The sequence below is a fragment of the Panthera tigris genome, chromosome A1 (assembly GCF_018350195.1).
Source record: "Panthera tigris isolate Pti1 chromosome A1, P.tigris_Pti1_mat1.1, whole genome shotgun sequence".
Lineage (NCBI taxonomy): Eukaryota > Metazoa > Chordata > Mammalia > Carnivora > Felidae > Panthera > Panthera tigris.
In genome coordinates, this window is record NC_056660.1 from 89006229 (window position 1) to 89294586 (window position 288358).

Sequence of the window (288358 nt, forward strand, 5' to 3'; positions counted from 1 at the left end):
TCAAGGACAAAACCATCGACATAAGGGACCTAAGCTAGAAAGTAGAATTGAAAAAAGTGGGCTCGTCCGGGATTTGAACCCGGGACCTCTCGCACCCAAAGCGAGAATCATACCCCTAGACCAACGAGCCACTTCGTGCTTAGCTGTTTTTTTGCTCAACTCATAATCAGATTCTCCAAGAAGTAATTTTTATCACCGACGGAGACTTTTATTTTTGACATATTGAAATTGCTCTCTGGATCTGAGTCTCCCACACCCAACGCATCCCTACTCCACAGTCTGGGCATCTGCCATTAATCTCATCCGTAGGTAGCTCGCCCAGCGTAAATGGTCCGTGTCCCTTGGTCCCTCTGTATGTAATCTGGAATCCTAAGGAGTGCCTCACTAGCAGCAGGTAGGAGCAGCAGGCAGGGGCAACTTTCCGCTTTGGGGACTGGGAGCCCCTGCCCAAGGGAGCCCAAGCAAGGCTCAAGTCTGGAGGCCCAGGGTCTGGGCTCAGAGGCCGGGAGAAGCCCAGGGCTCCTGGAGAGACCGCGCGCGGGATTTGGAGGGGACGCGGGACTGACTGGGTCCTGAGCCGCCACAAGCGAAATGAAGTCGAGGTAGTAGTCCCTTCAGGTGGGGCGCCTGGTAAAAGGGAGAGAGCTTTTCTTTTATTGTTTTATGAAAACATGAAAAGCAACACACCCTTATTTGCAAAAGCTTCACAAAATGTAGGGAAGTGTAAGGCGGAAACAAGATGACCGGAAACCCCGCTCCCTTGGGGTGGCTGGCTGAAGTGGTGGTTGCGCAGCCCTGGAGGCTTGCACTAGAGCGCGCGCGCACACTGGGCCCGCAGGCTGAATGCCCCGGCTCTCCGTCCCCGAAGCTTTGTCCCGAGATTGCACTGAAGCAGCCATCGGCTCCCGCCAAACCAGGGTCCTGGGCTGTGCGGGCGCTGTCCTCCCTCGTCTCAGGCTTGCTTTCCCTAAAAAGACTTTAACTGCGCTGGATTATTCAGTAGTAAAAAAACAAAAACCAGTGATTCTGATTTCCTGCTGTAAAATTCACGAAAATCCACTCAGAGCTGGTCCAGAGGTTTATTTTTGTGCAGCCAGCAAAGAAATTTCCTACACAACGGCAGTTATAAAAAATGAGTGGGAGACGAATGGTGGTTAACCTCCTCCAAGGAAAAAAGTGCTAATTTATCTACTGCCACTCCACGATCTTGCTCATCCCTCTGCATTGACCGCTCCATTCGCTGCTCCTCTCGGACTTTTCCTTGGAAAACACAATGCTAACCCGCCTCTTTGCCACAAGGCGTTGGCGTTGTCCTCGTCTCTTTTCGAGACGCATAAAGCGTTAGATGGGCTCTCTTCTGCCCTAAGCCACCGTGTGTCCTCGGCCTGCGTTACTACCACCTCCGTGTCGTAAGCATTTGCTTCTCTTCTCTATGGAATTATATATAGAAAAGTACAAACTTCCACAATTAGTAACACCTGCCCTAAAGACTATAATTGTCCCATTTACTTCCGGTCTTTTTTTAACCATTTAGTTTTTCTTTTAAACAAAACAATAAAAACACAACTGCTGACCTTCTGACTTTGATTTATTTATTTATTTATGCTGTTAAAGGAAGTCAAGTGTACAAAATGAAACTAAATCCCCAGTGAACAACTGGGGCGCTGCCAGATAGGCAGAGCCAGGCTCACGGAGGGTCTAGGGCACCATCCCGCCACGGCTTTCGCCCGCACTACTAGGCAGCCGTGGCTCAGGCAGAGGCGTGACCATGCCCCGCCGCGCTATCCTAGCCCGCAAGAGTCCTCTCTCCAAGTCAAACGGGACCTTCAGAAAAGTCCCCACGTGGGGACGCGGCTGACTCCTGGCAGCACTCTATCGCGATTCGGGTTTCGAAAACAACCCCGGCCTGGGGCAACAGAGTGGAGAAAACCGCTTGCGGAAACCTGGGTAGACGCCGGAGAAGAGGCAAAGGGAGTAAGCCGGTAGGGAGCGTGGTGGATGGGGGCCACAGGCCTTTGCACCGGCCGGCTCCCATCCAAAGAGCCAAGAGTGCTTCAAGACCCGAACAGACACGCCCAGGATAGGCCAGGAGCGTACCAGCACCTTCCGGCACCTGCGCGTCCCGGGGTCCTGGAATTCGTTGACCCTATGTTCCTGCCCTACTGGACAACCACCTCACTATGGAAGCTAGATTGTGGAGAGCGATGGCGAGCCAAGGGTAAGGCTTAAACCTAGTCCCCCTCCAGACTAAAATAGATTCCCAGGGTGCGTTGTGAAGAGGTGGGCACAGACAGGTGGTCCCCACTTAACGAAGAAGACAGAGACCAGGGCGACTCCCTGGCCTGAGTAGGTGAGAGGAGGGGAACGGAAAGACCTTCCACGAACTTGCAGAGAGCCTGCAAAGCATACCAGCGAAGGACCGCTGTGGAGAAGACGCGCGGAGCCAGCGGAGCCTGTGATCGAAAGGTCACGGACGCAGTGGGTTTGGTTCTTCAAAAAGTAAAGCCACTTTTAGTCGGTGGGCATCTAAGTGTCAAGGAACAGGCAGCTCCGCCTAAGGCCTGGTCTCTAAGAAAAGCGGAAATTCGTGTTGGCTCAAGCATCTTCCGCTTTTCCACCTTTGAGGAAAGGGTGGGGAAAAAAACACGCACCAGCAGGCCCCAGCGAGATTTGAACTCGCGACCCCTGGTTTACAAGACCAGTGCTCTAACCCCTGAGCTATGGAGCCAACCGTAAACTCCGCTTCTGCGCAAGAATACTTGATGCTGTCATCGTCTGCCGCGCAGCCGCAATGAACCACAGGAAGGAGCTAAGTAGTAACAAGCCGGCCGGTGTCTCTCCACCAACTAGGGCCCAGTTGGGCCCTCGCTGCCTCTCCGGGTACTTCAGTGTCAGCGCGGCAGGCCAAACCGCAAATCCTGGGAGACAGGGCGGATCGTGTGAGAGATAGGGTGAGAGTATTACCCGACGTGGGCGGGGGCGGGGCCTCCAGTGGGCGGAGCTGTAGGAAGACCCGAGGTCTTTCTCGGGCTTGGGAGTCGGGGGCAAAGACGAGTTGGATAGATAGGTCCAAGGCTTATTCTGTATGAGAATGAGTCCAAGGTCAGGGCTGCGAGGGAGGAGCTAGGGTAAGGGTGTCAGTAGGCCTGTTCCGAAGGAATCCAGGTCCGGGCTGGTAAGGTGGGCTGTCAGTGGGCAGTGAGTGAGAGGCTGAGAGAGGGTGTTGGGAAAAATCAGAAGGTCAGAGCGTGAGGAGGTGCTGGTGGGAAAAGGACTGGATCAGGCGTGGGGTTCCCTAGCCCCTGAGGCACCTTTAGGCAAGTTAGGAAAAGGCAACCTTTTGTAGCAACCTGGATGGAACTGGAGAGTGTTATGCTAAGTGAAATAAGTCATACAGAGAAAGACAGATAACCATATGTTTTCACTCTTATGTGGATCCTGAGAAACTTAATAGAAAACCATGGAGGAGGGGAAGAAAAAAAAAAAAAAAGAGGTTAGAGAGGGAGGGAGCCAAAACATAAGAGACTGTTAAAAACTGAAAACAAACTGAGGGTTGATGAAGGTGGGTGATGGGTATTGAGGAGGGCACCTGTTGGGATGAGCACTGGGTGTTCTATAGAAACCAATTTGACAATAAATTTCATATTAAAAAAAATAAAATAAAAAATAAAAAAATAAAAACTTTCAAATAGTTAAAAATAATAAAGGAAAAGGCAACCTTTGGGGCCCACCTCAACTCTGGAGGTGCTGGTTCTGTAAGAGTCCCTAAAAGCCCAGGGGATAGAGAGCAGGGTGAGAGCCCAGGTGAGAGACAGGAGCCCTAGCCCTGCAACGGTCAGGAAGTTGCGGCTGTACAAGATATGGAAGCAGCCCAAGTGTCCATCATTGATGAATGGGTAAAGAAGAAGTAGTATATATATACAATGGAATGTTATTCAGCCATAGAAAGGAATGAAACTTTGCCATTTGCAAGCACATGGATGGAGCTAGAGAGTATAATGTTAAGTGAAATAAGTCAGAGAAAGGCAAATACCATATGATTTCACTCGTGTGTGGAATTTAAGAAACAAATCAAGTGAGCAAAAGGAAAAAAATAAGATCAAGAAACAGACTCTTAACTATAGAGAATGAACTCATGGTGATCAGAGGAGAGGGGAGGGGAGGATGGATTAAATAGGTGATGGGGATTAAATAATACACCTGTCATGATGAGTACAGGGTGATGTATGGTGTTGAATTAACTATATTGTACACCTGAAACTAATATAACACTTTATGTTAACCAACTCAAAGTAAAATTTTAAATTAAAAAAAAAGAAAGTGACTGCTGTAAGTGATGGACCTTTCCCTGGTGGCCCAATCTGCTTTATGGTCCCTGCAAGGCCAGGTGACTTAGATCCATGGGCACCCTCAAGTCTGTATGCTGAGGAACCATTTAAGGGTCTGTTGTCAGGGAACTAGCTCATGCAATTCACAAGCATCTGGGACTAATGGGTGGGGTCAGAAGGACCCAAGTTAAGCCAGTCATTGCTTTCAGAGACCTGAACACCTAACAGATCTTAGGATCCCAAAGGATGGGAGAGAAAATTGCATACAATCACACATACCCTCACATCAGCATTGTGACATCCAAAGTCACTGCATTGCCTTGTTGACCAAAAGAGAACATCTCAATGTGTGATTGTTACTGTAACTGTTGTTATATTTCTTCAGATATATAGATGTCTATGTAGTTATTAACTCTGCAAACACATACTTCGATAGACACACAATCACATTCACAAACACAAAAGCTGAAAATATACACACAGACAGCCACTCGTACAGTCCCCAGACCTGGCCCTACAGGCACCTCCACCAGCCACCCACCTTCTGTGACCTGTAATATGTGTTGCAATACTTCAGCACAGTTGTTATGTGACCTTAAAGGTAACTGTGATACTCAGTCCAAAAGCCATATAAACCCAGATAATATCAGGGCTTGACGATAACATTAGGCGATTTAATTAGCAAGTGAGTGTTAAAGGGGGGGGGGGTCCTTGTGGAAATGACTAGTATTCAAATACATGGATTGGCTGCAGTGTTCTAGAACTTCTCCATATATGAACACAACATAGGATTCACCCTCTGGAATGATACAATTATACTGTAGGCTGGACACTTATATGATCCTGACCCAGGCCCATAGGACATTGGATTCAGATTTCCTGGTGCTATGTCCACTGTGTCTGCCTCTAGAACAGTGTCATGCCTCCCCTGTAAGACCCCTGTATTCAAAGTGTGCTTGGAGCATCTCAGGGACAGAGCACAGAAACCCCATGACACTTGCAGACCAGGTTATTCAATTGTCACTGTCCCTACATGCCAACATATCTGTCTAAACAGATTCATCTAGCCAGTTAGCTAGGTAGTGGGGGAGGAAAACCATGACCCTCACCTAAATGTGGAGTGGCTAATATTTAACAACAAATGAAAAATAGGGTATTACCAAATTGACCTAGGTCTGTTTGCAATACCTAAACCTACACATGAGCTGATAAAACTGCTCTCCAAAATCCACACAAACCCCTGCCCCCTCAATCTGAGATATAAACATACATGCACACATTCCTCACACATTTAAACACACCTGATCACCCAGTCTAGCAGAAACCTTCGCTACTACTTGTGCTCTTGCACTCAGACTGGAGGAGTCAAGAATGAGCTAAGCCACCCTAGAAATGAGCTCAGAGTTTGTATTTCCATCTCCTCATCCCCCTTCCCTGGGTAGCACTAAACAGGAAACTGCCCAAAACCCCCTCCCAGAAGCCCACCCAAACAGAAGCTCGGGAACAATTAGCCAAGGGAATAACACCCCACCAGGGCACAGGCTGAGCAGACCTTGGCACCAGGGTCCTCTGCTGTTGGCACACATTTGACAAGTTCCAGGAAGGGTATATCAGGGGCATGTTTGTGCTCTGTGCATTCCCATGCTGATATTAGTTGCATCTGTAAAATTATAAGTGTTGTTTTGTGTTTCAAAATCCCATAGACTTTGGTCTCCTTACTCAAGGGAGACTATACTTTGGCGTTTGAAAGGGGTTTAGGCATGTGTGAGAACACATGGCTGTCACTGTGGCAGAGGATGTACATATCACTCTGTATCATCATTAAGGGGTATTGGAAGGTAGCCATGATAAATGCCATTGTCCTGGGCTTTCCTCTCATGTACATGTCAAGAATCTCCTTTCAGTTCTGTCCCAAGCTGTTCTCTGACCTGGGAGTACAATGCTCCTCCATGAGTGGTGGATCCAGGCGTCTGAAGGCAGAGCTAGAAGCTGACAAGAAGGCAAAGCAGAAGTGGTCATGAACTTGGCTGGCTGGGCCTGAACCTGCCCCCTTGCACCTGAGGACAGCACTGTACTTGCTATTGCTCCAGACCCAGAGGCCCTGCTAAGTCCAGGTAGAAAGTCCCAGTGATGGGAAACACCTCTGTCAATAGCTGGGCTCCTGTCCTCACCCACCTCCAAGTCCTCACAGCTCAGGCTAGCTGAATCCACATGTCGACAACAGGCAGAGGACAGGCGCCAAGGGTCCAAGGCATCTTCTCTTCTACTCAGTTGACCACGGAACCCTTTTCCATAATCACCCGTTTTCTGTCTCCAATGTTGTGGTCTGCAGGAGCCCCTCCAAGGCAGCCCAGAGCCAATCTGGAAGGCAGGCCCACAGTAACCAGGAGGCTCCGACAGAGGGCAGCATTGCTTCCCATGGGCAGCCGGGATGAGTAGGTATTCACCCTCGACTGATTCACCCTCTCTGGGAGGCCAAAGACTTTCAAGGCCAGATTCGCAAGTAGGTGCCGGTGGAGCAGACAGAGAAAAGGGGGAACACTCGCTCGTGGAAGTTGACGCGGAAGGTGTAGAGGTGGCGCATGTCCTCCACGGCGTAGAAGGACACGGCCCCCACCTCTAGATCCAGGGCCACCCGCACACGGGACAGGTGGCCACAGCTGAGGGGCGTCCGTTCAGGGCTAGTCACTGCCCAGTACTTCCCGCTGTTGAGCTGCAGTGCCCAGACGCCCTCCTCAGGGGTGAAGGGCGTGAGGCCCTTGCGGCGCACGCTCTCTCGCGCCACGCCGAAGGCCCAGCCGTCCTTGGAGCCCACTTCCACCTCCCAGTGGTGCCGCCCGGAGGAGAAACCACAGGACGCCAAGACTCGCGTGTTGGTGTCAAAGCGGCGTGGGTGGCAGGGCAAGTCCTGCGCCCGCTGTCCAAGGCGCACGCTCTTAAGATCCAGAGAGAGGATGAGGCGGGGGTTGGCAGTGTCGGGGTCCAAGGTCAGCTCCACTGAAGGCAGAGACAGGGAGAGATGTCCCATGCAAGCCCTCTCCCCAGCTCCCGTCTTACTTCTCCTCCACCATCCCCCCAAAACATGTACAAGTGGAAGCCAAACAAAAGGAATGTGTGAACCTACTTTGGATCACAATTAGAACAGATCGACAAATACAATTTAAAAGACAACTGGAGAATTTCAAACACTAGGTATTGGAAAGAAGCATTACTTTTTCTAATTGTGATTATGGCTTTGTGGGTTTTTTTTAAGTCTATCTTTAGAGATAACATACTGATATTTATGGAAATAACTTATCCATGATTTGCTTCCAAATAATCCAGTGGGAAGAAGCGGGTAGGGGCGTTTATGAAAAATATCAGCTGAAGGTCTATGATGAGAACATAATATTCATTATGATCTTCTCTCTACTTTTGTATATATTTAAATTTTTTCATAATAAAAACTTAAAATATGCACACTTGTCATAAGTACTATGTTCTAGGACTATTCTAGGCCCTGGGAATCCCACGGTTCAGTATCCCTGCCCTCCTGTAGCTTCCTTTCTGGGGGAAGGAAAGAAGAGACAATAAATGGTGAACATGGACAATAAGAGGAGTCAGAAGAGAAGGCTGTAATTTCAATTAGAGTGGCCAGGGAAGGTGAAAAGGCCTAGGTATGCATTTGAGCAAAGACATAAAGGAGGTGAGGAAGCCAGGCATGTAGCTGTCTAGAGGAAGTATATTCAAGGCTGAGGCCAGCCAGTGCAGTGCAAATGCTCTGAGGTGGGGGTGTGCTTAGTGCATTTCAGAAGCAGCAAAGAGCACTTGTTGTGGCTGCACAGAGTAAGCTAGAGGGAGAGTGTGCAGTGAGTTCAGAGCCTATGAAGCCTTGAAGGCCATAGAGAGGACATTATTGAATGAGAGGGGCTGTCCTAGGGTTCTGTGCAGAGGAGGGTCATGATCTGACTTGGTTTAGATCCTTCCATGGTAAATTCTGACATAGCTTGATCAATCATTAGCATCATGAATATGTGCCCCCCTCTGCCCTCCTGCAGAGTTGGATCCCACTCACCCCAGAGCTCTGCAGTAGTAAGAACCTCCTCCCTTCCTGTCTTCAATCTCTTCCTGCTTTGCCTGACCCCTGCACACAAGCCCTGTCCCCAGGAGAGGTCTCTGTTTGTCTGGAAGGGGGAATGGGGAGAGAGGCTCATCCAGGTGACTGGTCCGCAATTTATAGGCCTACAGGTCCCACTGAGGCCTGAGGGAGCCAGAACTGGGAGGCAAGGATGAGGGGAGGGCAGAGGCAGGCAGGTAGAAGGAACCAGCCATTCACAAAGCCCAGAGAAACAATCATGGGGAGGCAGTGGATTCTCTACATGGCCAAATAATGGGAAATCACTATCACAAGAACCATCTTACCTTTCTCCTCTTTCTCTAGCTCTCCCCGAAGATCCTCTGAGGAGGAGAAACAAAGCAGGATATTCGTAAATGACTCAGAAGATTGTCTATCTGGCAATGATGGTGAATATCACCTCCTCTGACATTTACAGCCAGATACCCCGAAGGCTGAGAGTTGATGTGTAGACACTGGGTCAAGTGTGAGGGGTCAAGAAGGGGCAGTATCCTAGCTCTACCTCTTCCACTTCCCTCTCTTTTGCCTGAGCTAGTCTGAGCTGAGCTCTCCCTCCTCATCCTTCTTCTTGCCCCAGTAGCCCTCTACCCTGCCTGTCCCTGGGGGAATCTTTGTGCTCTGGGAGCAGGGGCTGCTGAATGGATTTGCCACCACCATCTCCCTGCACCAATCTGTCCTTGACACACCCTAGCTCCTATTTTCTAACAAACCTTCTGGAAAGACACATTCCTGGGCCCCCAAACTACCAGAAACACACCATGGCCACCAGCACTGCATGGCCCAACCCCAAGAACAGGCCCTACCTTTGAACTTCTTGAGCAGCCCCTTTAAGACAAAGGTCTTGAGGGAAACATTCCAGACTTTATTCTTCATCTCAGAAGAGACTGTGGTTGGCTTGGGACCAGGCACATTGCTGCATCTGCAGGACAAAGAGCCTGAGGAAGGCCCACAAACACTGTCCCACTCCCACCAGGCTGTGACAATTAGGATGGTAAGGTCCTCTTGGTGGGGAGAGGTAGAAAAAGAGAGGCTGATCTTGCAGCAGAATATCCACAGCCAGGCAGGTGGACATTTGCCTTAGAAGGTACATAGGTAAGGCAATGTGGGAATTGGGAGTGTGAGGTCAGGGATGAGGGGATGAAGAGAGAGAGCTCAGTGGAAAAGAAGAAGAGCCAGCTTGGAAAGACCTAAGGAAATCTTAGGTCCACTCACCTGCTTAGTGTGTTTTTGAATTCCTGGAAAGAAAGATAAAAGAAAGCCAAATCAGCACCAGGTAACCTCCAGTTACTTTTGAGAAAATAAAACTGACCCCTTGTGCTGCTTCCAGAGGAATATGCAACTTTTTATATTTTTATTTTTTTAGTAGGCTCCACAAGCAGTTTATAGCCCAAGGTGGGGCTTGAACTCACAACCTTGAGATCAAGACCTGATCTGAGATCAAGAGTCAGAGCCTTGGCCAACCAAGGCACCCAGGGATCTAGGTACCCCCAGAGGAATAAGCAATAAGGTGTACTACCACTCCCTACCACCTTTATGGGCCCAGGTGTCAATGGCTTCCTGCTGTGGCTGGTTTCTGGGTGTTTTATCAACTCTCTGCCCACAGCTTTGCAAATGCTCTCTTCATTACAGAATCATCACTGGAGCTTTGTGCTGGGATCCAGTGTTGCCTACCCGCTCTACACCACCCCAGATAAGTCACAGCTCTTATGCAATGACTGGTTACTCATACCAGCACCTTTCAAATGCCTATTCTTGACCAATTTGTGGATTGTGACTATTTATTTATTTTGAGAGAGCCCATGAGCAAGTGGGGGAAGGGCAGAGAGTGAGGGAGAGAGAATCCCAAGCAGGCTCCTTGCTGTCACTGCAGATCCATACGGGACTTGATCCCACCAACCATGAGATCATGACCTGAGCTGAAATCAAGAGTCTGAAGCTTAACCAAGTGAGCCACCCAACCCCCCCCCTTTTTAAAGTTTATTAATAATATTAGTAATATTAATAAATATTGAGAGAATGAGCAGGGGAAGGAGGGAGAGAGTGTGACTATTTATTTTAAAAGGAAATAGAATAGAAAATGTCAAAGTACATCCGGAGTAGTAAAGTATTATTTTATGAGACTTTTGGCATAAGGTTTACATCCTGGAATATGACATAAGCCTTGCATATAGCTCTTTGGAACTCCTTTCTGTCTGCTAGATTGGATGTTGCTCAATTCATGTCGTTGAGTAAAGCCAGTAAGATCTTTATTGTGACTCGAGGTCAAGAAATTTTTATCACAACTTTTTAGACCTTTAACCCCAGAAGAATCAGGGCAGTTTTCTCCAGTCCCCTTCTGCTTGAGTATGTGATTCTACTCAACTCACAGGATCTAACTCTGTTCTCACTGTTTATGAAGCCTTAGGATAAATGATCCATACCTCTGGCCAAGCCAGACTCACCTGAAGAAAGTCAAGGTCAGGCTTTCGAGATGTCTCCTGGATCTGGCTGCTGAGCTTGGAGAGCTGGGTGATTTCACCCTCAAGCTGAGCTATGTTCTCATTTTGCTTCTGTGTCACCTCCCGTGACAGCTCCTCCAGGCGGCCCAGGAGCCGGCCCTCCTGCTCCACCAGGAAGGCCCGCAGAGCCTGGAACTCTGCACCCACCTTCTCTCGCTCAGCTGCCATCTGCTTCTGTCTCAGGAGAGAAGTTGGAGAGGCAATGGGGCACAGGCATCAAGATGTGGCATTTGGACAGGAGACTCTGAGCCATCCCACAGGACAAAGTTCCGTCCCCCTCACTGGTCAGGGGTCAGAGACTCAACTACACATACCCACCAAGCACAGCCTCTAATTTAAATATCCCACCTCTGAGTGCAGAGCAGCTTCAACACATGCTCTCATGTCCCCTGTCACAGATGTGCTCTCCCATCAATCTAGGGCAACTTATACTTGCCTCAGAACCACCCTGGGCTGCAGTTTCCTCATTTGAAAAGTAGGAGGGATAAATTAGTGCCTCCTAGAGCCACTGCAAGAATTAAACTGAGGTCACTCCCTCCCACCCCCGAACACATTTATTTTGAGTTAAAAACCATCCTAAAATTTGTATGGAACCACAAAAGACCCCACATAGCCAAAGTAATACTGAAGAAGAAGACTAAAGTGGGAGGTATCACAATCCCAGACTTTAGCCTCTACTACAAAGCTGTAATCATCAAGACAGCATGGTATTGGCACAAAAACAGACACATAGACCAATGGAATAGAATAGAGCCTCCAGAATTGGACCCACAAAAGTATGGTCAACTAATCTTTGACAAAGAAGGAAAGAATATCCAATGGAAAAAAGACAGTCTCTTTAACAAATGGTGCTGGGAGAACTGGACAGCAACATGCAGAAGAATGAAACTAGACCACTTTCCTACACTATTCACAAAAATAAACTCAAAATGGAAAAAGGACCTGAATGTGAGACAGGAAACCATCAAAACCCTAGAGGGGAAAGCAGGAAAAAACCTCTCTGACCTCAGCCGCAGCAATTTCTTACTTGACACATCCCAAAAGGCAAGGGAATTAAAAGCAAAAATGAACTATTGGGACCTCATGAAGATAAAAAGTTTCTGCACTGTAAAGAAAACAATCAACAAAACTAAAAGACAGCCAACGGAATGGGAAAAGATATTTGCAAATGACATATTGTACAAAGGGCTAGTATCCAAAATCTATAAAGAGCTCATCAAACTCCACACCCAAAAAACAAATAATCCAGTGAAGAAATGGGCAGAAAACATGAATAGACACTTCTCTAAAGAAGACATCCAGATGGCCAACAGACGCATGAAAAGATGCTCAACGTCGCTCCTCATCAGGGAAATACAAATCAAAACCACACTGAGATACCACCTCACGCCAGTCAGAGTGGCTAAAATGAACAAATCAGGAGACTATAGATGCTGGAGAGGATGTGGAGAAACGGGAACCGTCTTGCCCTGTTGGTGGGAATGCAAACTGGTGCAGCCACTCTGGAAAACAGTGTGGAGGTTCCTCAAAAAATTAAAAACAGATCTACCCTATGACCCAGCAATAGCACTGCTAGGAATTTACCCACGGGATACAGGAGTGCTGATGCATAGGGGCACTTGTACCCCAATGTTTATAGCAGCACTTTCAACAATAGCCAAATTATGGAAAGAGCCTAAATGTCCATCAACTGATGAATGGATAAAGAAGATGTGGTTTATATATACAATGGAATACTACTTGGCAATGAGAAAGAATGAAATGTGGCCTTTGGTAGCAACGTGAATGGAAGTGGAGAGTGTTATGCTAAGTGAAATAAGTCATACAGAGAAAGACAGATACTATATGTTTTCACTTATATGTGGATCCTGAGAAACTTAACAGAAGACCATGGGGGAGCAGAAGGGGGAAAACAAAGTTAGAGAGGAAGGGAGGCAAACCATAAGAGACTCTTAAAAACTGAGAATAAACTGAGGATTGATGGGGGGGTAGCAGGGAGGGGAAAGTGGGTGATGGGCATTGAGGAGGGCACCTGTTGGCATGAGCATTGGGTGTTGTATGGAAACCAATTTGACAGTAAATTTCATATTTAGAAAAAAAAAAAAAGACAAAAGGCCCAAAATGGAGTCACTCACGCTAAGTCCCCCATCAGGAAACAGAGACTTAATTACAGTTTCAGTTCTCCCAGAAATAGAATCTTAAACCAGTCAATCAGGAGTCACCTGATCAGCATTAGTTGGGTAACTACCTGACAAACAGGGAAAGTAACCTTGCAATAATCCATCTGCTTTTTGGCCCAGTATAACTTCCTTGTTCCTGCCCCCTACTGCCTATAAAATCTCTTGGCTTGCATAGCTTTTCAGAGCTCTTTTTCTATCTGCTAGATGGGATACTGCCCAGTTCATGAATCACTGAATAAAACCAATAAGAACTGCAAATTTTACTCAGATTTTGTCCTTTAACATTTGTCACCCCTCCAACTTTCACTCTTCACTTCTTTTTAAAGATTGCACATACAATGCCAGGATGGTGGGGTCCTCTGTTGTCACCCAAAGAGGGCCCACCTGGAAAGTGCCCTGCTCACCAGGAGCTCCTTGCTCTCCTTCTCTTCCGTGGAACGAAACACCTCATAGTCTTCCAGATCCTTCCTCAAGACCTTCAGCCTAGACTCCAGGAGCTCCTGCAGGAGAGTGAGAAGGGAGACATTATGGGAAGAGGACTCTGGAAACCCTACATGTGCCTTCCCGGAGCCATCCAGGAGAAAGACAAGGCCCTATTAATTGAAGAGGAGGAGGCAAGGTTGAAGACCTGTCTGGACATCGGGATAGCTGACAGCCTGCGCAGACGCACATAGGGGTACGGGGCAATTGAAAGGTGACTCCAAAGACCTCAAGGTCTCACTTCCCCAACCATCTGTGCACAATCCTGGCTGAAATGCAGGCCCTTTGGCAGCCCAACCTGCCTAGTTTTGTCCTCTGATCTCTTAATCACCATCAGAAAGACGTCTGGGAGGGAGTGCTGGAGCGGATTAAGGAGTAAAGAAAAACTGGGGGCTGTGTGCCTGAAGCCTCCGTGCACACCCCAGTAAGGAAGTGGGAAAGAGAAGTGCCTCAAACCCATATCTTTGACACAACCAAAGACAGCTTTTGGTGCTCTATTCAACCCAGAAGTCACCCACTGCTTTACCCCAACCTTTTTGGAAGGTCGTCCCACTCCAGGACGCGGGGACATTGCACAGAGCCACGCCCAGGGAAAGGGCGGGGGCTGAGAATGGGGGCAGAGGAAGTGGGGGTGTGACGGAGACACCGCTAGAAGCCAGGGACAGACAGAAAGAAAATCGCGAAATCTGGGGGCATCAATTAGGCGATCCAGTAGGGAGACCAGAGGGAAGCTCGAGGTGGGTGGGAGGATGGTACTGGTTGTGTGTGGGTGACCCAGCGAGTGCTGCAATCAGTCCCAGAGCCAGTGGAACAGGAAGAAAGAGGCAGGGTCTCACCTGGGTATCCTGCCTGCCTGCCTGCCTGCCAGAGGTCTGCACTGTCTGCGCGGGAAGACAGGACCCGAACTGGGGTCCTGAGGCTCTGCATGGGTGGGGTCCGCCCTCACCTTAGCTTCCTGCACAGCCTCGTCTAGCGGCAACACTGCGTGCGCGCGGTGTTCGCGGGCGCGGTCGCACACCACGCAAATGGCGCGTCCGTCGTCCTGGCAGTAGAGCTTGAGCGGTTCACCATGCTGTACGCACCCGGCCACCGCCGCCTCCGGGGGCCGGTGTTCTCCTGGCGCGGCCGCAGGCAGGCTGAAGCGCCGCAGCAGCGTGGCCACTGAGGCCAGCTGCCTGTTGGGCCGCAGCTGGCCGGGACGCACGGGCTCTCTACACTGTGGGCAGGGCAGCGGACAAGGCAGCGCGCGCGGCACTGTGGTCGTTCCTGTGCCGGGGCGCTCCCAACAGCGCGCGATACAGGAGCGGCAGAAGCTGTGACCGCACTCGACGGATACGGGCTCGCGGAAGAGCTCCAGGCAGATAGAGCATGTGGCCTCGCCCTGCAGCTCTGCCGCCAGTGCCAGCGCCTCGGCCCCGGAGCCGGGGCCAGTCCGCGGCCCCACCGCCGCCATGCGCTTCCTTAGCGCACTTAAGTCCAGCAGTGCTGGAGAAGCCGAGGGACCCGACAGTTCGCGGCTCGGAGTGGGGAGACCCAGTAGGGGCCTCCGAGCACCCACTAGGAGAGGAAGGGCGGGGCTGACGCCGGGCAGGCGGAGACGTAAGCTGAGGGCTGGCCGGGCCGGGAAGCGGAGAGAAGAATGAGAGTTGTGGGCGGGCCAGACCGCACTGCTCGACTGGATCCAAGCGCCGGCCAGCTCCCTGCACCTCTGCTCTGGGCCACTCAATCACTGGCTTTGGTCTGCGGCCTCCTCGGTCCCCTGGCGCCCTCTCTCTGTCGCCCCCCCTAGCCCAGCCCGTCAGCAGTCCTCTCTAAGCCACCCACAGCCTGGCCCAGGCAGCCGTGGGAAACAGGCCCGGACAGGTGGGAGCCCACACCCAGCCGGGCACAACTCGTCGTGGCCGCCTGAGGCCAACCCAGCAGGGCCAGGCCTTGGGCCTAGCGCCCGGGCCACAGTGTCAGGTTCCCAGAGTGCAGGTTTGTCCTGGTCCTGTGCTGACCTAAATTTAGTGTCTGGAACCTGGCTCTTGCCCCCACCCCCAAGCCTGGCATAGTATCTATTTCCCACTGTTGTTCTCCCCCTTGTTTATTCTTTATTTAATTTTTGGCTTTGAATAAATAATACATTTACAATGAATTTTCCCACTTTAATCTCCCTCCCAAATAACTCAACCCTCTACTGTCCCTCCAGAACTACCTGATGTATTTGTTTCCACCCCCTTTCCTCATTCCCTCTGGAGGCCACTCAGGGCAGGCTTTAGCGACCACCCTCCTCAGAAACCGCTCTTGTCAAGGTCACCAGTAACCTCAGCGATCCTAACCTAAAGGCATAGGCTCCTTCTCCGGCCTCACCTCATCTGCCCTCTTCTCTGATGCTTCCTCCTTGCTGACACTCTTTCCTGGCACCTTCCAGGTTACTGTACTCCCTGGCTCTCCACCCACATCCCTGGCCTCCTACCTTTTTCTTGGTCTCTCTTGTGGTTTCCTCCTCCTCTCCCCGCACTTGCTCAGCCCTTGGACCTCCGTCTATCCTCACTTGTGATCTCTTCCACTTTCTTGGTTTGAAATACCCTCTCCTTGTGGATGCCACAGTACACATCCCTACCCAGGTTCCCTTAGGATGCCTGGCTCCCACATCCAACCCCGGGCAGCATGTCCTAAGGAATATCACTTCGCATTCACTGTATCCACAACTGTATTTCTAATCTGCTTCTCCACCTGTTCCTTCCACAGTCTTCCCCACCCCACCCCATTTAACAGCAACTCCATCCCTTCAGATGCTGAGGCCAAACTGGGGAGTCCTCTATGACTCCCAAGAGGAATACATTGCCCACACTCCACCCTCAGTTCCTCAGTGTGTCCTCCCTCTCTCACGTCCTCCACTGCACCATTTCCAATGATCTGATGATCACAATTCTCTCCCCTTCTGTCACATTGTTCTACCTTGTCTTCTCCACCCAGCTGTGAGAACAGTCCTGTTAAAATGTTAAGTCAGATTAATGTTAAGTTCTCCTCTGCTCAAACCCTCCATTGGCTCCCACTTCTCAAAGTCAAAGTCTTTACAGTCCTCCAAAGGCCCTATCCATTCTTTGACCCCATACCCTGCACCCAGCCTCTCTATCCGCATCTCTTGTCACTCTCCTCTGTTGACTCCTCTCTTTCCATATGGACCTCCTTGCTATTCCTGCACCATGCCAGCAAGATCCTATCTCAGGGCCTTTGAACTGGCTTTTACCATTACTTGGACTTCTCTTTTCCCATACTTGCATGGCTTACTTCTCACCTCTTTCAAGCCTTGTTTCAAATAACCTCTCAGCGAAGCCTGCCCCCACCACACTGTTTAAAATCGCACCTTGCCGCACTTTAATCTTCAACGCGGGCTCTATTTTCTAACACTCTACTCCCTCCTCTGGAATTTGAGCTATTGAAGGGGATGACTGTGTCAGTTTTGTTCGCGGCTGGACCCCCAGATTTCTAGAGCAGTTCTTGGCACATAGTAAGCGATCGATAAAGTTTTCTTGGAATGAACTGATTTAACATTGTTCAAAATTCAGATATACACAGCAGTTCACAGCGAAAAGTGTGTCCACTGTCTACGCTCGAGTCTCCTCCCCATCCCAAGCGATCAACTTTGCAATTCTGAATTACTACACTCCCTTTCTTTTTGTTTAACAAACGTAGCAGTCTGCACACAGTCTTCCTTACTTCACTTTTTCGGATCACAGTTCATTTGGGGCATTGTGCCCAATGACTTCCCCCCTGCCTTCAGGTGTTTATTCTGGCTCTGTTCTTCCAGCGAACGTCCCCTCAGTGGGGACAGTGGAGGACTCGGAAACACAGCTCCAAGCGTTACGGTACCCGCTTTGCAGCATCTGGGTTATCTCGCTCCGCCATTTGCGCAGCCGCTCTCTGTGCTAATATACAGTCAAGAGAGCATGTAGAGAGCCATTAGGCCAGGTGGGGATGTAGCTCAGTGGTAGAGCGCATGCTTTGCATGTATGAGGCCCCGGGTTCGATCCCCGGCATCTCCAGCGCGGGTTTGCGTGAAACCCTCTTTTTCATTAAGTTTTGAAACTAGGCGTGTTTGCAAAGCCTGGGGGACAAACTTCCTATCTTGGAGTTTGCACAGGTTGGAGGGGGCGACCGTGGGACCCACCTACTCGAATTCCCAGATACCACCTCTGAACTCCAGATTAAAGTATCAGAGTGAGCATGCCAGCGCCATAGAAAGAATGCGTTTGCCGTCCTTCGCCCCGTGCGCTTTCCGGGAATGGAAAAAGTTTAGGTCGCGGGCAGACCAGAGTAAACAGAAACCAGACCTAGGTGGGAGGGGCAGTCAGGCATGATCTAGAGGCTTTACGTTCCCCGGGCTAAGGAACCATTTGATTAGATTACAACTAAACCGACCTTTAAATTTGGAGCCACAAACAGCCTGAATATTACCTTGAAGTAAGAATTGTTGAGACGTTTTTCCTAGCCGCCCGGCTAGCTCAGTCGGTAGAGCATGAGACTCTTAATCTCAGGGTCGTGGGTTCGAGCCCCACGTTGGGCGCGCAGTTTGCCTTCTTTTCTTGTATTTCAATTAATGACAACTGGTTCTCTACCTCTGTGTTCTGGGACAACAAAAACCTCATTCTGGAAATTTCCTGTGTGCAGCAGTCAATTGGCCTTTTTTTGTAGCTATACCTTTGTTCATGGATTAATTTATGCTTTACCGCTAGCAAAGTGAATTTTATATAAGTATATGTAAATTATTAGTTTTTAAAATAGTTAAAATATGCAAAATAAAATTTACCATTTCAATAGTTTTTACATGTACAGTTCTGTAGCTTTTCACACATTCACACTGTTGTGCAATCACCATCTATCCATCTCCAATCGCTTCTCGGCCTTTTGGCGAAGATCAAGTGTAGTATCCATCTCCAAACTTTCTCGTCTTCCCCAACTGCAACTCTATCCAGGAAATACTATCTCCATTCTCTCCTTCCTCCAGCCCCTGGCAACCACCATTCCACTATCTCTATGACTACTCTAGGGGCCTTATACATATATTTGTTCTTTTGTGACTGGCTTATTTCACTTAGCACAGTGTCTTCAGGGTTCATCTGTGTGTATCAAAATTTTTTTCTTTTTAAAGCTAATATTCCATCATATGTTACATTATTTTTAACTGTTCATCTGTCTACAAACACTTGGTTAGTTTCCTTCCATTTTTTGGCTCTTGTGAATAATGAAGCTATTAGCAACGGTGTGCAAATACCTGTTTGAGTTCCTGCTTTCACTTCTGTTGGGGATATACCTAGAAGTGAAATTGCTTACCATATGGTGTTTATTTTTTTCTTTTTAATTTTAACTCCAGTATTATAACATATGGTATTTCTATTTTTAATAGTTTTGAAGAATCACTATACCATTTTCCACAGAATTCCACAAAATAAGTTTTTAAATATCTTTTGAGTAGGTTACAAACTGTACTGTTCAAAAATTGAACCATATATAAAAATATTCAGTGAAAACTGTCATCTTCTCTCCTTAGGTAACAACTTTTATTTCTTTGTATATATTCTTCCACAGTTACATATTTTTGATGCAAATATATTTCTATTTTCCTCTATTTTATACAAAAAGATAATTACAACTCTTACATTTGGGGATCTTTCCATCTCAAGACATCGGAAACTTTCTAAATCTTTTTTTTTTTCAGCTGCATCATATTCCCCTGTAGATGAATCACAGTTTATTTAACAAATCACCTACTGATGGACATTTATGTTGTTTCCAACCTCTTATTATTATAATCAATTCTGCAGTTAATAAGGATATTGTTGTTATTTTGCACTTTTGCACTCATATCTGTGGGGCAAATTCCTAGAAGTGAGATTGCTAGGTCAAAGCTTAAATGTGATTGTAATTTTATAGATGTAGACAAATCACTGAACTGTGGATCTTACAGGCTGATATTCCTTCCTACCAGCCATGAATCAGATTGCCTGTTTCTCCACTACTTTGGTGGCAATGGACTGCTTTAACAAATCTAACATGACTCCACCCCCCTTAAAATTGCCAGGGTCCCTCACTGCCTGTCCTAGATAAGATGATACCCATTGCAGGGCCTACAGGGCATGGCCTGACAGGAAGAGGGACCCTCCTTTTGCTTCTCAGAGGAGCATACTCAAGCAAAAGATTCTGAAGATCACAGTGTCAATCTATTTATGGCTTCTAATCCAATTCTATAGGACAACATTATTTTTTTTCTTTTTTAGGCCTGGTTCTGTGAAGACTATTATGTTTCCTTCATTTGCAGAGCCACGACATCTTTGGAAAGGCAAACTCGTTTATTTCTTACTCTGCAAATTTTCTCCCTTGGACAGGAAGAAACCAACCAAACATAAGAAATTAAATTTGTATGTGATTTTCTATTTGGTCTTGATATCACATGGGGCATGTATAAATTATTAGATCATGGGGGTGCCTGGGTGGCTCAATGGGTTAAGCTTCCAACTTCAGCTGAGGTCATGAGCTCACAGTTTATGGGTTCAGGCCCTGCCTTGGGTTCTGTGCTGACAGCTCAGAGCCTGGAGCCTGCTTCAGATTCTGCGTCTCCCACTCTCTTCGCCCTTCCTCTGCTCATGCTTTCTCTCTCTCTCTCTCTCTCTCTCCCAAAAATAAATTTAAAAATATTATTTATTAGATCATGCATGAACTTGTGGTCTACAATAATAATTATACATAATTTATATATAAAGTATTAATTCACCATAGACTTGAATATTTTTATCTAAAACCTCATTTGAAACAAAATTATCTCCAGGTTTAAAGTATTTATGGCTATTTTCTAACTAGTCTAAAAATACTCCAGTGTCAGCTGTTTCTTTAACAGTCAGTGGTTTCCTTTTACTAGCTTGACAAAGTCATTCTCCTAGGGTCTGTGTAGGATCAGGAGAAATGGCTCAACGACCAACAAATACCCCCCTGTTATTTCAATGCTGTTTATATTATATCACATTTGTTATGGGTACAAAATCCCCTAAATAAAAGGCAGGTTTCAGTCACATACTGGTGTCCTGGGGAATGTGAATTTGGGGTAAGTAGGAAGACAAAATGTCAATCAGAGCAACCTAATTCTGGAGGACTGCATGCCAGAGGAAGAGTGACCAAATAGATGACCCAGAATGACCTCTCCTCCATTCTGTGTCAGGACCAACTGGATTAAAATCACTGGGTATTTTTGGCAACTGCTGTCATTTGAGATGTTTAATGTCTAAGGACTAGGGAGGCTTTAGAATATGGAAAAGAATACATACTTGTTCTGTGATTAATATTCAATGTATTACAGTTGTCAATGTTAAAGCCTAGATTTTCTCAAGGTTTTAAATTCAACTTATAAGTATTGCTGTTTTTCTTATAAAGCTAGCAAATTTTGGAACAGGAAAATCACTAGGTCCTTGCACTCATTACTTCACTTGTGCCTTCATGAATTATGGTTATCGAAAGGCATCATCCCAAACATCTCAGCCATTGGTGATAGTTTCTCTTAGACGTTTCAGGTGACAGTTGTAGATGTACCTATCTGAACCCTCATTGAGTGTGGAGGAGAGGGAGGCACTGATTAGGTCACAGGTGCAGTGTAGAGCCAGTACCTGAACCTTGGTTGCTGCTGCCGTCTCCTTGCTTCAACCACCAACTCACAGCATTTAGAAACCCCGGGTGTGTTGTCTATTTGCAAGCTTCTGAACGAAGCTATGTGTTTATTCATCTGTCCTTAAAAACTCCACATTGAGGTCCTACTGTATTTCTCATTAGCCTGGGAGTCCTCTAAGACTACAGATCTAGTGTCTTCCATACCTTTTTCTATCCACTTGTAAATAAATACAGCAGCTGATGTGGATGGAGTCATCAGAATGCAGAGCCAAGGAGTTATAGCTGTGGCTCCTTATCCTCCAAGTCCCTGGTCTTCCTTCACTCATTGAACCCACCAAGCACACTCCTACTTCAGAGACTTTTAATCCTCTGCCCATCTCCCAGAGGCTTCTTCCCAAGATCTTTGAATGGCTGGCTCCTTTTTATCTTCCTGACTCAGTTTATTGTCACCTTTTTTTTTCTTTTTCTTTTTAAATTTAAATCCAAGTTAGTTAACATATAGTGTAATAATGATTTCAGGAATAGAATTTGGTGATTTATCACATATGACACCCAGTGCTCATTCCAGCAAGTGTCTTCCTTAATGCCCCTCAACTGTTTAGCCCATCCCCCCATCCAGCATCCCACCAGCAACCCTCAGTAGCCCATCTCTGTTTGCTTCTCACTCTATCAGATATCCTTCATTTTCTCACAGTCCTTATCATCCTCTGAGATAGAGACAGTGGGGTGGGAAGTGATGGAGGCAGAGATAAAACTGGAATTGTGGAATAGAGGAAAATGTTGAAGCTGGGTGATAGGTACTTGGGTTTCATAATATCATTAACTCTACTTTGAATTTCCTAATAAGTTTTTTTAACAAATAAGTCAAAAGGAAACATAATTACTTATGAGTGAGAGATTAAAATTTTAGGTAGATAATTTTGTAGAATAATGATATTGGGGCTTATTTGAAAAAACGTAAAGATCTAGCAAAGCGACAATTACATAGAACCCTGAGTGTTAACTCATGTCCTTTAAACTATTTCCCTGGGGTACTCAGAAGCAGGGGAGCCAGAGACCTTGAGCTCCATGCACTGTCCTGGCACCTAGATTTGGCCTTTTTCTTTCACTCTTCGCTGAAAAAAAAAAAAAAAAAAAAAAAGAGGGGGGGAAGCTCCCTAAACATTCTCCTCCATCCTAAGGCAGGAAAAAAATTACAGATGAATCCAAAGCATGAGTAGTTTCCAGGAAACAAGGATGCTCTCAAATGGTCAGGGCAATGCTGAACAGATAAAGGGGCCAATGTGAAGGGGCTCCCACTGACAAGCAGCTACAATTTAAGTATCAAGAAAAGAATAATAATTAGCATTAATTGAAACAAGATGAGCCTAGGAAAGCTTTTAAAACCATAATGACAAGTTAGCACTAAGTGTAATCCAAAGAAATATGACTCAAAGCAGACGGCTTCCTGCACAGCTTGTTGCCCAGCCCACCTGGGTTTTTGGTGTTAATTGTGTTGCTTTGAATTTGTTTACTATCTCCACAAGGAACAGGAATGAAAGCTCATAGATAAGCTGAGGCACAAACCAAAATTCACCTGGTGAAGAGTGACTGAGTGATGGTGCTGGCCTCTCAGAGTTCTGGGGCCACCAAGAAGGTCAGTTTGGGGGGGGGGGGAGGCGTGCAGGAGACACTCTAACAGTGCAGAGCCTGGAGTGAGGAGCATGTACTGACTGACTTGCCTCAAATCAGTAAAACATGAAAAAAGAAAGAAAGAAAGAGGGAGAGAGAGACAGAGAGGAAGGAAGAAAAAAGGAAAGAAAGGGAGAAAGAGAGAAAGGAGGGAAGGAGGGAAGGAAGGAAGGAAGGAAGGAAGGAAGGAAGGAAACAAGGAAACAAGGAAACAAGCAAGCAGCAGGGGAAGGAGAAGCTTTCTCCCAGGTGTGATCCGGAATCCTTCACTCTTCACTCCTCTGGGTCTCTAAGTTCCATGGCTGGGCTCTAGCCTTTCTGGTTGGGTGAATGCATCTGTAAGTTCTGGGAAGTTATACAAATAAGTGTGAAAGAGCAATGATAAAGAAATGGGCAAGATAATTGATTTTTTTCTTATGCTATTTTTGGTTATGCTTTGTCTGCATTGTGTGAAGCTTTAAAGACAATTTGATTTACAACTTCGATGTTTTATTTGGCTTTCCAGTTTGACAGAAGTGTCGAGAAAGAAGTTGCTCGTCAAATGTTTAAATGTGCCCCATCGGTTATGAAAGCGTGAACCCTATTTTCCAGGGCGTGAAAACAGACTGCGCTGCAGAGGTCCACAAAGTGTGCGTCTCTACGGACATCTGTCAAGCCTGGAACATTGGACTGGGGGCCCAGAGCACCTCTGGACTGCTTCTCTAAATCCTTTTCCCCTTGACCTCTAGAGCCTGTTTCCCAACACACGAGGCGTCTCACAGGATGGAGGCCGACGAGCTGCAAGTGAGGATCAGTGAAGAGGGCGGCTAATCAAGGCACCTCTGGAGAGAGGGATGGTCCTTTTGACTGCTCTCCATCACTGAGGACACACTGTACAGTGGGAGGAATGCAGGGTAGATACCATGTGGGTCTGCATCAGGGGGCGCGCGGGGAGCGAGAGGAAGGCGACACTTGGAGGAGCGGAGACGGTCCCACTCAGGACAGGTGGATGGGGAGGCCCCAAGCTGGAAGTGAAGCCAGTCGGTGTAGAATTGTTCGTGGTAGTGTCCATAGTGTGGATGGTGAGGCCATTGCCTTTGGTTCCACCTGGCCAATCACCAACGGTCCGCAGGTAGGACCAACGTTGGGTTCCTCTGCTGTGCTTACTTGAATTTCTCTACGTGCCTTGTTTTACTCTTCTCCATCCTTTAGCTCCGACTTCTATTCCTCTACCTCACGATTCTTCACCTTACGTGATGTGTCTGTCCTCAGAGGCGTCACCTACAAACTGGGAACAACAATATTAAGTACCCTGCAGGATTGTTAGGTTCCTTTGAGGCAGACACCTAAAACAGGTCCAGACAAGAGCAACACAACGCATTGTAGGTGGTGTGGTCATTACTGCTGCAACGATCTTCCCTGTGAATACTTTCCCCTGGCCTGACTTCCACCATGCATTTCCAGCTCATTCCTTCTTGCACTTTTCAATATTTCATTTGTGGTTGCGTGACATTCCTTCCCTTTTCAGTCTTTTAACCGGACAGGATTTTAAGTTCTTTGAAGGAAATGTCTAAAGACATAGACCACCTTCTTTGTACCACAGATTTAGAGACCTGGACTGTGTTGGTTGAAGTGAACTGGTCATGAATTGGAAAAGACAAGAGTACACGAAAAACGATGTATCCATACATATTTGCACATATATTCCAAGGGCAAATGACCGAAGTAAACAAATTCGCTTAAATCAAAAGCTTACACCTGAGATGTTTCCGCCCGGTTTCGAACCGGGGACCTTTCGCGTGTTAGGCGAACGTGATAACCACTACACTACGGAAACACACGCTAAAGCCTCTGTTCCTTAATCCTTCTAAGACGTATAGTCCTGCGTACTGCCCCGGTCTCTGCACGGGACCTGAGAGACAGAGCTCTTGGAACCCTTTTTTCCTAGTTTACCAAAGGCTCTCACTTCCCACCGTGGCCCTGGGTAATAGTACTGTCTCACTACCGAGCGCGCGCAACCCCTTAGTAGGTCCTGAAACCAGTCACATTCTGCAATTAAAACACCCCCCAGAACAGTAGTCAATGAAAGCAGTGGGCCTCTCTAGAAGTAGGGTAAATGTGGCTTCGGATGTTTGATACGAGATAATTGGCTCCATTTTGTCTCTTCTAGGGAGACAGCGGGAGGGTTTAAATTCTCACCCAATTTGTGCTGGATTGAGACTAAAGATTTAAAGGATTAAAGAAATGCTAAATGCATTCAAAGAATACGAGACTTGAATATATTTCGTTAAAATGTAAATATAAATAAGCCAAAAATAAAACTGGTTTTACCTTATGCTTTCAAAATAATTGTTTCCTCTAAGTTATGTAAAATTATCTATTAAAAATAAAGAGGAAATTGAAATTAATAAATATCAAATTTTAACTCAATGTTATTTAAATAAAGCTGAATATTTAAATTTTGTAATGTAATGAAATCTTTTAAGTATTTCATAAAAATAAAACTAATCAATTCTATCATGGAACATCCAGAATTGGGATGAGGCTTAATGCAGGTATATGTAGATCTATATACATACAAATGTAAGAGCAGTATAGATTATTTAATATTGCAAAACTTTTTTTTTTTTTTTGGTCGCCTAAGCTGATTCCAGAAGACCTGCAGAGCCAGGAATTGGATTGGAGGCTGATTCCTACTGAGTCGAGATCCTTGAGTTGTCTGAAACTGGTAAGCCCTTCTTCACCAGAGCACAAGGTGGAGGCCTTCTTGTCCAAGTCTGGCTCTAGGATCAAGGTCACCAGGGGCTTGCTGGTGGCCCAATCCATAGATGTTTTACCACCTTCCCATATTAAAACATGTATGGAATTTGACTCTACCAATCTGTCCCTCCTTTCTTGCACATCTTAACTCCCTTGGCCTCTGTGGAAGCTTTGCTGCTAGCTTTACTCCTATTCTGACTCCTTGTCCATCTATCTACAGATGGCCATCTCCCTGGAGAGTCACATTGGCATTGACAGTTTGACCCAGCCTCTACCCCTATGTCAGTGGCTCCAGCAATGACCACTCTCCCCAAGCTTCAAATCCACAAGTCTTGGACATAACCTTTTAGACATCTCCCAATCTCTTCAAGACAGAACTCATTACTTCTCTCTCACCTCTCACCCCACTCCTGTCAGAAGGTGGAAAGTCAGTATAAGCATCCTCTAAACTGAGAAGATGGAAAAAAGGAAGCAAGCTACTCCATTATGGCTTTCACAGAGTTTTATTCAGAGTAACTTAACTGAAAGGGAGAGTGGGTGAGCACAGACCACCCAGGCCATACCAGGCCATTCTCCATCCACATTCTCCACAGCTATACTCCTCCCAGTCCAGACCTTAATCCCTAGATTTTATGTTATGGGGGCATTCCAGTCAGGCATACATTAACCTCCAGGGCACTGGAACACGTAGTGGGAGGGAAGTCATTGCCTGGCTTGAAGAGGATGGAGGGCCAAAAGTGGGTCAGTGTTGTCAGTACTCTTACACTCAGTCTCTGATCTCTGTTACTAAACCATCTAAAGCAGAAACCTGGGATCTCCCTCTCCTGTCCACGTATAAACCATATGCCCCTAGCTCCTTTACCCTTCTCCCTTCTGGCTGCTGTCTTGCCACTGCCAGGTCAGCCACTTCCTTTCTAGACCATGGCTATGTCCATCCAGTTCCTTCTGTCTAATGCAGTCTTGTTCCCATCACACATCTTACTTATCATTCCTAAAGGAATCCTTCTGGAATGTAAATCAGAGTGAATCCTACTGCCCCCATGGCCTCCATAGCCAAGGAGGAAAAAGACCAAAGATCCTAGTAGGGTTCCTTCTGTTTGCTGAATGTCTGAACTGATGAACACTTGACTCTTTTGTTCTAAAAGCAGCCTGGATCGCCTACCAGAGGGGATTCCAAACCGGGCCTGGCTGGAGGGGCAGCGGTGGAAAGGGTGGAGAGAAGAGAGAAGCAGGAATTGTAGCAAAAAGCTTGGAAGGGTGTGGCCCCAGCTTGTTGGGAGATGGACCAAGAAGCCTGCCACTTGGGCTTCCCTTAAATGAAAAGCCAGGATCTTTTTTAGGAATGTTTTCCTTTTCCAGTAAAGATTGTTAAAAAACAAAACAAAAACGTGAAACCACAATTTGCAAATGAATCCATATTTGTGCAAGAGAAAATGTCAAAGTTGAAACCCTTGGGACACAAGTTTATTTAGACCCATTAATTCCAAGATAAGACCACAGTAAAAGTAACTCTCCAGGAAGGCATGAGTGAGCTACGACTTACCATCAAATCTACCTATTTTACAAACTTTGATCAATTCCTGTCCAGACTGCCCTTATAGGGTGTCATGTGAAACCCTCCCTAATTCCCATACACTTTGAGACCGAAGGAGATTCAATTCTTTGCTTAGCAAGTTTAGTAAACCAGTTTTACATGATCAAGACTTCTCCTATGGTCTGGCGTGTGAGGGAGACTTCTACATTCGGAAAACAGAAAATAGGCTGAATTTGCAGGACTAAAAAAAAAAAAAAAAAAACCATTTAACGTAACGGAATGAATTTCAGTTGAAGTTAAGGAAGAACTTCATGATAAGACAAGTAAACTGAGGATGTTCATGTTAGAGTGTTCCAAAATAAAGGATATTTTTACATTCCTCTCTGTGTGGGGCAACATTTCACAAAAGATGGACCCTTAAAAAGAGAATTTGGGGGTCTCAGATTACGAAGAGTACCTCTTTCCTGACGAAAACAAAAAAACCGGCGGCGGCAAGAGCTCGAGAATGCCAGCTTTTAAGTCACTTAGTAAGGTGGTCGCCACTCTGGAGGCTCTTGGGTCTCCTCGCAGAGAGGAGCCACGCCGTAACCCTCCCTCTCTGCGCAGCTCGCCCTGGACCAGACGCCTAATATGGTTGACCATGGACGAATTTCAGCAAGCAAAACGGTGTCCTGAGGCATTTGTCCGCTAGCAACCAGCACTCATTCACTCCCTTTTGGCCGGCAAGGGCCTATGGCTGGGGCATTCTTTTATTCGGCTACTGGTAACCATCCGTCCAGTTTCCGTCTGCTTGGCCAAGGATGCAGAGGAGCACCCGCTGTCGAACTGGAGGGAAACTCGATGCCTGCCTTGCGTCTTCTTCCCTTCAAAAGGAACTTGCGCCCAACGTGGGGCTCGAACCCACGACCCTGAGATTAAGAGTCTCATGCTCTACCGACTGAGCTAGCCGGGCACACATACAAGCTCTACATTGTACCTCGGAAGACTGAAATCTACATGCAGGGATGAGGACACACTTTAAAAAGTAATTGCATAAGTATTATGGAGCACCTACTGTGTGCCTGATTGTCCTAGTGACTAGAGCCAGAGGATCGGAAGCCTAGCATCCCTGAACCTGGGAGAAGTGGCTGCGCGGGTTCCCGAGAGGGAAGAGCAAGAGAGTTGAGGTGCCAGATCTGAATTTACATTAGAGAATTTATGGAGGGCGTGCTGTGAGCTCTGTCCTGCTGGGGTCCGGCTTCACTGAGCGTCTACCAGAAACAGAAATAGACATACACGTGTCCTTCCCTCTGTGTGAGGGCAGTTCTTTCTCCTACGGAGGCAGAAGCAGCGTGGACGAGGAGGTAACTCTTTAAATGAAAGGGAGGCTAAAAAAAACAAAAAACAAAAAACACCAAAACCGAAATCTTGTTTCCGCCCGGTTTCGAACCGGGGACCTTTCGCGTGTGAGGCGAACGTGATAACCACTACACTACGGAAACCCACGGCACTCACACTTGACTAATACTACCTAGAAGCTACACTGGGGCGATGAAGGGGCTGAGTGAACCCAGACTTCCAAGTAAGTGACAGGCATTTTCTGAGCTGCCGGCTGAACTGTGTTCAGGTCTCGTATCCACACTTCTTTTGGCGTGGCTTCCTACAGTTGTTCACCAACGAGAATTCGTGATTTTAGCGTTTCAGGCCACCCCTCCGAGGAAGCAGGCGTTCACTCCGAGTTTCCCTACTAGGTGGGAAGCGCCTCGAGAACAGGGTGAGTTCTGCGTGCGCAGCCTTGGCATTCCGCAGCGTTTCGCACTCACTGAGACTTCTGTACATGAATTGCGTTCCCGTAACTCCCCCTCCAGTTTTTTTTTTCTTTTTAAAAATTCAAGTATTATTTCAATCGCCCGAATAATCTATTTGGCAGAGATGCTCTACGTACGAAAGCAGCATCTTTGGTAGCATAGTTCTACAGCCTGGATGAGATTCTCAAAAATAAATAAATAAATAAATAAATAAATAAATAAATAAGTAAGTAAGTAAGTAAGTATGTATGTATATATAATAATAATAATAATTTAATACCACAAACCCAATTGGAGCCCATTCTCTTAGACTGAGACTCCACCAAGACAGACCTCGAGGTAGTTTGGACGTGGAGCATGCATGGTGCCCACTCAGAAAGTGCTGAATGACTTAACTCACTATATGTTAAGCAACATAGCTTTGAAATTGTATTAACTCTAATTTCACAAAACCCTCTGATGGCAACGATTGTACTTATTTTATACGAGTAAACACAGGACTACAAAGATATCAAATACATTTTTAATCCCCCCCCCCTTTTCTACACTTTTCAGCACCTTGCTTTTCTCACTTCAGAGTAAATCGTGAAGGATTCCCTTTTTACAGATAAAGAGTGTTCCACTGTGTGAATGTTTATGTGACGGTTTCACTACTCCTTTATTAATGGGCAGTTAGAAAAGTTCATCTAAACGCTACGACAGTGACCAGACGGCAGTTTCTAATGCGCGTGGAAATGCCAACTACAGTGGGGAGGTTGAAGAAGATGTCCGGTCGCCTTCTGGATCCCTGAAGAACTCTGAGTTCCCAACCAACAAAGTCCTCGGCCTAGAAGGGCCGGAAGTACTTGAGGGCGCTCACCGGGACCCGCCCCTCCGCTTCCGGCATCAGCTGTGGGGAGTCCCTGGCGTTGTCCTCCTTGTCCGGTTAGTAGGATGGCGCTGGGCCGACGCAGTCATAGCACCGAGAGCGGACGGCCGTTAAGAGCCTCAACCTCTCCCCGAAGTTTATCCCCAGTGGCGGGGGATGGAGGAGGCCGGTCATTCCGAGTTGTCCGCGTTCCCTGTTCCTTCGTATTACAGAGACGTGGGCCTCCATCGTTGTAGCCCTCCCGTCCTGTTCCCGTGTGCCTGCTAGAGCGTCTCCTCGCCGTTTCCTGTCGCCCAGGGGCCCGAGAGGAAAGAAGGGGGCGTAGCGCTACTGCGGGGGGAACTCGCGAGCTTAGGTGACTCGCAGACACCGGAAGTGTTGAGAGGGAGGCCGGAAGTGAGGGGGCGGAGCCAGGAAGTGAGGAGGGGCGGGGGTTTATGAGGAGGCCAAGGGAGCGTTGGGACAGATTTGCACTCAGGGCCACCTGAGGGACTTGGCTGTAGCGCTCAGCTCTGTCCCCTCCCCTCGCAGAGACACGGTTGTCGTCTAGGAGTAGGGAACTTTGTGGAGGGGGGGTTGTCGGGAGGACCTTTCTGTGTCTGCGATTGAGGCAAGGTGTGGAGAGGCGGGGTGGGGGTGGGGCCGGGTCGTCAGGGCGTCTGAGAGGGAAGACCCCCGCCCCCGCCCCCCCACCGCCCATCTACACTGGCTGACTGGACACTAAGATGGCTGCCGTTGCCATGACACCCAACCCTGTGCAGACCCTTCAGGAGGAGGCGGTGTGCGCCATCTGCCTCGATTACTTCACGGACCCCGTGTCCATCGGCTGCGGGCACAACTTCTGCCGAGTGTGTGTAACCCAGTTGTGGGGAGGGGAAGATGAGGAGGACAGGGACGAGTTAGACCGGGAAGAGGAAGAGGAGGACGGAGAGGAGGAGGAGGTGGAGGCTGTGGGGGCCGGTGGAGGGTGGGACACCCCCATGAGGGATGAAGACTATGAGGGCGACATGGAGGAGGAGGTCGAGGAGGAAGAGGAGGGTGTGTTCTGGACCAGTGGCATGGGCGGGTCCAACTGGGACAACATGGACTATGTGTGGGAGGAGGAGGACGAGGAGGAAGATTTGGACTACTACTTGGGGGACATGGAGGAGGACCTGAGAGGGGAGGATGAGGAGGACGAGGAGGAAGTGCTGGAGGAGGACGAGGAAGAGGAGTTAGACCCCGTCACCCCACTGCCCCCGCCTCCAGCCCCTCGGAGGTGCTTCACCTGCCCCCAGTGCCGAAAGAGCTTTCCCAGGCGGAGCTTCCGCCCCAACCTGCAGCTGGCCAACATGGTCCAGGTGATTCGACAGATGCACCCAACTCCTGGTCGAGGGAGCCGTGGGAACGAGCAGGGCATTTGTCCCAAACACCAGGAAGCCCTGAAGCTCTTCTGCGAGGTGGATGAAGAGGCAATATGTGTGGTGTGTCGAGAATCCAGGAGCCACAAACAGCACAGCGTGGTGCCATTGGAGGAGGTGGTGCAGGAGTACAAGGTGAGAGAAGTAGAAGATGGGAGTTTTGTGGGGGTGGAAAGAAGCTGGGAAAAGGAAATTATGTCCCCTCCCACTCCCCAGAACTTCATGCACTGATTCTCCTTTTCTAAGCACTTAGTGGCATCAAGGTGGGTTGGAGTGAGAAGGATCCTGTACACTGGGCTGCATGTCTTGGGGAAAGCCACTGCTGTTTGACACTTCCATTGTCCCTAAGTGTAGGAGTACAGGTGACAGGTCCCTCAGGCTTTACCACCAGTCTCATTTTCCTCTGGGTAAGTTTTCAGTCTATCCTTGACTTGGACCCTGGAGATGGAAAGGACTTGAGGCCTCAACAAGAAAGGGCCCTAAGGAGCAGGAGTGTAGAAATGACTACTAGTGTCAGACCCAGATGCTTTGCACTTGCCTTTTAATGGGTTTCCTACCTACCCCATGATATGGCTTGGTTCTGTCCTTGAGGACTTTTGTTAAATCTGCATCAGTCGGATGTACTGACTAGAAGTTCTTACCTTACCTGAGAATGCAGATAAAAGGGAGAAGCTTTTAAGTCAGAAGAACAGGCTTTGCACTCACTCACCCAGCCATCTCTAAAAGCCTTGGAGCATTAATTTTTCCAGGGTTAAAAGTTAATATTTACTGAACACTTAACTTACTATGTACACCAGGCACTGTACTAAGCACTTTTCATGGACTATCTCATTTAAAACTTCAAACAACCCTGTGAGTTTGATATGGTTTCTGTCCCTGTTTTACAGATTAGGAAATAGACTTAAGTAATATACACAGGGCCACATAGCTACTAGTAAGTGATGGACTTGGTTATGACCTGCCCCTGTGCCCCTGCATACTGTTAACAGTGTCACCACCATTTAGATGTCTGTCATTAGTTTGACTTTACTGACATGTGACTTCTTGGAGTCTGATTCTAGTTTGGTTAATACTTTGCACCCTACTTCTGGCCTTTACTCTTTTGGGATACAGGTAAAGGAGATTGGTCTGTGAGACAGCCAGCACAAATAGCACTACTTAGTGAAGGCTGGGAAGGGTTTGAAACAGTGGGACCAGAAGGAAGAAGAGGGTAGCTCCTGTGTGGTCTGTGCATTACCCCAGTTTTAGAGTAACGAGTCTAGAGCTTCTCAGCTATGAGTGGTACAGCTAAGACAGACTTAGATCATCTCATGACAAGAAACTGTCTTCCACACAGCGATATTCCCAATTACTAGGGGAGTTTTCAAAAGTACAGTGGGCCCTACCACTAGAGATTCTGAGTCAGAGACAGGGAGAGTGTCTTTAAGAAAGCCCAGCCTAGCATTGGAATCACTGCATTGGTAATATCACCTGTTTAGGCTCTGTGTGGACATTCCACTTGTTCTCCACCCTCCTTCTACAGGGCTCTTCTGAAGGGCTTCTGAAACTGGATTTTTATTTGTGAATTTGTGTTAGCCATGTCTGTTGTATGCCAGCCTAGTAGGGCTCTGCAATTTGAGGAGGCCACATAGATGCAAATAATCTGCCATTAACTGATCAGCAAATGTAAATACATGGATTTTATTATTTGGAACTAATTTGAGTGATTCCTTTTTTAATTTACAGGCTATTTTATAGGTACGTAGTTTATTCTTTTCAAATCTGTACACTAACTAGCACTAGTTTGGAACAGTTGTTTTATAGAAATATTTTTTATTGAGTGGGTAATAATATGGATGATGTATAAATAAATCTCCTAAAAAAGTGAAAGTTCTTGAAAATTTCTCTTAAAATAGTACTCTGTTTGGACTTGTGCTCATGAATTTGTCAATGATTTATGAAAATTATTAAATGGGAAATTTAAGCATCATAAATTCTGAACAGGATTGGAGAAAAATAGAAGGTAATATCAAAAGACAAAATTTTTTGTAGTTTATGCTACTTTCATGTCAGGGGTTGATTGTAATATTATTAATGTAATTTTTTCTAGAACCACTCATCCTGTGCAACAACCACTGCCTTTTGTACTCTTCTCTGGGTCAGTAACCTCTTTAGTTCAAGGGTCATTATCAGGTTGTCATTGGCAGTTTAGACATAGGTAGAGAATACTAGATAACATTTATTGATCTTTACTATGTGCTACTGTGTGAAGCATACTGTCCATAACATGCATTCTGTTATTCCCAATTCCCATGTAAGATGAGGAAATTGGAAGTGTTGCTTGCCTCAGGTCACCTGGCTACATTTAGGTTTAGATTGGAGTCTGAGCTTGAGCTCTTCTGCTCTGTATTACCTCTCAAGGAAAAAGGCAGAAGTAGTAGGAGACATAAAAAAAAAAGGAAAGAAAACAGGTTGGACCTATTTCTGGTCTCTAACAGCCCTTTAAAGAAAAAGATTCTGGGGGCACCTGGGCGGTTCAGTCGGTTAAGCCTCTGAGTCTTGATTTCAGCTCAGGTCATGATCTCACTGTTTCTGAGATAGAGCCCCACGTCTGGGGGCAGGGAGCCTGCTTGGGATTCTCTTTCTCCCTCTCTCTCTATCCCTCCCCTTGCTCTCACAAAATAAATAAATGAACATTAAAAAAAAAAAAAAAGAAAAAGATACCGTTATAAGAGATTGGAACATAGACCTCAAATGCATATTTGCCGTGAAGGTTAAAATTTTAGGAAAAGAGAGGTTTTGTTTTCCATTTATATTTATTTAATAATAATTAAAAAAATTTTTTTTAATGTTTATTTTTGAGAGAGAGAGAGTGTGAGCTAGGGGAGGAGGAGAGAGAGGGAGACACAGAATCTGAAGCGGGCTCCAGGCTCTGAGCTGTCAGCACAGCATCGAACTGATGAGCGGTGAGATCATGACCTGAGCTGAAGTAGACATTCAACCAACGGAGCCACCCAGGTGCCCCAGTAATAATTTTTTTTAAGTTTATTTATTTTGAGAGAGAGCTCGTGTGAGGGTGGGACAGAGGGAGGGGGAGAGAGAAAATCCCAAGCAGGCCCAGTGCTCTACTCAAGGCTTGAACCCACAAACTGAAATCATGACCTGAACCAAAACCGAGTCTGTCTCTTAACTGACGAAGCCACCCAGGCACCCCTTGTTTTCCATTTAGTAACTGAGTGAGAGAGAAAGCAGATGGACAAAGAGGCATAGAAATTAAAATAAGTAAAGTGGGGCCCCTGCCCCACAAGGAGCCATTGTGTCCTGGCAGAGACATATTTAAAAACCATTACAGTGTCTAGGAAGTATTGTAAAGGTTGTATTCATGTTCCTTGGGATGACAGAGGAAGTTGGGGGCAGGGAGGACCATGGTCAGGTAGCTGGTATTTAAAATTTCTTTTTTTTTTAACGTTTATTTATTTTTGAGACAGAGAGCATGAACAGGGGTGGGTCAGAGAGAGGGAGACACAGAATCTGAAACAGGCTCCAGGCTCTGAGCTGTCAGCACAGAGCCCAACGCGGGGCTCGAACTCATGGACCACGAGATCATGACCTGAGCCGAAGTCGGCCGCTTAACCGACTGAGCCACCAGGCACCCCAGGTAGCTGGTATTTTAAAGGAAGAATGCCTTGGGCGAGGTGGAGAAAGGAAATCCCAGAAAGAGGGAAGAGCATGTATGAAGATAATGGAATTACATTCGGGAAAAGACAGTTTTATGTGGCTAAAACTAAGAGTCTATGTCAGAAGGGGTAAGTGTAGTAGAGGAGTCTAGAAATGTAGAGGCAATGAAGGAACCTCATATTTTGCAGGTGATTGAGAACCACTGAAAGATTTTTAGCACAGGCACAAAATCATCAGAGAAATATTTAGAGATGAAAGTTATGAGGAAGATTGCTTATGAGGGCTGGAACATTTCATATGGAAGGACCTTGTGTGGTGAGGGGCTCAAGCCAGGTTCACCCCAACTCTGGGTATGGAGCTCTATGGTCACCAGGATCCTACCTATAGAGAACACACTCAGCGGTGTGTTCTTCTATACATGAGTGCAGGCAGAGGGTTGGAGGCCTTTGTCATCATCTGAAGAGAAGAGAGGGGAGGAAGAGAGTATGATGCTGATCTGATACCTGTAATGGGGGTCAGGCTTTGAGCCCCAGTCCAATGCAGGGAGGATGGGGGAAGTGGGCACTGAAAGCAGGTGCCTCTCCTATCCCAGGCTTCTAACCTTCCTTTTCTCATTCCCTCAGGCCAAACTGCAGGGGCATGTGGAACCACTGAGGAAGCATCTAGAGGCTGTGCAGAAGATGAAGGCCAAGGAGGAGAGGCGTGTGACAGAACTGAAGGTGGGTGAATGTCCTTGATAGGGCTTACTGGCTCTGAGATCAGGGCAGGGAACATGGGTTGTCTACTCTCAGAAGTGGTGACAAGATTCCCTGAAGAGGGACCTGGGAGAGAGGTAGAGACATTCCCAGGGTTTTGAAGAGAGAGGGGCCTTAAAGGGTCAGGGGGCACATTTATTCTAGGTTCCAGAATGGAGTGGAAACAGATCTAGTATAGAGAGGTTGGGTCCGTGGCCCAAGCCTGAAGAACAGGCTTACCACCCCAGACACCTCACTTCAAGGCCTGTGCCCACCAGGCTGGATAGCACAGAGGGCAGAAGTGGGCAAGGCAAAATCTACATAACAGCCATCAGAGAAGCCCCAGGTCCCAGGACAGATGGTAGGTGGTAGGTAGAGCAACCCTGAGCATGAATGGGAAGGGGAGGGCATGGTGTTTAATGGAGGATAGAATGTTACAGAGACCTGGTCTTCTCTAGTCCAGTGTTTCTCAGCTGTTTTTCTTGATTGATCACCCCTCCCCAAGGAGTATTTTTAGATATTTTTTCCCTAATACCACCCTCCCCACCCCCAACTCTGTACGTGTGTTTGTAAGGTCAGCAGAAACTGGAATGGCCTGGCACTGAGCTTTGGAGACCAAGACAGGACAGCCTTCTTGTCTGACCTCTTTCCTCATCTTTTCCCTGGCCAGTGGGTGGGTCTTGCCACTTCCCAAGTCTTGTACTTATTTTTTTGCCACCTACACATTAGGGACTCTGCTGCTGGCAATTGCCGCACACTGAGTGTGTCTGGGAGCCAGGGGGTCCTCTTAGCCAAATGCTCAGATTGAGACTTCTGGGGTTCTGGGATGCAGAGAGAAGATGTCAGGGTCTGCGTATCACTGGGACAGAGAGTGAAGCTGACTTTCCTTCACCGACTTAGCCAGTCAGAACTTCCTTCCTCACTCTGGCCTGTCCCTCTTTGTCCCAAGAATGTCTCTAGTTGATGATACCTGCATGGAAAGCATGCCCACTATCTGGGATTGCCCAGTCCAGGCAAATGGGGTGAGATTAGGCAGAAGTTTTCTCTGATTATATATAGACTACAATCTACACAATGATATCCATGATTTTGCTTTTTGGCTTTTAAAGTGTAAAATAACATTTGGCCGTTTACAGAAAAAGTTTGCTAGACTCCTGATCTAGAAGGATTCGGTGACTTTTCCAAAGTCATTAGTAGTATAGTCAAGACCCTAACTTGATATCTTGATTCCTGAATTTTTAATTTATTCATTGCAAAAAACTTTTACTAAGTACTGGTGCTGTTCTGAGGTCTGAGGATCCTGTGACAAACAACTTATGGAGTGGTGGAAAAGGATGTTAAAAGATACTTCAATGTAAACAACATTTCAAATTAATATTAATGCTGTGAGGATATATAATGAATGATATTTATGGGAGATACGATGGTATTTATGGGGGTAGTCCTGATTTAGATCTAGCGGGGAGAGAAGGCTTCTCTCAGGGAATATTTTTAAATTTAGATCTGAAGAATGAATCAAGTTAGATAGCCAGGGTGGAGATAAGTTGCAGGCAGAAGTTAGTGAGTTTCAGACCAGTGTGCTTTGGAGTGTGGGAGTGGTGCCTGGTAAGGCTGGGAGGTGGTGGAAGGGACAGGGGCCCCTTTCCATTTGGGATGCAGAGCTCCATTACCTTGGATTGAGGGGCAGCAGTTGCAAAATTGGAAGTTTATGTTTCTGTGTGTTGAGGTGGTATCCACCATCCCCTTTGCATCATCCCAGAGCCAGATGAAGTCAGAGCTGGCAGCTGTGGCCTCGGAGTTCGGGCGGCTGACACGGTTTCTGGCTGAAGAGCAGGCAGGGTTGGAGCGGCGCCTCCGAGAGATGCACGAAGCCCAGCTAGGGCGTGCAGGAGCAGCGGCCAGCCGCCTGGCGGAGCAGGCTGCCCAGCTGAGCCGCCTGCTGGCGGAGGCCCAGGAGCGGAGCCAGCAGGGGGGCCTGCGGCTGCTCCAGGTGAGCAGTGCCCCCTTCCCTGTCTCCCCCTGCCTTCCCCCCAGCACCCTGTATTTGCTCTGTTAGGCAGTGCTTACCAAACATCTGTTCAGAGCTGCCTCTCTTCTCATTGGGAGGACCCATGATAATTTAACCTAAGACCAAAAGGTTTTTTGAGGCTGGGGACAGGGTTAATGCCAAATGTGGTGTGTGTGTGATTATACCCAGTGAAAAGAAAGAAATTCAATTGTATAAAGAGGGTTTTAAAGTAGAGTCAAGGAAAGAATTTTTGACAGAGACATCCTGAGAAAGATGCCTAAGTCATGTTGTAAAAATTATTTTACTGGGGTTGAAAATTCTATTATTGGTCTCACAGCAGGATGAGAGAAGTGTGCTAGGGCATAGGGATGATTGAGATGGATACACACTTACTGAGGGTCTTGAGGGTTGCTTTTTCTTACTCCCTGTTCAAGTTCAGTCCTTTCTCTGGCTGGAATCAGATTGAGAGAAAGGAGCTGTCTGTGTGCAGCTGACTCTCTCTTTGTCTCTTTTTCCCTCTCCCTCTTTTTGTTTCTGTTATTCCCAGGACATCAAGGAGACTTTCAATAGGTGTGTTGCCACCCTTTATCCTTTGTGACCCAGTGGCATCTGGTTCCCCATCCCTACCTCTCTTGGATATCCCGCTCCTTTCCTTCCTTCCCCAGGACCCGAGTTTCTGCCTCCTGGACCCTCCTCTCCTTCCCCTCAGCTTCTGCTCTTCCCTCTGGGAATATCATGGTCCCACCCCCTGCCCGGTCCCCTTCCTCTAGGTGTGAAGAGGTACAGCTGCAACCCCCAGAGGTCTGGTCCCCTGACCCGTGTCAGCCCCATAGCCATGACTTCTTGACAGATGCCATCGTGAGGAAAATGAGCCGGATGTTCTGTCAGGCTGCCCGAGGTAGGGAGGTCACCTGTACGACCTTCCTTTTCCTTTCCCTTCACAGACCTGAGATTGGGTTCTGAGGAGGAGGTTGGGCCTGGTGGGGGGAAGAATGGGGCTAAGGTGGAGCAGGATACAGGTAGGCCGCTTGGGGCTTCAAGCTAAGAGTAGTTTTTGACCTAGACCAGGTAGGTGTTGATGGTGGGAGTGGAGGGTGGATAGCAAGAGCCAGGGCCAGAGGGAAGACCTGTCCAGGGTCCTGGAAACAAGAGTCGGGGAAGAGGTGGAGCTCATAGGAACTAAAGTCTGGTCTCTAGGATGGGGAGGGGTGAGGACAGCTGGAAGGTAGGCGGGGAGGGCAGCAGGAAAGGCTGAATCTTGGAGTTGGCTACTGATGGGGAACAGTTGTTCCAGCCTTGGCGTATTTGTCCTCCCCCTCCCCAAGTGGACCTGACGCTGGACCCTGACACGGCTCACCCGGCCCTGATGCTCTCCCCTGACCGCCGGGGGGTCCGCCTGGCAGAGCGGCGGCAGGAGGTTGCTGACCATTCCAAGCGCTTCTCAGCCGACTGCTGCGTATTGGGGGCCCAAGGCTTCCGCTCTGGGCGGCACTACTGGGAGGTAGAGGTGGGAGGGCGGCGGGGTTGGGCGGTGGGCGCTGCCCGTGAATCGACCCATCATAAGGAGAAGGTGGGCTCTGGGGGATCCTCTTTGGGCAGTGGGGATGCCAGCTCCTCACGCCATCACCATCGCCGCCGCCGGCTCCACCTACCCCAACAGCCCCTGCTCCAGCGCGAAGTGTGGTGTGTGGGCACCAATGGCAAACGCTACCAGGCACAGAGCTCAACGGAGCAGACACTGCTGAGCCCAAGTGAGAAACCACGGCGCTTTGGCGTGTACCTGGACTATGAGGCTGGGCGCCTAGGCTTCTACAATGCGGAGACTCTAGCCCACGTGCATACCTTCTCAGCTGCTTTCCTGGGCGAGCGTGTCTTCCCTTTCTTTCGAGTGCTCTCCAAGGGTACTCGTATCAAGCTATGCCCTTGATTAGCCTGCCACCCGCAGGGGCCCCTCTGGTCAGCACTTGAGGGGCGGGTGGTGGTGGAGGGTGTCCCATAAGTTTGGGGGCTCAAAGGCTCCTTCCACTGTTTGTTGCTTCCCACTCCCCTTTGACCCCAGGCCCGCTTCTCCCTCTAGGAGCCTAAAGAACCTTCCTGGCCCGCAGCTCTGCCTTCTCTCACCTGCAATGTCTGTCCAACAGGTCTGCATGGGTCCCTGATGAGAACAGCTGCCTGGTTTTCCTTCCCTCTAACCACCCAGGGTTTTGAGTAGGAGTTGAGGGGAGATTTAACTCTATTACTTAACTTCCCTTTCCTTGCCCCTACTCTTCACCTTTCTTGTCAGTTCCCAGGCTGGGATATTTGGGCAAGACTCCTGTCTGTCCCGTATTCCATTTTCTGATGCAAATTTTAGCTAAGGGATTTGGAAGCTTTTTGGGGAGGCGGGTTAGGCAAAAGGGTAGAGCTGGGTAATAAATGTCTATTCTCTGGGGGAGGTAGGAGGGATTCTAGACTCCTTCCATCCCCAATTTCTACCTCCATAGACTGGCCAGAATTTAGCTTAAGATCTGGAATGGTCAACACAATTGAAACTACATACCATTGTATTACCCAATAAATTATTTTCTCCCCCACCCTTTTTCCAGCACTCACATTAGGAGTAAAGCTCACCCCGCCCAGCCCCTCCAGGTCTTTTCACTGCCAGGCTCCTTTCCTCTTTGTCCAATGAAGTTCCTTGTGTCAGTATCCAGCCTCATATATTAGTTCTCTCCATCTGGTGAGCCCTGACCAGGAGCCTGGGGACAGGGGTTTGGATCCCCAGGAGAGCCTTGGGTATAATCTATTTTTCTAGTAACCCCTTGCCTTCTGTCACCTGTCAGCTTTTGTCCTTTGCTTTGATGGCAGAGGTCAACTTCTGTTCCTGGGGGAAAGGGAAGACGGGATGTGTTGTGGAAATAAAGTTTATTTGCTTCTTTTGTGGAGTCCTTTCCTTTAGGTGAGCAAAAATAGAATGTAGGGCCAGGGTTTCTTCCACAGTAAGCCAGTCTCTCCAATAAACGTAATGACACAGAACTGAGGACTTATTGTACCTTCCCCATAACCTGCGTTTTACACCACTCATGTTATTTGCATAGATTGGGATATTCACTCTCACCCCATTTGAATATCCTACATAGTTTTATTGGTACCCTCTTCAGCATGCACTTTGAAAATTGTTTGCCACTTGTCTATCACTGCTTTGAGGTTTTAGGATTCTGGTTTTCCCAAGAATCTTTACATTTCTAAAGTCTTTCCATGTGATTGCATCTAGCTGAAATCCCATAAAATTGAAGCTAAAGCCACAGTAGCCTTATCACCATTAGGAGTTGATGGCAAAGGAAACTGTACAAGCTACTTCAACATGCTACATATTTACTTAGCCACTACCTGAGAAAAAGCCAGCTGTGATTGTATTTATGAATACCTGCAGACTTCATAATTTTTAATCTCCAACAATGAAGGGAGTAAAAAGGACCTGATCTTAAGCAGAACCTCTTTTGGGGAGAGTTGCCTTATCATAGACGAAGGGTTCAAAAAAATCTCCATTTTAACAAAAAGACAACTTGACAGACTACACTAACTTGAGTTTCAAAATATTTCATATTACCTTGAGGAATGACAAAATGCCTACTCAATTATTTATGTTACAAATTGAACTGAGATTTTACTATTCCCAAGGAACATTTTCTCTAGGCTTAAGCGAGGCCCCAAGGATCTATACCTGAGACACAGTACATTGTGATGCAACCCAGCATTAGAAAGCAGTTTTGCTTATCAGAGAAAGACACTATAAGTCAGCAAACCAATGTTTTATTTCCAAAGTTCTGCTCTCTATTTCTAGCGGGTGCCAATGGTCACCTGCCACACTCGCACCAGGTTGTCCGTGTAGCCAGCAAACAGAGTCTGCAAGGGAGAAATGACAGTGACAGGTCATGTCAGAGCCATGGAACTCTGCATTCCCTTCTTTTAAGACCCCCAATCTTCTAACCACCAGGTTGTAGGTGGTATGTATTCCTGGAGGAAGCAACAGCTGGTAGTAAGGACTCATACTCTTGTAAAATGATTAAGTTATCCAAAGTGTTAACTGAAGGTAGGTAATCATTGCTTGTTAGATCAATTTTCCTTCCAGTGCAGGAACATGTACTCTGTTCACTGGTAGAGCTAATTTGGTTCTCTCAAATCAACCTGGCTAGTTTTGTGGTTTCATTTTATGTCAAAGACATTCCAAGAGCAAAGAGGGGGAGAGAAAAGGTAAAAGCTGAGTCACTTAAGCAGAGACCCACTTACCTGGCCATCAGCAGACCAGGCCAGAGAAGTACACTGGGGTGGCTCTGCCTTGCTGCTGGTACTGATAACTTCCTGCTTCAGTTCATCTACAATGATCTTGCCTTCCAAGTCCTGGGAAAGGGGCAAAATCAAGGTAAGGAGGGTTTCTACTACAAGCATCCAAGGAATAGAGGCCAAGGATGTTGTGAAACAGCCTAAAATGCATAGGACTGTCTCCCCTCCCCCCACCACCAAAAGGTTGATTATGCTGAGACTGAATAAATTGCTGTAATTTGTGACATCCTTTAGTAGGTAAGTATCGTGCACCACTGCAAATCCCAATCCTAGCAAGTTGTAACTTGCTCTTCCTGGGTCTCCACTGATAGCCTGATGATCAGCAGTTGTTCAGGAAGCTCGAATCCCAGCAGTGACATATCAGGAAATCACAACATTGCCATGGCTCACAAGAGTAAAGCCAGGAGCTCGGCCCTCAACTGTAGCCCACACTCACCCAGATCTTGATGCTGGGGCCTGTGGCAGCACAGAGCCAGTATCGGTTAGGACTGAAGCACAGGGCATTGATGATGTCCCCACCATCTAGTGTATAAAGGTGCTTGCCTTCGTTAAGGTCCCACAGCATAGCCTGGCCATCCTGAGAAGAGGAAAGGGGAGTCAGGGTAATATGAAACCTATTCCAGGTGTTAATCTCAACTGTCAAGATTCTGTCTTAATTCTTATTCTCCCTCCCACAACTTCCCCAAAGCTAATGATTCAAATACCAGGATATCTCTGAATGCCCCTCCGTTAATGCATGACACCCCATCAACCCTACCAAGGCCCTGACAATTTCTAAAATCACTACAATCAGTTCTGAAAACAGAATTCTAATAATATCAACAGCTTTAAGAAACCAGCTTTACTGAAAACAATCTTTTAAACAGTATGGTGTATATAATTTTTAGAAAACAATTTTCACAAACATTTACTCTTGGATTGCTACCTTATTATCAAGTATTTTTTTAAAAAAAAACACTGTCCCCCATTGAGTAGAATACTCCCAGCTCCTGAACATACCTTCCCTCCAGAAGCACAGAGGGATCCATCTGGAGAGACTGTCACAGTGTTCAGGTAGCCTGTGTGGCCGATGTGATTGGTCTTCAGCTTGCAGTTTGCCAGGTTCCATACCTAGATATGGGAGGGTTGGGGGTAATAGGTGAAAAACCTGGCTCCGAATCCACTGGGGTCAGGAAGGCTCAAGACAAAAAAGGCATGGCACCTTTAAAAGCATTTCTGGATATGGTGGCCATTTTTCATTCTACCAGTAACAAAAAAGGTTAAAGAATTTGTCTTGGTCACCTAAGGACAATCAAGATTATATAAAGAATGCTTCGTTGCTCTACAAGGGATATTGGGTTCAATTAACTATTCCACACCAAGTATCAAAAACTAATAGTTAGAAAACAGCAATAGGAAACGTCAACTGAGGAATAAAGCTTTCAAAGTTAGAACTTATGACCATCTATGAGGCAATGGGAACATTCTGGCTGGTAAAAGCCCTACATCCTGACTTCAAGCTCACCTTGACCAGCTTGTCCCAGCCACAGGAGACAATGATGGGATTGCTGCTATTGGGTGAAAAGCGGACACAAGACACCCACTCCGAATGGCTCTCATCCTAGAGGACAGAAAAGAAATAAGGAGAAACTATCCTGTCCCATGAAACTACACCCCTCACCCCTTCCCTCAGTTACATGGGAGGTACACTGATGGCTTTGCACTCACATCCCTGGAACCCAAACCTTTAATATCAACAGAACCCCTTTGGAGCCCAAGCCAGGCTTGAAATCACCACATAATGCCAAGGTTAAGAAGGATGGGAGAGAATCTTCATGTGCTTTCTGCATGTGCCTTCACTGTTACCTGGACAGTATATTTGCATACACCCAGAGTATTCCACAGCTTGATGGTTTTATCTCGGGAGCCAGAGACAATTTGGCGGTTGTCGGAGGAGAAAGCCACACTCAGCACATCCTTGGTATGTCCTACAAATCTGCGTGTGGTGGTACCCCTAAGGAGGAGGACTTGGTCAGTCTCTAGACTCTGCAAACATTCTTCCACATCAGACTGTTTCCCTGGCCTTCCCTGGTCTTACTGGAGCTGCCATTACTCACATGACCCTGGACATGGGTCTGATCACAACATGGGTTGAGCATATGCCAGAGAATCCCTTCAGAATTGCAGGACATGTCCTCACTCCCACATGGGGATTGGCTGACAATGTCATCTGTCATCACTAGGATCCTCCATTATGCCTGACCATCCAAAGACTGAGCTCCCAAGATAAAACATGTTCAAACCCTTGCCTACTCTCAACCACAGTATGTGGCAAAACTGCTCAACCAGCCCACTCTGAAGCAACTCTGCAAAAGTAATTAAAAGCAGCAAGGATGGAAGCCAAGCAACCCAACTATCTTCTCTAAGTATGCCCTGCCTTACAGTTCCCACAATGAACCTCACTGTCCTTTGGAAACCACCTCCCAACAGCATCTACCTCATTTCTGCCCAGCTTTCCCCCAGTGCCCCAGAGTTAAATGAGCAGCTACTTGCGTTGTGAGATCCCAAAGACGAAGGGTTCCATCCCAGGAGCCTGAGAGGGCAAACTGGCCGTCTGAGGAGATGACCACGTCACTAACGAAGTGGGAATGACCCCGAAGAGCACGCTGTGGGATGCCATAATTGGTCTCATCCCTGGTCAGCTTCCACATGATGATAGTCTTATCTAAGGGGAGGTACCACAAAATCCAGTGAGGAATCCCACAGCCCACTCACTGACCTACTGGATAATCCAGGATCCCTCAAGGTCATTGGTGGATTTACAAGAAATTAAGGACACTCAAGGGGGGGGGGGGACCCCAAGCCGAGAGCGCTGTCATTAGTCAAAGCTAAGTGATTCATTATTCCAAAAAAAAGTCAAGTAGAACTAAGCAACGCCACTAGAATTAAACTTAGGTGTGGAGGCCTTTAGCAGATTATGGATGCCTTTTTGTGACATTCATAACAGTCCAATGTCTGAATTTTATTCTGAGGTCTAATATATAAACACTGCTGCTTGGGTGTGGGAAGACTGAATGTGGGCTTCCTACAACTACCACTGAGGGTGCCAGAAGTACTGGATTTAGTTGATTTACACACTACAAGGCTGGAAGCTTTCACTGAAACGTGTTGGGACTCGACACGCTTTCCGATTAAGCGTCAGACATGATCCTAACCTCAGACTGTTTTTAATAGCGTGGGGGCAAACAATAGCGTGTTCATTCAAACAAGAGAATGACAAGAAAAAAAAGGCAGAAAAGACAAGACACGGGCTTGCAAGGAGATTGGCGTCACGACTCCCCTTGGGAGTCCATCCAGGAAAAACTAGGCACAGGGCCGGGCGGCAGCTCAGAAACAGCCTCTGGGTCTCAGCATGGGCACTCAGATGGCATGTTGGGGTCATCACCGCCCCGCCCGACCCGTATAGGCTCTTGCACACTTAGCCACATCTGCGAGGAGGCGGGCAAGAAATAAAACCCCAATCCTGCAATCCTAGCAGCCACGAGCTGATCTATGTCTCGGCCTTTGCAAAGTGGAAAATGCCTCACGGGCTCATCCAGGCTGAGACTTAGGCCCGGGTCCGCATGCCCCACCTCGCAGGCGGACGGAGTTTTCCGGACCGCCAACTCGCGATCCACTGGAAACAACAGGCGACACGCGCAACCCACTTATCTTTCAACCCCTTGCCCCGCACCTCAGCCCGTACCTCGAGAAGCGGACAGTATCATGTCCGGGAACTGGGGGGTGGTGGCGATCTGAGTCACCCAGCCGTTGTGGCCCTTGAGGGTGCCACGAAGTGTCATCTGCTCAGTCATGGCGGCGGGGAGTGCGGGTGTCGCCGGGGCGACAAGGATGGAGTTGGATAGCTCAGAGACTAGCACCACAGCCACTCGCACCGCGGCTCTGCAGAGGAAAAGAGAGAGAAGGCACCCCACCGGAACCGGAAATACCCGTCCGCTCCAACAAAATGGCGGCCCCCATGATTCATTTCTGCTTAAGATGGCGGCGCCAGGTGGGGCATAGGGGCAGGTGAAATGATAAAACTTCATGGTCCCCTTCCGCCACGCATTATAGTTTAGCTGTGCCATACAAAAAACATTCTGAAACCAACTCTGTCAAGTGTTTTAAAGAATCCATCAAACGTTCACTGGGGCGTGATGTTTAAGAAGCGGAAGAGGGGAAGTGCACGGCACATTCCCGTCAGGATCGCCCAGCACCTTTGGTATTCCCATGTGGCACAGCCCGAGCTCCGCCCTTTCCGCAGGGTGGCTCGGAGGGCAACGCTGAGGGAGCTTAATTTCTGGGTGAGAACTGCGAGAAATGGTAAGCGATATGAAAAATATGGTATTAAATTTTTTTAAATACACTGTGCTCAGGTGAATTATTAAACCCTAACAGACTTCTGTCTCAGAGAGCAGCTCTTTCATCAAGAGGTTTTTGCTCTTAGGGAATTGGCTGAGGCACTCCCTGTTCGGAAGGGCTTACTCCAGGCAGGAGTTAAGACGAAAATGGGTTACGGTGCGGAAAAGCGGGGAGGAACGAAAAATCGGTCCGTGGGCCGCTAATCGTTCACCGAGCTCTCGTCTAGGCAGGAGTGCAGAGAGCCGTCATAGAAACTGAACGTCCGCGAGAGGAAAGGCCTCCGGGTTCTGAATTCTGGGGACTCGGGTCCAAAGCCGCTCTGGGCCTAACCACCTCACAGAAAGGCCGGCTGGGGGGTCCAGGCGTGCCCCCAAGGAGGTGTCCTCAGACTGGGAAGCAGTGGAACATGGTTGCCTGGCTGGCTACCGCCCTCCCATTTAACCTCATGGTATGTGAGTATGTAGTGCCTCCCGCTACGGCACATTCTTGAAATTAAGATATGATGCTGGCTGGCAGCGCCTCTCTCAAGTATTTTTAATTTTATTTTTTTAAAGTTTATTTATTTTAAGAGAGAGAGGGAGGTGCACATGAACGGGGGTGGGGGCAGAGAGAGAAGGGGAGAGAATATTCAGGCAGGCTCCATGCTCTCGGCAGAACGCTGGACACTGGGATCGAACTCACTAATCCTGAGATCATGACCTGAATCAAAATCCAGATTCAGATGCTTAACTGACTGAGCCACCCAGGTGCCCCTCAAATATTTTTTAAATGGGGGAGGGGGGGTTTGCACAGATCAGGATGATAGCAGTGACTATCATTTATGCAAAATAAGGGGGGATTATACATAATTATTTTGTTTGTAATGTGTATTATTTTTAGTTTCACATCTGTAAAATGAAGTTGGAAACAATAGTATCAACCTAAAACGGTGTTGAGGTGAGTAAGTGAGTTAGGTAAAGCACCCAGGGACGCCTTGGTGGCTCAGTCAGTTAATCCACCGATTCTGGATTTTGGCCCAGGTCATGATCTCACAGTTAGTGAGTTTGAACCCCGTGTCCAGCTTTGCGCAGAGAGCACGGAGCCAGCTTGGGATTCTGTCCTCTCTCTGCCCCTCCCCTGCTTGTGCTCTATCTATCAATCAATCAATCAATCAATCAGTCAATAAATGTAAAGCCGCCCAGAATGGTGCCTGGCAGAGTAAATGCAGGCAAACTTAGCATTTCTTTGGTACCAGTTCCTGTTTTAGGTCTTGGGGGAATACACCTGTGAGCTAAGACGGTGGGGACCTGGACCTGGTTTTTTTGTTTTGTTTTGTTTTGTTTTGTTTTGGTTTACATTTGATGGGGTGAGTGGAACGGAGATTGAGAGAGAGATTGGAGCAGAGAGGAAGGAGAAGTAGGATACAGCCCTGTGGCTATATGGAAAGTTAATGTTCCAATAATGGAAAGTATGTGGGAGGAGATGTAGTGGAGAGACAGTCAGTGCAAAAGTCTTGAACTGGATTGTTGCAGGTGTTGAAACTCAAACCCTGAGATGGAGGTAAGGGGCAATTGACAAGAGGGCCAGCAGGCTTGGGGAAGAATCATGGCTCTTCAGGACGCTGTCCTGACTGTGCTTCAAGGGTCCCAGTCATGTATGTCACCCACCACCATAGCACCCCCAATTAGCTGTCTTCTTGCTTTTCCAACAATATAGTCCAACTCGACTTCGACCCATGTATTTTGTTTCTCCTCTGGTCGTGGGAGACTCTTACCTTCACCCACACCAATATCCAGCTTGCTGTTCATAACTGGGGTCATGCCAAGTGCCCTGGGCACTTGGCACAAATGGAGAGGTGAGAGATTCCACGCATCATCTAGTAGAGATGCTCAGCGCAAGCACTCCCCTGGCTGTTGACCTGTATATGCAGAGGATTTCCTCAGTTCAAGAACACGAGTTCTTCGTCTCCTATCTCCACTCCCTAAAGAGATCATTGCTCAGTCACTTTATGTTTACCCGCCTGGAGAAATACCATTTGGCTCTCAGTTTTCTTGAATTTTGCCAGGGAGCCGCTGTGGAATCAGCATCCCTGAGGCAGGGCCAAGGGTGCAGGTTTAAAACAAGCCTCCCAGGTCTTACTCAAGGACGACGCTCAAGGACGACGTTTCTAGGCATCTCTCAGTTCCTTTCCAGAAGAGGGCGGTTCCCAGGCTAGCCCCGCCCTCCCCCAGTCCCATCTTTGGCTGGCCCCTTCACGGAGTCCTCCCTGCCGCCTACCGAGCTCGAAATTTCTGGAAGTGCCCTTGACTTCCCATAATTCCGTGGGCCTCTTCGTGCACCAGCTCCTTGCTCTGTAAGAGGATTGTGTTAGCGCCCCATCCTATGCGGCCAAGGGGGGAGGGTAATTCGCGTTTTCTTCTGGAGCCTATTAGTACCGGTCTGGCAATGCCAGAGGAGAAGGAGAAATGGAATGTAGTGGACTTCCCCGGACGACCAGATTACAGGTTTTGGGCTTTCCCCCTCGGAGTTTTCCTCCAGTTACTGCCTGGCCTCCCGGCAAGCCACAAAGTCATTGAAGAGCATTCCTGAACCGAGGGAGGCATGGCCCCGATTCTGGGTGTAGCGAGGGGCAGGAAGGAGGGTGCAGCGGCAGCCTTTCCTTCTCAGCCCCAGCTGGAGTTGAGCCCCATACACACCTGCTTCCCTCTGGGTCCCCATGGTTCCCAGTTAGGCATATGGGCTCACCTGGACTCCTCACACCTCAAGCCCTGCCCCTTCCAGTGGGATGACTCCCCTTGGCTACAGGATGCACAGTTCCCACAACGGGTCTATTGTGGCCGGCCTTTTCATTCCAGATGTCTTTGATCTGGCCTCTAGGAGGTGGAAGCCTGCTGGAGGGCCCCGCCTGGCCTTTGGGAGAATTTCTCTGCAGAGCCTTCTTTCTGCTCCTCAGGCTGCCCCTCCTGGAGGGTTCCCCACCCACTTCTAGTCCCAGTCCCTGGGCTGCTCCCTTGTCTCCCACATCCTCACTGGCACCACTTCCATTCCCACACAAGGTAAGCATCCTAAGGGAGAAATTGGAGATGCTCTTTTAAGGAAGTCTGTCTTTTCTGCTGGGAATTCCTAAGACTCATACAGCTGGGAGAAGCCCCTCTGGTTTCCCTGCTAGAGGTCCATAGCCTCTCTTTTAGGAACAGACCTCTATTCCCTCCTGTCAGCATTCAGGAGGTGAGACAGGTCTTCCCTTGAATGTGGTGGTGATGACTATTGTGGGTGATAGGTGAAGGGCTGAGGGAAAAGGATGTGGCCAAGACCAGAGGGCCCACTGCCAGCTAAAGCGGGTGACTTCCCTTCATTCTACTGTTTCTTGGCAGTTTCAGTGTGGTTGGCTCTGGCCCATACTTACTTTTTTTTTTTTTTTTTAATTTTTAATGTTTATTTATTTTGGGGAGACAGAGAGATAGAGTGCGGGAGGGACAGAGAGAGAGGGAGACACAGAATCCAAAGCAGGCTCCAGGCCCCAAGCTGTCAGCACAGAGCCTGATGCGGGGCTTGAACCCACAAACCGTGGGATCATGACCTGGGCTGAAGTCGGACACTCAACTGACTAAGCCACCCAGGTACCCCTGGCCCATACTCCTTTTGTGGGTACACTGGCTCTCCCCTGCTCCTCCCAACTATCAGTTCTCTCCTCCACAGAACACACACCTTGTTCTGCCGGGAAGGCCCACCATATTCCACCTCCACTGTTCTTTTCTTTGTTTTTTTAATGTTTATTCATTTTTGAGGGAGAGAGAGACAAACTGTGGGCAGGGGAGGGGCAGAGAGAAAGAGAAACACAGAATCTGAAGCAGGCTCCAGGCTCCAAGCTGTCAGCACAGAGCCCAACAGGGGGCTCGAACTCACCAACCACAAATCATTAACTGAGTTGAAGTTGGATGCTTAACCGACGGAGCCACCCAGGCACCCCTCACCCCCACTTTTCTTAATCTAAGCTTCCTTCAGGTCTCAACTCAGGTTGCCACCCCAGAGAAACCCTCTGTGACCCTCAAGTCTAAGTTAGGCTTCTGGTTTCATACCCTCATAGTGATGGTGTGCTGGGCCTGCATAGCCCTTAGCTCAGTTTCCCCTTATTTGAATCCCTCAGGGATTTTCTCAGTGCCCTGAGGTCAGGGACTGGTCTGTTTGGGCTCAAATGCTGCATTTGCTGGTAGAGGGTTTGGTTGTAGAAGATTCCAATCTTGGTAACTAGCCTCACAGGCTAAGTAGTTAAGGGCAAGTAGTTAAAAGGTATTCCAGGCAGAGGATCACCATTGGGAGGGGTTAGAGTAGTTTGCATGCAGAAGTTTTAGAGGGATAGTTTCAAATGGGAAGGTAGGAGAGAGTGAAACCCAAGGTGGCCAGAGAGCCTCTATCAGGAAGGAGTTGACTACTAAGGAATCTGGATTTGTCTTGAGGCCTAGGTCTTTCTCTTTAGGATTATCTCATCCCTCTCCTGCCTAGACTTAATTTTGTTGTAAAGTGTTTGGTCTCAGAATGGAGGGTAGGTTGAAGGTTGAAGGAAGACTAGAAACGACAAGAGTTCAGAAGTCAGACAAGGGGGTTTGTAGGAGGGTCATGAGAGTCCTATGAAAGGAGAGACTGAGTGAGGACTTACCAATGGCCTTATGATGAGGGATTCAACATGTCTAATCCATCTGTCTCCTCCCTACCCCACCTTCTTCACTCCAGTATCTAGAATTGGGCTCTGATTATAGAAACTAATTCATGATTGAGGCCTAAAGAATTAAGCTGAAAAAGATTAGAAAGAAACATGGGAAGTTCTGTTCTTACTGTAGGTTCTATTGCTTTCTTCCTGGTGAGAGGCAGGGATATGTTATTAAGTCAAAGCCAGGAACAGATCTTGCAAAAAATCACATATCATTTACTTATGTCTCTGGATAAATATTCATTGCCCATCTTAGGCAGAAGTCTGAAGTCTAATAGTGAAAGCTGCTAAGGCATTCTGTTGGGTTTTCCCTGGGAGATGGACTGTGGGTTCTCCAGGCCCTAGGTACTTCAGCAGATGTACAGCGAGAGGCTGTGGAAGTGGGTGTGGTCCAGGCAGGTGACTACAGGCCAGGTAGAATTATAAGACATGCTAGGAGAAGGCAAACCTCTGGCTTGTTAAAGGATTTAAAACAACATTAGGTGGTAGGAAGAAACAAAAGATGACCCAAGGTGCCTTTTTTCAGCTTTCTCCTGGAAGAAGACAATTTCATATGAACTAGGGTTGGGAAGGTATGTTAAAATGGAACCTTAAGACTGGCTAGCTTACCACACTGTAAGAGGGCTGAAGAGAAAACAGTTCTTTCTACTCACACTTGGATTAAATAGCCAGAGCTTGCTGAGAAATTCCATCCTTTGCTGGACAGGGTAGACAGAGGATTCTATCTGATTAGGAAATGGCAGACAAAAAGGGGCAGGACCCCTAGGGGTCTTCTTCCAGGTGACCTGGGTCCTTCATCTTTGTGGGGCCCTGCTTCATACCAGGTGGAATAGTCAATGAGAAGTCTCTGACCAACTCTGCTGAGTCCTTTAGGATGGGGTAAAAGACTGGGAAGGCCTAAGCATGATCCTCAGTAGCTATGGAAGAATAAGCCTCAGTAGCTATGGAAGAATAAGACCTATTCTTTAAGGCTATTTCTAGCTCAAATCTCTGAGGTATCCATTTTCCTGCTTCTTTGGAAGGGATAGAAGTGGGGAGAAGAGTAGTAACTTAGCGGCCCATTTCCTTCCTTCTTTGCTGGTCTCCTGTCACAGCTCCTACACTTCTCACATTGTAAGATGAGCTATTTCCCTATGCCTGGGGTTCTCATATTATACCTCTGAGGACTCTGGTTTGTGGGCAAAGACTATATAATTAAAAGTTAAATTTGTCACCACTTTTAGCTCTCCTCCTTTTCAGCCCTGTTATTCCTAAAACCTCTCACTTCCTCTTTTCTTATTTAGCACTGCCAGCACAAACTGCTTTCCCTTCTAGGACTCCATGATCTCCTTACCACTCTCTGTCAGGATTTAGGTGTGAGAGGAAAAAGGGAAGAACCCACTTACCTACTTTAATGCTAGGTTTTGCCCCACATCCCACTTTCAAAAAGTCAGGCACCAAGTAAAACCTTATTTATACTTCTTTCCCCTCCTATTTTGAGGCCCCAGCTTTGGCTTTTTTGGGAAAGAGGGTAATGCAGTTTCTTTTTTAGCTGCCTTCCCATTAGAGTTCCTTATCACATTTCTCACATGTGATCCACATGAATCACAAGTGGAACTGTTCAAGGCTGTTTTAGTCAGATTTTTTAAAAAAAATGTAAGAAGGCCTTTATTTATTTATTTTAATGTTATTTATTTTTGAGAGAGAAAGACAGAGCGTGAGCAGGGGAGGGGTAGAGAGAGAGAGGGAGACACAGAATCTGAAGCAGGCTCCAGGCTCTGAGCTGTCGGCACAGAGCCTGATGTGGGGCTCGAACTCACAAACTGAAAGATCATGACCAGAGCCAAAGTCGGATGCTCAACTGACTGAGCCACTTTCTTTTATGTATTTGCTTCTGTGCCAAAAAATATCACCTTTGAGCCTGCCTCTTCTGATGGGGAAAAGAAAGTTGTGTCATTTCTTTTTCATCTTTCCTTTGGACTTGCCTCTATTCCTGAGTCCTAGGAAGGACCAGAATTCAACGTGCCTTCTTTCTATGGAACTATACAATTCAATATAACTTGATAGCCACTAGTGGCTATTTCAAATTAATTAAAATTAAATACAATTAAAATTCAGTTCCTGAGTTGCACTAGACACATTTCAAGAGCTTAAGTCATATGTAGCTACTATATCAAATAGCATAGATTTAGAATACTTCCATTGTTGCAAAGTCCTTTCAGACCTGGTATAACAGCCTAATGTCTTGTGTCCCCCTTTTTGTAATCTTTTATCAGTCAATAAATATTTGTAATAACTTTCATTGTTCCAGGATTAACTTTCAGAGGGGGTCAGGAGTTGGGGGTGGGACATAGCATAGAATCTGTAGGTCCTATAAAGATTTCTGGAGGCATGGCATAGGGGCCAGAGGTTGGTGGCTAGTAGAGGAGACTCAGGTTTTAAGGAAGTGCTTTAGGGGTTGACGTTATACTTATTAAAGCAGGGCCACTCCACTCCACCAGGAGCAGGCAGGCTCTGGTTTTGTAAATTCTGCATAATACTTAAAAATCAAAACAAAAAATGACTGTCCTGTAGCCCTGCTGAAACTGATATTTGCTGAAGTGATTGTCTTTTATTACTCATCATTTCTAGATCTTGATTTCAAACATTGCTTTATCTGTCATAGGCCTTGCTCTCCCAAATGGCAGTGACATATGCAGCTCTGGCTTAAAAAAAAAGTTTGCTGGGGTGCCTGAGTGGCTCAGTCGGTTGAGCATCCGACTTCGTCTCAGGTCATGATGATCTTGCACTCTGTGAGTTCGGGCCCTGTGTTAGGCTCTGTGCTGACAGCTCAGAGCCTGGAGCCTGCTTCGAATTCTGGGTCTCCCTCTCTCTCTGCCTCTCCCCCACTCATGCTCTGTCTCTCTCTCTCTCTCTCTGTCAAAAATAAACAAACATTAAAAAAAAATTTTTTTTTTTTAAAGTTTGCTGACTTTGCCACCTGCCTGCCAAGAGCTGGGAGAAGTAGGGGTCATATCAATTAATACACTGATGCTAAGACCGTTTAATAAGGTTCTAGGTAGGTGGGGCTATTTTTCCATTGAACACTTTTTTTAAAAAGATAATATTAATTTAAAGTTAATTTTACAGAGCACAAGCAAGCAGGGGAAGGGCATAGACAGCAGGGGACAGAGGATCCAAAACAGGCTCTGTGCTGACAGCAGACAGCCTGATATGGGGCTTAAACTCACAAACCATGAGATCATGACCTGAGCCGTTGTCAGATGCTGACTGAGTCATCCTGGTGCCCCATTGAACACTTTTAAACACCTATGTCAATCACTGGCTATAGGGCATAAGTAAAGCTGGTAATGGCACATCTGTGGATTTGACCACTTTCCCTGAGTCTAGACCAATGATTCTTAACCATGGATGATTTTGCTCCTGTCACCCCTCTCCATAAGACATTTGGAAATGTTGGGAGACATTTGTGGTTGCCACGGCTGATGGAGGGGTGCTACTTACATCTGGTGGGTAGAGTCCAGGGAATGCTCCTAGGCATCCTATAATGCACAGGACAGCCCCAACCTGCAAAGAATTCTCTTATTCAAAATGTCATTAGTGCTGAGGTTGAGAAACGCTGGTCTAGACTACAGTGTGGATCCGTTCTTCATGCCAAGACTAATCATGAGGTCCAGGCTCAGCAAGAATCTATTAAATTGGGAAAGAAAAAAATTAGGAGTCAGTGAACTGTGGCCTCCACAAAACTGAAGAGCAGGTATAACTAGAGTGTGTTTAACTGCATTAGGAGGCAAAGAGCTAAGGTCATAGTGCAGTTTAAAGTGAGGGTTTCAGATAAGTAGCAAGTCTGTAAAGATGAGGTCCCAGGTACAACCATAGGAGTAGTGAGGACCAAGTTTAAACAGTCTGACTTGTGATACAACAGTCAATAGCTGAACCTAGTAGGGAAAACATTCAATAAATAGATGAATATCTGGTGAATATGGATATACCAGTTTTTCCTTAACGTTTTTGGAACCCATAGCTCTACTTTTCATATACGTAAAAATTTCACATTTTCCCTCTAGTGTTATTTAAAATTTCACAAGTATCATGACTAAAAATCAAAGCAAGGGTAATTTTGGAAGGCAAAAATTTATTCAGATGATGTGATAACTATGTCACTGTTAAAAGCCTTATCTTTCTTGGGTGGTATAGAAGATATAACAAAACACAAGGTGCTTTAACAATACTCTTGTACTGTCCTCTCCCCACAGTTAGATATACTCCACCCCCTCCCCCCCCCAAAAAAAGCTTTTAAGATGTAAAGAGAAAATGGAATAACAAATGGAACAAAGTCTTCACATATGCTTAGACATTTTATATCCCAATTTCTCTAGAGTATTTATCTGGAAGTTTCTAGTCAAAACAAACAGACTTAAAGTTCCACATACTCCTCTTAAAGGAATTGAACCAACCAACAGTTGAAAACATTCTTTATAAAAGCGACCCCAGGTAGGTTTTAAGAACAAGGTCAAGAACAATCACCCAAAATAGTTATGGGTATTTCATATTTTTGTCTTGAAATAACATTCAGAAATCTAGTCCTTGAAAGATTGGCCAAGCAAGTTAGACATTTTTAGCATGAGTTTGCTATGTGTAGCTGGATTTTTGGCAAGTTTTGCTTAAAGTATTTCATAATGAGAGTGATGTTGGTGTTTGCCTTTTGACATTTCAGGGTCAATGTATTTTAAGCTTCAATGCATTACATTCTGTCAAAAGTTCTAATTTTTGAAATTTTAAAGAACAAATTCTCTTTAGATGGTGTTCCAAAATCAGAGAGTTATTTTGTCATTGGTGTTTCAAAGTCAGTTCTGTCCATAAATTCAGCTGAGTACAGTTCTTTGACAACCAAGGAACCTTAGTACATAAGAGAAAACACTCTCAATGGCATTCTGAACAGATCTTCAAAAATCAAGGCAAACTGGGATCAAATCTACTGTTTTTCACAAGGGTTATGCTGACAGCAAGGTGAAGATTTCCAGTAGATTATGGGTCAATCAGTGGAAGTGGATGCTTGGTGGGGATTGCTACAGTACATCTTACACACAGTTTTCTTCAGTTCTTGCCAAAAACCCAGATTTAGAACACTCCATTGCTGTAGCACCACCGAGTATACTCGTATAATTTTCTTCCAATTCAGTTCATTTGATACAGCTTCAAAAATACTGTTTTTAGTGGTCAAGTATTACGTTTATGAAACCACCACATCCACAGTTTTTAAAGCTTTATTTTTAAACATAAGCAAAGCACACTTTTTTTTTTTTCAGTAGATTCATCTCAACAGCAAAGAAAGATGAGCTGAAGTTTTTAAAACCTGAAGTTTGATATGTTCAGTCATTATTTCAGAGTTAAGACTGTAGAAGTAGATGAAGAAAGTCTGGAATTCCTCAATTTCCTCTCAAAGTTGTGGCAGCACTTGGAATGCAAGGCTTCACAAATTTCTTCATTTTTTTCTCCTTTGCAATTAAAAGGGCTATTTAATATTATGCTTTCATAGCTTTTGGAAGATTGCTGTTAATATTCCAATACTGTCCAATCTTAAAGCTTCAGAGAATTGTGCTTTGCAGAATACTCCACTGTTTTTAATGGCATAAATTTAACAGTGTTTGGCATTGTGTCACTGCCCAACATTTTCAGGTAACTGGTAACTCAACTGAAGAAGATGACCCTATCTTCTGCATCATAACGTGAATATATACTTGATAAAAGCCTCAAATAACTTTTTGGCTGCCATATTTAGCTACCTCAAAGGAGAAAACAGAAAAAGGAGTACTGATGATGGAAGCATCTGGTCCCTCTTGCAGAACGATGAATGATTTTATTGGCGGCAGCTGGGTGGCAGGGCAATACAGGCATCCAGTTGTGCCTGAACCCCAACAAGTGAAATCTTTGTTCATTTCCTTTTTATACACCCATCTGCCGCCTAAACCTGACACCATTTAATGGTGCCCTTGGTCAAATCTAAATGCTTTTACTTTCATAATCCTCTGATTCTATCTTGAAGAGTCAAGATGAACTCTAACTCATGGGATGGACAAAATGGAAGATGTAAATAAGTAAGCTTTTCAGAGCTAAAAAGCCTCTTTTTATACAAAATTAAACTTTAAAAGTACATTGACCTCGAAACAATATAATTGTCTTGGATATGCAAGAAAAATAGCAGTATAAATACTTAGCATCATACCCACAATGAACATCTGTGGCTACCCAACCTGTTCATATGCCTCATTAATTATAGGCCTTACTCTGAATGTTTCTTGTTCTATCTTTGTATTCCCACCAGCCAAGGAGTTCTTTTATAAATTATAACATTCCCCATATGTGCAATGCTAATATAACTTGTGGAGGGAGAGAGAAAGCCTTTCTCTCCTATTCCTGAAAAATCACTGACCTATTCCTTGAGTCTATGAGTAACAACTCCCTACTCAGTCCCTAAAACTAAAAAGCTTGATCACCTTCAAAGTAGATTAAAAAAATGTGTTCAAGTGGTAGCTGACAAGAATTCACTGTAACCAGAACTGTGTGATGGATAATGCATAATATGAAATAAACCTTTATACAAAAATAGTTTCTTATAATGTTACCTATCATGAGAGTTTTCAGTAAAATTGTAAATTATGCTGCTGGTATATGTTGACCAATGAAAGGCAGTAACGAAACTACATTACCAATTACTAAGTTTATACATACATAAAATAAAAGTTTTAACATCTTCATTGTAATTCCTATGTTTGGCAATACCATCTACTTAAATTCTGGTATGTGTTTGAAAATAAAAGTTTTATTTTCTTTTAAATATTCTATATTTTGAAAGGAATTATCCCCAATTTGTTTAACTTGGTTTTGCTGTTTATGTTTACTGGTATGTTTTATAAATAATTCAAGTTTCAAGTGAGTGTTATCTGGCTTCCCTAGTTGAAAAGACCATCTCTTTTAACTTTCAGTGAAAATTGTGGTTTCAAAATCCTTACAGAAAATTCTAGCAGAGGAATGAAAGGTTACCTTCTTTCCTCAGGTTCACTGTACTAAAAACCAGAAGTATAGGACAGAGTTTCTTCTGGAGGCAAACTTTATTACCCTGGGGGAAAGCATGGTGCTAGGGTTGTCCTTAAAGTCAGGTTTGTATGATGAAATTAGCAGTGATTTGTAGTTAAGATTGTAGTGTCTCACTGTGCACTTACCAGTAACTAAATTGAAGGGTGATGATAATAGCTAATGTATGATGCCTTAGGACAGCGTTTGTGTTTTGACTGCAACCCAGAGTAAGCAATACGTTTTACTGTGAGACCAAGTATACACAGGTGTACACATAATTTAAGGCTTTCATAAGACAATGTTTACCTTACTATGTTCCATGAACCCTGATATTTTCTGTTTAATTTTAAAATAATGCTGGGCATGACACATTTATTTTAAGACCCACTAATTGGTCAAAATCCACAACTGGAAAACCACTGCTGTAGGAGAACATGAGGAAATAGATTTTATAAACTGTAAAGCACACTGAGATGTGAGCAGCTGCTAATGAATATCCAAGATAAAACTTTTGGGGCCTGAGATGTCCTCTCCTTCCTTGGGTACTGCTAGAAGTCACATTCACCTAGGCTTTTGGTAAGGAAGACATTATTTATGTGGTCATTGAGATAACTCTCTACTACTCAGGTCAGGAAAGCAATGTATTAACTAAATCAGAACCCAAAGCAAAGACAAATTACAGGAAAATCAAATAAAAGCAAACATCTGTTTAGTGCTTCATGGTTTATAAAAAACTTTCACGTACATGGTCTCTTTTAATTTTAACAAGCCTAGGGGAAAAGTAAAGGTAAGAGGTGGAGACCTGCCCAAGTTTAGACAGTAAGTGGCAGAGCCAGGTCATCTCATCCTAAATCCCTCACTCCTTTCATGATAAAATACCAGGAAAGGAGAGTGGTAAGGACATGAGACTTCTTTTGATCCATCATAAAGATGTTTATGTCCTCTGCCTCTCTCTACAGGGAAAACAGACCCCACTGAAGGTGAGGAAGCAACCTCAGATTTTGGGAAGGGGGTATGGCCAGTTGCACTTAGTCTATGACTCCTACCTGGCATTTCAGCATACCAAAACCAGCAATGTTTGTGTGTGTGTGTTTCCCCAGTCATCTGTTTTGACACTGCTTGTGCTCTGAGGTTTCAAATGTCTATTATGGTTCAAGTACTTAATGGCTTTCCATTCCTATGTGTTAAGGGTCTTGGAGTCTTGGTCAGGTACACCCTCAGTACTCAACAGAGTGAAATTTGGTACTAGGGACATGCCACTGATACTCAGATTGAAAGGGAATAACAACAGTGGTCAGCTTTGGTGCCTCTGCTCAGCTTCCTTTGGGGAAGCCAATCAGCCTCAGCCAGTGTGTCTCTTGTCCACATATGCCCATCTCTCTCCACTACTGTGCCCTTATCTCTCACAAAAAAGATTCAACTAGCAAGTATCTGCCTCCCAGCTGCCCTTGTTTTTCTCTCCACTCCCCTCACCCCCCCATTCTCCTTCCCCCCTTGTGCCTCTCACCTTGTACTCCTGCACCACCTCCTCCATTGGCACCACGCTGTGTTGTTTGTGGGTCCTGGATTCTCGGCACACCACACAGATAGCCTCTTTGTCCACTTCACAAAAAAGTTTCAGGGCTTCCTGGTGTTTGGAGCAGATGCCCTGATCATTCCCCCGACTTCCTCGATAAGGAGTGGGGCTCATCTGGCGAATTATCTGGACCATGTTGGCTAGCTGCAAGTTGGGACGAAAGCTGCGACGCTTAAAGCTCTTTCGGCACTGGGGACAGATGAACTGACGTGGAGGGGGCGGAGGAGGTGGGGGAGGTGGAGGTGGAGGAGGAGGAGGCAAGTGGGTGTCAGGATACAGCTCTTCGTCGTCCTCGTATTCTTCCAATATCTCCTCTTCTGGGTAGACGTCAATTCTCAGGTCATGTCTCAAGCTTCCCAGGTAATAGTCCTGATCTTCCTCCTCTTCTTCCTCCTGGTCCCACACATAGTCCATGTCCCAATTCCTGACGCCACCGTCACCAACCCAGAGTTCATCATCTTCTTGGTCCTGGAACACCTCGTCAGCACTGCCCTGGTACAAAACCTCTCGAATAGAGTTGTCCCATACACCGGTGGCCCCCTCCACATCGTCGTCCTCGTCTTCTTCCCATCCATCTTCTTCCCCGTCCCTGTCTTCCTCATCTTCCTTGCCCCACAGTTGGGTCACACATCCTCGGCAGAAGTTGTGCCCACAGCCTATGGAAACGGGATCCTTGAAGTAATCCAGGCAGATGGCACACACCGCTTCCTCCTGAAGGGTCTGCATGGGGTTAGGAGTAGTGGCACAGCCAGCCATTTTAATGCGCAGCCTGGAGGTGTGGATGCGTCAACTCCGAGCTGAGGAGCGGGGAACGTGTCTGCAGGCTACGTGTCCAAGCTACGCTTGTGACCCAAGGTTTTCCTCTACACTGCTCTTCCTCCTCAGGCCGGCAAAGGAGCCTTACTCCCCTCCCTCAGGCTCTTCCCAGCTCAAGGCGCGAAAGCCCTCTGGCGCCGACTCAGCCGCCCTCCAAGAGGAGCGGGAGCGGAACCAGGCTGCAGCTTCCACTTTCCTTCCAGCCTCAGCTTGCAAATCCGGGTCCCGACACGTTTCTTGCCTCCCTCCAGGTTTGCCCGACCCAGCAGCGTCCTCCTCTGGTGGCGGCACTCCCCACCCAGCCCGAGGCGACAGAAAATGACGTAGGCGCTCTAACCCACACTCGGAAAGGGTAGACTGAGCCAATGGAGGACTACGTTCTCTATGATGCCCCAGGGGACGCGACAGTTGGGAGCCCTGACGGCCATCCAGCCGGTCCTGATAGGAAAGACTGGTGAGAATGGGCAGAAGTGGAAAGAGAATCAACAGACCATTACACCGCTCCACACCAGCCAGACACAGAGTGTCCAGCAGTCCCTCAGCCGAGGCAGTTCCCCGGACACGGACCCAAAAGGGTGGGGAGAGCGGCATCCAAACTCGCGCTCTCGTGCACTTTCGGCCCTTCTAGCCTGAAGCCTTTGTGGTAGTGAGAACGCCCTCTCCACGGAGGCCACGCTCGAGGGTGTGGCCTGCAAGAACGCAGTGGGGTGGTGCTTGCGGTAGCGTGGAGTGGCTGTGAAATCAAACGATCTCGCGTGGGGACTCGTATACCTCCAACTTTTCTCCTCAAACCAATTAATCCCTTACTACCTGCAGAGCCTCGGCTTTCTAGCCCTCATCTCGCCCGTTACGACTTCTATGTCCATCTCCACTGTCCTGCAACTTCTCAGATAACCTCAGACTCAGTATGCCCTACGCTGACTTATTCTATAGATCTTTTTGTCTTCATCAATAATGCTTCCATTCACCATCCCCTCACTTATCCATGCATGCATGCATGCATGAATACATCCACCCATCCACCTGCCCATTCATTTAATTAATGTCCATCATTAATTCATTTAATTCATCCATCTATCACATACATGCATAACCCATCCATTTATCCATCCATTTTATTATAGGAACAAAAACATGAGTAAGGCATGATCAATCCCTTCAAGGTGTTCAGTTACAGGCATGTGGTTATCCTTAACCCAAGGTTTTTACAAGGTTTGTTTTTCTTTCTTTCCTTGACCCTCATTAAGAAGTGCATTGCACATGTTAATCCAATACAGACTTGCACATATGTAACAGAAATAAGATTTCTGAAAATTGTTCTTTCCCTTATGGCAGTCAAGGTACCCTGATATGTTCTATTCTATTTTGCTTCGGTAAAATGCTGTTCAAGATCCACTGGTATGATTGCACCCCTCAGTAATTGCTCACTATTTGGTTTGAGGAACACCACCTGCCCTAATGGAATCTTCAAGGCACCCTGGAACCCCTGCTGTCCCTCTCTGAGCCCAAACTTGAACTGTAAATTCTACAGAGCAGGGATGGTAAATGTGCTGTTAACATTGTACATGCAGCTCATCTATCATAATGCTGAACATACAGCCTATCTGCTGAATAAATAGTAAACAAACACAACAAAATGCAACCATCAAGTCCTGCTGATTTTTATCTCCCCAAACCTAGGCCGATTTCTCTATCTCTTCCTGTCATCCTAGATCTGACCCTATCAGCTTCCAACTGGATACATTTCCTAAAGGGTCGTTTGCCCTCATTTCAGTCCATCCTGAAGCCACCAGAACCATCCACCTGAAATGGAAGTCTGACACACTCATGCTAGGCTGTTGGCCTCTATGTCTTTGGGCATGTTCTTCCACCTGGAAGGCTTTTGTTTCACTGGTTCACCCAGATATAGCTCCTTAATTATCCTTCAGGTCTCTGCCTAGGCATAACCTCTTGAAGGAGACGCTTCCCTGAGGCTCGTCCCAGACTGTGTTAGCACTCCAACTCTGTCACTTAACTCTGTGTGTGCCTTTGGACTAGTTTCTTAACAACTGTGCTGCTATATCCCCATCTGCAAAATAAAGATGACAGTAGCACACATATATTAGAGTTGTTGTGAAGTTGGAATAATTGACATCTGTAAAGTAATTGGAACAGTGCCTACTGGGGCTATCTTTGTATCCCCATCACCTACTATTATATGCCCTTCCTGTAGTAGATGAGCCATAGAAGAAAGTCCTCCTCTTTGAAGGGTCAGGAGATTGGGACCCTGTGGTGAAAAATGTCCTACTGCCTGTCGCTTAGTGGTTTGGAAAACCTTATGTTTGGAAAGGGAGGGAGTTGAAACCCAGGCCTGGCCTGCCTACAGTGGGGCATCTATTGGTAGTGTTTATTTGTTAGGAAACTAACAAGTAAATTCCCATTATACAATCTGGGAGCCTTCCTAGAGGTCATGACCGAGCTGAGGAGCCACGAGGGGAAATCTGAACAAGAAGAACTGAAACTGCTTTTCAAGGCTGAAATACTTACCCATCTCTGAATGCGGGTTGTACCCTACACATGGAATGGTAGGGGAACCAGCTGGGGAGTAGAACAAAAGAAGAGGGGGCTGCTCAGAGTTGCATGCTCTTTGGACCCAACCAGCCATGTGCCCCTAGCAGAATTTTTAGGTTGGAGAAGCCCACACAAGAGTTCAACTGCAGATAATTAAATTTCAGTTCATGGTGACAAGGCAAGCCCTTGTCACAGACACTGGGGACCATTTGTCAGAGGTACTAGAGGGGCAGTCTAGCATTGGTTACGTTGCCCAGGGGTTGACAAATCTGGCCCTCAGTTTCTTTTTGTAAACCCCAAGAGGTAAGAATGGTTTTTAAATTTTATGTTTTTTAAATTTTTTTAAATTTAAATTTTAAATTTAAATTTAAATTTTTTTTTAAGTTTATTTATTTTGAGAGAAAGAGTGCAAGCATGCATGCATGAGTTGGTGGGGGTGGGGCACAGCAGAGAGAGAGAGGGAGAGAGAGAATCCCAAGCAGGCTCCACACTGTCAGCACAGAGCCCAAAGTGGGACTCGGTCCCACGAACTGTGAGATCATGACCTGAGCTAAAATCCATTGTCTGGGGCTCAACTGACTGAGTCACCCAGGGCACCCCAAGAATGGTTTTTAAATTTTAAAGGAGTTCAATAAAGATGAATATGTGGATGGAGACTATATGTGGCCAGAGAAATCTAAAATATTTACTCTCTGATACTTTACAGAAAATGTTTGCTGACACCTGGGCTAGGAGGCATGGAATAGAGGATCTCTAGAGTGTCTTTTGATGTGATTCTGGCTTGTTTCTCCCCTCTGGGTTCAAGAGCCAGACTCTTTCCCTAGCACTCCCTTCTTGAGTCAGATTACAGAGGTCCTGGCTGGACAGGTGAGTGTGACCAGTAGGTCTGCCTTGAGTCTGGTTGTGGGTTTGTGGGTGGTGTCACTGTTATAGACTCCAGAAATACTGGTAGTTCTTTCACTCCCCTCCACTTGAAATGTGACATCCATACAGAAATGCACAAATCATAAATTTATAGCTCCAAAAAAATTTCAAAGTTATACATTGAGAACAAGAAATGGGCATCCCCAGAAATCCCATGTCCACTTCCACTCATTCCCCATAGCAGGCAAGCACTATCCTGACTTCTGTAGCCATGGATTAGTTTTGTCTTTTTGTGAACTTCACCAAAATGGAACATACAATGTGTGCTTTTATGCTTGGCTTCTTTCATTTTACTTAATGTCCAGGGGATTCATCCATGCTGTTGTATGTAGTAGTAAATTCTTCATTCCAATTTGGTATAACTGCTCCATTGTGTAAGTAGAGCAAATTTGTTTACCTGTTCTTCTGTTGAGGGGCATTTGGGTTGTTTCCAGTCTGGGGCTATTATGAACAGTGCTTTGAACACTTGAATCTGTCATTTAGTGAACATATGTATGGATTTTCTTCTTCTGGATGTAAGATTTAGGAGTCAAGTTACTAGGTCAGAGGGATACATAGGTTTAGTTTTGAGTACATCCTACTTAACTGTTATTATTTAAACCTTGGAATTAAGAGCCCCCTGCACTTTGGTTATTTCACTGGGATGGGTGGGGCTGGACCAGAGTGGGACACTGAGGCTGAGTAAGAGGTAGTAACTAGGCCTCTGGAGTGCTACCCCAGGCCTCTCCTTGCTGGCACCTCCCCAGAGCAGACCAGGTCAGCTAGCATGAGGTACCAGTCCTCAGGCAGCACACAAAGTTAGGGATCTCAGGAGCAGCCTGTTGTCATCATCAGGGATTTTAGGGGACACCTCAAGCTCAACCTGTCCCCCAACTCATTTCTTTCAAAGGGCATTCTCTTCACCTCACCACCTCCTTTCCAGCTAGCCTTTAGAGTTGAAGATGATGAGTGCCAGGCACCCCATTTCCTGATGGGGACAGATGCTGGATGGAAGACATATGATCCAGGACAGTTCCCCTGTGTCTTCTCCTCTGGTGTCCTGGTGGGGAAGATCAGGGAGCCTGTGTGGGTAAGAATCCACCCTCCCAACCCCCCAAGCCCCATCTGATTCATGGTCAGATCTAACTTGGAGCCTGCAATATTCTCCCTGCTCCCAACATTCTCAGACACTCCCTAGCTCCCTCCCACTGGCTGTTTCTTCCCAGGCAAATGTCTCAGGAGGTGGTTGCAAGGACAGATTTTGCCTTCTGAGCTTAGTACTCTGTGAAGGGAAAATGAGTTTTGGCACAGCCTTCATCTTCCTTAACTCAGGCTCAGCTTCTCCTCCATTTTCACTGCAATGCTTTGGCTCTCTGGATCTCTCCCTGTCCTGGATTTGCTCTAGCATGTGGCTCCGTCAATGTGGCCAGGAAGCAGGCCTAGAGAAACCTGAGGGTCAGCCTTTTGGCATAGGGCAGACTGGCAGACTGACTCCCTTTTCCCTAGCTGTTTGTCTTGAGGTGAAGCTGTGTGATTCCATTCTGGAACTTACTATTCAGTTACATGGCAGTCTAGGGGCAAGGCTAAAGAGACACAAATGAAACAGCCTGTGTCTTCAATCCTCTTCTGTTTACATTGGTCTGTGAGCTTCTTCAGGAAGTTAGGGGATTAAAAAAAAAAAAAAAAAAAGACTCGTCCAGGACTGGGCCTTCCTCCTGGTCTTTGTTGCTGGCCAAGCCTTGACTGCCTGGACACAACCGAGAGACATGTGCTGTGGGCATCATGGAACCTCAGAGCAGGGATGGCTAGGAGGGCTTCTGGGAGCATGACCTGAGCACAAGTCTCAGAGAATTCCTGGAGGCTGTGGGGAGAGTAGGTGTGGCATTCTAGGATTGGAACAGTGCAGTTACTTACAGGACTGAGGCTGCAATGGGGATAGCCTGTAAGGAAGCCTTGTATTTGGTGGACATAGAAGCTAATATTCATCGAATACTCATAATTTATTATTTATTAATCAATGCATTCATTCATTCGACACATCATCACAAAGCACAATTCCAGGCCACACTGAATTCTGCCCTAAATATGGTGGTCTGGAAAAAGTCGTGGTTTGGGACTAGAGTCCAGAGGGTTAGCAGGTAAGATCTGTGTCAGTGGAGGGGTATCTCAGTGCAGCCTGAAGACTAGAGAAGTCTGATGTAGCATTCCTCCCGTGGGGAAGATGTCTTGGCCTCTGTGAGTGAGGGGATGGCCTGTGGATGGAAATCCCATGGTTCTGACCCAAGGCCAGGCCAGTCTGGGCTGAGAGAGAGAAGCAGTTCTCAGGAGCAGCTAGTGGAAGTATTGCCCTGCTGGGTGAGAAGGTTGCTTTTCCTGTGGGTCTGTGATTTTTTGCAAAGCTGTCTTCCTGTCCTTGCCAGATTTGTAGGCCCCTTTACTGCTTCCAAGTGTGCTTAGAACCCTCCTCACTTGCCCTCCTGCCTCTGTCTACTCCTAAGACTGTGGTAGTAATCAGGGGGCACCCAGGGGAACACTTGGGGCTCAGATGAACTCCCTCTGTGTTTGCCTTCTGTCCTCTCACGAGCTTCTCTCCAGGCAGGAGTGGCTGAGGAAAGAACCAGGGAGGTAGGCAGGCAGGGCATCTGGGCTGGTCCTGCTGGGTCCAGAGCCCCTGTCTTTTGGTTGAGATCACTGACCAGCCATTGCTAAGCAGAGAAACAAAAATGGGAGAGGGAGCAAGGCCTGGGTTAAGTGAGACCACCTTATTTTCTGGGGCTGTTCATCCCTCTGTGGAATTAGACTCGGGACTCCCAGGTTCACCTCCTACCTGGCCATGAGGTGCTGGTGCATGTTCCTTTGTCTCAGGTTTTGCAGGTGCACTGGACTTAAACCAATATATGCTTGGGGTGTGGGTGGAAGAGAAAGAGAGATGTGCACTGGAGAGAGCTGACATCCTGGACAGGAAGGACTCTAACATGAGAAGCAGAGAGAGGTGGCATGATCATGGGGTTTGTGGGGGAGAGTGTGTCAAGTTATCAGGGGCTTGTAGGGTGCTATATGGGGTTCCTTTAGGTCTAAAATTTATTTTATGGTTCCATGGGCAAAACACTGAACTAGTCTGTAAAGGAAATATGATTGAAACAAAATAAAGCTGAAGGATGCTCAGTTGCCAAGATCTCATAATCTAGTTATAGAGCAGATACTTCCTGAAGGTCAGAATGGTGGTGCCCTTGGCAACAAGAAGATCAGATTCTTTCAGGGGTGTGAACTAGAAGTTATTGGGTTAGTAGGACTCAGGAAAGGGGAGAACAGCCCCCCCCCCTCCATGTTAGGGGGCAGTGTAGTGGCCACCCCTCTCCTCAAGATATTTTTGTCTACCAGGCCCTGTCCCCAGAGTCCCAGGTTCCCATGCAGATGTCAGGTTCCCAACTACCGGGAAGGTCAGGTAGGTGGAGGTTGAGGAAAACCATTAGGAAAAGGAAGTGAGGTGAAAAAAAAGGAATGGCTATCTAGGGCAGATACAGACAGCACAGCCCAAGCCCTCAGGCAATTTCTAAACCAAGTAGCCAATGAGGCCACTCTGATAAGTGGTGACCCTACCCTTTGGGTTGTGGCAGGTGGCTGGGGCTCTGCTGCCATCCTGTAGGCACCGTTCTGAAACTGTATCAGTCCATGGCCTTTCTGCCCTCTCTCCTCATCAGAGAGATGGTCCTACAATCCTGCAGCCCAAGAAGTACTCAGAGTTCTGCACATAGAGATGCGCAGAACTGAACAGGAAATTCTAGCCCATTCTGCCCAAGGCTCACACTTATAGAAGCCAGTGTCCGTGGGATGAGTACCTCATCTAAGGCTCCCTGAATTTACAAATCCTCTGTATCAAAGAAGCCACACAAACTGCTGGTCTAAGGCCTTTGCTTTACTAGGCAGGACCAATGCTGGAGGATGGGGTGGGTAAAGTTAGCTGTGGGTGAAGGAGCCTGATGTCTTTGGGGGTAGGGGGACAGAAATGTGACATAGCTATACTAATTCAAAGTGAGACTGACTGACCAGAGCCTCCTCCCATCTGCTTCTCCACAAATACACTGGGCCCTCATCCTCCTCAGGGATGGAGTTTTGATCTTTGCTCTGGAGATCCTAAGCACATCTTCAAAGGTCAGCACAGGCACTTGTGCCTTCCATTGGTGTGGGCCCGACCCACCTTGTGCCTCAACATTTTCACTGTACAGACAAGGGTAAAAATAAAATATTTATTATCAAAAAATCTTATTAATACAGGTCCACAGCCCTTACCTGAAACCCTGGGGGCCAGATGTATTTAAGAATTTAGAATTCTTTGGGCTTTAGAAAATGCCAAACTATAGATGCTGAATGTTACATAACATCTCCAGAGTTTGTCTGGGGCACCACTCCATAATCAAATATATCAATATATCTGTGGAAAATTGTGAAAAGGCACACTGGCCTACAAATAGCCTCACTTCACTTCAGGTTGGGTTTTGATGCCAAAATAAGGAAGGAACTTCTGGTTTTGGGTTAGGGTTTTCACAATTGCAGATAAGGGATTGCAGATTTGTGCTTATGTACCCATTTACAGAATGGCACAGATGTCATTGAGGTTTTTGGTGCAGTAGTAAAGTGCCCAGACTGTAGCCACAGACTTCCTGGTTTCATGTCCTGACTCTGGCACAAACCAGCCATAGGACCTTGGGCTTCAATGTCTTCACCTGTAGCACAGGATTATTAATTCTCCCACACAGGCGTGTTATGAGGATCACACAGTTTAGTACATGTAAAAGTGCTCAGAACCAGCACAGCATGGATCCTGATGGCAGCACTAAGACAGGCAGACAGACATTAGAGACATTTTCAGTGCAATCACATAGTTGCAAGCTCACTGCTGAGGTTCTTCAGGCCACCAGGGCAGGCTGAATCTGTCTAGTATCACAAATCTTTCACATCCTTCAGCTTGGGGCCTCCCAGGGCTGCAGACATGAAGGTTTCAGAAATCCCCACAAGAGGCTTAGTCATGCCTTGGGGCTCTACAGAGAGGCAGAGGGTGCCCTGTGAAGGGCCCAAGCTTGTGTCCTTTATGCCAGTGGAGTGGTCCCTCTGCTGTGGCTAGGGAGTCCTCTCCCTTTGCACATCTGCTGGCCGGCTGTGTGACTTGAACTGCTCTCTGAATAAACAAAAATGTGTGCTCCCCAGGAGATTCTTATTTACAAAGGAGACGTAGGGTTTCTGCTATACTGAAATTCAGAGAAGGAGAGGCTGGACCTTCCCAGACACATCCTTAACAAGAATTCTTAACAAGCATTTCCACAGGACATAGTGAAACTTCTCTTCCCCTTATTGTAAAAGTAACATGTACTTATTGTAAAAATTCAAACCATTCAAGAGGACAGGATGGAAAATACTGACTGTATTGTTTTCCATCCTTCAGCTGCCCTGGGCTAACAGGTCCCTGGGCACCTGTCCCTTGAACTTCTCATACACACAAAGTCACCCCCTGCCACACGCCCCCCCCCCCCCCCCCATACACCGTCACTCCCTACACACCCTCACACACATCATGGACCCCCTTGTCCTCACACACCCACCCTCACCCTGCAGGAACCACATATCCTCACACCCCCCAACACTCCCATCTTCTTTATAAAAGAAAATATACATACACACAAGAACACATTTATAAAAGGAGGTAGGCATTTGGCCATGCTGCCCCCATAACTCCTTGACTGTTCTTCTGGTTCTTCCTTAACTCCCCATAGCTGTGGTTTTCATGTTGGGGAAGTGGAGGTGAGAATACCATCACCGAACTCACAGAGTACCTGAGAGGCTCAGGTGGGATTTACACTTTACATGAAATTATCGTGCAAATTGTCAAGTGTGAACCGATCTGAGGAATTATTACTGCCCTCCTTCCCACGCCCCCAAACTGGAGACAATTAGACTTTTAAAAGGACTTCAGGAAGATGGCAAATGTATCTTAGTGGCCCAGACTGCTTGTGATGAGGCTGATGGAGCTGAGGAGGGCTCAGTTTTGAGGTGGGGTGGGCCCTTCACAGTTGGATCACCACTGCCAGCCAGCTAGCACACTGGATGCCCCCAAACCCTCTATAAAACACCTCCTTGATCTGTGACAGTGAACTTGTGTCAGCAGAGCAGCTGAGCAGCCTCCACGCTCATTGGGTTTTGGGAATTATGAGGCTCCTCTCCACCTGCAGGGAGAAAGTAGGGAGGTGATCCAGACTGCTCCCCAGCCCTCTCCCAAACTCAGCAGTGGCTCAATGGAGTGCTCCTTGCCCCCTCCACCTGGCTCCCAGATGGTGGGAGGGAGCAGAGGGTGAGGGATGAGGCCATGCTGGAGACCGGAAAGCTTCCGCCCACCACCCTGCCTCCATTTTTGGTTTTCAGGCATCTTAGCCATGCTTGGGAGCACCTGGGGCTTCCTCTCCCCAACCCACCCATCCCACAATCACCTGGGGCTTGTTTGCAAGATTCCTTATTCCTGGCTATGGGAAAAAGAACACAAAAGGAGAGACTAGGTGGGTGGTAGGCAGAGGTGGGGGTCCCAGGTACCCACCTTCCACTCTCTCTCCCCCTCTCGGGTCTTTTGAAGGTCAATCCTAGTGGTCTTCCCTGGCTGTGTGATCCACAGTGTCTTTAGGGCAATGTATGGCTATTGGGTGGGGGTACTTGGGCTTTTCCACAGATGGGGACAGGTGTTCAATAGTAGTTGCTTCTCCCCAAGAGAGAACAGTTCTGGTGGAAGGGATGGGAGCAGAGCATTCCTCCCTATAGGGTTGAGCTGGCTGTGAGGACCCTCCACCACTTTTTTTTTTCTTCCCTACTTACCTTGAGAGTACTGCTTGATGAAAATCAAAACTCCAGCCACCAGCAAGAAAGTGATGGTGAAGATGATGGAGATAACCTTGGCACTGGTTATCCACTGATGAGAGGGTGCTTCTAAGGACGGCAGAGAAAAGGGGGCACCAGCCCCATGCCATGGGACTGTCTCTGGGTTCCCTGGGACCCTCCCCTGCTCCTCCTCATCCCCTCTGCCAAGCCCATCTCCTCACCCCAGGCCACAGTGAGTGTATGGTTCAAGCTGGAGTGCTGCACATGGCAAATGTACCCATTCTCCATCCTGGCTGGCACCCGCACGGCCGCCCATGTCTGGTAGGTACCGTCTCCACCGGGGCGTGTCTCCACATACTCAGTCTCTTGAACCAGCTCCTCCTCCCCCAGCCACCAGCTCAGTGAGATGTCCCGTGGGTAGAAGCCCCGGGCCCAGCATCTCAGTGTGATGTCCCCATCCTCAGCTGTGTGTCTTGTCACCTGCACTTTGGGCGGCTCTGCAGAGAGAGGTTGAGGGAGGAAGGCTGGTGAGAAGCTGCTCTCTGCTCATTCCTCATGCCTGATCCTGGGCTGCTCTAGCATTTTCCAGGGTGGAGGACACCCCTTCTACCCACAGAAACCCTGTGGCTTTCTCAGAGACTTTACATACTTCCTCCATGACTTCTTGCACATGGTAGGTGTCTAACAAGAAGTGAAGGCAAGAATGATGGTCCTTCCCTCACTTTGGAATGAGGTGGTCATGTGTGTAGCTCTGGAGCCAGACAGCCTGGAATTGAAGCCCAGCCTGACTCCTGTCCACAATCCTCCAGTCTCTCAGGGCCGGATGGGGATTCTTTGTTTTTTCCTTTCAGGATTGTTCCAAATGACATAATCTGTGAGTGATGGTTCATTTTATGTGTCAACTTTACTGGACCACACTGTGCCTAGGCATTTGCTCAAGCATTACTCTGGGTGAGATTCACATCTGAATCAGTAGACTCAGTAAAGCAGATTGCTGTCCCCAATGTGAGTGGACTCCATCCAATCACTTGAAGATCTGAACAGGACAAAAAGTCTGAGTAAGAAGGAACTACCTTCAGCTGGGGCATCAGTCTTTTCCTGACTATAGTTTCAAACTGAAACACTGGCTCCCTTGGGTCTCCAGGTTTGCCAACTGCAGATCTTGGAACTCCCGAGCTTCCACAATCACATGGGCGGATTCCTTAAATATGTCCCCTTCTCTTTCTCTCACTCTAAACACATCCTGTTGGTTCTGTTTCTGTGGAGATTCCTGACGAATTCATCAGGTGATATGTGTGTAGAACATCCCCCTGGTGCTGGATGAGAGCTCAACACTCATTTAAAACACGAATATGGTGCTTCTTGGAGGCAGGGGCTATTGTTACCATCCCTGTAATACTAATGAGGAAACTCAGGCACAGAAAGGGCAAGTAACTTGCCCAAGGTCACACAGCTAGCCAGTCCTGGAGCCAGGACGTGGATCTGCAGGCTAGGCTCCAGTACCTGAGCCCCCCCCCCCCCCAACACACTCTACTCTCATAATCACATCTTCTCTTGATGTTATTTTCCCTGCCTTCCCTTCAAGGAATGTCCTCCCCATTGCCTCAGCTGATTCACATCCCACCAGTCCATCACCGAACATCCATGGTGTGTTGGGTGTTCTGACCAGCCCTACCCACTAGTAGCCAGTGAGGCCTCTGCCTCAGCACCCCCATGCACCCACCTTCCCTAGGGTCCATCCTAGTCCTTGTATCTCCAGCCCTGCTGGCTGGAGTCAAGAATTTAGGATGCACCTGGAGTCTGAGGAGCATGTTTAGCATGAGGGGTGTGGGGGCAAAGAGCCTCAGCTTCCCTGGCAGTCCCCAGTAGTCCAGGGACTGGCCTAGTGATGGATGCTATCCCCTGGGGCCTGAGGTGCATTTCCCAAGGAGAACCACAGGATGTTAAACCCGCAAAGGACTTTATGAGCCAACTAGTTTAACCTACTTATTCTATAGATGAATAAAATGAGGCCCAGAGTCAGAGCCTCATTCACCAAGACCATATCATGGGGCATGAACTCCCCATTCTACCTCACCTGGAATGAGGGCCCAAGGTCCAAGCTTCCGTGCTGCCCTACTTGAGGAAGCTGTTGGCTAGTCAGCCTTCTTTCTGGGGCCAATTGGGCTTGTCTGAGCCAGGGAAACACAGCCTATCTCCTCACCCCGCCAAGATCCTCGAGAACGGGAGTGTGGGCCCCTCTGTGTTGCCACAGGCTACACCTTACCTTTCCGGGTGAGGCTCTGGCTGCCCAGCTCCAGGTACCTGTGCAGGGAAGTGAGGCAGAGGCCCTCCAGGTAGGCCTTGTCATATTCGGCATAGCAGCGCTCTGTTTCCCACCAACGCTTGGTCTGCACAGCCACAGGCTTGGCTGACACCCAGCTCAGAGTCTCCAGGTCCAGTGACAGGTGGTCCTGGCCATCAAAGCCAAACTGCCAGAAGCTGCTGGTACGGCCGTCTTCCCGGATCTCACAGCCGAACGTTCGCTGAGTGCTGTGTGTGCCTGTGCATGTGGGCAAGCAGGCTGCGGTTTGCCTAGGCTATAGGTCGTATCCCTGAGGCTGGGGAGAAGCCCACCACCCATGGGTGCCTCTGAAGGATGGGAGGGGGTCAGAGTGGTGCCATTTACAAAAAATGCTCCCTGGGTAATTTTCATGAGCAGGCCAGGGCTGAGAAACCCGTTGGGCTTCTCACGTGAGAACACTTGCATACATAACTACAGGCATTGTTATTAGAAGGAAAACTCTGCTACTTATGGAAGTAAGATGTCCTTAAAATACACTCGTGGTAAGATGAAATCACACCCCAATTTCAGAGATGTGAAAGAGATGTTAAAATGTGAACCTGGCTGCTGCCACAGCACCTGGGGGCTGGTCATGCTTATTATTCTGGGGCTCCTGGGCTAATGTATAGCTTGTCCCAGCCTTGGGCTTTTACCTCTACTCCCTCTGAGGCATCTGGGACCTGAGGCTTCAGTTTGGGTTTCCAGGGACAGGATGGGAAAGGGCTGAGAACAAGTGCCCCACAAGCACACATGCAGCATTAGCAGCAGCCATCAGTAGGCATGAGCTAGCCTTTGCTGAGATAAGGAAGCAGAAGCCTGAGAGAATGCTATTCCTCACTAACACTGGGTAGAGCAGGGGTCTTTAACTAGGTTCTCTTGGCTTCCCTCCCTGCATGGCAGAGTTGGTGTCTGAGAGCCTGGTGGGTGGGTGTGATTTAAGTGTTTGGTGAGGATGAGGGATTGGGTAGGGAAAAGCCTCTGCCTCTGCCAGTCTGCTGAGGTCTGGAACCATGGGTAGCTGAAGGGGAGGTGTTGTGAGTCCCTAACTTCTGTGGATGCTTGCTGTGCTAGCCCAATGGGCTGGCCACTGGAGCCACAACTTATTCTGAAGGCCCCTATGGCCCCTGCTTGGTCCTTATGGTAGGAAAGCTATGCATCAGGAGCATGCCTTGTACCCTCTTATGGGCTCAGTGGAGTGACCTCTGTTCCCAACTGGAAGGGCATGGCTGCCCAGAGGGTCAGCATGCAAAGTATGAAGGAAGGAGGATGTGGGGTGGCAGGAGCCTCTGACGCACCACTGCTCTGGTTGTGGTAGCCCATCACAGTCCATGTCTCCACCTGCTGCACCTTTGCCCAGGCTCTCTGCTTCTGGGTCTCTGTTTCCCAGTACTGGGTGTCCACAGCTGCCATCCACGGGGCCTGGGGCTTGGCTCTGTCCACACGACTGTCATAATGGATGAAAGGCTGGTCGTCCACGTAGCCTACAGCCAGAAACTGAGGAAGGCCCGGGCCTGGCTCTGATAGGGCCAGGTAGTGGTAGTGGAGAGAGTGTGTCCCTGTGAAGATATGAAACAATAAGGCTCCTATGCACTGCCAGGATCTGCACCACAGGTTGGGTGACTGATGGGATTGGCGGTGGAAACCTATCCAGAGTATTTACTTATCAGTAAGAGCAAGAACTGAGAATTTCAGTTAAAAAAATAAGTGTATCCAAATAGTTTAAATAAAGAATCAATCAATCAGGCAAGCAAGCAAGCACTGAGGCCAAAGTTTATTTGCTCAGGCTTGTGGACTTTATTTTTAGGAAGTTTCTCAGCTCCTGACTCAGGCTTACTTGCTCATGCTTTACACTCATCTCTGTAAGTATGATTACTATTTTTCCGTCTTACAATAAAAAAGGTATGATTAAAAAAATTGACTGTTTTTAAGCTTAATTTACGTGAAATTATTCATTCCCCAGAGATGCCTGATGAAGCTGAGCCATCACTCCTGGTTTGAACCATTGCTGCCAAGTTGGTGGCATCTTGACTGCACTCTCCACTTACTCCTGTTCCCGTAGCAGACAGTGCTAGTCATCTCTTCTCTTTATGTCCAAATGCTGCCCTAATATTTGTTCTCCACTATCTCCAGAAGCACCAACTCATCCATTCAACTTGATGCTGGAGATGAAATCTATTTAGCAGCCAGGCCTGACTCAAGCTACAAAAACAAATGCTGTATCTTTAAAAAAAGAACCTCAGTCCACCTTTCTCAGAGATTCACCCAGGGCTCACTCCCTTCATTTTTTAAAAAGGTCTTGCTTAGGAGGCGCCTAGGTGGCTCAGTCGTTTAAGCATCCGACATCAGCTCAGGTCATGATCTCATGGTCCGTGAATTCGAGCTCCGCGTCAGGCTCTGTGCTGACAGCTCAGAGCCTGGAGCCTGCTTCAGATTCTGTGTCTCCCTCTCTCTCTCTGCCCCTCCCCCATTCGTGCTCTGTCTCTCTCTGTCTCAAAAATAAATAAACTTAAAAAAAAAACAGGTTTTGTTCAAATGCTGCTTTCCCAGTAAAGCCTTCCTTGCCCACTCTGTTAAATACTTACAACCCCAGCACTCCCAACAGTGTTTTTCTCTAGGGCATTATTACCACCTCCTAGAGAACATGCACTTTACCTGTTTATCTTGTTCATAGTCTGTCTCTCCCCTGTAACATCCATTCCCCAAGGGCAGAGATTACTGTAAGGATCATTCTCCTGGGGCACCTGGGCTGCTCAGTCGGTTAAGCATCCTACTCTTGATTTTGGCTCAGGTCATGATCTCATGGGTTCATGGGATTGAGCCCTGTGTTGGGCTCTGCACTGACAGCATGGAGCCTACTTAGGATTCTCTCTCTGCCTCTCGCTTGTGCTCTCTCTTTCAAAATAAAAAAAAAAAAAAAGGATCATCCTTCTTTCCCAGCCTGCAACAGCTGCTGGCACACAACAGGTGGTTAACATTTGAATATTCAGATATGAAAGGATGAGTCAAATGCATCCCCATCCTCACAACTCCTTCTGCTATTTTATAACCACATCAAACTCTGCCCAGGCGCTTTGTACCTGCAGTTCCTGCTGCTCCCTCTCTTCTCTCAGCCAATGTCTCCTCAGCCCTCAGGTTTGAAGGTCAGCGTCTCTTCCTCCAGGAACCCCTTCTGATTCCACCCAGACATCCCTCAGGGGTCTCTGGGCTTCCTATGAAACTGTGGGCTCCATGAAGGCAGGCAATACATCTGACTGTGCCACTAGTGTTTCCACGGGTCTTGGAAGAACACCATGCTTGGCATACAGTGGACACTTCCAGCGTTTACTGAGTTGGACAAAAAACAAGAACATGAAGGGCAATGATGATGATCAGAGCTGTCATTTTTGGACAGTGACCACCGTGTGCCCTGCACCAGTCTCACTGCTTTTCATTCACCATCTCAGTTGATCCTTAGGATAAACCCAAGAAGTTGATGTGATTGGCCCTGTTTCGCAGATGAGGGAACTGAAGCCCAGGGCAGGGCAAGTACAGCACCCAAAGTCGTAACTAGAAAGGGAAAAGCCCAGATTCTCTCCCCAGAGCCTGCTTTTTCTTTTTCTTTCTTTCTTTTTTTTAAATGTTTATTTATTTTTGAGAGAGAGAGAGAGAGAGAGAGAGAGAGAGAGAGAGAGAAAGCAGGGAGGGGCAGAGAAAGATGGAGACACAATCCGAAGCAGGCTCCAAGCTCTGAATTGTTAGCACAGAGCCTGATGTAGGGCTCGAACTCATGAACTGTGACATCATGACATAAGCCGAAGTTGGATGCTTAACCGAATGAGCCACCCAGGTGCCCCAAGCCTGCTTTTTCTAAGCTTAGGAAGAATACAGAGGAGCCCTCTTCTCACACTGATGAAACCTCCTTATGGGAGGTGAGAGGGATCAACGTTGAAAGTGTTTGAGTGAAGAACTGATACCAGGTCTGGACTGGTGTGGGCCTCCTGGGAAATGACTGAGTCTCAGGGTGTTGTTTCCTTGAAAACTACTGAGTTAAGATTAGTGAGATGCTCCTGGGCTGGGAGCTGTAAACAGGCATGCAGGCCTTGAAAGGAACAGAGGTTGTGGCTTCTCTATGTTAAGGTAACCCACCTGCTCCTTGGCTGTGATCTGCAGAAGCTCTGCTTGTTTGTGGGGTGATGGAGGGCAAAGAGCCTGTGCCCTTGGGTAGCTGCTGGGCCTCCTGAGTGGTGGGGAAGCCATGCATGTTGTAGTTTCTGTCCTGCCTCCTCCACAACTAAGGGAGCACAGTATGGTAGCTGAATCATGCCCCCCACTCCCACAAGATATCCCTAGAACCTATGAATGTTACCTTATATAGTAACAGGGATTTTGTAGGTGTGATTAAATTAAGGATCTTGAGCTTAATGATGATTGTAAAAAAAGATAATAAAAAAGGTTAAAAAATAAAATAAATAAAAAAATAAAAAGAAATAAAAAATTAAGGATCTTGAGATGGGGAGATTATCCAGGATTATCTAGGCAGGCCATAAATGTGTTGTTATGAAACGGAGACAGAGGAAGATTCCATGACTATCAGAGAAGATGATGTGAAGATGGAACAGAGAAAGAGGCAGGAAGGTGCCATGAGCCAAGGAATGCAGCTCTAGAAGCTGGAAAAAGCAAAGAAATGGATTCTTCCTGAGAGCCTTTGTAGGGAGCTTTCCTGTGGCACCTTAGTTTTAGCCCAGTGAAGCTCATTTTGGACTTCTGACCTTCAGAAATCTAAGAGAATAAATGTATGTTGTCTTGAGCTACCAAGTTGTGCCCCCCCCCTTTTATTTTAAATTTTGTTTTAATGTTTATTTATTATTTTTGTGACAGAGACAGAGTACGAGCGGGGAATGGGCAGAGAGAGAGGGAGACACAGAATCTGAAGCAGGCTCCAGGCTCTGAGCTGTCAGCACAGAGCCAGACACAGGGCTCGAACCCATGAACAGTGAGATCATGACCTGAGCCCAAGTCAGACGCTTAACCAACTGAGTCATCCAGGCACCCCGTGGTTCCCTTGTTATAGCAGCTATAGAAAACAAATACATATAACATGAGACTAAAGTCTGTTGTGTCTTGTGAGTTTGGTGGGCAGTTCAAACCCATGAGCTCTGGAGGTTCTGCTGCCCTGAAAAGGAGAGAAGGATGCACAGTCTGGGAAGAGAGATGTCCTCTGAAAGCTGTGCCAGTCTTTAAGCTGCCACTAAGACTGAGGCCTGGGGAACACAGAGTGAGGGTGCAGGGACCCTGGTATTCCCACCACTGAAGCAAAGAGGCCGCATAGGTGCTGACATGCTCTTTCCTAGGTGTGGGAAGGTGGGAAAGAACAAGAGATCCAAGTTCAGGCCTGCAGGAAAGACACCAACACACATCTGGTTGTTTCATTGGGGCAAGTGCACAATTTGCTTCCTAGGTAACATTTCTATTTATTAATATTAGCTGCTCTAGTGGCCAGTTACTTTAGTTTAAAAAATGAGGGGAAGTCTATCAATGTATTATTTTTTAAAATCACAAAATAGTTATAAAGCACTTAGGTGCTGGGCCCTGTCCCGAGCACTTTACAAAATTTTGGCTCCATTAACCTTCATGACAATTTTATCAGGCAGGTATTGTGCCACTACTGTTCCTGTCTATGGGGAAACTGAGCCCCAAAGAGGTAAAGTCAACTGCCAAGCTCACACCAGTAGCAAAAAGCAGGGCCAGACTGCATTATTCAGATTCTCAAGGTGTCCCCTGGCCTGCACCTGCCCTTTAGTGAACACATTATAAAGACTAACAGTGTGTGGCTGGCTGGGGGCACAAAAGTGGCCACATGCCCACTGCTACCTCAGGCTCTGTGTCATCATCCACCCCTTCCCTCACTGCTGATTCCTGGTTACTGGGCCACATTACCCACCCCTCCCAGCCCCCACACACAAAAGGGGCAGTCCTGCTCTCTTATGCACAGCCTCCCTTTTTCTCTGACTATGGTGGGGAATGAGGTACCCTACCCCTTTCCTGCCCCAACCTCTGGAGACGTTTTTGTATCTGCCCCACCTCCCTACAATCCATGTGGATTGCAACTCTCTAGCTGTGTGACCTTATTTCACAGCTTCCGGCTTTGGTTTCTTCCTCTGTGATCTGCTCCACTGGAGCATTTGGTGAGGTAATAAACACAAAGAAGTATAGGCATGGAGGAAGGGTTCTGTGGACATCATTTTCTTAGCCTTAGTTCTTTCCTATCTGGTAGGGAGAGATGGGCATGGGAAAAAGAGAGCTGGAGTATGGGGGGGGGATGAGGGTGGGAAAGATACCTAAGTGAAGCCCCCCTGGGGTACCTTCCAGAGGGTATGGCCTCTGTGTCCCCTACCGAAGCAAAGACAGTCTACCAGGTTCCCAGACTCTGTACATGCCCTTCTGTAAGCTCGGGGGGTGGGGGGAGGGAGCTCCTGGTCTCTGCCATCTTGCCTCCTTTTTCATCACATGGGCAGAGCCTTACCTCCAGGCCATGGCTTGTTTTCTAACTTCAGGTCAGCCAGTTCTGCCATCACCACCTTTGCTAAGGAAGCTGGGCCATCAGCTACCACAGGCAGCCCCCAGGGACTCTCTGCATGGGGGAGAAGGAAAAGGGAAATATGAATTTCAAGGCATAAACATCCTACACATCCTTGTCTCTGCTTGGAGAGATGGTATGAAATGACAGAGAGGCACATTGGAAGGGAAGAGGGACATAGGAGCCTTGCCTCAGGAATGACCAGAAACTTCCTTAGCATGCAAGTATAAAACCAACAGGGCTGAGTTCTGGGTCTTGGTGCCAGAGCTTTATAAGGATTAATTCATGAAATTTTTACTGCATTTTTGTGAGGTAGGGTGTTCCCACTTAAGAGGGAAGCCAGGGCTGGGTTGCTCATACCTCTGCCAGAGGTTTTCCAACCAGCTGCCTCTGTACCTCCTGGCAACTTTGACAATTCTGCTACAGACACACATTTGGTTGGTTTGGAGGGAAGAGGAGAGGACACTAGCAGACACTGAAACCTCCCAGGTGATGCTCATGTGCTGCCAGGTGAAGAGCCCATGCCCTCTTGGCTCTGCCTGGCCCTGCCCAGCTTTGTCCACTTGCTCACCTGGGCCAGTCCTGACCTCTCCCCTTGTGACATTACTCATTTGGCAAACATCTGTTGAGCACCTACTACTACGAGCTAGGCACTGAGCTAGGTGGGGGTGTGTGTGGGGACAGAGAGAAACCAAGACAGACATGGGCCCAAGGAAGCTCAGGTCTGACAAGGAGGTGGCAATTGAACAATTAAATAAGTAGGTCCAATAAGGTGAGCAGGGCTGATGAGTGTTGTGGTGCAGGAAGTACCAGGCTCCAGAAACACCCTGGGGTGGGAATGTGCTGGGGTCAGGGGCCTTATAGGCTGAAACCTGGAGGGGATCTCACCAGCTGTGAGTTACCAGGCAGTGGAGTTGGTGAGGAGGAAAGAACATTCTCGGCTAGTGAATCTAGTGTGGTTCCAGGACCAGCTGTATCAACATCACCTAGGAATTTTCTAGAAATACAAATTTGCAGGACCCAACCTAGCCCTACTGAATCAGAAGCTCTGGGGGTGGGGTCCAGCTTTCTTTAGTTCAACAAGTCCTCTAAGGTTTGAGCCACTTCAAACTTCCCTGCTGCAGCACTCATGATAACTGCCCCATGAAAGCCACTTCCTCATTCCCTAGCTTCTAAAGGGAAAGACTGGCATCCAGGAGTGTTGTGAGCAGGCAGCCAAAAACCTCTGGCTACCTCCCCTCTGTGTGGCATCTCCCTCCTACAGTTTCGTAAACCCCGGGGTTATCCTCCACTCCTTTCCTCCTCTTTGGTTTGGAGTCCTGTCTCCCTAAGTCAATCCCGGCCATTCCCTACAAAGGCTACAGGGCCTTTGTGCCCACACTCATGACCATTCCTGCCACGCAGAACTAGAATCACCCATATGCCCCTGTATCACACCTGAGGACTTGGGGGTGCTGTAAGTAGAATCTCTAGAGGCTGTATGTAACTTGAAAACCAAGACTGGTTATACAATCTTGGCCCAGAGACACAGTGGCCCATGCCCTTGGGGTCACTATTCCAAGGACCAAACTCTTCCCCAATCTTCTTCCCAGACATCCAAGCTGATTCTCCTTCAAGTGTTTTCCATGGGGAGCTGAGGGCTGAATCCTTCTGTAGATGCATCCTGTTGAGTTTTGGAGCCTCAACTTGGAGGGAAAAAAATAACCTCTTTATTTTCACTAACCTCTGGCTGAAATTTAGCTTTTCTCTCATGATGAATGAAGGCAACAAAGCTCAGCAGGATTAGCAGGGCCTGTGCTTTGTTCTCAGACAGAAGCCACAGGTGTTTTTGAATCACAATACAGTTGTTGCAGACACCTGGAAATATGCTTTAATCTCACTACTTACAAATTATGGGAATTGTTGCTATTCAGTGCGTTATTAAACGTGTTAACTTAGAAGCATACATTCTACATCTCACACATTTATATTTCTATTTAAAAGATTTTAATAGCTTTGTAGAAACAATCAGATTCCTTTGTAATCTTATATATTTCATTTTATGTATTGAAAACATTCTGGGACCGGGTCTAAGGCATAGAAAAGGTTAAGAATTCCGACTTTTGGGGCTCCTGGGTGGCGCAGTCGGTTAAGTGTTGGACTTAAAAGCTCAGGTCATGATCTCACGGTTCCTGGGCTCCAGCCCTGCATCAGGCTCTATGTTGACTGCTCAGAGCCTGGAGCCCACCGCAGCTTCTGTGTCTCCCCCTCTCTCTCTGCCGCTTCCCCGCTCATGGTCTCTCTTTCCTTCAAAAATAACATTAAAAAAAACAAAAAACAAACAAACAAAAAAACCCGACTTTTGATCCTGCCACCTAGCGTCCGGAGCCGTGCATTAAATCTGTAAACAGTAAATTGAGAAGTGTTCTGTGAGTTGAAATGGCTTCTTGTATGTGAAGTACTTAAAATAGAGCCTGGCGTAAGGGTGACCAGCTATTGTTACTTCTATGATGGTGGACACTTCCCCGCCTGCGCTAATAAATGTTCGGGTATACATGCGGCCCGGATGGGCAGTGCCCTATGGGAACCGGGGGCGGGGTGGGGGATGGGGGAGTCCAGGATGATGTCAGGCCCAGCTACCAATGCTGGAAGAATTAAAATTGGGAAAGAATGGAAATTCCGGACCAGGTCAGAGAAATCTTCCTCACCCAACAACCCACGCCAGGAGATGCTCGGGTAACCCAACAGAGCCTCGCTAAGGCTCCAGGGAGACTACCGCGAAGGGCGGGCGCCTGCCCCAGCTAGATAGCAGGGGAAGTGCCAGCCGCTCTCACATTCCTGACTCCACAAGGGCTTCACCAGGGCCTTGTTGGAGGACCTGGCCCCAGAAACCGAGTGGCGTCCAACAAATGTTGGACCCCCCCCAAGAAGGGCACCCCCAAGAAGTATGGCATCGGCTGCGTCCCAGGCCGGGGTCACCGCCAGCACCCCGCGTCCCGCCGGTTTCCCGTATACTCTAATCCATATCCCGGTGTAACCGTGGGAGACAGCAAACAGGAGCTCTAACGCAGGGCCTAGCGTCTCCTACAATCCTGGGTCGGCTCTCCCACCATCCTCGTTCCCCAAACCCGGAAGTGGCCTATCTCTCCCTGCCTCCCCCAGCCCCACCCGCGCTCTGCTGGGCAACGACTGGGGTTCTGCCCCTGGCCCCCAGACTCTCCGCCCAGTCACCTGCCGTGAGCTCCCGCAGTAGCGACAGCAGTTGCAGCAGCAGCAGCAGCAGCAGCAGCAGGAGCATTGTCCGCGGCGGCGTCCAGACGTGCGCGCTCCCGACGACCCTCGAGCCGGTGTCCGCCAGCCTTGCGCGCGTCCCTAGGGCGTCGATTACCCCGGAGTCGGTCGTCAGCTGTGGGGTCGGTGGTCTGGCGCCAACCGGGGAGAGCGAGAGAGCTCAGCTTTGGGAAGGCAGCGCACCAGCGACCTCAGCCCGCCTCGCTCAGCTGGAGTTCCAGCCCGGCCCCTTCAGCCTCGGGCTCCGGCTCCCACGGCCATTGTCACAGCTTCCCCCACTCCCCCGCGTTGTCCCCCACAGCTCCTCGACGGTCCTTTTTATATATACATAGGAAAACCAATCGTGTTGGTAATTGGCCAGTGAGGATCACCTGGTTTCAAGGGTGTTTAAAGGTCAGAGGACTTCTGCCACTCCTGCTACACCGTGTGCCCATAGTAACCTGAAAGTGGAACTGGGGGTGCAGCACCTGCAGCATCAGGAGGATGTGTCCAGACGTGCAGAGAAGCATGGCTCTGATCACTTCCAACTGGAGGACAGCAGTACAGCATCAGCAACAGCCTGGACATGAGGGTACTCTGGCTGGAAGTTCTGGAGAGGGGAGGGGCAGGGAGTCTGGCCTCCTCAGGTTCTTGCCTGCCCTGTTCTGCAATCCCACATCCCTCCCTCTTCTTTCTTCTCTTTCTCTTCCTCCACTTTCCACCCTGGGCTCTATAGAGAGGTTCCTACAGGCCTGCGTGTGTCACTGGGCAGGTATATCTCAGCTCCTCCTTGGGTACAGTCTCCACTGTCGCTCACTTCTAGTAGCTGAGTCTGGTGTCTGGAGACTCCTACCAGGTCATGTCTCCATGTACTCTGTATCTTGGGTCAGCTCTTTCCTGTCTAGTAGTCATCCAAGCATGGTATCTTGAGGGAAGGAGCCAAGAGCTCAGGCTTTAAAATGGTTTCTTCTACATCTTGGTGAGTGTGTGCATATATGCATGGTCACCTATGCTGATGGAGAACTGGAGTGGAGCAGAAGAAATGAAGTTAAGGTGAGGCAGAGACTGGAGGGGCTACCCTGGAGCTTTACTCCCCACTCCCATAAACTGGAAAATGGGGGGCTGGATTAGGAGAAACCACTTCCAGAGCCAGACTATTTTCTGAGTTCCTGACCCCTATTAAGGCTGTGGCCCACATGCCAGGTTAAAGGAGGAGTGAGGAGTTAGAGCTGGCTGCTCAAATAACCAACATCATTCATTACAGCTTCAGTATAGTTGGAAACAAACCCAAAGTACATCTGTGGAGGCTGGCTGCATATGTAATGACACATTATGGATGTAAGTACAGTATTATTTGTCATGAAACAATGAGAATGCTCTATGTATGGACATGGAAAGATCTCCATCAATTGTAAGAATGAGTGTCTGTTATGTTACTTCTTCTGGGCAAAAATAAGAATTCCTATTTATTTTCTTATATATGCATAAGGGAATTATATAAAATATTTGGACAAGAAATTAAAGCCAACATACAAAGAAGACTTATACCATATTCACAGATCAGAAGCTTCACTAGCTGTCAGTTCTCCTCAAGTATTCCTTTAAAAATATGTCCTCTAATTTTATTTTTTTACTCTTTTAAATTTGAGTATAATCAGACAATGCTTTTTAGTTTCAGAGGTACAACATAGTGATTCGACAAGTTTATATATTATGCTATATTCCCCACAAGTCCCCACACATTGCTATTACAATATCACTGAATTTATTCCTTATGCTGTGCCTTTTATTCCTGCAACTCATTCATTTTATAACTAGAAGTCTGTATCTCCCTCTCCCCTTCACCCATTTTGTTCAACCTCCTACCCTCCGTCCCTCTGGCAACCATCAGTTTGTTTATGTATTTATAGGTTTGATTCTACTTTTTATCTGTTTATTCATCTTTATTTTTTAATTCTTTTTTTTTTTTTTGGAAAGAGAGAACGAGTGCACGAGTTAGGAAGAAGGGCAGAGGGAGAGAGAGAGAGAGAATCTTAAGCTCAGCCCAGAGCCCAATGCCAGGCTTGATCCCACAACCCTGGGATCATGACCTGAGACAAAATCAAGAGTCAGATGCTCAACCAACTGAGGCATTCAGCTGCCCCCTATTCATTTTTTTCAGATTCCACTTATGAGTGAAATCCTATGGTATGTGTTTCTCAGTCTAACTTATTTCACTTAGCATAACACCCTTTAGGTCTATTCATGTTGTCTCAAATAGTTAATTCTCCTGTTTTATTTTATGGATTCAATTCAATATCAATCAAAACCACAGCAGGACGTATGTATGTATGTATGTATTATTTTTATTTTATTTATTTTTTATTTCAAGTTTTAATTTAAATTCCAGTTAGTTAACATATAATGTAGTATTAGATTCAGACATAGAATTCAGTGATTCATCACTTACATACAACACCCGTTGCTCATCACAAGCATCCTCCTTAATACCTATCACTCCTTTAGGGGCATTTAATCCATTCACAATGTTATGCAACCTCTATTTAGTTCTAAACAATTTCACCGGAAATGTTCCAAAACATTTCCATCACCTGAAAAGGAAACCCTGTACCCAGTTGCAACTGTTAAACAGTTGCTCCTACTTTCTGCCTCCCCTTGACACTGGTGACCAGTGTATAGTGTTTTTTTCCTGTGACGGCTTTAACAGAGGACCACAATTTGGGTGTCTTAAAACATGAGGAATTTATCCTCTCACAGTCCTGAAGTCCAGAAGTCTGAAATCAAAGTGTTGGCAGAGCCATGATCCTTCCAAAGGCTCTAGGGGAGAATCTTACCTTGCCTCTACCAGCTTCCTTGGTTTATGGCAGCCTCATTCCAATCTTTGCTTTACCTCTGTCTTCATGTGGCTACCTTCCCTCTGTGTCTCTTCTCTTTTTATAAAGATACCATTACTGAATTAGGGCCCACTCTAGTTCAGTACATCAGCAAAGACCCAATCTCCAAATAAAGTTACATTCACAGGCACTGGGGCTTAGGGCTTCAGCATACCTATTTGGGAACACTATTCAACCCATTCTACCACCAATATGAATTCTGTCTATGGATTTACCTATTTGGGGTATGAGATTTCTGCACCCTACAGGCTAATTATGAAGTTATCACTCATCCTGGAATGAAAAGCCACTGTACTTTGAACTCCTAGTTTGCTCCAATGGACTTTGTTTTTATAACAGCTCCTCTCACCTTCCCCTTTTTCTCTGTAAAAGAGCAGCTCTCTCCTTTGTTCTCCAGACTTGCCTATGGTTTTGCCATAGCTTGCTTGTCCTAAATTGTTACTCTTTGCTATTCCCCAATAACCCATTTTTTGCTGATAAAATAACTGACAGTTTTATCTTTAAGGATAACAGCTCTTTACTAAGCCAAGTCGCATTCCTGTTCCATCCCCTCATTCTACTCTCCTCCCACACAATGGCATTTGTCTGCTTTGACATGTATCATTAAATTCATTTGTATCTTTGATAAGTCTGTGTTGCAGTTTATATTTTTATTTTATTTTATTTTATTTTAAATGTTTATTTATTTGAATATATTTTTATTTTATTTTATTTTAAATGTTTATTTATTTGAAAGAGAGAGAGAGAGAGAGAGAGAGAGAGAGAGAGAGAGAGAGAGAAAGGAGAATCCCAAGCAAGCTCCACACTATACAGAGCCTAACTCAGGGCTCTACCCCACCAACCATGAGATCATGATCTGAGCTGAAATCGAGTCTGATGCTTAACTGAGCCCCCCAGGTGCCCCATATTTTTATTTTAAATTTACACAACTAGTATTATTCTCTGGAACAGGTTCTTTTTTAGTTTTTCTCTTATAATCTGTACATGTCCATTTTGCCATGAGGACAGTGGGAACAGAGAGTTACAAAATTGAGTTATAATTGCAAGGGGGTCCCAAAATGGAGCTGGGAGGTCATTGGAAACACAGAGCTTATGCACATCCACACCCTGATGGAAACTGAACTCTCACACTTGGGCCTTAACCACTTAACCATATCCTGGAACATATCTATGTATTAGATAGCTTAAACTTTGTCAGCATCAATCATAATTCTTTCAAAAACAGTTTATATAACCTTGCAGTTTTGGCCTTTATAACCCCTAATTTCTTCCCCAAATTGGAACATGCATTCAATTCCTCTTGAATCTGTGTCTCCTGGAATTGCAACTCCTAAAACCCCCAAAAAAGTGCATTGTTAGTTCTTATAGCCTCAATCTGAAATTTGTTAACAATAGATACCTACATGGTATTCCACTGTGGTTCTCCCTGCATCATCTCCCCTCACACATGGCCTCCTCACTTTTCTCATCTTTGATAAGCATAGATGAGTGCCCCACTTTTGTTTTAATTTCCATTTTTCCTCATGACACTTGATTTTGAGAAATCTTTCATATATCTGTTGGCCTTTTAAGTTTCTCCTTGTGTGAATTGCCTCTTCATAGTCTTTATTTTTCCATAGTACTTCCTGTTCATTTTTCCTCAAGTTGTATAATATATTCTGGCCATTGGCAGTTGTTTTAAATATCTTTTTCTCATCTGTCCTCTTCTGTGTGTATACAGTGACTGTCATTAAGGAGGAAACTTGAGTTTTGATGTCATCAAAGCTAACAATTTTCTTCTTATGTTTTTTCTTTAGGGATTCAAAAATATCATCTATTTTATTATTAATTTTTTAATAAAACTTTACTTTGAAATAACTGTAGATTCATTTCTTGTGCTTTTAATTTTAGCTATTCTGACAGGTGTGTGGTGATATCTCATAGTAGTTTTGATTTACATTTCTCTGATGTTGAGTGATGTTGAGCATCTTTTCATGTATCTGTTGGCCATCTGTAATGCCTTCTTTGGAAAAATGTCTATTCAAGTCCTATACTCAGTTTTTATTTAAAAAATTTTTTAATTATTTTTTTTCTTTTTCAAATTTTTGTTTATATTCTAGTTAGTTAACATATAGTGTAATATTGATTTTAGGACTAGAGTTTAGTGATTCATCACTTACATATAGCACCCAGTAGTCATCAAAGTGCCCTCCTTAATACCCATCGCCTATCTAGACCATCCCCCATCCACCTCCCTTCATCAACCCTCAGTTTTTTCTCTATCGTTAAAAGTCTCATGGTTTGTTTCCCTCTCTCTTGTTTTTCCTTTCCATATGGTTTGTCTGTTTTGTATTTTAAATTCCACATAGAGTGAAATCATATGGTATTTGTCTTTCTCTGACTGACTTATTTTGCTTAGCATAATACACTCTAGTTCCATCCATGTTGTTGCAAATGTCAATATTTGATTCTTTTTGATGGCTGAGTAATATTCCATTGTATATATACTACATCTTCTCTATCCATTCATTGGTTGATGGACATTTGGACTCTTTTCAGCAATAGCTTGGCTATTGTTGATAATTCTGCTATAAACATTGGGGTCCATGTAACCCATTGAATCTGTATTTTCGTATACTTTGGGTAAATATGTAGTAGTTCCTATGCAGTCCTTTTCTCCATAACTTATTTATTTTATAACTAGAAGTTTGTACCTCTTACCCCCTTCACCTATTTCACCTGTTGCCACCTCCCCTCTGGCAATCACCAGTTTGTTCTCTGTATTTGCACCCAGCTGCATGGTATGCTCATCTCTGCACTGTCTTAAGAGAGAGAGAGATAGGTTGCCCTGGTGCTCAGTTTTTGTGTTTGGGTCCCTCTTTTACAGTAGTTTTGCCTGTACCCTAGTGATACCATGTCCTTTATAATTAATACATTTTATTATAGTTCAATTAATAAAATTATAATGTTATGGTTAATAAATAATAGGACATATGTTTGACTGACTACTGTGTCAGAAGGAATAAAGTAGATATATGCATATGAACATAGAGAGATGCCTGAAACAATACTGAGTTACTAAGTCAGGAACTGACCCAGTTAGGGGTTTTCATGGAATCATAGACATGATTGATGAACTCATTGGCCATTGGTGATTGAACTCAGTCCCTGGTCCCCCTCACCTCCCTGGAGGTTGGCGGGGGGGGGGGGGGGGGGGGGGGGGGGGGGGGGGGTGGAGGTGGGAGGCGGGTGGGAGGGAGTAGGGGTTGGGGAAGGAAGGAAGGAGGAGGCTGAAAGTTCCAATCCTCTAACCTTGGGTTGGTCTTTCTAGCCATCAGCCCCCATCCTGAAGGGTCTCCACCCCTGAGTCATCTCATTAGCATACGAAAGACACTCCTATTGCTGAAGAAATTCCAAGAGCTTTAGGAATTCCTTCTAGGAATCCCCTGTACCTTCTATGGTACATTTCAGGAAGGGCATGTTGGGCAACCCCAAGGAGCAACCTTGCAGGCAGAGTCTATATCCATCTGAGGGGCCAGCCTCACAGGTGCTGAATGTTTATTTCTCACTGATCTGGGTGCTGACATCAGAGGAACCATTTCAGGTAGGAGGAAGCAACACCTCTCAGAGAACCCTCCCCCTCTGTTAGGCCTGTGTAAGCCTCAGACAGATGCTGCAGGAGCCCCACCCTCCAGAATAGAGAGGGTGAAGTGGTTTTGTCCCCATTGTGAGAACTGGAGTCATTTAGTGGAATAGAAACTGAAAGTGACCCTCTCTATCTTCCCTTCTGCTGAGGCCCCGCCGCTGTCACCTTTACCCAGAAATCACACAGCTCTGAGCAGGAAAGGCACTTGAGAAGAATACTCTGCAAAATCTCTCTGTCCTTCCCAGCATCACTTCCTTTCTTCTCTTAAGACTCTTTCTAGGACTCTTTCTAGAACCCAACACAACTTCTTTCCCCCCTTTTGGAGCATCCTGGGCTGGAACCAGTTTTCATCTATCCTGGAGGTAACTGCCTCTGCCTGAGAGCTAGATCCTTTCCCAGGGAGGGGTAACATGCCAGGAGGGCCACTGACATCTGCCTAATCATGGTCGCCATCTGCTTTCTGGAGCAGGTAAATGAAAGGGCTCTTACAATCCAACTTGAATAATAACCTGCTAGTGTAGAGACATGAAAGGTGGAAACTGGCACCAGGGCAGGAGAGCTGGGGGACTGGCTTACTCATTTTAGTGAATATTCACAGCAGGACCCCTCTCTGGCATTCTTCAGGAACCAAACTTAGCACCCGAATTCTTTGCTCCAAACCCATTCAAGCCCTCAGTGTGTAGGCACTGTGCCTCTGTGTTCACGGCAGAGGGGATGTTCTTATGGAAAAAAGGCTTTGAAAAGGACAGCATGATTTTCTATTCATATTCTCTTAGAGTCTAAGCAGGATGCAAGACAATGGCAATTTCTGGGGTTGCCTGGAATTTGGAGTCTATCTGGAACACCAGCTGGACCTTCTGTGGAATAGGGACTAGGTTTCAGGGACAAGGTGTCTAACAGGCCTTAGACAACGTATAGGAATGCACGTGTGTATCTTTATTGGAAAAATTGTCCCTATTGTTGTACACCAACTCCATCTTTTTTTAAAGTTTATTTATTTTGAGAGAGACAGAGACAGCATGAGTGGGAAAGGGACAGAGAGAGGGAGACAGAGAATCCCAAGCAGACTCTGCCCTGTCTGCACAGAGCCTATTGTGGGGCTCAAACCCATGAAACTGTGAGATCATGACCTGAGCTGAAACCAAGTTGGACACTTAATGGACTGAGCCACCCAGGTGCCCCAACCAACTCCATCCTTTACAGATGATGTTATTAAGGTGGACTCTTGAAATACTCCCTCCCCAGACTGGGTCCTTTTGTGCTTCATGCCCATTGATGTGGATGTTGGTATACTTTTCTAGAATAAATCAATATGATACATCCTCACCCTTTCCCTATGATAATAATAAAATGTGGGAAAATGTGGGGCTTATTCCACATTGGGTTCAAGCTCATAAAAGTCCTTGATGTCTCCAATTTCTAGTCTGATCCACAGCTCATCCCCGCTTCATGGCTCAAGATAATTGGACATGGCACAAACCATATAGAATCTTGCATGGAAAATCCACTAATGAGTGTTTTTCATTCTGCTTTTTAGGTTACAAAATCTTTTTGGTGCATTATAATAAGAATTTAAAAAAATACCCAGTGGAAAAATATAGTAGTGGAAGGTAGATAAATTGTTGGCAAAATCATTTTTCAGGTATATACATGTGTTTCTGTGCATCTGAATTGAGTTTTACCAGTTTTGTTGAAAGATAATTGACATACATTACTGTATGAGTTAAGGCATACAGCATGATGATGTGATTTACATATTTTGTGAAATGATTACTACAATAGGTTCAGCTAACATCAATCATCTCATAAAAATACAATGGAAAGAAAAGAAAAAAAAGAGAAAAAATTCTCCTTGTGATGAGAACTCTTAGGATCTATTCCCTTAACAACTTTCCTATAAATCAAACAGTGGTATTACATATAGTCATTAGACTGTACACTACATCCCTAGTGCTTACTTATAACTATAACTGAAATCTTGTACCTTTTGACTGCGTCCTCCAACAGCCCCCCCTTCTCATGCTGTGCCTCCACCTCTCCACAAGTCTGTTATCTTTCTTTATGAATTTATTTTATTTTATTTTTAGATTCTACACACAGATTATACAATATCTGTCTCTTTGGTTTATTTTACTTAGCACGATGCTTTCAAGGTACATCTATGTTGTCACGAATGGTAGGATTTCCTCATTCTATGGTTGAATAATATATTTAAATTTTTAAATGTTTGTTTATTTTTGAGAGAGAGAGAGAGAGAGAGAGAAATCAGCAGGGGAGGGGCAGAGAGAGAAGGAGACACAGAATCAGAAGCAGGCTCCAGGTTCTGAGCTGTCAGCACAGAGCCCGATGTGGGGCCTAACCAATGAACCACAAGATCATGACCTGAGCCAAAGTAGGGCACTCAACCAACTGAACAACCCAGGCACCCTTAATATATTTTAATTTTTGACAAACTATCAAACATTTTGCAGGGCCTTGTAGTTTCCAGTCTAAATGCCTTTGCAGTGAGTTGGGTGTGGATCTGACACCCTCAGTTAGGATACCAGATCTGATAAATCCTCAGCTGCACCTGGCACTCCTAACTTCCCTGCTCTTCCTATTTCTCCAGGTCAATCCACTGTCTGACATGACATAGCCCGCCCTGTCCCTTCACACCCCATTATCTACATCCTTCACTCCTGCTGTGTGGTACAATATGGGCTGGAGCATTTTATCTAAGATAGGTGCCATAAACATTGAAAACGCTGTGGGAGGAGGGAAGTTGCTGGAGGTGGACTCTATAGTCAGGGGCACCCTGGAGACAGAGTCCAGTACCCCAGTGAGCTGTAACTGGGGACTCCAGCAATGTCATGTCCTCCTTCATCAAAGCACTGCGAGTAACTGGGCATAAGAAGAGGCAACAGCCCCCACTGGGATGGTGAGGACCACCTGATTCCCACTTGCTACTCTTCCTCCTACATTCCAAGTGTGGTGCTGTGGGACATGCCTGGAACAGGGACTGCCACCCAAAAGTCCGGAGAACTATCTGGAGGAGATGCATTTTAGCTAGTATGAACTTTTCATCATCAGTATATCTGAACAGTTCAGCATGAATCTCATAAAGCTAGCCCAGATCATTCAGAGTCTGGGAAAGAGGTTCTACATCATCTGGACCAAGCTGGACAGGGACCTCAGCACAAGTGCCTTCTGGGAGGAATGGCTCCTGCAGAATATCCAGGAGAATATCCAGAAAAATCTCCTGAAGGAAGGGGTGTGTGAACCCATCATATTCCTTGTCTCCAGCATCGATCCCTTATTGCATAACTTCCCAGTTCCTAGAGACACCTTGCACATCAGGTACCATGGTCCCCTAGAGAACTTGCCTTACACCCATGAGAAGGTCATTAATTACGAAGTGATCTCTTTGTAGGTGAAAATAGCATCAAAGTTTTTCCAGGACACCCTTGGCTTTCAGAATGCAGATGATCTGGGGGAGTGTCTGAAGGCCTACCATTTGCTTTTTGTGTGGATGATGAATGTCTCCAGCAGGTGGCCCAGCATATGGGGAAAACCCATGGAGGAATACAAGACCATTATGAAGTCTCAAGATCTGCACACTGTTCACCCCAGGGAGAACATTATTGGCATTATATTGGATGAATTGTAATACAGCCTCTTATATTAGCCAAATTCCACTCTTAGATGACACTATTATCAACTACACAAGACAGTAGAAATATAGACAGTTCCTTGGAATAGTCACCAAGGACACCAAGACCATCCTGAAGAAAATCCTGCAAGACTTCATCATCTGAAGAGCTGATGTCTCAACAGTCTCCTTTTGAAGCAACCTCAGGACATCTGGGGTCTTCTCCTCACCTTGTATACTTTATAAATTCTCAGTCAAGCTCAATATGTCCACTTTCATTGGTTCTAAATTCTTTGAGGCAAGAGAGCTGAGTAGCTCATTTTGAACCAACCTCAGTAAACTCCATAATACTTCCTGTCATTTATTGAATTAGCTGGGACCCAAAGGTGGAAGAAAACATTTGCACAGTGTGACATACAATCTCATTCTGATATCACCTTATCACTTTACATTAACATCTTTTCTCCAAGACCGCTTGGTTTCCCCTGTTCCTTTACTTCTTACCTCTAACTCCCTGGACTCACAGAGGTGTGCCTGGAGGCAAGGATGTTCCCCTTGGGGAAATATGATGGAGAGGTGTGCTTAGATGTTCTCTGAAAAGTATGTAGTGGTTCCAGGATTCCAAGGCCAGTCTGACATCTTGTGAAGTTTTGCCCTTATACCTATTTGCCCATATAATTCATATCCAAAAAAAAGGAAATGGGGGATGGACTCAAGAGGCACTATTACTGGGATTGGAAAGTTGTTGAATGGAAAAGCAAACCTGACTACTGTATGTAACAAACACTGACCCCACTCTCTGAGAGGTCATGCTCTTCACATACACTTCATGGTGGGCCTGTTATAGGATGTACTACCTGTTAAATTGTTTGCTATAGAGAAATGTTTGTCCACTTAAAGTTACCTGTTATGTTGTGTTATTTGTCAAGGTTACCCCCAATGTTTGTCAAAGGAAACTTAATTTGATCATCAGCTTTGAGGAAACTAACCCACTGTCTATGACCTTACTGTTTATATAGTTAACCCAATCTATATAGAGACTATAGAAATCCTCCTAAATGGAAACCATTCCAGATCATACATCTAGGTTTTTTATCACTGCTAGGCACATGCATAATGAAAATTGATTTGTAACTTATTTTGTCAGATAAAATCTGAAATCTCACTCTCCACCACCAGAAGTATCATAACCTGGTTCTCATAACTGGGAATTATTCAGTCCTAATAAGAGAAACCCTCCTTCCTGCATCATTCCCATTCAAACCCATCACTTTACTGTATTTACCTGGGAAGATTTCACCCAGTGTGGAGCGCAATCTGAATTTGGTAGATGTATCTGAACTGGACCAATGTGTAAAATTTTGGGCCAACTTAAGGCTTTGGCTCACAAAGGAGAGTTTATCAGAGGTTATCATAAATATTCACTGGGATGGAGAGTGAAGCTAATATTGAATGGAAGTAAACTGAAAGATGCCTAGGGGAGTGGTTAAGAATCCTAAGGTTAAATCCCAGCTCCAGCATGCCCTAGCATGTGAGCGTGGGCAAGTCAGTTGACAGTCCACTGTCGTAGTTTTCCAATAGTTAAAATGGTGATAATACTACATCTTAAGAAGTCTACCCAGATCCAGATAATATGAGAATTTAATGAGTTAAAGAACATATAGCACTTAGAATAGTGTCAGACATGTACTTCAGTAAATGTTTGGTATTATCATTATCATTCCTTCTCTTCATGGCTAAGAAGGGACAAAATAAAGTCACACTGAAAGAAAGGGCCACCAAAAGGTGAGGGTCCTACTGGAATTGTCCATCCAGTGGCATGAGAAGAGTCTGGTGGGAGAGACCTGCATTTAACATAGAAGCCTGAGAGCATAATTGTGTCTCATTCTTTTTCCAACTCAGCTGTTCAGTTTCCATTTTGGAAATCAAGGAAACAAAAACAGTCCCACACTCTTTCTGCATCCTGAGATCACCAGACAATGAGGGAAGAGGAAGAGAATTGAGACTGGCAGTCAAAGGGTTTTAGAGGTCAGAATTGCCCTAAGTACAGAGGTCTTAGAGTAAACTGAACCCTAACTAACCTCTTCTGGGTGATCATGATAAGGGAGGGTAAAGAAGAGCCCACACCCACTGGAGCCTCCCAGTGCTCAGACAAGAAGAAAGCCAGGTCACGCTGAACACCAGGAAGCCTGACCACTGGGTAGGTCTACTGGGGGGTTTGAGACCAAATAGTTTACCACATAGGAAGTGAAAAATAGAAATGCACTGAAGACAAATGAGGACAGATCATCAAATGAGACAAACCAGGAGACAAAGTGATCAGAACCTGTGATAAAGAGCTTACTCCTCCCTGCTTGGAATCCCAGCAGGTGTTCCCAAATAGGATTGGAAAATACAATCTTGACATTCCCTTAGGTTAGTGGAGGCGCCTTTAAGATGGCCTCCAACATTATCTCCTATTTTCATGGCTTTATTTAATCCCATTCCCTGGAGTTAATAATGGAATAGGGCTGCAATAATGGAATGTTCAAGAATTCCAAAGTTTTGTTAAGAAAAGTCTGCAGCTTTTGTGTTATAAATATTCTCTCTTACAGGATCACTCTTGTTCTCTTGTGTTCTCTATCTGTCTCTGTCTCTCTGTCTCTCTCTGCCTAGTAACCATAGGAAGTTAGAACTAAACTGCTGGAGAGGAATTAAAGAATTAGAAGCCTCATGGAAGAGATCGTATTTAGCCTGCATTAATTCCCAGCCATGTAAGTGCATCATTTTGGGAACAAATTCTCCAGCTCCAGACAAAGCTTCAGAAGATGCAGCCCAGCTGATAGCTTGACTACCACCTCGCAAGAGACCCTTATCCAGAACCACACAATTAAAACTGCTGATGCTGAGAAACTATAAGATAATAAACACTTGTTTTAAGCCACTAAGTTTCAGGGTAATTTGTTCCACAGTAACAGAAAGCAGATAATACAATCAAGAGGCTTCTTACAGAACTGGCAGTTGTGAATGACCCCTTCTGTCTGTGACAGTCACTCCTGCATGGACACAGCATTGAAGGAGTTGTCCTGCCCAATCACAGCCCTTCCCTCCTTGGTCTCTGGACATGTCTTTCCCTGCTTTCTACTCAAGGACCAGCCTCTGCCAAATATTCAGAGGTCCTTTAATCCAGCCTCAGGTCACTCAGGTCATCCAGTTTGAGGCTCTATGTTTACGAAGAAAAGGCTGGAAAATGAGGAAGAAACAAAACAGAGTGATATTCAGGAGTGAGAGGGGGAGTAAATGACTGAAGATGTTTTCACTTTCCTGAGGAAGAAGAGGCTAGGGTTCCCTGAGAGGCACTTCAATGACCCCACCAGACTTTGGGGTTTTTTTTGTTTTTTTTTGTTTGTTTGTTTGTTTTTTGTTTTTTTTTTTTTGTTTTATTTATTTATTTTTTATTTTTTTATTTTTTAATATATGAAATTTACTGTCAAATTGGTTTCCATACAACACCCAGTGCTGATCCCAAAAGGTGCCCTCCTCAATACCCATCACCCACCCTGCCCTCCCTCCCACCCCCCATCAACCCTCAGTTTGTTCTCAGTTTTTAACAGTCTCTTATGCTTTGGCTCTCTCCCACTCTAACCTCTTTTTTTTTTTTTTTTCCTTCCGCTCCCCCATGGGTTTCTGTTACGTTTCTCAGGATCCACATAAGAGTGAAACCATATGGTATCTGTCTTTCTCTGTATGGCTTATTTCACTTAGCATCACAGTCTCCAGTTCCATCCACGTTGCTACAAAAGGCCATATTTCATTTTTTCTCATTGCCACGTAGTATTCCATTGTGTATATAAACCACAATTTCTTTATCCATTCATCAGTTGATGGACATTTAGGCTCTTTCCATAATTTGGCTATTGTTGAGAGTGCTGCTATAAACATTGGGGTACAAGTGCCCCTATGCATCAGTACTCCTGTATCCCTTGGGTAAATTCCTAGCAGTGCTATTGCTGGGTCATAGGGTAGGTCTATTTTTAATTTTCTGAGGAACCTCCACACTGCTTTCCAGAGCGGCTGCACCAATTTGCATTCCCACCAACAGTGCAAGAGGGTTCCTGTTTCTCCACATCCTCTCCAGCATCTATAGTCTCCTGATTTGTTCATTTTGGCCACTCTGACTGGCGTGAGGTGATATCTGAGTGTGGTTTTGATTTGTATTTCCCTGATAAGGAGCGACGTTGAACATCTTTTCATGTGCCTGTTGGCCATCCAGATGTCTTCTTTAGAGAAGTGTCTATTCATGTTTTCTGCCCATTTCTTCACTGGGTTATTTGTTTTTCGGGTGTGGAGTTTGATGAGCTCTTTATAGATTTTGGATACTAGCCCTTTGTCCGATATGTCATTTGCAAATATCTTTTCCCATTCCGTTGGTTGCCTTTTAGTTTTGTTGGTTGTTTCCTTTGCTGTGCAGAAGCTTTTTATCTTCATAAGGTCCCAGTAATTCACTTTTGCTTTTAATTCCCTTGCCTTTGGGGATGTGTCGAGTAAGAGATTGCTACGGCTGAGGTCAGAGAGGTCTTTTCCTGCTTTCTCCTCTAAGGTTTTGATGGTTTCCTGTCTCACATTCAGGTCCTTTATCCATTTTGAGTTTATTTTTGTGAATGGCGTGAGAAAGTGGTCTAGTTTCAACCTTCTGCATGTTGCTGTCCAGTTCTCCCAGCACCATTTGTTAAAGAGACTGTCTTTTTTCCATTGGATGTTCTTTCCTGCTTTGTCAAAGATGAGTTGGCCATACGTTTGTGGGTCTAGTTCTGGGGTTTCTATTCTATTCCATTGGTCTATGTGTCTGTTTTTGTGCCAATACCATGCTGTCTTGATGATGACAGCTTTGTAGTAGAGGCTAAAGTCTGGGATTGTGATGCCTCCTGCTTTGGTCTTCTTCTTCAAAATTACTTTGGCTATTCGGACCCCACCAGACTTTGATATCTCTGTCATGGCCCCTGGATTCCAGTGGGAAAATTCTATCATGGGCTCTGGAATTCACACCTGCCTTCCAAAAGTACCAGAGTGTGTGGAAGTTGGAGATGAACTATAATGTATCTTTGTGCAGCTCAGGAATCCATGTTTCTATCCTTGCCTACAGTGGTAATATAATGTATGTTGAAATACTTTAGTTCATTTTAAAAAATCAGAATAACAAAATTAGGCAGTGGTGAGCTACCACAAAACTGGAGATTATAAAATTCAATGTAAAATCCTCTCACCCTTATCTAAGCCCTATAACCCATGAGTAACTATTTTAATTATTTGTGACTCTGCCTTTATCTATCTTAATATTGTTCACTTACTAATTAAGGACAAAGAACTTAGCTTATTTTGAGTTTCCACACTCAAAATCTCTGCGAGTTTGTATTTGGTTTTAGGTCTTCTTTAGTTTATATTGGAGTTTTAAGTAATTTAATGCACATTGTATTTCCTGTACAATCCTGGCGATATGTCTTGCCCTCTCACTCTTATGTAGTATCAATCAATAATCCCATGATCCTTACAGAATTTCTTCTCTCTACTTGTCAACATGTCTGCCACACCTAACACTTGTATTGCCAACAATGATGGCACTTATATCATTTTATTACTCAAAATACATTTTCTTTGATTATTTTAAAGGTTTGTTATAAAACTGGCAAGCACTAAACAGTTTTAAGAATTTAATAATGTGGTTGTGGTTTTGGTTTATGCTTCTTATCTCAGTGATTATGATCATGACCTTGATATCCACCAAGACTCAGGTAAAGTGACTAGACTACACAGAGGGAGAAATAAACCTATGTCACTAAATTGGTGTAGCTGAAGGGAGGAGATAATTAAAAGTAACCTGGGAGAAAAGTAATAAGGGGATAAAGAAGTGGCATAGTATAATTTTATCATAATAATATACTATACCTTTCCCTTATCACTCAGATACCTCTTCTTAATCATGACATTAATCCAGAAAATCCTTTCTCTTTGAAGGTGGCCTATGCAGCACCTCTAATTCTTATTCTCACGTGGACTAGTTGCCCTCCCAGCCTGGAGTGCAGGCTTCACTCACATCCATCTATTTCCTTGGTGGTGTTGGTGCTTCTTGAATGTCCTATCCATTTACATTGAGTCCATTCTCAAACAAATTGGGGGAAAAGTTCTCTGGGTGGTAAACTACTGAGTTTTGAAATTCCAGTTAATGCCTTTATTTTGTAATCACTTTCAATAGATAGTTTAACTGAGTATAAGATTCTGGATACAGCGTCATTATCTCTTAGAACTCTGAAGATATATCTCCTTCAAGCATGACATGTTTCCAGTAAAAAAACCCAATGCCAATTCCATTCTCTTTCCTTGCATAGTAACCTGTTTGTCTCCATAGAAACTTATAGGAACTCTTCAATGCTAAGGTTCAGAAGTGTCACCAGGAACTAGTGACCTGGAGCACTTCCACTCATCACTCAGCTTTCAGAAGGCTCCTTAAATGGCAGCTGGTATGAAAAGACATGGAAGAAACTGAAATGCATATTACCACATGAGAGAAACCAATCTGGAAAGACTATACATTGCATAATTCCAACTATGTAACATTCTGAAAAAGGCAAAAAGTTTGGCTACTTAAAAGACACAACTTCACCTCCTTTGAGTGCCATTGTCAAATTTAAACATACAGTGAAAAATCCCATGAAGTTACAGATAAGAAAATGAAGTCTAAGAAGGAATTTAAATGAGTCAGGAAGTTTTTATGTTTGTAGTATCATCCATTGGAGACTAAGAAATTCAGGCTGTCTGTTTGCAAGATTGGTGTCCTGGCTTGTGGAGTGGAAATGTTTCCTATCCTAAGGTCTGGTTGGAACTTCCTTTGAGACCATCCTATTTGCCTTCATTTCATAAACCACATCCGACTGTTATCCTTAGCACCTGCATTTTAGGGAAGGTGGTGGCAGTGGAAATGTTTTCTGTCCTCAGTATTCTCAGAGGCCCATGGGAAGAAGCAGACAATAGAAATGTAGGCCAGGGGTGCCTGGATGGCTCAGTCGGTTAGGCGTCCAACTTCAGCTCAGGCCTTTATCTCATGGTCTGTGAGTCTGAGTCCCGCATCGGGCTCTGTGACAGCTCCAAGCCTGGAGCCTGCTTCGGATTCTGTGTCTCCCTCTCTTTGCCCCTCCCCCACTCACGCCTCTGTGTATCTCTCTCAAAAGTACATAAATATTAAAAAAATATTAAAAAAAAGAAATGTAGGCCAAACATTTAGAATGAGATTACCCAAAGCAAACTCTGTTATGCAGGGGAGGAATGTATGTCTCTTGTAAACACTGTTCCAGGACTAATAGAAGGTGCAGTGTAGGGAATATGGTCACTGGTACTGTAGTGGTGTATGGTGACAGAAGGTAGCTACACTTGTGGTGAGTACAGCATTAGATATAGAGTTGAAGACTCATTATGTTGTACACCTAAAACTAATGTAACATGGTGTGTCAACTATACTGCAATTAAATGAAAAATGTATCCCAAGACTTTATATTAAAGAGCAAAATGAGGGAAAGCCTGGATATGGATGACATGTGGAAGTTCAGATGAAGTCTATATTCTTCTCTGCTCTCCACAGTGGTCAATCCACCAATTGATGCAAAAACTAGAGGCCTCCTGGCTACCCCAACAGTGTCTGCCTCTTACTTTCCTCTAGCTTCAGATGCTGGCTCAGCTCTACCACTGACCAGGGCAGTTACAACATCACTCCAGACCTCATTTCCTCATGCATAAAATAAGGAATTGGAATATTAAGCTATTCGAAGATCCCTCCTACACCAGTGAATTTTGGTTTTGTGACTCCTGGAAGCACAAAGAAGACAGTTTCCCTACCTAGGTATAGACTCTACACCAGCTGACAGCAGATTGGACTCAGTCAAGGGCTTCAGCTGCCCTTAGGAACCTGAGACTGAGTGGGGAGGGGCAGAAAGAGAGGGAGAGAAAGAATCCCAAGCAGGCCCTGCACTGACACATGGGGCTTGGTCTTACAACTGTGAGATCATGACCTGAGCCAAAGCCAAGAGTCAGACACTTAACTGACTGAGCCACCTAGGCACTCCTACATGACAATTTGATTAGGAAACTTTCCTAAACTCCAAAAAATATTCCAGAATCCATTGCTAAGACAATAGATGCCTAACAAAGATTCTTCAACTCTCTGGTCAAAGATTCTCTTGACAATAAAACAGCCTCTGATTATCTTTTAGCTGAGCAAGAGCTATATGTACTGTGACCAATGCCACCTGGTGCATCTGAATTAACACTTCTGGGGAAGCTTAGACACAACTACATAAGATCATTGAACAAGCCTCTCCTTCAGTGGGGTCTTTCTTTGACTTATTTGATTTTGATTGTTTTGGTCTTTGGAACCATGGCTTCAAAGTGTACTCTAACCATTGAAAATTATCCTGATTAAAAAATAATAATATGCCCGGTATATTGTACTCTCTCAAAAGTTTTAAATGTGTGATATGCTAGCCATTAAGTAAATAAGATGAAGAGGATGGGGGGTGCCTGGGTGGCTCAGTCAGTTAAGCATCCGACTTTGGCTCAGGTCATGATCTCACCATTCATGATTTCAAGCCCAATATCAGGCTCCATGCTGACAGCTCAGAGGCTGGAGTCTGCTTTGGATTCTGTGTCTCCCTCTCTCTCTGCCACTCCCCTACTTGCACTCTGTCTCTGTCTCTGTCTCTCTCTCTCAGAAATAAATAAACATTAAAAAATTTTTGAAAAGATGAAGAGGATGGGTGATTAAAAAATTGTGAACCTGAAGTCATCACCTGTGAGTATGATAGAGATTAAGCAAAAACATGATGACATGTGAATACCACACAAAGGATCAATAAAAGCAATGAGAGCTACCAAACAGTAGCTGAAAGTGGCTCCAATGCCTTACGTTTTGATGGCATCTATGAGTTAAGCTGGGAGTCCGATCTTGTGAAAAAGAAGGGCCACAGGGCTATGGGGCCACAGGGTCACAGGAAGCCATGTAAGGTAAGGCCTCAACTCAGTAAACCAAGTCTTAATACCTAACCTAACTACAGTTTCACTCTCCCAGGAATGTCTCCTTTAGCCAGCATGCATAAGAGTTTCCTGGTCATCACAGGGCAATTAACTGATAGCCCCATCCCTTCCCCCTAGGAGAGCAATCCTAACTAACAGTGGATTTTTTTTGCTAATGATTTCTTTCTTTTTCTCTTTCTCTCTTCCTTTAAAAACATTTTCTTTCCTACAGTTTAAGGGAGCTCCTTTCTATTTTCTAGATAAGATGCTGCTGCCTAACTCATGAATCATTCAATAAAGCCAATCAGCTCTTTAGAATTTATTCAGTTGAATTTTGAATTTTGTTTTTAAACAGATAATATGCATTGTCTCCAAGGTGAAAGGTATTCAGACATGAGATGAGGGGTGTCTGATGGCAGAAGCTCTTGGGGAAATCCCTTATCCACTGACACCCCTGACATTCACATGATCCTTCTGCAGGTCACAGAGATAAAATTTGTTCTCCAACCACCTTTTGGAAATGTCCCAAATAGTTAAATTCTCTAAATGACTCACAGTCATCCACTAGCCATCCTGCCCCTCAGACTTTCAAATTCACAGCACCCAAAAGCAAGCATCCAGGCTTTCCCACACTCAGACCCACAAATCTATAATTATATTTTTAGACCTGTATTCAATCCAAAGTGATTTTTGCTTACCAGCTCCTGAAAGAAAAGAGACTCCTTGTGTCAGAGTTGAGTACTTAATGTGTCCACTGGCAGTGCAGGAAATGCTGTTTTCTTGAAGTGCTTCTTGCCACTCACAGCAGGAACACTCTTGTACACAGACTGTCCTTGCACTGGAACAGGTCCTGGGTGTTGATGTGGTCACTGCAGATTAAAGAGCTGACTGTCCCCCAAAAGGTTTAAACTGTGTGTGAGAAACTGGCATGACTGAAATAATCTCTGACTTCTGCTCCACCCTCACAGGAATCTGGTCAACACTGAAGAAACAGACACATTGAAGAGCCCTGCATTTTGAAGAACAGAAAGTGAAATCAAAGTTCTGTGGGCTCCTTTTCTGAGAAGCACAGCCATTGCCAGGAAGTGAAACTGAAAGGCATGTTAGCCACATATTTTGTGTTTTTGGCATAATGGGTGAGAGAAGACACAGGACCTCAGGCAGAAGACCTCGCAGTGACCCTGGTGAGGCCACCCTAACTAGGCCACAGTCTCTACACCAGGAAGAATCTGAATCCAGAATCAGAGAATATGGCCTGAATCTTGAGAAAATGACATGTATGGCCCCCTTGTTTAGCTTGGACAACCCAAACTCTATGGGCAGTGAAGTCTAATAAAGAGTATATCTAGAAGATAGTGGAGGAGTAGGGAGACTAAGCTTGTCTCATCCCTTGAACACAGGTAGATAGTTATCAAATCATTCTAAACACCCAAGAAATCAATCAAAAGTCTGAAAGAATAAAAACTTCAAATCTGTAAGTAGAAAAGTGATAATCTGCTGGATGGTAGGAGGTGCAGAGAGTTGACTTGGGGGAGACAGAGTTGAGGGTATGGCAGCGGGGAGGCAGCCTGCTTATGGACGCTACCACAAAGTATTATAGGCAGTGGAGTGCAAAATCTGAACTTTTACAAGTCTGCTACCATGGGGGATGTGCATGGCTTAATGGTGTTCTGGTGGCAAAGTGGGGTGGAATCCCAGGAGTGACACATGGTCTGAGGATCCCCTGGGTTGCAAAAAGGACAGGTGATGCCAACATGCTACTGTTTCCAGGAATAGGAGTGGGGTCTGGCTGAGGACAGCAGGCAGGGGTGCTGGCTTTCTGCTCTGTTTTGATATAAACTCTGAACTCATGCATGATTGCACAACTAGTTTCCTTGCAAGAGTTGGCAAAAGGGTGCAAGATCCTCCTCCAGAGGAACAGAGCTGGTCTGTGCCACAGGAGTCCCAAAATTTGGAGTTTATAAACTCAGTTGTGTGCCTGAGATAAACAATGAACAAAACAAAACAAAACAAAAACAAACAAACCCAAAACAAGCAACAAACAAAACAAACAAAACAAAACAAAAAAACGAAAAAACCCACAATAACTCTGACACAGGCAGGGTGAACAGGGTTTTGATAGAAACAGGGGGCACAAGAAGGGTGATTGCTCTTCTGTGATGATTCCCTGAAGAATGGAGGGTATGAACTTTCAGGTCTGGCCTGGAGAGAGGGGCTCTGCCATATCATCCTACCCATTAGTGCTGAAGACTTCCAGAGTCACTTACACCAAGCCCTGCCCCCTGAGTCCAGGAGGCTCATTTCCACAGAAACAAGTCAGCCTGAGAATCAACATAGCAGGTTGTACACACAAAAGACCAGCACAAACTTCCTCGCACCAAGTCTACAGATCAAAGTGCTACGAAGCTTCAGCTCTAGGGGAGATAGGATACAGTTTCCTGTTTACATCTATTCTTTATTTTATTATTATTTTTTCATTTATATTCTTATTTTTTCAATTCCTTTTAAAATTTACTATTATTATTATTACATATCTTATACATATTATTTATTTTTATTTTTGTTTATTTTCATTTTATTTTATTTTATTATTTTATTTGTGGATCTAGATTCTTTTAACTAGCAGACCAAAACACACCTGAGCCCTAGTTTTTTTGTGTGTGTGATTGTGTTTTTTCTTTTTTCTCTCTTCTTTTCATTTCTGCACAAAATGATGAGATGGAGAAATTAACCCCAAAAGAAAGAACAGGAAATAGAACTCATGGCCAGGGACTTAATCAGTACAGATATAAGTACGATTTTTGAATTTGAATTGAAAACAACGATTATAAGGATACTATCTAGGCTTGAAAAAAGCATAAAAGATAGAGAATACCTTTCTGCAGAGAGAAAAGAACTAAAATTTAGTGAGGCCATAATTTAAAAATGCTGTAACCATGATGCAAATCTCAATGATTCCATGACAGTGAGGAGAAACTTAGTGATATAGAAATGAAATTATGGAAAATAATGAAGTCAAAAACAAGAGGGAAACAAAGGTCATGGTTCATAAAGGCAGACTTAGGGACTTCAGCAACTTTTAAAAATGTAATATCATTTGTATCATAGGAGTCCCAAAAGATGAATAGAGAGAAAAAGGAGCAGAAGGTTTATTCCAATAAATTATACCTGAAAACTTCCCTACTGGGGAAGGACACAGCCATCAAAATCCGAGAAGCACAGAGAACTCCCATTAGATTCAGCAAAAACTAACCATGGCCAAGGCATATCATAGTCAAATTCACAAAATACACAGACAAGGAAAGAATCCTGAATGCAGCAAGGGGAAAAAAGTCTTTAAATACAAGGGAAAACAGATCAGGTTCACAACAGATCTGTCCACAGAAATCTGGCAGACCATAAAGGAGGGCAAGATATATCCAATGTGCTGAATGGAAAAAATATGCAGCCAAGATTTCTGTCATTCAGAATAGATGGACAGATAAAGAGTTTTCCATACAAACAAAAACTAAAGGAGATCGTGACAACTAAACCAGCCCTGTAAGAAATTTTAAAGGGGGACTCTTTGAGTGGAGGAAAAAAAAAAAAAAAACAGCAAAGACTAGAACATCAGAACATACAGAACATCACCAACATACAACTCTACAGGTAACACAGTGGAACTACATTATCTTTCAATAATCACTCTGAATGTAAATGGACTAAATGCTCCACTCAAAAGACATAGGGCATCAGAATGGATAAAAAACAAAATCCATCTATATGCTGCCTACAAGAGACTATTTTAGACCTAAAGACACCTGCAGATTGAAAGTGAGGGGATGGTGGAGTCTGGGTGGCTCAGTTGGTTAAGCATCCAACTTTGGCTCAAGTCATGATCTCATGGTTCTTGAGTTTGAGACCCACATTGGGCTCTCTGCTGTCAGCTCGGAGCCTGCTTGGGATTCTCTGTTCCCCTCTCCATCTGTCTCTGACCCAGCCCTCTCTCTCTCTCTCTCTCTCTCCTCTCTCAAAAATAAGTAAACATTTAAAAAAAGAGAGAGGAGAGACACCTGGGTGGCTCAATCACTTGAGCGTCTCACTTTGGCTCAGGTCGTGATCTCATGGTTCGTGGGTTAGAGCCCTGTGTCAGGCTCTGTGGTGATAGCTCAGAGCCTGGAGGCAGCTTCAGATTCTTTGGCTCCCTCTCTCTCTGCCTCTCCCTTGCTCATCTGTCTCTATCACTCTCAAAAATAAATGAACATTTAAAAATTAAAAATAAATAAATAAGTGAGGGGATGGAGAAACATGTATCATGCTAATGGACATCAAAAGAAAGCTGGAGTGGCCATACTTATATGAGGCAAACTAAAATTTAAAACAAACTGTGCAGCAAGAAATGAAGAAGGGCATTATATCATGATTAAAGGGTCTATCCATCAAGAAGATCTACTAAGTGTGGGGAGCCTCAGTGGCTCAGTCTGTTAAGCATCTGACTCTTGATTTTGTCTCAGGTCATGAACTCAAAGTTTGTGGGATCAAGCTCTGCATTGACAGTGCAGGGCCTACTTGGATTCTCTGTCTCTCTCTCTCTGTCCTCCCCCTGATTGTGCTCTCTCTTTCAAAATAAATAAAAATAAAAAGGATTTAACAATTGTAAATATATATGTCCCCACTTGGAGTACCAAAATATATAAATAAATTAATAAAAAATGAAGAAACTCCTTGACAATAATAGAATAATAGTAGGGGGCTTTAACACCCCACTTACAGCAATGGACTGATCGTCTAAGCAGAAATTTAACAAAGAAACAATGGCTTTCAATCACACACTGAACTGGATGGACTTAACAGATATATTCAGAACATTTTATGCTAAAGCAGCAGAATACACATTTTTTCTGAGTGTACATGCAACATTCTCCAGAATAGATCACATGCTGGGTCATAAATCAGTCCTAAAAATGTACAAAAAGATCAATATCATACCATGAATATTTTCAAATTACAACACTATGAAACTTGAAGTCAACCACAAGAAAAAAAATTGGAAAGTCCTCAAATACATGGGGATTAAAGATCATCCTACTAAAGAATAGATAGGATAATGGGAAACTCAAGAATAAATTTAAAAAATACATGGAAGCAAATTAAGATGAAAACACGACAGTGTAAACATTTGGGATGAGGCAAAGGCGGTCCTGAGAGAGAAGTATATTATAATTCAGGCCTACCTCGAGAAGCAAAAAAGGTCCCAAATACACAATCTAACCTTACACTTAAAGGAGCTAGAAAAAGAACAGCAAATAAAGCCTAAAGAAGAATAAGGGATATATAAAGGTTAGAGAAGAAATAAATGATATAGAAACAACAACAACAACAACAGAACAGACCAATGAAAATAAGACTTGGTTCCTCAAAAGATTTAGTAAAATTAGTAAATTTTACTAACCAGACTTAATCAAAAGGAAAGCAGTAAGAATCCAAATATATACAATCATGAATGAAAGAGGAAAGATCACAACCAACATCACAGAAATACAAACAATTATAATGGAATATTGTGACAAATCATATGCCAACAAACTAGACAATCTGGAAGAAATGGACAAATTTCTAGAAACTCACAAACTACCAAAGTGAAACAGGAAGAAATAGAAAATTTGAAGAGACCCATAACCTGCAAAGAAATTGAATCAGTAATCAAAAATCTCCCAAAAAACAAAAGTCTAGAGCCAGATGGCTTCACAGGGGATTTCTACCAGATATTTAAAGAAAGTTAATACCTATTCTTCTCAAATTCCAAAAATTATAAATGGAAGAAAAACTTCCAAACTCTTTCTATGAAGCCAGTATTACCTTAATTCCAAAACCAGACAAAGACCTCACACACACACAAAAAAAATTAGTCAATATCCCTGATGAACATGAGGCAAAAATTCTCAATAAAATACTAGTAAATCTAATCCAATGGTACATTAAACAATTTGTTCACTGTAATCAAGTGGGATTTATTTTGGCCTCAGGGGTGGTTTAATATTCATGAATCAATCAATGTGATACACCACGTTAATAAAAGAAAGGATAAGAATCATATGATCTTGTTAATAGTTGCAGAAAAAGCATTTAACAAAAACAGCATTCATTCTTAAAAAAAACCCTTCAATAAAGTAGGGGTAAATGGAACAAACCTCAACATTATAAAGGCCACATATGAAAGACCCACAGCTAATATCATCCTAAATGGGAAAAAATTTACAGCCTTCACCTATGGTCATGAACATGACGAGAATGCCCATTCTAACCTTTAATATTTAACAGAGTAGTGGAAATCTAAGCCTCAGCCATCAGACAACAAAGAGAAATAAAAGAATCCAAATTGGCAAGGAAGAAGTCCAACTTTCGCTATTTGCAGATAGCAGTATACTCTATGTAGAAAGCCTGAAAGATCCAACGAAAAAACTGTTATAACTGATACATGAATTCAGCAATGTTACAAAATATGAAATGCTTTACAGAAATCAGTTGCATTTCTCTACACCGATAATGAAGCAACTGAAAGAGAAATAAAGGAATCGATCCCATTTACAATTTCACCAAAAACCATAAAATAACTAGGAATAAACCTAACCAAAGAGGTAAAAGATCTATATGCTGAGATCTATAGAAAACTTATGAAGGAACTGAAGAAGACACAAAGAAATGGAAAAACATTCCATGCTCATAGATTGGAAGAACAAATATTGTTAAAATGTCCATATTACCCAAAGCAATCTACACATTCAATGTAATCCCCATCAAAACAACACTATCATTCTTCACATAGCTAGAACAAACAATTCTAAAATTTCTATGGAATCAGAAAAGACTCAGGATAGCCAAAGTAATGTTGAAAAAGAAAACCAAAGCTGGAGTCATCACAATTCCAGACTTCAAGCTGTATTACACAGCTGTAATCCTCAAGACAGTATGGTACTGGCACAAAAACAGGCACATAGGTCAATGCAACAGAATAGAGAAGGTTTATGGCCAACTAATCTTCGACAAAGCAGGAAAGAGTATCCAATGGAAAAAATACAGTCTCTTCAGCAAATGTTGTTGGAAAAAGTGGACAGTGACATGTAGAAGAATGAATCTGGACCACTTTCTTACACCTTTCACAAAAATAAACTCAAAGTGGATGAAAGATCTAAATGTAAAACAGAAAACCATCAAAATCTTAGAGGAGAAAATAGGTCTTGGCTGCAGCAACTTCTTACTAGACATGTCTCTGGAGGCAAGGGACACAAAAGCAAAAATGAACTATTGGGACCTCTTTAAGATAAAAAGCTTCTGCACAGTGAAGGGAACAATCAGCAAAACTAATAAACAACTGACTTAGTGGGAGAAGATATTTGCAAATGACATATTTAAATAAAGGGTTAGTATCCAAAATCTATAAAGAACTGATCAAACTCAACACGCAAAAAACAATCTAGTAAAGAAATGGGCAAAAGACATGAATAGACACTTTGTGAAAGAAGACATCCAGATGGCTAATACACACATGAAATGATGTTCAATATCACTGATCATCAGGGAAATAGAAATTAAAACCACAATGAGATACCACCTCACACCTGTCAGAATGGCTAAAATTAACACCTCAAGAAAAACAGATGTTGGTGAGGATGTGGAGAAAGGGGAACACTTTTGCACTTCTGGTAAGAATGCAAAGTGGTATAGCCACTATGGAAAACAATTGGGAGTTTCCTCAAAAAATTAAAAATAGAATTACCCTATGACCCAGCAATTGCACTACTAGATATTCACACAAAGGATACAAAAATGCCAATTCAAAGGGGCACATGTACCCCAATATTTATAGGAGCTCTATCAACAGTAACCAAATTAATGAAAGAGCCCAAATGCCCATCAACTGACAAATGGATAAAGAAGGTGTGGTATATATATATACAATGAAATATTACTTGGGGGACAAAAAGAATGAAATATTGCCATTTGCAATAGCATGGATGGAACTAGAAAATGTTATGCTAAGTGAAATAAGCCAGTCAGAGAAAGACATATACCACATGATTTCACTCATACGTGGAAATAAGAAACAGAAGAGATGAACATAGCAGAAGGGAAGGACAAATAATATAAAAACAGGGAGGGAAACCATAAGAGAGTTCTTTTTAAAAAAATTTTTAAATGTTTTTATTTATTTTTGAAGGAGAGAGAGAGACAGAGCATGAGCGGGGGAGGAGCAGAGAGAGAGGGAGACACAGAATTCGAAGCAGGCTCCAGGCTCTGAGCCATCAGCACAGAGCCTGATGTGGGGCTTGAACACACAAACTGTGTGATCATGACCTGAGCTGAATCAAGACGTTCAACCGACTGAACCACCCAGGCGCCCCAAGAGAGTCTTAAATACAGAAAGCATACTAAGGGTTGCTGGAGGTTAGGTGGGTGGGATGGGCTAATTGCGTGATGGGTACCATGGAGGACACTTGTTGGGATGAACACTGGGTGTTATATGCAAGTGATGAATCACTAAGTTCTACTCCTGTCCCCATTATTACATTATACATTAACTATCTTGGATTTAAATAAAATTTAAAAAAAAATTGATGAGACTTAAATGGGAGACAGGAATCCACCAGAATCCTAGAGAACCCAGGTAGCAAACTTTTTTATTTCAGCTGGAGCAACTTCTTACTAGAAGTCCCCAATAGTGGGACCTCATTAAGATAAAAAGCTTCTGCACAGCAAAGAAAAAATTCAACCAAACTAAAAGACAGCCTATGGAGTGGGAGAAGATATTTTCTAACGACATATCTGATAAAGGGTTAGTATCCAAAATCTATAAAGAACTTATCAAACTCAACACCCAAAAACAAATAATCCAATTAGGAAATGGGCAGAAGACAAGAATAGACATTTTTCCAAAGAAGACATCTACATGACTAGCAGACCCACGAAAAGATGCTCAACATTACTCATCATCAGGGAAATAGAAATGAAAACCATGATGAGATACCACCTCACATCCATCAGAATGGCTAAAATTAAGAACACAAGAAATAACAGGTGTTGGTGAAAATGTGGAGAAAGGAGAACCCTCTTGCACTGCTGGTAGGAATGCAAACTGGTGCAGCTACTCTGGAGAACAGTATGGAGGTTCCTCAAAAAGTTAAAAATAGAACTACCTTACAACCAAGCAATTGCACTACTAGGTATTTACCCAAATGATAGAAAAATACAGTTTTAAAGGATTATATGCACCCCAATGTTTATAACAGCATTGTCAACAACAGACAAACTATGCCAAGAGCCCAAATGTCCATCAAATGATGAATGGGTAATGAGGATGTGGTATATATGTACAATGGAATATTACTCAGCCATCAGAAAAAATGAAATCTTGCCATCTGCAATGACATGGATGGAGCTAGGGTGTATTATGCCAAGTGAAATAAATCAGAGAAAGACAAATACCACATGATCTCACTCATATGTGGAATTTAAGAAAGAAAAGATATGACTACATGTGAAGGGGACCAAAATAAAAAAGAATAGTGGGAAACAAATTGTAAGAGACTCCTAAAGATAGAGAATAAACTGAGATTTGATGGAGCACAATGGGTGAGGGATGGGCTAGACGGGTGATGGGTTAAAAAGGCACTTGTGATGAAAACTGGGTGATGTATGTAAGTGATGAATCACTGAATTCCACTCCAGTAACCAATATTCAACTGTATGTTAACTAAAATTTAAATTAAAAAAGGCAGTATACCTTGTTGGTATGGAAACTGAATAGAGAGTATCCCTGTGTCCTTTGCAACAATATTCTGGCTTTAATTTTTACTTATTATTTATTTGTTGAATAGAAATCTGATATATATTTTATAACTCAAGATTTATAATTTGTATACAATAATATGTCCCTCCACACACTATGCCATTCTTCAAGTATCTGTACCAGAGGGGTCCTTGTCATCCTTACAGGTCCATTTTATGCATGTATGAGCAAATATGTACGATCTATTTTCTCATTTTTTGAAATATGACAGCATTCCCTACATAATGTCCTGCATCCTGGGTTCTTCAGTCAAAGTTTTTCTTGTTAAAAATATTTTTATGATACAGGTGTCTAGGGAAGGTGGTGGTATAGGAGGACGCTGAGCTCACCTCGTCCTGCTGATCGCTTAGATTCCACCCACATCTGCCTAAATAACCCAGAAAACCACCAGAAGACTGGCAGAACAGAGTCTCCGGAGCCAAGCATAGACAAGAGGCCCATGGAAGAGGGTAGGAAGGGTAGAGAGGTGGTGCACGCTATACGGACTGGTGGGAGGGAGCCAGGGCAGTGGAGGGACAGCCCGCCCAGAAAGGCAGAGCCCCCGAGTCTGTCTTGCAAAAGCAAAGGGGCCGGACTGCATGAGTTCTGACAGCCAGCAGGACTTAACATCTGGAATGTTAAAAATAAACAGCTCTGCTCTGGAGAGCGGGGAGGGTGAGAGGGCACCAGGAGGGAGAGTTGCTGAGCCCCAGAAGACAGAGATCAGCTTGGCAGGGAACAAAGGCACTGGCAAGCACCATATCCCTCTCCTATCCCCCAGCTGAAATCCCAAAGGGAACCAGTTCCCGTCCCGAACTTGCTTGTACTGTGCAAATGCCCAGTGCTGTGTTTCTGTGGATTCATCCCTCTGACGGGTCTGCCTCCCTCCCCATGCTGCAGGGCCCCTCCCACAGGGGCAAAGTAAGCTGAGCCTGCCCCTCCCACCCCTGTGCACCTTGAGGATCCACCCTAGCTAATACACCAGATCCCACTGAAGTAGCACCACAAGCCTTGCAGTGTGCAAGTAGCCCAGACAGGGGCCACACCACTCCACAGTGAGTCCTGCCCCTGGGAGAGGGGAAGATAAGGTACACGCCAGTCTGACTGTGGCCCCAGTGGTGGGCTGCGGGCAGATATCAGGTCTGACTGCGGCCCCGCCCACCAACACAAGTTACTCCGACAGCACGGGGGAAGTGCCTGCAGTTGGAAGCCACCACAGGGACTACCCAAAATGACGAAATGGAAGAACTCTCCTCAAAAGAAACTCCAGGAAGTAGCGAGAGCTAACGAATTGATCAAAAATGATTCAAGCAATATAACGGAACAAGAATTTAGAATAACAGCCATAAAATTAATTGCTGGGCTTAAAAAAAGCATAGAGGACAGCAGAGAATCTATTGCTACAGAGATCGAGGGACTAAGAAATAGTCATGAGGAGCTAAAAAATGCTATAAATGAGGTGCAAAATAAAATGGAAGTGGCCATAGCATGGATTGAAGAGGCAGAGGAGAGAACAGGTGAATTAGAAGAATAAAATTAAGGAAAAAGAGGAAGCTGAGAAAAAGAGAGATAAAACAGTCCAGGAGTATGAGGGGAGAATTAGAGAACTACGTGATGCAATCAAATGGAACAATATCCATATAACAGGAATTCCAGAAGAGGAAGAGAGAGAGAAATGTGCTGAAGGTGTACTTAAAGAATTCATAGCTGAGAACTTCCCTGATCTGGGGAAGGAAAAAGATTTTGAAATCCAAGAGGCACAGAGAACTCCCTTCAGATGTAATTTGAATCGATCTTCTGCACAACATACAGTGAAACTGGCAAAATACAAGGATAAAAAGAAAATTCTGAAAGAAGCTAGGGATAAACAGGCTCTAACTTACAAAGGGAGACCCATAAGACTAGTGGCAGACCTATCTACTGAAACTTAGCAGGCCAGAAAGATATGGCAGGAAATCTTCAATGTGATGAACAGAAAAAAATATGCAGCTGAGAATTCTTTATCCAGCAAGTCTGTCATTCAGAATAGATGGAGAGATAAAGGTCCTCCCAAACAAACAAAAACTGAAGGAATTATCACCACTAAACCAGCCCTATAAGAGATCCTAAGGGGGATTCTGTGAGTGAAATGTTGCAAGAACCACAAAGGACCAGAGATATCACTACAAGCATGAAACATACAGACATCACAATGACTCTAAACCCATCACCTCTTTAACCTATCCCCTGAGAGGGGCAGCAGCTAGGGGCATGATTTGCATTAGCTACAGTGCAGGGGGTGGGGGGAGAGGCTGGAGGGGGTGGAAGTGGAAATGAGGGGCAGGCCATGGGTGAGTGTGCAGAGGCTGGGCATGGAGCAAGGCAGCTTGGGGTCCACAGCAGCTAGACAGGGCACATATGGCATATCTAAATTTATACCGAACTGCCAGTCCTAGGTCATATCTCCCAAATGTAAAGGTTGGTCGGAGTGCAGTTTCTTCAGTGGCAGTGGCTAGGGACAAGATTCTTGGCCGCAGCAGTGGCCACAGGCACTAGTAAAATGTTCAGAGCCACTATTCCTGGGTCTGGCAGTGAACACTACCAACAGGTTATGTAACAAGTATCTGTGCAGTGCCTCCTCCAGCAGGTGCCTCTATGCCTGTGCTGAAGGGCAGGAGAGGAAAATGGTACTTGTCAGCTCCTTTGCTCCTGGAGAAGTTCCCCAACAGGCTCCAAACAGATCTCCTTCCTGTTTGCTCCAGGCATTATGCAAAGTGTTGATTCTGAGTTGCCTCTCTGCTGGCTGTTGTCTCTTTAAATGTGGGGGGACACATTTTTTCACTTGCCCTCTAGGCTCACCCAGTGCTGAGTCAGCTGATTTTTAAAGCTTCAGGCTCCAGGTCCTGCTGGTTATACAAACTCATAGAATTCAGTCCCTCTGGTTTTTAAGGCCAAAGGTAATAGGGATTTGTTGCCCTTGTGTCAGCTCCCTGGTGTTTTCCCCTCTCTGTGCTGGCAAAACAGACTCTCCAAAGTTATTCATAGAGAGGAGACCACATCAAAAATGGTAGGAAGGGCAGAGATTCAGTCAAGAACAAAACTCCCAGTGAAACTAAACACAAACTGGAAAGACCCCACAAACACAGAGAAAGAAGAGGAACAGACCCCACACCAGACACCTCAGACATGGGGGACATGCATAGAGAAGGTAAGTCCCCGTTCAATTTGGCTTTTGAAACCAGTGGGGCTTAACTTCAGGAGTTTTTACCATCTGTGGTGCTTAACATCAGTTTAAAAATCAACAGGCTCAACTCTGGGAAAGTCAGAGGGCAATAGGAAACTGACACCAGACTTTAAGGAAATAACATAAACAAACAACCCTGTTGAGATACAGCATAGAAGCAGCAGTCTGAAAAGCCCCTGGGGTATACAGGAAGATTTGCTTACTAATCTCAGAATGTGCACTTCAGAGGGGCAGGCATCTTTAGGAGACTTCTACAAGAACAAAGGAGCTGGTGAGTGCCACTTTTTCCCCCACGGAGCCTAGTTGCCACAAAGCGTGCTAACACTACATGTTATACCCCCATGTTCTTCAGTGTATCTGCCCTATCCAACACATCCCATTTATGGAGGAGTCCTTCCAAAACATCTCCAGACAGGTCTTATCCTTTGTTTAGCCCCAGTAGGTACTAGGGACCAGTAACTACCTTACTAACTCCATGCACCCCACCTTCATGTATTCCACTGGTCTTGCCTCAGTCAATCCACCCCACCCAGCAGGAGTCCCTCCAAAGCAGTTTCTGATTAATCTTTTTCTGCAAGCAGACTCAAGAGTGCACCACTCCACTCCAGAGTTACTTTTGCTCTGTGGAGAAAGGAAGATAACCACACATACCAGTTCACATAAAGCCCCAGTAGTGGTTTGGGGATAGATAGTTGATATCTCTGTTTATGCAACTAACAAAAACCTCACTGGGGGCAGCATAAGGAGAAATTCCTGTAGTTTGGGTTCACTGCAACCCTAAGACAGACTGGCAGCAGACATTAGGCCTGACTGCAGGCCACGCACAACAACTAAAGCCTCAGGGGACAATACAGGGAAAGTATGCTGCAGTTTGGTGTGACAGTAGTCCTGGCAAATAAAGTGTGAGAAGGTATCTTCTTTGACTGAAATATAAATCCAGGCAGCCCCAGAATGGTCCCTTAACAGTGCAGGGATCATAAAAAAAACAAAGAGGGCCATTTCAGCCAATTGGATTGAAGACAAATGATTTTTAATCACAATAAGTAGGACACATGCAACACACATGAGACACCACTGATGCACCTGGTTCTGGTGAGCAGGGGACATTGTGTTATATAGTACTACAGGACCTCTTCTTCATAAGAACACTGTTTTCAAGGTCAGGAGACCTAGCTGAGTTTCCTAATGCATAGAATCATACAAATAAATTTAGACAAAATAAGGAGAAGGAGAAATATGTACCAAATGAAAGCCAGGACACAATCAGAACAAAGGAGCTAAATGAAATGGACATAAGCAATATGCCTGGTAGAGAATTCACAGTAATGATCATAAATATACTTGTTGAACTTGAGAAAAGAGTAGAGAATCTCACTGACACTGACACCTTCAACACATAAGAAAATATAAAAAAGGATCCATTAGAGAGAAAGAATTCAATAACTTGAAAATTCACTGGAGGGAAGAAATAGTAGACTAAAAGTAACTGAAAACATATCAGCAAGTCAGAAGCTGGAGTAATAAAAAGCAACCAAGCTGAACAGCAAAACAAACAAACAAACAAAGAATAAGTTAAGGAGATTTGGTGACATCATCAAGTGTAATAACATTCACTTCCCAAACATGGGGAAGGAAACAGACAGCCAGAGCCAGGAGACACAGAGACCCCTCACAAAATCAACCCAAGGTAATTCACACCAAGATACCTTATAATTAAAATGTCAAAAAGTAATCATAAAAAGTGAATCTTAAAAGTAACAGGAGAAAACAGTGCATACAATGGGATCTCCATAAGGACATCAGCTGATTTTTCAGCAGAAACTTTGCAGGAAAGAAGGGAACTAAGATGACAGAGTAGTAGGGGGATCCTGAGGTTGTCTCATGCTTCAAATATAGCTAGATCAACATCAAATGATTTTGGACGCCTAGGAAATCAAACTGAGGATTAAAAGAACAATCTGCACAATTATAGGGAGAGAACTTGGCAGGTACAAGGTGCAGATATGTGAATTGGGAGAGAGAAAAGCCACAGTGCTGTGAAGGGGAGGGAGCCCTTTTCACAGAGAGAGGAGAGAGAGAGAGAAGGAGAGAGGGAAAGACAGCAGAGCATCAGTGTTGTGCAAGAAAATCTCCCCGAAAACCATTAACGGGGAATTGAGAGGAACTGGCGATCATAAGTTTTTAGAAACAGTGGAGCTCAGATTCTGAGGTTTTAGAAGTCTATGCCATTTGCTGGACTCAAGTTGGGTAGGCAATGGTGCTTCTGGAGAGAAGTAGTTTGGAGGCACATGAGTGGAGAGTGGACAGCATGGTGTAGGAATGCCCTGGGTCTCACTGGGAGAGAACGTTCCCCTTCCTTTGACTGGTCACTCATCAGTAAGGGACAGAAGCATGCAAAGGCCAGATACCCTGTTTGCAGCCTTTTACTGTGCTTCACCATAAACTCCAAGCACCTACCTGTAATGTAACTGCTTTTCTGGGACAAAATGGCAGTAGACACTGCACTGCTAAGCTTTCCTCCATAGGAGGGGAGTGGGTCCTCACCTTGCCAAGTCCGTGCACCAGAGATATAACACAGGAAAATGGTGATGCCAGGTCTGCTGATGGTCTGGGAACAGGCAGGTTGAGGGCAGGGATCTTACAGAAGCCTGGGACACAGAAGGGGAGATTGTTTGCCTTTTTGTGAAGGTTTCCTGAAGAACAGTGGGCCAGAGTTACCTTCTCTAGGGACAAGAGAGCAGGGTGACCCCATCTCCCCCTAACTCACTAGGATAGTCGGACTTCAGTAAGCAACACACTGCCTCCAGTGGAGGTTGGAGTCCTTGACACCAAACCCTGCATCTCTGGACCCTGCAGGGGCATCTTTAATAAGGCAGGTCTGACTGTGCACATCTGGTCTCTCCCTCAGAGGACCAACACAGGCCCCCACATGCATCAAATCTATTGATCATACTGTGCTCCAAAGCATCAGCTTCAGATCTAGTGGAAATAAGACTATACTCCCCCCCACACATTTAATTTAACAAATAAATCAAAGCACATCTGGTTAAAATTTCAAAACTCCCCACTGCAAGCAAGGAGGACCTCTGCAGAGGGCTGATCTGTGGGAAAAAGCAGTCAAAACACAACATCAGAGTGCACACAGCATAAACCAGAAACACTTACTGAAGCACCAGAACCTGGACAGTATATGACCCCTTCTTAATATAGCATTACTCTCAGGAGTGGGAAACATAACAAGGTTACATAGCACGCAAAAGACAAAAACCTAGACAAAAACGACAAGATGGAGGAATTTTCCCCAAAATAAAGATCAAGAAGAAACCACAGTCAGAAATTTGCTCAAAACAGATATAAGCGATATATTTGAATAAGAATTTAAACAACAGTCGTAAGACTACTGGCTGAGCTTAAAAAGGCATAGAAGACACCAGAGAAACCCTTGCTTCAGGGATCAAAGACCTGAAAACTAGTCACACTGAAATAAAAAAAAATGCTATAATGGAGATGCAAAACTGGATATAATCACAATAGAGATGGAAGAGGCAGAGGAATGAATAGGTGATATAGAAGATAAAATTATGGAAAATAATAAAGCTGAAAAGAAGGAATGAAAACTATTAGATTATGAATATAGGCTTAAGGATATCAGTGATTCCATAAAGGTAAATAATATCCATATCAGAGGAGTCCCAGAAGAGCAGGAGAAGGGGAAGAAGGTTTATTTGAACATATTACAGCTGAAAACTTCCCTAATTTAGGGAAAGATACAGCATTCAAATCCAAAAGGTACAGAAAACTCCCCTTAAAGTCAACAAAAAAGTATAACAATATATCACAGTGAAACTTGCAAAATACAAAGACAGAATTCTGAAAGCAAATAGAGACAAAACACATTGGTTCACTGCAGACCTTGGCAGGCCAGAAGGGAGTGGCATGATATATTCAACATGCTAAATGGGAAAAATATGCAGCCAAGAATACTTTATCTAGCAAAGCTGTCATTCATCATAGAAGGAGAGATAAAGAATTTCCGAGACAAGAACAAACTAGAGGAGTTCATGAACAGTAAACCAGCTCTGCGAGAAATATTGAAAGGGACCCTTTGAGTGGGAAAGAGACCAAAAGCAACACAGAAAGTAATAGAGACAATCTACTGTAACAGCAACTTTACAGGTAATACAATGGCACTACATTCATATCTATAAATAATTACTCTTAACGTAAATGGACTAAATGCTCCAATCAAAATACATGGGGGGGGGGCACCTGGGTGGCTCAGTCAGTTGAGTGTCCAACTTTGGCTCAGGTCATGATCTTGTAGTTTGTGGGCTCGAGCCCTACACTGGGCTCTGTGCTGACAGCTCAGAGCCTGAAGCATGCTTTGGATTCTGTGTCTCCTTCTCTCTCTGCCACTCCCTCACTCATGCTCTCTCTCTGTCTATCAAAAATAAATAAATGTAAATTTAAAAAAAAATACATAAGGCATCAGAATGGATTAAAAAAAAAAAACAAGACTCATTGATATGCTGCTTAAAAGAGACTCATTTTAGACCGAAAGTCACCTCCAGATTGAAAGTGAGGGGGAAGGGGCGCCTGGGTGGCTCAGTCGGTTGGGCAACTGACTTTGGCTCAGATCATGATCTCGCAGTTTGTGAATTCGAGCCCTGTGTCAGGCTCTGTGCTGACAGCTCAAAGCCTGGAGCCTACTTCAGATTCTGTGTCTCCCCCCTCTCTCTAACCCTCCCTTGCTCACACTCTCTCAATAATAAATAAACACAAAGAAAAAATTTACAAAAAAAAAAGAAAGTGAGGGGGATAGAGAACAATTTATCATATTCAAGAAAGCTGGAGTAGCCATACTTATATTAGAAAAAGTAGATTTTAAAACAAAGACTGTAATAAGAAATGAAGAATGACACAATATCATAATAAATGGGTCTATCCAACAAGAAGATTTAATAATTATAAATATTCATGCCCCCAACTTGAAAGCACTAAATATATAAATCAATTAATAACAAACTTAAAAAAACCCTCATTGATAAGAATACAATAATAGTGGGGGAACTTTAACACCCCACGTACAGCAATGGGAAGATCAACAAGGAAACAGTGGCTTTGAATAACATAGTGGACCAGGTGGACTTAACATATATTTTCAGAGCATTTCCTTCTAAACCAGCAGAATACACATTCTTTTTGAATGCACATGGAGCATATTCCAGAATACAGCACATGCTGAGTCACAAATCAGGCCTCAACCAGCACATAAAGATTGAAATCATACGATGCATATTTTCAGATCACAACACTATGAAATTTGAAACCAACCACAAGAAAAAATTTGGAAAACCATCAAATACATGGAGGCTAAAAAATATCCTAGTAAGGAATAAATGGATAAACCAGGAAATTAAAGAAATTTTTAAAAAAATACATGGAAGCCAAAGAAAATGAAAACATAACAGTCCAAAACCTTTGGGATGCATCAAAGGCGGTTCTAAGAGGGAAGTATATAGCAATACAGGCTTTTATCAAAACACAAGAAAAGTCTCAAATACACAGGCAAACCTTGAACTTAAAAGAACTGGAAAATAATTGAAGATAAAGCTAAAACCAGAAGAAGGGAAATAACAAGGATTAAAGCAGAAACAAATGATATAGAAATGAAAACAACCCCAGTAGAACAGATCAATTAATCTAGGAGCTGTTTATTTGAAAGAATTAACAAGATTGATAACTCCCTAGCAAGATTTATCAAAAAACAAAAGAGAAAAGACCCAAATAAAATCATGAATGAAAGGGGAGAGATCATAATCAATACTGCAGAAATACAATTATAAGAGAATATTATGGGCAATTATATGCCAACAAATCAGGCAATCTGGAAGAAATAGACAAATTCCTAGAAACATAAACTACCAAAACTGAAAGAGGAAAAAATAGAAAAGTTTAACAGACCCATAACCAACAAAGAAATTGAATTAGTAATCAAAAATCCTACAACAAACAAGAGTCCAGGGCCGGATGGCTTCCCATCCAGAATTCTAGTAAACATTTAAAGAACAGTTAATATTTGTTATTCTGAAACTGTTCAAAAACAAAAAAGAAATAAAAAAAAAAAAGAAAATGGAAGGACATTTTCAAATTCATTGTATGAGGCCAGCATTCCTTTATTCCAAAACCAGACAGACCCCACTAAAAAGGAGAATTATAGGCCAATATCCCTGCTGAATATGGGTGCAAAAATTCTCAAGTAGATATTGGCAAATTGAATCCAACAGTACATTAAAAGAATTATTCATCATAATCACATGGGAGTTACTTCTGGGTGGGTCAATATCTACAAATTAAAGGGATACACCACATTAATAAAAGAAAGAATAATAAACATAAGATCCTTTCAATAGATGCAGATAAACCATTTGACGAAATACAACATCATTTATAAAAACCATTATAAAAGTTGGGGAAGAAGGAGCATACCTCCATATCATAAAGGCCACACATGAAAGGCCCACAGCTAATATCATCCTTAATGGGGAAACACTGAGAGATTTCCCCCTAAGGTCAGGAACATAACAGAGATGTCCACTGTCACCACTGGTGTTCAACATAGTATGGAAAGTCCTAGCCTCAGCAATTAGAAAACAAAAAAAGAAATAATAGGCATTCATATTGGCAAGGAAGAAGTCAAGCTTTTACTTTTCACAGATGATGTACTATATGTAGAAAACTTTTTTTTTTTTGCACTGAAAACCATAAGATACCTAGGAATAAACCTAACCAAAAGGTAAAAGATATGTACTCTGAAAACTAAAAAACAGGAAAGAAATTGAAGAAAACACAAATAAATGGAAAAATAATCCATGATCATGGACAGGAAGAACAAATACTGTTAAAATATATATTACCCAAACTGATCTATACATTCAATGCAATCCCTATGAAAATAACACCATCATTCTTCACAGAGCTTGAACAAACAATCCTAAAATCTGTGTGGAACCAGAAAAGACCCTGAATAGCCAGAGCAATCCTGAAAAAGAAAATCAAAACTGGAAGCATCACAATCCTGGACTTCAAGATATATTACAAAGCTGTATTAATCAAGACAGTATGATACTGGCACAAAAACAGACACTCAGATCGATGGAACAGAATACAGAACCCAGAAATGGACTCACAAATATATGGCCAACATCTTTGACAAAGCAGGAAAGAATATCTAATGGAAAAAAGCCAGTCTCTTCAGCAAATGATGCTGGAAAAACTGGACAGTGACATGCAGAAGAATGAAACTGAACCACTTTCTTGCACCATACATAAAAACAAATTGAAAATAAATGAAAGACCTAAATGTGAGACAGGAAACCATCAAAATCCTACAAGAAAACAGGCAGTAATCTCTTTGACCTCAACCACAGCAATTTCTTTTTTTAAATGTTTATTTATTTATTTATTAAAAATATAATTTATTGTCAAATTGGCTTGTATACAACACCCAGTGCTCATCCCAACAAGTGCCTTCCTCAATGCCTATCACCCATTTGTTGTCTCCCCCACCTCTCATATACCCTCAGTTGGCCACAGCAATTTCTTACTTGACATGCCTCCAGAGGCAAGGGAAATAAAAACAAAAATGAAATATTGGCAACTCATCAACACAAAAAGCTTCTGTGTTTTACATTTCAAATAACTTTTAGTATAAATCTTTTTGTATTCTTTTCAGCTTTTTTGTTTCTTTCCCCACCAGCTTTATTTAGGTAAACTTAACAAATAAAATGGCATATATTTAAAGCGTACAATGTGATGATTTCATATATATGAACATAAGGTGAAATGATTATCATAATCAAGTTAATTAATACATCCATCACCTCATATATTTAACGTGTGTGTGTGTGTGTGTGTGTGTGTAGCGAGAACATTTAGGACACACTTTTTTAAGCAAATTTCAAGTGTTATTATTGTATAGTATTATTATACAGTATTATTAACTATAGTCACCGCATTCTGTATTCATTCACCTTATAACTGAAAGCTTGTATTCTTTCACCAGCGCTATGCATTTCCCCTACTTTCCAAACCCCTGCCAACCACCAATTTACTCTCAATTTTTAAGACCCAGATTCTTCAAAGGGGGAATCACTGGGGCAAAGTATACCTGTGTGTAATTTTCCTAGAGATGGCCTAATTTGTCACATTATAGGTTATATCATTTTGTATACCCATCAAAACTGTATGACAGCAACTATTTTTCTACAGTTTTACCCACAGAATGTCAAACTTTGAAATTTCCCCCAATCTAATATGGGATAAATGATGTTTTAGTGTAGACGCCATTTCTAATTTGCATTTCTCTTATTAGATTAGATATGTTTAAGGACATTAGGCTTTATAAAAAATTATTTCCACTTAGACTTATCACAACTGTCTCATCTCATATTCCCTAACCTCTCACGTTCAGGCACAAAATATATTGCTAGCAATCTAGGAGTGCCTAGACCTGCAATATGCAAACTCTTTTACCATATTCCCACCTTATACACTTGTTCCTCTCACAAGTATCCCAGATAAAGGTTTTCCTTAGCTAATATTTCTCTTTTATTTCCCATGACACATGTTCATTTCACTATCTTTTATGTTTATAAATAAAATGTTGACCTTAGAAAGGATAAGGAGGATATCAGTCAACATTAATTGATGATCTATTAATGATCAAAATTTATGTATTCATAACAGAATATCAGGAGCATAAAAAATGAACTATGTATGCATTTATTTTACATATGATTTTTGAGGGGTGCCTGGGTGAGTCACTTGGTTAAGCATCCAACTTTGGCTCAGGTTATGATCTCACAGTTTGTGAATTTGAGCCCCAGGTCAGGCTCTGTGCTGATGACTCAGGGCCTGGAACCTGCTTAAGATTCTGTGTCTCCCTCTCTCTCTGCCCCTCTCCTGCTCATGCTCTCTCTCTCTCTCTTTCAAAAAATAAACAAACATTAAAAAATAAAAATTATTTTTGAGGACCTACTGTATGCACAGCCATTTTTTATTAATATGACAGTAGAAAGACCAGGGTCTGGTATGAAGTAACCATCACACAAAGAGTTATTCTCTCCACTAAGCAGAAAATTGCAGATTCTTGTCCTTCATTTTTCCAAGGAGGATCATATGAAAGAAGGATTCTTAGAGAGCTGATTGCTTTCACTGTCAAATAAGTCACTAGGTTTGTGGTTTGTTCAAGAGTGAATTATGGAAATGTCTGTGATACTCCGATGACAGTAGGTCAGGATTGCTTCAAGGAAGGCTTAAGTCAACTTTCCAGGCACCAGTGCCATGCCAACACCAAGAATAATTCAGGAGCTGGTTGCCTCACTTTTCCCATTTTCATTCCTGACATGCTGATGCATATTGGCTTGCTCAGAGCCCTCAGAGTCCTTAAAAATCTCTTCTTTTTTAAGAAGAAGTTTCGCATCACTCACCACTATGTCAAGGAAATAATTTTGCAAATAGAATATCTTCCTAAAGTAAACACCAGTGGCAATGAGTCCTCCACTAATAGAGCAGAATTTTTCCAAATATCTGAACAGTTTGTCCGCTAAGGACTCATCATCCTTTTCAGTTGAGAGCAAGTGGGGTGACACAAGGTTTGCCTTGAGTTTCTCCACTGACACGTGCAAGTCCTTGGCCACGGTTTCTGAGGATTCATCATCCAGTCCAAAGTAAGACCTGTAGAGAGTTAAAGTCTCCTTTAAAGTCTCCACATCATTTTCACTGATGAAGCCCACCAAAGGGATGGTGGCAGATGCTCCAGCCTTCAGGGCCTCCAGCCAGACCTTCTGTTTCAGGGAGTCCCTCTTCCGGTCAATGGCGGCCTCGGTAACATTTGGCAGGTATTGCATGGAGATGTGGCTTGTGGGCTGGGAGCTCCTTCAGAAGGGTGGTCTCTAGGCTTTGGAAATCATAACTAGACAACTCAAAGCTGGAGACTAAGAAGATCGGAGCGTCCCTTATATTGGCCTTCTGCAAATTTGTCACACAGTCTTTGCGGAGATTTTGCAGGAGTTCGTCCTTATTGAATGTGGAGGGTTTACTCACTTTTAGATTATATACATCACTGTCCACTTTAGTTCGGACAAAGTAGAACTTCTTCTTCATTTTTCTTATTGCTGTAGCCAAATGCGCATCACTATCTTTGAAGCGTGTAGCAGAGATGATAATAAAGAAGTCATACCAAATTTCATTTCCCGCAGATACTTATGTGCCTGAAATTTAGTGGTCCCCATGCCAGGCAGGTCCCATAATGTCACATTGGGAAATTTCTTGTGTGTGTATGGGGTTCTCACCATGGTTGTCTCCACTGGCCGGGTGAGGGCAGCCCCATCTTCCTCCTGCCCCACCCCCCGCAGGGCATTGATGAAGCTGGACTTTCCTGTCCCAGACTCCCCGGTAACAGCAATGTTCAATGGAGCATTGTCAATGTCTCTCAAAGCATTATTGATTGCAGAAACTACACTCTAAACGTTCCCTTCCTCCAGGTGTGATTGAATCTTTGTGATAGTTTCCTGAGAGACTATTGTACTTTCCAGCTTGAAATCCTTAAAAAACTTGTCAAGACTGAGGGCCAAACTACCACCATGTATATCAGAGGTTGTGGAAGAGGACTGACCCATGGCTGAGCAGTAGAGGGCACTAGGGGGAGGAGAGAAGAGGGAAAGAGAGTTAGCACAACAAGGGGTGGTTTGCTGTTATGGGCATGGAGAACCTCAGTCCTGGCCACAACATTGCATCCAGGAGCCTTTCTCTGTCCAGGCACCGTGTGGACTTCTACCTGGATGTAAATTTGCCCTTGCTCAGGCTCTTGAGTTATCTTGGAAAGCTCTTCTGTAATATACTCTTCATTATTCCAGACTAATTTCAAAGCCTGATTATTCTATCCAAACTTACATTCCCAGATTAGTCTTTATTTTTCTTGCTTTAGTTTTCTTTATTTTTAATGTTATGAAAATAATACACCTTCATGGTAGCAAATCTAATAAGACAGCACCAGCTTTTGCCCCCATACCCATTCCTATCTGTGGTGTAAGACCCTCCAGAAAAAAACACTTCTGATAACCTCCAACATCATCATGTAATAGACATTGGTTCTCATATAAGGAAGTTGAATAAGGATGAGTGACTCCTTTCCTTCTCAGAAAAGATAATGTATATCATCATAAGGAGATAGAAACCTTCAAATTTACAAATGTGTTTTCTTTTACCTAGAAAGTATGCTGACTCATGAAGTGAGGTGTCGAAAAGACTCTTGGTTTCGTCTAGAGCAGAAACAGCATGTGGCATGGATTCCAGTGTTGTAAAAAACCATGTTCGACTATCCACCTGGGACTTGCTATAAGCCACCCTAATTGTCCTGTGAGACTCCACCGATCACCTGCTTCATGCCTGTGTATAAAATGGGACAGAAATCAAGTGGGGGGAGTAATCCAGCTGGGGAACTGAGTGCTGTATAAAGTGTCATTGATGCCAAAGTGGTGTGAGCAAAGACTGAGGCAGGAGCTGAATGGGATGTAAGAAGTCAGCTATGATAAGGAGGTCCCTGATGTCCTTCTGACGTCCTTCTCTGATGTCAATTAAACTGAACCAGTTCTGGAGTCCTGGACCTATCTGATCACTGGAGACTTATACTTTGAAATGGGGCACCAGAAAAAATCATGTACCCAGGACTAAAGGTAATGTGAGAGATTTGTATACCTCCCTTTGTGGAGACTGAGAGCAGAGACTGAGAACAGGAAGCAAGTAAGTTCATCATCACTGATATCTGGGAAGCATGCAGGCTGGAGAGATATCCTTTGGCTAAAAGTGAGAGATCAGGCCCATTCTTTAGGGCTTTCTGGTAGCCACAGGCTGCAGCCCAGGAGAGGATGGCAAAAAAATATTTTGGGATGAAATTATGCAAAGCAAGTACACATTGTTTGGACTGGTATACATATGAATAGGGAGTGCAAACATCCTTCTTAGAAGAAAGAACTATGGGAATCTAGCTCATCAAGGATGAAAGGCAGCTATTAAGCAACTAAGAAACATGGTGTCAGCACTTCTGGCTGCCCAGCAGGAATATTCATCACGTATATTGTGAAATCCTGACTATCTGGAATGAATAGGGGCAACCTCTTGCTGTGTGGAGGGAAAACCATCCCACCACCCATTTGGACAGCAGGCAGCACACAAACCAGAATGAGCAAGCCTGAATGAGGAAGAGGCATATACAACCTGGACCTTAAGGAGGAGCAAACAAAGTGAGACTTCAACCTCATCAGGTGTAATCTAATGCCTGTGCATTCCCAGAGGATGTGGAAAGAATTCACAGGAGAGTGAGGAAATCTATGACTGAGACAAGTCCTGTGGAATGGAATAAATAAAGAGAAAGGGAACCAAAAGACAGGGTCAGGAGAACAAGCAGATACTAACTGCAAAATTTTGTGTCCTCAGCAAACTTCAACCACTAAAGCCATGTGCTACTGTTAAGGTTCCATACCTCACCTTATGTTGTATGTGAAGTTCTCTTAAATAACATTTTCTGCTGCAACAGCAATGCAGGGGTAGCAAGGGCAAGACTGCCTTTTATGATATCTTTAGAAGCACCTCTAACAGTGTGCCCTCTGTAGCTGGAGTAGAAATGGGAGGGAATGTGAGAAATCCATGCCAATAAACCTTAGATGTGCATTTATACATACATTTCTCATCTCATCCTCTTAACCCTACAAGGACATTATAATCATTTCCACCTTCAAATTCAGAATCAAATAAATGATGAGGTGGAGAGAGAGACATTGAAGGTCCCACCATTAGCAAAGCTCAGAACTGGAGTTCAAATGAGGGGCCTCATCCAAGAGCAGAGCTCTGTCTCAGGAAGCAAAGGCAGAGCCCACAATTGGGTGGGGAGAGTTGAAACTAGGACTCAAAATGAAGTCAGTGTCAGACACACAGGATTTATATTTTTATGAAGAAATGTGTTATAAAGAAAGCCACAGGGCCATAGTAGAGCCATTTAAGATAAAGCCCCATGTCAGTATGCCTGAGATCGGTTTCAATCCCCAGGGATGTAATCCATCACCAGTCACCATGGCAACTTCCTGGTCAGCACTAAAAACTGTACTGACAGTTCCTTTCTCTCCCCTCAGGAGGGCAACCTTGCCTAAAACAATGGATTCTTTGCTAATAATTTTTTTCTGCTTTCTCTCTTCACTTAAAATATCTTTCCATGTTTTCAGCTCAATGGAACTCCTTTTTATTTGCTATATGGAATACTACCCAATTCAAAAATTATTTAATAAAGCCAATTAGGTCTTTAGAATTCACTTGGTTGAATTTTTTTTAAACAGATTTGGTTGGCAGTGTCTGGATCCAAAGCAAACTGTGACTGTATTTGGGGACAACAAGAAACACAGGTGTAGCATCCCATGAATACTTTTGAGTCATTGTCTTTCTCAACATTTCCAAGGCCCATTGCTAAGTTCATCTTGGTTTAAGGTCTGCACTTTTTTGCATTAGAGCTCCAGATTCAATTGCTTTTCCAGCCCAAGGTTAATGAATCACTCTGTCACTGACAGAAGGCTCTGACAGAGCACCAGTCCTTAGTCCGTGGTTCAATGCATAAGTCCACATAGGAATCCCTTCCCCACTTCCAATCCAGTCTCCATTTTCTGCTGTTTGCTGGCTTAGTCTGTTCCTCATTTCCTGTCTGCAGTCTCCATCAATGGAATCTGCTGGTTTAGCCCGTGATGGAAATTGATGGTGAGGTGTAGAGAGCATTCTCTTGAATAGTCCACAGTAACTTCTAAACCTAGCCCTTGGTTCTGAACTCAGATTTCAAGTTGGGAACTGTTGGTGGCAGCCACACTTCTCCATGTGTGTGGAATCACTCTGTAGTCCCCATTCTTGGAGGTCTGATGGTTCAGTTCTTACCCCAACAAGTCCCTAGTTCTTTGGCTATGGTTGATGCCCATGGTTCCACTACCTCAGTACTGGTGGTTTTTGTTAATATGTACATGAAGTAAAAGCTAGGCTTAAGGAAAAATAGTAAATAATCAAATGAATAAAGAAACAAACAAAAATTAAATGGGAGCTTTAAAATCCAAAGAGTTAAGTTTTCAACTCTCTGGCATATTGTTTATTTCATATCTAAGAACTATAGTTCTGCATCTTTCCTTCTTGGTGGGAATGCAAACTGGTGCAGCCACTCTGGAAAGCAGTTTGAAGTTTCCTCAAAAATTTAAAAATAGAACTACCCTATGATCTAGCAATTGCACTACTAGGTATTTACCAAAAGGATACAAAAATACTGATCTGAAGGACACATACAGTCTGATATTTATAGCAGCGTTATCAACAATCACCTTATTATGGAAAGGGCCCAAATGTCCATCAACTGATGAATGGATAAAGAAGATGTGATATATATATACATATATATATATATATATATATACACACACACACACACAATGACATATTATATATGTATTGTGTATTGTACTGTGTTATATATATTGACAATATATACAACGACATATTACTTAGCTATAAAAATAATGAAATCTTGCCATTTGCATCCAATGGATGGAGGTAGAGTATTACACTAAGCAAAATAAGTCAGTGAATGAAAGATTAATACCATATGATTTCATTCATATGTGAAAATTAAGAAACAAAACAAATGATAATAGGGGAGAAAAGAAAAACACAAACAAAGAAACAGACTCTTAACTATAGATAGCAAACTGATGGTTACCAGAGGGTAGGTAAGGGGATGGGTGAAATAGGTAATGGGGATTAAGAAATGCACTTGTGAGAGAGGGAAGATGGTGGCGTAGGAGGATGCTGGGCTCACCGCGTGCCCTGCTGATCACTTAGATTCCACCTACACCTGCCTAAATAACCCAGAAAACCGCCAGAGGATTAGCAGAACGGAGTCTCCGGAGCCAAGCGCAGACGAGAGGCCCACGGAAAAGGGTAGGAAGGGCGGCAAGGCAGTGCACGCTCCACAGACTGGCGGGAGGGAGCCGGAGCGGAGGGGCGGCTCGCTGGCCAAGCAGAGCCCCCGAGTCTGGCTGGCAAAAGCGGAGAGGCCTGACAGACTGTGTTCCGACAGCAAGCGCGACTTAGCGTCTGGGAGGTCATAAGTTAACAGCTCTGCTCAGAAAGCGGGAAGGCTGGAGGACAAAGGGAGGGAGAGCTGCTGAGCCCCCGGATGACAGAGCTCAGTTTGGTGGGGAACAAAGGCGCTCTCCAGCGCCATCTCCCTTGCCCATCCCCCAGCCAAAATCCCAAAGGGAACCAGTTCCTGCCAGGGAACTTGCTCACTCTGCGCAAACACCCAACTCTGTGCTTCTGTGGAGCCAAACCTCCCGCAGTGGATCTGACTCCCTCCCGCTGCCACAGGGCCCCTCCTGAAGTGGATCACCTAAGGAGAAGCGAGCTAAGCCTGCCGCTCCTGCCCCCGTGCACCTTGCCTACCCACCCCAGCTAATACGCCAGATCCCCAGCACCACAAGCCTGGCAGTGTGCAAGTAGCCCAGATGGGCCATGCCACCCCACAGTGAATCCCGCCCCTAGGAGAGGGGAAGAGAAGGCACACCCCCAGCGGTGGGCTGGGGGCAGACATCAGGTTGGACTGCGGCCCCGCCCACCAACTCCAGTTATACACCACAGCACAGGGGAAGTGCCCTGCAGGTCCTCACCACTCCAGGGACTATCCAAAATGACCAAACAGAAGAATTCCCCTCAGAAGAATCTCCAGGAAATAACGACAGCTAATGAACTGATCAAAAAGGATTTAAATAATATAACAGAAAGTGAATTTAGAATAATAGTCATAAAATTAATCGCTGGGCTTGAAAACAGTATAGAGGACAGCAGAGAATCTCTTGCTACAGAGATCAAGGGACTAAGGAACAGTCACGAGGAGCTGAAAAGTGCTTTAAACGAAATGCAAAACAAAATGGAAACGACGACAGCTCGGATTGAAGAGGCAGAGGAGAGAATAGGTGAACTAGAAGATAAAGTTATGGAAAAAGAGGAAGCTGAGAGAAAGAGAGATAAAAAAATCCAGAAGTATGAGGGGAAAATTAGAGAACTAAGTGATACACTAAAAAGAAATAATATACGCATAATTGGTATCCCAGAGGAGGAAGAGGGAGGGAAAGGTGCTGAAGGGGTACTTGAAGAAATTATAGCTGAGAACTTCCCTGAACTGGGGAAGGAAAAAGGCATTGAAATCCAAGAGGCACAGAGAACTCCCTTCAGACGTATCTTGAATCGATCTTCTGCACGACATATCATAGTGAAACTGGCAAAATACAAGGATAAAGAGAAAATTCTGAAAACAGCAAGGGATAACCGTGCCCTCACATATAAAGGGAGACCTATAAGACTCGTGACCGATCTCTCTTTTGAAACTTGGCAGGCCAGAAAGGATTGGCACGATATCTTCAGTGTGCTAAACAGAAAAAATATGCAGCCGAGAATCCTTTATCCAGCAAGTCTGTCATTTAGAATAGAAGGAGAGATAAAGGTCTTCCCAAACAAACAAAAACTGAAGGAATTTGTCACCACTAAACCAGCCCTACAAGAGATCCTAAGGGGGATCCTGTGAGACAAAGTACCAGAGACATCACTACAAGCATAAAACATACAGACATCACAATGACTCTAAACCCGTATCTTTCTATAATAACACTGAATGTAAATGGATTAAATGCGCCAACCAAAAGACATAGGGTATCAGAATGGATAAAAAAACAAGACCCATCTATTTGCTGTCTACAAGAGACTCATTTTAGATCTGAGGACACCTTTAGATTGAGAGTGAGGGGATGGAGAACTATTTATCATGCTCCTGGAAGCCAAAAGAAAGCTGGAGTAGCCATACTTATATCAGACAAACTGGACTTTAAATTAAAGGCTGTAACAAGAGATGAAGAAGGGCATTATATAATAATTACAGGGTCTATCCATCAGGAAGAGCTAACAATTATAAATGTCTATGCGCCGAATACCGGAGCCCCCAATATATAAAACAATTACTCATAAACATAAGCAACCTTATTGATAAGAATGTGGTAATTGCAGGGGACTTTAACACCCCACTTACAGAAATGGATAGATCATCTAGACACACGGTCAATAAAGAAACAAGGGCCCTGAATGATACATTGGATCAGATGGACTTGACAGATATATTTAGAACTCTGCATCCCAAAGCAACAGAATATGCTTTCTTCTCGAGTGCACATGGAACATTCTCCAAGATAGATCATATACTGGGTCACAAAACAGCCCTTCATAAGTTTACAAGAATTGAAATTATACCATGCATACTTTCAGACCACAATGCTATGAAGCTTGAAATCAACCACAGGAAAAAGTCTGGAAAACCTCCAAAAGCATGGAGGTTAAAGAACACCCTACTAACGAATGAGTGGGTCAACCAGGCAATTAGAGAAGAAATTAAAAAATATATGGAAACAAACGAAAATGAAAATACAACAATCCAAACACTTTGGGACGCAGCAAAGGCAGTCCTGAGAGGAAAATACATCGCAATCCAGGCCTATCTCAAGAAACAAGAAAAATCCCAAATACAAAATCTAACAGCACACCTAAAGGAAATAGAAGCAGAACAGCAAAGGCAGCCTAAACCCAGCAGAAGAAGAGAAATAATAAAGATCAGAGCAGAAATAAACAATATAGAATCTAAAAAAACTGTAGAGCAGATCAACGAAACCAAGAGTCGGTTTTTTGAAAAAATAAACAAAATTGACAAACCTCTAGCCAGGCTTCTCAAAAAGAAAAGAGAGATGACCCAAATAGATAAAATCTATTTTATGAAATGGATTGAAATGAATGAATGAATGAAAATGGAATGAATGAAAATGGAATTATTACAACCAATCCCTCAGAGATACAAACAATTATCAGGGAATACTATGAAAAATTATATGCCAACAAATTGGACAACCTGGAAGAAATGGATAAATTCCTAAACACCCACACTCTTCCAAAACTCAATCAGGAGGAAATAGAAAGCTTGAACAGACCCATAACCAGCGAAGAAATTGAATCGGTTATCAAAAATCTCCCAACAAATAAGAGTCCAGGACCAGATGGCTTCCCAGGGGAGTTCTACCAGACGTTTAAAGCAGAGATAATACCTATCCTTCTCAAGCTATTCCAAGAAATAGAAAGGGAAGGAAAACTTCCAGACTCATTCTATGAAGCCAGTATTACTTTGATCCCTAAACCGGACAGAGACCCAGTAAAAAAAGGGAACTACAGGCCAATATCCCTGATGAATATGGATGCAAAAATTCTCAATAAGATACTAGCAAATCGAATTCAACGGCATATAAAAAGAATTATTCACCATGATCAAGTGGGATTCATTCCTGGGATGCAGGGCTGGTTCAACATTCGCAAATCAATCAACGTGATACATCACATTAACAACAAAAAAGAGAAGAACCATATGATCCTGTCAATCGATGCAGAAAAGGCCTTTGACAAAATCCAGCACCCTTTCTTAATAAAAACCCTTGAGAAAGTCGGGATAGAAGGAACATACTTAAAGATCATAAAAGCCATTTATGAAAAGCCCACAGCTAACATCATCCTCAACGGCGAAAAACTGAGAGCTTTTTCCCTGAGATCAGGAACACGACAGGGATGCCCACTCTCACCGCTGTTGTTTAACATAGTGCTGGAAGTTCTAGCATCAGCAATCAGACAACAAAAGGAAATCAAAGGCATCAAAATTGGCAAAGATGAAGTCAAACTTTCGCTTTTTGCAGATGACATGATATTATACATGGAAAATCCGATAGACTCCACCAAAAGTCTGCTAGAACTGATACATGAATTCAGCAAAGTTGCAGGATACAAAATCAATGTACAGAAATCAGTTGCATTCTTATACACTAACAATGAAGCAACAGAAAGACAAATGAAGAAACTGATCCCATTCACAATTGCACCAAGAAGCATAAAATACCTAGGAATAAATCTAACCAAAGATGTAAAAGATCTGTATGCTGAAAACTATAGAAAGCTTATGAAGGTAATTGAGGAAGATATAAAGAAATGGAAAGACATTCCCTGCTCATGGATTGGAAGAATAAATATTGTCAAAATGTCAATACTACCCAAAGCTATCTACACATTCAATGCAATCCCAATCAAAATTGCACCAGCATTCTTCTCGAAACTAGAACAAGCAATCCTAAAATTCATATGGAACTACAAAAGGCCCCGAATAGCCAAAGTAATTTTGAAGAAGAAGACCAAAGCAGGAAGCATCACAATCCCAGACTTTAGCCTCTACTACAAAGCTGTCATCATCAAGACAGCATGGTATTGGCACAAAAACAGACACATAGACCAATGGAATAGAATAGAAACCCCAGAACTAGACCCACAAACGTATGGCCAACTCATCTTTGACAAAGCAGGAAAGAACATCCAATGGAAAAAAGACAGTCTCTTTAACAAATGGTGCTGGGAGAACTGGACAGCAACATGCAGAAGGTTGAAACTAGACCACTTTCTCACACCATTCACAAAAATAAACTCAAAATGGATAAAGGACCTGAATGTGAGACAGGAAACCATCAAAACCTTACAGGAGAAAGCAGGAAAAGACCTCTCTGACCTCAGCCGTAGCAATCTCTTACTCGACACATCCCCAAAGGCAAGGGAATTAAAATCAAAAGTTAATTACTGGGACCTTATGAAGATAAAAAGCTTCTGCACAGCAAAGGAAACAACCAACAAAACTAAAAGGCAACCAACGGAATGGGAAAAGATATCTGCAAATGACATATCGGACAAAGGGCTAGTATCCAAAATCTATAAAGAGCTCACCAAACTCCACACATGAAAAACAAATAATGCAGTGAAGAAATGGGCAGAAAACATGAATAGACACTTCTCCAAAGAAGACATCCGGATGGCCAACAAGCACATGAAAAAATGTTCAATGTCGCTCCTTATCAGGGAAATACAAATCAAAACCACACTCAGATATCACCTCACGCCAGTCAGAGTGGCCAAAATGAACAAATCAGGAGACTATAGATGCTGGCGAGGATGTGGAGAAACGGGAACCCTTTTGCACTGTTGGTGGGAATGCAAATTGATGCAGCCGCTCTGGAAAGCAGTGTGGAGGTTCCTCAGAAAATTAAAAATAGACCTACCCTATGACCCAGCAATAGCACTGCTAGGAATTTACCCAAGGGATACAGGAGTACTGATGCATAGGGGCACTTGTACCCCAATGTTTATAGCAGGACTCTCAACAATTACTTTGTATTTTAATGGACTAAATATTCCACTTGAAAGACATCGGTTATCACAATGGGTAAAAAAAACAAGACCCGTCTGTATGCTGACTACAAGAGATTTATTTTAGACATAAAAACACCAGAATGAAAGTGAGGAGATGGAGAAACACTTACCATTCAAATGGATATCAAAAGAAAGCCAGAGTAGCCATACTTATATCAGAAAATTAGATATTAAACCAAAGAATGTTACAAAACATGAAGAAGGACACTGTATCAAAATTAAGAGGTCTATCCAACAAGATCTGACAATTGTAAATATTTATACTCACAACTTGTAAGCACCCAAATATATAAATCAATTAATAACAAACATAAAGGAACTCATTGATAATAATACAATAGTAGTAGGGGACTTTAACCCCCCACTTACAATGGACCAATCATCTAAGCAGAAAATCAACAAGGAAACAAAGGCTTTGTATGACACACTGGACCAGATGGATTTAACAAATATATTCAGAAAATTTCATACTAAAGCTGCAGAATACATCTTCTTTTCAAGTGCACATAGAACTTTCTCCAGAGTAGATCACTTATTGGGTCACAAATCAGGTCTCAATAAGTACAAAAAGACTGACATCACTTATTGGGTCACAAATCAGGTCTCAATAAGTACAAAAAGACTGACATCATACCATGCATCTTTTCTGAACACTGCTATGAAACTTGAAGTAAACCACAAGAAAAAATTTAGAAAGACCACAAATGCATGGAGGGTAAACAACATGCTACCAAACAATGAATGGGTCAACCAGGAAATCAAAGAAGAAATTAAAAAATAGCAGAAAACAGGGGCGCCTGGGCGGCTTGGTCGGTTAAGCGTCCGGCTTCGGCTCAGGTCATGATCTTGCGGTCTGTGAGTTCGAGCCCCGCGTCGGGCTCTATGCTGACAGCTCAGAGCCTGGAGCCTGTTTCAGATTCTGTGTCTCCCTCTCTCTCTGCCCCTCCCCTGTTCATGCTCTGTCTCTCTCTGTCTCAAAAATAAATAAACGTTAAAAAAAATAGCAGAAAACAAGTGAAAATATAAATGCAATGGTCCAAAACCTTTGGGATATAGCAAAAGCTGTCCTAAGAGGGAAGTATATAGCAAACCAGGTCTACCTCAAGAAGCATGAAAAATCTGAAATAAAGAACCTAACCTTACACATAAAGGAGATAGAAACAGCATAAAAAACAAAGCCTAAAGGTAGCAGATGAAGGGAAATAATAAAGATTAGAGAAGACATAAATGATATAGACACTAAAACCAAGAGGAGAACAGAAAAATGAAACCAGAAGCTGGTTCTTTGAAAAAAGTAATAAAATTAATAAACCCCTAACAAGACTTATCAAAAAGTAAAGAGAAAGGACACAAATAAATGAAATCACAAATGAGAGAGGGAAAAAAAAACCCAACACCACAGAAATAGAAACAATTATAAAAGAATATTATGAAAAAATAAATGCCAACAAATTGGACAACCTCAAAAAAATGGATAAATTCCTAGAAACATAAACTACCAAAAATGAAACAGGAAGAAATAGTAAATGTGAACAGACTAATAAACAGCAAAAAATTGAATTGGTAATGAAAAAACTCTCAACAAACAAAAGTTGAGGACCAGATGGCTTCATGGGGGGATTCTACCAAACATTTTAAAAAGAGTTAATACCCTTCCTTCTCAAATTATTCCAAAAAATAGAAAAGGAGGGAGAACCTCCAAATTTATTCTATGAGGCCAGCATTACCCTTATTCCAAAATTAGACAAAGATGCCACTAAAAAGGAGAACTACAGGCCAATATCTTTGATGAACATGCATGCAAAAATTTTCAGTGATATTTCATTCTTTCTCATTGCCATGTAGTATTCCATTGTGTATATAAACCACAATTTCTTTATCCATTCATCAGTTGATGGACATTTAGGCTCTTTCCATAATTTGGCTATTGTTGAGAGTGCTGCTAAAAAAATTGGGGTACAAGTGCCCCTATGCATCAGTGGGAGAGAGCCAAAGCATAAGAGACTGTTAAAAACTGAGAACAAACTGAGGGTTGATGGGGGGTGGGAGGGAGGGGAGGGTGGGTGATGGGTATTGAGGAGGGCACCTTTTGGGATGAGCACTGGGTGTTGTATGGAAACCAATTTGACAATAAATTTCATATATTAAAAAAAAATTTTTCAGTGATATACTAGCAAACCAAATCCAACAGCACACTCAAGATTCATTCACCATGATCAAGTGGATTTATTCTTAGGCTGCAATCGTAGTTCAATATTCACAAATCAATCAAAGTGATAAACCTGATTAATAAACGAAAGGATAAGAACCATATGATCCTTTCAATATGCAGAAAAGGTATTTGAAAAAGTGCAAATCCATTCATGATAACAGACACATAGATAAATGAAACAATAGAAAACCCATAAATGATCCCACAGCCATATGGTCAATTAATATTCAACAAAGCAGGAAAGAACATCCAATGGAAAAACACAGTCTCTTCAACAAACGATGTTGGGAAAACAGGACAGCAACATGCAATGGAAAGAAACCACTTTCTTTACACCATACACAAAAATAAATTCAAAATGGATTAAAGACCTAAATGTGAGATCTGAAACCATAAAGATTCTAGAAGAGAACACAGGCAGTAACTTCTTTGACAGGGGATGTAGCAACTTCTTTCTAGATATGTCCCCTGAAACAAGGGAAACCAACACAAAAATAAACTATTGGGACCTCATCAAAATAAAAAACTTCTGCACAGCAAAGGAAACAATCAACAAAACTAAATGGCATTCTATGGAATGGAAAATATATTTGTAAATGATGTATCTGATAAAGTGTTAGTATCCAAAATATATAAAGAACTTATAAACAGAACACCACCAAAACAAATAATCCAATTAAAAAATGGGCTGGACAGATGGACAGACATTTCTCCAAAGGAGACATCCAGATGGCCAACCGACACATGAAAAGATGTTCATCAGCCCTTAGCCTAAGAGAAGGGCAATCAAAGCTACAATAGGATATCACCTCACACTTGTCAGAATGGCTAAAATCAAAAACACAAGAAACAAGAAGTGTTGGCTAGGCTGTGGAGAAAAAGGAATCGTCTTGCACTATTGGTGGCAATGTAAACTCGTGCAGCAACTCTGGAAAACAGAATGGAGGTTTCTCAAAAGGTTAAAAATAGGACTACCTTGTGATCTAGCAATCTCACTACTGGATAATTATACAAAACATACAAAAACACTAATTCAGAGGGATATGTGCACCCCTATGTATATAGCAACATTATTTACAACAGCCAAATTAGGGAATCAGCCCATGTCCATTGACTGATGAATGGATAAAGAAGAGGTGGTATATATACACAATGGAATATTAGTCATAGTAAAAATGAAATCTTATCATTTGCAATGACATGGATGGAGTTAGAAAATATCATGCTATGTGAAATAAATCAGAGAAAGACAAATACCATATGGTCTCATTCATATGTGAAATTTAAGAAACAAAACAAATAAGCAATGGGAAAAGAGAGAGATGGAGAGACCCAAGTCAAGAAACCCACTCTTAGTTATAGAGAAAAATGTTATACTTATCAGAGGGGAGTTGGGTGGGGGAACAGAATAAATAGGTGGTGGGGATTAAGGAGTCCACTTGTAATGAAGATCACTGGGTGATATATTGAATTGTTGAGTTGCTATATTTTACACCTGAAACTAATGTTTATTATACTGGAATTTCAAAAATTTACATTTGTTTTTAAAATAAAGTGTAAAAAAGTACTATCTAGATTTCTCTTCTTCTTCAAATGCCATCCAATATGTCTTCTCCCCTTTACAGGTGCAGGAAAGATCCTTTGAAAGTTGTTTCTACTCCAGGTCTCTATTCCTTACCTTTCACTCTTACAATATCAGCAAAATACAAAACTGCTCTTATAATCACTCTAAAGCGTATGTTGATAATCCCGATGTAATTTTTAACTGCAAGTTTTTCTTTTTTTTTTCTTTTTTTTAATGTTTATTTATTTTCGAGACAGAGAGAGAGACAAAGCATGAACGGGGGAGGGTCAGAGAGAGGGAGACACAGAATCTGAAACAGGCTCCAGGCTCTGAGCTGTCAGCACAGAGCCGGACGCGGGGCTCGAACTCACAGACCGCGAGATCATGACCTGAGCCAAAGTCGGCTGCTTAACCGACTGAGCCACCCAGGCGCCCCGCATGTTTTTCTATATTCTTCTTCCATTTACTCCTGCTCATTCCTTCCACTGGAAGAACATTCTTCACCGATCACTCCTTCTCAGGCCCCTGTGCTGGGTCCCTCTTTTCTGCTGACCTCTTCACACCCTTGTCTGCTCTCTCCGCAGTCATTCCTTGGCGCTTGTATCCAGTAATGTGGTTTTACAGCAACTACAACTGATAGGCCCACACTGACTTGCCTTTGCCCACACGCTTTACCCACATCAACAATCATATATCCAACCGCCTATATGACATCTCCATGAGGATCTGTATTAGACGTCTGAAACTGAACTGGTCCCAAACTTCACTCCGGATATCACATCCTACACCTGCTCCTCTCACCTCCCCATTAGAGACTGTGGCAATCCTTTCCTTCAGTGCACCCAGGGAAGAACACTGGAACCATCCTCCATCCACTCATCCACTCCACATCTACTCCATCAGGAAAACCTGATTGGCTGCATTTTTAAAACAATCCAGAATCCAAACTACCATTCTGTCCTGTCTCAAAACCCCCATATTTCACGGGGATTATTCCAAAACCTCTTCACTGGTTCTCCTGCATATATCTTTTCTCCACTACACTCCAAGATCAACACAGCAGCCAGAATAATTCTGTGAAAATAGAACATACAACAGGTCACAACTGGCAAAAATTATGTATGTACGTCAATTTTTCTGAGAATAATGGCAAAAGTAAGCCTTTTAATGGCTCAGTAAACCAGACATTGACCCGGCATGCTGATCCCTCCCCATGCCCTCACATCACCCCCTGTGCCCTCACCAGCTGATGTATCTCTTCCTCCCAGATTCCCTGATTCCTTTTTCCTGACTTCCTTCAGTCTTGGCTGAAACCTCATCTTCAAGACAGGTCCCTTCCTGACCACTCCTTTCAAAATACAAATCCTCCTGCCTGCACCAGGAAACCATTTTATCCTACATTTATTTTCTAACCTGCTAAATGTTATGCCTCTTTCACTGAAAAATATGAGCACATTTAACCCTCATTTGTATACTTTTGATCACTGGTACATGACCAAAAGCTGAGGAGTGCTGACTTATGGATGATATCTAACAATGAATTATTGATGACTGTTAAAACCTCAGAGATTGAGAGTTGGACACTCAGGAAATAGTTGTCAAATGATTAACTGAGACAAGAGAATGGTGCTTTAGGTTTGATGCTTTGGCATCGGGTGCCTGTGTTATTAAAGAAGAGGGTACACTGCAAGAATGTGAATAGGAATGAATCTCTACCTTCCCAGAAGGCACAGCATCAGCATGGGAAGAATAGGATCAAACTCTGTTAAACTCACTTTCCAAGAAGTAACTCACTTATTCTCTTGATATTTTTGTACAAAAAAAAAAAAAAAAATCTGAGGTCAGCACTTTTCTCATTGGCCTGGGCACTACATGAATGTCAGCTTCATTTTGTTTATCAGGCTTATTGGTTAATTTAAAAATGTAATATTTCAGTAAGTGTACTGATTGCAAAAAGAAAAATAAAAACCATAGAAAAATTGCTTAAATTACACATTCCTATTAATTAAAGTTCCTATCACATATTAGGGGTTCAATTAAAAATTCAGTTGGTTTAGTAGCCCCAGACCCTTAGCACTTATATTTCTTTTCAATTGAATCAATAGAGGTTTGGATGCTCCAACATAAATTATGGATCAATACTAAAGTGTCTGAGGAAAGAAATTACTCTCTGGATGGCTGTACTTTGACTAGATTAAACAAACAAACAAAAACACCCTGCTTTCTAGCGGGTGAAAACAATGAACACTCTGAGTTTACTTTCTCCTCTAGTCTTCTAGAACTCCTCAGAATAACTTCTTTGAAAATTAGAAGAAGAGATGTTTGTGACCTCAGGTGCTGACTATGATTAAAAACACTTCCAAATTTATCAAGAGAATTCTCTGCAACTCACAGAGTAATTTGTGATTCCTCTGGACAAATCAGAAAGTTCACTGTGCACAAATGGGTTTTTTCAGTCCTTGGGGATGAAGCAACCCGCCCCTCATAGCCCTGGAGTCAGGCACCTGCATCCAGCTGGAGCCCATCAGAGGTGCCTCCTGAACTGCTGAGGAGCTCAGACTCAGTAAGTCCCCTCCCTGTGTGCAGCTCTTGCATACAGGGAGAGACCTGGCCATTCTTTGCAGGAATTTTGGTTCCCTAATCCTTTCTTTGTCAAGTACATTTTCTGCTGAATACTTTGCCTGTGCTTAAAGGTAAGTCTCCTTTCTCTGTGTTTCTGTACCCACACTCCTGTATCCTTTTCTTTTTCTTATCATTTCTTTACTATTCCATTTCTCTCATCAGTCTTTCTTATTCCTCTTTTTATTTTGCTGAATTCTCCTGTCATTGCTCTTCCTTTATAATTCTCAGTGTTGTAATTAAAATTACTTATTATTTCTCTTACAGTCTTCAAACTTATCTTTTATGTTAATATTTGTATTTTTTTAATTAATCAATATTTTTTTTGTTTATACCTTTACTATCTTCCATCTTTCGTGGTTGTTCTCAAAAGTTCTCATTTATCACCCCTTGATTAATTTTTTTAAGTTTATTTATTTATTTTGAGAGAGAGTGGGAGAGAGTGGGGGACAGGGACAGAGAGAGAGGGAGAGAGAGAATCCCAGGCAGGCTCCATGCTGTCAGTGCAGAGCCTGATGGGGGGCTGGAACTCACAAACCATGAGATCATCACCTGAGCCGAAGTTGAGTCAGACATTTAACTGACTGAGCCACCCAGGCACCCCTCAATCATTAATTTATTTGTTTTTGCAATTCTATTTTTTTTTTAATTTTTTTTACGCTTATTTATTTTTGAGACAGAATGAGACAGAGCATGAATGGGGGAGGGTCAGAGAGAGAGGGAAACACAGAAACTGAAACAGGCTCTAGGCTCTGAGCACAGAGCCCGATGAGGGGCTCGAACTCACAGACTGCAAGATCATGACCTGAGCCGAAGTCGGACGCCCAACCGACTGAGCCACCCAGGCGCCCCATTTTGCAATTCTATTTTAAATGTACTCCTGACTTGCTCCCTGCTTTTCCTCTTCTCTTCTACTTCTGACATTTCATTTCTTCCTTCTTTCACTCCCTTCTGTTATCTTAAGTGCTTATATTATATTCCTTTCTATAATTATTTACATTCTTAACATAGTTTTCTATAATATTTTTTCCTTTTTCCATGAAACCATTTCATGCATTACTACCATCTCCATCAGAGTATGAATGACCACTCATACCTATTCTGTCTATTCTGACATGTATGCTAATATTCTAAGATCCAAAATTTTTGAATATTCAAACTAAGTTTTTTTACTCTGAATCTGTCCTGTATATTGTCCCTCTCAATCACAATTCTTCTGAATCTCTTTTGGAAAACTTATTAATAAGTCACTAAAAATAATTGTATAACCCATTTTGTATGGCAAAAAATATGAAGATGCATGAAAATCAAGGATTTTACTTCAGTCCAGACCTCACATATTTTTTTATGTAAAATTCAGATTCATAAACTAACTTGAAACATAAACAGCTGCATTTATTTAAGATGCGTTTCCAGTAAAAATTTTCTTCTCTCATTCTTATTTATACAAGTTAGTATAAAGTTATGTTGTGTTTATTCATTCTTCTTTCTTTTTCTCTTCTTACTTCAGTCTACCCTTTCCCATCTTTAGTGTCTGCTGTTGGTGTCTCCCTTTCTTCCTCTCTCTTTATATCATGCCCTCTTCTCTTCTTGCCTCCTCTTTCCTTTAAAACTCACGACTCCTTACATTAACTGAATATTAGTTTTTTTAATTCATTTCTCCATTGCTTTCCTCATATGGTAAAAACCTCCTTTCCTTTTATTTTCTCATTCTTGTCTCTATTGTGTTGGTGTCATTTCTCTACTTTCCATTGCTTTGTCATAATATTTCTCTCACTTGTGAGTGCCTTCTGATTTTTAGATTACATAAATTTATATCCTTTTTGAATTTTACTATTTCTTACCGATCATACTGAGGAGAAAAACCTCTTCCTCTACCCTCTTATGTTGGTTATGAGGGCCTGCAAATTAAATCAATAAAAGAAGAACAAGAGAAAAAGCAAAAAAAAAAATTATTCACATGCTTATGGGAGTTCATAAAAGAAGTAGCTCATAAATGGCTAAAATTAGGAGTTTATATACTCAACCTCAAAAAAAGAAAGAGGGGAGAGAAAAGGCTTCTATGGTAAGAATAAATGGGTTTTGAAGAGAACAAATAAAAGATAAGAAATTTGTATAATCACTTTTTATGCAGGTGCAAGTAGTATTTTCTTTCTTTCTCAGGACCATAAAACACCATCAGAGAAGGGAATTTATAAAAGTTTCTTTCTCAGTCGTTCCTGAATTTAGTGAGAAAGGAAAGCCTCTAGGAGGCTTATTCCTGCAGCCATTGAATCTCAAATGTGTTTGCTCTAAAGTAATATTCACTTGGAAGTTAAAAATAAAATAAAAATAAAAATAAAATCACATTAACTTGGGGAGTTCAACGGGTCTCCACAATACTATCTAAATTATTCTCATATCAAATTCTTACTCAGAAACCAAAGCTTCTCACACATTATTCTTTTTTCTTGCTTTCCTAAAATTCCCCATTTCATATTTGTAATTATTCTGATATATATCCTAATATTTTTTATTTATTATTAGGCTTCATTTTTTCTACAATCCTTTCTCTGTGCTTTTTTATTTGCACAATTTTCTTTATTTTCTTGCCTGTTTTCAATTGTATTTTTTTCTCTCCTTCCCTTGTTTTCTTTAGCTGATTTCCCTGCTGGCATGCCACTACTCTCATCCTTTTGTCTTTTTTAATTCTACTTGTACCTTCACATTTATTATTTCTCTTTACCTTTCCACCTTGATTAAACATTGTCTCCTAATTTCTATTCCCTTTCTCTCTCATTTTCTTTCATCTCCTCCACTGATCTATTAATTTATTTAAACATTGCTTTTTATTTTATTTTTATTATTTTTATTTTTTATGTTTTAGAAGTTTTTATTTAAACCCAAATTAGTTGTGGCACCTGGGTAGCTCAGATAAGCGTTGGACTTTGGCTCAGGTCATGATCTCACAGTTTGTGGGTTCCAGCCCCACATCATGACTCTGTGCTGACAGCTCAGAGCCTGGAGCCTGCTTCAGATTCTGTGTCTCCCTCTCTCCCTGCCCCTCCTGGGTAGCGCGCTCTCTCTCTCTCTTTCTCTCTCTCTCTCTCAAAAATAACTAAACATTAAAAACAAATCTTAACACAAGTTAGTTAACACACAGTGTAATATTAGTTTCAGGTGTACTGAGCACTTCCATACAACATGCAATGTTCACCACAAAAATATGTGCAATTTTTACTGCCTTGTTTTCCTGTTCATGTTTCTTGCCTCTTCATTTGTCTCTGATCTCAAAAACAAAATTTACATACAAATTCTCCAAGTCAATGTAAGAAAGTGATTTAGATTTTGTGGGCAGTTGCAATGAGTTTTAAATATGGTTGACATGTGGCACTTCATGATATTGGGTATTCTGATTTATAAACATCCTATGTGCTACTACTATTTCTGTCTTAACAGTTTTCAATTAACTTCTGCAGTTTATTATAGAAATTCTCACATAAATTTGAAGTTACCTCACACTGTTATTGTCATCCTAAATCCTATAGTTTCTAAAATTACACTATCTATGGAAATACCTGTTAAAATAAGTAGCTGTGCTACCTACTGTAATATTTTTCTCTAGAGTTTTAAACTTATTTTCAGTGTAGACCATATTATCATCAATGAATAAGAACAATCACATTTTTTGGTTTTTGGAATGCTTATCCTTCTTTTAATTCTTTTCCACATATGTTAAGAGCCCCAATGCAATAAAAAACGGGGACATAATAGGCAGTGCACTTACACTTCTCACTTAAAAGAGAATTAGTTGGGTACCATAATTTATTGTTTGTTCTATGTTTATATTAGCTATCTTTCTTGCATAAATTTAAAATCTTCTTTGTATTTACAATATACAATAGGGTTTTATTTTGTCATAAATGCATGTTAAATATATATGAGTGTACCTTTATTACCTGCTAAAATATCATGTGCCTTTCATGTTTCAGGCATTAGTATGGACAATTATGTTAATAGATTTCTTAAATATAAGGCATCTTAGAATATCTGAGAAATTTAAACTGTTTATGATATATTATTCTCTTTATACCTTGGTGCATATAGCTTACATTATTTATATGTATATTTATATACATTATTGAGATGAAATTAGCAAAACATAACATTAGCCATCTTATTTTGTGCCATTCAGTGGAACCTACATTTGCAATGTTGTGCAACCACAGCTCACATTAAGCTTCGAAACATTTCATCACTCCCAAAGAAAACCACAGAATCCCCAGTCACTCCTCTCTCCTCCCTCCTTCCATTCCCTGGAAACCAATGTCTGCTTTCTGTCTACAGATTTATGCATGTTTGGATATTTCATATAAACGGAATCAGACCATGTGTGACTTTTGTGTCTCACCCCTTTCACTTCTTTGCTGAACTCTCTCATGAGAGTGTGGGCATATCTTGACTAGAGAATGACTGGTGTCCCATATGGGTTCTAATTTTCCTTAGAATGCAATGGTCTCACATAAAATTCTGGAAATTAGCTGAAAATATCTTCCATATGTCTTGCTCATCCTCTAATAGGCTAGGCTGTTTCACAAGGTGGTATGATGGGCAAAGAGCAAGGCTTGCCTGCAGGCATTTATCAAGAGCGTGGTTGTGTCACATTTACCCCACACTGACTTGCCAAAGTGTGTCAAAGGCCAACCTATATTCAAGGTGCAAAGGAAAAGGCGATCTCTTGATTGGAACCACACATCCCATTACAAGGAAGGGAAGAACTTACAGACATTTTTCTAGTCCAGCACTTCCCGGGATCAAGAGCAACTGAGATGTGAGAAACTGGAGACAGGGAGTAAAGATGATTATTTAGAGGCATATCCCTCAGCAGGAAGAGAGCAATGACTTAAGAAATGTGCAAGAAAGGCAGTACATTTGCATGTGGAGGGAAACATTTTTTTATAATGCATGAGGGAAAGGAATAACAGAAGAGAGGGTCTTAGCAAGAAGGAGAGTTCCAGATTTATTGCACAAGTGGATGGATTAGCTGTAATTAGAAACATAGACAATTCATTCACAGTACCAGAGGAGAAGGGTGCTTTTCTCAGCAAGGATATAAAAAAGGTATGATGTAGTGGTGGGATTATTTTGAAGGAGTCTTTTCACTGATTTCTTTTCTAAATGAAATATGAAGTTCACTAATGGTTGAATGAATAAATAAAATAAAGTTATATAGATATAGATAGATGATAGATAAAAGATAGGTGATAGATAGATAGATAGATAGATATGATCAATGGAATTCATTGAATACAATGGAATATTATTCAGCCATTAAAAATAGAATTCTTGCATCTGTGAAAACCTGGATGAACCTTGAGGACATGATGCCACATAAAATAAGTCAGAGCGTGAAAAACAAGCCCTGTATGATCTCATCTATATGTGCAATCAAAAAATTTAAAACTTATCCCACTGAATTCATAGATAAAAAGAACAGATTGGTGTTTGCCTGAGGTGAGGTTCAGGAGATTGGAGAAATAGCTGACATGGTAAAAAGGTACAAAGTTCCTGTTATAAAAGAAATAAATTATGGAGCTATAATCTGCAGTGTTATGGCTATAGTTAGTAATGGCTATAGTTAGTATGGCTATAGTTATAGTAATAGTTATGGCTATAGTTAGTATAGTTAGTATAGTGTGTATATTTGAAAGCTGCTAAAAGAGTAGATCTTAAATGTTGTCATAACAAGGAAGAAAATTTATAACTATGTGTGGTGATGGATGTTAACCAGAATTATTGTGGTCATCATTTTGTGATATATACAAATATAAAATTTTATGTAGTACACCCAACACTGTCATACTACTACACATCAAATATATATCGATAAAAATATGCAATATGGCATCAAAACGACACTGGCAGAGCATATGTTGGTGTTTTGAGAATAGAGAAAATGTTATTAAATAGTGATCAAGGGAAGTGAGAAAGTGAATACAGTAGAAATGCCATTAAAAATTTCTATGTGTTCTGGGAAGAGAAAGAAGCCCACCGGACTTAGTATTGAGGAATTTGGTATAACTTCACGTACACTGTTTTATGTTTTTATCCATCCGTGTTTATCTGACCAGGATGCCATGGACGAGGAAAAATGTTAGATTTAATGCAAGTTGTCTTTCATGTGATGAGGAGTGTGAAGTGGGGAAAAAAAGGATGGAATCACATATTTTTGCAGGAAGTGATTATAATGCTGGCTTGTGGAAGTTTAGGTAAGGAGAAGTTGTGACAAAGTTATGGAGAGTCGAGATTTTCAGACCCTGATGATAACAAAGTAATATTAAAGTCAAAGATTAGATAGACTAAGTGGAAATAGCTGCTAATAGGACAATGTGAGGCTTGAAAATGACATAATAAGTTTACTATATTGGTAATGACAACAGCTAGTGTGTAAGCAAAAGAGAGAGGAGGGGGTCGCAGGTGAGCCAAGAGTGTTGGAAGAGAGGAGATCACAAATGTCAGAGACTGAGGCTATCATGCTAACCCATTGGTGTGGATCTATAATCACTAAGACATAACATAGGTTGAGTTGGGAAGTATCATACTAAGTCAGGAGCCATGGAGGTGGGTGACTTGAGTCAGCAGATTATTTCTACAGGCACTGTGATGGATATAGACTGATAGCAAATGTTTCAAAGCTGGAGGGATGGAAAATTATCTGCAAATGCTAGTGATCAAAGAGAATGTTGTCACATACAAGCCTGGTAAAAAGGAGCGGAGGGGAGACAAAGATTCCACTACCTGAGAGAGTCTCAACTGAAGCAGTGGCTTCAGGGTAGAATGAAGAAATGAAGTGAATTTTCAGGATGCAATGAATTGACCCATGTACTGAAATATATTTACTGTGTACATTGGTAGGATATTGGAGTTGCGGAAACATGAGCAGTAGGGTCAGAAAAAGGCATTTACAGAGCCTGATGGTAGGATGTGACTCTGGGGATGGAGTCTTCTTCTGATGAATGACAAAAATGATGAATGTTGGGGTGCCTGGGTGGCTCAGTCAGTTGAGCGACCGACTTCAGCTCAGGTCATGATCTCACGGTTAGTGAGTTCGGGCCCACATCTGGCTCTGTGCTGACAGCTCAGAGCCTGGAGCCTGCTTCAGATTTTGCGGCTCCCTCTCTTTCTGCCCCTCCCCCACTCGCGCTCTGTCTCTCTCTGCCTCTCAAAAATAAAGAAAAATAATAAAAAATAAAAAAAAATAATAAAAAATGACGAATGCCAACTATAGTAGCAACATAATAGTTGACATTAAAATACATTAAAATTTTCTGTTGTTCATGACAATAGATTGAAACACATTCAAAATATAGAAATGAAGTTCAGAACATATACATAGAACATAAAATCATATAAATATTGTTTTTAATGCATAAATATTTTCCCTTGGGAAATTCAAGTTATTTTTGAGAAGTTTTTTTTTTGAGAATTTTTTTTTTATAAATAAGCATGTTTGTCTTAACCCTAATGTTTCTGTGAAGTGACTTTAACAATTCCTGACATTTACCTCCAAAACTGATTATTAATTTCCTCAATATTGTTACAGAGCATTCACACAATCTTCTGCTCAGGGTGATCATACATCATGGAATCTTCTTAGAGTTCTATTATTTCCATTAGGCTTAAAAATCATTTCAGTGCCCTCTTGAGTTGTGGAGGAGACGATCCATAGTATAAGAGCCAATTATTATAATGATTTCAAATGAGACTATTTTAGGAATGTTCTTTCTGTCTCAAACTGGAATTGGTTTTATTGGAAATACATTGCTACTGGTGTTATTCATCAACACTTTCTTGCCCAGCCCCATACAAAGAAACCTATAAACTTGATATTTACCCATTTAACTTTATCTAATGTCATGACAATTCTTTTCAGTGCAATCCCAGAAATAATGAATGCCTTTGGAGTAAGAAATTTCTGGATGACATTGGTTGCAAGGCAGTGCTGTACCTATACAGAGTCACCTGGGGTCTTTCCCTCTGCACCACATCTTCCCTGAGTATTTTACAAGCCATAATTATCATTTCCAGCAACTCTAGGTGGGCGGGGCTCAACCCAAAATCTCCTCATACATTTTTCCTGTCTTCTCTTCTTTCTGGATCACCAACATGTTAATCTACATCCATGTCATCATAAGTGCTGTGGCCCCGTACAACACTACTGGAATTGGACAAGTGTTTTCTCTGACATACTGTAGTGGAAAAAAGTCTGATCTCCTTCCACAGACTGCTTTGCTAGGGGGCAAGGTCTTATGAGATTTCCTGTGTATGTTCCTTATGATCTACTCAAATGTGTAGCGGTAAAGTTCCTCTTCACACATCACAAGGTAGTCCAGCATCTCCACAAGACCAGCCTCTGCCCAAGACTCTCTCCTGAAACCAAGGCCACCCACACAATCCTGGCACTGGTGAGCTGCTTTGTTTTCTTTTACTGGACTATCAGCTGCCTTACTATTTACATAATGTACAGCTATAATGTACAAGGATTACAGAACATCATTATTTTTCTCTCCTGTTGTTTGCCAGCGATTTTTCCATTTGTGTTGCTCAAAAGTAATAACAGACGATCATTTCTGAACTGTGCTTTTGTAAATATGAGACAGTTCTCTCAGAGTCTCGAACACCCTCACACACTTCTCAGATACAAAGGGGCATGTGATTAGATGTTCCCACTCCACAATTTTAGTGAGGTAAAATTCTGAGAATGCATTAATAATTTTTACTTTGGGAATTTCTTCAAATCATCGAAGTGAACAGAGAAAATAAATGATTAGATACATGTAATGAAATGTTTGGAATTGTTGCACCTAGCCAGAGAACTCTTTGTCCTTTCCTAAAATTATTGTCAAAAATTCATACCTATGATTACTTGGATACCCTTATTTCTAAGAGTTCCTCCATAATGAGACATATCTATCAGTTAAAGTACGGTAACTACAATTGCTGGATTATGCTGGACTGCCTTCACTAGACAAAAAATTTTATATCTGCACTGTTGTATGTTTTGGATCCAAACAATGCTTGAATTTACCATATGCTGCTGATTATGTCTAGTTTAATCATGGAGTGTGATATATAAGTGTACATATAACCATGCTCTCTTCACTCTGTGAATACTGATCACCATTCCCCAGAGCACAAAACTATTGCCCATTCTCAAATACTTCATAAGACCTTATGTTACCTTGTGTGTGCACAATTTTGTATCTATTTACATCACTAGAAGTATTTTTTGAATTCTTACACATTCTATTTTGTATAAGTATATTGTTGTGTCAATAGCTAATATTTTTATATGGACAGTGTTGTACTTTTATCAAAGTATTTAGCAATTCTCATATATCACAGAATGATAAATTAGAAAATTAATTTTTTCTTGAAAGCAGTCAAAATTCTCAGTAAAATTCTTATAAACAATTTTTAATAACTGCCTCAAATAAATGTAAAGTTAATCTGATGAAGAAAAAGTAGTAAGCTTCATGCTAAAAGTGCAGCTGCTCTCAGCACATTTGTGACTCTTACAGCACAGACCTCTGTGCTTCAAAGCTCCTTGGGAAAGAGAAAACTGGGGGTTAGAGCCAGAATACAAAGATTTACTAATGATGTAACACAATTCAACTACATTCTTTTTACAATAGAAATAACTAATGCATGAAGACACTCAAAGATTGAAATTAAAAAGGAAAAAAAACTACAGTAGGCTAATTGACATAAAGTTAAATTAAACATATAAAATATGAGACAAAATTATGTGGTTGTGATGGAGGTAACTATAATAATGATAAAGGGATAAATTAACTCGGAAGAAATATCTGCCCTAAAATTGAATACAGTTAGAATAATAACTCCATAAAAATTTAGTTCTTTTAGACTCTGAACTTAGGTGACCATCAATTTAATATAGACTGCTATACAAATAAGGTGTTACACATAAATCTAATGGTAATGATGAATCAAAAACCCGTGTTAGATACAGAAACAATAAAGAGAAAGAAAGCCAAGCTTAACATAAGAAAAGCCAATAAGCCACAAAAGAAGAGAGAAAGAGAAGAAGAGAGCAGAGCAGAGCTACCAAACAACCAGAAAACAATGAACAAAATGACAATAAGCACATGTCTATCAATACTTACCTTAAATGTAAATGAGCTAGCTGTTCCATCAAAGATACAAGGTGACTAAATGAATTTTTTAAAACACCCATCGATGTGTTGCCTATAAGAGACTCATTTTGGACCTAAAGAACCATCAAGGTTGAAAATGAGGAGCTGGAAAAACATATTCCATTCAAATGGAAGTTAAAAAAAAGGAACAAGGCAGGTTAGCAATATTCTTATCAGACAAAATAAACTTTAAAACAAAGACTATAGCAAGAGACAAAGAAGGACACTCCATAGTGATGAAGGCATCAATACAAGAGTTTATAACAATTGTAAATATCTATGCACCCAACATAGAAGAACCTAAATACATAATGCAACATTTAAAGACTTATAGGGAAAAATTGACAGTAATAAATAATAATAGAAGACTTCAACACCCCACTTATATCTACAGATAGATCCTCCAGGCAGAAAGTCAACAAGGAAACAGTGGTTATAAATGGAACACCAGACCAGATGGACATAGCAGAGATATGCAGAACATTTCATTCAAAAACAACAGAATGCACATTCTTTTCAAGTGTACAAGAAACATTTTCCAGAGTAGATCACATATTAAGCCACAAAAGCAGTGGCCCTATAAACTTAAGAAGATTAAAATCATGTTGAGCACCTTTTCTGATGATAACAGTATAAAATGAGACATAAACTACAAGAAAAAAACTGGGGGAAAAAAGATGTGAAGACTATGCAACATGCTACTACACAATAACTGGATCAACAAAGAAATCAAAGAGAAAACCAAAAAATATGTGGAGACAAATGAAAATGAAAACTCAATGATCAAAAATCCTTGCAAAAGCAGTTCTAAAAGGGAAGTTTATAGCAATACAGGCCTTCTCTAGAAACAAGAAAAATCTCAAATAAACAACCTAACTTTACACTTAAAGAAAGTAGAAAATGAAGAACAAATAGTGCCCAAATCTAGTAGAAAGTGGAAATAATAAAGATTCAAGCAGAAATAAATGAAATAGGGACTGAAATAGAAATAGAAAATTTCAATAAAACCAAGAGCTGATTCTTTCAAAATACAACAAAATTGACAAATCTCAAGCCAGACTCATCAATAAAAAAAGACAGAGGAGTCAAATAAATAAAATCAGAAATGAGGCAGAAAAAATAACTGACACACAGAAACACAAAGGATTGTAAGAAAATATTATATGTCAACAAACTTTTCAATCTAGAAAGAATGGATAAATGTAAATACACACACACACACACACACACACACACATTTCCAATATGAACCAAGAAGAAATAGAAATTTTCAACAGACTGATTATTACTCATGAAATTGAGTTAATAATAAAAATAACTTTTAACAACCAGAAGTCTGGATCTATACTCTGAAAACTATAATATGCTGAAAGAAATTGAACATGACATAGTTGAATGGAAAGATATACCATGCTACATAAATTGCACATATGAGTGAAATCATATGGTATTTGTCTTTCACTGACTTGTTTCACTTAGCATAATACTCTCTAGCTCAATCCACTCATTGTAAATGGCAAGATTTCATTATGGCTGGTAATATTCCATTGTATATATACAATATTCCATTATGTATACATATTCCATTTTATGGCTGGTAATATTCCATTGTGTATATATAACCACATCTTCTTTATGCATTTCTCAGTTGATGAACACTTGAGCTGTTTCCAACACTGAGCTATTTTAGATAATGCTACAATTAAAAAAAATAGAGAGAGGCAAACCAAGAAACAGACTCTTAACTATAGAGAACAAACTGATGGTTACTAGAGGGGAGGTGGGTGTTGGGATTGGGCGAAATAGTGTATAGGGATTAAGGAGTACACTTGTGATGAGCACTGGGTGATGCAGGAAGTGTTTCAGTAAACCTGAAAGTAATATTACACTGTATGTTAACTGGAATTTAAATAAAAAGTTTTTAAAAAGAGTTGATTAGTACATACAGTCCAAGAGATTCCAGGGGCACATATGCACAGTGAGACAATTATCTGAAGAAGCAGCAAGAGGGTGATCACCTTCAAGTCAAAGAGATAGGTCTCAAAAGAAATCAACCCTACAGGTACCTTGCTCTTGGACCTTCAACCTCCAGAAATGTGAGAACATAAGTGTATTTTTCAAAAAAATTACACACACACACACACACACACACCATGCTAATAGATTGGAAGAATTAATATGTTTTTTTAATTTATTTATTTTATGTTTTATTTATTTTTAAGCCAGAGAGAGACAGAGCATTAGTGGGGATGGAGCAAAGAGAGAGGGAGACACAGAATCCGAAGCAGGCTCCAAGCTCTGAGCTGCGAACACAGAGCCTGATGCGGGGCTCGAACTCACGAGCTGTGAGATCATGACCTGAGCCGAAGCAGGACGCTCAGTCAACTGACCACCCAGGCGCCCAGAAGAATTAATATGGTTAAAATGTCCATACTGGGACACGTAGGTGGTTCAGTCAGTTGAGCTTCCAACTCTTGGTCTCAGCTCAGGTCATGATCTCACAGTTGGAGGGATCAAGCCCAGAATCAGTCTTCATGCTGAACATGGAGCCTGCCTGGGATTCTTTTCCTCTCTCCCTCTGGTCCTCTGACCCACTCATTCATTCATTGATTCATTCTCTCTCTCTCTCTTTCTCTCTCTCTCTCTCTCTCTCTCTCAAAATAAATAAATAAGTTTTGAAAATTAAATAAATAAAATGATGAGACTACTCAAAGCAATCTATAGAGTCAATGCAATCTTTGTCGAAATTCTAATAGCACTTTTCATGGAACTAGAACAAGTAATACTAAAATTTTATCAAAACCACAAAACACCTTGAATAACTAAAGGAATATTGAGAAAGAACTAAGCTGGGCAGCACACAATTCTAGATTTTAAGACATACTACAAAGTTACAGTAATTAAAGCAGCATGCTACTGGCAGAAAAATAGAGAGATGAATGGAACAGAATAGAGTGCCCAGAAATAAGCCTGAACTATATGGTCAATTAAGGAGGCAAGACTATATGATGAGGAAAAGATAATCCTTCCAATAAATGGTTTTGGAAAAACTAGACAGCTGCATGTAAAGTAATGAAATTGGAGCACTTTCTCAAGCCATACACAAAACTGATTGAATTAAAGCCTAAATGTGATATGTGAAACCACAAAATTCCTGCAGACATCAGCCTTAACAACATATTTATGGATATGTCTTTTCAGGAAAGAGAAAGAAAAGTAAAAATAAACTATTGGGCTTACATCAAGATAAAAGCTTTTGCACAGTGAAGGCAACCATCATCAAAACAGAAAGGCAACCTTCTGGATGGGAGAAGGTACTTGCAAATGAAATATCAGATAAGGGGTTAATATCCAAAATATACAAAAAACTTATGCAACTTACCACAAAAACATAAATCTGATTTAAAAGTGAGCAAGAGACAGCAATAGCACTGCTAGGAATTCACCCAAGGGATACAGGAGTGCTGATGCATAGGGGCACTTGTACCCCAATGTCTACAGCAGCACTTTCAACAATAGCCAAATTGTGGAAAAAGCCTAAATGTCCATCAACTGATGAATGGATAAAGAAATTGTGGTTTATATACACAATGGAGTACTATGTGGCAATGAGAAAGAATGAAATATGGTCCTTTGTAGCAACGTGGATGGAACTGGAGAGTGTGATGCTAAGTGAAACAGAGAAAGACAGATACCATGTTTTCACTCTTGTGTGGATCCTGAGAAACTTAACAGAAACCCATGGGGGAGGGGAAGGAAATAAAAAGAGGTTAGAGTGGGAGAGAGCCAAAGCATAAGAGACTCTTAAAAACTGAGAACAAACTGAGGGTTGATGGGGGGTGGGAGGAAGGAGAGGGTAAGTGATGGGCATTGAAGAGGGCATCTTTTGGGATGAGCACTGGGTGTTGTATGGAAACCAATTTGACAATAAATTTCATATATTAAAAAAAAGAATAGTTAATGTATGTTCTCAAACTATTCCAAAAAAAAAAAAAGAAAAAGAAATGGAAGAAAAACTTCCAGATTCAATCTACGAGATCAGCATTACCCTAATACCAAAACCAGATAAAGACACTACAAAAAAAAAAAAAAAAAAGAGACCTACAGGCCAATATCTCTAATGAACATGGATGCAAAAATTCACAAAATACTAGCAAATTCAATCCAACAGTACATTAAAAAAATCATTTAAGATGATCAATGGGTTGCAAGGTTGTTCGATATTTGCAAATCAATCAGCATGATACATCAAATCAATAAGAGAAAGGATAAGAACCATATGACCATTTTAATACATGCAGAAAAAGCATTTGACAAAGTCCAACATCCATTCATCATAAAAACCCTTAATAAAGTAGGGTTAGAGGGAACACACCTCAAGATCATAAAGGCCATTTATGAAAAACCACAGGTAACATCATCCTCAATGGGGAAAAACTCAGAACTTTTCCTCTGTGGTCAGGAACACTGTCACCACTGTTATCGAACATAGTATTGGAAATCCTAGCCACAGCAATGAGACAAAAAAAAGAAATAAAAGGCATCCAAGTCAGCAAGGAAGAAGTAAAACTTTCACTATTTGCAGATGATATGATATTCTATGTAGAAAACCTGAAAGCCTCCACAAAAAACTGCTAGAACTGGTAAGTGATTTCAGGTAAAATAACAAGATATAAAATCAATGTACAGATGCATTTCTGTTGCATTTCTATACACCACTAATGAAACAGAAGAAAGAAAAAATTAAGGAATCAACCCCCATTTACAATTGCACCAAAACCATAAGATTCCTAGTAATAAACCTAACCAAATAGGTGAAAGATCTGTACTCTGAAAACTATAGAACACTGATTTTTTTAATGTTTATTCATCTTTGAGAGAGAGAGACAGAGTGCAAGAGGGGGAAGGGCAGAGAGAGGGGAGGACACAGAATCCAAAGCAGGCTCCTGGCTCTGAGCTGTCAGCACAGAGCCCAATGCGGGCCTCAAACTCATGGACCACAAGGTCATGACCTGAGCTGAAGTCAGACGCTTAACCGACTGAGCCACCCAGGCACCCCTAGAACACTGACTCTTTACTATAAAGAACAAACTGATGATTACCAGAGGTGAGGCAGGTGGGAGGATAGGTTAAACAGTTTATGGGAATTAAGGAGTGCACTTGTGATGAGCACATGGTGTTGTATGGAAGTGTTGAATCACTATATTTACACCTGAAACTAATATTACACTGAATATTAACTAACTGGAATTAAAATAAAAACTTAATTTAAAAACACAACTACTTATAGCAATAATTACTAAAATGTTGTAATAGGAATATGCTAAAGACAAAAAAATTAAAAATTAAAAAAATAAATTGTTATTGCCTTTTGGCCAGACCACCATCTTCCAATAATTCGCCAAAATGACCAACACAAAGGGAAAGAGGGGAGGCACCCACTATATTCTCTAGGCCTTTTAGAAAAAGGAGTTGGAGTTGTTCCTTTGTCCACATATATGTGAATCTACAAGAAAAGTGATATTGTAGACACAAGGGAATGGGCACTGTTCAAAAAGGAGTGCCTCACAAATATTAACATGGCAAAACTAGAAGAGTCTACAGTGTCACCCAGATGCTGTTGGCATTGATGTAAACAAACAAGTTAAGGGCAAGATTCTTGCCAAGAAAATTAATGTACATATTGAGCATATTAAACACTCAAAGAGCTGAGATAGCTACCCGAAATATGTGAAGGAAAATGATCAGAAATCGGAAGAAGCCAAAGAGAAAGGTACTTGGGTTCAACTGAAGGGCAAGCCTACTCCATCCAGAGAAGAATACTTTGTGAAAACTAAAGGAGGCTGAGCTGCTGGAACCCACTTCCTATGAATTCATGACATGGTAAGTGTTTAAAAAAAATACCTCAAGACTATTAAAAAAACGTGAAACATTGGCATTATCATTTTATAGATTAAGGCAATGAAGCATAGAGGTCTCTTACCTTTCCTTAAAGGGATCTGCAATTACTTACCAGTGACTCTGCATTAGACAAAGGAAAATATGCAAATTTGAAGGGCCAGTCTGGGAACTTCTAGAAGTCATGTGATAAATAGAGTTTGGGCCAAATCCATGTCAAAGTTTGTCTAGTGCATCCATAGATTAATTCTGTGTTTATTTCTCCTGGTCTTGAATACATAGTTGGAGGAAATATTCTTTCACATAAATGCATATGGAAGGAGAGCTAATTTGGCAAGGAAACCAAGTTGAAGCCCCTAGAAGTATTTCTCTATAGTAAAATCATAGAGAAAACCAATATTGCAACTCTGGTAAAAATCGCAGGGATTACAACCATCATTAAATATACGAGAGGGATCATCACCATCCTGTTTCCATTTAACTTGCTTGTTTACCTAATGCCAAGGCCACTGGGTCTTGTGGAACAAATATAGATTACCTAAAGTTAATCGGGAAGTTACAAAAATTGTAGCTTCTGTGGAATATTTGGCATCTTTGCTAGAGCAAATCAACACAGCTCCTTGTGTGGAAAATAAGAATTTCTCCATATAAATCAGCAAGGATTGTCAAAAACAGTACAATTTCACTTGAAATGGACAGCAGTATATTTTTATCATGTTCCCTCAGAGGTATCTCAACTCTTCTGTCTTCTGTCAAAATATAGTCCATAGAAACCCTGATCAAATAAAATCTCACAGTACATTGTGCTGTCCACTAGACATCAGGCCAGATGGATCTGATGTGCATTGAATTGTGAGTATCTTATGCCTTCATAAAATACATGCATGACAACAGGTAGGAGATAGGCCCCATGAGCCTATCATTTCAAGGAAGAAATGCAACATTCATTCATGTAGAGCATGAATAGATATCCCCTAAATCTCCTCTAAAGTGAAAAAAAAAAAAGGTGCTACACTTGAACAGTTACCTGTAAGAAAGAGTCACAGCAGTGGCTGAGCCACTTTGGATTTGGAATGCAAGATATGCCACATTTGGTTACGTTGCTCCAGGCTTCCCCCCTCCCCCCCACCGCCCCCGATTAGTCCACATGACTGTCTCAATACTGTACGGCAAACATAGGCTACAGTAAAAGCCAGTCTTCCACGTGGGTTTTAAGGACTAATAGATCCAACTCCAATGTTTCATAAGTTAGGGCAAATAGGGATTCTGGGTAGATCCTCTGAAAAAGCCCAATAGGTAAATGACACAAAAAGTCTTAGGGTTTTAGTGCAAAGTCATATCCTCTTCTGACATTTTCTTTTCGAGAAACAAATCCCAGATTGTTAATGGGCCCTGAGGAAGGTATATATAGAGAAGCTTCTAAGAAGAGGCACAGGAGGTGAGAATATTTCTGAGTATGTGGGTGGATATCAGTCAGCCTCTTTCTTCAGCCACTCCAATAGTTACTCAGTGGGTTGTGTATAAATTGGCAGGGGCGCTGGGAATGGAAGCTATGCACAGGCTCAGTGGCATAGATTTTTCCTTACTATGTTGATCTGCCTACCACTAGATGTGAGGGCATTCACTGCAAAAACTAAAGTTTTACATGGAGCCCTAACTGTCTGTCATTCCCTGAATCCTCAAGCTATCTTTCTAAGGGCAGGTTTATTCCAACATAAAAATTTTCATCACTGTAACAGGACATATTCTACATATGGATTTGCCTTCCTTCTCTGCTATGCTTCTGCATCATTATCTGTGGACTTAAGGAATGCCTCATTCATCATCATGGTATTCCACATAGCACCCTTCCAAGCTCATCTCAACATAACAAAAATGTAACAATGACTTCATGTCCATAAAAGGTATTGTTCTTTCCGTGTACCACAATATCTAGAAGTAAGTACCCTGATAGACAATTTGGATGACCTACTGAAAAAAATGTTATCTCATCAGCTTTGATGTAACATCCTATGGGTATATATATCATGCATTATATGCTTTGTATATCTGGTATACTTTTTCCCCAGAGACAGAATACATGGGTCTGGGAATCAAGGAGCAGAAATGAGTGTGAATACTTTCATCACCTAATATCCCACTTAAGTTTTTCTTTCCATCCCCACAACCTTAAACTGTGCTGCTCTTGAGGGCTTAGTTCTCAAAAGATAAGTGTGTTAACAAGAGGACACAATGGTTATGACTTCACCTGGTGTGGTGGGCCCTCACGCCATGACTCCATTGAACTGACAATTAGTTAAGGGTATTGGTTTTTTATATGGGTTGCATGTATGCAACCCATGTATAGGATGGGTTGCATCCTATACAATGAGGATAAGAAACACTATGTTTAGAACCCATGGAATTCTCTGGGTAAGTCTTAGTACTGCCATGTTTGATAGCGTCATTCAAAAACTATGAGAGTCCAACAAAGGCTCATAGTTTCCAGAAACAAAAGGTTGGTAGACCAGGTAGTGTTTGAAAGCAAAAATAACATGAACTGGATCATAAAATCATGTGATTGAAATCAATACCAGCAGTGGTCTCATGACTCATTACAGGAATGAAGACTGTGGCTGTTATAGATATTTTTATGTCTATATTAGCCAATTATTTTCTATTCTATTTATAGACCATCAACCCTGAGAAGTTACTCAGATGAGATGAAAAGTACAGTGGACAGTCCTGAAATAACGGGCTTGAGATGGACACAAAACTTGCAGGACATGTGGCCCCCTTGCTGGAGAGAGGTGGGGAGTTGCCTATGAAGGTAAGGGCCTGAATTTTCTATGAGAGGAAATATTCATAGAAGGTAAGAATGGATGCAGAATGTAATAAAGATTAATGGTAACAACCCTAAGCGTATTGGTCTCCAGATACAGTATTGCCCTTCCTTGATCTATTTAGTTTGTGGTGGGGTAGAGTGGGGATGGGATGAGGTGCTAATGACCCTGCAGGCTGTATTTCCTTGGTTCCCATATCCATAGAATATCTGGGGAGAGAATAAAGGGATAAGGTGAGCTAGTACCCCCTCCAAGTCCACTTCAGGTGGCACCTCAGGCAGTAGTAGAGGAAGGCTGCTCCTGTTCCTGCAAGAGTGGCCTGCCATGTTGGTTGCGGTTTCTTCCAGATGACCCTGCCCCTTGGGTTCTTCTAATACCAACTCTCCTTCTATCTTAAGTCTAGGGATGTTAGCAACTTCATACTGTTACTAATCTCAGGGTTTCCTCAGTATCTCCTGTTTGGATTTGCAGTTCTTTTATCACTTGTGTCACCAATGCTCTGCATTAAATGGCCTCCATTGTAAATATTTAAAGTTGTTTCTATTTTCCTAGTTAGACCCTTTCTGACACCAAGTGATCACTGACTTCATAAAAACTCAAATGATATCAATTTACCTACTGTCATGAATATGTGGCCTTCATAAGTGTTATGTCTTTGATCAGAACATCCATAATATTTATTTCTCTAATTTAGGGCTTCTCAACCTCAGCGCTGTTGACATTTGGGACTGGATAGTTCTTTGTTGTAGAAGACTATCCTGTGCATTGTACAATATTTAGCAGCATCCCTGGTTTCTACTTACGAGATGCCAGTAATACCTCCCTCCTAGGTTGTGATCACCAAAAATGTCTCTAGACATTGCAAGCATCCCCTGCAAGGGTGGGAGTGGGGCAAAACTGCCTCTTGTTGAGAACCACTGCTCTAATTGAAAAGCTGTTAAAACACTACAGTTTTTTTTCTCGCTTTGAAGTAATGATTTTTATTTGGACTAATCCCTGCCTATTGTGATTTAGTGTGGTTATTACAGTGGAGTTCAGTAGACATGGCTGCAGCTGGTCATATATATGATAATTTTATTTTCAATCTGCACCTTTAGTCACTTGCCAATACAAAATGCTCATCCTATAGAATGAAATGTTGCATATAGCATTCTAAACTTTGACATCTTCCCATATCCATGCATTCATTCAGTCCATTCATTCATTCAGCCTATTAATTATTTACAGAGTGTTAGGCTCCTTTCTAAGCACATGGATGAGCAATTTAAGAAAGTAATGCCTCCAGTCTATCGTAGCTGGGCATAATAGCATGACATCCAGAACCACATAAGAAAAGACTGTGCTCTTCTGAAAATGAGAGGGTGTTTTTCTCAAGTCTTGTTTTAATTAATGCAGACTTCCTCTTACAAGGATATGTCATTATACGCTGAGACAAACTTCAGAAAATTAGGATGCACTTGGGTCCCATATTAGGCCACAAAATTACTGAGCAACTTGTTAATGCCAATGTGGATTTGGAACCACGGATCATTGTTGTGTGAAAACCATTGGATGTAGCAGTGCAAATCAAGCCCCCTGACTCCTTTTGCTTTCACTTCTGTACTCAAATAGTCCTTTTTAATTCTGCACTTCTCTCCTATGAAAGTAAGCAGAGAATTCTGTTTAGAATCTCATTGACATCAGTTGCCTTGTCTCTACTTAACTCACAGTTCTCTTTATTCAGTTTTTTTTGTGTGTGATTTTAAAATTTACAAACTGTCTTATAGCTCCAGCAAGCGAACATGTTTATTCTTATTATTCAAACACTAAATAAGATAAAATTTGACATGTCCTAAAGCCTTGCCTTGAAGTCATGGTACTCCTTTCAATTCTAAGAAACAGGATCCTTGGTATACTGTGTAGTCTCTGTCTACTTGATTCTTATTCTTTTTTCTTGTTCCACATATATTTATTCATGATGGACAAGTATTGCATTGTATGTTACTGACTAAATCCTCCATTTTCCTGTTTTGATGATGGTATAGTGAAAGTGGTGATGGAGAAAATGAAGAAACTTCTATGGCCGTGTAGCTGCTTAATAAATGTAGCAGAGTGATCATCGGTGCTATTGTAACATCTAGGAGTATGTTTGGTGGCATTTGAATAAGCTAGTAACCATGCATTGAAAATAGAAAAACATTAACAGTGGGACACAGAATTACTTGCCAGGGGAGATTGCCTTGGCCAGAGGTTCCTTTAAGGGATGGTTAGGTTTCCTTCTGGTGAGTCCCCACCCTCTAAAGATCCCAGGAATAGCTAGAGAAGAGCACACAGCAGATTTTCCAACCCCCTCACAGAAACATAAAACAAGCGCAGTTAAAGCAAGTACACCACAAGTTGTGTCGCCAGTGGTTGCCTCACCTTTCTTCCCACTCTTGATCTCCCTATACCTGCTCCATCCCCATCAAACTCCTGACTGCTTTCTTCACATCCTTATTCCTCAGTGTGTAGACCAGAGGGTTGAGTGTGGGTGCAAGAATCATGTAAAGCACTGCCAGTGCTTTGCTCTGGTCCTGGGAGTAGTTGTCCTTGGGCTGCAGATACAAAAACATAATGGTCCCATAGAAGAGTGAGACTACCATTAGGTGGGAGGCACAGGTCCTAAAGGCCTTTTTCCTTCCCTCTGCTGAGCGCATTTTTACTACTGCCCTGGCGATGCACAGGTAAGTGGTCAGGATGATGGAGATAGGCATGCCTAGGATGATTAGCCGGGCAATAAACATTTTAGATTCTGTCGGGCCAGTATCAACGCAGGAGAGTTTAACAATGATCAATAGTTCACAGAAGAAATGGTCCACACGCCGGTTTCCACATCGAGGCAGCACCATGGCCATTGAGGACTGGAGAAAGGAGTTAGCAAAACCAGAGGACCAGGAAGCTGCTGCCAGGAGGTGACACAGCCTGGGGTGCATGATGGAGGTATAGTGTAGAGGCCAGCAAACTGCAACATAGCGATCAACTGCCATCACCGCAAGGAGCACACACTCTGTGGAGCCAAGTGCCAAGGCCACCCAGTACTGGACCATGCAGCCAGCATAGCTGATCTTTTTGTTACCTCCCCACATGTTCACCAGCATCTGGGGCACAATGCTGGTGGTGAAGCAGAGGTCAAGCACAGAGAGGTTTCTGAGGAAGAAGTACATGGGTGTATGAAGTCCAGCGTCCAGGATAGAGAGTAGGATTATGGTCACGTTGCCCACAAGAGTTATAGTGTAGAACATCAGGACAAAGAGAGAGAGGATCAGCTCTAACTTGGGCCGCTCAGAGAAGCCCACTAAGATGAAATCCCCACCTGTGCTCTCATTAGCTGTTTCCATCTCCTCTTCAGCCCTATCACTTCAGGAGATCCCACACCCTCTGTTGTGGGATTTAAGAATAATAAGTGGGTAATTAATACACATAATGGATTTAAAGGACAAGCATGGGTCCTTAGATGTGACCTAAATTCTACATTTTTGTTTTCTCTTGTCCTTTCCATCTATTTCCCCCTGCAACTGGATGAAAACTCCAGCAGATACATGACCTCCACAGTAATAAATGTATCACAACCAATTTCAGTTACAAACAGAATCTAAATCCACTAATTTGAAAACTCAATCCCATGAATACCAACAACTGAAAGCCTCACTTAGCATTCAGTCTTGTCCTCCACCAGCTATCACTCCTTCCAGGTAACCCCTTGTGCTTGAGGGATGGGCTGTGGGCAGCTTCTCTCTCTCCCCACCCTTTCTCTGCCAGCATGACAGTAGGGCCATAGGGTCTTCCTGTTTGGGCCATGCAAAGGGGAAGGAAAAGAGTCACAAAAAAGTTCTTACTCTTCCAATCTGAGCCTGGGAGGTGTTTGAAGAGCTGACTCTTCTCTCATGGGAAAAGTGGTGGGTTCTTATAAGCCTTCTTACTGGGACAATGGGCCTGTGGGTCCCCAGCCTGGACTGGTGCATCTCCCATGAAGCTTACATCACCTTTTGCAGCTTCTGGAGATCCAGCATTCTCTCCCAGCATCGTGCTACTTTTTCCCTTTGTCCCTCTGGTGGTTCCAATGGATTAGACTCAGGACAACCCTGCACTAACTCTCCCTTCACCACCACCCTCCTCCAACACACAGGAAAGTCTCTTCCATCATTTGTCTCAAAAACATTGCAGCAGCCAAGACTTTCTTGAATCTACCACTGTAGAAGCTATTGGCACTTTTCTCATCCCCCAGAATTTCCTGGTTTTTCTGCCCCTGGTTCACTCTCTGCACTCCCAACTAAAATATGCAATTAGTGAAATCTCCAAGTAGCTCTGTTGAAGTCTCCCATCTGCACACCTATTAATGTGATGGGGCAGGTACTTTAAAACACCCTTTCCTGTTGGAAGGGGATGGTTTCAGACTCAGACTACTGCTTATTTCAAATGAATATTTGCAAATTCTCTCCCCTCCTCTTTACTCTCCTGACCTGTTTAATTTTTCATGTGGATGAAACTATTCTGGATGAATACTCCAAGAATCATACAACCATTTAAAAAATCATTTTCTTATAAATACTACATATGATTGAATCTTTCCCACCCTCTATAACATTTGAGTCAGATATAAGGCAGAAAGATTCATTTTAAAATACTGGTCCTTATGTACTAGAGGCAGTGGGACACTCAGTTTCGTGGGACAAAATTTTGTGGGACATCCACTTTTTGGGGGTAGCTTCTGTCCATACCTTTCAGGAAAGTCAAGTGATAATAAGGCAACAAATCTCAAATAAATGAGCAAGAGGGTAAATTAATTTAAGCACTTATCTTAAATAGTAGTTATAAATAAAGGTACCAAGAAATAAATCAAAATTAGATAACAAATTCACTCCACTTGAATAGAAGTTGAAGGAAAAATCAAATAGGCAAAAGGTTATTTCCATACATGTCACGAATAATTTCCATGTTGATTCTTTCTGTGATTTCTCCAGTTGTCCCTCTTCTGTTAAATAGAAATATATCATAGGATTACCTTCGAGATAGATTGCCACTGACTTCAAGAAGCTTTGAGATATCCAGGTCTTTCAAATTTTATTTTCTCCTCTACTAATCACATTGTGTTCAGAAAGACTTGTTCTTAATGATACTAGCCTTCCTCCTTGCAACAGTATCTCATCTCTCCATTGGTATACAGATCATTAGCTACACTCTTATTCATGTCTTTGCACAGAGCATATTGAGATGGTAAGGGCCGGGCCCTGATGTATATACAAAGCCCTTAGTGTCCTTGTCCACAGTCATCTTGCTTCATTAGAATTACTGGTTACACAAATTTGACAGGGAATGTTTTACATACTGTAAGGGTGAATAATTTTTTACCAATTGATACTTAAATTTAAAAATCCATAATGAAAATTAGAACAAGAGAGAGGAGATAGGGGAAGTAAAATTAAGTGGGAGTAATTTGGGATTACACAGAAGCAAGAGGGGGTACACAAGGGATGTAATGGGAGAGCCAATTTATAAGTGAAAGATTGGGTTCCCAGACACCCTGGGGATGGAGCTCAGAGATGCAACAGGGAGGAAACAGGAACTTTTATTTTGTTCATCATTAAATCTCCATCAATTGTCAAGTGCCTGGCAAGTGATAAGTGTATAGTCAGTTAATATTTGTCCAGAGATCTCAAGTGTGTGACCTTTGAACCAAAGCTGGAAACTCCTATTTTGTTTGACTCAGATAAAACTTTTTAAATTAGGGGATTTTGTTAAACTATAATTTCTAGTACCTCATTTAAAAGTTTGTGACTAGTAGCACCAAGCCAATATTCATCTAAGATGATAATTTACTGGAGATAAATTTTAAGCAGACATTTGTCTCCAGTTCCCAGTCTTCACTGCATCCCATCTGCCTCACACACCCAGGTTTACCCCATCTTCTATCTGTAGCCATTTGAGCCTGAATTCCATACATCTGTTGTCTAAACCAGCATCTTGCCATCATGAGATTCTGTGTCTCAATCAGCTCCAGGGCCCACGAAGACTTTGCAAGTTGTTATGCTTTTAATTGCAAATAATTTCATGTTCTTCCTGGAAGCAGGCCTGACATATCTTATAAATCTGAGTAATATTAACTTGGCAAACAGAGACCTGGAACAAAAACCCATATACAGGTGGAGAAAACTCAATTCTTCCTTTCTTTTGACTGTTTTGAAGTCTTTAAATATTACAAGAGTCAGCTGTAATAAAAATGATCTGACAGTCGCTTTTTATTTTTTGATATCATGATAATCAAACTAAAAACTACCATTCAGTGTCTTTATTATAGAAAACTGTTAAAATTCTCCACTGGGAGAATTAAGGAGACAAGAGAAAAGCAGTAATGGTGAAGAGAAAGGAATTAATTGCAGTAAGAGGAACAACTTCATCAGGGAGTTGGAGAGGTTTGCTAAAATTTGATAAAGGATGGGGCTCCAGGGTGCCTTAATCAATTAAGAGTCCAACTCTTGATTTCAACTCAGGTCATAATCTCTCAGTTTGTAGGAAAGAGCCTCCACATCTGGCTCTGTGCTGACAGTGCAGAGCCTGCTTGGGATTCCCTCTCTCTCTCTCTGCCTCTCCCCTGGTCATTCTCTCTCTCTCTCTCTCTCTCTCTCTCTCTCTCTGTCTCCCTCTCTCAAAATAAATAAGCATTTTTTAATTGATAAAGGAAAGAACCAATGATGATGTTAAATTCATCATAATTGATGATAGATTAACTCACTAAGTGATTCTTGTTTGAATCAACTCAGGGAACTTGAACATGAAATCAAGGACTCTGTCTGAATCGTGGATCAACCACTTACTACATGTATAAACTTGAGAAGGTCTTTAACCTTTATGGCTCTTGGTTTACTCATCTGTAATATGAAAATAACAATATCATAATATTCTTTTCATAGGGTTATCTTGAAAACTACAAAAGATTATACATACAAAAGTTAAACTGTTATCCCATAGATAATTAATAATAGTAACATGGAATAATAGGAATAATGGTAACATTTCTCAAGCTTGCAATGTATGAAGTGCTTTATGTGCATTGCCTTATTTTATATTCATATATAATCTCTGAGGTCGTTAATATCACTGCCCCATTTTGCAGAGTAGAAAACTAAAGCCTATGATGACTTAATCCTAAGGCCAAGTCCACATCCCCAATACATGGTAGAACTAGGACTTGAAATCAGAACTCACTGGTTCCAAAGTTCATGATCACTAAACTATCATACAACACTGCCTGTATTATTGTAAGTAGCTATGCATATAATCCCTTTGTAGTTATCACTCCCAATGCCTGGCACATACCGGGCACTCACTAAATGTTTACTGAGTGAAGAGAAAAGGGGGAGCTACCAGTTATTCAACAAAACCACTGCCAATCCTGATCAGTCAGAATGATAGAAAGAGGGGAGGAAAGATTGAGGGTTCATCCCCAGGGGTCATCTTTATAAACTGAAGTGTCCTTTTAATTAAGAAAAAAAACTTCCTAGAACCTTAAAAGCATTAATAACCTAGTTTTATGCCAATGTAGAAAGTCTGATTTTGGTGCTCACAAGAACAGTCTTGGCTTTTCAGTCCTTACTAGCTACAACCTGTCATTCAGAGCAATTGAAAGCAAACAATACTCACCTCCACACACAGTTTTCAGTCTGGTGTGTTAAAAGTCATGTTCTTGTCATGCTCTTTATCATCCAAAGTCCTAGTGTGGGTGTGAGATCTGAATTCTTGGGGAGAGGAGAAGGGAAGCTATGTTAGGGCTGTCTCAGACACACAGGTCCCTTTTCCCTGCTATAAACAAAATCACTGCCAAAGCAGAAAGATGCAGAACAGAGTTTTCTCCTTGCCAAGACTATCAAACCTTCAGATGGAGTAAAATGTATCTGCCACACAGCAAGTTAGGACCAAAGATGCAAAGTGGGATTTGGCAAAAACTGCCAGCACCTTCCTTTGCTTCTCTTACTATTACTGTTTTCTGCTCTAGCCCACAAACTACTTGGTTTTGTCCTGTTTTCAGAAATGCTTATATGCACCCAAATCATGTACTTATCCTCTTTTCATTTCCTTACTGGGGGGTGGGGGGAGCCAATAAATTATCTTGAGTCTTTAAAAAAGAAAAGGAAGGGACATCTGTGCAGCTCAGCTGCTTAAGCATCCGAGTTTGGCTCAGATTATCTCAAGGTTTGTGAGTCGACCCCCACACTGGGCTCCTTGCTGTCAGCACGGAGCCTGCTTCAGATCCTCTGTCTTCTTCTCTCAAAAATAAATAAACATTTTTTTATTTTTATTTTTATTTATTTTATTTTATTTTATTTTATTTTATTTTATTTTTATTTTTTAATATATGAAATTTACTGTCAAATTGGTTTCCATACAACACCCAGTGCTCATCCCAAAAGGTGCCCTCCTCAATACCCATCACCCACCCCATCACCCACCCTGCCCTCCCTCCCACCCCCCATCAACCCTCAGTTTGTTCTCAGTTTTTAACAGTCTCTTATGCTTAAATAAACATTTTTTTAAAAAAGGGGTTCTGTAATGGACCAAGGGTAATGTATATCTAGTATGGTTAGGGTTTCTATTAGCTAAATCGGTTTCTGGCACCTCTCAGCTGAAAGCCTGTCCATTGTGCCCAAAGACCCAGAAGACATTGATTTGACCTGGTGGCTGGGAGTTCTTTCTGCCTGTCCAAAAGACTTAGTTTGTAGTTGCAGGCAGCTTCTATAGTAAGTGCCTAGGGAGCTTTGAGAAATGTGATGTCCCCACGTTTAAAAGCCACTGCAAACTTCACTTGTTTACTCTGCAGAAACATCTCTGGAGGAAGAGCCCCAAAGTGATCAATTATTGTAAGATAGTGAGGGGCTTAGGAATAAGGTAAAAGTAGCATAGGGGGATGGAGTTACTGAGGCACTAAAGCCTATTTCTCCACATCTCCACTGAAGTTTAAAAATGCCTATATTAAGAAACATGTTATTAAATGCTTAGGTGCATTTATGCAGTCACCAGAATTTTATTAGTTTGAATATGAAGAATAAAGCAGACACTGTTGGGGAACAAAAGAAAAGGAAAAGCCAAAAATCAAATGAGGCAGATTCCTTATTTGTAATAGTGTGTCATTTTACTACTACTAACTATGGTATTTATAGCAGTGATTTTTTGGTTGCATTTACACAAATAAGATAGTTTGGAGGAGTAACAATAAAATAAAGCTAGTTTGCAAAATGTTTTCTGTTACATTATTCAATTTACCCAATAAAAACTATCATGATCTTCAATAATACAGTAATTTCCTCTGTATTGAGGCTATTTACTCACTATGCAGACATCTTGTTTTCAAAAAATCAGTTGTATCCAGTCAATTAGTATTTTCAGTTTAAAAAGTAAAAGGCCCAGCTAAACATCACCTTATAATGTGACCCAGCAATCGCATTACTAGATATTTACCTGATTTCAAACCTTACACCCACGCAAAAAACCTGCATGTGATTGTTGATACCAGCTTTTATTGTTAATCACCCAAAACTAGAAGTAAGCAACATGTCCTTCAATAGGTAAATAATAAGTAAACTGGTACATCCATATTTAGCAATTTTTTTTAAGACCATCAAGCCAAACAAAAAAATGGATGAAGCTTAAGTTAATATTGCTAAGTGAAAGAAGCCAGTCTTCATTAAATTCTCCAAGCAGGCTCTCACCTTGAAATGGGAGTCTTCTCATAGAATCTTCAGATGCATCAAAAAGTCTGGGTGTGACATCCATGACTACTTTATAAGTGGAGAGGTTTTAATCCTAGTAAGAGCATCTCACAGTTTGGGAGTTCTGCTGTTACTGTTGATCAGCATCAAAGAGCAGAGGGTTGGGTAACTGCAGAGAAAAAGACCCTGATGCCCTGTCAAGTAAAATTCTCGTGTAAATACCAAGAGTATAATGAAGAAAGAATTGCCTGAAGAAATAAAAACAGAACACGCCCCAAGACAGAGGATAGTTTGTGAGGCTTTCTTCACTTCTCATAAATTGAACATTATTCTCTGTTGATGGTGGGCGGGCGGGGCGGGGGGGGGCACTTCTTCTAAGCCTGTGGTTCCCGCAAGGTTACTGAGGCTAGCGGCTGGAGAGATCCAACGTGGAGGAGAAGTAGGGAGACCCAAAGTTCCCTCTCCTTTCAAACACAGCAGTGTTGAGGACAGAGGACTTGGAATTCCAAGAGTCGGAGCTGCAGAGTGACAGAGACATCTCCAGAGGCCCACGGGAACAACCTGGTCAGCTGTAGGTGCATGATGCGTGATTGCCAACTGGGAAAGATAAAATGGGCAGCATAGGCGTGGAGGGGAGGGATCCCCTTTTGTGGAGAGACAAAAGGAAGAGAAAGAGAGGCTGTGGAAGTGTAGGATTGTATTTGGATAAGAGAAAAACCGTGGACCAGGAATTGGAAAAAAAATGGAGAAAGATACAATGTCTAATTGCAGGGCTTTCTCCAGACGGGGCCAGCTGCCTTGTTTGTGCACCTGGGGAGGAGGGGAGCCAGCCCTGGGCTAGGTAACTAGCTCATAAATGCAGTCCACAGTGTGGGAAAGCAATCCCCTCCCTCCAGGGCTGTGGGAAGAAGGTAAATAACCATTCAAAGGACAAAGACTGTCTGTGCCCGCCAGCCAGAGGCCCTTTATTGGTGGGGTGGAGCAGCACTTTCCTGAACCAAGAAACGTGGAGGGGGATCCCTTAAGACATCAGGATTTGAATCCCAGCCAAGCACTAGGGAGGCATGGGAGTCGACAGAATGGGACAAACCACCTCCTTTGTGCATGCCAGGCACTGTGAGGAGCCAAAGGCCCTTCATCATTGGGGGAGTGGCACTTCCCAGGAACCGGAGTGCATGGAGCAGGATCCTTTAAGACATCGGGGTTTGAATCCCAGAGGATTGCCAGGGAGACAATGGAGACTGGAGCAAAAAAAACAAAAAACAAAACAAAACAAAACAAAACAAAACAAAAAACACGGCCCACTTGCACCTGTGCAGCACTGTGAGGATGGCCTGAACAGGGTTTGGGACACCCAGTCTGGGGAGAAGAGACTGGGGTGTTGCCATTTTTCTCGCCATCACCAACAAGGTGGGGCTTCAGGGAACAAACAAGGGGGCACAGTGTAGGCGGGACCCGCCTACACAAGACCACGCCCCTCCACAGCTGGTAACTGTGTATCTACCAGAGCCGGCTTCACGCTGACCAAGCAGACAGCCCCTCCTCCAGACCAGCACTGCCACTGGTTCCAAGAAACCCAGAGGTTTTGCATTTTCTGATTCTTGGACAATTCTTACTATATATTTTCTCCCTTTCTCCTTCTTATTTCTCCCTTTCTCTTGTCTGGTTATTCTGGCTATTTGTTTGTTTAAGCAGACATATTTAATCTATTCTTTTTACACCTGTTCTCCTTTATTTTCCTCTCTCTCTCTGGATTAAGCCATATAGTTTCTCTGCCTGGTCAATTTTCTTTTCTTTTCTTTTCTTTTTTCCAGCCCCTGTCATTTCTCTCTTTTTATGGGATAAGGCCTTTTCCACCACCACCACCCCTCATTTTTTAATTTTTTTTCCCTAGGGTTACTTCAATGAACAAATCAAAAAACACCTGGTGTAGGGTCCAAACAATCACTACGAGTAGGGAGATAAAGCAACCAGAGTCACGACAACACAGAGCAAGTAACACACTCCAAAAAACACCTCCTGAAGGGCCAGGCCCTGGACAGTTTATGATGCCTCTTTAATATAGTAGTGTTCACAGGTGCAGGACACATAACAAGTTTTTAAAACACATAAGGGACAGAAAACAGGCCAAAATGATGAAATGAAAGAATTCTCCTCAAAAAAATTCCAGGAAGAAATGACAGCTAAAAATTGCTCAAAACAGATATAACCAATATAACTGAGCAAGAATTTAGATTAATAGTCATAAGATTAATAGCTGGGCTTGAAAAAGGATAGAAGACAGAAGAGAATCTATTGCTGTAGAGAACAAGGAACTAAAATATAGTCATGACGAATAAATAAATGTTGAAGTGAGGTGCAAAATAAACTAAATGTGTTCACAGCAAGGATTGAAGAGGCAGAGGGGAGAAAAGTGAAATAGAAGATAAAATTATGGAAAAAGATGAAGCTGAAATAAAGAAAGACTTAAAAAATTCTAGACCACAAGAGGAGAATTAGAGAACTAAGTGATTTAATGAAACATAATAATATCCATATCATAGGAGTTCCAGAAGAGAAAGATTAAGGGAAACAGAAGATAAATTATCGAAAATTATGAAGCAGGGAAAAAGAGAAATAAAAAACTAGTAGACCACAAGGGAGAATCAGAGATAATAATATCCATATCCTAGGAGTTTCGGAAGAAGAAGAAGAGACAGAAAGGGACAGAAAGTATACTTTAACAAATCATAGCTGAGAACTTCCCCAATCTGAGGAAAGAAGACATTGAAATCCAGGAGGCACAGAGAACTCCCTTCAGATATAACAGGAACCAATCTTCTCCATGACATATCATAGTGAAACTGGCAAAATACAAAGATAAAGAGAGAATTCTGAAAGCAGTTAGGGACAAACGGGCCTTAACTTACAAGGGTAAACACATAAGGGTAGTAGCAGACCCGTCAACTGAATTTGGCAGGCCAGAAGGGAGTGGCAGGAAATACTGAAGGTTCTGAATAGGAAAAATATGCAGCCAAGGATCATTTATCCAGCAAGGCCGTCATTCAGAATATAAGGAGAGATAAAGGTTTTCCTACACAAACAAAAACTGAAGGAGTTCATCAACCACTAAACAAGCCCTACAAGAGATCCTAAGGTGGACTCTGTGAGTGGAATGTTGCAAAGACTACAAAGGACCAGAGACACACCACAAGCATGAAACCTACAGATAACACAATGACACTAAATCCATATTTTTCAATAAAACGCTAAATGTAAATGGACTAAATGCTCCAAAAACACGTATCAAAATGGATAAAAAACAAAGCCCATCTATATGCTGTCTACAAGAGACCCATTTTAGGCCTGAAGCCACCTTCAGATTGAAAGTGAGGGGATGGATAACCATCTATCGTGCTACTGGCAGTCAAAAGAAAGCTGGAGTAGCCATATTTATATCAGACAAACTAGATTTTAAACTAAAAACTGTAACAAGAGATGAAGAAGGGTATTATATAATAATTAGAGTCTATCCATCAAGAAGAGGTAACAGTGATAAATGTTTATGCACACAATTTGCAAGCACCCAAATATATACATCAATTAATCATGAATATAAGCAATCTTATTGATAAGAATATAGTAATTGCAGGTGATTTTAATACTCCACTTACAACAACGGACAGATCATTGAGGCAGAAAATCAATAAAGAAACAATGGCCGTGAATGATACACTGGACCAGATGGACTTGACAGATATATTCAGAACTTCTCATCCTAAAGAAGCAGAATACACATTCTTCTCAAGTGCACATGGAACATTCTCCAAGATAGATCACATACTGAGTCACAAAACAGCCCTGAATAAATATAAAAGAATTGAGATCATACCATGCAAATTTCCAGATCACAATGATATGAAACTGGAAATCAACCACAGGAAAAAGGTTGGAAAGCCTCAAATCCCTGGAGGTTAAAGAAAATCCTACTAAAGAATGAATGGGTCAACCAGTCAAAGAAGAAATTTTAAAATATATGGAAGCAAATGAAAATGAAAACACAACAGTCGAAACCCTTTGGGATGCAGCAAATCAGTACTAAGAGGAAAATACATTGCAGTCCAGGCCTATCTCAAGAAACAATAAAAATCCCAAATACAAAATCTAACAGCACACCTAAAGGGCCTATGAGCAGAATAGGAAAGAAACCCCAAGGCCAGCAGAAGAAGAGAAATAATAAAGAGCAGAGCAGAAGTAAACAATATAGAATCCAAAACAACAGTAGAGCAGTTCAGTGAAACTAAGAGCTGTTTTTTTGAAAAAATAAACCAAATTGATAAACCCCTAGCCAGACTTCTCAAAAAGAGAGAGAACCTAAATAGATAAAATCACAAATGATATTGGACATATCACAACCAACCCATCAGAAATACAAACAATTATCAGAGAATATTATGAAAAATTATATGCCAACAAACTGGCAAATGGACAAACCATAAGAAATGGACAAATTCCTAGACACACACACACACACACACACACACACACACACACACACACAACCAAAACTCAAACAGAAAGAAATAGAAAATTTGAACAGACCCATAACTAGTGAAGAAATTGAATCAGTTATCAAAAATCTCCCAACAAATAAGAGTCCTGGTCCAGATGGATTCCCAGGGGAATTCTACCAGATATTTATTTATTTATTTACTTACTTACTTATTTTTAAATTTACATCCAAATTAGGTAGCATATAGTGAACAATGATTTCAGAGTAGATTCCTTAGTGCCACTTATCCCTTTTACCCCGTCCAGCCTCCCAAAAACCCTCCAGGAACCCTCAGTTTCTTCTCCATATTTTTGAGTCTCTTATGTTTTGTGCCCCTCCCTGTTTTCATATTATTTTTCTTTCCTTTTCCTTATGTTCATCTGTTTTGTCCCTTAAAGTCCTCATATGAGTGAAGTAATGTGATATTTGTCTTTCTCTGACTGACTAATTTCGCTTAGCATAATACCCTCCAGTTCCATCCACATAGTTGCAAATGGCAAGACTTCATTCTTTTTGATTGCCAAATACTCCATTGTATATATATACCACTTCTTCTTTATCCATTCATCCATTGATGGACATTTGGGCTCTTTCCATACTTTGGCTATTCTTTATAGTGCTGCTATAAACATTGGGGTGCATGTGTACCTTCGAAACAGCACACCTATATCCCATGGATAAATGCCTACTAGTGCAATTGCTGGGTTGTAGGGTAGGTTCTATTTTTAGTTTTTTGAGGAACCTCCATACTGTTTTCCAGAGCGGCTGCACCAGCTTGCATTGCCACTAACAATGCAAAAGAGATCCTCTTTCTCCTCATCCTCACCAACATCTGTTGTTGCCTGAGGTGTTAATGTTAGTCATTCTGACAGGTGTAAAGTGGTATCTCAGTGTGGTTTTAAATTGTATTTCCCTGATGATGAGTGATGTTGAGCATTTTTTCATGTGTCAGTTGGCCATCTGGATGTCTTCTTTGGAGAAGTGTCTATTCATGTCTTTTGCCCATTTCTTCACTGGATTATTTGTTTTTTGGGTGTTCAGTTTGGTAAGTTCTTTTTGGATTTTGGATACTAACCCTTCATCTGATATGTCTTTGCAAATATCTTCTCCCATTCTGTCAGTTGCCTTTTAGTTTTGCTGATTGTTTCCTTTGCTGTGCAGAAGCTTTTTATTTTGATGAGGTCCCAATAGTTCATTTTTGCTTTGGTCTCCCTTGCCTCCGGAGACGTGTTAAGAAGTTGCTGTGGCCAAGGTCAAAGAGGTTTTTGCCTGATTTTTCCTCAAGGATTTTGATGGCTTCCTGTCTTACACTGATGTCTTTCATCCATTTTGAGTTTATTTTTGTGTATGGTGTAAGAAAGTGGTCCAGGTTCATTCTTCTGCATGTCGCTGTCCAGTTTTCCCAGCACCACTTGCTGAAAACACTGTCTTTATTCCATTGGATATTCGTTCCTGCTTTGTCGAAGATTAGTTGGCCATACATTTGTGGGTCCATTTCTGGGTTATCTATTCTGTTCCATTGATCTGTCTGTTCTTGTGCCAGTACCATACTGTCTTGATGATTACGGCTTTGTAATACAGTTTGAAGTCCGGGATTATGATGTCTCCTGCTTTGGTTTTCTTTTTCAAGATTTCTTTGTCTATTCTGGGTCTTTTCTGGTTCCATACAAATTTTAGGATTGTTTGTCCTAGCTCTGTGAAGAATGCTGGTGTTACTTTGATAGGGATTGCATTGAATATGTAGATTGCTTTGGGTAGTATCGACATTTTAACAATATTTGTTCTTCCTATCCAGGAGCATGGAATCTTTTTCCATTTTTTTGTGTCTTCTTCAATTTCCTTCATAACCTTTCTATAGTTTTCAGTGTATAGATTTTTCACCTCTTTGGTTAGATTTATTCCTAGGTATTTTATAGTTTTTGGTGCAACTGTAAGTGGGATCAATTCCTTGATTTGTTTCTGTTGCTTCATTGTTGGTGTATAGGAATGCAACTGATTTCTGTGTGTTGATTTTATATCCTGCAACCTTGCTGAATTCATGAATCAGTTCTAGAAGTTTTTTGGTGGAATCTTTTGGGTATTCCATATAGAGTATCATGTTATCTGAGAAGAGTGAAGTTTGACCTCCTCCTGGCTGTTTTGGATGCCTTTTATTTCTTTGTGTTGTCTGACTGCAGAGGCTAAGACTTCCAATACTATGTTGAATAACAGTGGCGAGAGTGGACATCCCTGTCTTGTTCCTGACCTTAGGGGGAAAGCTCTCAGTTTTTCCCCATTGAGGATGATATTAGCGTTGGGTCGTCCATATATAGCTTTTATGATCTCCAGGTATGCTCCTTCTATCCCTACTTTCTTGAGGGTTTTTATCAAGAAAGGATGCTGTATTTTGTGAAATGCTTTCTCTGCATCTCTTGAGAGGATTATATGGTTCTTGTCCTTTCTTTTACTGATGTGATGAATCACATTGATTGCTTTCTGGGTACTGAACCAGCCCTGCATCCCAGGTATAAATCCCACTTGGTCGTGGTGAATAATTTTTGAAATGTAGTATTGGAGCCGGTTGGCTAATATCTTGTTGAGGATTTTTGCATCCATGTTCATCAGAAAAATTGATCTATTGTTCTCCTTTTTAGTGGGGTCTCTGGTTTTGGAATCAAGGTAATGCTGGCTTCATAGAGTTTGGAAGTTTTCCTTCCATTTCTATTTTTTGGAACAGTTTCAAGAGAATAGGTTTAACTCTTCCTTAAATGTTTGGTAGAATTCCCCCGGAAAGCCATCTGGCCCTTCGACTCTTGTTTTTTTGGCAGACTTTTGATTACTAATTCAATTTCCTTACTGGTTGTGGATCTGTTCAAAATTTTCTATTTCTTCCTGTTGCAGTTTTGGTAGTGTATATGTTTCTAGGAATTTGTCCATTTCTCCCACATTGCCCATTTTATTGGCATATAATTGCTCATAATATCCTCTTATTATTGTTTTTATTTCTGCTGTGTTGGTTGTGATCTCTCCTCTTTCATTTTTGATTTTATGTATTTGCATCCTTTCCTTTTTCTTTTTGATCAGACTAGATAGGTGTTTATCAATGTTGTTAATTCTTTTAAAGAACCAGCTTCTGGTTTCATTGATCTGTTCTACTGGGGTTTTTTTTGTTTGTTTTGGTAGCATTAATTTCTGCTCTAGTCTTTACTATTTCCTGTCTTCTGCTGGTTTCGGGTTTTATTCGCTGTTCTTTTTCCAGCTCCTTAAGGTGTAAGGTTAGGTTGTGTATCTGAGATCTTTCTTCCTTCTTTAGGAAGGCCTGGATTGCTATATACTTTCCTCTTATGACCACATTTGCTGCATCCCAGGGGTTTTGGGTTGTGGTGTTATCATTTTCATTGTCTTCCATATACTTTTTAATTTCCTCTTTAACTGCTTGGTTAGCCCATTCATTCTTTAGTAGGATGTTCTTCAGTCTCCAAGTATTTGTTACCTTTCTAAATTTTTTCTTGTGGTTGATTTCGAGTTTCATAGCATTGTGGTCTCAAAATATGCACGGTATGATCTCGATCTTTTTGTACTTACTTAGGGCTGATTTGGGTCCCAGGATATGGTCTATTCTGGAGAACGTTCCATGTGCACTGGAGAAGAATGTGTATCCTGCTGCTTTAGGTCAAAATGTTCTGAATATATCTGGTTAAGTCCATCTGGTCCAGTGTGACATTCAAAGCATTGTTTCCTTGTTGATTTTTTGATTAGATGATCTGTCCATTGCTGTGAGTGGGGTATTGAAGTCTCCTACTATTATGGTATTACTATCAATGAGTTTCTTTATGTTTGTGATTAATTGATTTATATATGTGGGTACTGTCACATTTGACACATAAATGTTTACAATTGTTAGGTCTTCTTGGTAGATAGACCCCTTGATTAGGATATAATGCCCTTCTGCATCTATTGATACAGTCTTTAAAGTCTAGATTGTCTGTTATAACTATGGCTACTCCGGCTTTCTTTTGTTGACCATTAGCATGGTAGATAAGGATCCCCGTATTTTCAATCTGAATCTTTAGGTCTAAAGTGGCTCTCTTGTAAACAGCATATAGATGGATCTTGTTTTCTTATCCATTCTGTTGCCCTATATCTTTTGATTGGAGCATTGAGTCCATTGACATTTAGAGTGACTACTAAAAGATATGAATTTATTGCCATTATGATGCTTGTACAGTTGGAGTTTGTGGTGGTGTTCTCTGGCCCTTTCTAATCTTTGTTTCTTTTGGTATTTGTTTGTTTGTTTATATTTTCATCTTTTCTCCCCTCAGAAAGTCCCCCTTAAAATTTCTTGCAGGGCTGCTTTAGTAATCACAGACTCCTTTAATTTTTGTTTGGGAAACTTTTTATCTCTCCTTCTATTTTGAATGACAGCCTTGCTGAATAAAGCATTCTTGGCTGCATATTTTTCTGATTCAGCACATTGAATATATCCTGCCACTCATTTCTGGCCTCCTAAGTTTCTGTGGATAGTTCTGCTACAAACCTGATCTGTCTTCCCTTGTAGGTTAGGGACTTTTTTTTCCCTTGTTGCTTTCATGATTCTCTCCTTGCCTGAGTATTTTGTGAATTTGACTATGATAAGCCTTGTTGATAGTCGGTTTTTGTTTAATCTAAAGGGGGTCCTCTGAGCTTCCTGGATTTTGATGTCTGTGTCTTTCCCCAGGTTAGGAAAGTGTTCCACTATTTTTTGCTCACATGACCCTTCTACCCCCATTTCTCTCTCTTCCTCTTCTGGGACCCTTATGATTCTGATGTTGTTCCTTTTTAATGAGTCACTGATTTCTCTAATTCTTAAATTGTGCTCTTTTGCCTTAATCTCCCTCTTTTTTTCTGCTTCATTATTCTCTGTGTCTTCTATCTCACTGATTCTTTGTTCTGCCTCATCCATCCTTGCTGCTGTAGCATCCACCCGTGATTGCAGCTGTTATAGCATTTTTTTATTTCATTCTGACTAGTTTTTACTTCATTTATCTCTGCAGAAAGGGATTCTAATCTATTTTCGACTCCAGCTAGTATTCTTATTATCATGATTCTAAATTCTGGTTCAGATATCTTGCTTGTATCTGTGTTGGTTAAATCCCTGCCTGTCGTTCCTTTGTGCTCTTTCTTTTGGGGTGAATTCCTTCATTTTGTCATTTTGAAGGGAGAAAAGGAATTAATGAGGTAGAAAAATTGAAATAAAAAAATTAAAATAAAAAAATATTAAAATTAAACACACACACACACACAAAATTGAATAAATGATGTTAGATCCTAGGTGTGTTTTTGTCTAGGTGTTGAAAGTGGTTTGACAGATTAGAGGAAAAAAAAGGGGGAAAGGAAAAAAAGGAAATCGTTTGAGAATTTGAAAAAATGAATACACTGAAGTAGATTAAAATGAGATGATGGGAGTAAAATAGAATTTGAAAAAATTTACACAAATGTAAAGAATATAGTAGAAAAATTAAAGAAAAATATTTTTAATAAAAATTTTAAAAAATGAATTTTTTCTCTTTCTGTATTCAAGAAAAATAAAAGAAATGAAAAAGAAAAAAGAGAAAAAATAAAAAGGAAATCATTTGAAAATTTAAAAAAGTGAGTACTCTGTAGTAGACTAAAATAAAATGATGGAAGTAAAATATAATTTGAAAAGTTATACATAAAAGTAAAAAATATAGTAAAAAATTAAAGAAAAATATTTTAATAGAAATTGAAAGTAAAAATGAAGTTTTTCTCTTTCTGCCTCAAGAAAAAAAAGAAAAAAAGAAAAAGAATGTAAAAAAAAAAAAGGAAATCGTTTGAAAATTTGAAAAACTGAATACAGTGAAGTAGACTAAAATAAAATGATGGAAGTAAAATAGAATTTGAAAAAATTTACACAAAAGTAAAAAATATAGTAAATAAGTTAAAAATATTTTTAATAAAAATTGAAAATAAAAATAAATTTTTCTTTTTCTGTATTCAAGAAAAAGAAAACAAGTGAAAAAGAAAAAAAAAGAAATAATTGAATACATGGACCTGCTAACAGATTGAAATAGGACTGAAATTACTTTGTTTTCCCTAGAAGTCAGACTATGAAGCACTTTATAGTCCTTAAACTAAGCAAGTGGTGAGACTTGTGTTCTTGAAGATCGAGATTGGCCCATTTGGGCAGGGCTCAGTGTAACGGCTCCCTTCTCCACTAGATGGCTCTGCTAGCCTACTGGGGTGGAGTGTTGTGGCATTTGTAGGTGGGAAAGCACATGCGCAGAAGCAGTGAAAATGGCACCACCCAGCTACCCAGTCCCTAGTATTGGAACTCTGCTCTCCCCACTCAGCAATTGCACACCCTTCCTTTGTCTTCAGCTTTCATCCACTTTCTGGGTTTTGTGAAAAAAAGCCCCAGGTAGTTCCTGTCTCCCAAGTTTTGTCTCAGATGCGCTGTGTTCCCCGGCCCCTTACTTCTGAAGGACTGCGGCTTTGACCCGTCCTGCCCCTCTGTGGGAGGGTCTCACCAAGCAATGGCCTAATGTCAGCTGCAACCAGGAACGCTTGCTGGACCCTGTTGCTGCCAGTGCCCGAGACTACAGCCAGGTGCCAGCCTGCCCCAGAAAAAGTTTGTGAGATAGTGTAGCAGCAGCTTTCAGGGATTATGGAAAATCACAACACACATCTGGCACCAGCCTTCACCCTTAACAACCTTTCTCCAGCACCAGCAAATGTGGCCATTCTCTGGGATCTGCTGGGATCAGGTGGCTTCAACGGTCTCTACCAAATGTCCTTCCAGCAGTGGAACCGCTTGTCCCTGTATGGCCCAATAACCTCCCGGACCCCACTCTGCTCCTGGGGATTCACCCTTCCCACCAGAGCACCGCCAGGTATCAAGCTGCAGAGTTGCAGCCTTTGTGCTCCCCTTGTTTACAGTCTTAATGGAATTTAAACCCTTTCTTTTCTCCTTTCTCCTTTCTCCCTTTTTAGTTTAGTCCCTGCAGCTGTTTCCAATTTTCCACTTTCTCTCCAGCTGTTTTTGGGGAGGGGTGCTTTTCCAGTATTTTCTCCCCCCCATCTCTGTCCTCTCTCCACCTGCAAATGCACCTCCCTGCCTGCCGTGGCTTCTCACTCCCCAAGTTCATGCTCCCCAAGTTCACCTCTCCATGCTGCATACCTGCTGAATTCTGTGGTTCAGGTTGTGCAGATTGTTGTGTTAATCCTCCAATCAGTTTTCTAGGTGTGCAGGATGGTTTAGTGTTGGTCTGGTTGTATTTCATGGATGCGAGACACACAAAAAACTTCTATGCTGTTCCACCATCCTGGCTCCTCCTCATCTCTACCAGATATTTAAAGCAGAGTTAATACCTATCCTTCTCTAGCTGTTCTGAAAAAATAGAAATGGAAAGAAAGCTTCAGAACTCATTCTATGAAGCCAGCATTACCTTGATTCCCAAACCAGACAGAGACCCTACAAAAAAAGGAGAATTACAGGCCAATATCCCTGATGAACATGGATGCAAAAATTTTCAACAAGACACTAGCAAATTGAATTCAACAGCACATAAAAAGAATTATTCACCATGATCAAGTGGCATTCATTCCTGGGATACAGGGTTCAATATTTGCAAATCAATCAGTGTGATACATCACATTAATAAAAGAAAGGATAAGAACCATATGATCCTGCCAATAGATGCAGAAAAAACATTTGACAAAATACAGCATTCTTTCTTAATAAAAACCCTCAAGAAAGTTGGGACAGTAAGAACATACCTAAACATCATAAAAGCCATATATGAAAAGCCCACAGCTAGTATCATCCTCAATGGGGAAAAACTGAGAGCTTTCCTCCTGAGATCAGGAACACAACAGGCATGTCCACTCTCACCACTATTGTTTAACACAGTGTTGAAAGTCCTAGTATCAGCAATCAAACAATAAAATGAAATAAAAGACATCAAAATTGGCAAAGAAGAAATGAAATTTTCACTTTTTGCAGATGGCATGATACTCTACATGGAAAACCTGAAAGACTCCACCAAAAGTCTGCTAGAACTGATACATGAATTCAGCAAAGTTTCAGGACACAAAATTAATGTACAGAAATTGGTTGCATCTCTGTACACCAATAATGAAGCAACACAAAGAGAAATCAAGAAATCAAACCATTTACAATTGTACCAAGAACCATATTCACCTGCTGATGTATAATACTTAGATAACTACACCCAACAAAAAATGTTTATATCCACACTCTTTTGTATGTCTGGGATATTAGTTAGCATATTGATAGCCCAAAACAAGAGAAACAAGGGAAAAATAAAAACAGATGCTTTGATTTGATCTCTGCTAGGTGGCAGTTGCTGGGACTGGTGGTAATGACCTGGAATATATTCAGTAAATATGTTGGGCAAATAGAAAATTCTTTTTTCCCTTGGGAAACATATTATACCCATCATCCAGAATATTTTGTAATCTAAAAGAATATTTTGGCTCTGGGTTCTCCTAAAATTTTTAACATATTAGCCAAGGTCCACATAATCCCATTTGTGGAGTTCTTTGTTAAGCATGAATTAATAAGATATTAGTATAGATCATAAGCATCAATGAGTTACCGCAAAACCAAAACTATGTAGCATAGAAAAAATTCTGAATATCACATCACTTAAAATCATTTTCTTGGCGATATTGTTAAAAAGGAAGTAAAAAACTAAGAAATAACAAAATACCTAAAATAGAATCAGTAATTGTCAGAGATAATTAATACAAACTTCTACTCCTGGCCATGATAGAGTAGTTTTAGAAGAGCCATACTGGAACCCAGTAAAGCTAATAATAGAGCAAAACAAAACAAATCTTTGAAAAAACTGTTAATGACCAGTATTTGAAAAACCAAGATCATAGACTAGAAAGAACTGCATGATAATGGTCTAATAACTTATGAGAAACTTTTCCCCATGGGAATTATTCTAAACATTGACATGAGACAAAAACTATGGATGTATTGAAAACCTCTTTTAATGAGTAGAAAAGCCAGGAGAGCTTTTGGTGACCTCATAGGACCAAAGAGACAAAATTGGAGGTCAAGCTCCTAAGACAGCCAGGATTTGAGTGACAGGAATTCCAAAACGTAGGATGACCCTGAAAAGTAATTCATATTTACCCTAAGGAATTAATCAGTTCTTGCAATGTTTTTTGTTTTGTTTTGTTTTTTATTTTTTTCTTAATGTTTGTTTTTGAGAAAGAGAAAGAGAGAGAGAGTATGCACAAGTGGGAGAGCGGTAGAGAGAGAGGGAGACACAGAATCTGAAGCAGCTTCCAGGCTCTGAGCTGTCAACATAGAGCCCAACTCAGGGCTCGGACTCATGAACCACGAGATCATGACCTGAGCCAAAGTCGGACACTTAACTGACTGAGCCACAGTCAGTTCTTGCAATGTTTAAGGAAAGAGACTAAGAAGCTAAGTAGAAAGTAGCCAAATGATTGAGAATAATGTTTGCCATTTCTATGGTACCTCAGGAATCAAATTTTTAGTTCAGTATTTATTAAAGAGAAGTGGCTTACTTTAAGAGTCTAGTATTTTGTCTCTTTTTTTATTTGTACATTTGTTTTGTTTCTTAAATTCCACATAAGACTCACTTATTTCACTTATTCTACCTAGATCCAACCATGTTGTTACAAACTCTTAGTTTCAAACCTAGGAATGGGAAAACCCAGTTCATCTGGTATTAACTAGCTTACCCAAAGCATATTGAACTATGATGGTCAAAGAAAATTAACACTAATTTTTGGGAAATAAAATAAATCATATTCTGTGCATTTGCAAAATATCTTATTTTGATTGCTATAACCTTAAACAACTTAGTTATCCCAAATGATTCAATGAATAAATTTCTCTGATTTTACCTTACTTAGAGCATCTTAAAAATAATTGGCCTTAGAAAGCCCTTTAACTGTACTACATACTAAAACAAAATGGTACAGAACACCTATTTGGAAAACCTATTCATAAAATATAAATTAAAAAGTGTGTCCTATTTTTTAAAAAGATAAAAATTATATTAAATGTAAATACTGCTTTGGGTAGAATAGGTATTTTAACAGTATTTGTTCTTCATGAGCATGGAATATCTTTCCATTTTTTGGTGTCATCTTCAATTTCTCTCATCAGTGTTTTATAGTTTCCAGAATACAGATCTTTCACTTCTTTGGTTAGGTTTATTCCTAGGTATCCTATTGTTTTTGGTACAATTGTAAATGAGATTGATTCCTTAACTTATTTTCTACGCTTCATTATTGGTTTATAGAAATATAACAGATTTCTGTATACTGACTTTGTATCCTATGACTTTACTAAATTTTTGTATTAATTTTTTGGTGGAATCTTTCAGGTTTTCTATGTGCAGTACCATGTCAGCTGAAAATAGTGAAAATTTTACTTCTTCCTTGCCATTTTTGAATGTCCGTTATTTCCTTGTGCTCTCTGACTGCTGTGGCTAGTATTCCCAGTACTGTGTTCAATAAAAATGGTGAGAGTGATATTCATGTCTTGTCCATGACCATAAAGGAAAAGCTCTCAGTTTTTCTCCATTGAGGATGATGTTAGCATGGGTTTTTTATAGATAGCTTTTATTATATTGAGGTATGTTCCCTTTAACCCTACTTTGTTGAGGACTTTTATCATGAATGGATGTTTTCCTAGTCAAATGCTTCTTCTGCATCTATTAAAATGTCTATACTACCCAAAGCAATCTACACATTTAATACAATCCCTATCAAAATACCAACCTTTTTCACAGAACTAGAACAAACAATCTTAAAATTTGTATGAAACCACAAAACATCCTACATAGCAAAAGCAATATTGAAAATGAAAGGAAAAGCTGGAAGCATCACAATTCCAGACTTCAAGTTACATTACAAAGCAGTAGTGATCAAAACAGTATCATACCGGCACAAAAATAGACACATAGATCAACGGAAGAGAATAGAAAACCCAGAAATGAACCCATACTATACAGCCAATTAATCTTTTACAAAGGAGGAAAGAACATCCAATGGAAAAGGGAATGTCTCTTCAAAAAAAATGGTGTTGGGAAAACAGGACAGCAACATGCAAAAAATGAAACTGGACTACTTTCTGACATCATACACAAAAATAAACTCAAAATGGATTAAAGACCTAAATGTGAGAGCTGAAACCATAAAAATCCTACAAGAGAACATCAGCAGTAACTTCTTTGACATCGGTCATAGCAACGTCTTTCCAGATATGTCTCCTGAGGCAAGGGAAACAAAGGCAAAAATAAACTATTGGGACTTCATCAAAATAAAAAGCTTCTGCACAGTAAAAGAAACGATCAACAAAACTAAAAGGCAACCTATGGAATGTGAGAAGATATTTACAAATGACATATCTAATAAAGGGTTATTATCCAAAATATATAAAGAACTTATAAAACTCAAATAATCCCCCATATGAATAATCCAATTTAAAAATGGGCAGAAGATGAAGCACCTGTGTGGCTCAGTCACTTAAGTGTCTGACTTTGGCTCAGGTCATATGTCATAGTTCACAAGTTCGAGCCCCGCTTAATTGGATTCTGTGTCTCCCTCTCTCCCTCTGCCCCTCCACTGCTCATCCTCTCTCTCTCTCTCTCTCTCAAAAATACATCAACATTTTAAAAAGTAAAATAAATATAAATATAAATAGGCAGAAGATATGAAGAGATATTTTTCCAAATCAACAGCACAAGAAATAACAAGTGTTGGCAAGGATATGGAGAAAGAGGAACGCTCTTACATGGTTGGCAAGTATGCAAACATATGCAGCCACTCTGGAAAACAGTATGGAGGTCCCTTAAAACTTTAAAAATAGAACTAACTTACCATCCAGCAATTGTACTACTAGCTATTTACCCAAAGGATACAAAAATACTAATTCAAAGTGATACATTCACCCCAGTGTTTATAGCACCATTATCTACAATAGCTAAACCATGGAAACAGCACAAGTGTCCGCTGACTGATGGATGGATAAAGATGTGGCATAGATAGACAGATAGATAGATATAGATATAGATATAGATATAGATATAGATATAGATATAGATCTTATTCAGCTATAAAAAAGAATGAAATCTTGACATTCGCAATGATGTGGATGGAGCTAGAGCAAATTATGCTAAAGGAAATAAGTCAGAGAAAGACAAACACCATATTATTTTACTCATATGTGGAATGTAAGAAACAAAGCAAATTCACAAAAAGGAAACAAAGAAAGAGAGAAAGGCAAACCAAGAAACAGACTCTTAATTACAGAGAGAACAAACTGATGGTTACCAGAGAGGGGCATGGGTTAAATAGTTGACAGGGATTAAGGAGGTCACTTGTGATAAGCACGGTTTAATATATGAAAATGTTGAATCACTAAATTGTACACCTGAAACTAATATTACACTGCATGTTAACTAACAAGAATTTGAATAACAATTAAAAAATAAAAGATTAGAACCTTATTATCATTTCAGTAGATTCAGAAAAAACATCAGACAAAGTACAACATCTATCCATCCTCAACAAAGTAGGTTTAGAGAAGGGGCACCTGAGTGACTCAGTCAGTTAAGCATCCGACTTCAGCTTAGGTCATGATCTCACAATTCATGGGTTTGAGCTCCACATTGGGCTCTGTGCTGACAGCTCAGAGCCTGGAGCCTGCTTTGGATTCTGTGTCTCCCTCTCTGCCCCTCCCCTGCTCATGCTCTGTCTCTCTCTGTCTCTCAAAAATAAATAAACATTAAAAAAATTATAAAGTAAGTTTAGAGGGAACACATCTCAAATTAATATAGGCCATATACAAGAGACCCACAGCTAATGTCATTCTCAATGGGGAAAAACTGAGAACTTTTTGTCTATGGTCAGGAATATGACAGGGATGTCCACTATTTAACATAGTACTGGAAGTCTTAGCTTCAGCAATCAGACAACACCAAGAAATAAAAGGCATCCAGATCAGCAAGAAAGAAGTCAAACCTTCACTATTTGCAGATGATATAATATTCTATATAGAAAGCCCAAAAGACTCCACCAAAAAAAAAAAAAAACCTGCTAGAACTAATTGAGTAAAATCATGAATACAAAATCAATGTACAGAAATCTGTTGCATTTCTATACACCAATAATGAAACATCAAATCTGATTTTAATTTCTCAAGGCTTAGCTATGTCTAATTTTTCATCTTAAAATATATTTCTTACTTTTTAGGTTGTCCTGGCTGCACTCTAAAGATATAAGAAAATCATGAGAAGAATGTTTTTTTTGCTTTTTTTGTTTTTTTTATTTTTTTAATGTTTAGTTTTTAGAGAGAGAGAGACAGAGAGACAAAGTATGGGCAAGGAAGGTGCAGAGAGAGAGGGAGACACAGACTGAAGCAAGCTCCAGGCTCTGAGCTGTCGGCACAGAGCCTGATGTGGGGCTCGAACTCACGGACTGTGAGATCATGACCTGAGCCGAAGTCAGACGTTCAACCGACTGAGCTACCCAGGAGTCCCAGGACAATGTTTTAAATGGACATGATTTTGAAGATTTTCTCAATCTCTAAAATTGACCTTGGGTTACTTGGAAACTCAATGAGCTTTTTTGTTATACATATAAACTTTCATAAGACAGCCATTCAAAGGTCTGCAGACACGACCTCACCCATGTACTTTGCCAAATATCATGACAGATGGAATGTTGGCCTTCAGAATTAGACATATTTTTTAAAATAATTTTGGTTGTAAAGCTGTGATATTCTTTTAGTTTCCTGGGGTCTTTCTGTGTGAACAATTTATTTTCTAAATACCTTTCAGACCATTACTATCAGTCCTAGTAACTGTAAGTGGGCATAGCTCAAACTCAAAATCTTAACATGGATTCCCTATCTCAAGCTCAAAATTTTAACATGGATGCCCTATTCCTTTTCTTATGGATCATCAACATGCCAATCTATATTAAGATGATTAAAACAACAGTAACCATAGCAGCACCACTAATATTAGTCCTTGGTATCACTGTACTTATTGTAAAACCAAGCAGTTTGGACCTTACCAGGCATTGGCATTCCTAAATGCCATGTTCCTATGAGATTTCCTATGTATGTTCTTCATGACCTAGATCAGTGTCCACATGATGATGCTCTTTTACAGACAGCACAAGGCAATCCAGCATGCAAATAGGACCAGTCTCTACAATAGGACTGTATGTGCTCCTGAAACCAAGGTTACTCACATGATCCTACTCCTGGTGATACATATATGAGAAAAGCCTGAGACTAGAGATTATCACTGGTTTTCTCTCATCTTGCTACCCATCCACCCTTGGATGCTGATTAAAACTGAAAGTACCATCTCCATATTGGTCTATGCGTATTCAAAGATGAGAAATCCCTTTTCAGAGGGACAGTAGTGATGTAATAGATATCCCACAGCCTTCTGCTGCAACTAAAGAGACTTTGTAATAATTTAGGAAAAAAAGGAAAAGTTCTTGGAAATGTTTTCAGTTTATTTACAACCACTATTTTACTAAGATAACATTCTGAGAATCAATTTAGAAGTATTCTATATATTTTTTCTAGGCATAAAGTAATAGTTGAAAAGAATGCTTACAGTGTAACATATTTATAAAATTTAATGTATGAATTATACTTTTGTAAAATTAATGTGGAAACATAAGCTATCACGAAAATAAATATAATATAATAAAACTACTCTATGATCCAGAAATTGCACTACTAGGTGTTTACACAAAGGATACAAAAATACTGATTAAAAGGGATAAATGCTCCCTGATGTTTATAGCAGCATTATCAACAATACCCAAACTATGGAAGCAGCCCAAGCGTCCACTGATAAATGAATAAAGAAGATGTGGTATATATGTATACACACACACACACACACACACACACACACACACACACACACACACTGGAATATTACCCAAACATAAAAAAGAATGAAATCTTGCCATTTGCAACAACGTGAATGGAGATAGAGAGTATTATGCTTAGCAAAATAAGTCAGTCAAAGAAAGACAGATGCCATATGACTTCACTCATATGTGGAATTTAAGAAACATAACAATGAACATGGGGGCAGGGGAAAAAGGCAAACCATATACACAGACTCTTAACTAGAGAGAACAAACTGAGGCTTGCTGGAGGGGAGATAGGTGGGTGATGGATTAAATAGGTGGTGGGTGTTAAGGAGTGCACTTGTGATGAGCAGTGGGTATTATATGTAAGTGATGAATCACTAAATCCTACACATGAAACTAATACTACACTGTATGTTAAGAAACTAATATTACACTGTATGTTAACTAACTGGAATTTAAATAAAAACTTGGGAAAAAAAGAAAATTAAAAAACAAAAAGAAAAATATGGGCAGGATAAACACAAAATTCAGGAGTTGTTACTTTTGGGAGTGGGCTTTAGAGTTGAGGTGGAAAGGGGATATGATCAGGAAGGATAACAAGGGGGATTTTATCTGGAACTTCATGTTCTACATTCTAAGAAGTTAGATCATGGGGCACCTGGGTGGCTTAGTCGGTTAAGCACCCAACTTTGACTCAGGTCGTGAGTTCACAGTTCGTGGTTTCGGACCTCATGTCCAGCTCTGTGCTGACAGCTCAGAGCCTGGAGCCTGCTTCAGATTCTGTGGTCTCCCTCTCTCTCTGCCCTTCCCCTACTCACGCTCTTTCTCTCAAAAATAAATACACATTAACAAAAAAGTTAGATCATGATGTATAGATATTTTATTAGTCAGGGTTCTCTAGAGAAACAGAACCAATAGGATATTTATCTTTGTATGTATATATGTATATTTATGTATAAAAAAGATTTATTAGAAGGTATTATACCACATGACTATGGAGGCTGAGAAGTATCATGATCTACTGTCTGCAAGCTAGAGACCCAGGAAACCAGCGGCATAGTTTGAAGACAGAGAGTCAATAATGTAGATGCCCAGTCCAAGTCTGAAGGCATTAAGAATCAGGAGCAGTAAGTGCAGAAGATTGATGTCCCATTTCAGTACTCAAGCAGAGCAAATTCAACCTTCTACCACTTTTTTGTTCTATCCAGTACAAATGTATCCTTCAATGTATGGGATGATAGCCACCCACACTGAGGAGAGCCATCAGCTTTATTCAGCCAACCAATTCAAATGCAAATCTCTTCCAGGGATACCCTCTCAGACACACCCGGAAATAATATTTAACCAGATATCTGGACATCCCTTAGCCCACTCAGGTTGACACAGAAAATTAACCATCACAGGTGTTTACTCCTTATAACTTTTGTCAATCTGAAATATTTTATGATTAATAAACACTAAAATAAAACATTTCCTTCAATTTATCTACATTATCAGAATATTATTCACTTTATTATCCCATTTATTTTTTAAATTTATTTTTATTGAAATATAATTGACATGTAACATGGTACTTTTTGTGTTTTATCCATCTTATTCTCCTAACAACCCTTTACCATAAGGGTTATTACTATTCTTATATTATAAATAAAAATGCTAACATTCAGAGAGGTAAATAGGTTGAAAAAGACAACTCATGAAGACCCAGGTCCTCCTTGCAATATCACATAGTGTCTGAAGAACTTTGGATCTGCCATCCCCTGGTTCTATCTCAGGTGGGGAGACTGAGTCCCACAGAGGGAGAAGCCCTACCTGGAACCCAGGTGCTTAGCTCCCAGTTCATTGATACCAGCTTGAGCATGATGGAGTATCCCACCTACACTCCAATGATGGGAAAGTGTGGCATTGGCCAAAGATGGAGTCAACTAGGGAGCTGAAGGCACTTATGAGGGCCCATGGGGTAGAGGACATACAGATCTTACCTGAGCTCTTTGAATCCAGGATTCATCACTTCAAACCTGGCCTCTGCATCTATCTGGTTGAAGACAGAGCTCAAAGTGGGGCAAGGCTAGTCTCCCAGTGCTGACTCACGATTAGCTCATATCTCCAGGCCTTGTCACCACATTTAGCCACCAGTACAAGGTCTACTGATCCCCCAGACACAGCATTATGTCTGATCAGTCTGCTTTGGGCACAGCCTGCATCTTCCCGTTATTTTACACCATCTTTTCTTATAACTACATTTAACTCCAGCATAGTGTCTGCTAATCTCCCAATTGCTTACCACTCTGTGAGACCTTGGCTCCTGAACACTGTGCCCAGTGTCCTGACCTCCTTGGCCTGTGACCAAGGTCCCACCTTGTGGACAATGCTCTCAGCATTGGCTCAGCAACTCACTTTATCCCAACTCAGACCTGCAGGCTTGGTGTCAACTGAATACCTCTTTCAGAGAAAAAATTTTAAATCTGCCATCCCTGAAATGATATTTCTATAACATCTTTTTTTAATATTTATTTATTTTGAGAGAGGGGGTGGAGTGGCAGAGAGAGAGAGAGAGAGAGAGAGAGAGACTGAGAGAATCCCAAGCAGGCTCCATGTTTTCAGCGCAGAGCCCGACACGGGACTCTATCTCACAAACCATGAGATCATGACGTGAACTGAAACCAAGAGCCAGACACTTACCTGACTGAGCCACCCAGGTGCCCAGATATTTCTGTAACATCTTGATTATAGGCCTATTTCTGGCCTTTGCCCAACCATGTTGGAGAAAGGCAGAATGTAAGAAAATATGCCTATCAAGGCTTTCCTCCCCCAGCCAGATCAACAATAAGAACTCTCAGCATTAATCCTCAGCACTGTCTTCTGGACAGACCTCCAATTACCACTCACTGGTTTCTGTCGGGCTTTTTCCTGGGAAAACAGGCGGCCACGTCTGCACTCCCCTGCAGCCAGCCTGGCCATGTGACTAATTTTGGCCAATGAGCTCTAAGCAGAATGTTGAGCATCTCTTCTGGGCCATCACTTGGGTAAACGCAAGGATGATGAGTGACCTCAGCATCATGGCAATGTGAGTTGCTTCCTATGTCTCTCTTCTTCAATTTACAACTACTAAGTCATCCATAACCCAATGAAGGTTCTTCAGCATAACACACCAGGATCTTGGAGATATCCATACACCTGTACATCAGAAAGTGGGTGTATTGGATCTCATAAAGGCAACATAACTGGGGAAGTAGCCACAGAAGCCACCATGACTCCAGTAGGTTCCAGCAATAGTGGCACCCATGACCCTTGCCCTTTCCTGAACCAGCAACCTCTGCAGCAACAGCACCTGCCACTCTGAGGGCACAAGCAGTGACTGCAAGAGCACCAGTGACACCTCTGCACAAGAGAGAGGAGGGTGGGAAGTGCAGGCTCCCAAATATATAGCTAGAAGGCAAATCAGAAAGGAAAAACCAAAAACTTGTGCTATAGTGCCATCTGCTAGAAAACTAAAGAAAGGCTTCCAATTGCCAACCTGTTGAACTGTTAGAATCAAAGTAAACAAAGCTTTACCTAAGTAAAAAAGTTGTTCACTGTTTCAAATGCACTGGTGGAGGCACCTCTATCTCATCAAACACCATGAAAAATCATAATAATACTGTACCACAAAAAAAAGGAAAGAAAATTATCCAGCAATCAAACTCAAAGTCACAGAATATTGGGATCTGATATAGTATTAAAAATAGCTCTGGGGGTGCCTGAATGACTCAGTTGATTAAACATACAATTCTTAGTTTTGGTTCAGGTCATGATCTTGTGGTCTGTGGGACTGAATTCCTCCTGGGACTCCTCACTGACAGCAGGGAACCTGCTTGGGATTCTCTCTCTGTCCCTCACTCCCTCTCTCTCTCTCTCTGTCCCTTCCCTGCTTGTGCACATTCTCTCACCTCTCTCTCTCTCTCTTTCTCTCAAAATAAATAAATAAATTCTTAAAAATAGCTCCTATGAAGAAATTGAATGAGCTACAAGAAAACTCAGAAATGCAGGTCAATGAACTCATAAATAAATAAAGAACAGGAGTACTTTACCAAAGAGACTGAAATTTTAAAGAAGAACCAAACATTAAAGAGTACATTATCATGATGAGCACTGAGTAATGTACAGAACTGTTGACTCACTATATAGTACACCTGAAACTAATATAACACTGTATGTTAACTACACTGGAATTAAAATTGAAAACATAATTAAAAAAAAAGAACCAAACAGAAATTCTGGAGCTGAATAATTCAATCCATGAGGTGAAGAATACATTCAAAAGCACAGAATAGAGCAGATCAGATGGAAGACAGAAAAAGTAATCTGGAAGATAAGAATCTAGAAATGATTCAGGAAGAAGAAGAGAGAGAAGTAAGATTTCAAAGAAGTGGAGAAAACCTATGAGAGCTATCACACTCCATTATAAGAGCTACCATAAAGGAGCACCTGGGTGGCTCAGTCGATTGAGTGTCCAACTTTGGCTCAGGTCATGATCTCACAGTTCATGGGTTCGAGCCCCACATTGGGCTCTGTGCTAACAGCTCAGAGCCTGGAGCCTGCTTTGGATTCTATCTCCCTCTCTCAAAAGTAAATAAACATTTTTTTAAATTTTTTAAAAGAAGAGCTACCATAAAAATAATGGGTATACCTACCAGAAGAAGAGAAGTAGACGGGGGCCTTTTGTTTTTGGAAAAAATCCTAAAATATGTGTGGAACATATTGCAAAAGACTACAATTAGCCACAACAATCCTAGGAAAATAATAGTGAGGGGAGCTAAGATGGCGATAGATTAGGAGGATCCGAGGCTCCTCTCCTCCTTTGAACACTACTAGATAACTATCAAATAATTCTAAATAAATACCCCAGAAATCAACCAGAAGACTAACAGAACAAACACCACAGCAATAGGGAGAGAAGAAGCCACATCAAAGAAGTTAGGAAGTGTGGAACCACGGTTTACAAGAGAAACTGAATGGAGCCTGTGTGCTGCAGAGGGGATGGAGCCATGGTCTCAGAAAAAGGAGAGAGTATAGAGGGGAAGGAGCCATGGTGGCAGAGAAAGGAGAGAAAAGAACACAATAGAATGCACAAGAACATTTCCCCAGAGCCATTAGCTGGGGAAATGAGAGGGGATAATTTTCATGAGTTCTTGCAACCTAGGGACTTAACACTGGAGCTTTAAAGGTCAGTAGGTTTTGCTAGGGTAGAGTCCAAAGGGTACTAGTCTGCTCCTGGAGAGAAGGCAGACAACCAGGGGAAGCCTGGAAACAGCATTCTGAAGAATGCCTGGGTCAGAGGGGAGATTATTCACTCCTCTAGGAGTGCCTCCCTGAGAGGCAGCTTTCACAGAGAGGCCTCTCTGGGGACAAAAAGCCAGCAGGCACCATTTCCCTCCCCAACCACTCAGCATGAACACAGAGCCACCTGCTGGAAACAACATAGCACAACATTGGCTGCCTAACTTGCTTACACCAAGCCCAGCCCCCCTTTCTGGCAAGACTGCCCTTCTCAGACAAGTTTGCCTCTGTCCCAGCACAGTGGGCCTCTCCCCCAGAATACCAGCACAAGCTTTTGTCCACACCATGTCCCTAAAGCCTGTTGTTTTAAGAGCAGCAGACTTGGCTGGATTAGAGCCTGGAGGCCACTGTGCTACTCTGGAAGAGAGGACAGGCAAACAGCCCAGATACATACAGTGTGGAAACAGCAATCTGAAAAATGCCTGGGAAACATAGAAGGGAGATTATTGGCTCTTCTCAGAGTGCTTCCCTGAGACGTAGCATTCAGACCCCATTGTCCTCCCCCGCCCCTAGCACAAACACAGAGCTACCTACTGTAACCAGTGTAGTGTCAACACTGGATGCCTAATCTGTTTACACCAAGTCCTACACCCCCTGCACTCTGGTGGGACTGCCCCTCTCAGTCAAGCTTGCTACAGTCCCATTGCCACAGGCCTCTTTCCCAGAAGACAAGCTGAAACCTTGCCATGTCAAGTCTCCTAATCACAGAGTTCTACGGGGCTTCAATTCTAACAGAAATAGTATCACGACTCATTTAACAAGCCAACCAAAGCAACGTGGCTAAAACTCACCAAATTCTGGCCAAAGACCAACCACTACACACTGGGGGCAAGGAGAGCCTCTGCAGACAACTGGCCTGAAGGATAGAGCAGCCAAAAAACAACAGTAGAGTGCACTCAGCACACAGCAGAGGCACTTTCTTAAATGCCAACCCCTGAACACTACATGACCTCCTCTTAATAAGGCCATCACTTACAGGAGCAGCAGATATAACTGGCTTTTCTAACACATAGAAGTAGGCAGAGATTTAGACAAAATGCCAAGATAAAGGAATTCATCCCAAATGAAAGAACAAGATAAGGACACAGCCAGAGATCTAATCAAAACAGACATTAATATGCCTAATGGAGAATTTAAAGCAACAATCATAAAGCAACAATCACTGGGCTTGAGAAGAGTGGAAGACATCAGGGAGACCCTTACCACAGAGATTTAAAAAGTTAAAAAATAATCAGAAATGAAAAATGCAATAACTGAGACTGGAAACAACCTTGATGCATGAATAAAAAACTGGAAGAAGCAGAGGAATGAATAAGTGATATTGAAGATAAAATAATGGAAAATAGGAAAGCTGAACGAAAGAGAGAAAAAAGAAATATGAAACATGAGAATAGACATAGGGAACTCAGTGACTCCTTTAAACATAATAACATTCAAATTATAAGAATCCTAGGAGAAGAAGAGGAAAAAGAAGGAGGAGGAGGAGGAGGAGGAGGAGGAGGAGAAGAAGAAGAAGAAGAAGAAGAAGAAGAAGAAGAAGAAGAAGAAGAAGAAAAAGAAGAAGAAGGGAGAAAAGATGGCAGAAAATTTATTTGAGGAACTCACAGCTGAAAACATCCTTAATCTGGGGAAAGACACATACATCCACGTCCAGGAGACACAGAAAACTCCCAACAAAATCAACAAAAGCAGGCCAACACAAAGACTTATTATAAAGAAATTTGCAAACTATAGTGATAGCGAAAAAATCTTTAAAGCATCAAGACAAAAGACATCTTTAATTTATAAGGGAAGACCAATAAAGTTAGTAGAATATCTCTCAGCAGAAACTTAGTAAACAAGAAGGGAGTAGTGTGATATATTCAACGTGCTGACTGAGAAAAATCTGCAGCCAAGAATATTCTATCTAGCAAGGCTGGCATTCAGAATAGAAAAAGAGATAAAAAGTTTCACAAACAAAACTAAAGGAGCTCATGACCACCAAACCAGCCCTGCAAAAAATATTAAAGGGAACTCCTTGAGTGGAAAGGAAAGAACAAATGTGACAAAGATGAGAAAGGATCATAGAAAATCTCCAGAAACAACCACAAAACAAGTAACAAAATGAAAATAAGTACATATCTATCAATAAGTACTCTGAATGTAAATGGACTAAATGCTCCAATCAAAAGACATGGGGTGTCAGAATGGATAAAAAAGCAAAACTCATCTCTATGCTGCCTATAAGAGATTCATTCTAGACCTAAATACAACTGCAGATTGAAAGAGAGGGGATGGAGAAACTTTTATCATGCATGTGGACATCAAAGGAAAGCCAGATTAGCAATACTTATATCAGAAAAATTAGACTTTAAAATAAAGAATGTAACAAGAGATAAATAATCGATAATAAAGGGGACAACCCAATAAGAAGATTTAACAATTACAAATATTTATGTACTCAACATGAAAACACCCAAATATATAAAATAATTAATAACATAAAGGAACTCATTGATAATAATACAATAATAGCAGGGGACATTAATACCCCACTTACAACAATGGTTAGATCATCTAAGCAGAAAACCAACAAGAAAATAATGGCTTTAAATGACACACTGGCCCAGATGGACTTAACAGATATATTCAGAACGTTCCACACTAAAGCAGCAGAAGACACATTATGTTCAAGTGCACATGGGACATCCTCCAAAATAGATCACATACTAGGTCATAAATCAGGCCTCAACAAGTACAGAGTGAGATCATACCATGCATATTTTCTGACTACAATGCTGTGAGACTTGAAATCAACCACAGGAAAAAAATTGGAAAGGCCACAAATACATGGAGGTTAAACAACATGCTATTAAACAATGAATGGGTCCACCAGGAAATCAAATAAGAAATTTAAAAAAATACATGGAAACAAATGAAAATGAAAACACAATGGTCCAAAGCAGTTGGGATGCAGTAAAAATGGTTAAGAAGGAAGTACTAGCATTACAGGCATACCTAAGGAAGCAAGAAAAATCTCAAATAAACAACCTAACCTTACACCTAAAGGAGACAGGAAAAGAACATAAACAAAACCTAAATCCAACAGAAGGGAAATAATAAAGACAACAGCAGAAATAAATAATATGGAAACAAAAACAAAAAACAACAGATCAATGGGGCCAGAAGCTGGTTCTTTGAAAAACTTAATAAAATTGATAACCCCCTAGTCAGACTTACCAAAAAGAGAACAAACGCAAATAAATAAAATCACAAATGAGAGAGGAGAAGTAACAATCAACACCACAGAAATACAAACAACTATAAGAGAATATTATGAAAACTATATACCAAAAAATTGGACACCCTGAAAGAAATGATAAATTCCTAGAAACATATAAACTACCAAAACTGAAACAGAAAGACAGAAAACTTGAGTGTAACAATAATCAGCACAGAAATTGAATCAGTAATCAAAAATCTCCCAACAAACAAAAGTCCAGGGCCAGACAGTTTCACAGGTGAATTTTACCAAACTACTTCTTAAACTACTCCAAAAATAGAAAAGGGAGGAAAACTTCCAAATTCATGCTATGAGGCCAGCATTACCCTGATACCAAAACCAGATAAAAACTTTACTAAAAAGGAGAACTACTGGCCAATAGACTGATGAACATGGATGCAAAGTTTCTCAATAAAATACTAGCTAGCTAGATGAGTGAATGAATGAATGAATGAATTAATTAATTAATTAATTAATAAACAAAATGCTAGCAAAACCAATCCAACAGTACACTAAGAGAATCATCCACCATAGTCAAGTGAGATTTATTCCTGGGCTGCTAGGGTGGTTCAAAATTCACAAATAAATCAATGTGATACATTCACAAATAAATCAATGTGATGTGATACATCACATTAATAAAAGAAAGCATAAGAATTCTATGATCCCTTCAATAGGTGCAGAAAAAGATTTTGACAAAGTACAACATTCATTCATGATAAAAACTTCCAACAAAATAGGGATTAAAGGAAACATACATAATATACTGAAGGACATATACCAAAAAACCCACAGTTAATATCATCCTTAATGGGGAAAAACTCAGAGCTTTTCCTCTATGATCAGGAACACAAAAGGGAGCTCCACTCTCACCACTGTTATTTAAAATAGTATTGGAAGTTCTAGCCATAGCAATGAGACAACAAAAAGAAATAAAAGGCATCCAACTCAGCAAGAAAGAAGTAAAACTTTCACCATTTGCAGATGATATGATACTCTATATATAAAAACCTGAAAGACTCCACCAAAAAAATTGCTAGAACTGATAAATGAATTCAGTAAAGTTTCAGGATACAAAATCAATATACAGAATCTCTTGCATTTCTATACACTAACAATAAAACAGAAAGAAGAGAAATTAAGGAATCAACCCCCATTTACAATTGTACCAAAACCATAAGATAACTAGGAATAAACCTAACCAAAGAGGTGAAAGATCTGTACTCTGAAAACTATAAAACACTGATGAAAGAAATTGAAGATGACACAAAGAAATGGAAAAATATTCCATGCTCATGGATTGGAAGAACAAATGGTGTTATAATGTCTATACTATCCAAAGAAATCTATTTAATGCAATGCCTATCAAAATGCCAACAGCATTTTTCGTAGAGCTAGAATAAACAATTCTAAAATTTGTATTTTAGAACAGCAAAAGACCTTGAATAGCCAAAGCAATCTTGAAAAAGAAAAGACAAGCTGGAGGCATCAGAATTCTGGACCTCAAATATTACAAAGCTGTAGAGGTCAAGGCCCTAAGATATTGGCATAAAAACAGACACATAGATCAATGGAGCAGAATAGAAAAAACAGAAATGAACCCATAACTATATGAGCAATTAATCTTTGACAAAGCAAGAAAAAAGACCCAATGGAAGAAAGACTGTGTCTTCAACAAATGGTGCTGGGAAAACTGAAGAGAAACATGCAAAAGAATGAAACAGGACCATTTTTCTTACACCATACACAAAACAAATTTAAAATGAATTAAAGACCTAAATGTGAGACAGGAGATCATCAAAATCTTAAATAAAGAACACAGGCAATAACCTCTTTGACATCAGCCGTAGCAACTTCTTTCTAGATATGTCTCCTGAGGCAATGGAAACAAAGGCAAAAATAAACTACTGGGACTTCATCAAAATAAAAACCTTCTGCACAGCAAAGCAAACACTCAACAAAACTAAAAGGCAACCTTCAGAATGGGAGAACATATTTGCAAATGACATATCTAATAAAGGGTTAGTGTCCAAAATATATAAAGAACTTCTAAAACTCAACTCCCAAAAACAAATAATCCAATTAAAAATAGGTAGAGGATATGAATAGATATTTCTCCAAAGAAGACATACAGATGGCCAACAGACCCATTAAAAGATTCTCAACATCACTTATCATCTGGGAAATGCAAATCAAAATTATAATGAAATATCACCTCACACCTGTCAGAATGGCTAAAATCAACACAAGAAACAACAGGTGTTGGTGAGGATGTGGAGAAAAGGGAACCCTTCTGCCCTGTTGGTGGAAATGCTAACTGGTGCAGCCACTCTGGAGAACAGTGGAGAAGTTAAAAATTGAGCTACCTTATGATCCAGCAAAATTGTACTACTAAGTATTAAGCCAAAGAATATGAAAATACTAAATCGAAGGAATACATGCACCCTGATGTTTATAGCAGCATTATCTACAATAGCTGAATTATGGAATAAACCCAAGTGTCTACTGATTGATGAATAGATAAAAAAAGATCTCGTGTATATATACAATGGAATATTACTGAGTCATAAAAAGAATGAAATCTTGCTATTTGTAATAACATAGATGGAGCTAAGGAGTATTATGCTAAGTGAAATAAGTCAGAGAAAGACAAATATCATATGATTTCACTATGTGGAATTTAAGAAACAACACAAATGATCATGGGAGGATAAAAAGAGAAGCAAACCAAAAAACAGATTCTTAACTATAGAGAACAAACTAATGGTTTCCAGAGGGAAGGAGGGTGTGGGTATGGGTTGGGTAGGTGATGGGGATTAAGGATTGTATGTGTTGTGGTAAGCACAGGCATTTTATATAAGTGTTAAATAACTAAATTACTCACCTGAAACTAATATTACACTGTATGTTAACTACCTGTAATTTAAATAAAAACTTAAAAAAAAAAAGCAAAGCTGGACTTATCATAATTCCTGATATCAAACTATTCTACAAAGCCATAGTAATAAAACAATATGGTACTGATACCATAAGACACATAGATGAGTGGAACAGAATAGAGAGACAAGAAATAAATACCAGCATATCTACACTTAATATTCAACAAGAAAGCCAAGAACCTAATGGGAAAAGCATACTCTCTTCAACAGCTAGTGCTGTGAAAACTGGAGAAATATGTGCAGAACAATGAAACTGGAACTTCTCACACCACTCACAAAAATTAACTCAAAATGGATCAAAGACTTAAACATAAGACTTAACACTGTAACACTCCTAGACAAAAATATAGGAAAGAAGCTCACTTATATTAGTTTGGGTAATTTGTTTTGGGACATGGTACCATAAGCCCAAACAACAAAAGCAAAAGTCAATAAATGGGACTACATCAAACTCAAAAGCTTCTGCATAGCAAGAGAAACAATTAAAAAATGAAACAGCCTACCAAATGGGAGAAAAATTTTGCAAACCATATATTAGATAAAGGCTAATATCCAATATATATAAAGAACATAACTGTATAAAAAATAAACAATATGATTCAAAAATGGGCAGAACTGAATAGACATTTTCTAAAAAAGACATCAAAATGCTCAATAGGCACATGAAAAGATGCTCAACACCACTAATCACCAATGCAAATCAAAACCCCAGTAAGATATCACTTCACTCCTGTTAAAATGTCTATCATCACAAAGACAAGAAACAAAAGGCACTGGCCATGATGTGGTGAAAGGCAACACTTATACAATGTTGATGGGAATGTAATTGGTTCAACTCCTAATGTTCCTCAAAAAAATTAAAAAATAGATCTAACATATGACCCAGCAATTCCACTTTGGGTATATACCCAAAGGAAATGAAAACAGAATTTAAATGAGATATCTGCACACCCATGTTTATCACGTGTTTATTCACATTAGCCAAGATATGGAAACAATGCAAATGCCTATCAATGGATAACCAGATTAAAAAGATGTGGTATATATACACAATGGAATATTATTCAGTCATGAGAAAAAGGATATCCCATCATTTGTGACAACATGGGTGGACCTTGAGCATCTATGCTAAACAAGATAAGTCAGACAAAGAGAAGTAGTGTATGATATCACTTATATGTGGAATCTAGAAAAATTAAACATATAAAAAAAGAAAAAAGAAAAAAGCAGAGTAAAATGGTGGTTACCAGGAAATGGGAGGTGGGGGCATAACACTGATGGTATTTAAGGTCACAAATTTATAAAAAGTAGTAAATAATTCATAGAGATCTAATGGATAGTATAAGCATTATAGACATAATATTGTTATATAATAACATAATGTGATAAATATTGCTTCAATGGCAATCATATTAAATATATAAATATATCAAAGTAAAACACTGTACACCTTAAATTTATAAAAAGTAACATGTCAAATTTTCAAATAAAATATATTAAGGAAAAAAATACTAGGATCATGATTGTCAGGTCATGTAATAAACCTATGTTTACCTTCATAGGAAACTGTCAAACTGTCTTCCAAAGTGATTGTACCATTCTGCATTTCCCACCTTCTGGGTGTAATGAATGAAAGTCCCTATTATTCTGCACCCTCACCAACATTTGATACTGTCATTTTTTTGGATTTCAGCCATTCTAATAGGTAGATCGTGGTGTCTCGTTGTTTTAATTTGAATTTTCCAAAATAACAAATGATATTGAGCATTTTCTTATACTCTTACTTGCCATTCATAGATCTACTTTGGTAGTAAATGTTCAGATCTCTTGCCCATTTTTAGATTAGATTTTATTATTGTTAAGACTTCAGTTATTTGTATGTAAGTAATGAATCACTGACTTCTACTCCTGAAACCAATATGGCAGTGTATGTTAATCAACTAAAATTTAAATTAAAACAAGACTTCCATTATTTTAGTATTCCAGAAGTCCTTTATTAAATACATTTGTTAAATTTTTCTCCTAGTCTGTGGCTTATCTTTTATTCTTTTAGCTGTACTTTTTAAGGTTTAATTTTTTACAGCTGTTTAACTTTTTATTTAACAACAATCTTAGAGAAAGTTTGCAGAGATAGTGAAGAGTTCATGTATGCCTTTCATTCAGTTTCCTCTAATGTTAAAATTTGTACAACCATAGTAAAATTATCAAAACCAGGACATTAATATTGGTGCACTACTACTGCCACAAATCTTATTCAAATTTCACCAGTTTTTCTTCCTAATGTTCTTTTTCTGTTTCAGGACCCAATCCAGTATTCCAGAATGAATTTAATTATTATGGCTTCTTTATCCCCTCTAGTCTATGACAGTTCCTAAGTATTTGCTTGTCTTTCATGACCTTGAAGCTTTTGATGAGTATTGGTTGATTGGCTATTTGTGGAGTGCCTCTTAATTATAGTTTATCAATTGTTTTCTCCTGAGGTTATGCATTTTTAAATTTTTTTTTAGTTTATATATTTATTTTGAGATAGAGTTGCACACCACCAGGGGAGGGGCAGAGAGAGAGGGAGAGAGAGAACCCCAAGCAGGCTCCACACTGTAAACACAGACCGCTACTCGGGTCTCGATCTCATGACCTGAGCCAAAATCAAGGGTCCAACACTTAATCGACTGAGCCACCCAGACACCCTGAGATTATGGATTTTTTTAAAGAGTACCACAGAAGTGATGTATTCTCAGCACCTCATATCTGGGGGTACATGATATGTCCCTTTTGGGTGATGTCCTTCACTTGGCTATGGTGGCCTCTGCTGGGTTTCTTCACTGTAAATTTAGCTTCTCCTTTGTAATTATGGGATATCTTTGATAATATGAAAATACCTGTTTCTCCTAAAACTTTTGCTCACTGGTTTCATCATTCATCACCAGATCTTGCCTGAAACAATTAATCTTGTGGCCTTTGTCTAGTGATGATTTTGTAGGCCTTTCATTTCTTCAACATGTATCATTTAAATTTCCCTGTAAGGAAAACTTCTGCTCTCTCCCATTTATTTATTCAATTTTTTATATCAACATGGACTCAGTGATGTTTATTTTACTCTGTGAGTTATAATACCATACTATCATTTCTTATTTTGTTACTCAGATTGTTTCATAGGTAATTAGGAGCCATTAATCTTTAGTTTCAGTTTCTTTGAAAATTACCATCCTTTTTCAAGTACTTATTTTCTGGCACCACAGGATATTTTAAGATCATTTTGTACATTCCCTGCCCCAGCCCTGGAATCAACCACTTCTCCAACAAACCCCATTTTCTTTTACTGGGTAATGCAACATAGAAACCAAGATCTGGTCAGTAGATGTGCTCACTGCTGTTGGAGTTGGTCTTAGGCCCTCTCAGCAGACAGAGCTAGAAAATGTATATCTATGAATCCATGCACACATACACACCTCTATTTATTCAACCCTAGAATACACCTGAAGTAATTATAGTATTTCCAAACCATACTCCTGTGAGAAGTACAGCATTTGTATACAGTTCTTTTTGTCTTTAGCCTTATATTGTGCAGTCAAAATAATAACTATTTTCTAAATTTACTTAGGTGTGTGTGTTGTTGTTTTTTATTCCAGATCCCCTTCAGTGTGGTTATGTTGCACATTTGTAATAGACTTTCTCAGAGGTTAGAGGGATCTTCACTTCATACATGTGAAACCTTATCTCCTGGTTTTCTGAAGTAGTTCTGGATAAACTTAATTTTCTCTTATTAATTTATATAATATTGGGATATTTAAAGAATATTTTTATTTCATGGATGTTTTGTATCTTGGACATTAAGATTTAACCTTAGGGCCTTCACCAGCCTCCCTCTTCTGCCCCTCAGTTGTTCTCAGTCTGACTTTGCTCACCACTGAGGTTGGGTGGCTGTAGGTGGGGTGGAGTGAGAGAGATCACACACTGGCATTTGGTGACTTTTTTTCCCTTTAAGATTTAATTTTCATAAGGTGCAATTATTATTTTTTCTTCCATGGATTGTGCTTTTTTTTTTTTTACTGTACCTAAAAACTCATATCTAAAGTCAAGGTCATGAAAATTTTCTTACATTTTCTTCTAGCAGTTTTATAATTTTATGTAAATATAATTGTGTTTGTCATTGTATATAATTAAGCCTGATTCATTTTGAGTTATTTTTATGCAAAGTGTGAGGTACATATTGTTCATTTTTTAAGTACAGGTGTCCAGGTATTCTAGCACAATTTGTGAACAGATAAAACTATCTGTCTTCAACTGAATTGTCTTTATGAAACATCAGTGGTGCAAGTTTCTGTTCTACCAATCTATGTGCCCATTCTTTAACCAATACCCCCACCATTTTTATTATTGTACCTTATTAAGTCTTAAAATTTGGAAATGTGAGTTCTCTGACTGTACTTTTTCAGAACTGTTTTGGCTATTCTAGTGCCTTTGCCTTTCTATACTTTCCAAATAAATTCTAAAGTCATTTTCTCAATTTCTACCAAAAAAAATTCAAATTTCTTGTGAATTGCATTGAAACTATAGAACAATTTGCAGAAAAGTATAATCTTAACTAATGATCCATGAACAAAATATGTTAATCTATTTATTTAGATCTTTAATTGTCATAGACTCTGGGTCTAAAGTTCTCTCTTGTCTAGCAAGAGAGTGGGACACAGGATGAAAAGCCAAGAGATGGCTAATGTCTGAGAAAAGACAAGAGCCCCAAATAAGGGTCCTTGCCCCATTTTTGTTAGGATCAGAAGGCTTACAAACATGGTGATGGACGTGAACAAAGAGACAATGAATCTGTGAACATTAACTGAGGATGTGAGGAAAAGGGGGTCGTGAAGATATTAGGGGTTAGTGGTTTGGGTTAATAAAAAACAAAATCCTGGTGCCAGGCAGCCAGTAGAAGGTTGTTTACAGCGGACATGAGGCACCACCTCTGTTTATCTTAGCTAGTCTAGGGGATGAGACAGGTAGGACATGTGACCTCAGACTTAACAAGGCACCTTTCTTTTGTTAATCATCTCCACTCTGGGCAACTTCACCCTGCAGCGCAGAATGGCAGTCTGTAGCCCAATTTACCTGTTTACCTATCTTGGTCCTTCCTTCCTATGAAATCAGCTTTCTGCTATAGTACTAAATTGGGAGTGCTTCCGCCCTGAATACTTAATCTTGTTTATTTCATATACTTATGTTCTATATTGGGGCCTTTGCCCCTCCCTATTTTGGGCGACTTTGCCCCTCCCTACTTTATTCTGGGGGCTCCAGCCCCCCTTTACTCTATTCTGGGGCTTAAGCCCCCCTTCTCTATCCTTATTCGCCTAATCTTGTTTACCCAAACTTGGGTGTGAGCATCCTATGGCTTTGTACTTCTTTATGCCTTGTTAACCCATTGGTGTAAATCCCAAGGGATTCCTAAACTTATTCCCCACATTTAATTTCTCTATATTTTTTTAGCATATAAACCTTTTCTATCTTTTATCATTTATCCCTAAGTATTTCATATTTTTGGTACTCTTGTAAATGGTTTTGATTTTTTGTTTTTAATTTCTTATTGTTTGTTGCTATTTTATAGAAATACAATTGACTTTATATATCATTCTTTATTCTCCCCAAACTCAGTTTCAATAGCTATTTTGTGGAACCCACTAGATTTTCTACATAGATAATCATGTTTCCTGTGAACATAGTTTATTTCTTCCTTTCCAATATGGATTTTTTTTTTTTGCCTAATTACACTAATTTGAATTTCCAGAAGAATGTTGGAGAGAAGTGGTGAAAGTGGACATCCACGTATTGTCCCTAATCTTAGGGGTAAGGTATTTAATCTTTTACCATTACATATGATATTGTTGAAATTTTTTCGCAGATGACCTTTATCAGATTAAAGAAGTTCCCTTCTATTTGTGGTTTGCTGAGACTTTTTATTGTGATTGGATGTTGGATAATGACAAGTGATTTTTCTGCATCTGAAATAATTTTTAAAAGATTAATGTGAATTATATTGATTGAATTTTAATCTTTTAAGCAAATTTTTAATGTCTATTTTTGAGAGAGAGAGAGGGAGAGAGATGGAGTGCGAGTGGGGGGAGGGGCAGAGAGAGAGGGAGACACAGAATCTGAAGCAGGCTCCAGGCTCTGAGCTGCCAGCACAGATCACAACCTGGGGGCTTAAGCTCACAAACTATGAGATCATGACCTGAGACGAAGTTGGAGGCTTAACCAACTAAACCACCCAGGCACCCTGATTGATTTTTAATCCTGCCAACCCTTAATCAATGTGGGACAAGCCCCACATCGTCATGATGCGTTATGTTTCTAATATATTGTTGGATTTGATTTGCTAAAATTGTGTTTAGAATTTTCCGTCTATGTTAACGAGAGATATTGGTCTGAGTTTTCTTCTAAAGTCTGTCTAATTTACAAAGATAATGCCAGCCTCATGAGATGAGTTACAAAGTACTCTTTTCCCTTAATTTTTTTTTTTTTTTGGAAAAGTTGGAACATAACTGGTGGTGTTATTTCTTCCCGAGATGTTTAATAAGATTCACTAATGAACCCATCTGTGCCTGGAGTTTACTGTGTGGGATTTTAATTTCTTATGGCTATTCGGGCTATCTATTCCTTCTTGAGCAAGCTTCAGTAGTGTTTTTGTTTTTTGTTTTTTGTTTTTTTAATTGTGGTTAAAAAAAACACATAACATAAAATTCGCCATATTACCTACTGTTACATGAACAGTTCTAGACAGTTAAGTATGTTCATAAGTATGCATAATAATGCAACAGATCTCTAGAATTTTTTCATATCACAAAACTAAAACTCTATGCCAATTGAACAAAAACTCCCCCATTTCCTCCTCCCACTATACCCTGGAAATCATCCTGTTTCTATTAGTTTGACTACTTTAGCTACTTCATATAAGTGAAATCACACAGTATTTGTCTTTTTGTAACTGGTTTCTTTCATTTAGCATAATGTTACCAAGGTTCATCCACAAGGCAGAATGTGACAGGATTTCCTTCCTTGTTGAGACTTTATACAAGGTATACATACATGCATTGTATGTATATACCACATTTTCTTTATCCATTCATCCAAAGATGGCTATTTGGTTAGCTTCCACCTCTTAGCTAATTGTAAGGCTGCAATAAACATGTAATGCAAATTTCTCTTCAAGATCCTGATTTCAATTCTTTTGGATATATACACAGCAGTGGGATTGCTGGATCACACAGTAATTCATTTCTAACTTTTTTGAGGACCTATCATAATGTTTCCCATAGCAGCTGCACCATTTTATATCCTACCAACAATGCACAACAGTTCAAATTTTCCACATCCTAACAACAGTTGTTTTTTTCTTTTTCTTTTCTTTTCATACAATGAGTGTGAGACAATAGCTCATTGTAGGTTTGATTTATATTTCTCTAATTATTACTAATGTTAAGCACCTTTTCACATCCTTGTTGGTCACTTGTATATCTTCTTTGATGATATATCTATTCGAATCCTTTGCCCATTTTTTAAATGGTTATTTGGTTTGTTGTTGAGTTGTAGTTCTTTATACATCCTGAATATTAACCCCTTCTCAGATATACGCTTTGCAAATATTTTCTCCCATTCCCTATGTTACCTTTTCACTCTTGATTATTTCCTTTAATGTGCAGAATTTTTAAAATTTGATGTAGTCCCATTTGTCTAGTTTTTGCTTTTGTCACCTATGGTTTTGGTGTCATATCCAAGAAATCATTGTGAAATTCAATGTCATGAAGCTATTCCCCTACATATACTTCTAAGACTTTTCTAATGGTCTTAGGTTTAAGTCCTTAATCCATTTTGACTTAATGTTTGTATATGATGTGACCTAAGGACTAATTTTCATTATTTTGCCAGTGGTTGTCCAGTTTTCCCAACATCATCTGTTGAAGACAGTAGCCTTTCCCCATTGGGTGGTGTTGGTACCCTTGTCAAAAATCATTTGACCATATTCGCAGGTTTTAATTTTAGGCTTTCTATTCTAATCCATTGGTCTAATGGATAATTATTTATTATTTATGTTTTGTTATTTTTATTATTATTATTTATACTAATACCACACTCTCTTGATTACTATAGCTTTGGAATATGCTTTGAAATCTTGAAATATGAAGACTCCCAAATTGGTCTTTCTTTTTCAAGATTGTTTTGGCTATTCAGAGGCCCTTGAGATTCCATATGAAATTCAGGAGAGATTTCTCTAGTTCTACAAAAAATGCCTTTGGGAATTTGATAGGGATTGCTATGAATCTGTAGATCACTTTGGGAGAATGGACATCCTAACAATAGCAAGTCTCCCAGTGAACAACAAATACTTTTCCCTTTATTTGTGTTTCTTTATTTAAGAATATATTTTTCCAGAAAAACAAAGCAGTTTTATTAATCATCTGACACATTTACATAATACTTTTTATCCTACATTTTTTAGCATAAAACAACACAATTTTGTTTCTTTTTTAAAATTTGTTTAAATTTTAGTTAGATAACACACAGTGCAATATTGGTGTCAGTGATCCATCACTTACGTACAACACCCAGTGCTCATCATAATTGCCCTCCTTAATACCCATCACCCATCTGTCCCATCTCCCACCAGCCTCTCTCTGTCAACCGAAGTTTGTTTTCTATTATTGAGTCTTTTGTAATTTGTTTCCCTCTCTTCTCTTTTCCCGCTGATGCTTATATATTCACCTGTTTTGTATCTTAAATTCCACTTAGGTGTGAAATAATGGTATTTGTCTTTCTCTGACTGACTTAATTCACAAGGCATAATACATTCTAGCTCCATTCACATTGTTGCAAATGCCAAGATTTCATTCTTTTTGATGGCTGAGTTATATATATATATATATATATATATATATATATATATATATATACCAGTTTGTCTTTATCCAGTCATCAGTTGATGCACATTTAGCCTCCCTCCCTCCATACTTTGGCTACTGTTGATAATGCTGCCATAAACATTGGGGAGCATGTATCCCTTCAAATATATTTTTGTATCCCTTGAGTAAACGCCTAATAGTGCAATTGCTGGATGGTAGCATAGTTCTATTTTTTTAGTTTCTTGAGGAACCTCCATACTGTTCTTCAGAGTGGCTGCACCAGTTTTCATTCCCACCAACAGTACAAGAGGGTTTGCCTTTCTCCACATCCTTACCAACTCCTATTGTTTCTTGTGTGTTAATTTTAACCATTGTGGCAGGTGTGAGGTGGTATCTCATCATGGTTTTGATTTGTACCTCCCTGATAAAGAGTGATATTGACCATCTTTTCATGTGTCTGTTAACCATCTGGATGTCTTCTGTGGAAAAGTGTCTATTCATGTCTTCTGCCCATTTCTTAACTGTGATGTTTGTTTTCAGGATGTTGAGTTTGATAAGTTATTTATACATTTTGGACACTAACCTTTATCAAATATGTTATTTTTAAATATATTCTCCCCATTCCTTAGGCTGCCTTTTAGATTTGTTGATTGTTTCCTTTGCTATGCAGAGGATTTTTATCTTGATGAAGTCCCAATAGCTCATGTTTGCTTTTGTTTCCCTTGCATTAAGCAATGTGTCTAGTAAGAAGTTGTTCCAGTAGAGGCTAAACTCTGGGATTGTGATGCCTCCCGCGTTGGTTTTCTTCCTCAATATTACTTTGGCTATTCGGGGTCTTTTGTGGTTCCATAAAAATTTAGGATTGTTTGTTCTAGCTTTGAGAAGAATGCTGGTGCAATTTTGATCGGGATTGCATTGAATGTGTAGATTGCTTTGGGTAGTATTGACATTTTGACAATATTTATTCTTCCAATCCATGAGCATGGACTGTTTTCCCATTTCATTATGTCTTCTTCAATTTCCTTCATAAGCTTTCTATACTTTTCAGCATACAGATCTTTTACAACTTTGGTTAAGTTTATTCCTAGGTATTTTATGGTTCTTGGTACAATTATGAATGGCATCCATTTCTTTATTTCACTTTCTGCTGCTTCATTATCAGTGTATACATGCAACCAATTTCTGTACATTGATTTTGTACCCTGCGACTTTGCTGAATTCATGTGTCAGTTCTAGCAGACTATTGGTGGAGTCTATCGGGTTTTCCGTGTATAATATCATGTCATCTGCAAAAAGTGAAAGCTCGACTTCATTTTTGCCAATTTTGATGCCTTTGATTTCCTTTTGTTGTCTGATTGCTGATGCTAGCACTTCCAACACTATGTTAAACAACAGAGGTAAGAGTGGACATCCCTGTTGTGTTCCTGATCTCAAGGGGAAAGCTCTCAGTTTTTCCCCATTGAGGATGATATTAGCTATGGGCTTTTCATAAATGGCTTTTATGATGTTAAAGTATGTTCCTTCTATCCTGACTTTCTTGAGGGTTTTTATTAAGAAACTATGCTGTAGTTTGTCAAATGCTTTTTCTGCATCAATTGACAGGATCATATGGTTCCTATCTTTTCTTTTATTAATGTGATGTATCACAATGATTTATTTGTGAATATTTAACCAGCCCTGAGCCCAGGAGTGAATCCCTCTTGATCATGGTGAATAATTTTTTTAATATGGAACCACAAAAGATCCCAAATAACCAAAGTAATATTGAAGAAGAAAACCAAAGCGGGAGGTATCACAATCCCAGACTTCATCCTCACTACAAAGCTGTAATCATCAAGACAGTATGGTATTGGCACAAAAACATACACATAGACCAATGGAATAGAATAGAGACCACAGAATTGGACCCACAAATGTATGGGCAACTAATCTTTGACAAAGCAAGAAAGAATATCAATGGAAAACAGACAGTCTCTTTAACAAATGGTGCTGGGACAACTGGACAACAACATGCAGAAGAATGAAACTAGACCACTTTCTTACATCATACACAAAAATAAACTCAAAATGGATAAAGGACCGTAATGTGAGACAGGAAAAAATCAAAATCCTAGAGGAGAAAGCAAGCAACAACCTCTTTGACCTCAGCCACAGCAATTTCTTACTCAACACATTTCCAAAGGCAAGGGAATTAAAAGCAAAAGTGAACTATTGGAACCTCATCAAGATAAAAAAAAATCCTCTGCAATGCAAAGGAAACAATCAATAAAACTAAAAGGCAACCGACGGAATGGGAAAATATATTTGCACATGGCATATTGGATACAGGGCTAGTATCCAAAACCTATAAAGTACTCACCAAACTCCACACCCAAAAAACAAATAATCCAGTGAAGAATGGGCAGAAGACATGAATAGACACTTTTCTAAAGAAGACATCCAGATGGCCAACAGACACTTGAAAAGATGCTCAACATCACTCCTCATCAGTGAAATACAAATCAAAACCACACTGAGATACCACCTCACACCAGTCAGAGTGGCTAAAATGAACACATCAGGAGACTATAGATGCTGGCAAGGATGTAGAGAAACAGGAACCCTCTTGCACTGTTGGTGGGAATGCAAGCTGGTGCAGCCACTCTGGAAAACAGCGTGGAGGTTCCTCAAAAAGTTAAAAGTAGAGCTACCGTATGACCCAGAAATAGCAATGCTAGGAATTTACCCAAGGGATACAGGAGTGCTGATGCATAGGGGCACATGTACCCCAATGTTTATAGCAGCACTTTCAACAATAGCCAAATTATGAAAAGAGCCTAAATGTCCATCAACTGATGAATGGATAAAGAAGATGTGATTTATATATACAATAGAATACTACTTGGCCATGAGAAAAAATGAAATCTGGCCATTTGCAGCAACATGGATGGAACTGGAGGCTATTAAGCTAAGTGAAATAAGTCAGTGAAAGACAGATACCATATGTTTTCATTCATATGTGGATCTTGAGAAATTTAACAGAAGACCATGGGGGAGGGGAAGGGGGAAAAAATTATACAGAGGGAGAAAGGCAAACCATAAGAGACTCTTAAATACTGAAAACAAACTGAGGGTTGATGGGGGTGGGAGACAGAGAAAAGTAGGTGATTGGCATTGAGGCAGGTACTTGTTGAGATGAGCACTGGGTGTTGTATGGAAACCAATTTGTCAATAAATTATATTTAAAAAAAAAAAGTTCCAGCCGAAGTCAAAGAGGTTGTTCTCTGTGTTCTACTCTAGAATTTTCATGATTTCCTGTCTCACATTTAAGCCTTGCATCCATTTTGGATTTATTTTTGTGTATGATCTAAGAAAGTGGTCCACTTTCATTCTTCTGCATGACGTCGTGAAATTTTTCCATCACCATTTGTTGAAGACACTGTCTTTTTATCATTGGCTATTCTTCCCACTTTGTTGAAGATGTGGGTCCATTTCTGGTTTTTTATCCTTTTGCAGTGACCTGTGTGTCTGTTTTTGTGCCAGAACCAAATTCTTTTGATGACTACAGATTTGTAATATAGCTTGAAATCTTGAATCATGAAGCATCAAATTTTGTTTATCTTTTTCAAGATTGCTTTAGCTATTATGGTCTTTTTCATTTGATACAAAGTTTAGGATTGTTTGTTCTACCTATGCAAAGAATGCTGCAGCTATTTTGATTGGGATTTCATTAAATGTGTAGATTACTTTGAGTAGTATAGATGTTTTAACAATCTTTGTTCTTCCAATCCATGAGAATGGAATACATTTCCAATTCTTTGTGTCCTTTTCAATTTCTTTCATAAGTGTTCTATAGTTTTCAGAATACAGGTATGCTATCTCTTTCATTAGGTTTATTCCTAGGTATCTTAATGGTTTTGGTGCAATTATAAATGGGACTGATCCCTTGATTACTTTTTCTGCTGCTTTGGTATGGGTGTATAGAAATGCAAACAGATTTCTACACATTGATTTTATATCCTGTGACTTTGCTGAATTCATGTATTAGTTCTAGCAATTTTTTGGTGGAGACTTTTGGGTTTTCTACATAGAATATCATGTCATCTACAAATATTGAATGTTTGACTTCTTCCTTGCTGATTTGTATGCCCTTTATATCTTTTTGTTGTCTGAGTGCTGCGGCTAAGACTTCTAGTACTATGTTGAATGGTAAGAGTGGGGTATCCCTGTCTTACTCCTAACCATAGAGGAAAGGCTCTCAGTTTTTCCCCATTGAGGATGATATTAGCTTAGGATCTTTCAAATATGGCCTTTATGATGTTGAGGTATGTTCCATCTATCTCTACTTTGTCGAGGGTTTTTATCGAGAATGGATGCTGTATTTTGTTAAATGTTTCTTCTGTATCTATTGACAGTATCATATGGTTCTTATTCTTTCTTTTATTAATGTGGTGTATCACATTGATTTGTGAATATTAAGCCAGCCCTGCAACCCACAAATAAATCCCACTTAATCATGGTGAATAATTATTTCAGTGTAATGTTGAATTTGATTTGCTAGTATCTTGTTGAGAATTTTTGCATCCAGGTTCATCAGGGATATTGGACTGTAATTTTCCTTTTTAGTGGGGTTTTTGTCTGGTTTTGGATTTAAGGTAATACTGGCCTCAAAGAATGAGTTTGGAAGTTTCCTTCCATTCCCATTTTTTTGGGAAACAATTTGAGAAGAATAGGTATTAACTCTTCTTTAAATGTCTAGTAGAATACCCCAGAGAGCCATCTGACCCAGGACTCTTGTTTGTTGTGAGATTTTTGATTATTGATTCAATTGCTTTGCTGGTTATGGGCCTGTTAATATTTTCTGTTGCTTCCTGTTTCAGTTTTGGTTGTTTCTAAGTTTCTAGAAATTTTTCCATTTCTTCCAGGTTGCCCAGTTTGTTGGCATATAATTTTCATAGTACTCTCTTATAATTGTTTGTATTTCTGTCGTGTTGGTTGTGATCTCCTCCCTTTCATTTGTTATTTTATCTATTTGGGTCCTTTCTCTTTTTGATAAGTCTAGCTAGGGGTTTATCAATTTTATTTTAATTTTTTTTCAAAGAATCAGCTCTTAGTTTTATTGATCTGTTCTACTGTGGGTGTTTTTTTGTTTTGTTTTGTTTTGCTTCTATTTCATTTCTTTCTGCTCTGATATTTATTATTTCCCTTCTTCTGCTGGGCTTAGGCTTTATTTTCTTGTCCTTTTGTAGCTCTTTTAGATGTAAGGTTGGAATATGTATTTGGGGCCTTTCTTGCCTCTTGAGATAGGCCTGAATTGCAATATACTTTTCTCTTAGATCTGCCTTTGCAGCATCCCACAGAGTTTGGACTGCCATGTTTTCATTTTTATTTGCTTCCATGTGTGTTGTTGTTGTTGTTGTTGTTGTTTATTTAATTCTCTAGCTAACCCATTCATTCTTTAGTAGGATGCTCTTTAACCATGTACTTAAGGGCTTTCCAAGTTTTTTCTTATGGTTAACATCAAGTTTCATAGCATTGTGAACTGAAAATATGCATGGTATGATTTCCACATTTTTATACTTTTTGAGGGCTGATTTGTGACCCGGTATGTGATCTATTCTGAAGAATGTTCCATATGCACTCAAGAAGAATGTGTATTCTGCTGCTTTAGGATGAAACAGTCCATCTAGTCCACTGTGACTTTCAAAGCCATTGTTTCCTTGTTGATTTTCTGCTTAGACAATCTGTCTATTGCTGTAAGTGGGGTGTTAAAGTCCCCTACTATTATTGTATTATTATCAATGAGGTTTTTTAGTTTGTTACTAATTGTTTCATATATTTGGGTGTTTCAAATGGGGGGGCATATATTTACAATTGTTAGATCCTCTTGATGGGTAGACCCCTTAATTATGATATAATGCCCTTCTTCATCTCCTGTTAGTCTTTGTTTTACTTTATTAGTAGTATTTTTAGAGAGAGTGAGCACACTCAGGGGAGAGAGGCAGAGGGAAAGAGAGAGAATCCTAAGCAGGCTCCATGCTCAGTGCAGAATTTGAGGCTTGATCCCAGGACCCCAGAATCATGACCTGAGCCGAAACCAAGAGTGGGACACTTACCTGACTGAGCCCCCCAGAGTCCTCTACAGTCTTTGTTGTAAAAATCTAGTTTGTCTGAGGGGTGCCTGGTTGGCTCAATCAGGTAAGTGTCTGACTCTTGATCTCGGCTCAGGTCATGGTCTCATGTTTGTGAATTTGAACCCTATGTTAGGCTCTGCACAGTGAGGAGACTGCTTGGGATTCTCTTTCTCCCTCTGTCTCTGCCCCTCTCCTGCTTGCTGTCTCTCTCTCTCTCCCTCAAAATAAATAAACTTAAAAAAATAAAAATTTAGTTTGTCTGATATAAGTATGGTTACCCTAGCTTTCTTTTGATGTCCATTAGCGTGATAGATGGTTCTCCACTTCCTCACTTTAAATCTGTAGGCGTCTCTAGATCTAAAATGAGTCTCTTGTAGGCAGCATATAGACAGATCTTGGTTTTCTTATCCATTCTGATATCCTATTTCTTTTTTGTTTTGTTTTGTTTTAATATATATTTATTTTTGAGAGAGAGAGAGAGAGCATGAGCATGAGAGGAGAAGAGAGAGAGGAAGACACAGATTCCAAAGCAGGCTCCCAGCTCTGAACTGTCAACACAGAGCCAGATGCAGGGCCCAAACCCACAAACCATAGATCATGACCTGAGCCAAAGTTGGATGCTTAACCAACTGAGCCACCCAGGCATCCCTGATACCCTATTTCTTTTGATTGGAACACTTAGTCTATTTACATTAAGAGAGACTATTGAAAGATATGAATTTAGTGCCATTGTGTTATCCATAGAGTTGTTCTTTCTGGTCTATTCTAGACTTTGTTGATGTTCTCTGGTCTATTCTAGTCTTTGGTCCTTTTATTCTCTTCTCCACTCAAAGAATACCACTTAACATTTCTTTCAGGGCTGGTTTAGTGGCCACAAACCCCTTTAGTTTTTGTTTGTGAATCTCTTTCTCTCTCCTTCTATTCTGAATGACAGCCTTGCTGGATAAAGAATTCTTGGCTGTATATTTTTCCCATTCAGCACACTGAATACTTCCCACAACTCCCTTCTGGCCTGCCAAGTTTCTGCGGACATACCTTATGTGTCTACCTTGTAGGTTAAGCACCTTTTGTCCCTAGCTGCTTTCAGAATTCTCTATCTTTGTATTTTGCAAGTTTCACTATGACATGTCATGATATTGACCTATTTTTGTTGATTTTGAGGGGAGTTCTCTGTGCATCTTGAACTTGAATGCCTGTTTCCTTCCCCAGATTAGGGAAGTTCTCAGCTATAATTTGTTCAATTAAATTTTCTGTCCCTTTTTCCCACTCTTCTTCTGGGATTCCTATGATACAGATATTGTTTTGTTTTATAGAATCACTAAGTTCCCTAAGTCTCTCTTCATGATCTAATAGTTTTCTTTCCCTCTTCTATTCAGCTTTATTTTCCATAATTTTATCTTCTATATCACCTATTCTCACCTCTGCTTCTTCAGTTCTCATTATGACTGTATTAAGTTGGCTTTGAATCTCAGCTATAGCATTTTTTTATTTCAGCCTGACTAGTTTTTAGGTCTCCGATCTCTACAGCAAGGGTTTATATGGTGCCTTCTATGCTTTTTTTCAAGCCCAAATAGTAGTGTTATGACTGTTGCTCTAAATTCTAGTTCATATATATTGCTTATATCTGTTTTGAGCAAGTCTCTGACTGTGATTTCTTCTTGACCTTTCTTTTGGGAAGAATTCCTCAATCTTGTCATTTGGGTGAAGTTTCTATCTTTTGCATGCTTTGAAAGCTTGTTATGTTTCCTGCATCTGAGATAATGCTATATTAAGAAAGGGTCATACACTGTCCAGGACCTGGGACTCCAGGACGTGTTCTGCTATATGCTGTGTGCACAGTGCTTTTGTGTTTTGGCTGTTCTTTCCCACTGGTCAGTCCTCTGAAGAGCTCCTCCTTGCTTGCAGTGGGCAATGTTTGGACCTTTAACTAGGTGTGCTTTTATTTATTTATTTATTTATTTATTTATTGTTAAAATAAGCCTGGGGAAAAAAAAGAGGGAAAAAAACCTGATTCGAGAGACAGAGAGAAGGAAAAAGAACAACAACAAAAAAAGGAATCAAAAAACTTTAAGCCTGATTCCAAAGAAAAAGGGGGGGGTGGGGAGAAAGAAAAAGGAAAAAAAAAGTCTGATCAAAAAGAAAAAAATAGAGAGAAAAAAAGAAATGAAAAAGCAGATAACTAACAAAAAACTATAAGCCTGATTCTAAAGGAAACAAAAGAAGAGGGGAGAGGGGGAACACGTAAGCCTAGTCCTATTTCCACCAGAACTTCAGGTAATGCTTTGAAGCACTCTATTTTCAGTACACTTGGTGCATGCAGGGTGCGGCCTGTACTGGTCTTCTGGATGAAAGGCCTTCTACACTGGCTCAGAGTCAGTCCTGCCCCCATAAATAAGTAGTTGCAAACATAGGGGGGCTGGATTCAATGTAAGTGGATCCTGCCTTCACTCATGGCTGCTATGTTGCTCTCTGAAGTCCCATTGTGTTGGTGTTGAGGGGGAAATTGGAGACACCCCACTCTTTTGTTCCAGGACAGGGGACTTCACAACCTCCCCCCGCCCCCCCCCTTCATAAATCCCTCACAGAATAGCAATGGCAGGCAGCATCCACTGCACCACAGCTCACCTGAGTCTTTCTTTGGCGAGAGGCTGGGATTCAAAACACAAAATTGTAAAGGACCAAGCGCCATGCAGACCTGCTCCCCTTGTCAAGAGTAGAGCCACTCTGCACCTTTCTGATGTCCTTTATCCCAGAAAAACATTTCCACACCTTTGCCTTGCTCAGAATCCATGGTGTATCACTGCTAATAGCAGCAGCAACCAGGTTATCTGCCCTCTGTGGGCACCTCTGTCTCCTGCTTATGAAAGGCCTTTTGCTGGTGCCTAAAGGGTCTTTTGTCCTTGAAGATGCAATATATTCTCTTCCAAAAGTACTCCAGGAAGGGGAATGTTCTCCCCCAGTGTTCTCAGGAGATTCCTACACTGTACTATGCACTCTGGGGTCTGTTCCCTCCTCTCCAGGAGCTCCTGCCACAGCTCCATATCAGAGAAAATCATGCCCTTCCAAATCCTCAGAGTTTGAGCTCTACACGCTCTTTGCAAAAAACAAACAAACAAACAAAACAAAAAACAAAAAACCTGCAATGCTCAGTACCTCTCACTCCATATTCCGTGGTCCCAAGAGGTTTTCCGCTTATGCAAAGTTAACACTGCACTCTCTGCACCTTTCTCTCTTTCTCTCCCTTTTGCTTCTCTACAGAAAGGGCTCCCTCTCCTCTCCCAATTCACTTCCACACACCTCACACCTGCCACACTGTCTCCTTCTAACCATGGAGACCCTTCTGCCAGTGTGCAGATGGGTTTCCTGGGTGTTCCAAGTGATCTGACCTAAACACAGCTGTGTTTGAGGGATGAAGAAAGCCCAGAGTTCCCCTACTTCACCATCTTAAATCCTTTGTTTCAGAATGTTTTATATTTTCAGTGTACAGATTGTTCACCAGCTTGGCTTATTCCAAAGTATTTTATTCTTTTGGTACTATTGTAAAGTTTTTTTAATTTACTTTCTGGATTTTTTTAGACCCAGAGTCTATGACAGATGGTGACCCTGACGTGACAGAGGAAAGGGGACTATGGGCTGAAATGGGCAAGGAGCCCATGTGGCCAGATGGTGCCACAGAAGGACTGCAGGACACTGGGGAATGGTTAAGGAGCTCCAAGAAAAAAATGCACTGGGTACAGTCTCTACCTGACAAGGTAAGGGATAAAGTGAAACTATATCAGGATTCGCTGCTGCAGAACTTTTGAGAGATCTATCATGGGAAACTCCCTAGCCTCTGAACAAAAGTGCTATATTCAAATTCTTCAGTCCCTAGGAGACAGCAGGGACTAGTCTAAATTATAAGGCTCTCCTTAGATTATTGGCTGACCAACAAAATTGTCCTTGGTTCCCTTAAAGTGTGAGAATGAGTAGGAAAAACAGTAAAGGCCAGGCATTCTAAAGGGGCTAACGTCCCCCCTAAAGTAATCCTCACCCGGTCCATCATCCGCACCACCCTTCCCTGCTTGAGCTCAGACTGTGTATATGAAGACCTAGAGTTATTTAAAAAGGAGGAAAAACCTCTTTCCCCCTATAGTCAGACTGAACTGACTGGACTAGAGCCTCTGGCTCCTTTACAGCCAGAAGATACTCCTCCTCCCCCAGAAGGGTGGGACGATATGGAGCCTCTGAAAACCCCACCGACCAGCTCTGATAAAGTCCTCACCCCACTGCAAAAGTACATTTAAAAAGCCCACAAGGCTGGTAAATTCCAGCTGTTTCCCATTGTCAGGCAAAATGGGCAGTGTGGCCGTGAAGGGCTGGTCTTTCCAATTGTAAAAGAATTGCAAAAATCAGTTCACCTGTATGTCCGTCACAGCCCTTTTACAATCGGTATTTTAGAAAATATTTGTGGCACTCATTTCATGTATGCCTGGGACTGGGGCTCTCTTATGAGCATCATTCGGACCCCACACCAGTATGCTATCTGTGCTCAAGAGTTTAATGATGCTTGCATGACTCATGCTTTGCAGAACTTTGTCACTGCTATTCAGGTGTCTTTTAAACAACTGTCTGACAAGGGGCAGTATCCCCAAACAAGGCAGTGAGCCCAACTTCCAATCACTGTCAAGTAAAACAATGCACTGAAATAGTGCAGTGGATTTTACACAGGCCATCCCTAATATAGGGGATTCTAACACTCTCTCTCTTACTGTTTTTCTCTATACACTCTTATTACTCTAACTATATGTGAGGGCTTCTCCCTCATTCATTCCCTGGATTAATAACCATGATAAGCCGACTGTCTCTGGCTAGTCTACCTCAGGATAGAGATTTTAAGGAATACTCCCAAGCAGCTGCTGAAACTCCATTTGTTTCAGGGAACTTCCCTGTCTTCTCTGGCCCAACATGGACTGCCTAATTCCACTAGTGGAAAACACAACACAACACAACACAACACAACAAAACAAAACAAAACAAAACAAAACAAAACAAATAATACAAAACAAAACAAGAATCAGTATCTGCTCATCTATCTGAGGTGATAGGCTTTAGGACTACGTGAACTCTTTTCTCTGCCCTCGGTGCCTCAGTCTGCCTTCTGGCCTCTAGGCAGCACCTCACCTTTTCTGCCTTCCCTTCCCCTTCCTCCTGTTTCTGCACTGCCTGGGGTGTGGCCTGCAAATCTGGCTCTTCAATGCCTCAGACAACATGCTGCTCCTTGCTCCCCACTCTGTCAAAAGGCAAAAAACACCCCCTTAAACTTTAAATTTCCTCACTGGTTCCATGGGGGAAAAAATTAACAATGGTAAACTTTCAAGGGGGCACAGATAAAATATTATTAAGACAGGCATGTCTTTTAAATTATAGAACTTTATTCTACTAAGGTTGACTACAGGTCAAATAAGCTCACTTTATCTCTGTTCCAATTTGTTAGCAAACGGATGACTTAATGGTTACCTTTGCCTCATAGTTTTCATGGATAATTGTTAAGACAGATTTCAGGGTCTTTGGTAACCTAAAACTTTAACGTTTTGCTTAAATGGTAAATTGAATTAAGTTCTTTGGACATTTAGGCCTCTTTCAAATCTAATGGAATGCTGAAGCATTGCTTACTAAATAGATTTATGCTTCTGACTTCTTATAATAAATAAATGAATAAATAAATAAACTGAGAATATTTAAATCCATGCTTTATGCTTAATGGATTCATAAGTCTACCACCTAAAAATATTTTTTTTAATTTTTTAAAAAATTTTTTAACGTTTATTTATTTTTGAGAGACAGAGAGAACTAACAGGGGAGAGACAGAGACGGAGTCACAAAATCTGAAGCAGGCTCCAGGCTCTAACCTGTCAGCACAGAGCCTGACATGGGGCTTGAACCCAAGAACCATGAGATCATGACCTGAGCTGAAGTCAGTTGCTTAACTGACTGAGCCACACAGGTGCCCCCAATTTTTTTTTAAGGTTTATTTATTTTTGAGAGAGAGAGACAGAATGTGATCAGGAAGGGGCAGAGAGAGAGGGAGACACAGAATCCATAGCAGGCTCTAGGCTCCAAGTTGTCAGCACAGAGCCTGATGTGGTGCTTGAACTCATGAACTGTGAGATCATGACGAGCTGAAGTCTGACCCTTAACTGACTGAGCCACCCAGGTGTCCCCCCAAAATTTTTCTCATGTAACAGATAATTCACAATTGGTCACTACTTAGGTTTTCACTGGAGACTAAAGTTTCTAAGAGTTAAAATTCTGCTAAGTGTAGTTAAAACTGGGGCAAAAAAAACACAAAAGCAACTCTGTTATGTGGAAAAGTAGGAGATACAAAAGAAAGATATAAGAAATGGAAATATATTTTTGTTAAAGGCAAAATAAAGTAATTTTGTCTTAAATGAAACTGGCTATTTTGAGAAAAATGGGTTGGGACAAAATCTAAGTGCAAAGAAAAGTTGTAAAAGGTTCATGAGGGAAAATCTTTAAAAAGGAATTTTATGTGTGGTCAGGATGGACTAAGGTTAAAATAAATGGTTTTTAAAAGTACACAGGGTTAAGATAAAGATTCCTCCTCCTTTGATCCAAAGGCTGGGAAAATGATAACAATACTCTTCATGCCAGCCTCCAAATCCTCCACATTTGCGTGGTTCCTGTTTGGCAAAAGAATGGATGCCATATAAGGGATGGATAATATAAGAAGGGCTTTTACTAAGATACAAGGGAGCCATTTTACTAAACTTATCCCATTGTATGCCATAAATGGGTATCCACGTGACTGAAACATACTTATATGGGTATTACTAAAAAAGACAGGAAAATAGACCTTAACTTTGGCTCTTTAGCCCCCTCCCTCAATGGCCAATGATCAATATGTAAGTTACTGCTGAGCAAAAATAAAATTAGTACATCCTACAACAACCACACACACAAAAAATACATTATTGTTAATGGTGATAAATAAGCAAATAAATAATTTTAACAAAAAGGGTAAAACAACAGGACAACACACCCTTTCAAGTTGTTTTACTTAAGCCTTGGTTAGAATTAACCATTCCTTATAATCCACCAGGCCAAACAGTTGTAAAATGAGCACATGATATGCTCAAAAACATGTTAAAAAACAAAAAGTGGGAGATACCCCTGGTTGTCTGCATTACAACCTCAGCTCCTTCTTGATCTTGCTAGGATTACTCTTAACTTTTTAAATCTCAACACTCAAGGACTAACTGCAGTTGAGTGACATTCTTCAAAATAAGATAAACCCTCTCACCCTATGGTGCCATGCAAAACCCCTGAAGGGGGGCCCTAATGGGCTGGGCCCACTAAACTTCTCATCTAGGGTCAAAGATATGCTTCTGTTCTTTCAGATTCTGGACTTCTCTTGTTTGGTGAAGCCTTACCATGGCATCATGGAGACCTCCAGGATATCTTCCAATGAACCAACACTTCCAGAGAATGACTCTGAGTGAGCAGCCACTGGCCCCCTTTTTTCAAGATGGAAGAAGCCTCTTCATGGACTCCTCATCCTGAAGCCACTCCACAAATGCAAGTCCTTGCCCCTGATATAACATGGGGAATCCTTAAATGCATGTCTAACCAAGCCGACATCCTCTTACAACACAATGATATTGCATATACCCCTAATTCACATATGATGGCCATGATTTCTGTCATTAACAAAAATTCAATATGTGTAAGCCTGATTCTACTCCTTTCCCCTCATTTGTCCAGGCCAAGCTCAATATTCATATTGGGTTCATCTCCTTAACCCACCTATACTTGCTAGCTTAACACTCCCAGCCTGAGATATTCCTATTAGCAATAATGACAAAGTTCATGGAAGGAGCCAATCTTAACCCGCCCTTCCAAACTGAACAAGAGCATTGACTTTATATGCCAAGACCTCAATGGTGGCTTACTTCAGCACCTCCTATGTGTGTTACTAAACTCAACAACTTTTCTGCTTGCCTCGAACTAAAAATCAGCTAGCTTTTGCATGTACAGCCCAAAACTTCTACAAGGCCAGAAAATTTTCCCTTTTTCTCAGCCATAAGCTTTGATATACCTCAAAAAAACAAGCATATCTCATACTCCTAATGTTATAGCTTGCTCTAGTCTCAAATATTCAGACCACCCCTGGAATAGTACTCCTTGGACAACCTGTTATGGAGAGACTGAGCATAATCTTCACTGGGGTAATTGGACTATTATTGACAGGGGTCCTAGAGGACATCTTGAAACAAAATATTCAATAAGACCATATCCTTTGGCCAGCCTAGTAGGGAGGATAATTCTTGGAAAAACGGAGCCTTGTCCGCCCTATAATTTCTGCACATAAGGGGAAATTAAAAGGACCTTGGCTTGAAAAAAAAAAAAAAAAAAGCCTTCGTTTGTTAATCTTTAGAAGCTAGGTCTTCCCTTCTTTATTTGTACTATTAGCCACAGCGAAATTTATGTAAAACAACATGCTAACCTAACTTGGGCCTCCCTGTACAATAACCGATTTACACGGACCACTATTTGTGTCCTTTCTCTCTACGTTCTCTTTGCTACCTCCACCTTACAGAGCCAACAACTAGAAAATAATTTAATATCTCTACCTCCCAAGGCTTGTTTATGTACTGCATAAGTAATGATAACAAAAAATTAAAAATAGACCTACCCTATGACCCAGCAATAGCACTGCTAGGAATTTACCCAAGGGATACAGGAGTGCTGATGCATAGGGGCACTTGTACCCCAATGTTTATAGCAGCACTCTCAACAATAGCCAAATTATGGAAAGAGCCTAAATGTCCATCAACTGACGAATGGATAAAGAAACTGTGGTTTATATACACAATGGAATACTACGTGGCAATGGGAAAGAATGAAATCTTGCCATTTTCAGCAATGTGGATGGAACTGGAGAGTGTTAAGTGAAATAAGTCATACAGAGAAAGACAGATACCATATGTTTTCACTCTTATGTGGATCCTGAGAAACTTAACAGAAGACCATGGGGGAGGGGAAGGGGAAAAAAAAAGAGGTTAGAGAGGGAGAGAGCCAAAGCATAAGAGACTATTAAAGACTGAGAACAAACTGAGGGTTGATAGGGGGTGGGAGGGAGGGGAAGGGTGGGTGATGGGTACTGAGGAGGGCACCTTTTGGGATGAGCACTGGGTGTTGTATGGAAACCAATTTGACAATAAATTTCATTTAAAAAATTTTTTAAAAATAAGTAATGATAACATCACCCAATTAAATATCTCCTTTTATTAGTACTTACCGCATCTCAACCTGGGTTCCTGTTAATAGCTCTGTACCATATATACATCCATCAGGACTAGGTGCACTTTCCAAGCTTATTCAACCCTGGCACTCTGCTGTAAGGAAAAAAAAATTTTTTTGGCCTGTTAATCATGGGCATCCTCGCAGCAGTAGGTGTTATCACCTCTGCCACTGTAACTGCAGTCAATCTGCATCATACTATCCAAACGTTCCATGTCCTTAATAAATTTATAGTCAACACTACCAAAGAATTTATAAGCCAAACTTCCATTGATAAACAAGCTTTGGCCCACGTCAAAGCTCTTGAGGCTGCAATGGAATTTATTGGGAAAAGACAAGAGTACTTGTTCCTCCACTCTAAACTGCCCTGTGACTCTACCAGCGTATCTGCATGACTGGCATTCCTTCTAATCACTCCCAAGCTTTGGATGCTGTCCAGACACACCTTCGCAGTGTCCTGTCTTCCTATCTCTCTGACAATATAGAAGATTTAGATATGACTTTGCACTAACAGCTACAATACGCAGAGGATCAGCTTAAAAATGAATGGGCTGATTCCTGGGAAATGTGGCGCGACCTAAATCCTTTCTCACTTACGGCTAGCACCCATCTCAAATTCTGGATAACTTTGGGAAGCAGAATGCTTTTACTGTGTCTCTTTTTATGTCTTTGCAGAATCACCCTCCAAGCCATCCAAAAGCAAAAGAAGGACCAGGAGTTCATCATGACAGTCCTCAAACAGAAAGAAAGAAAGAAAAAGAAAGAAAGAAAGAAAGAAAGAAAGAAAGAAAGAAAGAAAGAAAGAAAGAAAAAGAAAGAAAGAAAAACAAAAAGGGGGAACTGTGGGGAATAAGCTTACAAATTCCCTGGGCTTACATCAATGGGTTAGCAAGGCATAAAGAATTGAAAGCCATAGGATGCTCACACCTGAGTTTGGGTAATCAAGACAAGGCAACCAAGAATAGGGAGGTGAAAGGCACCCCAGAACAGAAAGGGGGTGCAGAGCCCCCAGAATAGAGAGGGAGGGGCAAAGGCCCAAAAATAGGACGGTGCAAAGGCACCAATATAGAACACAGGTATATGAAATAAGCAAGATTAGATATTCAGGATGGAAGCACCCCCCAATTTAGTACTATAGCAGAAAGCTGCTTTCACAGGAAGAAAGGACCAAGAGAGGTAAACAGGTAAATTGGGCTATGGACCGCTGCACTGCAGGTGAAGCAGCCCAGAGCAGAAATGATTAATGAAAGAGAAGGTGCCTTGTTAACTCTGAGGCTATTTCCCCTACCTGTCTCATTCCCTAGACTAGCTAAGATGAACAGAGGTAGTGCCTTATGTCGCTGTAAACAACCTTCCACCAGACTGCCCGGCATTAGGTATTTGTTTTATATTAACCCAAACCCCTAACCCTGAATATCTTCAAGACCCCCTTTCCCTTACATCCTCAAGTTAATGTTCACAGATTCATTGTCTCTTTGTTCACGGCCATCACCGTGTTTGTAAGCCTTCTGATCCTAATAAAAAAAGGGGCAAGGACCCTTATTCAGGGCTCTTGTCTTTTCCCAGACAGTAGCCGTCTCTCATGTTCTCATCCTGCATCCTGCTCTCTTGCTAGACAAGAAAGAACTTTAGACCCAGAGTCTACGACAGATTTTTCATTTTTAGTATATAGAAACACAACTATTTTTTGAGTGTACTGTATCCTGAAACTTTGTTGAATTTGTTCATTAGTTGTAAGAGTTTATTAGTGGATTCTTTAGGGCTTTCAACATACAAGATCGTGGCATCTGCAAAGATCACTTTACTTATTTCTTTCCAATTTCCTTTTATTTTTTCTTGTCTGATAGTTCTGGCTAGGATTTCCAGTACTATGTTGAACAGAAGTGGCAAGAGTGGGCACCGTTGCCTGTTCTTAGAATAGTTTTCACTCCTCACCATTGTATATGATGTCAGCTGTGGACTTTTCATACAAGGCCTTTATTATGTTGACAGTGTCCTATTCCTAGTTTGTTGAGTGTTTTTATCATGAAAGGGTGAATTTTGTCAAGTTTTTTTCTGCATCAACTGAGATAATGTAGTTTTTGGCTTCTCTAAATTAATGTGGTATATTTACATTGATTTATTTTTGTATGTAGAACCATGCTTATGTCCCAGGAATAAATTCCACTTTGTCATGGTGTATAATCCTTTAAATGTGCTATTGGATTCAGTTTGGTAAGAATTTTGTTGACGTTTTTGCATTACAGTTCATCCAGGACATCAATCCATATTTCCTTTTCTTATACTGTCTTTGTCTGGCTTTCATATCAGGGTACTGATGGCCTCATAAAATAATTTTAGGACTGTTCCCTACTCTTCAATTTTTAGTAAGATTTTGCAAATCAGTTTAATTCTTCCTCAACTGTTGGGTAGAATCCTCCTAGAAGCCATCTGGTACTAGGCTTTTCTTTGTTGGGTTGATTACTGATTCAATCTCCTTACTTGTTATAAATTTGTTCAAATATTTTTATTTCTTAATGAATCAATATTTGTGGGTTGTTACTAGAAATTCATCCATTCTTCAAGTTATCCAATTTGCTGGCATATGATTGTTTATAGTATTCAAATTCTTTTTTATTTGTATGGCATCAGTTTTAATGTCCCCTTCCCACCTTCTATTTCTGATTTTTTTATTTGAGCCTTACCTCTTTTTTTCTTAATCTCGATAAAGGTTTGTCAGTTTTGTTTGTATATTCAAAAAACTCTAAGTTATGAGGAGGGAATAAGATGGCAGTGTGGTAGGGGGACCCTGGGCTAATCTCAAACACAGCTAGATCAACATCAAATCATTTTAACACCTAGGAAATAAATCTGAGGATTAAGAGAACAATATGCAAAATTTGAGGGATAGAACATGGCAGGTTCATGGTGTGGGGAAGGGATTTGGGGGTGAAAAAAGCCATGGTGATGCAGAGGAGTGGGAACCCTTTTTGCAGAGAAGAGAGAGGTAGGGGAAGAGAGAGCAGCATGTCAGGTTTGTCAAGAAAAACACTCCCCCAAAACCATCCACAGGAATCATGAGGAACTGAATATCACAAGTTTTGGCAAACAGTGGGGCTGAAATTCTGAGTTTTTGGAAGTCTGCTGGAGTAGATCCACAAGGACAGCGGTGCTCCTGGGGAGGAGGGGAAGCCTGGGAGTGGATTGGGGACAGTGTGATGTGGATATCCCCTGGGTCACACTCGGAGAGAAAGTTCCCCTTCCCTGAGTGCATTTGGAAGAGGGTACATAGCCTCTCCAAGGACAAAAGACCCGGGTGGCACTTTTGAGTGGCTATTCAACAACAGGGAACAAAGGCATGTACAGAGGGCTGATAAAGTGGTCACAGCTTTTCACTGTGCTCACCATAAACTCCAGGCACCTATGTGGCTGTGAGATGCCTTTCCTGGGACAGAATAGCACTAGGCTTAGTGCTGCAAGACTCTCCTCCAGAGGTGGGAAGCAGGTCCTCACCTTGCCAAGTCCTTTAATACTTGGAATTTTGAATCCCCATCACATGCTAGTGACAAAATACAAGAGAGCTGAGGCTCCAGGTGTGTCAATGTCCTGGGCACAGAAGGGTTAAGGACAGGGATCTGACAGAAGTCTGGAACACAGGAGAAAAGACTGTTCACTTGTCTGTGAGGGGTACCTGAACAGTGGTGGGTGCCAGTTCCCCCACCCAGAATGGGACAGCAGGGTGACACCACCTTCTCCTGCTCACCAGAATGGATCGACTTCAGTGAGTAACAGAGTGCCCACCCATCCAGGCTGGAGCTGCTTACACCAAGCCCCACCCCACTGCACTCTACAGGATCATCTTTATAAGAGTAGGTCTGACTATGAACGAGCACAGCAGGCCTATCCCCCAGCATACCAAAAAAGAGCCGTCCTCATGCACCAAGTCTACTGATCATAGAGTGCTCCAAAGTGTAAGCTTCAGTTCTTCAGTTCTGGTGGAAATAGGACCAGGCTTAATATTTTTTTTAATCAGATTTACAGTTTCTTTGTTCATTTTTTTTAATTTCATTTTCTCGTTTTTTGCAACAGGCTTCTTTTTCTCCCCTTCCCTGCTTCTTCTTCTTTTTTGTGTTCTTTTTCTTTGGAATTAGGTGCATAGTTTTTGTTTGTATATTTGGGGTTTTTTTGTTGTTGTTTATTCACCTTTTCTTTCTTGGATAAGGCTTTTTTTTTTTTTTTTAATCAGGCTTATTTTAACAAATAAATCAAACCACACCTAAAGATCCAAACACTCCTCACTGTATGCAAGGAGGAACTCTGTAGAGTACTGACTGGGGCAAAGAGCAGCCAAATCACAGGACAGAGTGCACACAGCATACACTAGAAAACTCTGAGGTGCCAGGCCCTTGATGGTGTATGATTCCTTCTTCATATGGCATTACACTCAGGAGCAGGAAATATAACAAGCTTTCATAACACGCAAAATACAGACACCTAGACAAAATGACAAGACAGAGGAATTCTACACCAAGGAAAGATCAAGAAGAAACCACAGCCAGGGATTTGCTCAAAACAGATATAAGTAATATATCTCAACAAGAATTTAGAATAATAGTCATAAGAATACTAGCTGGGCTTGAAAGAAACATAGAAGACTCCAAGGAAATCCTTGTTGCAGAGATAAAAGACCTAAAAACTAGTCAAACTGAAATAAAAATTCTATAACTGAATGTATAAAATATAAAAACTGGATGTAATCACAATAAGGATGGAAGAAGTATGAGGGTTGAATAGGTGATATTGAAAATAAAACTATAAAAAATAATGAAGCTGAAAAGGAGAGGAAAATAAAACTATTAGATCATGAATAGAGACGTAGATAAATCAGCGATTCTATGAAGCACAGTAATATCTGTATCATAGTAGTCCCAAAAGAAGAGTGGGGAAAAGGAACAGAAGCTTTCTTTGAACAAATTGTAACTGAGAACTTCCCTAATCCGAGGAAGTAAACAGGCATTCAGTCTGAGAGGCACGGAGAACTCCCCTCAAAATCAACAAAAACAGGTCAACGCCAAAACATATCATAGTGAAACTTGCAAAATACAAATTTAAAAAGAGAGTTCTGAAAGCACCTACGGATGAAAGGCCTTTAACCTACAATGGTAGATACATAAGATACATTAGCAGTAGACCTGTCCACAGACCTTGGCAGGCCAAAAGGGAGTGTCATGATATATTTAACAGGCTAAATGGGAAAAACATGCAGCCAAAAATTCTTTATCCAGCGAGGCTGTCATTCAGAATAGAAAGAGAGATAGAGTTTCCAAGACAAGCAAAAACCAAATGAGTTCATGAACACTAAACCAGCTCCACAAGAAACACTGAGAACAAAAGAGAGACCAAAAGCAACAAAGACTAGAAAAGAACAAAAACAATCTAAAAGAATTCAACTTTACAGATAATACAATGGCACTAAATTCATATCTGTCAATAATTATTCTGAATGTAAATAGACTAACTGCTCCAATCAAAAGACATCGGGTATCATAATGGATAAAAAAAAAAATATATCCTGCTTACAAGAGCTGATTTTAGACCCAAAGACACCCCCCGGTTGAAAGTGGGGGGATGGAGAATGATCTATCATGCTAATGGACATCAAAAGAAAGCTGGAGTAGCCATACATATATCAGACAAACCAGATTTTAAAACAAAGATTGTAATAAGAGATGAAGAAGAGCACTATATCATAATAGTAGGGGACATTAACACCCCACTTACAACAATGGACAGATCACCTAAGCAGAAAATCAACAAGGAAACAATGGCTTTGAATGACACAAAGGACCAGATTGACTTGACATATATATTCAGAGCATTTCAACCTAAAGCAGCAGAATACACACTCTTCTTGAGTGCACATGGAACATTCTCCAGAATAGATCACATACTGGGTCACAAATGAAGCCTCAACCAGTAGAAAAATATTGCAATGATACCATGCATATTTTCAGACCACAACACTATGAAACTTGAAGTCAATCACAAGAAAGAATTTGAAGGGATCACCAATGCATGGAGATTAAACAACATCTTACTAAACAATGAATGGGCTAAACAGGAAATTGAAGAAGAAATTTAAAAATACACAGAAGCTGATGAAAATAAAAGCAGACCAGCCCAAAACCTTTGGTATGCAGCAAAGGCAGTCATAAGAGGAAAGTATATAGTAATTCAGGCCTTCCTAAAGATGGAAGAAAAGTCTCCAGTACACAACCTAACCTGACACCTAAACAAGCTGGAGAAAGAACAGCAAATAAAGCCAAAACCAGTAGATGAATGAAGATAATAAAGATTAGAGCAGAAACAAATGATGTCGAAATAAAAAAAAAAAAATCCAGAACAGATTAACAAGTCTAGGAGCTGGTTCTTTGAAAGAATTAACAAAATTGATAAACTCCTAGCTAGAATTATCAAAAAGAAAAAGGAAAAAGACCCAAATAGAAAAAATCACAAATGAAAGAGGAGAGATCACCACCAACACCACAGAATTACAATTATAGGAGACTATTATGAGCAATTATATGCCAACAAATTGGGCAACCTGGAAGAAATGAATAAATTCCTAGAAACCTATAACTACCAAAACTGAAACAGGAAGAAACAGAAAAGTTAGAGAGACCCACAACCAGTAAAGAATCAGTAATCAAAATTCTTCCAACAAACAACAGTCCAGAGCTAGATCGCTTCCCAGGGGAATGCTACTAAATATTTGAAGAAGAATTAATAGTTATTCTTTTGAAATGTGTTCCAAAAAAACAAACAAACAAACAAACAAACAAAAGAAGAAGAAATGAAAGGAAAACTCCAAACTCATTCTGCAAGGCCAGCATTACTTGATTCCAAAACCAAAGACCCCACTAAAAAGGAGATTGCAGACCAATTTCCCTGATGAACATGGATGCATAAATTCTCAACAAGATACTAGCAAATTGAATTCAACAGTACATTAAAAGAATTAGTCACCACAATTAAGTGGGATTTATTTCTTGGATGCAGGGGTGCACAACTCTGTGAATATACTGAAAATATTGTACACTTTAAAAGGGTGACTTTTATGGTATGGTATGGTATGACTTTTATGAATTACATCTCAATAAAGTTTTTTTTTTTTTTAAATCACACCCCCTTTAAAAAAAAGTATATGCAAAATCAGACTTCATCATACTCTAGCTTGCCAGTTTCATGGATTCTGGTGGAAGACCCCAGACTCCAGGGCCATAGAAAAGAGATTTTATTACTCATGACACAACAGACAACATGAGCTTCCTGCTCATGGTTCCCCCCCCCCCCCCATGCCCCAAGTGACATGGAGGATGGGATGAGGTGGATAGGTCACAATGGGTTTGTGTCACAGCTGAGAATCTCCAAGCCTAGAAAATCCCCAATCTTTTTACAGGGGCTACAAGCAAACCTACCCACACTTTGTCCTGGAGAAAGATATTCTCTATTATCCTGGAAACCAAACAAAGCTGCTTTCTGCTCCAGAGGAAGACACTCTGCAAAGCTGCTTGTTTTTTTGTTGTTTTTATTTTTTTTAATGTTTATTTATTTTTGAGAGAGAGAAACAGAGTGTGAGCAGGGGAGGGGCAGAGAGAGAGGGAGACACAGAAACCAAAGCAGCCTCCAGGTTCTGAGCTGTCAGCACAGAGCCCAATGCAGGCCTCAAACCCACGTACTGTCAGATCATGACCTGAGCCGAAGTTGGATGCTTAACCAACTGAGCCACACAGGCACCTCTGCAGAAGCTGCTTGTTAAACAAACCTTGAAAAGCTCATCCAAATGGAAAGACAAGAGCCTCCAGGAGACCTGTCTCCCACACCTGGAACTCTCTTCCATGTCTCTGCATTATTGGGTCCTATAACGAATATACAAATGGGACTCTGGACTCATTTTTCTCAGGAGTTCAATTTCTTGGAGGAAACAAAGGCTGAGTTTGAGTCCTCTATGCTAGTCCTGATGTCCTCTGTCCTCACAGACAAATAAATGAATTGTACACTTACAGTTCTGTAAAGAACTCATGTTGTAACAAATGACCCAGAGAGAGAAGTCAGACCACAGTTTGACTATCTCCTTGACAAGAAAAACCCCATTTTTCTACTGCTTCCCATGCCATGTTCACATCCACAGGGCATGTAGAGGGCCAGGAAACTGATACTGAAGCATCTCTATCCTGCAGTGGGGGTAGTGATGACCAAATTGTCCTCTGTATATCCTAAGATGTGACTTCTAAATAAAGCCCCATCCATCCACACTGCATGCAGACTGTTTCTCCCCTGAGCACATTCTATGTCTGACAAACACTTGCTTCCACCTAGAAAAAAATTTTTTTAATTTTTTTAATGTTTATTTTTGAGGGAGAGAGACAGAGTGCAAATGGGGGAGGGGCAGAGAGAGAGGAACACAGAATCTGAAGCAGGCTCCAAGCTGTCAGCACCAAACCCGATGCAGGGCTTAAACTCAAGAACTATGAGGTCATGACCTGAGCCGAAGTCGGACGCTTAACCAACTGAGCCACCCAGGCGCCCTAAGACTTGCTTCCGTCTAAAGCCTCCGCAACACTCCCACTAGTGTTTCCTCTGATGTGTGACGAGATTTGACTTCAGGCTGAAGCCTCACCCACACTTCTTAGACACAAAGGGCTTCTCTCCTAAGTGTCTGCTGGTGTCTGAAAGGGCCACCTTCCAGCTAAAACTTTTCACTCATTCCCTACACACAAAGGGCCACTGCTCTTTCCCCGAGTGTGTTCTCTGGTGTCTGAAGACACCTCCCCCTTTTAGAGCTGAAGCCTGCATACCCTGCACACAAAGCGTTTCTCTCCCAAGTGTGTTCCCTGAGGTCTGACCAGGGCTGACTTACAGCTGAAGCCACACCCACACTCCATGCACAGAAGGCACAGCACAGCCACATGTGTGTACTGGTGCCTGAGGACCCCGAACCTCAACCAGAAGCCCTGTCCATACTCCCTGCACAGAAAGGACTTCTGCTTCAAGTGTACTCTGTGGTGTTTCACAAGGATCGACAGCTGTCTAAAGCCATGCTCACACCTCTACACACAGAAGACTTCTACCCTGAATGCATCCTTGGATGTGCTATGAGGGTCAACTTCTCAGTAAAAATCCATCTACACTCACAGCACAGAAAACACTTCTCCCCTAAGTGTGACCTCTGATGTCTGCAAAGATTTGACTTCCAACTGCAGCTTCACCCACGCTCACGGCACACGCAGGGCCGCTCCCTCACATGCATCCCCTGGGGTCTCCAGAGGGATGACTCATTGCCAAAGCCTGCCCATAAGAGCCTCTCCTCTGAGTGTGCCCCATACAAGGGAGGTTTAACTGCTGGCTAAGATCCCTCTCACACTCTGCCCAACTGACTGGTCCACATCCTAAAAAGTCTACCCCCTTCAGCCCTCTGTCTCCTCAGGGATTGCCCTCTTTACCAGGCTGGGCTCTGTGCCTGCCACTCTGCTTATCTAGTTCCTTCCCTAAGGTGTAGAGGCCATCCCAGGGCTGGGCTGCAAAGTGCTGCTAGGACCCTCTGCTTTTACTTGTCCTCCATAACAAGGACTCGGTGTCTTCTGTCTCATGTGCTTCTGCTTGGCCACCCTAGCGGGTTTGTGCAGAAAGTTGTTGTTCTTGTGCCTTTGGATCCTCTTGGCAAATATCCCCTGGCTGAAGGTGGTTTTCTGCACCCAAGACTGGGACGATCCTAGGGGGATGGCTGAGCCAAACATGTTGGCTAAGGAAAGGTTGACTGCAGAAAGCCAGAGGGCAATCAACACAGAAATGGATTTCTGGCTTGGTTCTGCTCAAGAGAAAGCAGTTTTTGTCAGAGCGGTCCTAGATGAAGCAGCCACTCCTCCGATCTGAAGACTTGCCCCTCCAAAACACATGTGGCAGGTTTCCAACAAAAGCTCTGTATCCCACCAATAAATCCTCTACAAAAATGATTTTTCTTTCCTCTTTTACCCATAACTGAAATCCAGAAAATTCATACCAGTAGAGTTTCTAAGTGTTAGTCAGACTAGGAATCTTTCAAGTAAGCAGCAGAAGCCATTCTATAAATGGCTGTAATTATAGTCAGCCTTTTTGCCCTGCTACACTTATTTTATGATATAAATATCTGACACACTGTTTTCTCCTATTGAAGATAACAAACCATAGGTGGAAATGTCCACAGGGAACTTCCTTATAAAAACAGTGACTGAGTGGCACAAAAGTTGCCTGGTCTGGAGGGACAATCTCCCCTCAAATATAATGTGTAAACTAAATCTGAATTGAAGTGTCCAGCCTCAAAACAATGTGAGGACCACTAAGGACATGTGGACATTCAAAAGACAGAGATGGTCCAGGGCCTGATTACTGAAAGGATTTGACCTCAGATGCCCACAGCAATTCTAAGACTCTTCTCCAATTTTTACAAATCAAAAAGTAAAAATCCAGCATTCCAGACTAGAACCTGGTCATAATGTGTGCCAATTCATATTGGATGAATAGGGGTTTCTGTTCTGTTTATTGCTTTTGCTTTTGTTTAAGCTTTTATTTAAATTCCAGTTAATGTACAGTGTTTCAGATGTACAATATAGTGATTCAACACTTACATACAACACCCAGTGCTCATCACAAGTGCCCTCTTTAATGCCCATCACCTATTTCACCCATCCTGCCATGGCTCTCTACTTTGGTAACCATCACATTGTTCTCTACAATTAAGAGTCTGTTTCCTGAGGGGGCACCTGGGGGGCTTAGTGAGTTAAGCATCTGACTTCAGCTCAGGTCGCGATCTCACAGTCCATGAGTTTGAGCCCCACATCAGACTCTGTGCTGACAGCTCAGATTCTGTGTCTTCAGATTCTGTGTCTTCAGATTCTGTGTCTCCCTCTCTCTCTGCCCCTCCCCCACTCACACTCTGTCTCTCTCTCCCTCTTTCTGTCTGTCTCTCTCTCTCTCAAAAGTAAATAAAACATTAAAAAAGTTTTTTAAAAAAGTTAACACTCTGAATACTTACTATATACCAAAGACTGTTCGGTCACTGTGCGTGGCTTGCCTCATTCAGGCCTCTGAACAGTCCTATTTACCATCCACTCTTTACAGATAAAGAAACCAAGCACAGTTAAAGTCATGTATCTTGCTCAAATTAGTTTAGCTAAAAAGTGGCTGAGCTCTGTAAAAGGCCATGCACTTAACCTGTCAACCTGTGAGCCAGTCCTTAAGTAAGGTTGGGGGTTTGGATACAAGGTTGACCATGCATGAGTTGATAAGTGTAGGGTCTGGGAGATAGAGTCATAAGGAGACCTTGTATTATTTTCTCTACTAAAGTGAATGTTTGAATGTTTTCCATAATATAAGGTTAAAAATAAAGGTTCCAATGCCTGAAGTCCACCAGTGATGCCTGTATTTGTAAATCAGGTGCCATCTAACAGCCACCTAGGGGTTGTGACAAAGAGGCCTGGACCCAGGGGCCACCACCCTACCTCCCCCACCCAGCCACCACCAACCTCACAGTCCTAACCCTGGGAGTGGCCAGTTAATTAAGAGCCACTGTCTAAAGCAGAACCAGGCAAACCAACTCGTCATCCAGGTTTCCAGCCAAACCCAAAGACGTTTGAACCATGCCAATATCCCCCACCAGCAACAAACCATGGGACAGCAAGCCTGGAGAAAGAGAAGTTGCCCTGATCACCCAAAAACACGCGTGTAAAGGGACTTACTCCCACCCCAACCCATTCGCACCTGGGAATATTCAGCAGTTTCCTCTAAGCCAAACTTCGTTCCACTCTCCAAAATCCCCTTTGTTCCAATCCCAAAATCTCCATGACCAAACAGCACCCCTTTCCCAGTGCGACGGGCCCAGCCAGCTTCTGCCAAACACCTTAACATCAGTCAGGTTAGAGCTCCACCACCACCACACCGCCCAGGTTTCACGCACCTCCCCTCCCACAAGAGTCACAGCGCCCCTAACCACCACCAGGGGATGTTTGCTCCCAAACCAAGACTATGTCAACACCACAAAACCCCTAAGGTCTTCCAACTTAAGCCCCAAATACCACGTGAAGAGAGAACTAGAGACGTGCCACCACTGCCACCACTACAGTGGCCTAGAACGGTCCCACACGCCACCCGGCCTCAAAAGAAAAGCGTGGCTCCGCAATCCTGGGGCCCCTGCCGGGGCCGGAGACGTGCCCTGCAACCCTAGGATTCACCGCCGAGCCTCACATCACCCCTTATTCATTCCTCTAATTCACTCCTCAAATTCATTCCTCCAGTTGCGAGTTTACCCACCCACACCCACAAATAAAAAGAACAATTTGGGAAAGCAACCCTAAGCCTTGCCAGAGACCCAACCCTAGCCACTCCCAACTATCTTCCCCTTCCCCCAGACTCACTCCCGCCACACGGCCAAAGGCTGGGTGGGCCAGCACCCATCACTGCCCTGCTTGCCAAGGGACCAGGACCACAGTACCCAGAATCCTTTGAGCACAGGGATTGCCGCCGGCGCCGCGGAAAAGACAAAGCCACGCCTCCTGAACCACAGCCACTGGTGGCTCATCCGCTGTTTTCTCTAAACACGGCCGGGGTAGGCTCCCAGTGAAGCTCCGCCTCTTCTTGCCCCTTCTCGGCACAGACTACACTCCCCAGGGGCCCTTGCGGTCGCTTCCATCTGCCAGCCTTTTGGGCGGACGTGTCCAGCGCGCCTGCGCAGGCGCCTTCTCCAACAAGGTGACGGGTTTGGTTAAATTTGTTCCGGATTACCTCGGGGTGGGTCTTGAACCTCCCCATTAGCCCCATGGGCTGCCACGTTACTTCCGGAAACTGAGGTTGGGAAAGGTAAAGCTGCATCGTCGAGGTCAGCCATTACAAGGTAGACCCAGGACGAAGAGCCCACTCTCTTGGCGCGCGAAGTGTTTTTTCGAAGGACCCACTGTTGGTGCCACTCAACCCAGCTTCTGGGAGCGGAGACTCACTCTCCCTGAGAAGTGGACTATGCTGGTGCCCTCCGCCACCCTCCCCAATTCCGAAGCTGGAGACTGGTCCTCTCTTCAGTGCTTGGGAGGGTGATCCATGCAAGTACCCCAGGTCTGCCTTCTCTCGGGGAAACCCGGATAATGGCCATAAGGGCCTCTGAGGGCCAGCTTCCCTGAAATAACTTCCTGTCGTGCCTATAGGCCCTTTGCCGCCTATTAGCCTGGAGGCAGGGTTATTGGTACTGGACAAAGACAGCCCCTAAAGGGATAACCCACCCGGAGTCGACTCAGAACGGCCTCTAGTCCCTGCGGTCTCTCAGCCAGACAGTTATCCACTCTGATAATCCACCGGTCAGGGAACGAAGCGGGGCCTGAGCCCAGGCCTTCTGAGAGGAGACCCAACACTGCAGAATGGGGTGAGGTAGAATGTGTAGGGAAGAGAGCCTGGGGACAGAGGCGAGAATGGGAGGAGTCTGGAGCCTGGAACGAGGGCAGGCAAGTCAGACCGTCTGTGGTTCCAACCGTATTGCGTCCAGCATTAGCAGAACCCCAGCTATTTGATGCCCCCCATGATCTCCGCCATGCTGCCCATCTCAGAGCTCGCTGGCACCCCCCCACCCGGCCCTTCCCAGCTCACGCACCTGGCGGCCTCGGACTCAGACCCAGGCAGGACCCCAGGGAGACTTCATTTCTTCCAGGACCAGTGCACAGCAGAGCGGAGCCGAGGTCGGGCAGCTGCGGGGAAGGGGGGGTGGGGCGTGATCGCTCCACTCAGATCCTGCTGCCCTCTTTCCATACTGAAGAGGTCCGAGTGCAGACCCCCAACCCTTTGGTTGCCCCTCATAACCTCCTGATAACAGAGCCTCATCTGCACCCTTGACTGGGCCCACTTGAGGCCCTGTAGGCAGAGCTCCTGGAGCGCTGCCCTGCACACGACCCCTGGGGCGCCCCCCAGAGCTGGCGGGTGGGGTACTGGGGTTCTTTCCTGAGACTTGCCCTAGGTACTCTAGGGACCGTGAGCGGAAGGCGCGGACATGTCCCCTTTGCAGGCTCAGGGTCCCCGCCTGAGATGTAACTGACCAGAGATGTAACTGACCAGGGTTGAAAAAACGACTTAAGAAACCAGAGTCTCCGCCTGTGGGTATTAATGCTGTTAACTTATTCTCTGTAAACCCTGCTTGGAACTTTTCAGTCCTGGCTCAGAAAGGCAGCTGGAGAGTGTACAACCGCAGGACATTGACAGGGGAACAGCGCCCCCTTGTGGTTAATGTTTGGTGACTTCGAAGATAATGAGAAAACCTCACAAAATGGTGAAACTCGTAATTGGAGAATCACAGAAACAGCTGGGTTTATGAGTAGTGTAGGAACAAATTAGAACAATGGAACATTGTTTCTCCTACCAGACTGCGAAGTGTTATAAAAATAGATAACACCCATCATAAATTGCCAGATGGGAGATTAAAAATGAGATGCTCTCTCTGGGAACCTTTTGGAACAAGGAATCAAAAAGCTTAGAAGTGCAACCACTTTGATCTAGCTATTCCTTTTTTAGGGATTAATCCTTAAATTTCTGACAAGCAGGAAAGGGGGTAGTAAAGGATTACACAGAATCATTGGTTATCATAGCAAAATTAAGAAAAACATGCAATTGTTTAAACGCATTAAATAAGATCCGTATAATGGACCACTATGCAATTATTTAAAATGGTGCTGTGAGTATTTTGTCATTGAAACGGCTACAAACATTGAAATGGCTAAATTAACTGGAAACAGGGTTTAAAAGAATACATACAGTTTGTAACAGGCAAGGTCCTTCAGAGCAGATGATGGAGAGACCATGGGTAGGAGGGGAAGCAATTAGGGATAAACGTCTATGAAAGCAAGCAAGCAAAAGTGGGCTTGGGTAGAGGGAAAAGTCAAACCATAATGCAGGGCTAACAAAACCTCAGCCAGCTGACAGGGACTCCAGAACAAGCAGGATCCATCAGAGTTAGCTGGGTCAACACCAGGTGACCAGATCTTTATACCCATATCTCTCCCAGGCACAGGAAGGTGCTGCCAGGGAAGAGCCTGACCTCAGGAGCCATCTCTCTGCAGCCGAAGCCAACTGCTGAAACCCATAGCCTGGGGCTGTCCACTAAACAAACTCCTCCCAGGTGAGTGACAAGTCCTCCTTGATAGGTAGTAGACATCTCTGCATGCACCACACCATATATCTTTGTATATATGATATGTGTGTTTTCAGAAAATAAATGACACCTGTCTACACCCATGGGGAAAAAAATCTGAAGAAAAATAAACTGTTTTTGTAGAACAACTGCCAAAAAGTGAAGAGCCCTGGTGATGGTTAATTTCATGTGTCAATTCACCTGGCCATGGGGTGCCCATATTAAACATTGTTTCTGCATGTGTCTGGGAACATGTGTGTTTCTGGATTAGATTTACATTTGAATCAGCAGACTCAGTGAAGTAGATTGCCCTCCCCCATGTGGGTGGGCATCGTACAATCCCTTCAGGGCCTTGCTGGAGCAAAAAGCAGAGGAAGGAGGAATTCACCCCTTTTCTACCACATTGCTTGAGCTAAGGCATGTATCTTCTGCCCTCAGGGCTCCTGGTTCACAGACCTTCAGACCTAGACTGGAATCTGCACCATTGGCTTCCTTGGTTCTCAGGCCTTGAGAGTCCAACTAAATTACACCACCAGCTTTCCTGGGTCTCCAGTTTGCAGATGGCAGATCTTGGGATTCTGCAAACTCCATAATTAAGTAAGCATCTGACTCTTGATTTGGCTCAGGTCATAATCTCATGGTTTGTGAGTTTGAGCCCCAGGTCAGGCTCTACGCACTGACATCACGGACTCAGCTTGGGATTCTCTCTCTCTCCCTTTCTCTGCCCCTCCTCAACTCACGTTCTGTCTCTCTCAAAATAAACTTAAAAAAAAGCCCACAAATTTGTTACCACACAGTCTGGAGGTCAGCAGTCTTAGACTTGTCTTACAAAACTAAAATCAGTTGTCAGCAGGGCTGTGTTCCTTCTGAAAGATCTAAAGAAAAACCCATTTCCTTTTCCAGCTTCAAGAGGCTATCTGAATTCCTCCACTCTTGGCTCCTTGCACCTTTGAAGCCCAACACCTACATCACCCCAACATCTGCTTCCAGTGTCATCCAGTGACTTCTCCTTCTCTGACTCTGACCTCAGTCTCCTGCCTCCCTCTTTTTCCTGTTGGGACTCTTTATATGTTTATTTATTTTTGAGAGAGAGTGTGTGCAAACAGGGGAGGGGCAGAGAGAGAGAGGGAGACAGAGAATCCCAAGCACACTCCACACTGTCAGCACAGAGCTGGATGCGGGACTCGAACCCACCAATGGCGAGATCATGACCTGAACCAAAATCAAGAGTCGGTCACTTAACTGACTGAGCCACCCAGGGGCCCCAGGACAAACCAAATTTTAAACACAAAAGCCATTTATTAACCATGTAATAAATTTTTAAACTCATAAAAAGCATGAGAGGCAAAAATATGATAACGTGGGAAGAAAAGATAGACTGGGGAAAATGGGTATGTGTGTATGTCAGGTACATGGATAATATGAATAATATACAGCATACGGATCTTTCAAATTGAAAACAAAAGAGAAAAGCAGTCAAAGCATCTGGGTATCCTATTCACAGAGGAGCTCAACAAAATAACAAGCACATATCTGAAAAGGACTTTCCTACTAGTGGAGAAATGCAAGTTGAAATTAGGATAAAATGATGAGACATCACCTTACTTAGGCCTATCAAACTGATACAAAATGAAAAAGCATAAAGACCCATATGGCAAGTGGTGATGCAGTCAAGTGTACTCTCCCACATTGAAGGTGCAATTGTAAAATGGAAAGCAACCTGGAAATAGAAATTAACACTTAAAATATAGAAAATAACGTGCTCAACCATCACACTCCTAGAAAGCTATTCCATAGTAGTCATAGGTAAGGAGTACACACAAGGATATTTCTTCAACACTGGCCACTGAGATGCCAAAGAATGGAAAGGGAGGGAGAGGGGAGGGAAAGAATACAGGTAGGATAGATATTATTTCTTTAAATGAAACTACTTGAATCTGGAAATTTTGTGAGGATGTTTATAATTATAAATGTAATATCTTCAGTAGATTGTAGAACTATATGGACTTTTCTTTTTTCCCTTGTGTCAGTTTTTGCGGGGGGGTTGAAGTTGGTTGTTTTGTTTTGTTTTGTTTTGTTTTGTTTTGTTTTGTTTTAAGAGAGCTCACAAGCATGGGAAAGGGACAGAGAGAGAAGGAGACCATCTCAAGCAGGCTCCACACCCAGATCAGAGCCCAGGGCTTGATCTCATTTCCCTGTGATCATGACCTGAGCCAAAATCAAAAGTTGGATACACCCAGGCCTCCCTTGTCAGTTTTGATCTAGACAGCACCTTGGCACATTTATTGATACATTCCAAGTAAGAGTTGTAATTTTATTGTTTTTTTCTCTCTATCCTTCATCTCTATTTCTTTTAATTTCTACTTTAATCTTTATAATTTCTTTTCTTTTACTTGCTTGGCATTTAATTTGCCTTCTTTTGCTAACTTCCCAAGGTGGGAGCTTCGATCATTTCTTTTTTCCCAATATAAGCACTTTAAGTTATAAATTTTTCTCAATGCTTTAACCGCATTCCACAAATTTCAATATGTTATGTTTTCATTGGGTCTAAACTATTTTCTCATTTACCCTGTGATTTCTTCCGCAACCCATGGGTTATTTTCTAGTGAGTTTTGCAATTTCCAAATGTTCTTTGCTTTTCTTGGATATTTTTGTAGGATTTCAATTGCTTGGAGTCTCTTAACACTTGTTTATGGCCTGCTATAAGGTCTGTATTGCTGAATGACACATGTGCGCTTGAAAAACGTGTATTCTGCAGTCCTTGAAGATATTGTTGTAGAAATGAATGTGAATTCAGGTAAAGGATGCTGTCACTGTGACCTACCATATCCTTCATAGTTTTGTATCTTGTTCTACTGTTTAAAGTCTGCAATTATAATTGTGAATTTATTTATTTCTCCCTTAATTTTTCAGGTTTTTATGTATTTTAAAGCTCTATGATTATATGTATATATATTTAAAACTGCTATATCTTCCTAATGAACTGACTCATTATTATGGAAAGTCCCTCTTTGTCTCTAGGAAAACTCTTGGCTATAAATCTACTTTGTTTTAACTACACCCTGAACTTTTTTCTCTCTCAGTGGGGCTCTGCCTCTGTTTCTATCTCTTTCATTCACTTTTCTTGCATTTTGTTTTTACACTTCACAATTATAATAATTAAGAATTAATCAGAAATTAATGGGCACCTGGGTGGCTCAGTTCATTATTAAGCGTCCATCTTTGGCTTCAGTCATATCTCATGGTTCATGGGTTTGAGCCCCACGTTGGGCTCTCTGCTATCACCACAAAGCTGTCTTTGGATCCTCTGTCCACTTCCCTCTCTGCATCTTCTGCACTCGTTCTCTCTCTCTCTCTCTCTCTCTCTCTCAAAAATAATAAACATTTTCCAAAACCAAAGACTCCACTAAAAAGAACTATAGACCGATTTCCCTGATGAACATGGATGCAAAAATCCTCAACAAGATATTAGCCAACTGGATCCAACAATACATTAGAAAAATTATTCACCATGACCAAGTCTGATTTATACCTGGGATGCAGGGCTGGTTCAATATCTGAAATACAATCAATGTGATTCATCACATCAATAAAAGAAAGGACAAGAACCACTTGATCCTCTCAATAGATGCAGAGAAAGCATTTAACAAAATACAGCATCCTTTCCTGATAAAAACTTTCAAGAAAGTAGGGATAGAAGGATCATACTTCAAGATCATAAAAGCGATATATGAAAGACCCAACGCTAATATCATCCTCAATGGGGAAAAACTGAGAGCTTTCCCCTTAAGGTCAGGAACAAGACAGGGATGTCCACTCTCACCACTGTTATTCAACATAGTATTGGAAGTCTTAGCCTCAGCAATCAGACAACACAAAAAATAAAAGGCATCCAAATCGGCCAGAAGGAGGTCAAACTTTCACTCTTCACAGATGACATGATAGTCAATATGATAAACCCAAAAGATTCCACCAAAAACTTGGGAATGCAAGCTGGTGCAGCCACTCTGGAAAACAGTATGGAGGTTCCTCAAAAAACTAAAAATAGAACTACCCTACGACCCAGCAATTGCACTAATGGGCATTTAGCTACGGGATACAGGTGTGCTGTTTCAAAGGGACACATGCACCCCAATGTTTATAGCAGCACTATCAACAATAGCCAAAGTATGGAAAGAGCCCAAATGTCCACTGATGGATGAATGGATAAAGAAAATGTGTGTGTGTGTGTGTGTGTGTGTATATATGTATATGCGTATATATATGTATATGTGTATGTATATATATATACATATATATATGCATATATATGTATATATATATGTGTATGTATATATATATACATATATATATGCATATATATGTATATATATATGCATATATATATGTATACACACACACACACACACAATGGAGTATTACTTGGCAATCAAAAAGAATGAAATCTTGCCATTTACAACTACATGAATGGAACTGGAGGGTATTATGCTAAGTGAAATTAGAGAAAGACAAAAATCATATGACTTCACTCATATGAAGACTTTAAGAGACAAAACAGATGAACATAAGGGAAGGGAAACAAAAGTAATATAAAACATAAAAACAAAAAATATATAAAAAAACAAAAACAAAAAAAATATAAAAACAGGGAGGGGGACAAAACAGAAGAAACTCATAAATATGGAGAACAAACTGAGGGTTACTGGAGGGATTGTGGAAGGGGGAATGGGCTAAATGGGTAAGGGGCATTAAGGAATCTACTCCTGAAATCATTGTTTTACTATATGCTAACTAATTTGGATGTAAATTTTAATAAATAAAAAATGAAATTAAAAAAATAAAGTAAAATAAATGTTCACACTATAAATGTTATAAAAAAAAGATTCCACCAAAAAACTGCTAGAACTGATCCAGGATATAAAATGCACAGAAATCGATTGCATTCCTACACACCAACAATGAAGCAACAGAAAGAGAAATCAAGGAATCGATCCCATTTACAATTGCACCAAAAACCATAAAGTACCTAGGAATAAATCTAACCAAAGAGATGAAAAACCTATATACTGAAAACTATAGAAAGCTTATGAAAGAAATTGAAGAACACACACACAAAAAAAAGGAAAAATATCCCGTGCTCCTGGATAGAAAGAACAAATACTGTTAAAATGTCGATATTACCCAAAGCAATCTACATATTCAATGCAATCCCTATCAAAATAACACGAGCATTCGTCACAGAGCTAGAACAAACAATCCTAAAATTTGTATGGAACCAGAAAAGACCCTGAGTAGCCAAAGCAACCTTGAAAAAGAAAACCAAAGAAGGAGGCATCACAGTCCCAGACTGCATGCTGTATTACAAAGCTGTAATTATCAAGACAGTATGGTACTGGCACAAGAACAGACAGATCAATGGAACAGAATAGAGAGCCCAGAAATGGACCCACAAATGTATGGCCAACTAATCTTTGACAAAGCGGGAAAAAATATCCAATGGAATAGACAGTCTCTTCAGCAACTGGTGCTGGGAAAACTGGACAGCAACCTGCAGAAAAATGAACCTGGACCACTTTCTTACACCATACACAAAAATAAACTCAAAATGGATGAAAGACCTCAATGTAAGACAGGAAGCATCAAAATTCTTGAGGAGAAAGCAGGCAAAAACCTCTTTGACCTTGGCCACAGCAACTTTTTAGTCAACACATCTCTGGAAGCAAGGGAAACAAAAGCAAACATGAACTACTGGGACCTCATCAAAATAAAAAGCTTCTGCACAGCAAAGGAAACAATCAGCAAAACTAAAAGGCAACCAACAGAATTGGAGAAGATATTTGGAAACGACATATCAGATAAAGGGTTAGTGCCCAAAATCTATAAAGAACTTATCAAATTCAACACCCAAAAAACAAATAATCCAGTGATGAGATGGGCAAAAGACATGAATAGACACTTCTCCAAAGACATCCAGAGGGCCACTGACACATGAAAAAATGCTCAACATCACTCATCATCAGGGAAATACAAATCAAAACCACAATGAGATCCCACCTCACACCTGTCAGAATGGCTAACATTAACAACACAGGCAACAACAGATGTTGGCGAAGATGCAGAGAGAGAGGATCTCTTTTGCACTGCTGGTGGGAATGCTAGCTGGTGCAGCCACTCTGGAAAACAAATGGAGGTTCCTCAAAAAATTAAATAGAACTACCCTAAATACTAGGTATTTATCCAAGGGATACAGGTATGTTGTTTCGAAGGGGCACATGCACCCCAATGTTTGTAGCAGCACTATCAATGATAGCCAAAGTATGGAAAGGGCCCAAATGCCCCTCGATGGATGAACGGATAAAGAAGATGTGGTATATATATATATATATATATATATATATATATATATATATATATATATATATATATAATGGAGTATTACTCGGCAATCAAAAAGAATGAAATCTTGCCATTTGCAACTATGTGGATGGAGCTGGAGTGTATTATGCTAAGTGAAATTAGTCAGAGGAAGACAAATATCATATGACTTCACTCATATGAGGACTTTAAGATGCAGAACAGATGAACATAAGGGAAAGGAAGCAAAATAATATAAAAACAGGGAGGGGGACAAAACATAAGAGACTTTTACACATGGAGAACAGAGGGTTACTGGAAGAGTTGTGGGAGGAGGATGGGCTAAATGGGTAAAGGCATTAAGGAATCCACTCCTGAAATCATTGTTGCACTATATGCTAACGGATGTAAATTTAAAAAATTAAACAATAAAAATAAATAAAATTTAAAAAGTAATAAACATTAAAAAATCTAAAAATTATTTAAAAAGTGAGGCCCAATTGATGGGGTGTTGGGTTCTCTGGGAAAAAGAATAAGAAATTAATAATCAGAGATTAACAAGCAAAACATTGTCAAGATAAAGTAGGGATTCCAAGTAAGCTCACAACCTGATCTCCCTCTTTGAGGCACAGCACAGAAAACCATTACTGACCCTTGGCTCCAGGGACATGCTGGAAGGAATAGGAAGTCAAAATGAGATCAACTGTATGTTCCAAAGCTGTGTCTTGGACAAGTCATGTACTCTTCATATAGTCTGGATTTCCCACTCTGCCATACAGGTACCACTGAGGATATGCAAGGTTACCTTAAGACATGCATTTATTATTTTAGTGAGGAAATTATCAGAGGGGAATTTATCTAAAAATCATATCCATATCCATATTCATATCCATAGCAGTGTAAGATCTGGATATACCTGAGGGAATTTAGGAATATTTAGGAGACATAAATGTCAAATTTTATGATTTTGACATAAATCATAGATTCATAAGACTATTAGAATCATAAATCATTAGATTATATGTTCAAGGTGAAGAAAATGAGAGTCAAGAGGACTCCTAGATAGGGTGAAGTTGAGTGAAACAAAGAGAAAAGCAGCCAGGTACCTGATGAGGGGATGGTTGGATTTATAGCAGTATCTCAGCCAATAATTGGAGAAAGAATGATAGACTATCACTACTTTGCATTTACACATGAAAACTGAGATGTAAGCAATAATCACCAATGATCACCAACACCATAAAGAGAAAGACAACCAGACAACCAGATGGAAGCCACAACTCAAAGAACAAAATTGTCTTCGCAAACAATCAAACCTCAGTCTGACCCAGCTTCTGCAGTCAGCCACATCTAAAGATGGCTTCCCTAAGGGAGCCAGTCCCTGGAGGGGTGAGGTTGGCAATGATGAGGCTGCTGCTATGATCCAGCCTCCCAAGGGGCCTGGTCCCTGTGCAAAAGCTACCTGACATGGGTGTCCCCCTAGGAACTCTGAGACTTTGGTCTCCCCTCCCCCCAGATATGTAAGTTGGCCACCAGCAGAAACTGGGGGCATGCATGAGACAATGGTGCTTTAGCTCCGTGCAGTCATTTCCAGGTGAGGAGGAATAGGCAGTGGCAGAAGCCTGAGCCTTCCTCTTCCCCTTGGGGCTCCCCTCATCCTGGCAATGCATGAGTCATCAGTTAGGCAGGAATCCATAGAGCAAAAATTATTACTCACCCTTTAGTGAGGCACCTGTAAGGTATCTGCCAGCATCAGTATTTTGTTCCAGGAGGTTAAATCCACTGAGAAGGTGGAGGATGGGAGGAGCCCTGGGGGGAGCGGGGTCCTCAGATACGTGAGCCTTCAGGGACCAGGATAAGGCTCAAATCCCAGTTGGAGTCCTGGAACTGAATCTCCCATTACAGGCCGGTCTGTCCCACTGAATACAGCTCCAGCAAGACTCAAGAGAGGCATTCCTTGTCTCCCAGGCAGTCCCTGGTATCTGTAACCTTGAATACTATCCCACCAGTGTGGATCCTGAATCCCTGCCCCGGGGTAGAATGCTCATCTTCAGGAGGACCCTATCTCTGGACAAGGCCTTTGCTCCCTCCTTCCCCCGCCCTAAGCAGAAGGTCTCTTGACTGCCCAGGATAAAGGGATCCACAGACATCTCAGGAAAGGCTGTTCAATGAGCTGGCATTCAAGCCCCCACAGAATACTACCAATAACCATGAGCCCTCCTCCTGCTGCCTCAGTTTCCCTATGCACATAATGGGGTCCTCAATGTACTTTGGGTGTAAAAGTGAATGAGACAGAGCCCGTGTCCTCAAGGCAGTGGGAGAATGACTAGAATTCAAGTGCAATGGTAAGGATAAAGGTATAGGAGGGGACATGGCAGTTTCAGCTGCTAAGTTGAGTGGGGTCTATTGACTAGGCCCCACAGCAGATCCCAGAGGGAGGTTTGGGGCCCCAAAGCCCAAGTGCAGCTGTGTGGGGCTTGGAGAGGAGCATCCATGGAAGCAAAGCAGGGCGTCAGGCTTGGGGAGAGGGCAGTGATAGCTCCTCCTGAAGTCCTGGAGACCTTGAGCCCCAGAGTCATCAGTCTGCCCCCTAGGGCTTGTGTGTCCCTGGTTTCCTCTCCTGGTAGGGTAACCAGGTAGGGGCCTTAGGGAGAGGCAGGACCAAGAGTAGGATCAGGGTCTCAGGGGAGGGAGGAGACCAGATGATCCACGTGGGAAAGTCTAGGAAGGGAAGTGGAAGAGGAAGAGTATATAGAAGAGGTGAAAGGAGGGAGTAAGAGGAGGGGTGGGAGCTGTGTTCCTGCCCTCACTCAAGCTGGAGGTAGGAGCAAGCAGCCTGTGGTAGGGTTGGATATGGGAGCCCCAGCTAAATACCCTCCTCCATCCAGGAAAAAAAAAAAGTCATGAGTCCGGTTCTGGCTAGGAGACTGTCAACAGCATGTGTGCCTCTGTGAGACATCTCTGCCTAGCACCCTCGGCCCCCAAGTCTCTGCTTACAAAGGCTGCCTCCCACAGGCCTTGGGTTACAGAGAACCAGTCCTCTGTGAGCTAGCAGCGGTTCTGGATCTTCAGTTTTCTGGGATGGGAAAGCCCATCAAGCCTTCTGTGGTAGGCTAAATGATGGGCCTGCAAATATGTCCACATCCTGAATCCCAGAACCTGGGGATATATTACCTTAAATGGCAAAAGGGTTTTGAAGAAGTGACCAAGTTAAAGATTTTGGAGATGGGGAGATTGTTCTGGATTATGGGGGCAGGCTGCATGCCCTAGTAAGAGGGAGGGAGGAGGAATCCATCAGAACTAAGACAGTGTGATGGTGGAAGCAGAGACTGAAGAGGTGTGATTTGGAGATGGAGAAAGGGGCCACAAGGCAAAGAATAGAATACAGACAGCTGCTAGAGGCTGGAAAGGGCAAGTAAATGGATTTTCACCTCAGACCCTCCAGAAGGAAGCAGCCCTGCAGCGCATTGACTTTAACACAGTAAAACTCCTAACCTCCAGAACTGTGAGAGAATGATGTGTGTTGTTTTAAGCCACTAAGCTTGTGGCACTTTGTTCCAGTGGCAACAGGAAACTCACACATTCAGCCCCCAACCCCAGGGGATAGTAGGCAGGCTGCTCTCAAGGTGCCTGGAGGCAGCGGCCTCTGATCTGCCCTAAGCCTCCTTGTTGCTGTCAGCCAGGCTCTCATTTGGCCTGAGGAGCTCTCTTCTCTACACCCATACCCAGCAGAGCCCCAGACCTCAGCAAGTTAGCCAGGCCCTGCCTGCTGGTCTGCAGCTGCCTTGCCAGTGGGACCCCTGCTGAACTTGAAATGGTGAAGGGGACCAGAGATGAATTCAAGCTGCCCTGAAACCAGGAATTCCCTGATTAATGTCTCCGTTTAAAGATGAGTAAGACAGTGTTCAGCTTCAAAACCTTAGAAACACCTTGGAATTTCCCCCTAGACAGCAGGAGGGAACATCTGTCCCACAGCACAGGACAGATCAATACATTAGAAGATTTGGCCTTCCATAGGAAAGTAAGACTGAAATGGAAGACCAGGGACGGAGTGGGGGAGTGTTCCCAGGGATCTGAGCCACCCTCTCCAGGATCCCCCCCCTCCCCAGGGTTGAATGTTTTCATGCTGGACAAGCAGAGCTGGATAAGAGTCTCCCTCAGGTCCACTGGAGTTTCCACTGCTCTGCTTCTTACTCTCTCTTCTGCCCTTAGAGCTGAGCCAAACCTCCTAGAACCCCCAGCGGGCACTAAATGGCCACCGTTCCCCCAAACCCCAACTCCTTCCTGTCCTTGACTTCCCTTCTCCCCAGAGAGTACGATTCCAACCGGAAGAGGCTGGTCACTGAGACCGCCAAGCCCTCACCCACCGACCCACCCACCGACCCACCGTTACCGACCCACCACCCACCCTTACTGCAAAGAGGCACCTGTCACCCGAGCCCTTGTGTAGAGACAGGTGGCCCCGCCTTTATTTTTTCTCCTGCCCTCTTCATGCTGCCATCCTGCTTTTAGCCTCTTCTCCCCATTTTCTTCCCTAGAAATTCTCCACTTTTCTCCATTTTCACTATGCTTTTTAAATGAGTCTGCTCTATGGTGTGTGGGTGTCTCAATCAGTTAAGTGTCTGACTTCCACTCAGGTCATGATCTCACGGTTTGTGAGTTCGAGCCCCCACCTCTGGGCTCTGTACTGTCAGATCAGAGCCTGGAGCCTGCTTTGGATTCTGTTGTCTCCCTCTCTTTCTGCCCCTCCCCTGCTGGCACTCTGTAATTCTCTCAAAAAAAAGAAAAAAAAAAGTAAGATAAAATAAATGAGTCTGCTCTGTGCCTTAATGGAAGGAGCATTGCTGTCCGCAGACGACCCCTCTTAGGGTCCTTCTGGGAGCGCTCCCCCGGGTTGGGAACTCAGCTTTTGCCCAAGCACAGAAAGTCCCCCACTACAGTTGGGTCGGTTCAGTTAGCACAGAGGTGGCACCCTGAGGGAGTGACCCAGGGGGCGGTGCATATGCAAATGATCTCGGAACCCGCTCTCCTGATTGGTCCTTCTCTGCACCCTGTCCAGAGACGCATTCTACCCGGCAGCCAGCTTGCTCCCGGCTGAGGCTGGGGATGCAACAGTACTTGATCCCAAGCCCCGACTCCCAACCTTCCGCGTCCTTCCAGACCCCGGAGAGGGGCGCCCTGCCAGCTCCCTTGCTTCCTTCTGCCTCTCTCCGATTCCTCTTTCCTGTATCCCTCTTTCGCCTTCTCTGAGTCCCCTTCCTTGCTTCCTTTGCCCCTGCGGGTTCTGGCCCCGGTTCTTAATTGCCAGATTCTTCCGTGTTGGGTTTTCTACCCATAATGAAACAGATATGCCCCCACAGTTTTAAGGTGCACGGAAGCTCACTCAGAGAAACTGCCGCTATCCGCAGCGCCCCCTGGCCTGATCAGGTCCGGCTCATTTAGGGACGCCAGAGGTCGGACCGCGAAGATAATAGGGTATATGTCCGTGAGCGCTGGGAATGGGCGCCCTGGCCTGAGTGGCACCAGGAGACCATCCCTCTCCCTTACTCTGTGATGAACCTACAGCCTCTCCTTGTCTGACGCTCTTCTAGGACCTCATTCATTTCCAGGGGACGGCACACAGGGATCCTCTGAGAACTTTAGCATGGGGTTGGAGTCTCCTTTGCTGATAGGGACCTCAGGAGGAGTTCCTCGGCGCCCCTAAACCTTTTTAGGTTTAGGAATGAAGGGGCGGCGACCTGTTCTCCCACCCACTTCTGGTCAATGGCTACTTCAAATGGAGAAAAGATGGAGGTGATAAATCCTATATCTGGTTGTTGATACAGGTCCTCTCACACATCACAAAAGGAAACATCTTTCAGTCAGTTTTGGAAAACAATTTGGCAATGTTCCATAGCATTAGAATATATCTACCCCTAGACACCATAATCTCATTCCTGGATATCTATTCTGAGGAAATAATCACTAAGTAAAGATCACATTCAAAGATGTTATTAAGCAAAAAAATTTCCTGTGCTCTTCAATAATGAGGAAGTACGTTGCAGTTTATCTCCACCATGGACAAGGGCCTCAGAGTCACTCTTGGGGTTTATAGGATTAGGGCATGGGGATTAGGGTTCAGGTGAGGACCCTAATGTTAAGATTCGAGTTAGGGCCTTAAATTTAAGATCTTACAATTAGGGCTTAGGTTGGTACTTTAGGGTTAAGATGACTCTCGGGATTAGGGTCTTTTTATTATTATTATTATTATTATTATTATTATTATTATTGTTTTAATGTTTATTTATTTTGAGAGAGAGAGAGACAGAGCTCGAGCAGAGAAAGAGGGAGACACAGAATCCAAAGCAGGGTCCAGGCTCCAGCTGTCAGCACAGAGCCAAATGCTAGGCTTGAACCCATGAACCATGAGATCATGACCTGAACTGAAGTCGGACGCATGACCTGAGCTGAAGTCAGACACTTAACAAACTGACCCACCCAGGTGCCCCAGGATTAGGGTCTTAAAAGGAATGTGCTAGATCTCTATTAACTGATTCATGTAGATCTCTCAGGTGTGTTCAGAAGAGGCAGAGAAGGCATACATTATAACCCCATTTTCGTAAAACAAATGATGACCAACTTTTTCTGTGTGCCATTTATGTGTATACATTCATATAAGAATATTGTTAACATTGGATAAATGCAGGGAGGATGGAGGAAAAATAAGACTTTTTAAAGCTGCATTATAAAAGAAGGGTGTCTTTTTACTCCACTGACTTAACAGAGAAGTAACCACTGGTCCCCCAGCTTCCCTCTTCTTCCTGGTTCTTGTCCACATTTCCATATCCAGTCACTTGTCTGTGGACACCTTGATTTATAAGATGTGAAATACAAATGATATCCACATCCTTCAGGAAAGATCCAGGTCCTGCCACTCATGGCCACAACAGACAAAATAGAACACAACACAAAATGCAGCATCTCAGATAATAAACCTAAGGCTACTGGGAGAGGGTCTCACCTGCAGAAGCCAGACATTGTGTTTTTTTCAGGAGACCATTCAGAGGTGGGAGCAGTGGGGACCCCTCTCTCAGGTCAGCCCTTGCCTCCTCCAGGAGTCCAGGTCTCCCAAGTGGTGATAGACAGTCCCCTTACATGTAAGCCATGTGGGATTTAGCATGTCCTCTGAATCATCCATTACATATTGAGGCCCTGAGCTGAGGGCCTGCTTATTATGTATCTATTTGATCACTGCTGGAGGAAGGACCAGGAGTTCTGGCCACAGCAATTTTCCCAGTGCCCTGGTGCCACCATCCCCTGATGCTAGGCATCAGCAGTAGTCAACAAATGCCAGATTCCAACACTAACCAACAAGGGTCATATTGTACCTGTCTCATGTCTGTCATTCCACAGTGAATGACTCTAGCCCAAGATGGGCTGCTACAGGACCTCCTCCTCCTTAGTACCTTTGAAAGACACCTGGGGGATATTTTCTCTACCTAACACTAGGCACTCCACTCAGCAGATCCGTCTCTGTCCCAATCTAGAAGAATCTAGCCCTCCTCTGGCACTGGCCTCACAGAACCCTCTGCTCTGGTGTTGGTAGCGCACCTTGCCTCAGCCGTCCCCTCCTCTTTTAGGACTTATTTCTGATTCAGGTCTCAGGCACCTCATTCTCTTTCATCTTGAAGTGTTGAAGCTCTTCCCTGTGGCTCTCACTATCCTAGAGCAGGAAATTAAATTGGATTCAGTAAAGCTAGCAATGGAGAAGATGAGTGACTGGTAGTGGTACAGTGGGATGGGAAGACAAGGGAAATTTGGGGGGGTTAGAGGCAAGAGAGAAGGAAAAGGGTATGTGGAGGATACCAGACTGTCATCTGTCCAAAACCTGATCCCACATACTGAGCTGAGTGCCTATGGAGAAGCCCATGGTGTTACTGAAGAGAGGTTTTATGATGCTCTGTACGTAAATACAGATGCTTCCATGGCATGACACAGAGAGTAAATATGGGAGGAAGAAGTGGCGCTTTCCCCAGGCTCTACATGGAAGACAGCACCACTGTTGGAACCCTGGGGAATGAGGAGTTAAGAAGTATCTGGGCCATCACTTCAGCCAACACATGAGCATTCCCATGACAGCCAAGGGGAAATGAGAGGATTCTCTAAAAGGCTGTGGGCTCACAGATGTGGCCAGCAGAAGGGGAGGAAATCATAAGGGATAAAATGTACTGAATACAAGTATAAGTCAGATACAACAGTTAGCACTTTAGATGATTATCTTATTTAAGTATCAAAATGACCCTACATAGAATGTAATATTGCACTACAAGTACAGAGTACAGTATATGTACTCAGATTTGAGGGTCAGCTCATATGCAGATGAGTCATGATGTCACTGTCCTCAAGTTTGCTCTGGATATTAGCTCCATCATCTGTAAAAGAGAAAAAAATAATAGTAACAACATAAATAATAAAAAAGGGTATTAGACACAAAGCACTTGACATAGAGGAGGACTTATATAAGCACTCTGTAACTCTCACTTATGATTATCCTTATTTTATCTGTAAGTAAACAGAGGATTAGTAACTTACCCAACACACATGTGAGTCCACATTTGAATGACTGACCCTGACACAAGAACACAAAATCTTATCCATGGGAATGTACTTGGCCAACAGACTCAAAACTTATAGTGTCTTCACATAACCATGCCCTAATATAAAGGTGGTAAGGGGATTTATGTATCAACCTAAAAACCTTATACCTATCTAAATTATCTTTCAAAAGTAAGGGCTAAAAAAGTCATAGATATAAAATAAGAGAACTTACTCCCATACAGCCTCACTTAAAGGAACTATTTAATAATAGTATCAGAAAGAACAAAAGTGAGCCTAGAGAACAGACTTGGAATACAGGAAAAAGGATCCCAGAAATGTATAATTATGTAATGTAATTAGTATCTTTACCCATTTAAAACACACATGTATAAAAATTGTTATTTTTTAATTAATGGGAACAGTTGATGGGTATTGGGACTGTGTTAGGATCCTTCAGAGGAGGATACAAATATGGAATAAATGAGACTTTTGTCAGCAAATTTACAGTTAAACTGATTTGGGTATGGGACTTCCACAGTGGCAGAGTGGGGTGGTCAGCAAAGCCTCTCCTCAAAAAGCAATGTTAGAGACACCAGAACCATAACAAGATGGTATAAACTTACTACTGTTCCCTGTGTCTCCCCTCTAATGGAACAAAACACCTCAGAAATTATGCAGATAGCAATGAAAAAGACTCTGAAGACTGGAAAAATGAAAGTGGACTAACTAGGAACAGGAGGAATGACATATGACAAATTCCTTGTGTGTGTTAATTTCTCATATATCCAGGACTTGGTGCCAGAACCAAGAACCTGGGTTCTAGAACCTAGAACCACCAATGGGCATATACAAAACGACAACAACAACAACAATAAAATCCTGCTGTCTCTGGCCAAAGAACAAGAATAGAGAAGCCCAACAGAGACTTCATGGAGAGATTCAACCCTCACTCTACAACTGAGTCATCAGCAAACAACCCCAACTGCCCATGACAGCAACAACAGCAACAACAGCAGCAGCAGCAGCAGCAGCAGCAGCAAAGCCCTTTGTCTCTTTGCCCTTTAACAGTGGCATAAGAAGACCTCAAAGAAATGGCTACTGACACCCTATCTTCAACAGGAGGTAGCTCAGGGATACCAGGCAACCCAGTGAACACTCACTGTCCCCACAGAGAGTACTAGCAGAATTAAGGAGAATTAAGAATAAAGCAGAACAGAATAACATTGCAAGTCTCTGGAATTAAACTGTCAAGCTCACAAAAATAGGTCAGAACATACAGGCTAAACTTAAACAGCAAAACTACCTGCTAAATAGAATATTGAAATAGGATAAAGAGTCTCTTAACAACATAACCAAAACATTGAGGATATAACAGAAAAATCATTCCTCATACCAAGAACCAGTGAAATCACAATTTGAATAAAAGAGTTTGCTGACACCAAAACCAGGATGAGTAAGATGATGGAATGTTAAATATTTTAAAGCAGTCATCATAAATATGCATCAATAATAAATTACAAATTCTCTCTTGAAACAAATAAAAAAAGACTAAAATTTTAAGCAATAAAATAGAAGTTATTTTTAAAAGAAAAAAATGGGGGGGTGGAGAACCAAGAAGAATTTTTTAAATTTAAATTTTAGTTAACATACAGTGCAATATTGGTTTCAGGAGTAGAATTTAGTGATCCATCACTTACTTACATACAACAGCCAGTGCTCATAACATGTGCACTCCTTAATACCCCTAACCCATCTAGTCCATCCCCCACCGACTTCCCTCCATCAACCCACAGTTTGGTCTGTGGTTTGTTTCTTGTGGTTTGTTTCCTTCTCTTCTCTTCCTCCCTGCCACCATCTCATATGTTCATCTGTTTTGTTCCTTAAATTCTACATATGAGTGAAAACATATGGTATTTGTCTTTCTCTGATGGACTTATTTTGCTTAGCATAATACATTCTAGCTCCAACCATGTAATTACAAATGGCGAGATTTCATTCTTTTTGATAGTTGAGTAATATTCCATTGTGTGTGTACACACACACACCCCACTTCCTCTTTATTCATCAGTCAATGGACATTAGGACTCTCTCCACAGTTTGGTTATTGTTTGTAATGCTGCCATAAACGTTGCCTGTACCCCCTTCAAATCCATATTTTTGTATCCTTTGGGTAAATTCTGACTAGTACAATCGCTGAATTGTAGGGCAGTTCTACTTTTGGTGTTTTGAGGAACCTCCATACAGTTCTCCAGAAAGGCTGCACCAGTTTGCATTCCCACCAACAGCGCCAGAGGGTTCCTGTTTCTCTGCATCCTTGCCAACAGCTGTTGTTTCTATGTTTTTAACTTTAGCCGTTCTTACAGGTGTGAGGTGGTATCTAATCATGGTTTTGATTTGTATTTCCCTGATAAGAAGTGATGTTGAGCATCTTTTCATGTGTCTGTTAGCCATCTGGATGCCTTCTTTTGAAAACTGTCCATGTCTTCTGCCCATTTCATAGCTGGGTTGTTTGGTTTTGAGTTTGATAAGTTCTTCATAGATTATGGATACTAACCCTTGATCAGATATGTCATTTGCAAATATCTTCTCCCATTCCATAGGCTGCCTTTTAGTTTTGTTTTTGATTTTTGTTTGCCTTTGATTTTTTCCTTCACTGTGCAGAGCTTTTTATTTTGATGAAATACCAATAGTTCATGTTTACTTTTGTTTCCCTTGCCTTTGGTGACATGTCTAGTAAGAGGGTGCTCCAGCCAAGGCCAAACATGTTGCTGCCTGTATTCTCCTTTAGGATTTTGATGGTTTCCTGTCTTACATTTAGGTCTTTCATCCATTTTGAATTTATTTTTATGTATGGTGTAAGAAAGTGGTCCAGATTCATTCTTCTGCATGTCATGGCATCCATTTTCCCAGAAACATTTGTTGAAGAGACGGTCTTTTTTCCATTGGAGAGTCTTTCCTCTTTTGTCAAAGATTAGTTGACTATATAGTTCTGGGTCCATTTCTGGGTTTTCTATTCTGTTCCATTGATTAATGTGTCTGTTTGGGGGTCAATACCATACTGTTTTCATCATTAGAGTTTTTTTAGTATAGCTTGAATTCCAGAATCATGATGCCTCCAGTTTTTTTCTTTTTAAGGATTATTTTGGCTATATGGGTCTTTTGTGGTTAAATACAAATTTTAGGATTGTTTGTTCTAGCTGTGCAAAATATGCTGTTGGTATCTTGATAGGGATTGCATTAAATGTGTAGATTGCTTTGGGTAGTTTAGACATTTTAAAAATGTTTGTTCTTCCAATCCATGAGCATGGAACTTTTTCCATTTCTTTGTGTCTTCTTCAATTTCTTTCACAAGCATTCTATAATTTTCAGGTGTAGAGATCTTTTACATCTTTGGTTAGGTTTTTCTCTAGATGTCTTATAGTTTTGGGTGCAATTGTAAATGGGATTAATACCTTGATTTCTCTTTCTGTTGCTTCATTATTGGTATACACCAATTTCTGTACATTGATTTTATATCCTGCAACTTTCCTGAATTCATGTATCAGTACCAGAAATTTTTTGATGGAGTCTTTCAGGTTTTCCATGTAGAGTACATGTCTCCTGCAAATAGTGAAAGTTTTACTTCTTCTCTGTTGATTTGGATGCCTTTTATTTCTTTTTGTTTTCTGATTACTGAGGCTAATAGTAATGATGAGAGTGGATGTCTTTGTCTCATTCCTCAGTATAGGGAAAAAGGCTTTCAGTTTTTCCCCATTGAGGATTATATTAGATGTGGATCTTTCATATATGGCTTTTATGATGTTGAGGTATGTTCCATCTATCCATACTTTCTTGAGGGTTTTTATCAAGAAGGAATTCTGTATTTTGTCAAATGTTTTTTCTGTATCTATTGTCAGGACCATAGGATTCTTATCCTTTCTTTTATTAATGAGGTGTATCATGATTGATATACAAATATTGAAGCAGCCCTGTAGCCCACTTGATCGTGGTGAATAATTCTTTTAATATACTGTTGAAATTGATTGGCCAGCATCTTGTTGAGAATTTTTACATCCGTGTTCATTAGGGATATTGGCCCATAACTCTGCACTTTAGTGGGATCTTTGTCTGGTTTTGGAATCAAGGTAATGCTGGTTTCATAGAATGAGTTTGAAAGTTTACTTCCATTCTCTTCTTTTGGAAGTTTGAGAACAATAGGTATTAACTCTACTTTAAATGTCTGGTGGAATGCCTCTGGGAAGCCATCTGGCCCAGGACTCTTGTTTGTTGGCAGATTTTTGATTACTGATTCAATTTACTTGCTGGTTATAGGTCTGTTCAAATTTTCTGTTTCTTCCTGTTTCAGTTTTGATAGTTTGTGAGTGTCTAGGAATTTGTACATTTCTTCCAGATTGCCCAATTTTTTAGCATATAATATTTCATAGTATTCTCTTATAATTGTTTGTATTTCTGTGGTATTGGTTATGATCTGTCTTTTTTCACTCATTATTTTATCTATTTGTGTCCTTTTTATTTTCTTTTTTATATATCTGGCTAAGGGTTTATTAATTTTATCTATTCTTTCAAAGAACTAGCTCTTAGTTTCATTGATATGTTCTACTCGAGGTTTTTTGTTTGTTTGTTTCTATATCATTTATTTCTGCTCTAATCTTCATTATTTCCCCTCTTCTGCTGGCTTTAGGCTTTATTTGCTTTTCCTTTTCTAGCTCCTTTAGGTGTAAGATTAGGTTGTATATTTGGGACCTTTCTTGCTTCTTGAGATAAGCCTGAATTGCAATGTACTTTCCTCTTAGGACTGTCTTTGCCTCATCCCAAAGGGTTTGGACTGTCGTGTTTTCATTTTCATTTGCTTCCATGCATTTATTTATTTATTCTTTAATTTTCTGGTTAACCCATTCATTCTTTAGTAGGATGTTCTTTAACCTCCGTGTATTTGAGGGATTTCCAAATTTTTTCTCGTAGTTAACTTCAAGTTTCATAGTGTTGTGACCTGAAAATATGCATGGATGATCTTGATCTTTTTGTACTTGTTGAGTGCTGATTTGTGACCCAGTATATGATCTATTATGGAGAATGTTCCATTTGCACTTAAGAAGAATGTGTATTCTGCTGTTTTAGAATGAAATGTTCTGAATATATTTATTAAGTCCATCTGGTCCAGTGTGTTACTCAAAGCCATTATTTCCTTGTTGACTTTCTGCTTGGATGATCTGTCCATTGCTGTGAATGAGGTGTTGAAGTTCCCTATTATTATTGTGTTACTGTCAATAAGTTTCTTTGTGTTTGTTATTAATGATTTATATATTAGAGTGCTTTCAAGTTAGAGGCATAATTATTTATAATTCTTAAATCTTCTTGATAGATCCCTTAATTATGATATAATGCCCTTCTTCATCTCTTGATACAGTCTTTGTTTTAAAATCTAGTTTATCTGCTATAAATGTGGCTACTCTGGCTTTCCTTTTAATGTCCATTAGCATGATAGATGGTTCTCCATCCCCTCACTTTCCATCTGCAGGTGTCTTTAGGTCTAAAATGAGGCTCTTGTAGGCAGCATATAAATGGATCCTGTTTTTGTTTTTTTTTTAACCCATTCTGATACCTTATGTCTTTTGATTGGAACATTTAGTCCATTTACACTCAGAGTGATTATTGAAAAATATGAACATTGTGTTGTCTGTAGAACTGGTGTTTCTGGTGATATTCTCTGGTCCTTTCTAGTCATTGTTGCTTTTGGTCTTTTGTTTTGTTTTGTTTTTTCTCCACTGAAAGAGTCTCACTGTCTCACTTAAAATTTCTTGCAGGGCTGGATTACTGGTCATGAACTCCTTTAGTTTTGTTTGTCTGGGAAACTCTTTATCTCTCCTTCCATTCTGAATGACAGCCCTGCTGGATAAAGAATTCTTGGCTGCATGTTTTTCCCATTCAGCATGTTGAATATTTCCTGCCATTCCCTTGTGGCCTGCCAAGATTCTGTAGACAGATCTGCTGTGAACCGATATCTCTTGCCTTGTAGGTAAGGTTTTTTTCCCCTTGTTTTCATGATTATTTCCTTGTCTGTGTATTTGTGAATTTGACTATGATATTCCTTGGTAATCGTCAGCTTTTGTTGAACTTAAAGGGAGTTGTCTGTGCTTCTGGATTTTGATGTCTGTGTCCTCCCCAGATTAGGAAAGTTTTCAGCTATAATTTGCTCACATACACCTTCTGCCCCTTTTTGTGTCTCTTCATTTTCTGGGACTCCTATGATATAATTGTTTTCCTCTTAATAAGTCACTGGGTTCTCTCTATGTCTTGTATTGTGGGTCTTTTGCCTTGTTTCCCACTCTTTTCAGCTTCATTATTTTCCATAATTTTATCTTCTGTGTCACTGATTTATTACTCTGCTTCATCCATCCTTGCCATCATGGCATCCATTGGAGATTGAATCTCAATTATACCATTTTTAACTTCAGCATGACTAGATTTTAGTTCTTCTATCTCTGCAGAAAGGGACTCTCTAGCATCTTCTATGCTTTTTTCAAGCCCAGCTAGTATCCTTGTAATCATGGTTTTAAATTCTAGTTCAGACATCTTACTTATATCTGTATTGATTAAATCCCTGGCTGTGAGTTCTACTGCCTGTTCTTTCTTTCTTCTTTTAAATTTTTTTACCATTTTATTTAATTTATTTTTTAAATTTACATCCAAGTTAGTTAGCATATAGTGCAGCAATGATTTCAGAAGTGTATTCCTTAATGTCCTTTACCCATTTAGCCCATCCCCCCTCCCACAACGCCTCCAGTAACCCTCAGTTTGTTCTCTTATGCTTTGTCCCCCTCCGTTTTTATATTATTTTTGCTTCCCTTCCATTATGTTTATCTGTTCTGCATCTTAAAGTCTTCATATGAGTGAAGTCTTATGATATTTGTCTTTCTCTGAATGATTAATTTCTCTTAGCATAATACCCTCCAGTTCCATCCATGTAGTTGTAAATGGCAAGATTTCATTCTTTTTGATTGCTGAGTAATACTCCATTGTATATATATACCACATCTTCTTTATCCATTCATCCATTGAGGGGCATTTGGGCTCTTTCCATACTTTGGCTATTGTGGATAGTGCTACTATAAACATTGGGGTGCATGTGCCCCTTCAAAACAACATACCTGTATCCCTTGGATAAATACCTAGTACTGTAATTGCTGGGCCATAGGGTAGTTCTATTTTTAATTTTTTTGAGGAAACTCCATACTGTTTTCCAGAGTGGCTGCACCAGCTAGCATTCCCACCAGCAGTGCAAAAGAGATCCTCTCTCTCTGCATCCTCGCCAACATCTGTTGTTGCCTGAGTTGTTAATGTTAGCCATTCTGACAGGTGTGAGGTGGCATCTCACTGTGGTTTTGATTTGTATTTCCCTGATGATGAGTGATGCTGAGCATTTTTTCATGTGTCCGTTGGCCATCTGGATGTCTTCTTTGGAGAAGTGTCTATTCATGTCTTTTGCCCATCTCGTCACTGGATTATTTGTTTTTTGGGTGTTGAGTTTGATAAGTTCTTTATAGATTTTGGACACTAATCCTTTATCTGATATGTAGCTTGCAAATATCTTATCCCATTCTGTTGGTTGCCTTTTCATTTTGCTGATTGTTTCCTTTGCTGTGCAGAAGCTTTTTATTTTGATGAGGTCCCAGTAGTTCATGTTTGCTTTTGTTTCCCTTGCTTCCGGAGACGTGTTGACTAAGAAGTTGCTGCGGCCAAGGTCAAAGAGGTTTTTGCCTGCTTTCTCCTCGAGGATTTTGATGCTTCCTGTCTTACATTGAGGTCTTTCATCCATTTTGAGTTTATTTTTGTGTATGGTGTAAGAAAGTGGTCCAGGTTCATTTTTCTTCAGGTTTCTGTCCAGTTTTCCCAGCACCAGTTGCTGAAGAGACTGTCTTTATTCCATTGGATATTCTTTCCCGCTTTGTCAAAGATTAGTTGGCCATACATTTGTGGGTCCATTTCTGGGTTCTCTATTCTGTTCCATTGATCTGAGTGTCTGTTCTTGTGCCAGTACCATACTGTCTTGATGATTACAGCTTTGTAACACAACTTGATGTCTACTGTTCTTTCTTTTGGGATGAATTTCTCCATCTTGTTATTTTGTCCAGAAAAGAAAAGAAGAAGAAAAAAAATAAAGAAAAACAAGCAAACAAAAAACCGCCTAGATCCTGTATGTGTTTTGGTCTACTTGCTAAAGAAATCTAGATCCAAAAATAAAATAAAATATAAGAAAATAAAATAGGGGTGCCTGAGTGGTTCAGTAGGTTAAGCATCCTACTCTTAGTTTCAGCTCAGGTCATGGTCTCACAGTTTTTTAGTTTGAGCCCCTCATCGAGCTCCATGCTGACAGTGCGGGGCCTGCTTGCGATTGTCACTCTCCCTCTCTTTCTCTGCCCCTCCCCTGTTCACACTCTGTCTTTGTCTCAAAATAAATAAACTTCTATATATATATATATATATATATATATATAGGCATATATATAACAAAATATAATAAAAAACAAGAAACAATAAAATTAAAAGAATATGTATATATATAAAATGTATAAATAAAAATAATAATAATAAAAAGAATTTAAAAAACAAGAAAATAAATGAAAAATAATAATAAAATAAAGAATAACGGTAAAACTGAAGTTAGATCATATTTTCCCTCGAGCTGAAACTTTGCAACACTACGATCTGTAGACTTGGTGCAAGGGAGTTGTTTGTGCTGGTCTTTGCCAGAAGGTCCTGCATCACTGACTCTCAGGCTGACGTGTGTCATGGAAACACTTCCAGGATGCAGGGGGTGGGGCTTGATGTAAAAGACTTCAGCCTCCACTAGATGGCGCTGTGCTTCCCTCTGAAGCCTGATGTTGCTGGGATTGGGGAGTAGATGGAAGATGGCATCACATCACCCTTTAATCCCATAGGAGGGGAACTCACCTCTGTTCAGGTGGCCCTTACAGAAAAGCGTCCTAGGCTTTTGTCAAATCCCTGTCCTTAACCTGTCTGTACCTGGCAGTTGGCACACCCAGCACCACAGTTCTCCTGTGTTTTATCTCTGGCTGGTGACTGTGATTCAAAACCCCAAGTCTTAAAGGGCCAGGCCTGGAGCAGACCTGCTCTCTTCCTCTGCCCTTCACTGGCCTGTCCCAGAAAAGTAGTCACATGGCACGCTCACAGTGGCTGGAATATATTATGGCACACAGTGAAAAGCTGTGATCAGGTTATTTGCAGTCTCTGTGTGCCTCTGTTCCAGAAAAGCAGTCACACAAGGCAAGCCAAGTGGCTGGAGTCTACTGCAGTGAACAGCAAAAAGCTGCAACCAGTATGTCTACCATCTGCAGGTGCTACCATAGCAATTCCCTGCTATTGAATGGCCACTCAATGGCTCCCAACAGGACTGTTGTCCTTGAAGAGACAAAACCAAAAACAAACAAACAAAAGCCCTCTTCCAAATATACACCGGGAAAGGAAGCAATATCTCTTAGTGCGACCCAGGGGATCCACACACCATGGAGTCTTGTGTGAATCCTACAAGTCATTCCTTCCCCACCACTCTCTCCCTCTCTTCCTGACCACTCTCCATGAAAAAGTTTCCCTTCCCGCTGTGGTACTGAGACTTTCCTCTCCCTCAATTAATAGCTCTGAACCTCACATCTGCCATGTTCTCCCACTCCAATTGTACAGATTATTTTCTTAATCCTTCGATTGATTTCCTAGTTGTTAAAAATAATTTGATGATGATCTAGCTGTGTTGGAAGGACAAGGCAAGCTCAGCATAACCCCCACTATTCTGCCGTTTTAACTTCTCCAAAACCTTAAGTGGAAATTATACAACTGAAATAAAATAACTAACGTTTAAAAACTTGCTAGATAGACTCAATAGTAAGTGAAGCTGACAGAGGACAGAATCAATGAAAACAAGTGAGTAGAATTTACCCAATCTGAGTAAAGAGAACACAGTAGACCAAAAAAGGGGGGAAGAGTGTGTGAAAGATCCTCGGGAACTTAAAGGACTAAATAAAAAGGAGGTCTACCATTCATAGAATTTATACTATCAGAGCCCCAGAAGAAGGAGAGGACAACGTGTGGAAATAAACATGTATTGGAAGAAATAATGGCTGAAAGTCCCAAATTTGGCAAAAGACATAATTCTACAGATTCAAGAAGCTGAACAATTCCCAAAAAGGATAACAAGAAAAGAAAAATCCATGCCGAGACACAGCAAAACTAAACTTCTGAAAACTAACAAGGAAACAATTTTATTTGTTCTTTTAATGTTTATTTATTTTGAGAGAGAGTGAGCATGAGCAGGGGAGGGGCTGAGAGAGGGAGAGGGAGGGAGGTATGGAGGGAGGGAGGGGGAGAGAGAGAGAGAGAGAGAGAGAGAGAGAGAGAGAGAATCCTAAGCAGGCTCCATGCTCACAGTCCAACTTGGGGCTTGATGCAGGGCTTGATTTCACCACTTCGAGATCATGACCTGAACAGAAATCTAGTCGGATGCTAAACTGGCTAAGCCCCCCAGGTGCCCCAAAAAGGGAAACAACTTTAAAACAGCCAGAAAGAAGCAAGATATTGCATTGAAGAGAGCACCCATTTGAACGACAACAGATTTCTCATCTAAAACAATGGAGGCTAAAAAGAAAAGACACATCTTTCAGGCGTTGAAAGCAGAGAACTGTCAATTTTGAATCCCATGTCCTTCCTTCAAGAGTGAATAAGAAATAATGATATCCTAAGACAAGGAAAACTAAGGGAATTTATTGCTAACAGACCTAGTCTTAAATACCAGCTAAAGGAAGATCTCCAAATAGAAAGAAAATGATAAAACTGGCAGTAAATATAATACACAATCCTTCAGTTCATGAGTTTCTTTAATCATATTTTATGGTTGAAGCATATTTTATGGGTTGAAGCATAACACCATGTGATGTGGTACTTAAAGTATATAGTGGAAATAATTATATTTTTTAAAGTGGAAGGGTAAAGGTAGGTAAAGTTTCTACATTTCACTTGAAGTGATAAGACATCAACACCAGTAGGCTGTGATTACATGTATGTATGATTATAACTAGAACAACTACTATGAAAACTACACAAAAAGTAATATGCTGGAGAACACTATAAATCAGTCAAAATGGAACTCTAAAAATGTTCAGCTAACTTACAGGATAGAAGGAAAAAGTAGCAGAAGAACGAGAAATATAGGAAACAGACAACAAATAATAAAAGGACAGAACCATGCCCGAATATACCAATAATTACTTTAAATGTCTATGGTCTGAATACACAAATTGAAAGACAGAGTTTGGCAGACCTAAACGTAGTTTGCCTGCAAAAACTCACCTCAAACATAATGACATACCTATGCTGGAAAGGAAAAGGACAAAGCATGCAAACATTATTTTTTTAATCAGAAAGGGATATATTAACATCAGATAAAGTAGACTTTGGTGCAAAGAAAGTAAGTAGGGATAAATAGGGACATTACGTAACAACAAACGGACCTATCCACCAAGAAGATACAGCAATCCTAAAGGTGTATGTACCAAACAATAAAGCTTCAAAACACATGAAGCATGGGGCGCCTGGGTGGCTCAGTCGGTTAAGCATCTGACTTGGGCTCAGGTTGAGTTCAAGCCCTGCATCAGATTCTGTGCTGACAGCTCAGAGCCTGGAGCCTACTTCGAATTCTGTGTCTCCCTCTCTCTCTGACCCTCCCCCACTCACACTCTGTCACTCTCTCAAAATAAATAAACATTTAAAATTTTTTTTAAAAAAAACAAACTACATGAAGCAAAAAACTGAAAGCACCAAAAGAATAGACAAATTCACAAGTATAGTTGGGGGTTTCAGTCCTCATTTATCAATTGATAAAATTAAACAGAAAATCAGCAAAATAGAAGAATTCAGCAATGATATAAAGAAAAAGAACTTGATGGACGTTTGTAAAATACTCCAAAAATAGTAAAATACACATTCTTTTCTGACATCCATAGAACAATTATCAAGATAACACTTAAGGAGGACCATAAAATAAACCTTAACAAATTTAAAAGAGTAGAAATCATAGAGAAGGTTCTCTGACCATACTAGCATAAAGCTAGAAATAAATTACAGAAAGTGAACAAAAAAATCTTCAAATATTTGGAAATTAGATGACATACTTCTAAATAATTCATGAGTCAAAGAGAAAGTCCCACAGGAAAAATATATATATTATGTATTGAATGTAAATGAAAGCACAACTTATCACAATTTGTGGGATGTAGCCAAAGCAGTGCTGAGAGAGGCACTTATAGCAACAAATGCTTACTTTAGAAAACAGAATTCACTAAGTACCTGGGTGGCTCAGTCAGTTGGGCGTTTGACTTTGGCTCAGGTCATAATCTCACCATTCATGGGTTTGAGCCCCACATCGGGCTCTGTGTTGACAGCTCACAGCCTGGAGCCTGCTTTGGATTCTGTGTCTCCCTCTCTCTCTGACCCTCCCCTGCTCACACTCTGTCTCTCTCTCTCTCTCTCTCTCTCTTAAAAACAAACAAACATTAAAAAAAAACAGAACTCAATAGAACTCAATAATCTAAGTTCCTACCTCCAGAAATTAGAAAAAAATAAAAATAAATACCAAGAAAGCAGAAGGAAAGAATTATTAAAGACAAAAGCAGCAGCCAATGAAATTGAAACAGGAAAATAGAGAAAATTAAGCAAAACCCCACTTTTCTGAAAAAAATAAAATCAACAAACTATAGAGAAGAGATGGTTAGTAGAGGGGAAGTGGGTGGGGAGATGGATGAAATTGGTAAAGGGGATTAAGAGTATACACCTTGATGAGCACTGAGTAGTATATAGAACTGTTGAATCGCTATACTGTACACCTGAAACAAATGTAACATTGTATGTTAACTACATTGGAATTAAAACTTAAAAACATTTAAAAACCCAACAAACAAACAAATAAGCAAGCAAAAAAAAAACCCTATAAATGAATTCAGAGAGATTTGACATCTTTATTATGTTGAGATTTTTGGTCCTTTCATGTGGTAGGTCTCTCCAAGAATTTAGATCATCTTTTATTTCTTCCATTTGCATTTTTTATTTTTATCTCACAGATCCTGTGCATATCTTGTTTGATTTATACCTCAGTATTTCGTTTTCTCCAAAGAAATTGTGTGTTATTGTGGCTTTGATTTTAGTTTCTACCTATTCACCATTAGTATATAGAAATGAAATTCATTTTTGTGTATTGATCTTGTATCCTGAGAGCAGGTCAAGCTCAATAATTTGCTTCAGGAGGATTTATTTTGTAGATTTTCCTGGGATTTTCTATACAGACCATCATGCCATTTGGAAATGGAGTTTTATTTTTTCCTTTTCAGTGAATATCTCTTATATTGCAAATATCTTCTCCAATTCCATAGGTTGTCTTTTAGTTTTGTTGTTTCCTTTGCTGTGCAGAAACTTCTTTATTTTGATGTAATACCAATATTTTATTTTTGCTTTTATTTCCTTTGCTTCAAGAGATTTATCTAGAAAGATGTCACTATGGCTGATGTCAGAGAAATTACTGCCTGTGCTCTCATCTGGGATCTTTATGATTTCTCGTCTCACATTTAAATTCTGAATCTATTCTGAGTTTATTTTTGTGTATGATGTAAAAAAAAAGTGGTCCAATTTCATTCTTTTGGATGTAGCTGTCCAGTTTTCCAAACACATTTTGTTAAAGAGAATGTCTTTTTCCCATTGAATAGTCTTGTCTCCTTTGTTGAAGATTAATTGACCATATAATTACAGGTTTATTTCTGGGCTTACTATTCTGTTCCATTGATCTATGTTTCTATTTTTGTGCCAGTACCATACTGTCTTGATTACTGTAGCTTTGTAATATAACTTGAAGTGTGGAATTGTGATGCTTCCTGTTTTCTTTTTTCTTTTTCTTTTTTTTCAAAGATTGCTTTGGTATTTGGGGTCTTTTGTGGTTCCATACAAGTTTTAGGATTGTTTGTTCTAGTTCTGTGAAAAATCCCATTTGTATTTTGATAGGGGTTGCATTAAATGTGTATATTGCTTTGGGTAGTATAGACATTTTAATAATATTGGTTCTTCCAATTCATGAGCATGGAATTACTTTCCATTTCTTTGTGTCATCTTCAATTTCAATTTCACCCCTTTGGTTAAATTTATTCCTAAGTATCTTATTACTTTTAGTGCTACTGTAAATGGGATTGCTTTCTTAATTTCTCTTCTGCTGCTTCATTATTGGCATATAGAAATGCAGTGGATTTCTGTACATTAATTTTGTATCCTGTGACCTTGATTAATTCATTTATCAGTTCTAGTAGATTTTGGAGTTTTCTGTATATATAGTATCAGGTCATCTGCAAATAGTGAAAGTTTTACTTCATCCTTACTAATTTGGACACCTTTTATTCCTTTCTCTTGTCTGATTGCTGTGGTTAGGACTTCTAGTACTACGCTGGATAACTGATGAGAGTGGACAGCCCCATCTTGTTCCTGACCGTGGAGGAAAAGCTCTCAATTTTTCACCTTTGTCTATGGTGTTAGCTATGGGTTTTTCATAAAAGGCCTTTATTATGTTGAGGTATGTTGCCTCTAAATACTTTGTTGAGGGTTTTGTCATGAGTGTATCTTATGCTTTTTCAAATGCTTTTTCTGCAGTTATGGAAGTGATCTTATGGTTTTTGTCCTTTCTCTTATTAATGTGATGTATTACATTGATTGATTTGAAAATATTAAAACACACTAGCATCCCAGAAATAAATCCCACTTGATCATGGTGAATTTTTAAAAATATATTGTTGGGTTCAGTTTAATATAATTTTGAGGATTTTTACATTTATGTTCATTAGAGATATTGGCCTGTGGTTCTCTTTTTGTGTAGTATCTTTATCTGGTTTTGGAATCAGGGTAATGTTGGCCTCATAGAATGAATTTGGAAGTGATCTTTTCTCTTCTATATTTTGGAAAAGATTATCTTGCTGGTAATCTGTCTAATCAGATTTTCTATTTCTTCCTGACTCAGTTCTGGTAGTTTATTTCTTTCTACAAATTTATCTATTTCTTCTAGGTTGTCCAGTTTGTTGGCATATATTTTTTCATAAAATTTTCTTAAAATCCTTTGTATTTCTGTGGTGTTGGTTGTTATTTCTCCTCTTTAATTTCTGGGTTTTTTTATTTGAGTCCTCTCTCTCTCTCTCTCTCTCTCTCTCTCTCTCACTCTGCCTCCCTCCCTCCTTCCCTTTCTCTTTTGATGAGTCTGGGTAGAAGCTATTAATTTTGTTGATCTTTTCAGAGAACAAGCTGTTGGTTTCATTGATTATTTATGCTCTAATCTTTATGATTTCCCTTTTGCTGGCTTTAGGCTTTGTTTGTTGTTCTTTTTATAGTTCCATTAGGTGTAAGTTTAGATTTTTTATTTCACATTTGTCTTGCTTCTTGAGGCAGGCCTGTATTGCTATTAATTTCCCTCTTAGAACCACTTTTGCTGTATCCCAGGGGTTTTGGACTACTATGTTTTCATTTTCATTTGTCTGCATGTATTTTTTGATTTCCTCTTTCATTTCTTCACTGAACTATTCATTGTTTAGTAGCATGTTATTTAAAATGACTCCAAATATTTGTGCTCTTTCCAAAATTTTTTTTGTGGTTGATTTCTAATTTCATTGCATTGTGGTCAGAAAAGATGCATGGTATAATTTGATCTTTTTGAAATTGTTGAGACTTGTTTTGTGACTAATATGTCATCTATTCTGGAGAATGTTTTGTGTGCTGGTGAAAAGAATGTGTATTGTGCTGTTATATGATGAAATGCTCTGAATATATCTATTAAATCTGTATGGTCTACTGTGTCATTCAAAGCCACCATTTCTTGGTTGATTTTCTGTCTGAATGATCTGTCCATCAATGTAAGTGGGGTATCCCCTACTATTATTGTGTTACTATCAGTTAGTTCCCTTATATTTGTCATTAACCATTTTATGTGTTTGGGTGCTGACATGTTGGGTGCATACATACTTGCAATTGTTATGCCTTCTCTTTGGATTGTCTCCTTAATGATTATATAGTGTCCGTCTTTATCTCTTGTTACTGTCTTTGTTTTAAAGTCAATTTTTTCTCATATAAGTATTGCTACCCCTGCTTTTCTTTCCACATCCATTTGCATGATAAATGCTTCTGCATCCCTTCACTTTCAATATGCATGTGTTGTTAGGGTCTTACATGAGTCTCTTGTAGGCAACATATAGGTGGCTCTTTTTTTTTTTTTTTTATCCAGTCTATCACCCTATGTCTCTTGATTGGAGCATTTAGTACATTTACATTAAAAACAATTATAATAGGTATGTACTTATTGCCATCTTGTTATTTGTTTTGTGTTTCTTTTTGTGGATTTTCTCTGTTCCTTTCTTTCCATGCTGTCTTCTCTCACCATAAGTTTGCTGTCTTTAGTGACATACCTGGATGACTTTCTCTTCATTTTTTGCATATCTACTACTGGTTTTTGATTTGTGGTTACCATTAAGTGTGTATAACATCTCTGCACACAGCAGTCTATCTTAAGTTGATGGTCACTTAAGTTTGAACCCATTCTTTACTCTTCTCCCCACGTTTTAGGTATATGGTGTCATAGTTTATGTCCTTTTATTTTGTGAGTCCCTTGACTGATATCCTTATTTTTACTCCTTTTATACTTCTTATTTTTCTAATTCTTACTTATGGCCTTTCCTTTATACTCAGAGTCCCCTTTAACATCCCTTTGTTGAGGGTTTTATCAAGAATGGATGCTGTATTTTGTCAAATGCTTTTTGACATATGTTTGCATCTATTGAGAGGATCATATGGTTCTTATCCTTTCATTTATTAATGTGGTATATCACATTGATTGATTTGTGAATATTGAACCAAACTTACAGCCAAGGAATAAGTCTCAGTTGATTGTGGTGAATGATTCCTTTAATGTACTGTTGGATTTAATGTGTAGTAACTTGTTATGAGTTTTTGCATCCGTGTTCATCATGAATATTGGCCTATAATTCTCTTTTTTAGTGGGGTCTTTGGTTTTGGAATCAAGGTAATTATGGCCTTGTAGAATGAGTTTGGAAGTTTTCCTGCCATTTCTATTTTTTAGAACAGTTTCAGAAGAATACATTTTAACTCTTTTTTTTAATGTTTCATAGAAGTCCCCTAGGAAGCCATCCGGCCCTGTAATTTTTTTTGTTAGGAGATTTTTGATTTCTGATTCAATTTCTTTGCTGGTTATCAGTCTGTTTAAATTTTGTTTCTTTCTGTTTCAGTTTTGGTGGTTTATATGTTCCTAGGAATTTATCCACTTCTTCCAGATTGCCCAATTTGATGACATAGAATTTTTCATAATATTCTCTTATAATTGTATTTCTGTTGGTTATGATTTCTCCTCTCTCATTAATGGTTTTATTATTTGGGTCCTTTCTCTTTTCTTTTTGATAAAGCTGGGGTTACCAATTTTATTAAGTCAAGGAACCAGCTCCTAGTCTCATTGATCTGTTCTACTTGTTTTATTATTATTATTATTATTATTATTATTATTATTATTATCTTCTATATCATTTATTTTCAGTGAGGATCTGAGGGATTCTCAGATCACACCATCTGCTCCCAGCCCTCTCCCTGCCTTATCCACTGGATCCACTGTAGTGCCTGCCAGATTCAACACCAGCCAGGGTGTGGACCTCTAGAACTCCAGTCTTTGAGCTCTGCTAGTTGTAAAAACTCAAATAATCAGTCCCTCTCCTTTTCCCAGTAAATAGCCTTGGGGAAGTGTTTTCTTTGTGCAATCTCCTTTGTGCTGCTCTCTCTCCTCTGTGATCAGGGCTCCCTCTCCTCTGCAGCACCTGAGATCCTTTTGTTCCTCAAATCACATCTCTGCACCTCCTATCTTCCATGATGTAGTCTCTTCTCTCCCACTAATTGTGCAGTCTGCTCTCTCAGTCCTCAGATCTATTTGTTGGGTGTTCAGAATGATTTGATACTCATTTAGCTGTGTTTGAGGGACAAGGTAAGCATAGGGTCCTCCTACTACTCCATCATCTTAGCTCTTATCATGAAGAAACTGATTTAAAAGGCATAAGTTTACAAAATAATAATTATCAACCTGGGCTTATAACATATAAAGATGCAATAGTCTCTCAGAGAGGAAAAATAATATATCTATGTTGGAGCAAAGTTTACGTTATTTACTGGAAATAAATTAGTATTAATCAATTAATTCATATTAATCTGAGATATACTTCCTTTACATTTTATTTTGATATAATTTTATGTTTGCCAGCTAATTTGGGGGAAGGTACAGGGAGTTTGTATGTACCCTTTAGTCAATTTCCCCCAATCACAATACCTGTATAACTATAGAACAACATAAAAACAAGAAAAATTACATTGGTACAATCTACAAAGTTTACTCATTTTTCATTATTTTACATGTATTTATGTGTGTGTATTTCTATGCAATTCAATTACAATGTCTATGCAGATTTATGTAACCACCACAATCAATATGCAGAACTAATCTATCACCAAAAGCCTTCCTTGTGACATCTCTTCATAGCCATATATATCCACCCCATGCCTAACCCTTGTCAACTACTAATCTATTCTCTATTTCCATACTTTTATTATTTCAAGAATGTTACATAAATGGAATCATATGCTATGTAACCTTTGGAGACTGACTTTATTCACTCATCATAATTCTCTTGAGATCCATCTAAATTGCATATATCAATAGTTCATTTTTTTTAACATTTATTTATTTTTGAGAGACAGAGTGATCAGGGAGGGGCGGAGAGAAAGGGGAGACACTTAACTGACTGAGCCACCCAGGTGTTCCTCGTTTATTTTTATTGCTGAATAGTATTTCATAGAATGATGTACATAGTTGTTTAACCATTCACCCATTGAAGGACTTTTGGGTAGTTTACAGTTTTGAGATATCAGGTATAAGGCTGCTATAAACATTGGTGAACATGTTTTCTCATGGAAATAAGTTTTCATTTCTTTGTGATAAATGGCCATGAGTACAACTCAGTCAAATGGTAAGTCCACTTTTGGTTTTCAAAGGAACTGCCAAACTGTTTTCTAGAGTGGCTGTATCATTTTGCATTTTGACTATCAATGTATGAATGACCTAGCATCTTCACCAGCACTTGATATCATCACTACTTATTTTAGCCATTCTCATAGGCATGTAGTAATAGCTCATTGTGGCTTTAATTTGCATTTCCCTACCAGCTAATGATGTTAAATATCTTTTCATGTATTTATTTGTCATCTGCATGTAAGGAGGTAGATATTTGAAAATTTAAGATGCATATTGTAATTCTTAGAGAAACCACTATGAAAATAACTCAAAAATAGTAAAAATAAAGGGGGAAGAGAGAAGATTAAAATTATACACTAAAAAAAATCTATTTAGCACAAAGGTAGTAAAGGAGCAACAGAGAAGCAAAAAACAAAAAACAAAAACCACACGAGACAAATAGAAAATAAGTAGCAAAATGTAAAAAGTAAACCCAACCTTGGCAATAATTACAATAAATGTGAATAGATTAAAAAGTACAAATAAAAGAACAGAGACTGGATTTTAAATAGCAAGACCCATTATATGCTGGGCTATAAGAGATACAGCTTGGATTCAAGTATAAAAACAAATTCAAATTAAAAGAATGGAAAAATATATTAATCGTAAACAGTATCCATAAGAGCTGGATTAACTGTAACAATATTTGGCAAAGCTAACTTTAAGTCTAAAAATATTACAAAAGAGAAAGAGGGACATTTCATAATGATAAAATGATCAATAATCAGGAAGCTGTCACAATTTAAAACTTATGTGCAGCTAACAACAGAGCTCCAACATCCACACAGCCAAAACTTACAGAATTGAAATGTAAAACAGACAATAAGACAATTATAGTTGAGTATTTTAAGCCTCCATTTTCAATAGCTGATAGAAAAATTAGACAGGAAAACAGCAAGAATAAAAAGACATTTTTTAAAATTTTTTAACATTTATTTATTTTTGAGAGATAGAGACAGAGCGTGAGGGGGAGAGGGACAGAGGGACAGAGAGGGAGACAGAATTGGAAGCAGGCTCCAGGCTCTGAGCTGTCAGCACAGAGACTCCAGGTTCTGAGCTGTCAGCACAGAGACGACACGGGGCTCGAACTCACGAACCATGAGCTGAAGTCAGACGCTCAACCAACTGAGCCACCCAGGCTCCCCTAAAAGACTTATTTTTAAGTTTTGGACAACACTATCCAACAACTCAACTTGACATTGATTGAACACTCTGCCCCCAAACAGTAGAATATACCTTTTTTTAAGTACCTATGGAACATTTTCCAAAATAGAGCATATGGTTGGCCATAAAAAATGCCCCAACAAATTTAAAAGGATTGAAATCATTAAATGTAGGTTTAAGATCACAGTGGAATAAAATTATAAATCAAAACCAGAAAGAAATGTGCAAAAATCCCCAAATATTTGGAAATTAAAGAACATACTTCTAAACTTAGGGTAAAAGAAAAAAATCATAATAGAAATTAGAACATATATTGAACTGAGTGTCATCCAAACATAGTTTCAACATTATTCTAATGCCATTAAAAAGGCGAATTTATAGCTTAAAATGCCTAAATTACAGAAGAGAAAGGTCTCAAATCCCTAATCTTCCACCTTAAGAAACTTCTAAGAGAAGAGCAAACTAAACCCAAAGGAAGCAGAAAGAATTAAATAATAAAGATTAGAACCTAAATTAACAACAAAAATAGAAAACAGCAATAAAAACCACAAAAAATCAACACAATTAACAACGTTTAGACACACTGACCAAAAAGAAAGCAAGAATGAGAATGGGAGACATTTAGGTGGAGATACAGAGTAAAGTCACTAAGAAAATTAGAAATTGAAGAGAGGGTATCATTTTCTACCTTACAAATATTAAGATTATAAGGAAATACAATGGACAATTTTATGCCAACACATTAGACAACTTACATGAAATGGGCAGATTCCCAGAAAGACACCAGTTACTGAAACTGATTCAAGAAGAATTAGAAAACCTTAGTAGGCCTACAGCAAGATATTGAATTAGTAATTTTTAAATCTTCCCATAGAAACCCAGGCCCAGACGGCTCCATTGGTAAATCCTCCCAAACATTTCAAGAAGGAATTATACCAATCCTTCTACAAATTCTTCCAGATATATAGGAGGGAACCCTTCCAGCTCATTCTATGTGAGCAATATTACTCTGATATCAAAGCCAGACAAAAAGAGCACAAGAAAATAAAATTTCAGACCAATATCTCTCATGGATACTCAAACACAGAATACTCAGACACAGAAGTACTCAACAAAACATAACCAAACTGTACACCAAAAAGAGTGAGATTCACTGTTTGCAAATTAAAATCAACTAGATTGTTAGACTGTTAGGGGAACCTGAAATGGAATGCAGACTGTGAGAAATGAATCTAAGTGTGATACAAATGAATCACATAACCTCACTTAAAGGAAGCTGAAAGGATCTGAACCAAGTGATTCTTACAAGAAGTGTTTTGGGGGCACCTGGGTGGCTCAGTCGGTTAAGTGTCTGACTTCAGCTCAGGTCACGATCTCATGGTTGGTGGGTTCAAGCCCCGCATGCTGACAGGTATGAGCCTGGAACCTGCTTCAGATTCTGTGTCTCCCCCTCTCTCTCTGCCCCTTCCCTGCTCACACTCTGTCTCTCCCTCAAAAATAAAAAAACATTAAAAAATTTTTATAAAACAGCACAATAATAATTGCTGTAGTCAAGATCCACTGATGATGCAAAGTTCAAGGATAAACAGAATTTTTTTGTAGCATCAAAGTATGATTTCCCCCCTCAAATATTTATGACACAGGGAAAAATAATTATCCAATGGAGAACTCTGGTATACATCACCTTAACCAGGTGATCAAGGCTAATATTTCCCATAGTAAGATATATGGATATTATGTACCCTTGAGGTGACGTGCTGAGAAGGGTACATCACCTAAGATTTTTCTTCAAAATCCTAACCTCAATGTTCTTATGAGAAAAAAGAGAAATCCAGACTGAGGGAAATTCTACAAAATACCTAACCAGTACTCTTCAGACATATCAAGGTTACACAAGATATTAAGACAGAGAGATGGTCAGTTGGGAGGAGACTCAGGAGACATGACAACTAAATCAAATTTGAGATTCTGGACTGATACTGGGACAGAAAGAAAACTTTACTAGAAAAACTAGGAAAATCCAATTAAAGTCTGAAGTTTAGCTAATAGCATCATATCAGTGTCAGTTTCCTGGTTTCAACCATTGTTCTGTAAGATATTAACATTAGGAGAAGCTCAGTGAAGACTAGATGGGGATTCTCTGTAACTTTGTAACTGTCCTGTAAGTCTACAGTTGCATCCAATTTAAAAATTTTTAAAAAGACTAAGTTGTCACAGCCATTTCATAACATACAGTAGGCATGATCAAGCCCAGAGTGATGCCGGGTGAGCCTGTGAGACACAAAAGAGGGAAAAGGCTGGTGCACGGGTTGCCACCTCATGGTCTCAAATACAAAAATCAGGAGTCAGTGTCTAGAGGCATAAAGTGGTGCTGCTTTCCCATCAGCTGAGCCACAGAAAACCTGACACAGTTAAGACCAGCTACTTGTACGAGTTAATTTTTCCTCCATTATGTTCAAAGAGAAAAGACATGGAACATTTGGCATAACAAAAAATCACATATGTATTCGATATATATTATTATATGATACATATTGTATATCTTGTATATATTACACATATTATATACATTTTATATGTACAAGAATTATTATATATATCACCTATTATATATATCACCTATATATACATATATTACATATGTATATAATGTATGCATATATTTTATATTGTATATTCTATTATGTATAATAATTATATATTATACATTATACATATGTAGCATGTTAAATATACATATTATACATATGCATTACATATATATTATGTACATTACAGATAGTAAATTATGTAATATATATAATACATCTAACAATACACATAATACATATTATATACATATATATTATATATGACTATATAAAACATATATAACATATAAACATATATGACTATATATGTGTGTGACATATACAACTTTGTTCATTTATTGAATGTTTATGTGGTACCAAGTGTTCATATGTAGAAAGAGAAAGACTGAAGGCTGTCTTGCCTGCTCCTGCCTAGAGAAAAACTGGTCCAAATCTTGTTCTTCGGTTGCAGGGATCACTGGGTGGGCCGGCCTAACAAGCTCCAGCCACCCAATTTCTAGGGACACATCAGGCAGAAAGACAATGGGAATGAAACATTGTCTCTATGGAGACAGCTACCTGATGGGGGTAGTTGGCCCACAGGCACAGTGCCCTGGGCATAGCAGAACTTTGATGGTTTCCTACAATGCTCCTCCAAAGAACCAGTGAGGCCCTGCACAAAGTACTGGGGAATAAACCCTGGTGGACCAGGGAAAGGAGGACCCCTTTCTTATAGCCAAGCCAAGTAAGGCAAAGGTTTAGAGAGAACCAAGAAAAACAGCCCATGGAGGTGCCCCTCCATCCAACTATGGGAAGGCCACTGGGCCTGGGGAGTTCTGCATCTGCCAGAAGTCTTCTGCTGTGAATTAGTGCTGGGAGCTGGAGGAGGGAGTGCCTGCCACAGGCGGGTATGGACAAACAGGAAAGCTGAGGGGCGCTACAGTTGGAGATGGCCTCAGTCTTACCCTTCCAAGGCCTTGTTGATCCACTGGATCGCAGCTCTCTTCTTTAAGTCAAGGTCTTCAGCAGTGACTCGATAACCCACCTGGGGTGGTGGGAGCAGGATCAGTGGGTCATGTCGCCTAGAGGACAACAGCAGAGGAATCTTGCGCTTCCGGGGCCTGGAGCTGTCAGGTAGAGGTGAGCGATCCCTCAAACTTTGCTTCTGCCCAGAAGGTGCATCTGCAACATTTTCGTGCTTGATCTTCCTTTGTGGTTCTACTGAGGCTGAAGAGCTAGAATGATAGCTTTCCTCACTGGCTTTCTTTGCGGCCACTTGGGGCTGGTATGAGGCTGGGCCTCGGATCCCAGCTGTGCCTGGGAAGCTCCTCGACAGCGGTGGGAACCCTCGAGTGGAGCTGTAAGAACTGGTGATGGCATTGCGTTTGCTGCATGAGCTCAAAAAGCAGGTGTGGGATTTCCTAATCAGGCTGTCTGCTAAGCTGGTAGAACAGAAGTCTCTCTTCAGAGGCCCCGGCCTGGGCACAAAGGAAGAGAGGACTCCATTGACCATCAGGCGCCTAAATGCTGACTGCATGCTCCCGCTGCACTCGGCATCCCCTCTCAGATCATCCTGCCTCTTGGGGACTGGGTGCCCTTCTCCAGGCTTTGCCAGCTCTTCCCTGCTCTCAACCAGGGAGGTCAGGTCTTTCTCTTCTTTGGCTTTCGCTTGACCATTCTCTTCGAGGGCCCTCATCAAGGTCTCCCTTACACAAGAATTTGGGAGGTGACTAGACAGCGAAGACCACATACAGAGGACTGTCTCCTTCAGAGCCAAACGCAGCGTCAGCTTGCCCTTAGCAGATGCCATCTTCAGGATCACTGAAGTGCAGAACATCTTGGACCTGCAGGCAGACAGCACAGGCTTCGGATGGCGGGTGTGGGGCACTGAGGAAAAGACCCCCAGAAATAAACACCGGGCCTGCTGGATTGGATACTGCCGCAGATGGACTATGGCAAACCGCCGACGGTACCGACGACGACGGGGTGAAGCCACAAGATTCTCGCATGACGGCCTGCGAGTTAGGTCCAGGGTCGGGGCCGCCGAGTAAACCCGGCACGTCGGAGGAACACTGCGGGCTGGGTGTGCAGGCCCGAGGCTCTCAAGCGTCTCAGGCGGGTCCCCGCCTAGCAGAGAAGGGGACAGCGGCCGAGGGCGGGGCCGGCTCAGGTAACTGCCCATGAGGAGCACTTCTGCAAGGTCGGGTCCTTCAAATGGAGTCAGTGGCTCAGGTTTCCGTTAGCTGCCAAAGGGGCCAGGCAAAGCGCACACTGTTGGGTATCCCGCCTATGACGCGTCCTTGGAACGTGTGAACAAAGAAAGGGGCGCGCGAGTACTGCACGAGGGATGGGCGCACGCACCCAGGTCGCTTCCTAACCCCTGCTTCTCATCGAAGGCACGAAATAGACCAGCTTATTGTGGGCACAGCCGCCCTTCATCAGCCAGGCCCCAGTTCCTTTGGGGGTGGGGAAGGTGCAACACCATGGTTCCCAGAACCCAGGAACGGCTCCAGGCTCAGGAGTGCTCCCTCCAATCCAGAGATTCAGAGTCAACACCGGGGTCTACCTGTGCTTACTCTAGCCCCCCATACCCAGAGGTCAAACCACTCAGAATCTGTGGTGCCTAGATCCTAAGGGATGGTACAACCACCTGAGTGTTCAGGAGGCGGGAGGACCCCAGGAGGGAACTGGCTAGGCGTGGGACACCAGAGTGGAGTCCCTAACCTACCCTCTTCCCTTTCCCTAGAACCTGACTTTCCAGCTACTCCTTCTTGTCTCTCCTTCCCCTTTCTTGGGAAGTAAGGATTCTAGACACATTTTATAAAATCAGAACTTGTAGGGGCACCTGACTGGCTCAGGTCATGATTTCACAGTTCCTGGGTTCAAGCCCCACCACTGGCTTTGTGCTGACAGCTCAGAGCCTAGAGCCTGCTTCGGATTCTGTCTCCCTCTCTCTCTGCTGCTCCCCCGCTCATGCTCTGTATCTCGAAAATAAATAGACGTTAAAAAAATTTTTTGTTATGGGACACCTGGGTGGCTCAGTCGGTTGAGCCTCCAACTTCGGCTCAGGTCGTGATCTCACAGTTTGTGGGTTGGAGCCCCACATCAGGCTCTGTGCTGACCACTTGCTCAGAGCCTGGAGGCTGCTTCACATTCTGTGTCTCCAACTCTCTCTGCTCCTCCCCCGCTCACGCTTTGTCTCACTCTGTTTCTCAAAAATAAATAAATGTAAAAAAAAATTTTTTTTTTAAATTTTTTGTTAAAAAAAAAATCAGAGGCACCTTGTTGGCTCAGTTGGTTAAGCATCTGACCTCACCTCAGGTCATGATCTCCATTCTCACCATTGTTGGCTGGTGATGTCCACTCTCACCGTTGTTGTTTAACGTAGTGTTGGAAGTCCTAGCATCAGCAATCAGACAACAAAATGAAGTAAAAGGCATGAAATAGGCAAAGAAGAAGTCAAACTTTCACTTTTCACAGACGACATGATACTCTACATGGAAAACCCAAAAGACTCCTAGAACCGATATATGAATTCAGCAAAGTTGCAGGGTACAAAATCAATGTACAGAAATCGGTTGCATTTTTATACACCAATAATGAAGCAACAGAAAAGGAAATCAAGGAATTGATCCCATTTACAATTGCACCAAAAACTGTAAAATGCCTAGCAATAAACCTAACCAAAGAGGTGAAAAATCTATACACCAAAGACTATAGAAAGCTTATGAAGGAAATTGAAGAAGACACAAAGAAATAGCAAAACATTCCATGCTCATGGATTGGAAGAATAAATATGTTAAAATGTCAGTACTATCCAAGGCAATCTACACAGTACAATAACAATCAAAATTACACCAGCATTCTTCTCAAAGCTAGAACAAACAATCCTAAAATTTGTATGGAACCACAAAAGACCCTGAATAGCTAAAGTAATATTGAAGAAGAAAACCAAAGTGGGAGATATCACAATCCCAGACTTTAGCCTGTACTACAAAGCTGTAACCATCAAGACATTATGGTATTGGCACAAAAAACAGACACATAGACCAATGGAATAGAATACAGAACATAGAATTAGACCCACAAATGTATGGCCAACTAATTTTTGACAAAACAGGAAAGAGCATCCAATGGAAAAAAGACAGTCTTTTTAGCAAATGGTGCTGGGAGAACATGCAGAAGAATGAAACTAGACCACCTTCTTACACCATACACAAAAATAAACTCAAAATGGATGACAGACCTAAATTTGAGAAGGAAACCATCAAAACCCTAGAGGAGAAAGCAGGCAAAAACCTCTTCGACCTCAGCAGCAGCAATTTCTTACTCGACACATCTCCAAACGCAAGGGAATTAAAAGCAAAAAAATGAACTATTGGGACCTCATCAACATAAAAATCTTCTGCACTACAAAGGAAACAATCAACAAAACTAAAAGGCAACCGATGGAATGGGAAAAGATATTTGCAAATGACATACCGGATAAAGGGCTAGTGTCCAAAATCCAAAAAAAAACTTACCAAACTGAACACCCAAAAAAACAAATAACCCAGTGAAGAAATGGGCAGAAGACATGAATAGACACTTTTCCAAAGAAGACATCCAGATGGCCAACAGACACATGAAAAGATGCTTAACGTCACTCATCATCAGGGAAATACAAATCAAAACCACACTGAGATACCACCTCACACCAGTCAGAGTGGCTAAAATGAACAAATCAGGAAACTACAGATGGTGGTGAGGATGTGGAGAAATGGGAACCCTCTTGCACTGTTGATGGTAATGCAAACTGGTGCAGCCACTCTGGAAAACAGTGCGGAGGTTCCTCAAAAAATTAAAAATAGAGCTACCCTATGATCCAGCACTAGCACTGCTAGGAATTTACCCAAGGGATACAGGAGTGCTGATGCATAGGGGCACTTGTACCCCAGTGTTTATAGCAGCACTTTCAACAATAGCCAAATGATAGAAAGAGGCTAAATGTCCATCAACTGATGAATGGATAAAGATGTGGTTTATATATTCAATGGAATACTACTTGGCAATCAGAATGAAATCATGCCATTTGCAGCAATGTGGATGGAACTCAAAGGTATTATGTTGAATGAAATAAATCACTCAGAGAAAGACGGATATCGTATGTTTTCACTCATATGTAGATCTTGAGAAACTGAACAGAAGACCATGGGAGAAGGGAAGGGGAAAAAAATAGAGACAAACAGGGAGGGAGGGAGACAAACCACAAGAAACTATTAAATACAGATAACAAACTGAGAGTGGATGGGAGGTGGGAGGGAGGGGGAAATGGGTGATGGGCACTGAGGAGGGCACTTGTTGGGATGAGCACTGGGTGTCGTATATAAGCCAATTTGACAATAAATTATATTCATAAAAAATAATGCCGCATTGCATATTTCAAAGTCATTAAGAAACTAAGTCTTAAAAGTTCTTACCACAAGAGAAAAATTCTGTAACTATGAATGGTGATAGGTGTTGATTAGACTTGCTGTGGTGATTATTTTGCAATATATCCAAATATCCAATCATTATGTTATACACCTGAAATAAAATGTTATCTGTCCATCATATCTCAATAAAAAAGAACACATTGGATAAAAAAAATCAGAACTTAGAGGTAGCAACTTGATATCATTTTAGACACCTAAGAGCAATATTATCTGGGCCTAAAATTTGATCCCTGTTTTCAAGGTCAGGCTTTTCTTCACCCTAATCTTTGTTTTCTGCACCTTAACAGATCCTGTAGGCCTTTGTGTCTTTCTTTTTTAATAAGTCTGAGTCTATGGGATAAGAGACATGACCTGGCAATGCGAGGTGGAACTCAGAAGTCAGCTCCCTTACAAACACTCTGACTGAAGTTAATACGATTAGTTCGATGGTGCACACTTTGGAATACTTAGACTATTTAAAAGTTTTTGGTGTTCTAATAATTACCCCCGCTTCTTTGTTGTTGTTTTTTAAATCTTTTTGCCTGCGTTTCGATTATTATCACTTAGTGAATGACCCAAGTCCTTTTATTAGACCAAGTAGTTTTTCAAAGTAGTTGTGACAATCTGTACTGCTCTCAGCAAACAGAAGGAAATATGATTCTATATAACCTATATCTAAAGGGATGTACATTAATGAGATATACAAACGGTTTCTGAAACCCAGGAGTTGGACCTTCATTCTTATGCAAAAAAATGTTGACAATATTTACTTTTCAACCTCCCAGTGTTTCATCAGCCTCTTGTGCTTCAACGCCCTTTTTAAAATAAAAAAAGAGGAAAAACTCATGATACTACCACAATATGAATGAAATTATCCTAGGTGTTTAAAGGTAGCCCTCTACTCTGTTAAAGAAATAAATCTTGGGGTGCCTGGGTGGCTCAGTCGGTTAAGTGTCTGACTTCAGCTCGGGTCATGATCTCACAGTTTGTGAGTTCAAGCCCCACGACGGGCTTTGTGCTGACAGCTCGGAGCCTGGAGCCTGCTTTGGATTCTATGTCTCCCTCTCTCTCTGTTCCTCCCCCGCTCGTTCTCTCTCTCTCTCTCTCTCTCTCTCTCTCAAAAATAAATAAAGATTAAGAAAAAGTTTAAAAAAAAAAAAGAAATAAATCTTGGGGCACCTGGGTGGCTCAGTCAGTTGAGGTCTGACTTCAGCTCAGGTCAGGATTTCACGGTTTATGGGTTCAAGCCTCACTTCGGGCTCTGTGCGGACAGCTCAGAGCCTGGAGCCTGCTTCAGATTCTCTCTCTCTCTCTCTCTCTCTCTCTCTCTCTCTCTCCCCCCACTCACCATCCCCCCTGCTTGCATTCTTTCTCTCTCTGTCTGTCAGAAATAAATTTTTAAAAAAAGTTTTAAAAGAAAGAAATCTTAATTGTAGACACAATAAAGTAAAACATAATCATATTTCTGTGATCCAACAAATACCATGTTGAATAATTCTTTTCAACCATTAATTTTTAAACAGCTTTATTGAGACATAATGTACACACCATAAAATTTACTGATATTAAGATTACACTTCAAGAATTTTTAGTATCTTTACAAAGTATGTAAGTTTCACCAAAATCTAAGTTTATAACATTTCTGTTAACCCAAAAAGAAAACTTGTGCCTGTTTGCAATCACTCCCCATTCTTACTCCCAGACCCAGGCAACCACTGTCTCTGTAAATTTGCTTTTTCTAGACATTTCACATAAACAAACTCTTACAATATGTGTTCTTTTGTGTTGAGTTTCTTTCACTCAGCATATTTTTGAGGGCCATCTATGTAGTAACATGTATTAATGCTTTATTACTGGTTTTTTGGCTTAAACAGAAACTATTTGCTCATAATGCTGAGATCAACTTGTCAGCAGAGTGGATTTCTTCTGAGGCCTCTCTCTTTGGCTTGTAGATGACTGTCTCCTCCCTGTGTGCTCACATGGTCTTTCTTTCTTTTTTTCTTTATTTAATTTTTGATTTTTTTCATGTCTATTTATTTTTGAGAGATAGAGACAGAACGTGAATGAGGGAGGGGCAGAGAGAGGGGAGGACACAGAATTCAAAGCAGGCTCCAGACTCTGAGCTGTCAGCACAAAGTCCAAAGCAGGGCTTGAACTCACAAACCATGAGATCATGACCTTGAGCCAAAGTCGGACACTTAACTGACTGAGTCACCAGATGCCCCTCACATGTTGTTTCTTTTGTGTATGTGTGTGTCCTAGCCTCTTCTTCTTATAAGAACAAGTCATGTCAGATTAGAACCCACCCCAGTGACCTCATTTAAACTTAATTACCACTTTGAAAACTCTATCTCCAAGTACATTCACATTCTGAGGTACTCAGGGCCTCAAAGTGTGAATTGTACAAAGACACAATTTAACCCATAGCACTCTATCCTTTGGTTCTCCAAAATTCATGTCCACCCATGCAAAATACATTTGCCTTATCCCAACAGCCACAAAAGTCTTAACCTATCCCAGCATCAACTTTAAGTCCAAAATACCACCTGAATAGCATCTAAATCAGGTATGGGTGAGATTAGAGGTACGGTTCATCTTAAGGCAAAATTCTTCTCTAGTATTGAAACAGTGAAAACAAACAAGTTATCTGTTTACAAAATGCAACGGTAGGACAGACATAAGATAGAAATTTTCATTCCCCAAAAAAAAGAAATTGGAAGGAAGAAGGGTAACAGGTCCTAAGCAAGCCCAAAACCTAGCAGGGCAAATTCCATTAGATTTGTAAGTTATTCATATATTTAGTGTATTATATCAACATCAGCACTAGAATTCACATCTTTGCTTCTTCAGCCTGCAATACTTCTACAGAACTCATTTATCAACGTAAATATATGCAGCTAATCTCAAGATGCTTTTGTGGGAAATTCCACCAGATTTTAAGGCTAGAGAATAATCCTCTTTGGCTTAAATGTTCTGTCCTCCAGACCAGCCAAGGTAGTGGCCCTGCTCCCTCAGCCCTGAGCTGCAGCCCCAAACCCTCTAGAATGAAGAAGGAGACAGTCTTGCTGCCTGGGCACTTGCCTCTAAACCCATGGGGGCAGTGACAGCCCTGCTGACCTCTGAGCTCCTTTTGGGGTCATTTTTCCTTGTTACTGAAGGATGATGCATGTTCACATCCAGAGAGCTATGCCATTCCATTTCCTGCCTATGGAATTCCAGAAGTTTGATGGGCTTTCTTCATTTCATCCCACCTCTGGCCCTCCTCAATCCAAGCTACAGTGCTTCTACTGAGATGGCTGATTGAATCCACATGTTCCACACCCACAATCTCTGTAGTGGAGGTTGTTCAGCCACACATGGTGTTCTCTATGAGCACAGCTTCTCATTTTTTGCAATATGGATAAACAATTTTTCGAATCTTCACATTCTGGCTCCTTTTTGCTTGATAATTCCTTTTTCAATGATTTCTCTCCTCTCACATTTCACTATAAGCAGTCAGGAGAGTGCAAGCCATGCTTTCAACATTTTTCTTGGAAATATCCTCAACCAAATATCCAAGTTCAACACTTACAAGTTCTACTTTTCACAACACATGGAAACATAGTTTGGCCAAGTTCAGGATTGGCCAAGTTCCAGTTTGCAATAACATATTCCTCATATTCATCTGAGATTTCATGAGGAGAACTTTTAAAGTTCGTATTTCTCCAGAGAGGGGAGAGGAGCTGGAAATGTAGTTAATAATTTATCATGGCTAGGTAAAGAAAACTCCATAAAATCTCTATAGTAAGGGTGTGGAGAGCTTTGAGGTCAGTGAACACAACCATATACCAGGAGGGTGATGTGATCCAACTCTGTGAGAACAGAAGCTTCTGCTCTCAGGACCCTTCCAGATCTTGCCCAATGTATCTCCTTACCTGGCAGTTCATCCATGTCCTTTATTATATCCTTTATTATATAATAAACCAGTAAACATAAGTGTTTCACTGAGTTCTGTGAGCTGTTCTAGCAAATAATCAAATCAAAGAGGAAGGGGGTGATGGGAATCTCTGATCTATAGCCAACTTGGACAGAAGTTGTGGGTAACCTAGGGACTTACTACTTGCAGTTAGCA

At 41.6% G+C, this 288358-nt stretch overlaps 9 protein-coding genes, 1 long non-coding RNA gene and 9 other non-coding genes across 34 annotated transcripts; 4 read left to right on the forward strand and 15 right to left on the reverse strand.

Annotated features, from left to right (window-relative positions):
• Positions 1-58: 58 nt before the first annotated feature.
• TRNAP-UGG lies at positions 59-130 on the reverse strand. The gene has a single exon. It is a non-coding gene; the product is annotated as a tRNA-Pro (tRNA).
• A 2525-nt stretch (positions 131-2655) lies between these two features.
• Positions 2656-2728, reverse strand: TRNAT-UGU. Its single transcript has one exon. It is a non-coding gene; the product is annotated as a tRNA-Thr (tRNA).
• Positions 2729-6813: 4085 nt separating this feature from the next.
• TRIM7 (tripartite motif containing 7) lies at positions 6814-15298 on the reverse strand. Of its 6 annotated transcripts, XM_042981682.1 has the most exons (8): positions 14547-15295; positions 13525-13620; positions 10884-11114; positions 9655-9677; positions 9246-9361; positions 8730-8765; positions 8383-8491; positions 7177-7325 (listed from the first exon to the last, which is right to left on the reverse strand). In XM_042981682.1, exons 1-8 carry the CDS (start codon positions 15051-15053, stop codon positions 7265-7267), a joined length of 1179 nt encoding a protein of 392 aa, XP_042837616.1. In that variant the 5' UTR covers positions 15054-15295; the 3' UTR covers positions 7177-7264. The 6 variants fall into 6 exon arrangements, with proteins under 6 accessions (XP_042837598.1, XP_042837623.1, XP_042837609.1 ...); XM_042981664.1 differs by lacking the exon at positions 8383-8491 and having other exon boundaries at positions 6814-7325; positions 14547-15222; XM_042981689.1 differs by lacking the exons at positions 8383-8491; positions 14547-15295 and adding an exon at positions 14133-14159 and having other exon boundaries at positions 6814-7325.
• A 2261-nt stretch (positions 15299-17559) lies between these two features.
• TRNAA-UGC lies at positions 17560-17631 on the forward strand. Its single transcript has one exon. It is a non-coding gene; the product is annotated as a tRNA-Ala (tRNA).
• A 448-nt stretch (positions 17632-18079) lies between these two features.
• On the forward strand, positions 18080-18152 carry TRNAK-CUU. The gene has a single exon. It is a non-coding gene; the product is annotated as a tRNA-Lys (tRNA).
• A 6503-nt stretch (positions 18153-24655) lies between these two features.
• On the reverse strand, positions 24656-24728 carry TRNAV-AAC. The gene has a single exon. It is a non-coding gene; the product is annotated as a tRNA-Val (tRNA).
• Positions 24729-28064: 3336 nt separating this feature from the next.
• Positions 28065-28137, reverse strand: TRNAK-CUU. The gene has a single exon. It is a non-coding gene; the product is annotated as a tRNA-Lys (tRNA).
• A 456-nt stretch (positions 28138-28593) lies between these two features.
• TRNAV-CAC lies at positions 28594-28666 on the reverse strand. The gene has a single exon. It is a non-coding gene; the product is annotated as a tRNA-Val (tRNA).
• A 1203-nt stretch (positions 28667-29869) lies between these two features.
• Positions 29870-39833, forward strand: TRIM41 (tripartite motif containing 41). 5 transcript variants are annotated; one of them, XM_042981637.1, is made up of 7 exons: positions 29870-31375; positions 33330-33377; positions 35521-35616; positions 37358-37621; positions 38187-38209; positions 38410-38537; positions 38965-39833. In XM_042981637.1, exons 1-7 carry the CDS (start codon positions 30566-30568, stop codon positions 39564-39566), a joined length of 1971 nt encoding a protein of 656 aa, XP_042837571.1. In that variant the 5' UTR covers positions 29870-30565; the 3' UTR covers positions 39567-39833. The 5 variants fall into 5 exon arrangements, with proteins under 5 accessions (XP_042837571.1, XP_042837577.1, XP_042837580.1 ...); XM_042981643.1 differs by having other exon boundaries at positions 37391-37621; XM_042981646.1 differs by lacking the exon at positions 33330-33377.
• Positions 39834-41412: 1579 nt separating this feature from the next.
• Positions 41413-45919, reverse strand: RACK1 (receptor for activated C kinase 1). Its single transcript, XM_007083055.3, has 8 exons — positions 45684-45919; positions 44492-44663; positions 43805-43952; positions 43464-43559; positions 42959-43069; positions 42396-42536; positions 41906-42016; positions 41413-41521 (listed from the first exon to the last, which is right to left on the reverse strand). The coding sequence occupies exons 1-8, from the start codon at positions 45790-45792 to the stop codon at positions 41456-41458; spliced, it is 954 nt and encodes a 317-aa protein (XP_007083117.2). The 5' UTR covers positions 45793-45919; the 3' UTR covers positions 41413-41455.
• LOC122232326 lies at positions 44107-44185 on the reverse strand. Its single transcript, XR_006209675.1, has one exon. It is a non-coding gene; the product is annotated as a small nucleolar RNA SNORD96 family (small nucleolar RNA).
• Positions 45322-45389, reverse strand: LOC122232347. Its single transcript, XR_006209706.1, has one exon. It is a non-coding gene; the product is annotated as a small nucleolar RNA SNORD95 (small nucleolar RNA).
• Positions 45920-54197: 8278 nt separating the features above from the next.
• TRIM52 (tripartite motif containing 52) lies at positions 54198-60731 on the reverse strand. 4 transcript variants are annotated; one of them, XM_042981757.1, is made up of 2 exons: positions 59590-60731; positions 54198-54695 (listed from the first exon to the last, which is right to left on the reverse strand). In XM_042981757.1, the coding sequence occupies exons 1-2, from the start codon at positions 60412-60414 to the stop codon at positions 54666-54668; spliced, it is 855 nt and encodes a 284-aa protein (XP_042837691.1). In that variant the 5' UTR covers positions 60415-60731; the 3' UTR covers positions 54198-54665. The 4 variants fall into 4 exon arrangements, with proteins under 4 accessions (XP_042837691.1, XP_042837684.1, XP_042837709.1 ...); XM_042981750.1 differs by lacking the exon at positions 54198-54695 and adding an exon at positions 55121-56503; XM_042981775.1 differs by lacking the exon at positions 54198-54695 and adding an exon at positions 55121-56520.
• An 8738-nt stretch (positions 60732-69469) lies between these two features.
• On the reverse strand, positions 69470-103069 carry LOC102959211 (H-2 class I histocompatibility antigen, Q10 alpha chain-like). Of its 3 annotated transcripts, none has more exons than XM_042981735.1 (9): positions 83402-83792; positions 82875-83065; positions 79611-79718; positions 74404-74664; positions 73052-73327; positions 71007-71282; positions 70783-70893; positions 70407-70439; positions 69470-70145 (listed from the first exon to the last, which is right to left on the reverse strand). In XM_042981735.1, the coding sequence occupies exons 2-9, from the start codon at positions 82939-82941 to the stop codon at positions 70081-70083; spliced, it is 1197 nt and encodes a 398-aa protein (XP_042837669.1). In that variant the 5' UTR covers positions 82942-83065; positions 83402-83792; the 3' UTR covers positions 69470-70080. The 3 variants fall into 3 exon arrangements, with proteins under 3 accessions (XP_042837669.1, XP_042837675.1, XP_042837660.1); XM_042981726.1 differs by lacking the exon at positions 83402-83792 and adding an exon at positions 102795-103069 and having other exon boundaries at positions 69489-70145; XM_042981741.1 differs by lacking the exon at positions 70407-70439 and having other exon boundaries at positions 82875-83416.
• IRGM (immunity related GTPase M) lies at positions 92059-96478 on the forward strand. Its single transcript, XM_015537909.2, is given in 8 exon segments — positions 92059-92252; positions 92254-92318; positions 92321-92359; positions 92362-92441; positions 92443-92932; positions 92935-92975; positions 92977-93045; positions 93047-96478. Coding segments are annotated over 8 exon segments (1158 nt in total). The 3' UTR covers positions 93227-96478.
• Positions 103070-124211: 21142 nt separating the features above from the next.
• Positions 124212-225896, reverse strand: LOC102960162 (T-cell-specific guanine nucleotide triphosphate-binding protein 2-like). The gene is given in 5 exon segments (XM_015537908.2): positions 124212-125045; positions 125047-125368; positions 125371-125825; positions 223941-224099; positions 225809-225896. Coding segments are annotated over 4 exon segments (1344 nt in total). The 5' UTR covers positions 223952-224099; positions 225809-225896; the 3' UTR covers positions 124212-124489.
• On the reverse strand, positions 162035-164200 carry LOC102952440 (putative olfactory receptor 2W6). The gene is made up of 2 exons (XM_007083115.2): positions 163245-164200; positions 162035-162480 (listed from the first exon to the last, which is right to left on the reverse strand). The coding sequence occupies exon 1, from the start codon at positions 164198-164200 to the stop codon at positions 163268-163270; it is 933 nt and encodes a 310-aa protein (XP_007083177.2). The 3' UTR covers positions 162035-162480; positions 163245-163267.
• Positions 165702-170739, reverse strand: LOC122237359. The gene is made up of 3 exons (XR_006215828.1): positions 170564-170739; positions 168501-168595; positions 165702-165834 (listed from the first exon to the last, which is right to left on the reverse strand). It is a non-coding gene; the product is annotated as an uncharacterized LOC122237359 (long non-coding RNA).
• A 29680-nt stretch (positions 225897-255576) lies between the features above and the next one.
• On the reverse strand, positions 255577-281090 carry LOC102960637 (nuclear envelope pore membrane protein POM 121-like). 2 transcript variants are annotated; one of them, XM_042981811.1, is made up of 2 exons: positions 279840-281090; positions 255577-255750 (listed from the first exon to the last, which is right to left on the reverse strand). In XM_042981811.1, exons 1-2 carry the CDS (start codon positions 280974-280976, stop codon positions 255703-255705), a joined length of 1185 nt encoding a protein of 394 aa, XP_042837745.1. In that variant the 5' UTR covers positions 280977-281090; the 3' UTR covers positions 255577-255702. The 2 variants fall into 2 exon arrangements, with proteins under 2 accessions (XP_042837745.1, XP_007083123.2); XM_007083061.3 differs by having other exon boundaries at positions 279760-281089.
• Between the last annotated feature and the right edge of the window lie 7268 nt (positions 281091-288358).

Bases quoted from the DNA above. Each gene is read 5' to 3' on its own strand.
- LOC102960637 (XM_007083061.3), bottom strand. From the start codon at position 280,976: ATGGGCAGTTACCTGAGCCGGCCCCGCCCTCGGCCGCTGTCCCCTTCT.
- TRIM7 (XM_042981664.1), bottom strand. From the start codon at position 15,053: ATGGCGGCGGTGGGGCCGCGGACTGGCCCCGGCTCCGGGGCCGAGGCG. The intron at 13,621-14,546 runs GTGAGGGCGGAC...ACTCTCCTGCAG, and splicing joins AGGCTGTGCAGGAAGCTAAG to GAGCTCCTGGAGTCTAGGCT. The intron at 11,115-13,524 runs GTGAGCAGGGCA...CTCCTGAGACAG, and splicing joins AGGAGAGCAAGGAGCTCCTG to AAGCAGATGGCAGCTGAGCG.
- RACK1 (XM_007083055.3), bottom strand. From the start codon at position 45,792: ATGACTGAGCAGATGACACTTCGTGGCACCCTCAAGGGCCACAACGGC. The intron at 43,953-44,491 runs GCAAGTAGCTGC...CCTCCTCCTTAG, and splicing joins CGTCTTTGGGATCTCACAAC to GGGTACCACCACACGCAGAT. The intron at 42,537-42,958 runs GTATGTTCAGGA...TCCTCTTCTCAG, and splicing joins TCTGTGCTTCTGGAGGGAAG to GATGGCCAGGCTATGCTGTG.
- TRIM52 (XM_042981750.1), bottom strand. From the start codon at position 60,414: ATGGCTGGCTGTGCCACTACTCCTAACCCCATGCAGACCCTTCAGGAG. The intron at 56,504-59,589 runs GTGAGAGGCACA...TTAATTGCAAAG, and splicing joins AGGTGGTGCAGGAGTACAAG to GAGAAAAAAATGAAGAAATT.
- TRIM41 (XM_042981637.1), top strand. From the start codon at position 30,566: ATGGCTGCCGTTGCCATGACACCCAACCCTGTGCAGACCCTTCAGGAG. The intron at 33,378-35,520 runs GTCAGTAACCTC...TCATTCCCTCAG, and splicing joins CCTTTTGTACTCTTCTCTGG to GCCAAACTGCAGGGGCATGT. The intron at 37,622-38,186 runs GTGAGCAGTGCC...TGTTATTCCCAG, and splicing joins GGGGCCTGCGGCTGCTCCAG to GACATCAAGGAGACTTTCAA.
- LOC102959211 (XM_042981735.1), bottom strand. From the start codon at position 82,941: ATGCTCCTGCTGCTGCTGCTGCTGCTGCTGCTGCAACTGCTGTCGCTA. The intron at 71,283-73,051 runs GTAAGGTGTAGC...CTCTCTCTGCAG, and splicing joins CCAGAGCCTCACCCGGAAAG to AGCCGCCCAAAGTGCAGGTG. The intron at 70,894-71,006 runs GTGAGGAGATGG...TGCCGTCCTTAG, and splicing joins TACACTCACTGTGGCCTGGG to AAGCACCCTCTCATCAGTGG.
- LOC102952440 (XM_007083115.2), bottom strand. From the start codon at position 164,200: ATGGAAACAGCTAATGAGAGCACAGGTGGGGATTTCATCTTAGTGGGC.